Below are 260753 nucleotides of genomic sequence, written 5' to 3' on the forward strand. Positions count from 1 at the left end.
CTCCAAATTTTAAACAATTAAATAACACTGTGCTTTTGCATCTTCCAATAAGCATCAAAACACACTTGGTCTGATAGATAACTAATTGCCATTATCGTACCACAATTGTCAGTTGTAAAGTTAAGGTTTCGTTTGCATTATTTTGCAACAAGATGCAAAACCTGAGAGAGGAATGGTTTCTTCTGCTGGGGGGGGGGGGGACACAACTTAAAGCAAGTTCTCATTTCAACTATTTCACTATGTGAATGGGGAGAGGTATCAGGTTCATGTCTCCCACCTTTCGGAGTTGCTTACCAAAGATTATGATTTTGGGAAACGTCACTAGAGCCAGATTGTTACTTCTACACAACCCTAGAGGTATAGGAACATTTCCGGAGTCCTGACTGAGTGATTCTATGAATGAGAAAAATTATAACCAACACCAGCCATGCCTGCAAGATGTACCTATAATACTGCAAATATGAAATCAATTTTGGAAATCAGTATGCAAAAGTTACTAGTGCCTATGTGTGGCATACGTGGTCACCTGGAGGCAATCACTGCTCACCACAGGAGACTAAGGAAGTGACTGCTTTGCAAGACTATCTTATAATGGAATTCTATGCATGTTTCACTCAGATGTCCCGCCGTGTTCAGTGGGGCTTACTCCCAGGTTAAGTGTGTACGGTTAAATGCATGTGTATCCCTCAATGGCTGAGAAACAAGAGCCTGGACTTAGATTCTAGTGCTTCCAAAATATGGTGTGCAGGGTGGAGGGGTGAAAAAAAGAAGAAAGAAGCCACACAGCAGTGTCCAAAACGTGCTTCTTTGCGTGGCTCTTCAATTTAGTCTCTCATTAGACTACGAGACTATTTGACAAACAAGCCCTCCATCCTGCAGCTTTCTCAACCCACCCATAACAACTCCTAATGATTAATTTCTGCAGAGATGGAGAGATGACTCACACTGAACGGCTGGAGAGTAAGGCATGCAAAAACAACAGCGGAAAAACGAATGTGTGCAAGGTACACACACACACACACACAGGTTTTGTGTCAAGCACATCTTAAAATGATCACTCTGGTCCAACATAACAAGCATCTCCTTCAGATAATTAAATCCAAGTATTCACATTCAGGCTCCCTCCGCCTGGACACTGGTCTCCTGGAACCCTTCTTTACATTAGTCCAAGCTCTTTCAGCCCAGGGGCTGCATACCCTTCTGAACAGCCTTCCAGGGGCTGCATGCAAGTGATGGGTGGGGCCAGAGGCAAAAGTGGGTGGGGCAATGAAAATGAGTCCCACCTTTGCGCAACAGGCCAGTTTCTATGCACACACCTCCCTATCCTCCATCCACAGAATTACAGAACCGTCGGGCTGGAAGGGACCCCAAGGGTCATCTAGTCCAACCCCCTGAAATGCAGGAACCACAGCTCACCAAGCTAACACAAGTGAGCGGCAGAATCAGAGTTGAAGGTCAAATTCCAAATCACTCAAGAAGGGTGTAAAGCAAAGTTCCTTGAGGTGTGTGGCTGGGGAGCAGAGTGAGACCCAAGGCCAGACAGAGAGGCCGGGGGGGGGGGGAATATTTGCCCCCTAGGCCTGAGGCTCCCCACCCCACCTTAAATGAGCATTACATCTTCATATACACCCAGGTTGGACACATTGGAGCAAAGCCATTTGCTCACACCAACAAAACGAAACAACTGTCTCTGCCCTAACAGCAAAATTCAATTATAAAGTGCCAAGAATATCATAGAATCATAGAGTTGGAAGGGACCACGAGGTCATCTAGTCCAACCCCCTGCAATACAGGAATTTATTTATTTTTTTTGGTCTAACGCGGGGCATGAACCCACAACCCTGAGATTAAGAATCTCGTGTTCTACCGTCGGAGCTTTCCTGCCACAACACTTGTCTCAAAGCAGGGTTTGTCAGGCCTTCCCATTAAGAGAGTCCCAGTAAGGAGGTCCTGCCCCTGGTATCAGCCAACGGAATATTGTTAATGACTTAGGAACTAATTTGCCACACGCCCAAACTGTTGTGATATTATTACAAGCCGAGCTGCGAAAAGCCTCAGCAGCGAGGTCACTTGACTGTGAGTCATGTTTTCATCCTGTGGGAAAGCCACCAGCCCTATCAGTTTTCCCACACACGTGATGTTTTTACTGTACTGTTGTACTCTTTACTTTCAGTTCTGGCTCAGAGATGCTGGACGCCATTACAGACAGCTCTGAACTCATGAGGTGGCTACGCAGAGACATACTCTGCATTTTAACTGCAATAAAGTAGTTTTAGCCTTACTGGCTTGTGTGTGTTGTTCTTCCAAGCTGGGGAACAATCACATATTACTAATGTGCCCCTGGATTCGAGTAGCCAGGAAGGCACAGAGGCTTCGTCCCGCCCTGGGCGTCAGTCTCACAACTTGCCCCCGCGGAAAGTCTCATAACACAAACACCCCCCCCCCAATGCTTTCATTTATACCTCCTTCCCAGTCCCTTCTCCAACCTCCACAAACATTTGATTTAAATTTTCCTGGCTACTGCTCCAACTTTGTCTTCCGACACATTTCCTTCCCATCTCCCTTCATTTCCAAAGCCAACCGCACTTCCCCACCCACCTCACTAATGGCATATTTCTTGATGCAGCCTGTTAACAATGGCGGCAGCATTCTTGATCCTCCAGACCGTTCTATATGACCCTTAGGCACTCCACAACCCTTGCACTCTCCCCCACACAGCATATCCCACCAGCCCAGATCTACATGCTCCTCAATGTGCATCCTTGAACTCTGATAATACCTCGTTTGCCTAGAAGGCTGCAGAGAGGTGTGTGTAGAAACAAGAGGTTGTTCTGGAAATGCAGCCCTATTATAAGAAAGCCTCATTCATCCCTTTGCCCATTTTGGGCCTTTGGCTCTGTCCACCGCTGGCATGCGGCCCCCAGAAGGTAGCCCACAAAGGAATGTGGCCCTCAGTCTGGAAAAGGCTCCCCAAAACACCGACACGCCTAAGGAAACTAATTATTAGCAAACAGTGGACGCAAAGCGTCTACACCTCCAAAATAAAATAACATAACATGTTACATGTAAACAGTTCAAGAAAGCTGCTGAGTAACGGTGTCAAAACTGGCATTACAAGGGCACAAGACACAAAGGATCATTTTGCAACCTCACACGGGAAACAGAAAGTAAGGCGCCATTCCACCGGGCCTCCAAAATCAGAAAAGGCCCATGCAGCCCAGTGTTTCCCGAACTTTTGTCTCCAGCTGTTTTTGGACAACTCCCACCATCCCTAAGCTAGTGGGACCAGTGGTCAGGGATGATGGGAATTGTAGTCCAAAAACAGCTGGAATAGCCCATCTCAGGTGGCAGGGGGGGATAAAACCAACTCAGTGTCATATTGACCACTGAAAGCAAACTGACTTCTTTGCTGATACCAGACCAGTTTGCCGGCTGTGATTGATCACATTATTTGCTACCATGGCAATATCCCTGTACCTATATTTATGTGGACATGTGAAGCAGCTGGGGTTGGCGCCAACACCTGACACCTTCGGGCAGATGCCAGAGCCCTTACAGAGACCCCCTTCAGTTTTATTTCCTTTTTTGTGGCTAAGCACTGCAAGTACGGTAGTTGCGGGCGGAAGGGTCTGCTCCCGCTGCTCACAATGGCCCCGATCCTATGTACATTCATTTGCTCAGGAGGAAATCGTACTACGTAAGTGGGACTTGCTTTTCAAGAGCTATGCACAGGAGAGCATAGCACGACGTCCTCAAGTCTTTGGTATGCTGTGCTTTTGTACACGAAGGGGTTAAAAAGCCAAGCTCCTGTTGATTTTAATCTGGGAAGACTTTAGCCTGGCGCAGCACCAAGAGATTCACTGGAACAGTCAACAGACATAGTTTGTTGTCAGAAGCAACAAGAGGGTTTATACACGCCTGAGCTGGATTCTTCTAAATCACACACCGGAGAGTAGCTTTCAGCAAGGCAGCTGGTTAAAGCAAAATACTGATTTAGGTTTGACAGCACTTATTGAAAATCTGGGTACCTTGTTTCTTTTACCCAATTCTTTGCTTAGTGTTGCTCAGGCGCTTCAGAGAAAAAAATGTTTAACACAACCTATGCACACTGCAAGAATAAAAACAAGAGGCCTTTATGAAAATAAAGTGCTAATATTTTTGGTCTCTGAACACATATTTGTATTTAAGTCCCCAAGATGAGACTTCCCTTCGGATTACAGCTACAGGTAGATCTCTCATGCCTTCTTGGGAAAATGTCACCACTTCATATCCCATTAACACCATCTCCCTGACCATCACCATCCAGCGCGGCACCCCATCTTTGGTGTTCATTATTGACCCACATTACGCGAGACGTTAGGGAAACAGTTCAGGTCCTCGGGCTCAATGCCAAATCACACGACAGAGGACACCCAATTTTGTTTCCAACTGGGCAGGGGGAAATGTGACCGTGGGTCACATGAGCCGTTCAGATAAGTGCAGGCTGTGAGTTTGCATACCACATCACTTCAAATAGTTTGAGCGCGGTGGCATGTAAAAAATCCTCACCCACACTGGAGATAAAGGGCTCTTGTAGCTATAAGCACATTCCGAGTCAAGGCCAAGAGCGGTTCTGGATATTGTACACGACTCTGGCTTTGTCGTCTGTGTATAAACTATACCTTTAAAGCACATCTGAAGCACATGCGCTCCCTTCAAAAGAATTATGAGCACTTCACACGGTTACAATTCCCAGCAACGCTTAACAAACCCTTGACAGAGCCCAGATTTCTTTGAGGACAAGTGCTTTCAAGATATAGTGCACACACAGCCAAAATATTCCGCTGTAATGCCTTAGAGCAGGGATAAACCTGTGGTTTTCTAGGAACATGCCCATCCTCCCTGACCAATGGGCATGCTGGCTGAGGCTGATGGGAGTTGTCGTTCAGTGATATCTCAGGGACACAGGTTCCCCATACCTGCCTGAAAGGGAAGCTGCCCAGAGGAGCTGCTGCACGATACTTCCATACACGGGTTCCCCCTTCAAGCACAACATACATCCCAACCTGCTAGTACAAATGTCCGAAAGCTGAACCCACCACACTACAACAGCTTGTAATAAGAAATGTTGGGTGAAGAAGGCTTGCAAGTGCTTATTAGGGTGAAATTCTGCACCTTGATACACCCAGAGGAAATGGAGCAGACTCGCTTCCCCCCAAAAATCAAAGTTACGTCAAACTTCAGTCATATTATGAACACAACAATTGAAGTGAATGAGAATAACAAATTTGTAGGTCCACTCATTTCAATTCCCTGAGCAGAACTCAGTTGGAGACAAACCTGTGTTTACTCTCAAGGTGCAAGGCACAGTGTTTCTCCCCAAAATTGTCCCACTACTTGATTTGCGATATCAGAACTATTCTATTTAATTTGAAGCCCATAAAAATAACCCAGCAGTAGTGCAGACCTGTGTATTTAAGGACAACGTCTGCACTCACTTTTGATGTTTTTAAAAAAGCACCCACGTTCTATGTTCTATGTTGCTCCCAAATGCACCGGCGTGCATTAAGATATCAGAGGTAATCGCAATTGGGAGACCATGTGCTCTACTATGCTCTGCATCTAGTAAGTGGTGCATTCGAGAGACAGCAAAAACCATGTGAAAAACGTATGAGCAGGACAGACCCATTGTGATGGCTTAACCACATTCCAAATGTAAGTACCTACGGGCCAAACTACACATTACATCGAATGCGTAATTACAGTAAACATGTGTTCTATACATTTAAAAATAGCAACTGGAGAGGATCAGGATTGTAAGGGGGAGGGACTTCATAAGTTCTGACAAAACTCTCCTCCCCAAAAGTTGTTATTGATTATAGAACAGAGGCTACTGTTGACGTTAATGGCAGATTCCTGTTCATACAAAAATTGATCCATCAGCTTCAGCATCCTGCTTTCACTGTGGCCAACCAGGTGCCCATGGGAAACCTATAAGCAGTATCTGATCCCAACTGGGCTCTTCTCACCTGCGATTCCAAGAAACAGCCATTCAAAGGTGTGAAGAGGCTGAACGTTAAGTGTGATCATGCATTTAAGGCAACACACGTGTGGGGGACTTCTGGTCCTCTGGTTGTTGCTGAACTGCAACTCCCATCAGCTTCAGCAAGCATGGCCAATAGGCCAGGGATAATGGGAGTTGTAGTTCAGCAACAAAAGGTGGCTCTGGTTCAGAGGATAGTTACAAGTCTGAAAACAAGCCCTAACAGCTGGAGAAGAGAGTAACGGGAGACAGGATAATGGTCTTCAAATATCTGAAGGGCTCTCACTAAGAAGACACAGAAAACTTGTTCTCTGAAGCTTCAGAAGGCACAACTAGAACCTAAAGGATGAAAATGACAGGTTTCAGCTAAGCTTTAGGACATCCTAATGGTAAGAGCTGCTGGGCCGTTAGGGAGATAGTGGGTCTCTTCTTTGCTGGTGTTTAAGCAGAAGGCTGGTGGTAATCTCTCTGTAGATGTTTATTCTCACCCGTCAAATCATGCTTTGAGCAGGGGTTGGACTAGAGGACCTCTACAATCCCTTCCAACTCTGCCATTAATATTATGAAGGCCACAATTGAGCAAAGGCACACACAGCCCAAATGGTGCTCCCTTAAACTGAGAGTTCTCTGCTCCGACCTCAGGCAGGATGTTTCCTCCTGTATCTGTGGCCACTGTACATCTTGATCATCTTGGGCGCCTGCTTCCAAGTGTTCAAGAGCTGGCCGGCCACCTTGTCCAAGGTAGGGCCATCAAAGTCGGCCAGCAGGTTGACCGGAGCGGCTTCCTTGAGGATTTTGGGCAGGCTCAGGGCTTCGGGGAGCTTGGGGTTCCCCAAGAAGAGGTGCAACAGCTCACGCCTCTGCAGGCTTTCCACGAGGAACAGGAAGAGGTTCTCCAGCCTCTCCACCAGGAACTGGTCCTCCCAAGCTTGCAAGGGACCCCGCAGGAGGAGCCACAAAAGCGCCGTCTTGAGGACATAGGAGGAAAGGATCCTGTTCCACTGAGCGCCCAGAGGCTGCTCCAAAGAGCGTCCCCCCAGGTCCCTGAGCCCCTTGAGGATCTGCAGGCACTTGAGGTGGCAGGAGTCAGCAGGAGCTTGCTCCTTGAAGAAGCCCAGCAGCTTCTGCTCCGGTTTGGAGACGTTGAGCGTCCAGAAGGCTCCCAGCTTCCCGGGAGCCGGCGGCTGAGCCGACGGCAAAGGGGTGAGGTAGAGCGCCTCGCCGAACGGGATGGCCGGCGTGAGGCGCACGGCCATGGAAAGGTGGCAACAGACGTAGTCGGAGCGAGGCGCGATATGCAACGTGAGCGGGCGCCCGGGCCCGACGGCCAAGCTGACCCGGCAGCGCTCCTGGAGGCGGGAGCGCACGGCCCCCAGGCACCGCTGCACGTGGCCCTGGAACCAGCGCAGCACCAGCGCCGACGACAGGTGGCGCCCGCCGCCCTGAGCCGACGGCAGCTCCACGCACAGCGCCTCGCTTAGCGCCCCCGCCACGCGCGGAGAGGGGCCGTTGCCTCGGCCGCTGCCCGCTTCGTCGTGCGCGCAACCGGCAGCCACTTGGAGGGCGCACACGAAGGCTCCGAGCAGGCCCGCCTCGGTCCCCCGACGGGGCTGTACCCGCAGCTCCAGGCGAGGCGGCAACCGCAGAGGCACCAGCACGTCGAAGCAGTCCGGGCTGCGCACTTTGTGCTGCTCGTAGGCGCTGCCCACTTGCACGAAGTCCCCGCGCGACGCCAGCCGGTCCGGAGCCTTACCGGCGCGCACCAGCTCGCCCACCACGAGGCTGACGTGTGCCTTGCTGTGGCCCAGCACGTGGGGCGAGAGCCGCAACTGCTGCTCGTAAAACTCCTCCAGCAAGTCGCGCCGGCGCTGCTGCCGCCGCCGCCGAAGTTCACTCCAGGCACCCTCGGGGCTCTCCGCGAGGCCGGCGGGTCTCTGGGCGCGGCTGGGCAGCCGGTCGCGATAGCACAGCGCCAAGCAGGCCAGGAGAAGCAAGAGGAGCAGCGAGGCTTTCAGCAGCGGGGCGCCCAAGCCGGAGTCCCCGAGGGCCGCGCCCTCGCCGGCTCGGCTGCTCAGCGCTTGCAAGAGGTACAGGATCGCGGTGCAGCCGCACGTCACCAGCGGCCAGAAGACGCGCAAGTTGAGTCTGTAGGCGGTCATGGCGCCTCGTTGCGCGCTGGGAAAGCTCAGTCGGGAAGCCTGCGGCGCAAAGAGTACCTCTGAGCGCGCACAGAGGGCATGACACTCAAGCGGTCCTGGTAGTCAAGAGAGCGTCAAGGTTCTCTGTTTTTAGGTGAAATCTCTTCAGCCCATTGTAGCGGATCAGCAGCAGGTCATTCCTTACCCACCCAGCGATCCTTTCCCGTCCACCGGGACGCGCGATGCAGGGCCCAGGGCGCAGCAGCCGATACCCCCGCCTCCTTCCTCCCGGCAACAGCCGACAACACTGTCTTGGGCTGGGCGGCCTCTTCCTCTTCCCCGCTCCCCCGGCGCGGTAGATCTCCGATCTGCTGGTGCGCTGGGATCCAGCCGCCTCTGAAACGGGCTGAAGAATACTTTTGGAAGCTGAGCTTCCCCGTTCCTGGAATCAGATCTCGGCTTCCTCGCGTTTCCCTCTCGCTCTCGTCCTCTCCAAACTCCCTTGGCTGAAACTTTCTGCCTGGAGGACGGCTTTCCTTCGCGGTTTCCTGTCTCTTTGCCGCCGCCTCCTCCTCTCCAGTTTTTACTGTCCCGGGACTATGCGGGGGGAGCGCGCGCCAAAGTGGCCTCCTCCAACGCCTCTTCCCCTCTTCAGCCTTTCCCGCAGACCGTTACTTAAGGGGGGGGGGGGAGGAATGGGGCTTTTGAAGCTTCCTCTTCCGAGTGGGAAAGAGGAACTTTTTCGCGTCACTTATTCTATGAGCTCAGCGAGGAAATAACAAAGACTGGGATGGTGGGTGGATGTGAAATCAGAGCTGGTAGTCCAAGAGTGGGAGGGGAAACCTCTGGCTCTCCAGATGTTGCTGAACTACAGCTCCCATCAGCCCTGGCCTTTGGGCATATTTGCCAGGGATGATGGGAGCCGGAGTCCAATCACATCTGGAGAGGCTCAGGTTTTCGCATTCTTGTTTTAGACTCTGGACTTAACAGCCTGGCAGCTTCCATCTTCCAAAGGTAATTAGTATTACTCCAGAATGTAAGTATGTAGTATGTGGGGGGGGTGTTTTTAGGGGTGCATGCTGCTCATTCTAATGAATGGGGGCTGGGGCTTCTGCACCAAAGTCCAGCCATGAGTCCATTGGCTGAATGCTTTTTGCTCTCCTGATGGCTCAGAGGCTTCATCCATTCAGAAGAGATAAGAGAATAAGTTCCTAAGATTGACAGCTATTTAAAAGTGGGAAGGAAGGAAAACTATTTACTTAAATAAAATAGCGTTGCTTTAAACCTGCAGGTAGTTAATTACATTTTAAAAATAACCTTTTATATGGCTTTATCTGTATTTTTATTTTTGCAAACCACCTTGAGTCCTGTTTCTGGGGAAAAGGTGGGAGGGATAGATGGATAGATAGATAGATAGATGTCTTATAAAGGTTGTGTACCATCCAGAGTCTCTGCTGACTGGTAGCAGAATTCCATGGGGTTCCAGGCACTCACCCAGGGTTGTGTTTTCATTGAGAAATCAAGGCACAGCAGAGAAATATGGTTTATGTGCACATATTTATACTTAACGCCTTCAATGGAGGGAATTCAGAGCATTACATCTCAAGAGGGGCTTATTCCTCCAGCAGGGCAGCACTGGATTTTCCAAGGCATCCTGAATACCATCTCTGTACCTCTGTCCCAGCAGCTGCATGGAGTTATTCCTACTTCCTCCTCCTTGGTGCCAAAAAAACCCTCTGTGTAAAAGGACAACTTTTTTCCTGAATGACACCACACCCTCCCATCTCTTAGGAGGGAGACAATAGGGACTTTTGTCTTGTAGATGGATTTTGCAATGGGTTAATGGCAAGGCCATTATCCCCCTCTGTTTGGAAGGAAAAGAAGTTCAGCCTGTCACCTCACCCTAATTATCAAAGCTCTGGTTCAAACCCTAGCAACCCAAGAATCAAGAGGGGCAAACCTGGTACCCAAAGATCTGGGGGAATCCCTGTTCCACACTGACCTATAACACTAGTGTGCATCATTCAGGGTTTTAAAATCAGATTTTCAGCTGCCAAATTCATCATCAGACACCCACCAGTAAAAAAAATATTAAAAAGCCAAATGTAAAACAAAGTGGGGTTTTTTGCTTCTATGTTACATGATCATCCTGTATCAATGTTCCTTACTCCATAGGAATCAGTAGTTTTCACCTACTATACAGTGATTATTCATTTATGAATCTGCCTTAGTTCAGTAATCAGCAAGCACAAAAGGGAGAAATTTACCGGTAAGGATATTTACAAGGACAAGACAAAACATAACCTGCCCAAAGTGGAGGAAAAGGAGGTTCCAGTTAAGGTGAAGGCAGTGACTTTTAAGCAAAGCAATACTGTATGTCAACTGAAGAGATTATCTATTGCCCTAAAGCATTGCTAAAGTATGTCTGCAAAGAAGGCACCCTCAGGATCCAGAGAGGGCAGGGGGGGGAGTAAGAGAAATGTGTTTTCTCACTGAAATGTGACAGAACAGGAATGTCCAAAGGAAAGAGATGTCAAAGGAAGGAACCAGACCTGTAATAGATCTTGCAGCCCTGACAAGGAAACTGGCAAGGTTCAGAGCGTACTCACAGTCACACTGACAGCCATACAAGAATTAAATTCTTCCCAGTGCAAAGAGCGCAAGACGTCAGCTTTGATGAATGTGAAGATATAAAAGTGAGCTGTTAGCAACAATAGGTTCAATTCTGGCCAGAGAAAACACTGAGGAGCTGCAGCACAGGTGTGGAAAACCTTTGGCCCACTAGATGTTGCTGAACTACAACTCCCACCACCATCCCCAGGCCCATTGGCCATGCTTCCTGGGGCTGGCGGGAGTTGTAGTTCAGCAACATCCGGAGGGCCCAAAGTTCCCAACATCTGGCGTGGAGAGAAGTAAATCCAGCTGAAAAGTGTTTGGGAGGGGAAGTTTTGTTGTCATAAGTGGAAACATTAAGAAACTGGCATTTTTTGTTCTGAACATGGGATGGTCTTGACAATCTTCATTGGCATGCCGAAGGAAGCATCAGAAGCAGATGCCGCTACGATAATGAACTGAGGTGTGGCCCAGAGTTTAATTTGTGCTGGACAATCCCACAATACAATAATGAGCTCTAGATGGACAAGTGTCTTCTGCGTTAAATAAACAGGTGAGCAATAGTCGGAATAACACTAGCTCTATATCTCATCGCACACACATGGTCATCCCCAGTGGATTAAAAGGTTACTTTTACTACCTAGGGATTTTTTTGGGGGGGAGGATTCATTTAAATTTGCTTTTAAGGGCAAACCCACTTAAACATCCAGACCGCTACAGTTCTGCAGCTAAGGAATATGTGCAAAAATGCATTTTTATGTACAACGAAAGTTGTACATAAACATACATCAATTTTCACATGCATCAGCAAAAACTATATACACACGAGCGGAAATTGGTTTGCAGAAATGTGTGCATTAGGCAACATTGCATACAAAAAAAAAATGCGCTGGGAGAAATCCACACTGAAATACTGACAATTTTCATGCAGGTTTAAAAAATAAATAAATAGTGAATTGCTGCAGAAATGTACAGAACTGAATTTAAGACTAAGAAAATGAGAAACTGTAATTGATAGATCCGTTCCCTTCATGTACGGTGCCTGCCTCATACTGTCTTCATTAGACTATGGTTACCAGATTTTTTTCAATGAATCCGGGGACACTTTTTTTATGAAGCTGAGTAGCAACAGGGAGTCAGTGGGGATGGTGAGGCAAAAGAAGAAGAGTTTGGATTTGATATCCCGCTTTATCACTACCCTAAGGAGTCTCAAACTGGCTAACGTTCTCCTTTCCCTTCCTCCCCCACAACAAACACTCTGTGAGGTGAGTGGGGCTGACAGACTTCAAAGAAATGTGACTAGCCCAAGGTCACCCAGCAGCTGCATGTGGAGGAGCGGAGACGTGAACCCGGTTCACCAGATTACGGGTCTACCGCTCTTAACCACTACACCACACTGGCTCTCATCACACTGGACCTGGGCCCAAGCACACATGCATTTTGTATAAAGGTCAATAAGCAGGACTGGGATGCAGTGGCAAATAAAGTCAGAGTCACGCCATACATTTAAAGCACACTTGTAGCACTGTGAGAGTCATGGTTTTCCCCTAGGAACGGAGCAACTTGTCTCCTAACAATTCTCAGCATGCTGAGCAAACTACAGTTCCCACAATTCTTTTTTTTGGGGGGGGGGGTTGGAATCCATTACTCCTAAAGTGGTATAAGAGTGCTTTAACTGTACAGTGTGGGTGGGACCTAACTCCAAAGCAGAAAAGCATATTTATTTATTTTTGCTTGCCCATCCCTCACCATATCAGAGGCCATTGGGCGGGTGTACTCGGCACATGTCCAACATGGTTTTCTTTGCTGTCACTTGACCTTTCCCAAAACAGGGGCCTTGCACAAATAAAGCTGCTCGTGGTCACTTTAAACTCCTGGTAAAAGTATTTAAATGACATTTTCTTCCCTACTTGGAATGAAGACACCCACACCCCACAACTGCACCTCAATCCTAAACCTTGTTTACTCAGCACTGGTTTCAATGAGACTTAATTCCAATCAAATGTAGCCAACATGAATAGTTGACATCATAGTGGGAAGCGATGCTTGTTTTATTTCCCTCCAGCTATTGCAGGCGTGAGGAGCCTCAAGCCCATGGGCTATTGGTCCACCAGGCTATTCCCCTCAAACCACACCCATCCATCAACTGACATCACCGGTGACATCATCTGATGTGCAGGACCACCCAATTTAATCCTCCATTGGCTGCGCTGTCTGTTTATATAGCCTGGGAAGCAGGATTCAATTTCTGCTCATTCATCAGCTGATTAAAGACTGGAACAAGATCGGCACAAGACTGGGGGAAACTCTGAAATGCTTCTGAAAGCTGCTTCCATTTTCCCTTTTAAGAACCTAGGAACTTAAAAGGAAAGAGGAAGGAGGCTTGCAAAAGTCTCTGCAAGTCTCCCCACTTTTAAGTCCCTGATCTTAAGCAGCCGGGAGGGGGGCTGGATCTGCAAAAGCTTTTTTGCAAGCCGCCTCCTGCTTCCCTTTTACAACTGGAGGGAAAGGGATTTTGACAAGGATCTGGAAAGGGATTTTGATAAGGATCTGGGTCGCTACAATGGTACTTGTATTCTATACTACCACATATATGCTGTGGGTGTTTACACCTTTTCAGTTACATTTAAAATGCAGTTAGCTATCTTACATGTATATATAATTATCCTTCTTACCAAGTTAATGATCAAACTCTAATTATTGGTTCAAGGTATCATGCCCTCCCATCAACCCTACGGGTTTTTTGTGTGTTTGTGGTGCTGCTATAAGCACTAGGAGATCGTTTGTATGGACAGAACAGGAAGAAAAAAGGTGCATCGCTGTATGATTTTACTTATATATTATTTGAATGATGCTCTAATAATCCATTTATTCAAAACTGTTATTACACTATTTCCCAAAACGTCACTATATTCTTTCTGATAAAAAAATTGCAGCTTTACATCCCATTTGTATAGCATTCTTCAAAATGGAATACGCTGGAGCCTATAGAAGGGGGGGGGAGAGAGAGAGAAGATGTTTAATACACATTGCAGCTTAAGTTTGAATAATTCAGAGTCTCTTATGCCACCATAGAAACTCCAAAAGTGGCATCCAACAGACCATATATTAAGAGTTAAACCACTGGTCCATGTACGCAAGCAGCCATAACTGCACCAAAATCATTAATAGGATCAGATCCAGGTTTGCAAACCAAAACCCAATCAAAGTGTCCTCTGGGAAGCTCCCTGCAATCTTGCCAGCTGTCACTCTGAGGAGAGGCAAGACCTATCCTCCATTTAAAAGTTAACACTGGCCTCGACATAAGCATAATTCAATGGCATTCTGGGGAATTTAAATGGTGGCCTTTCTGTTAAACTTTCTGAAAGGAACCTGGAGCAATGCTACCTTGGGGCTGATTAAAACACTGGGGGGCTCACAGCTCCAGTTATCCATGTGTGGACTTGGGGCCGCCATGTGTGGTGAGCCATGCCAGGGTGATGAGGAACCACCCGCTAACATGGATCGCAGTTGCTAAAACCAGCCATGATGGATAGCTTGAGGAGTTAATGATTGGCACCTACCAGTTCTGCATCATGATCAAGTCCAATGTCGTGATGCTCCATCTCCTCATCCCTGAATTTCTTTATTACCTTGTTTAAAAACAAACGTACCGGATGAATATCTGAGTGTCTTACATGCAAGTCAACAGAGATGCCAGAACACACAGGGTTGTAGCCCCTAAGCCCTACTTAAGAGCAGACCCACTGAAGCTAATGAACATAAGTAAGGCCCCATCTGCTTAAAACAGCATCATACCACTTTAAATGGTCATGGCTTCCCCCAAAGAATCTGGGAACTGTAGTTTGTTGATTGTGCCGTAAGCAGGACCGGTGCTAGGGCTTCTGGCGCCCTAGGCGACACCAATCATCTGGCGCGCCCCCCGCCAAAGCCTGCTTTAGTGGGAGGTGCGGGCGCAGGCGGGCCAGCGGCGCGGCGCCCCCTCCATTTCGGCACCCTAGGCGTCCACCTAAATGGACGCGCCGGCCCTGGCCATAAGTTGTTAGGAGACTGCTCTTCCCCTCACAGAACTACAATTCCCAGAGTTCCCTGGGAAAGAGGGATTGACTGTCAAACCACTTAGGGAACTGTAACTTTGTGAAGGGCATGGGAGTCTCCTAATAGCTCTCACCAGATTTTGTGACCCTCCCATCACCCTTCAAAAGTTATCCCAAATGTTTGTTTAAAAAATGTCTATTTTACACTTCATCCCCTGGAGGGTTGACCGTAAAACTAGCCAACCATGGATTAAAACACACCTCTAATATTTCTCTGTATTTTTCTGGATCCTCTTCCACAAGTGTCCTGATCTGGTTGTTATAATGGTGAGATATGCTCTCCTCTACAGCCACAGTGCAAGCCATTGCACCTTCTTTTCCAAGCAAGGCAGTCCCAGCACCTGTTGCAAAGTCATTTAAATAAAACATGTGCCCCATATATGTATTTGAATTAAAAATGAAGGAAACGTGAAGGAAAAGGTTTAGCCTCACCTAACATATACCCTGCAACGTTCCAGAAAGGTAACAGAATGGTTGGCCGGACTCTGTATGAGATCATTAATTCATTGAACTTTTTCAAATGGTCCTTTTCCTGTTCCCACATTTTCTGCATTAAAAAAATGGCATTCAGCAAGACAACCGCAGTGTCATGGAAGGAAAATTACCCCCAGGATAAACAATATCAGCCTTCAGGATGCATTGTAGATTTAAGAGCACTGCTGTCATTTTCAACACTATTTCATTGTTGTTGCATTCTGATGCAACTTCTCCAAAACAGCGGTACCTTGGTTGTCAAACGGCTTGGCTCCCGAACAAATCGGCTCCTGAATGCTGCAAATCCGGAAGCAAGTGTTCAGGTTTGCGAACGCTTTTTGGAAGCTGAACATCCAACACGGCTTATGCAGCATCGAGTGCAGGAGGCTCCTGCAGCCAATCGGAAGCTGCGCCTTGGTTTTCGAATGTTTCCAGGAGTTGAATGGACTCCCGGAATGGATTAAGTTTGACAACCAAGGTACTGCTGTACTCTAAACCATGGTTTGGAGGACTGGGAATAAAGCCCATGACCATAAGCACTCTCCTTTCCTCACATGCCTGCCTCACATCACCATTCAACCAAACCAGAGTTTGCAGTTATGTCTGAACTGGCAAACAATGGGTTGAGGAACACTCCATATCAGGATCAAACAGATATGAAAAACGGTTTGAAACAAGTTAAAATTACAAAAATGAAGTGGGTTTTAAAAATCTGAATCTTAAGTATCGAAAGTCAAGAGTGAACAGGTGTGTTACTTAATACTATAGATTCTAAGTGGTGTACAATAAGGTACAGCATAAATTGTTGTATCCATAATATCAGGTGGCCTTCACTTACATTTTTTTCATGTTGTATTTTAATATTAATGTTGTGTTTTAATTAGCGTAACCCACCCTGGGACCTTAGGGTGAAGAATGGCGGATAGTAAATTGTATAAATAAATGAACAAATAAAGCACAAGAAGGGTTGGAGGGAAAAAAAATACAGGTATAGTTAGAAATAGTCACCCTTATAACTGGTCCTACTGAAGTTCTCCCTAGCACTGCCATTTGTCCTGCATAAATGCGGTTCGCCCCATATTCTCCAGCATGATCCACTCTGATTATACGGTCAACAACTGGCTTATTGATGTTTTCATAGGTCGTTCCAGTACTACAGCATCTGTAAGGTGAGTGTAAGGACGGCAAATGCCATCTTCTTCTTCTTCCACCTGTAAAAACACACATTTTATTTATCAGAAAAAAGTCAGAAGAAGAATACTGTCACTATTCACTAACAATGGGGAGGGAGGAGGGCAGCCAGGAAGTTTATTACTACTTAGTAATAACTACAGCTGTGATGTTAGTCATTCAATTAAATCAACTAAAAAGGCCATAAAATCCCTTTAAATTGGAAGGGGTTTTCCAGGGAATTAAATTATCATTACTAATTATAAAAACTGCAGGTGGAAAAGGTGTTCTTAAAAGCAGCATTTCTCTCTGAGCAGCAAAACAGAAACATCCTAAAGGCTGGTGCCCGTTGCAATATTTCACATATACCGGTATTTTTTTTTAAAAACTGAGTTGATTTTAAGAATGTAGTTCCTTCTATGAATTTATAGAAAAAGCATTAACTAACACTCCTTCAATTGATGAAGGAAGACTTCTTTATCCGGATGACAGCCTTCATAACAACAGCTTTGGATCTTCGGGAGACTTTACTGTACTTTGTACATCCCTTCACTGGGAGAACTGTCCACCTGATCTTGCTCCCTGCTTCTTGTTGCTTAACAAATTATTAGCATTCTTATTATTATTTTAAAAAATTAATCACTGAAAATATAATATTTAGTATTACTAATAATAAGATTAATTATATCCAGTGTTTTTTGTACAAAGATTCACAAAATGTTTAGGGGTATGCGCCCCCCAACCAGAAAAAAAAATATACACTGAGTGTATCATTAATAACAATACTATTTTACTAAGTTAAAATACGAGTTATAACGCATTAAATATTATTGTTGCAGCGTACTATTCTATTAGCTGCTGCAGGAACCTGACTGCATGCTGAAAGAGTAAGATGTAAATCATGCAGCTATGACCGAGCGTGCCTCTGAGCGTACACAGAGCGCGTCCCCCTCACCGCCACCCATTGCGACGAACGAGGGCGTGTCAAGGGGACTGAAAAGGACAGGGCAGGAATGGGGGGGGGGAGGACGTTTAGAGGGCGGCAAGGAGCAGCGGGGAGGCATGAAGGAAAACATCCCCGGAGAGGGACGGCTACACCACGGGCGCCCTCCCGCCCTACCTTCCCTGCAAAGGGACCGCCAGCACTCAGCTCGCAGCAGCTGCAGCCCCGCCGCCTCCACCGCCATCCTCCCACCCACGGGCTCCTGGCGCGGGATGATGACGTCGCAACCACCTGCCTGCCCGACCGCGCCCACTCTAGCAACGAAACACACATGGATGTTGGCTTCGCGTTCCCAGCCCTTATACAACATTGCTTTGTCCCAATAGATTTATAATGAGTTAGACTTACAGAAAGTTGCAGCTTTCCGGGTTCCTTGTTCCTTTCTAACTTTTATTCTGCCTGCCGCCGAGCAGAGAGAAAATAACAGCCCATTACAGACATTTCGTTGTCTATCCACTCCTGTTCCTACCCACGCACTCACCTACCTATACACGCGCGCGGTGTAGCATTTCTACATTTTCGTATCTCTGAATTCCCCTCTAGGTACTTTGGTTCCCGCCCTCGCTCGCCTTTCCCTTTCTCCCATTGGAGGAAAGCAACCGACAATTCCTTGGGAGGCGCGTCCTCCTGCGGTCGTCATGGCGACCACAGAACGCCTTCCCAGTGCTGAGGGCTGAAGCGATGGCGGCGCTGCTGGGGGGCTCCGTGTCCCCCCGGGGACTGGCCCGTTCGGTGGCCCACAGGCTGTAAGGAGTGTGTATGTGTGTGCGCGCGCTTCAATGGCTGGGAACCGGGGGCAGAAATGTAATTCGTAATTATCTGTATGTGTATGTGTGTGTTTTAATTCTGTTAATCTTTATTTGCTTGTTAATGGTCCCCCCCCCCATGTTTTTCACTGTTGTTATTTTATTTGTAAGCCTCCTTGAGTCCATGTCAAGGGGAAAAGGCAGAATATAGATGCATTATTGTTATTATATTAATAATACATACCCATGACACCAGCAACATACATACCGTAATTATACAATTATTTGTAATCTGCCTTGTGGGTTTTCCCTTAGAGTCAAGCGGTATATAAATTTTAATTAAAACTGTTAAATACAAAAGGACTTTGACATGACCATAACAGCACAGAGCACACAACAGCTTAATATGTTTATTTATTATTACACTTACTAGTGGTTTAAGCCCGTTAAAATAACGGGCGCTAGAACATATGTGGTCAAATTTTTTGTAAAACTCACTTGTTTTTTTAATGTTACTTCCGCGGGTCTCTCCCGCCCCCCCTCCCCAGTTCTGTGCCCCCCTTTTAGAGCCCAGGCTGACCTCCCCGATCACGTCCTGCAGGTATCGGAAGGGGGGCTTGCTGAGAAGGCGCTCCGTGAGGGGCGGCTTCCGGATCACTCGCCCCAGCAGCTTCTGCGTGCGGCGGACCATGGAACCCTGCATGGCCGCTGCCCCCGGGGCAAGGCCAGGAGAGGCGCCGAGCGGAGGAGGCCCCGGCAAGCTCCCGGCACACCCCGCGCTCGCTACGCGGGGCGCGCGCCCTCCAGCCTCTCCTCGCCGTTGCTACCCAACTCCGCGGCCCTAGCAACAGAAGGCCGTTCCCCCCCCCCTTCCCACCCCTGCAGCCCAGCGCGCAGACTGACCGTGCTCTCCCTCCGCCGTGGGGGAGGTGGGTGGGGAGGAGAAGGGGAAGCGGCTTCTGCCTCCGCCGCCCATTGGGCCTATCCTGCCCCCCCCAGCACGCCCCCCCCCCAGCCCCGGCCCCTTCCCACTCCTGCAGCCCAGCGCGCAGACTGACCATGCTCTCCCTCCGCCGTGGGGGAGGTGGGTGGGGAGGAGAAGGGGAAGCGGCTTCTGCCTCCGCCACCCTTCCTCCCTCCCTCCTTCTCCTCGCACAGGCAAAGTCTGAGGATCCTCCAGCCGATGCGCCGCGCCAGGAGGCGGAGACGGCGGCGGGTCCTGGGTGGGCTCATGGCGGCGGGAAAGGCCTCCTGGGGCAGGTACAGAGCTTCTGGGGCTCCTACGGGGACGGAGAGGCGGCGGAGCCGAGCAGGGCAGCCGGGCTTCCCAGCCTCCCCTTGTCCTCTGGAGCGCCATTGTTCTGTTTCAACTGCCGCTTCAACTGCCGCCGCAAACCCAGAGACACAGGGACTGGACGCAGAGACACTTGGGTTTTATATATATAGATATGCCACCTTTTCTACAAAGAGCTTAAGAGGTAGCATACACCCATATTTCTTTCATTTTTCCTCACAGTAACCCTGTGAGGTAGATTAGGCTGACAGGCAGCGACTGGTCCAAAGTCACACAGTGAGCTTCATGGCCAAATGGGGATTCGAACCCTGGTCTCTCAGCGCTGTAACCGCTGTGCCACACTGGGTCTCATCATCACTTCCATGATGGGAGTGAAAACCCACAAGCACACTAAATACATCCACTTAGCAGGGACCATCAGGGACTGATAAATTTTAATGTTTTTGTTTTTTTAAATTAAGATCTAGCAACCCTAGTTATAAAGCTACACAGCACAAGATCGAACAGACATTTGGCTTGCAGTATACAGGTCCGTATAGTTAAAGCTATGGTTTTCCCAGTAGTAATGTACGGAAGTGAGAGCTGGACCATCAAGAAGGCTGATCGCCGAAGAATTGATGCTTTTGAATTATGGTGCTGGAGGAGACTCTTGAGAGTCCCATGGACTGCAAGAAGATCAAACCTATCCATTCTCAAAGAAATCAGCCCTGAGTGTTCACTAGAAGGACAGGTCCTGAAGTTGAGGCTCCAGTACTTTGGCCACCTCATGAGAAGAGAAGACTCCCTAGAAAAGACCCTGATGTTGGGAAAGATGGAGGGCACAAGGAGAAGGGGACGACAGAGGATGAGATGGTTGGACAGTGTTCTCGAAGCTACTAACATGAGTTTGGCCAAACTGCGAGAGGCAGTGAAGGATAGGCGTGCCTGGCGTGCTCTGGTCCATGGGGTCACGAAGAGTCGGACACGACTGAACGACTGAACAACAACAACAAAATACAGCTGTCTGATCATATAAAATATGTTCAGGGCAATGGCCCCATCCTCATTCCCTACTACCTAGACAGGTACTTCACAGCACAGTCATATGCAAATGGAACTTACCAGTATGTCTATTTTTTTCCCCAAATAATATTTATTATATTTTCCAAAAACAACAACAAATTAACAAAAAGAAACAAACATAAAATCAAATACAAAACAATAACAAAAAACATCCAAAAATAACAACAAAAATATATCATTATACTAAAAAAATTTCATTTTCTTATCATCTTTTACGGACTTCCTCCTGTTTCCCCTAATTTACGTCCCTCAAGAATATTTCACGTAACTTCCGAATTTATCCCTTATCACATATTTTATAAATACCATTCAATCCTAAAAATTAAAACATTTTAAATCTAAAACCATTTATGTCTAAAACAATTTCCGAATCAATTTCTATATTCTATAATCTAAAATTCTCATTATTTACTTCAAATTGTACATATGACAGCCTATCCTTCTTCTTGAAACAAAAATTTTAAATATTACAATATTTTTTTAAGAACTTACCAGTATGTCTAGGTAAGTATGTGTAGGATTGCTGCCTTGGAGATCTGCCTTTTCCATCCTGCTTGGCAACGCTTCAACCATCATCTCAGGCCAATACATGATCTTTAAATGCTAAATTTGTACTGCGAAATTAGACAGGAAAGTAAAAGCATCTTGACACTCCCGAACTCTTCACGATAGCTGTGATTTTGAATGTTATGGTGGCAAAGGGAGCAGTATAGCCAGATGGCAATTATGCTTAAAAAAATAAATAAGGAAAAATGTGTTTTTCCCCATTTAGAAAGTATTATGTTGACGTACAAAGAAAAGAAGATTCCTTTGATTCATCTGGAGTCACCCATGATGAGACTGAAAGTTTGCATTTGGTAAATATTTGTTAACGTATGTGTGGGATTCAAAATCACATCTGTTGCACACAATGAAGGCTGGTACATTAGGGAAAGGAGGGCACTGGCCCACTAACCTCAGCCAGCTTCCCACCTTCCTATCTTCTCACTTGCAACCAGGCTTGGGGGTGGCAATCCAAGTATGAAGGGAGTTTAAGTCCAACAACATCTGGAGGGTACTATTCTAGCACCTATTAGCCTACCAGAAACTCTTCATTAGTAGATCTACCTTCTGCCTACTCCTGCTGTAACTTATCATGTGGTGGCTGATGGTTAGCCTCTCCCCATTTGGTCTTTGCTGGGTTGTTATGCTGCATCTGGCCTTGATGGTGATTATCATGGTAGCAGACTTGACCTTCGTGCCATGCCATTCTAGCCATGTCCATTGACAGCAGCACAATGTGTCTGGTGTTATTTATATCCTGGCCATCTGGCCGGGTTGCCCCCGCCACTCTACCCTATATGTGTCTGCTCAGATCATGGATGTAGTCCCACTGGGTTCAATGGGATTTATATTCAAACGTGTGTTTAGGATTGCAGCCTAAATTTAAAGATTTTGAGTGGTATTTGCAATACCAATGAGATGCATTGGTATTTTTTTCCTTTTTATGATTGAGTATTTTAACATTTGCATATAGAAAAGTGGGGTTTTGATGTTGAATACACACACACAAAAACTAGTTTTGTGTATTGTAGATTTGAGCCTATTAACTTTCTTGTAGAGTTTCTCCAGATTCCCCTATCTAAATAGTTTTCTAAGAATCTTCATTTTTACTGGTCTTGCAGCATCCTGCATTTTTGATGAAGCAGAAGGAAAACCGGGAGCTGGAACATAATTTTGCTGAGATTAAATTGGAAGCATCCTTACGTGCCTTTATGGGGAGCACCGAAGAATGCAACAGAAAAGTGCAGAAAAGCCCAGAAAAGCAAAAGGATTTGGAAAAGCTTATTAAAAAGATGGCACAAGTAACATTTAGAATCACTCTTCTCTATTTCTTTATGCATACCACCTTTTTAATACATATAATTTCACGTTTGGGGAATCCGCTCAGCTGCCGTGTGTGGTGGTAGAGCCATCATATGGGAAATAGCAATGTGTATCCAGCCAGTGGGTGTGTTCACACATAATAAGTTCAAGGCACTGGTTTTGGTGTATAAAGCCCTATACAGCCTGGGACCAAGATACCTGAAAGATCGTCTCTTTCCTTATATACCCAGTTGGTCACTGTGCTCTGCAAGAGAGCACTGTGCTCTGCAGATACCATTTTTTCACAAGTTCTGTTCCACACAATATAGGAACCCAACCTTCAGTGCCATGGTACCTGCCCTTTTGAATTCCCCCTGTTCAATATTAGACAGGAGCTGTCTTTGTTGTCACCTACTGAAGACCTTCCTCTTCCCACAAACCTTTTAAGCAGAGAACTTTTCCAGCCATCATCTATATTGGAATTGTTTTTAAAATGCTTTCATCGTTTTGTCACTTGTTGTTTGCTGTCATGGGCTCCTTTGGGATTTAAATTTAATAAATAATAACGCCAAACTGCAGTTTGACATTACACATCTCAGGATTCCGTGCCTCCTCCGCTTCCTCCCTCCCACTGAACAAGGCAGTTCCCTGCCTGTATGGTGGAGCAGCTGAGTGGTGGGCTAAGACTGGGGAGATCTCGATTCAAATCTCCACTCATTCCTGAAGCTTACTGGGTGATCTTGAGCCAATTGCTATCTCTCTGCTTAACCACCCTCATAGGGTTGTTGCAAGGATGAAATGGGGGGGGGGGGGACTGTGTATGCCATCTTGAGCTACTTTGAAGAAAGGGGTGGGGTGGGGGAGCATGGCTGTCTGTTGTGATCAAGACCATTACTTCTGCCTCCTCTGACTTATGTCCAGGGCATTTTGTGAAAATAAAACAGTGGCTACCAAGAGACAGCTGCAGAGAAGGCTTAAAAACAAAAACAGAGAGTGATAAAACAAACACGACTATAACAACAAATACGACATACAAATTAACAGTAAAAAAAAAAAGATAGTAGCAGAACTCATCCTCTACTGCCTTCTAATCTTGCTCCCCAGGACTCGACTCATTCTCTACAGGCCTTTGCATAGTTGCAAAATCGGGATTCATTATTGAAAGAGATACAGTGCAACTGGGTGGTTTTCTAGGCTCCCAAAGCATCTAGTGTTTTGACTTGCATTAAACAAGTTAGTAACATGGTCTGCATCTTTATTTGTAGGATTACATACCTGATAGAACAAATGAGGGCAAAGCAAAAAGTACAAAAAGGTAAAACCTATTGCTGTCTAATTGTTGCCTAATGATCAGGAGAAGCCCTTGCTAGCATGCTATAATTATATATAATTTTATATAATTTTCTCTCTGAAATTATAGTAGTTGAGTGTATGAAAGAAAACCTATTGCATTGACACGCTCAACCGCCCCACTGCAGCTGCCACACATGTGCCGTGTCTGTGAGCTACTGGCAGTGGATTTGGGATTCACACAAACACAGTTGCTGGTTGAACCAAACTGGGATGCTCTGGATGCAGCCCCTGCTTGTGCAAAATGGCAGCTAGATCCTATGGTTTTGTCATACACATTTGACAGTGTATGATTGTGTCCAGTCTCTCCTATTGAAAGCTGTTGGTTTTGCAGTCAGGCCCAGCACTAGCACCTGGCATGCTTCTGTAAATACTGGGGGGTCCCCAACACTAATGCCAGGATTTTAAATTTAACGGGGCCCAAGATTTAGGATTCAGTACAGAAGAGAGAATCACAGGCTTAGGTGTTATAGAAGTAGTCACACTCATTCCCAACTGATTCCTCTGATTGTAGCAATGCTATATTGGGGGCCCGCAGGCATTTGGGGGAAATAGGCAGGCACTGCAGATCTGCTTGGCCCAGTACTGTGGCTAGCTGGCCTCTTGCCCACCCATAGTGCCAGCTGGGGACAGCACTGAGCAGAGTTGTGAACTACATACACAGATTCTACAGCCTTGCCACCTTTATTATGCTGCCCCCAACATGCGCACATCAGGGGAAAGACCATCATATTTACCGGTAAGCCAGTGACGTCAGGGAAGGGGTGTAACAGCTCAGTGATAGAGCATCTGATTTGCATGCAGAAGGTATCTAGGGTTCACCTCCAGCATTTCCAGGTATGGCTGAGGGAGATCCATGCCAGAAACCCTGGAGAGCTGCTGCCAGTCAGTGTAGACAGTACTAAGATAGATGGACCAATGGTCTGATTCAGCATAAGGCAGATTCTTATGTCCCTGTCAGGGAGTTTGCACATGTGAAGGCTCATAGCTCCATTCAGCACCTCTCCAGAGCCACCACTTGTAAGCAAGTAAGCAGCCAGCAGCTCCAGCAGTGAGTTTGTGTATGGCGATCCCCAGTTCTGTTCAGCAGTGCCACCATCATCTTAGGCACCCACCCCCATCAGCCCAGGGCTCCCAAAACTTGGGCCTGCTTGTTGTAAATATCAGCATTTTTCTTGGCATTAATTAACTGTACCTGTTTTTCATCAGGCAGGAAAAGCTGCAGAGCACCCCCTCCAGACTACATATAACCACTACTCCATGTATGGCACCAGAAGTACGGAGACTCATTTCATCGGCTTCCAAGCTAATCGTGGCTGCTGTGTGTATCAAGTCACCCTCTTTCACACATTGACAAAATTGTTAAGCATTTCCCCTAAAACCTGTCACTGTTCCTTCATGCTCTTTACGTACAGGAAGAAGTCAGCTAACTTTTCTTCATTCTAGCAAACATCTCCCAGCAATAATTCTGCTACTGTTTTACTTCTGGAGTTGAGAGTAGATAGGGACAGCTTTTGTGAACACATCTCTCTGTCAAACTCAACGGATAAAAAACACGTTTCTCAAGAATTTGTGTTGATTCTCTCTCCAGACTTCTGAAGCCTCTCCGAGAGAAATGGGAACACCCCAAGAAAGCTTTTCATCCCCAAAGAGAAAAGAAGCAAAAATCATTCCAAGTTTGGACAGTGGCAAGAAGACATGTCTTTCCTCCACACATTCTCACAAAGATGAAGCAAGAAGGTATGACAGCTTGGTGACATGTCAGTTGGGAGGATTTGTCCATTTCTACCAGTTTCTCATTTTTCCAAACTTAAATTTAGTTATTCACATCTTGCATCAATTTGCTATTTTATTTTATTTTATTTTTAAATCCTCATGAAAACTCAACAGGATTCTAGTGCAAATTTATCCTAAAAAACACATTTTACATGACTAATGTGCAGTTTTGCAAGTATTTTCCCCAATATAGTGCATGTTTTTATCACTAATACCTTCATTTTTATCCACATTTTGGTAAACATTGGTTAGCTGGAGAATTGCACCCCATAATAGGGCAAGTGTGGATTTTAAAGGATGGCTGTGTTTTGGTTTTCATATCGTGCTTTAAATGCACACTGAATCAAATGTCTCCTCCATCCCTAGACTAACTATTTCACATGCCCGATGATGCTTCCTATCCTCCTGAGATTCCATCTACTTTCTTTCTGTTTGCTTTTTGTCTTTCAGAAAAGTATTCCCACCTACTCCTTTCCCTTGCAGCTGATGGATCAGTTTTCTCTGGGCACCTAATTGCCCTGGCATCTCCTCCTTTTAGCAGTGGACGAGCCATCTCAGGGATTGTTAGGCTTTTTCATTGAGGGGACATGATGAAGGGATCCTACTGTTTTATTAGTGTTGATATTTGCTCATTTCTGCGGGGTTAGAATGCTAGATTTTCCTTTGACTCTGATGAAGATCTCGTGCTTTGTGCAACTCAAGCATCTCCCTTCACACCTAAAGTTGACCTTCTAGCACTGCTGGGATGAGTGGGGGGCACTGTGGCATTACCTTGTGTGTGAGAGAGAGGAGGAATGATGCAGGGATGTGGGGTGCCCTTGACACAACTTCATTGGCTGCCTTTGTGTGTTGGGGAAGGGGGAATGATTGATTGGGCTATGGTGGTGTTTAGAGATACCAAGGATGTATCTGATACATTTAAGCATCTTTTTAATATATTCTGGTTGTGAGTTTCTCCCCCTCCTGGGCTGAATATCATTGGATATGCGGCCATTACACCAGAATAGCAGTGACTTATTTCTGGCCTCAATGTAAAGTGAATATAGGATTGCTTCTTTTCGTTGGGATGCACCTTTGATCTTCTAATTTATTTCCTGGCTTCTCAAAAAATGCGAATGGAATTTTCATTTTCTGGTGTCTTTCAGGGTTAAACGAAACCGCGAAGGAAAAAAATGGAAAGAGGTGAAGAGATCATCTGAAACTTCAAGCACATCCAACAACTCCAAGAAATCTAACATGCCTATTTTGAAAATTCCCCCTAAACCAAGTGATATAAGCTCAGAGGATGGAAAGTCCGTAGCTCTATATTTGCAAACTGGACAAAACGAAGCATTTAGGAAAGGTATACTTAGAAGCAGAACCTCCTCAGCAATATCTGAATACCAAGATAAGCAGTCAAATGCCCGATGGAATAACTTTTCACCCACTCAGCAAATTGCAGAGAATTCTGCTGGACCTTCCAATAAACCACTTAAAATCAAAAGGCAAGAGTCATCTCTCAGACCCACTGAAACAGTCCCAAAAGTTAAGAGCTCTCCAGCAAGCAAGTTTTTGAATACAAGAACGATTCAGAGTTCCAGGAGTAATCGAGAAGAAAAAAGACGCAACACAAAATATTCTGCAAAATTGACAGCTGAAGTGATAAGTACCCAGAGTTTAATGTCCAGAGAAAAGACTCAGAAGCAATATGATCTCACGCCGATTTCTGGGTGGTTTCTTACAGGGCCAGGCAATCAAACACACAGCCAAGTTTATCAGAAAAGCAAGCTTGTGGAAAATTCTGAAAGGGACTGGCCTCAAAATGAGCAAAAGTGGTGTGATTTAGTGTCAAGAAACCCTGAATGCCGCCAGGTTCATTTTCAAACACTTCAAAAGGAGTCCATTCCTGGCACCGCTGCTTGGGAACGCCCTTCTTTGGAAAGTTGTAGCCTACAAAACCTAAGAAGCCCTGAAGATGCAACTCAGTCAATTGCCACCATCAATATATCCACTGGGATTGTGGCAGGTCTTCAAGAGGATCAGAACGACGACCATATCCCTGTGGTCCAGCGTGAATCACATTTTCTGTATCGAGTGTGCCAGGAAATAGATCAAGATGTACCACTGAGTTTAACTATGAATAGGTCTACGACTACAGATGGAAATATCGGAAACCAAAGTACACAGCATCTTTTAGACCAGCTGTTCTCTTCAGAGGAAGAAGGGGACAGCTATGCCTTTGAGGATCCTGCCAATACCACACAGATGCAGGATGTTACTTTAGAAGAGTCCCGGGATAAGCAAATGATGTCTCTCCCATCAGTGACACCAGGTGCCTGCAGGTGTTCAGAACTACTGAGTTACTGTGTGTGTCAAGCTCCTGAAAAGCAACGTCTGGGACCCCCTGTTAAAACCGCAACTATTTTAGAAAGACTGGAAAGTGAGCAGTCGGAAGAAGAATTCACAATTTCATCTGCCTCTAGCAGCCTGAGTGCCAGATCATTAACTGGCCTATGTGAACAGATGGTAAGGCATTTGACGTTGTGCTTTAATGACTTATACTTGGCTTCTGGAATGAGATTTCCCATTACTTTTCAGCAAAATTGGAAGCTGCCTAATTAAGCCAAACTCATCTTTTAAAACTGGGCAGATTGGTTATGATTTATTGGGCAGCTCAAGAGGTGCTGAGCCAACTTGCCATTTGCCTCTTACTAGTGCTGCGGCTCATTCTCTAGCTTCATGTTCAAGTAGGTTTTGGGGAAAGGGCTTTCTGATGCATCCTCACCTGTTCTGAGGAGTTTACTTGGCAGTGGTAGGTAGCCACACCACAGTTATCAGCAGGCAGATCAGATCCACCATATAAATGTCCCTCAGTGAACTAGAGTGATGCTGCCTCAGGGGTATTTCATAGGTCTTGCTCAGGATGGGCAGAAGCAGAAGACAGACAAATTCATTTCCACCATATGTTACTTGTCAAAGTGGACATCTGGGGTATGGCTCTCTTCATACCACATTGTACCATCTTAGCAGCCCCACATCATTATGAATAATACTTTTGTATCAGGCTGAAGTGCTTTCCAGTTTTTACACCCCAGGACAGGGGTGGGAAACCCGTGACCCTCAAGTTATCAATATACTACAACTCCCATCATCCTTGACAATTGGTTATGCTGGCTGGGGCTGATGGGAGTTGTAGTCCAACAACAACTGGACAGCATGATGTTGGCAGCCCCTGGTCTACGACATAAGAGCTGGACAGCATAAGCAGTAGATCTAATTATGTTGATCTATGGCAGACACTGATGTAAACAGCTGCCTCCTGCAATTTTATACAGTTTAAATAGACGGTGTTTACTGTTCCCATTCAATCTTCTCTCTCCAGGGCTAAATATATGTTTGTCAACCTTCTATTTATATGCACTAGAACAGTGCATCCCATTTATTGTGCATTTTCATCCAAGGTGCCTGCTTTTAAAGATTTTACCTCTGCTACAACATACGTACTTCATGTGAAAGAGACATACTTTTGCTGAACTGTGTGTACATATTTACACACACCTGGCTCTAGCTGCTAGATCTTGGGGGCTGTGTAAAATACAAAATAGTTCCAGCGAGCCTGAAGTCTCTCTAACCCTGGGCCAGAAGATCTTCTCCATAGGAACTGCCCTGACATCTGAATTAGGGATAATCTAACATTTCCAACAGAAATATATTTGTTATCTCCATGTTATCTAAATATTACCTACATGTGCTATTCTTCCTAGAGCAGAAACAGTAAGGAGGAAAACAACACTGACCCTAGCATGGAACTTCTTGTTCGGAAACTTCGGAAGGTGATGCCAGAAGAGACCACATGTCAAGATAGGTTCTGTCAAGAAAGCAAAAAGCCAAGGTATGAAAACTTTAATTCTGTTGGCGAATGACAACTTTGATTTTTTTAAAAATATGATACTCTAGTCTAGATGTTTCCAGGTGTGCTGCAACATCACGGTTTCATAGTTTGGCCTGAGATATTATGGCTAGGGATAAGTCCCCAACCACCACCACTTTCCCCCCACTTACATTCAACATGTGGATGGCTAGTGAGTTAGCAGCCCTTTCTTGTCATTAACATCTGGCCATTTGGGCAGGGTAAAAGCAAAGGAATCTGCCATGGGTGCTTTAGCTGAGATTCCTGCACTGCAAGGGGTTGGACTGGATGACCCTTGGGGCCCCTTCCAACTCTACAATTCTATGATTCTATGAATCCTGTATATGTGGCAAAGCATTTCAACCCTAACTCTTACGGTTGTCTGAAAGCTCACCCTCTTGTTCACATCTGTGCATTATATCCACGTTATTCAAGCGTGCAGAAAAGCATTATGTGGCTGCCTCCCACTTAGATACCCTCCCCGCACGTCTGCCAAAGCTCAGCTTACAGAATTCTGGAAAGCATGCTTGTACTGGCTTCTGGTGCATGCACTGGTTCAAGAGTAATGTTTGAATAACATGTGGTCTCATGTGGTGGTTGTTTGTATGTGTGTTATTTGGTTCGGAGAGGAGTACCTTTGAGGCTTTTAAATTCTTGGGATCTATGGCTAACTTTAGGGACGCAGGGCAGTACCAAACAAAACCCACCACTTTTCCCCCCCTGGACAGTGATCAAATGGGAAGAGGAAGCATTCAGGAGGTCTTTTTAAAAAGTGTTCCTTGCTGTGAAGGATAATAAGTTTACTTTTGTTGTGTCTCTCACTGCTGCAAATTAAGTTTAATGCTCAGTTTCACTTCCTTATCTCCACATACCCTAACATTATGTTTCAGTTTTACTTCCTTGTTTGGGTGAAGAGTCTACAGAGCAAAGCAAGGGGAGTGGCTTTGGTCCGGTTTGATTTTCCTTTAGTGCAAGGATGCTCCACCTTGTTTCACTCAATAACAGTTTTGCCATCTGAGCTACATCATAGCCTAGCCCATGGGTAAGCAAACTAAGGCCCGGGGCTGGATCCGGCCCAATCGCCTTCTAAATCCGCCCCACGGACGGTCCGGGAATCAGCATGTTTTTACATGAGTAGAATGTGTCCTTTTATTTAAAATGCATCTCTGGGTTATTTGTGGGGTATAGGAATTTGTTATTTTTTTCTTTTTTCCCCTTCAAAATATAGTCTGGCCCCACATAAGGTCTGAGGGACAGTGGACCAGCCCCCTGCTGAAAAAGTTTGCTGACCCCTGGCCTAGCCAGTCATTTTCTCCCTAAGTCCATTTTGTAATCTTTGCTTTTTCTCCCTTCAGTTCTCCCACTGAGACGAGAAGAGACTGGGATCATGGAACTGAGGGTACCTGCATTAATCAAATAGTTTATTTTTCTCACTTCCCCCAGTCGTTTTAGTGCAGATCCCCAACTCCAAGAGGACCACATTAATTCTTGGCTCACCTCTTTCCTCATCATAAAAAAGGCATGTTAGCCATCGCTTTTTTTACCACTCTGCTTGCGATTGTTTAATGCATTATTCGCTATGTTCATGGAAATCAAATCAGTAGCATTAAGATCTCAAATGCATTTTTCTCCCAATGCCTCTCTCCAATTTCAGTGGCTGTCTGTTCAGGCTGATGCTTGCGTCAGGTATGAATAGAGTGCCGTTTTATTTATGTAATCTTGATAGTTGATAAAATCACCCACCTGAAATGAAAAAGCTGTTTCCACTGTGGGAATCTTCTTAAAAAGACTGAAAGATGAACTGACCTCTAAACAAAATCTGCCCATTATGTCCATAAGACTCTTGAAATCGACGGGACTGAGCTCTGATTTTTTTTTTAAGAGAGTTTAATCCCCAGTGTTAAAAGATTTTGAAATTTAATATCATTTTAAGAAGAGCCCTGCTGGATCAGAACAAAGGTCTGTATAGTCCCAGTAACCAACAGATGCCTCTCACAAGCAGGACATGAGCAAAACAGCCCTCTCCCACCATTATTTTTTCCAGCAACTTGTACTCGGAGGCATGTTGCTTCTGAACCTGGAGGCTGCAAATTGCCATCACATCTAGAAACCACTGACAGCATTACCCTTTATGAAAACCATCTAAATGGATGACTCTCAACAGTAGCAGATCTGATAGTTCAACGATGCACTGTGTGAAGGGTACTTCTTTTAAAACCAGTGGTTCTCAAAGGGTGTGGCAGGAAAGGATGGCAAGTATTGCAGGAAGATTCGAGGACAACCAAAGAAACATTTAAACATTTCAAAGTAGCATAGTTGAAAACTATTTGGGGGGGGGGGATCAGTATCCATGTATCTCTTCCAAGAGCATTGGCTATACTTCTACAGTTCTATACGACGTATTGTTGTGAACGGGGTCTTCTGAATATTAAAGATCAGAAAAGAGAAAGGCTTCCGAACCAACTTCCTGTCAAATCCCTTTGCTTCAACTATTATTAATTTGAATGTTTACAACGCAACAGACTATCATATACATACTCTCCAGTACATTCTTAGAAAAAATATTTCTCCACGTTCTTTCCTCCCTGTTATTTCCTCTCCCTTTATCCCTCAAATGCTGGCATGGACACAAAACTCTTATTGTATTTTAACACATATATTTTATAGACATCCCATTTTCCAACGAATTTTTGCTTTGTATTTCCTCTTCAATTGTTTGTTAGGAGAGCCATCTCAGCAAGTTCTTGTAATTTAGTTTGCCAGTCTGTAACTTTTGGTGCTTCCTGGTCTTTCCATCCTTTTGCCACTACTATTAGAATTAGAAGTAAAGTGTGTGAAGAATAAACAGAACATTTTTTTCTTTTCTTTTCTTTTTATTATTATTATTTTATTATTATTATTCCAGCCTGTGTATTACTTAATGTAACTTGTGCAGAATTGTAAAATGAAAACACAAACAACCAAAATATCATTGTATGTAATTTTATTCATCTCTGTAAAGGTATTGCTTAACGGTTGGATTAGATATTCATTCTTTAACTTTTCTTCTTCTTTTGTAAACTAAAATTATGCAATAAAAATTAAAAAAAAGAAAGAGAAAGGCTTCTTTGTATTGAGATGAGTTTGTCTCAAATTAGACCTAATATCAAGGAGATTACCCAACAAAAGCAAGTTCACACCTCTGAGTTTGTATACATAGTCCAGGGGTCCTTTACCTTTTTTAAAAAAACATACTTAAGGTACATATGTAAGAGCCTCATTTATAATTATATTTTGGGAATGATTCAACTTCTTATGTAGCTGTGTTGTTTAATATCTTATGAATGTCCCACGGTCATATTATAAAGTAATTGTGTTCTATGTTATAAATCAAGCACTGCTAGGAGTTATTTATTTTTGTTTTCCAATGTATTCCTTATCAATAAAAAATTTCTTGTGGCACAAGCAGATTTTTATTCTGAAAGCGTGGCTCAGAATCCCCCCACCCCCGAGAACCACTACTTTAGACTGACTAGAATCTTCCACCAGGCTCAGAAATAAGGACAAAATACTGCTGTCTCCTTGAAAGCAGACTTTAAGTGTTTTTAAACTTTGGTTGGATTGTGTCTTGTGTTTTGCAAACATGCTTTTAAATTCTCTCATGATTTTGAAGTGTTCAACTGTTGTTGCTTTAATGTTGTGCTGAAAGCTTGACCCTTGGGTAATATGATTTGACAAAGCTGAATAATGTAGTCAAAGAGAAATAAAAGCCAACTCTCCATAAAGCAGCTGCAATATATTTATTAGCATTAATTAATATATACATTACCATTTTTATATTATTTCTTTCTTTCTTTGTTTTTAAGTACCTCTTAGTGTGACATTTAATGCAACAATTAATGCTTATCCAAAACGGAAATAGAGTAAGAAAACATGGCTACTTAATAAGGGCCAAAGATTAGCAAACCCTTGGCTTCTATTTCAACACAGCAATTAACTCCAGCCAAGGATCTGGCTGTTACCTGATAGTCTGACCCTTCTACAATTTGAAAAACCAAGGTTTCTGAAGATTCTGAGTAACTATATAGTTACAAACCTACCTCAATACATCCTTTCTTCCACCCCCATCTCATTCCAGAAAATCTTTTTGTTTCAGCTTAATGACTTGAGCATCTACACGTTCGTTTTGAAGCATAATGCTATCAGCATTTTCCTGTCCCTTGCCGCTTATATTTATACCCAGTGAATACAGCAGGAGTAAGGAACCTGTGGCCTTCCAGATGTTGGACTCCAATTCCCATCAGCCCCACGCAGCAAGACCAACAGCCAGGGATGTTGGGAATTGTAGTCTTAACAACATCTGGAGGACCACAACTTCCCAACCCCGGATTTAAATGGTTTCTATAGATGGCCATGGACCACATGAACCATGGGCACCTATGGGCAGGGCTTCACAGCTATGCCTCTGAGGTTCCATTGGTTTTTTGATTAGGAAGAGTTTGTCACAGCTCTCCTAAAGCAGCAATTAAAATAAAAGAAAGTATATCAATGGGATGCGTTTATAGGCTTCAGCATAAAACCATTCTTATCTAGTATGCAAAATCCAACCATCTGGCAGAGTGATCAACAGAAGTCAATTCAGATTCTGGGTTGAAGCTCAATACATGCCTAATTTATACCCAGCAAGTCTTCTGGAAGATTTGGGGCAGCAGAGATAATTGTGATCAACCAAACCTCTACATCAAAGAAGCTAGGGACGACATTTCACTGCATACACTGCTATGTGGCTGAACCAGCACAGATCCAGGCAGTTACCATTAGGAATGATGTACTTACATGTTATTAAGTAAAACTGATAAATAAAAAGTTGATTTTTTAAAAAAAAAGGAATGGCATTGAAAACAACACAGAGAACCCTTTACAAAGAACTTCCTGGTCAAGACAGGGAAGGCAGTTCACAACAGTTTTAAAACACCCATGAAAAACAGGCTTAAAGTGTAAACAATGAAAATAAAGATACAACCTCACAAAGACCTCTACAATGGTAGAGATCCTGAGCATGATTTTTAAGAGTCACTTAATTCTGCACAAACAGAAATACAGAAATCATGTATAAACGGGGTGCATGCTCAATGAAAAACCCAACAGGTCAACATGATAAATGGCGCCCTGAGTTGATCAACAACTCACTTATGCACACCAGCCCCGTATCCGGACACAGATATTGGAACAGCTGTAGGAGGCCCACATCTACTGCAAGTTAAACTGGTCCAAGGATGAAGTTCCAAGTCACTTGGCTCAAGGTTCAAGGCACTAGATTTCTTCTCTTTTTAGCATCCCCTAACAGCAGCTCCAAAAAAACGACTCCAAAGGCAGCAGGCATGAAAAGGCACCTCAGCTAAGGCTCTGAGCTTCAGTCAGCTTCCTGATCAGGAAGAGCTTGTCACGACTCTCCTAAGGCAGTAATTGGGTGGTGGGATGGGGAATACAATAAGAAGAGTATTTAAAGTTCTCCTTCAATATAAAGTGCAAGTCCCCTACCAAGCAAGATCTAAACCAGAGCGGGGAGCCTATGGCCTCTCCAGATATTGCTGAACTCTTATCATCCCTGATCATTGATCAGGGGTCTGCAAACTTTTTCAGCAGAGGGCCAGTCCACTGTCCCTCAGACCTTGTAGGGGGCCGGACTATATTTTTTTGGGGGGGGGAATGAACGAATTCCCAAGCCCCACAAATAACCCAGAGATGCATTTTAAATAAAAGGACATATTCTACTCATGTTAAAAAAAGCTGATTCCTGGACCGTCGACGGGCCGGATTTAGAAGGCGATTGGCCTGGATCCGGCCCCGCCGACTTAGTTTGCCTACCCATGCCATTGATCATGCTGGCTGGGGCCAATGGGAGCTGGCATCCGAGAACATCCCTACCCTTAACCTAAGCAAAAGCACAGTGATTGAACAGCAGTTGGCTCTGAATAAAGAAATGCATGCATATATTTTCATTAAAAAAAACACTGTATACTGCAGCCCTTTACTCTGCAACATGCAAACTGGCAGAAACTTTGGGTGACATCTTCCCAGAGGTCAGCTGGTCAAGGACAACCTTCCACTTGCCTCAAAATTCCTGTTGCCACTCTTCAGCCTGTTACTCCTTAGAGACTTCAGTTTCTACTCCATTCATTATGATTTCCTGCCTTACTGAAGCCCAGAGAAGACTGTGGTAGGATACTTGCTCCATAATAATGCCACAGGCTAATCCAGCCTGGTGCCCTCCAAATGCTGGGACTACAGCTCCTATCACCCCTTGCCAGGACAGCTAATGGGAGTTGTAGTCCAACATCTAGAGGGCACCAGGTTGGCAAAGGCTGGTGTAAGCCTTGGACTCCATGGGCTGCAGCTTGCCTCTGTGGCTCTCTCTGAAGCCCAGAAATGTATTTCTAGCCGTCAAGATTGAAGCTAAAACAAAAACATGGTGCACGATTTTAAAGAGGCAGAATATGTAAAACACACCCGGGGGGGGGGGAGCAACCCTGCCAAACTCTTGCAGTGTTCACTGAATGATATTGGGGCCTAGGAGTTAATTACACAAAACAATGGCCTTGGTTGATATCCCATGTGAGTAATCTGTCCAAGGTATTAATTTGACATCATGTCCTATGATCCCACAACAAATATTGAACAGGTTTTTTAAAAAATGATGGCTCTCATCACACACTGCACTGTCAGGATAACTTGTGCATGCAGTATTTATGGAGGGGAGAGGAAGCACTGAATTAAAACTTACCATAACTAATTGTTCCCTGAGTTGATTAACAACTCGTTTATGTGCTCCAGCCAAGGCAATGAAATAAAACATAATTAGGCTGTAAAACAATGGAGAAACACAACCATCAGGACAGTTTAATACTGATGCAGGCCCAAGTTTTGTAAAACAGCATCCAGAAGATTGAGATACATACTAAATAATAGTAAGGATTCCCAAGCTACCAAATGCAGGAACAACTTCAACAAGACAGATGAAGAGCTCCTCGAGCCCAGTAATCTGTCTCCAATAGCAATTTAATGTTTATCATGGATGTTTAGGGTCATAAACTAACCAATGGCCTTTTTCTGCAACTGCCCTATACGAGCTCAAGCTCTTTGTCCGTCTAACTCAGTGTTGTCTTCTTTGACTTGGCAGCTGCTCTCCAGGGCTTCGTGCAGGGGGTCTTTCCCATCACCTGCCACCCAACCTTTTGAACTGGAGATGCCAAGGACTGAACCTGGGACCATCTGCATCCAAGGCATGAGCCCTACATCAACTACATTCTTCTTAGTATTTGAACAATGAAATCCATGAGAAGAGAGGCACTGCAGTGTCAAAAGACTGCTATAATTGAGGCTACATGTAAAGATCTAAAAGGCAGCAGGGCTGAGAAAGGGGACCAGTGCAGGCGGCCTTGGAGGTCTGATGTCAATCAAACTCAACAACAGAATCAGAGTTGGAAAGGATCTCAAAAGGTCTTTTAGTCCAACCCCCAGCCAATGTAGGGAATCCATGGCTACTGCATCCCTATCTAGCCCCTGCTTAGAAAACCCTAACCCAAGGAGTCTTTCACCCAAGTCTTTCCTTGCCAGTACAGGGCCAGTCAGCCCAGTGGCCTCCCAGTACAGGGCAGCTTCAAATGTACGTGGGACACTCAACCCTAGCAAAGGCTGCAACACTGTCCACGCTGCTTTCTCCACAGCAGATGCCTGCCAATGGTGACCTCAGCAACTGAAGCTAAACAAGGGAACAGTATTCTAAGCTTGAGAAGAGGAATGGCCTTGTTTTTTATTGAACTATAAGCTGCTCTCAGAGCCTTTGCCGCTGAAGAGCAGGGCAAAAATCCTTTAAATAAACAAAGGAACAGCAGTGACGTTAATAAAATAGTGCTTCCAGCACACAACTGCGGTATCATGCACGATGTAATAATACCAACGACAAAAACACTATACAGTGCTAAGAGGTCATCAGAGTTAGAGGGGGAAAGGGTGGCAGCTAGGCACATTATTAAGATACAGTAGAATTTTTTTACTTTTTTTTTTTTTTTTTTACAAATGTGCCTAACAATATCATATGGATAATATCATACTTGCAGAAACACCAGCAGTATGAACTGTTTCAACTAAATATCCAATGGTTGCTGATGCGTAGGCAGTGCTCGCCGTGCCCCTCCCCCAAATCTAGTTCATTTGAACATGATCCAATAGCTGCATACTAGGAACATTTTTTCTATTGACCCCAGACTACGCTGAAGAACAACATGGAAGAGATCAAGGCCAGCCTGGCCGGTACTCACCAGACAACCATAAAGAAAGGCACTGCAAATGCTTCCGACACAATGCCATTCAGAACCTTCTGCAATACTGGTGGAAAATGATGCGCCGTATGTTCTATGACATCCCACGAACGGTTAACATTCACAAAAGGCCCACATGCTTTTGAGGAGGGAATGCTGTTTAAGTGGGGAAGGAAGGACGCATGTGTAAGAAAATTACTATTAACTAAGCGTATTAGTCATTTTTTTAAATGCAAAAGTAACTCAAAATGACTTACAACAATGACTAAGTAACGGATACATTAAAACCAGCATAAAACTAAAACAATAAAATATAAAACTTGATCATATTTTTAAAAGACAGAACTAAAACATCCCACCCGCTGAAGAAGGCCACAAATAATTAAAAGCCAAAAGCCTGTCAGAAAAGGAATGCTTTTGCCTGGTGACTAAAGGTAATTAATAATGGCACCAGGTGAGCTTCCTTGGGGAGAGCATTCCACAAGCAGGGAGCCATCCTCCTGACCTCCCATAGAGGGGGGCGCATGGAGATGATGCTAGAAGGGTCTAAGTTGATTCATATGAAGCCCTACTCCAGTCTCCTCTGATATCAGGAACCCCCATTCAGAAGGCAGGTGTGTCCCCACACTCTGAAATGAGACAGCTAGCTACAGGGGAGAGCCTTTCTGCTTGGGAAGTCTCCCCCCAGGAAGGCTTATATGACACCTATAAAAATGTCTGTTAAGCACTAGGAAAATTCCTTTTTATTTTCCAAGGCTTTTTAGCTCAAATGGATTTTCCCCTGCCCATTTCTACTGTGAAATAAGCTGTCATCACAACTTAGGATTTTGAACAATGGCACATAAGTGGACTTGGATAGACCCAGGCAAAGCCCATTTTCCCCTCCCAGCTACACAGTAACAGAGGCAAATCTCTATTAAAAGGACTACCTACTGCGTCATGCTGAGTCCCAACGGAATGAAAGCTAGAATGAGGCCAATCAAGAGCACCACCAGGAAGAAAAAGTTGGAGCTGGACGCTCTGAAGGGCCGCGTTGAAGGCTTGCATGTATGCATCAGACTAATCTGGAGAGAAGAAAAGATCTCAGCCCAGGTACCAGAAGTTTGGGCTCCTGGAGAGGAACTAGTTTTGCATAGTGGGGAGGCACTTTGAGAAAAGAAGCAGGAAGGCCACACACACACACACACACACACACCAATCACCCGTCAGTAACTCCCAATGTCAGTTGAGCCAGCACCTTCTTGCATATCTGGGCTATCAAGTGGGACTCAGAGCTAACCATGAAGGGCCAGATTTTGCCCAGCAACGTCCAGTTGCAGATTCCTATTCTAGCCTGTAATCCTGTGGTCCCCAGACATCTTCCCCCAGACTTAAAACTGCCGACAGCCTCAACGGACCACTTAATGATTTTTCAGCCTAATGTGGTCATTGTGATGCACTGTGCTAGATGCTGTATGCTTTTTAATTGTATTTTTCTGTTCTTTCTTATGTTGTATGTTATTTTATTGCACAGAATTCAAATTGCAATACAATTAACACAGAGAGGGCCACAAGTTCCACCCCCTTCTGTACCTGACTGAAGAGAAACAAGGAATTTGCACAAGAGCAAAAATGGTTGTCCTGCAACTCCTCCCTTTACAAGTCGGGTGCAGGATGGAAATTATTAAAACTGTAGTTACAGATACAGTGGTACCTCTGGTTATGTACTTAATTCGTTCTGGAGGTCTGTTCTTAACCTGAAACTGTTCTTAACCTGAAGCACCACTTTAGCTAATGGGGCCTCCCGCTGCCGCTGCGCCGCCAGAGCACGATTTCTGTTCTTATCCCAAAGGAAAGTTCTTAACCTGAAGCGTTATTTCTGGGTTAGCGGAGTCTGTAACCTGAAGCGTATGTAACCCGAGGTACCACTGTACACTTAGGCAACAGTCAGCATTAAAAAAACCAGGTACCTTTTTAATGTAAAAGACGACAAAATATTTTACTGCTGCGATGGCAGGGAGAAGAGGACAATAGAAAGTCCCAATCCAACAGATTGTTTGCCCGTAAACAATTTCCAGCACGTTGTCAGGGATGGCAAACTCCTGCAGACCACACCACCGGAAGGCCTTATATGAGCAATAGGTAACCATCAACCTAAGAACAGTAATAAAAAAAGCCCTACTTTACGGTCCGGCAATAAAACTAAATGAACCTTTTCATCATTTATAAAAATAAAATATCAGAAACATAACTGCATTCTTAGCTAGCCAGGTAGTGCATGTGGGGTTGAGCAAATGTTGCCAGATTGGAAACAAAACAAAAATTATCTCCAAGGTTGCTCTTGAACCTAACCAGTGGCACCCTTATTGCCATGAGATTTGAGGCTGTTTCCCCCCCCCCCTATTGTCCCAAGTTCATACACACTTAGCATGAACGTGCAAGTTCCAAGAGTGAAGCTCATTGTCCCATTACTACTCCTAGGTTGTGCTGCTGCTGCAGCATGATGAGCTAAAGCTTTGGGTTCCCATGGTTCCCAGACCCTTCCCCTTCTTTCATGCCTGCCAGGCGATTAGAGGCATCCACTAATTGCAGTTCCCTGTGATGTTCAAACTCAGGCAACCGTGCTTTGTTTAAAGTAGCAATGGTTTCAGGACAAGCCAGGACCTGAAGCGACGGTTATGATTCTGGCTTTTCTTGCTGGCACAGCATTTCTCACAAACTACAGATACCCAAGTTTAGACATTACAGGAAACAACATTTTTAAAAAATAGATTAAAAAATGAAAGTGGTTGCTTTTGATCTCACTGAAGTTCATACTCACTTTCTTGGAAAGTCAATAAAGACTGTAATAGCAAATATTATGATGAAGTCAAAGATCATCAGCTTATACATTTCCTGGCCAACTCGAGATTCCCAGCACTGAAAGGAAAGAAAAAGGGTTTATCAAAATAAATTCAGCTGATTATTATGTTTTAAGATTATCATAAAACACCGCTGCATTGTCATCTCACTAAAACAAAATTCACAAAGCTAACGAATGTGGACAAATACAGCTATAAAGCTTTTCACTTTGCTGAGCAGCTCCTGCCAGGGTTCCTTTGGTTCCAAGAGGGGTTCAAGGACAGTCAATGGAAAGGGAGACCTTGTTTCACACATCTCATTTTAGTTCACATGTATATCTACTTACAGGGTAGAGCTGATAGTTGTATCCACAGGCCATGCATTTTGCATTAGTACAGGACCTGATTCGAGTCCACAGTGAGAACAAGAGAACACCAATGTTGGCCAGTCTCACAAAGACACACCTTCAAAACAGAGAATGGAAGGAACACACCAATGAGTTGTCCAATTTTTATACTACAGGGATTTTGCAATACCAGGGGTTTGATTACAGAAAAGCAATAGATATCCATGGGATCATTAAAATATGCAGCTTTTGGCATTCTAACGCAAAAGGTCAAGGAGAGGAAGCCAACTGGCTAAGGTGATTCCGCACAGAAATCTATAAAGCTTAGGGGAGGGATCCCTCCCTCCCATTTCATCAGTTTCAATCCATGATGGAATCTCATAGAATCTCCCCTCCTACTGGGCGCTTGATCCACCTCTTCCTTCCCCCACAGCCAATCCATGGTTTTAAAGCTGTTGCCATGATCTCTTAGAAGTGAGGAGTCAACATGCCAAAGTGTTCTGCTCTCTCACTTGCCCAGAGCAGCAGAGGTAACACTATTCTTTCTGTTCCTGCAAGTTGTCATCGGGGTGTGGCATGTTTGGTCACGCAACTCAATTTTGGAAGCAGCTATGAACCTAGAAGCACAAAGAGTGACCATCTGGCAACATACAATTAGAGAAGCCCAACCAGCCACAAGGCACTACCAGACCTAACAACACCAGAATAGGTGGCGGCACGCGCACAGAGTTGGAAAAGGTTCTATTTCGATATTGTGTTACGGAATCGAGCAGCGCAGGTGCTTACCTCATCAGCGTTAACCGGATTTCAAAGGCTGGTGAGTAGTCTTCAAATTTGATGAGAACTGAAAAAATTAACGGGGCAATAAAGTTGGCCATTGTAATCACCATAGAAGGTAAGTACTGTACTATGAGGTTATCCTCAAATCTCGGTTTGTGGTCCTGCATAGAGAGAAAGAAAGCAAAAGCAAAGGGAGGAGTTGTTTCTCTGGTTAGTTGCAGAACTCCTAAGAACGTAAGAGGGGCCAATGGCCCATCTAGTCCAGCATCCTGTTCTCACACCCACAGTGTCCAAGCAGATGCCCATGGGAAACTGGCAAGCAGAACCCAAGCACAAGAGCCCTCTCCCCTCCTGTGGCTTCCAGCAACTGGTATTCAGAAGCATTACTGTCTCAAAACATGGAGGCAGAGCACAGAAACTCGCAACTGAATCACTCGTCCAGACCTGTTTCCTGCTGATCTGATCTTACAGTAGCAACTACAGCTTCTTTCCCAGCAAATGGAAATACACTTGGTCCCTGATTCTTTAGTTTTGTCAGCTATTCCCTCTGCTGTGTACTTCTCTCTAACTGATAGCATCCCCATATCTACAGACACCAGCTGCAAAACTCCCATGAATGTACTTTTAAATTCCCCAAAGTGTCTGCCTCTTGTCTGCATGGGAAGGTGCGCAAATCCCAAGCTCATCAGCGTCACTTTCTGGCATCTTCGTTCCTCTCCACAACTGTTCTACTGCTAATTAACAGCTTGTCAGAGTTTAAACTGGACATTCTTATAAATTATCCAGTGAGGCACCATATTTGTAGTGAAATTACAACTACTTGGAAATGGTGACAGTTATTCCCATTGCTTGCCCTGCCTCTTTTATAAGAGATTTGCTTATAAAAATCTGCCATGCCACTTACATTGGAAATGTTTTCTTGTGAGTAGACTGTTGCTCTATAGATAGAATAAAAGCAAGCTGACAAAACAGCTAGGACAATGCAGTTTAGGAATATTCTCAAGCAATAGATGCGTATTTTCTCTCTGGTGGTCCTTTCTGCTACCTTCTGCCTTAGTCTCTCTTCCTCCAAGTCAGTCTGTAAACAGAAATTCATTCACCAATGATATTTTTAAAAACTAAACCCCAACTTTGGTCAAATGATCCCCAAGGAGGCTAACAACAGATTAGCAACATTCTTTATTATTCTTATTACTAAACATGTTACCTACCCTTCCTGAGGAAAGTTCCAGGGCAGCTTACAACCATTTTAAATTCAGAATTAAAAACAGCATTTAACTCTTCTCAGCAGCCAAGTGTGGTGCTGGAGACATTCTGCTGAAGCCTCTCATCCACTTCTGCTATATTGCTATTTATTCTACACCCACTTTCCTGGGAGTAAGCCCCACTGAACACAGAAGGCTCAGACAGGCTTACACAGTAAGAGTAGTTTCTCAGTTTTTCTTACATGTTGTTTATGCTATGATTCACTAACCGCTATTTATTTACATTTCTCTCTCACTTTAATTGAGGTATTAAGGGTATTATGACACACAGCCCAGTTTGACAAAGAACATATAATTATAGAATTGTAGGTAGGGACAACAAGAGTCATTTAGTCCAACCCTCTTCAATGCATGAAGCACATGGGGTTTTTTGGGGGGGGGGGTGGAAATACACACAAGCCCCCTGCAAGAAAAATTTGCAATATAGAGTTCTGCTTCTCAAGATTCTGGCCACTCCATTTCATTTGTTCTATCCACACCTGGTTTCCCACCCACACCTCCACAAGTCAGACAGTATTCCATGGTTACTGAGCATTCTCCACTGGTCTGTTTTGCCCCCTACCCTCCCTAAAAGTATTTTTCCCTTTTTTGCAATTCTGCAAACCTTGGGAGTTCCCCAGATCTGCTACTGCCTCCCTCTGGTGTTTAGGTAGTACTGTCTGGGGTACATTTGCAATGGCAAGTCACAGCCTGAACATTAGAAAGAGACGGAATGGTATACTCACTTTAAGCTCATAATGTAAGCTGCTATGCTTGAGCCGTGCAGCATTTACATCTGTAATACAGAAATCCCAGCCAGCAAATATTTTGTTGCAGTAACTCTGAAACTGATCGTCGTTGCGTACCAAGCTTTGTTTGAATCCATCAACAGATCTGGAAAAAGCATCCCCGAAAAATGAAATGTTCGATTAGCAACTTAATGATTTTCATTTTTGTACGAGTACATGGAAGAGTATACTCATTCACAGCCAGATCCTACCCATGGACACTCAGAATTAAGTGCTGCTAAATTCAATTGAATTTCCTCCAAAGTAACTCTGCATAGGATTACACTATTAGGGGACGAAACAGATGAATAGCATTTCATGATTCTCCTGTTGCTCTACTGTATAGCTTCAGCTGAAAACAAAATATTTCTAAATGTTTGACTATCTACCTATCTATAAACACTCCCTAGAATTATTATCAATTTGATTTATTCCCTGCCCTTCACCCCAAGGTTCCAGGGCGGGTCACAACAATTAAAAATACATTAAAAACACTTTTAACAAATTACAATCAGAAGATTAGGGTGGGTCCCAATATATATCAAGTGCCAAAGCCCAGGGTAGAGATGTGCATCTTGAGAATGTCAGGGAGAAAGCAAGTATACAGGGCTTTTTAAAGTTGGGGGAGCACTGAAATATTCAGTACCCACCCCCCAGAAGTCTCTAGTGGTACAATCCAGCATCAGTTTCTATGAAAGAATTTACTGATCACAAGGCAAAGCTCTTACTTGCCAAAGTTCTCCTGCAACAGCAGCCATGAATGCAATCAGGGCCAGCCCGAGGGTAACCAAAAAATGTCGGGGGCCCCCTCACCATGAGAGAAGAAGGGGGGTGAGTGAAGATCCACATGAGGAGCAAGGGAGGAATAAAGATCTACATCGGGACCTGCTGCCCCTGTGGATCCTGATCCCTGAAGCAGTCGCCTCATTTTGCCTCAAGGGTGGGCAGGCCCCGAGTACAACCCTACACACTCTTACTAGGAAGCAAATCCCGTTGAACTCAAGCAGAAAAGACCTTTGCAAACCTACAAAAGGCACTACTAGACAACACAGGGAAGCTCCTTGCCTGTTTTACTACCCACGTCATTTTCAGCCCAATAGTAGTAGTAGTAGTAGTAATAATAATAATAATAATAATAATAATAATACTCTGGGCGGCTTCCAACAAAACATTAAAATACAATAATTCATCAGATATTAAAAGCTTCCTTAAACAGGGCTGCCTTCAGATGTCTTATAAAAGTCAGGTAGTTGCTTATTTCCTTGACATCTGATGGGAGGGTGTTCCACAGGGTGGGGGCCACTACCGAGAAGGTCCTCTGCCTGGTTCCCTGTAACTTTGCTTCTCGCAGTATTCCTGACCTATCAGATGGCACTTCCTCCTGGGGCCTTTAGCACTGCTGCTTCTCAAGAGGGAAGGGCCGCCCACCTTCCTGACCAGACTGGCAGAGCAAGGACCTCCTCAAACCCCTCTAAGGTTTTTTTTAAGGAACTGTGCCTGCGGCGTAAATAAAGGATAACTAAAGTATGTTGAACATTAACCATAGTGACAGGAGAAAAGATCACAAAGAAAGAGAAATGCAGGCGAAAGACCCAAATGGGCCATTGCAGCACACACTTCAAACTAGCTTTACCTTTTCACGATCCAGAGAAAGCTTAATGAAAGGTAAGCCAGCGTGGTCAGCAAATAGGCAAGCGGCACGTGGTATTTCAGCAGGCCAAAACAGATGGTGTCTACTGTGTAATAGCCATAAAAGAGACTAGTCATTTCCAGAAAGCCCTGCGAGAATTTAGCACAGAAGAAAGTTACTACATAGAAGCACACAACGGTTTACAGACATGCTCTGGAGTCTTTGCCAAGTGCCAAAAGCAGCTATTTGAAAACAAATGGTGTTGCAACTCCAATAAAGCTCTTTACCTATAAGGAAAAGCCCACATCTGTGTAAATCAAGATAAACTAGAAGAGTCTCAAAGGGTGGTATCCAATGAAGTAGCTCTATTGGCACAAGCATTTCCATTTGCACAACAGAACTTCCCCTACCTCTCCTCAAACTCCCCTCATGCCCTCCTTGGAGGGCTGGGGAAATCCCCAACATAGAGGAACATGGGGGAAGGCCAAGTAGAGGGAAGGAGAAGTTCCATTGCGCAGTCCGAGGTCCTTGCATTAAGGAAACCACTTCATTGGATGCCATCCTATGTAGTACAGCTGTCCTGTAAAAGGGAGAGAGGCAAGGACCATATACACTGCCCTAAGGTTTCTGGAGGAAAACTCTTCCAGGGGAGTAATTTTTTTAATGTAACAATTAAATACAACAATTTTACAATGCTACAGCTAGAAGGACAAGAAACTTAAAATTAAAGTAGGGGTTCTCAGGATGCAAAGTTATGCATTCAGTAATGTATGTCACATCCACACTATGGATGCATTCGGAAAAACAATAAACCAATACATGCAAAGGCTTCAGGCACCTGCAAGCAGTGGCTCTGCACGAGTGAGTGAGCAAGCGGCAAGGCTGCATTGAATGGGATAAATCCTTACCTGTCAAAGTAAAGGGAACTATGTTTAATGGGTTCTAAGGAAGCCAAAATACAAGGCGATGGACCAAAGCTGGTTTAACAGGAAGCAATGGGCCAGTGTTTACATGGCATTGTACAGCTACATACACACCATACACTTAAAGCACATTTCCCCTCCACCCCCAAAGAATCCAGAGAATGGCAGTTTACGCCTTGCCGATCTAAAATTCCCAGCACCCTTAACAAAACTACAGTTCCCAGGATTCATTGAGGGGGGCGAATTGACTTTAACTGTACAGCGTGTACGCAACCTGAGAGTCTCTAGAGATTTACCCTGCCCAATGCAGCCTTACCATTTTGCCCAGAAGGTGGAGGGAGGGAGGGGGCTTTCTACCTTCTAATGAAACCGTCTGCTTTTTTTTTAATCTGCTTCTTTGGATTTAGCAATTTATGTCCAATTACTTACTGTGCCAGTCAGCAGGTCTATAACGTAACTGTAGAAGTAAATAAGTCCCTTGGTACCACTGACAACATAAACTGTGCAGTGGTGCTCTGTAGATAAGAGATCAAAAGAAAATAAATTGAACAGGAGGAGTGAAAACAGCCAAATGCTCGTCAGCTTTGTCTGTACTTGCGAACAGAAAACAGGTTAGTAGGAAGAGTGTGTTACCTATGCTCTTCAGGGGAAGTTGAACGTAGCTGCCATTGACCGTTCCATGTTTGTAAAAGGCACTAGGAAGGGTGATAAAGGTGAACACAAGGAGAAAGATCACAACGTTCAGGATCACGAGGAATCGTAGAAAGGAAAAGTAAGACTGGATCCCAGTGCCAAACTTCCCTATGAAAAGAAATATTTAATTTATGAATGAACACATTAACTGTTAATGTAAAACAGTGGGTGCACATGATGCAACCACCTTGCTGGAGGAAAAGGTTTGGGCCTGGTTGGAAGACCCCCCAAGTACCCTGCCTCAAGTTCAATGGTGGAAGAAAGGTGGGCCCTTTGAATGGCGTCAGTTTGCGCACAATACTAAGCCAAACCATGGCTTAGTGCGAATGTACTGCCTCCCGAGGAGCAGGTTATAACCACTTGGTTCCTTCACAGGCTTTTTAGCTCAGCACAGCAGCTAAGGTTTGGCTCATCATATTGTCCAAACCTGGAATTGTGGTCAAGATTTCTGCTCCTTAACTATGACAAACTTTGGTGACAGATCACGGTTAATCAGGAGAAACTTTAAGCACAATCCCAGGTTTGTACAACACGCTAAACCTCTTCAGTGGTAGCCCGCTCAGCTGTGGAACGCTCTTCCAAAGTTGCCTTGTCTGTCACCATCACTGGAATCTTTCCTTTGCCAGGCAAAGACACTTTTATTTTCCCCAAGCATTTCCCCCCCATCACTGTTCCCTCCATCATGAGATTCTGAGGGTGGTTGGTTATCTTCCCTCCACCCACCACTTCAAAAGTACACAGAGATAAAGGAGGAAGTTGAAGCAATGACATTTACTCTCACATCTTCTTTTCAAGGCTCAGATCACCTGAACATCTGAACAGCTGCCTCATCCTGCAGTTTTGGGGTGGGTGACTTGTGACACATTTGTCTGTCTGTGAACACTTAGTGCATTCTTTTTAAAACTGGCTTATTTAAATGCGTTGTACTTTTGGTGTTATTGTTTTAAGCCAAGTAAGTTACTGTAAAGGCAGAGAGCTGAAAAAGGAAGGAACCAGGAGAGAACCTGTGTTGTATGTTCCGCAGAAGCTGCTGTTTCTGCACTATCTTCAAAGGCAGCCTCAGTATATAACACATTGCAGTAATCTAAACTAGAGGTTTTTTGTATTTTTATGTTTAATTTGTTTTTGGATTTTAGCTGTGTCTTATTTACAATTACATTTGTGCAATTTCTTTGTGGAGAGTTTCTCAAGTCAACCAGTTTATAAATCCACTAAATAACTGAATAATAGATGTGAAAAAGACAATGAAAATAAGGAGCAAAATCAAGCAGCATACAAATTAATAAAGAACATACCCTCAATACTGCGGATGTCATGTCCCCAAAGTTCAAAGTAAGATGACAGTTCTCTGGTATCCTCTACAATTTTTTTCCATGATTTGCTACTTATCTGCCTCCACTGATGCCAACCTGACAGGTATCTTATGTTAGCCACCTGAATTTCCCTGGTTAGATAATATGAATTAACATAACAAGATTATTGGGGTTTTCATTTCAGAACTGGTGAAAATGCAGGATTAATTTTTTTAAAAAAACCAACTGCACATGATGCATCCCAAAGCAATTTACAATATTACGTACATATAAAAACAGTTAAAACAATGGAATATATAAAAAGCAATTTAAGAAAAATAATTTCAAATATAAAAAGCTTAAAACACCACCACATACATAAAATCAATTCAAATCCAAGACAGACGCCAACTAGGATATTTTATTTAAATCTTATTTTTTACTTAAATATTTATAATATAAATTATATTCATAAAGTATATCAAAGCAGCTTACAACATACACAATGTAATAAAATCAGTCCATAAATATCCATAAAATGTAATTAAAAACACCAATAAAACATCAGAAGATCCTGATTTCCACAATAAAATCCAAAACAGCACAGATTTTTGTTAAATGACACACTCAATTCACCTAGTTAAATGGAGAGCTAAAATCAGCTCAGGAGTGCAACATAGTCATGATAAAAGCAGAGTAAGAAATATCAGCATCAGTCTTACATAAGGCTAATTCAAAAGGATGTTTAAACATCAGAAAAGCCTTTGCCTGATGCCAAAAAGATATCAACTAAGGTGTGACTGGAATCAATCTAGGGAGAACATTCCATAAATTGTGGGAGTGGGGACACCACTGAAAAGGCCCTGTCCTTTGGAGCTACTCTGCAAACCTCAATGGAAGCCATTCTCCAAGGGCTAACTCAGTGATCTTAGGGCCTATGGCATTTCTTTACAGATACTGAGTCCCAGGCCATGTAGGACTTTATAGATTAAAAAAAAGCACTTTGCATTGGTGCAGGAAACCAATAAGAAGGCAGTGAAGATGAGAAAGAATCTGGAAATTCATTCATAGTGCCTGGTCCTGATGAGTACACTTCTGCTGTCGCATTTCATGCTAGCTGAAGTTTTCAAACTGCCTTCAAAGGGCAGCCAAATGTCTAGGAAGGGCCATAGTTTGGTGGTAGAGCATCTGCTTTGCATACAGAAGGTCCCAAATTCAATCCCCAGGTAGGGTTAGGAGACACTCCTGCCCAAAACCCTGAGAGAACCCCTGCCAGTCAGTGTAGACAATACTGAGCTAGATGAACCAATGGCATGACTCAATGTAAGTAAGCTCTCTCTGCTCCTTTTAACACACTGCAGTATTGAACCTGAAACTCCATTCCTATCTTTCTCAATACTAAAGCTCTTCACATGTCTAGGCTGTCTTGTGTCTCCCCATTTCCTTCAATTAACAATTGTTTATTTATCTTCCACTTTCTAAGCAGCAATTAACTAAGGATGACAGTTCCTGAAATTAATGTTCACTCAGTAGAAATGCCCCTTCAGTTTGCTTTGCTCTTGAACAGAATTAAGATGCATTATTAAATAGACCTGGTGTCAGTTACTATAGTCTCATACGTCAATTTTGTGTTTTGCTTAAAAAAAAAAGTGGGGGGCACATAGCCTCCCGTTTCTTTCAGATCAGATGAAATTGCTAATAAACCAGTTGAAGTCTGCGGTGCAAATATGCCTGCATGTGCACTACATTCGCTGGAAAGGATCACTGCTCCCTCTTATAGATTTACCAGGCACCCATTTATCAGGTGCCGCTATAGCAAGTGATTGGGGAAGCTGCACCTGCAAAATTCTGTCATGACACATTGTTCCCACCAGTTCAGGGTCAAGCTGAAAGATCAAGGCAAAGTATAGGCACATGGAGCATAATTTGTAAGCAAGACTGTACAAAATATTTGCTGCTTATATGGAGAACAAGTTAAAAGTCCCTTAGCTAACAATTTCCATGCCTGTTGGACCATGAGTGAGAACTGTGAATGGCCATTGCCTATATCATAAACTGAAAGGGGGTTATACTTTTGGAATTAATTTTTCATCTTAGCACAAAGATTTGGATTCTTTTACTTATGTCATCTTAACCTAAGTTCCTTGAACATGGACCAATGCTTAGGAGCATGGTGGAGGCAAAATGACTTACTGCCATTTAGAAACAATTTTAGAAATTAATAAAATCCATTTCCCAGAAGCAATTTTTACCCAGAAATGGATCTCACTACCACAACTACTATACAGCTTAAAGAGTTTCTCTCTCTAACCTTAATCTTCTCTTCTCTGCAATAGTTAAGGCATATTCTCTCAGCGGCTGCACAGAGCCTGGGCTTCCTGGTCCAACCCTTTCTATGAGACTGCTGGTCTCACCAGAAGCTGTCCGTGCTAAACTGCGGTAGTCCCGCAATCCTCCAGCTGAAGCTGAAGTTCTCCTCCTCAACATAGACTGGTAACTGGGTAGTTCTTGCAGAAAGGCAACAGTTGGTGCTACATACTGTGAGTCAAGGAGGAAAACCTCTGCAAAAAGAAAAGGGGGGGAAAGGTTAACAAATTAGCTCGCAAGCTCAGTTGGTTAAAGCATGGTGGTTTCAGGTTTGGTCAGCTGGACAGCTGCATATGCCTGCATTGCAGGGGTTTAGACTAGATGATCCACCATGGAGGCAGGGGTAGTGTCGGAAATGAAATGTGCCATGTTCCCATGTACAATATACAGTATCTGCACTACTAACGCCTGGTTTGCATTGCATAGTAGGCATCCTTAACCATGACCTGTAATCAGTGCTTTTTTCCTTAAAAAAATGTTTAGGGGTACTCTCATTTTCCTACTCATACTGAAATACTGCCCCTCAATGCGGCCAAACTTAGATTCACAAAACATTTAGGGGTATGTGTACCCCTGCGTACCCCCAGAAAAAAGCACTGCCTGTAATCATAGGAAAACCTTGGCTACAGATTGTGATTAAGGATAAGATACTTTAACCATGATGCAGAGTTCAGATGACACAGTAAGGCAGATTTTGGCTTGCCTGTTGCAATGCACTGACTGAAAAGCCCAGGCAGCAGGAATCTCATTGGGAGCCAGCAAGTCCGGGTAAACCATGGTTCACCACGTGAACAATGCCGTTGTTTGTGGACTAATTTAGATGCAGTGGAACCTTGGTTGTCGAACGTAATCCGTTCTGGAAGACCGTTCGACTTCCAAAGTGTTCAACAACCGAGGCGCATTGGGCTGTCAGCAAGTTCAATGGGGAAATTGAGAAAAGTGCCTTGGAAACAGTTCGACTTCCGAGCCGCGTTCAAAAATGGAAGCAATTACTTCCAGGTTTTCAGGTTCCGAATCGTTCAGCTTCTGACACACTCGAAAACCGAGGTTCCACTATATCACTAAATTAATTCATAGCCACTATGCCATTATTAAATTAACATTGATATCACTCCTTTTAATGCTGTCAATACCATATGCTGTTCTTCTTATTATTATTCATTAAATTTGTATACTGTCCTATACCTGCAGGTCTCAGCGTGGTTCACAAGATAAAAATAACAATATAAAAACACAAAATACATAAAAATAATAAAGTCCAACCCAATAATTCCCCCCTCCCCAGCACATTATAAAAGGGCATTGGTTATGTTTTAAACTTCTGGTTATGAGCTCTCTCTGAGCCCCAGGTATTGGCCCCAAAGGAGGAAGCTAAAAATGATCACATAATTAAATTAAACCATTTCACAAACTTCTAGCCAACAGAGCTTTACACAGTGACAAATAAACCAAAGTTTCTCTACGGTACCCACTCAGACCTCTTCACGATTACTCGAACGACAAAACCCGCAAGCACCCAACATTTTGCTTATTTTGAACCCCTTTAAGAGCACAAATTCGCTCTAACGGAAGCATTTTCTTTAAAAAAAAAAAAAAAAAGCTTCCCGCAGAGTCGCAACATGATCCCGGAGCAGGTTTACTCAGAAGCAACGCCCAGGTGACCTCAGCGGGCTGCATAACACTCCGAACCTAACTCAGCGGCGACCCATTGAAAATGAAAGGGCCGAAATTAGTCGTGCCTGTTCATCTTAACCTTTTGAGCAAAGGCTAGCATTGGCTGCATCCCACGGCTAACTCCGGCCCATTAATAAAAATTTTAAAAGGGCCTACTCGGAGCATGATCAACAGGGGAATAGAACCCCGTGGGATTTATTTACTCCCCAAGAAAGCAAACTTTACGAGTTGCAACCTGCAAAAGGCGAGATACGGGGACTCGGTTCACTTGAGAAAGAGTTGGAGCAAACGAGGAGCAGCACCCATCTCTTCCCCGCCACCCCTTTCGCATCCACGACGCCCCAAAGTGCCTCACCGGGCCCACACCCGTCGTTGTCCGGGAGTAAAAAACAAAACAAAACCCAAACCCGCGCTGTTCAACGGAACTTTCTCCCAAGTAAGACACCAAAGAAGCCGGCAACGACGTCCCCATCCCGCCCTCGACCCACCGTTGCTCCCCCAGCCGGCGCTGTCCCGCCTCGCGGCGCCCTGCAGCTGCTCGTCCATGCTGGCCGTCGGGCGGCCTCTCGCCGTCGTCGCAAACAAAGCCCTCCGCCTTCCTCAGGAGAGGCGCCGCCGCCGCCGCTGCTGCAGCCCAGTCCTGGCCGGGTTGTTTCCGGCCCTCTCCGGGGGAGCCAATGGAAGCGAGCTCGGCTGCTGGCTGGGCCGGATATTATTGTTGTGAGGGGCGGCCGGCGGGGAGCGGCCTCAGCGCCTCGTGGTGCCGCCGCCCGAAACTCACGTTCGTTTGTTTCGAGTTGTTGCTCACGCTTGAGGCTCTTCTCCCTTTTCATTTTGAAAGTTTTAGGTACTAGAAGTCACACACACACACACACACACAACTGGCGCTGCCTTCCAAGATAATCATGACTCCATTAACATTATACAGAGCAATTATAATAACCCACCGGACTCTTCAGCAGCCTCAGGAGCCTCATATAGACACTGGAGAGACCTGTCAGGAGTAAAACATGAATGGATGGTGTCAAATTGTATGGGAAACGGCCTTACTAGTGTTAACAGGAATTCTAAGGTCTCAAGATATGGAATAAATGGCTTTCAGCCAGATGGCACAGTGCCCAAGTAAACCTCCAGTACCGGTATACAGATGCTTGGGACATTCTGTAGGACTGCACTCAAGCAAAGATCCACATGTTCCAGATCTACTGTTCCAAGCTACAGGTTGTTATTTCTTACAAGATAACAGGAACTCAGCAATCATTCTTCCTAAGACTTTTGACATCTAAACATAAGAAAACAGTTGGCAGCTCCCCTCTTTCCCCAGTAAATCACAACAGTGGAGCATCAGGTAGGGTTGTATATGGATCAAAATAGGCACAGCATATGAGCATGTCAGTGGATCTGTCAATTTTGGTTTCTTTCATTCTCTCATTTTATCCCACCTTGAATTCAGTTCTCTGTTTCCCCCCATCAATTTACAATAAAAAAGTTATATTGAAAATCCATCAGCATTTTAGTGCAATTCTCTTAATATACTATTTTTAAAATATAATGTTGCCTATTATGCACTCTTTTGCAAAGCAATTTCCCCTAATATGATTCATTTTTGTATGCTGGTTCCACTAACATATGCATTTTTCTGCACACATTTCTTGGCTGCAGAACTGCATTGCAAAACTGAGAGAAGTGCAAATTTCTATGGTCAGCTGTATTTTGGTTCAAATATTGTTTCAGAAAGAGCAAATTAAATAGACTCACCTTTGTATGTCAGTGCATTCCTTTCATCTAATACTGGAGGCTGGAGCCAGCCAGCAAGCCAGATCTTTATTTCCCCCACCTGCTGCAGGTCACATTTGGCAGGTGGACAAGGCCACCCACCTGTCAACCAGCTGATGACACAATGACATCAGATGAGGCACTTTTTGCCTGCATGACTTGAAACGGTGTAGGCAAAGACACAGCACTTTCCAAGCCTCAGCAATCAGCTGACCCTTGTAGCCGGCAAAGCCACTTGCACAGAACTATCCAAGCTCCGAGTCATAACATGGAATCATAGAATGGTATTGCAAAGTTGGAAGGGACACTGAGAATCATCTAGTCCAACCCACTGCAATGCAGGAAATACAGGGATCGAACCTGCAACCTTGGCGTTATCAGCACCACACTCTAATCAAATGAGCTATCCAGGCTGATATACATAAATATCTGCATCTGTATTGGAATTGTTTCTAATTTTTTTAATCAAATTGTTTATTGCTTGTTGCGTGCCACCCTGTCCTCCTTTAAGAAGAACAGTGGAATATCAATTAAATAATAGTAGTATAATGTAATATAATATACCTATATCATACTTTTATTCTACCCTTTTTCTCCAAGATAGGAGCACCATCCTATGTTTTTTCATATATTGTTACCTTCGGGATTGTATTTGTTTATTAAAAATACTTTCTGTCCTGCCTTTCAGCTCTCAGTACCTTACCTCATTTGAATGACAAGTTTTCTCAAAGCAGAGTATATGGTTTCCATCACCCCATTTTGAGGTAAGCCATACTGAGAAAGTGAAGTCGACTAGTCTAAATGAGGTCTTGAACTCAGGCCATTCTGCTATTTCTGTGGCAGTAATTGGCATAGTGTTAACTACACCAATGTGGTTAAACACAAGCTACCACAAATATATAAGTATAACCGCTGCAGTGTTTACATAGTACATTCATGGGCTACAGATAGGTGGAAGCTTGTGTTTAAAGCTAGCGATTCAAACTGCATGCAGTCTTGCTCATGGTTAGAAATGTTCAGCTAGGAGAGAACTTGTAGGAACACCATGTGGTGTTAAAGTAGTGGTGTTCAAACCAGGGTTCTGTGAGCATCCACAGGAACACAGGAAACTGCACTTAAGCGGAATCAAATGCAGTGGTGGATCTAGCTCAATATTGTCCACAAGCTGGTAGCAGCTCTTTAGGGTTTCAGACACAAGCCTTTTTCCAATCTGGAGACAGTGGAGGCTGGTCCATTAGGGCAAATGGGGCACTGCCCCCCTTCTGCCAACCTCAGTCCACCTTCAGCCAAACCCCAGCTGCCTGCCTTCTTACTTACAACCAGTTCAGGAGGTGGCACTGACTGCAGTTTCCTCTTCCTTAGCTGTGCCTTTCTAGATCTCAGTGGGGCAGGAGTGCCAACTTGAATAAAATATTGTGGGGCCCAGGTAAGCCCCGCCCCGCAGAATTTATCAAATGACACAGTGCACATAAACCATTTGAATGGGAATGCCCATCAACCTTGTGGGGGCTTGGTCCCCTCAATTATTTTATTGTGGGGGCTGAAGCCCCCAAGACCACTAGGAGTTGGCTCCTATGCAATGGGGCTTACTTCTGAATAGATGTGCCTAGGATTGCACACTTCTTTTTGAGCCAGCCACCCTGAAGAGCATCCAGCCCAACAGGCAAGATTCTGAGGATTATGGGCTGAGAGTGGAGTTTTACTGCTGGTGTGCTTTGGTATAGATGAATGAATTCCAAAGCTGCAGACCTCTGGTGGATGTAATTGAGAAACGTAGGCTACAACCCTGTACACACTTCCCTGGGGGTAAGCCAGCAAACTCCACGGGTAGTGTCTGAGTAGACGCACATTGGATTGAAGCATTGAATGCTAAGCTCCTGTTTGGTTCACCAGGGACATGAGCTATGGGTTGTATCCAGTATCCAGCCTGCTCAGAGTAGTAGAGTGGTAGAGCCCTCAGAAGTGATGGACAAGGTTAGCTTGGGTCCACTAATTTCAGCAGGTCTTCTCTGAGTAGAACTTAGTTGGTTACAGCCCAAAAAATGTAGCGATGGTCACCAGAAGAATGGCAGATTATGCCGAAATGGCTAAAATGACCGGAAGAATCAGAAATCAGGAAGACTAAAATTTTAATAAGGAATGGGGAAAATTTATAATTTATCTTAAAAACCATTGTAAGCAGCTAACATCATTAGTAGGATTGGAATAACACTTGTAGCTTAATGGTGAATTTTGGACATAATGGAGATGTAAAAGATTTGGATTATCATAAAATATGCAGGAGGAAATGATTAACAATAGGACCCACAAAGGGGAGGAGGGAAGTCCAGCAGATTCCTTGGGATCTTGTTTTTATGTTGTATGCTGGAAATGTGATTGTAAAATTTTAATCTGAAAAACCAAATAAATAAATTTAATAATAATACCAATTTGAGTGACTTTATGAGAAGATTAGACAACTTCATGAAGGATAGAGCTCATCAATGGCTACCAGCCCTAATGGCTATGTTCTGCCTCCTCCAAGCAGTACTCCTCTGAATACTGGTTGCTGTGGATCACAAGAGGGGAGAGAGCTTTTCTGCTCAGGTCCTGCTTATGGGCTTCTCATGAGCATGTGGTTGATGACCTCTGTGGGAACATTGGGCCTGATCCAGCAGTGCTCTTATGTGAGTTACTCGACCATCCGGTGAAGCATTGGCGTGTGTGAACAAGTACATAGTATCGACGCAACACAGCAACGTATATTGCCTATTCACGTTGAATAGCACAGACCTCGGACAAAGAATGAATGGGTAATGCAGAAATATGAACACGCCAAACTCCCAGTGGAAACATGCAACAGGTTAAGCAGCGGGGAAAGCTCGGGGGGGGGCACTTTCCTTGCAATTATGCTATCAAACCTTCACCTGAGCTTCGAGGGGAAAATCCCGGGGTTTGGATGCAGGAACGGAGCTAGGAACGGAGCTTGTCCCCCAGAGCTGCTCTAACCTTAGCTGCCCGGACGAGACGTTACTTTAACGCACCACCTTTGTGTGTTGCGAATGTGCCTTTGCTGGGCGGTGGGTGGGTTGCTGCTGGGGACGAGGGCAGCTTAAGGTGTCGGCACCTGCTGATCTGCCGGGGGCGGAACCCTTGCCTCTCTCCACCCGCCCCCCCCCCCGCTCCTTGCCTGGGATTCTCTGCCAGCCACTTCCTGAGAAAGCGGCAGCCCAAGAGGACCAGAAAGATGACTTGAGCGGAGCTTCCAACATTCCAGCAAAACCTTCCCGCTGGGGGCCGGATCCACCAGGCGGCTGCTGCATCCCTGAGTGGAGAGGAGAGAGCCGGCTCCTTCCAAGAGGTAAGAAGCCACGACATCATTACTATTTTCTTGTCTGTTTCAGGACTTCTTTCTATCCCCACCCTTGTCTATATCGCCAGGGTGGTCTTACAGGAGAACCTCTTTCCCTTCCTGGCCCTTCCCACGGCTCCATGGGCATCCGCAGGGGGCGTGGGCAAGCAAGGGGGCCGCTGTCCCACCCCCTCCCCAGATACTCAGCTTTCTGTTTTTAGAAAGCTTAACTTTCTAGCATTTGTAGAACCTGAGTTACGAGAGGAAATGTTCAGGCAGCATTCTCTCCCCCCCCCCTTTTGCTGAGAAACTAGCCTACTCCCACCTGTCTGCTATTACTTTGTAGTTAAAAGAAAATCCTCAGGACGCCCATGCAGAGCTTCCTTACTCTTGCACCTCTCTCATTGCCAGGGTCTCCATGTAAAGGGCCGACTTCATACCAGTGGTAGCACCAAAATACAAAGAGACCTGGAGACCTTAAAGACACTGAAACACCGTATAAAGATGAAAATATAGGTGTCCACAGAAGTGGGAAATGGAGACCGTTGCTCCCCCTGGAAAACCCTAACCCCCAGATCCCCAGGTTTCATTAAAACAAAATAGAGAAAAGGATTAAGTTTCTAGCTTTTCGTACAAGCCAAGATCTGATGCAAACTGTTACAAACATTATTCTTCTTACTGAGAAACTAGCCTGCTCCACACTTTTGGTGTTCTACTTTCTCCTTCCAACAGTTTTTTTTTTATGAGGACACCCCTTCTTGTGTGTGCTTGTGTAGGCCTACTGTATGTATTTTGTAGTATTGTGTGTGTGTGTGTTATCAGGGAATTTGGGATATAGTAGCTATCAATTAGGAAGCACAGAAAGGACACAGTGACTGGCTAGATTTCTGAAAGATGTATTTCAACTTTAACGCTCCCATCCTAGATGTGTTTTTGGGAAGTTGGCCCTATTGAGTTTGATGAGTGCTTATTTGTTAAAGTGATTTGTAATAAAAAAAAAAACCCTCTTCCTGGTTTAAAGAAAAATTCTGAACTTCCTTTTTGCTCCCAAAGGATCTGTGTAATTTTTATAATCCACCTTTGGACATTTAGTCAATAAGGAAGTGAACAACAGCATAATGATCTGATGGGGGTGGGAATTTTCAGCAAGGCTGATTAGCGAACATTACTGTCAGCAGCTATAAGTATGCCAAGGTCTTTGAAAAGAGCAGGATAGGGTATTAAAACCACTTAGAACTTTTATTAAAATAAAGCAGCGTATAAGTGTTGTGAAATAAAATAAAATAGCATAGCTGTCATCCTTGCTGATGGACAGGTAACTTTAAAAAAACAGGTTCCAATTTATTTTCTCAGTATTATAAAATCTTAAAATTCAGTTGCAGCTGAAGAAATTCAAAGCTACATATGTAAACACAAGTGCTTGCACATGTAAACTTAGTGCTTGCTTTATTGTAGAAGGAGTTTTATGTAATGTGTTATTTTTCCTTATCAGTTAACTGCAATGTTTATGTTAACAGGTGGTGCCCCAAGGCAAATAAAGTGTGTCTAGTCCTTGTAGAAATCGATACGACATGTGCTGCTAAGTATATTAAAATCCTGTCTCCTTCTGAAGTACCTGGCTGGAATGTGTCATCAAATTGTGACACATCCTCCTCTGGATGGAGGATACAGATGTGTGTTATAGTCTAGATTTTGTGTCACTGGAATTCGGCCTTCTGTACAGAGGCCCCACCTGCACTATATATTTAAAGCAGTATTGTACCACTTTAAATAGTCATGGCTTCTCCCAAAGAATCCTAAAAACTGTAGTTGGTTGAGGGTGATGAAAGTTGTTAGGATCTACAATTCCCAGAATGGTTTAACAGTCTATCCCTCTGCCAAGGAAATGCTGGGAATTGTAACTGGGTGGGAAATAGGAGTCTCCTAACAACTCTCAGCACCCTTAACAAATTGCAGTTCCCAGGGTTATTTGGGGGAACCGATGACTGTTTAAAGTGGGGTGATACTGCTTTAAATTTATAGTGTAGATGAGGCCTAATGTAAGAGTATAAGGACCCGGGTGGCGTTGTGGTCTAAACCACTGAGCCTCTTGGGCTTGCTGATTGGAAGGTTGGCGGTTCGAATCCCCGTGACAGGGTGAGCTCCCATTGCTCTGTCCCAGTGTCCCAGCTTCTGCCAACCTAGCAGTTCGAAGCATGCCAGGGCAAGTAGATAAACAGGTACCGCTGCAGCGTGAAGGTAAACGGCGTTTCCATGCTCTCTGGCACTCGTCACGGTCATCCGTATGCCAGTAGTCGTTTAGTCATGCTGGCCACATGACCCAGAAAACTGTCTGTGGACAAATGCCAGCTCCCTTGGCCTAAAAGCGAGATGAGCACCGCAACCCCATAGTCGCCTTTGACTGGACTTAACCTTCCAGGGGTCACATCTGTTGCTCCACTTACTTTTTCATCTTCCTCCATCTATATTTTGTCTCTGACCTCATCCACCACTTGAGTGTAACCCCAAGAAAGATGCTCATGAGGGAATGTGGCCCTCAGGCTGAAGTAAATCATCTCTATGCATGGGGTACAGGATTGCAACTGCATTCATCTTAGACCTCCAGCCTTGGGAGATGGGAAATTCAGGCATCTGCCTGAGCCCACCCCCAGCAGGATACCCCCAGCAGGATTCCCCCAGTCATAATCTTCTCACTGTTTAAAGCAGATTTAAAGAACATGACTTCCTCCAAAGAATCCTGGCAACTGTAGTTTGCTAAGGGTGCTGGGTATTGCGTCTCTATGAGGGGTAAACTCCAGTTCCCATAATTCCTTTTTGGGTGGAAGTCATATGCTTTAAAAGTGCTTTAAATGTACAGTGTGGATGTGAGCTGGATGGTATCCATGGTGGCTAGCTCAAGTGGATGAGATTGTAGATTGAGATAAAGACTGCTCCGAAGGTTGTGGGGAGCCCTTGGAAAGCCTGGCCCCCACCATGTGTCTGCTCTAATCAGCGTGAGCATCATGCTCTCAGGAATCAAGGTGCGCAGAACAGGATCTGAACTCTGGTGAGCTGCCCTTACTTTATGGGCAATTTCGGAACCTGGCTGCCAACCTACCCACTTATGTAGAAACTTCGGAAGATGCCTTAATATGGTGCCCAATGGTAGGGCTGGCTCTGTACTTGTATGAGGATTACCTTTCAGCCTCAATTTTCTTTCCATCTAGAAGCCTACCTTAACTGTATTTTTATGGGGAAGAACATGATAAAGGCTGTGGACCATATTATTTCACAACTGTCGTTCTGAAAACAGCACCCCTTGGCTCTGCACTCGCGATACTACTTTAGCATTAGTGGAACATTTTTATTTGCCCCATAGTAGCAGAAACTTAGAAGGTAGTCTGTGGAGAAAAAGCAACTTTCTCTGTAAATCAAGGTGCGGTTACTAATACCTCTATCTCTCGCTGTATATATGCTCTATCTTTAAAGCACATTTCCCTACTCTAGGAATTCTGGGCAATGTGGTTTGTTAAGTGTTGCTGTGAATTGTAACTCTATGAGGGGTAGACTACAGCGACCAGAATTTTTGGAGAGGGGGGAATGTACTTCGAATATATGCAGCCTGCCTATTTGCTGAGGGCCAAATCAGTTTCGGGGGGGGGGGCTGGGCACATGGTGTGTGTGTGTGTGTGGGGGTGCAGTTGTGTGGGAGAAGGCAGTCAAAAGTGGGTGGGCAATGGATGTAAATTTAGGCTATTTATTACACACCTTGGTGTGACTGGGGAAGACGTGTGGCCTGGAGAGAGTCCAAAGGACCAAAGAGAGAAGGCAGCCTGTGGTTCAGTTTTCCTGCTCTATCTTAATGGGAAATAGTTTTCTAAAATGATACCATGGTTGCAGAGATTCTTAACGCAATTGCTGTGTTCTTTAAAAGCAAACAAAGAATCCATATATTTTAATTTCCTCTCCTTCCTGCTCCAAATCAACTTGGTCGGTGAAGTTCTTGAAAGCGATACATCTCATTAAATTATAACCTGGAACTGGTAGCAAACACAGTATTCAGTTCGATGTAATCTGAGAAGCAGAAGAGCCTCACTCTTTGTTGATTCCGATGGCTCAAGCTATTACTTTGAGGTTGCAGTTTCTCTTCTCGCTGCTCAAGTCGGTTGAGTACATCCTGAAAGCAAAGAAGTGAATGAGCTGAAATAAATAAATACCCAGAGCCAGTGAAGCTACAAGTCTATAGCAGGGACAAGGAAGAACAACCTTAAATGAGTACAGAGAAATATACCTTGTCCCTTCTGTGCCCCCCATTTCTTTTCTGGCGCAGCTACTGCCCTTTTCCCCCTCACAGAGCTTCCCAGAGAACTCTGGGGATTGTCACTGTATGGTGACAATGGGGTCTCTCCCAACAATTCTCAGCACCTTTAGCAAACTGCAGCACCTAGGATTCTTTTGTGGGGGGGACGTGGTGGCTCTTTAAGGTGGTGTGATACTGCTTCAAATGTCTGGGGCAGATAGGATATATAGGAGGGGAGGGAACATTGCAAAGAGACTCCTTGATCCTGTAACTTGTCCTGTTTGTTTTGACCTCGGTGATTAAATCACTTAATAATAGCATGCTGTGCTAAGGTGGTATACCGGCTGAGGGCAAAATGACACACTTTATTTAACTATATGATTGAATTTGACGTGTGTGTGTGCGTTTGAAAGAAAAAGAAAGTAGCTGGAGAGAGCAGAATCAAGGCACTCTCTCTCTGTGTGTGTGTGTGTGTGTGTGTGTGTGTGTGTTGGTATCGTGTTAGTATCGAAGTCTGAGTAAAAGAATGTATTAACTTATTCGCCATGTTTTATATTGCCACCTGGAACTTTTGCTGACAGCTAGTTCCTGATGACACGATAGAGAGGGTAGGCTGCTTATGTTTAAGTAAAATGGCTGACCTTTGTCTTGAGGCCCATGAAGGCATTTCCACCTTTCCTGGTCTCACTGAACAAATGCCAAAGGTATGCCAACTCTTTTACCACTCAGTATTTCCTTGTGGTTTCTAAGTGACGTAGTGGATATTTGAAGATGGGATTTGTGTTTGGTTTTTTGGCAAGCTAAAACATGTCATCTCATAGGAATAACACAAAAGGGCCAGAACAGGTTAATCCTAACCTGAAGACAAAAACACAGCTGAGAAGAAAGACTTGTGGCTTTTCTGTTGAGTCCCAGTGCTGTTAGACTGACACGTATCAACGGAATTTGTTCCCAGGCTGAAAGATACGTTTTTAAGTATTGTAAGAAAAAAAATTGGGGGCGGGAGGTCAACAATAAAAATACAAAACAATCCACAATTCAAACCAAATCATAAACCAAAATATTAGCATAGAAATCAAGACTGTAATCCTTAACCAGGGTTTGTCCTTAACCCAAGGTTTAAAACTGAGATTTCAGGCTATGTTATCAGCACTTAACCACAGTTAATGTTAGTGCTGATGTAATTTGATCTGTAGTTAAGCTGGGTGAGACATATTCTCCAACGTTTCTCCGATGAAAATAGGGGTGTCCTATTCCACAATAGTGATAATATTAATAATTTTATTCTTTATACCCCACCCATCTGACTGGGTTGCCCCCACCATTCTGGGCAGCTTCCAACATACCGGTACATAGAAACATAATAAACCATTAAACATTTTTTTAAAACTTCCCTATACAGGGCTGCCTTGAGATGTCTTCTAAAGGTTGGACTTCCGGCGAGCACGCCATGCTGGGCGGTCGTGGGTTGCTTCGGTAGCGAGGCAACCCAGGCCAGCCCGGGGGTTGGAGCCCTGCTACCGCACAGCGGGGCTCCGATAAGCCGTGGGAAGGGCGTCCCACGGCTTGGGCTCTCCAGCGAGCCCACTATGGCGCTGAACTCTTCTCCCGATCCCCTTGTAAAAGGGGAAAAGGAGTGAAGAGTCCACAGCGTCGGGCTGTGGAGGCATTGCCCCAACCGGGCGGCGATGCGGCGGCTGCCGCCTGCATGAGCGCGTCGTTCTACCTGTTTTGCATTTAAAAGAAGGAAACTGGAGGCCGTGAGTACGAAGTTAATTGGCTTTAAAATTTATGGCATTTGGCACTCCAGGAGGATCGTAAAAAAGGAGCCCGTTCCTCCTCCCTTTGCTGATCGGAGAAGATAACATTGTTGTGAGCTGCTGCTGCAGTAGTGGATACAAAGTTTCTATGGAACTTTTAACAAGTGAGACTGGTTGAATCCCCGTTGGGGGAATTAAGAGTTCGGAAATATCTCTTTTTGGAAAATGATGGACTGCATTCTTTTTACCCTGACCCGGGGGGAAATGGCGGCTGAAAATTATAGTTGAAGATGGAAAAGTACTGAAACTTGATACCCTATGCCTACTTCTACCATGCTTGGCTTCGTTTTTAAACTGGCGTTAGACTCTGAATTGACTCATGAACAAAGGATTATTCTTTTGAAATTAGAACTGTTAAGCCAGAAATTAATTTTGCTGAACCAGGATCTTGAGGAAAAGTTATATATTACAGGAAAGACCTTTGCTAAATTGGAAAAAAATCTTGCTGGGGAACTTGAGGAAATTTTTGAGAAACAAAGTACAGTGACTGCGCAACTCCAAGAAGCTGAAAGACCCTATTTGTGTGAGAGACCTAGGGTTGGAATACAATTTATATCCAATTTCTGGGGTGGGAGCCCGGAAATGATGGGCAAAAGACTTGTGAAACTACAATTTCAAGATGAATGCAACTGTGAAATGGAGATGCTGGAAGATGAAGATATGAGTTTCCTGGAGCCCCCTGCAAGGATATTTATGGACTGTGTCTGGTCTGTTGGTTTCAAAGGAAAAGAGGACATTCTGGGTAATGTTGTGGTAAAAAGATGGAGAAATGTCGGGGAAGCGACCCCGAGATTGCGAAGGAAAATGGTTAGAAGAGGGATAGGGTGAGATTATTTAAAATATAAACAGGACGGCTCACCATGGTACCCTGAAGTCAGTGTGTTAAGAGTTTAAGATTTTGAACTAGGGAAGAGATATTGGACATGTTTATTAGCAGCAGTTTAAGAAAATAAGATGTAAGATTGGAGCTAAGAAGTAATAGGTTATATCATGAAGTTAAAAATAAAAATTAAGAAGTTTGTTTGTTATTATGAACATTATATGTAATAATTGAACATTAAGAAGTTTGTTTAGACAATTTTGATGATTTTAAATTTATATATGAGAAGTTAGATGTAAGATTGGAGCTAAGAAGTAATAGGTTATATCATGAAGTTAAAAATAAATATTAAGAAGTTTGTTTGTTATTGTGAACATTATATGTAATAATTGAATATTAAGAAGTTTGTTTAGATAATTTTGATGATTCTAAATTTAAAGATGAGAAGTTATCAAAGTGGATTGGAATTGGAAACAAAGGAGAGAGGACGGGGGAAGTCATTTAGTAAGATTTGAAACAAGAAATTTTTTTTTTTAAGATGAATAAGAAATATTGGTGTTTGTTTTGTTGTATTTGTTGTTGTATTGTTGTTTTGTTTTGTTTGTATTATGTGGAAAACTAATAAATTCTTTGTAAAAAAAAAAAAAAGAGATGTCTTCTAAAGGTTGTTTAGTTACTTATCTCCTTGGCTTGGGGGTCACAAAACTCCATAACCTTCAACATTTATCTGAAGAAAATAGGGACATCCTAAGGAAAAGCAGGATCAAATCAAAAACTGAGACGGCTTCTGTAAATCTGAGACTGTCCCTGTAATATAGGGACACTTGGAGAGTCTGGAGAGATTCTCATGAGAGAGAAAGTATGCAATCCCTTCGCCTGTTCCCAATCTCATAACCATGGTTCATTGAAGTGGTACATCCACACCGGAATGAAGTATTCAGCGTATGTGGTTTCACATCACCATCATCCCAAAATACTACAACTCAAGGACACCCAATGAGTTGAATTGGGGTAGATTCGGGCTTTAGTGGGTTATATTCATGGTCTGTAGTAAGTAATGTCCATGATTGAGTAGGGCTAACACCGGATATAACCCTATGCATTTATGACATTCATTGTTAGAAGAAGACATGCTGGCTTCTGAGTTTGATGGCTTTAAAAGGAAAGGAAAGAAACTCAAAGGAGGACAAGGGTATCGGTGGCTACTAGTTGTGATCGCTCCTCTGTGTAACTCTTTCGTTGGGGATAGGGGACCTGTAGCCCTCTAGCAAAGTGAAACATGCCCAGTTCAACTCCTCATAGGACTTCTGAGAGGGTATGTGATTTTTAACTGAGAAAACTCTGTGTGTGTATGAGAGAGAGAGAGGGAGAGAGATTGAGAGAGAGTTAAAGTTAAAGAGGAAATTCTTTCCAGTAGCACCTTAGAGACCAACTGAGTTTGTTCTTGGTATGAGCTTTCGTGTGCATGCACACAAAAGCTCATACCAAGAACAAACTCAGTTGGCCTCTAAGGTGCTACTGGAAAGAATTTCCTATTTTGTTTCGACTATGGCAGACCAACACGGCTACCCACCTGTAACTGGAATTAAAGTTAAAGAGTTAAACAAGAGGGTGTGAGTGTGAAGGATTGGCTGGAACATATTTTAATTTAATTTCTTTTAAAATAGATTCGGGATGAAACTTCGCCCAGTAAAAAATTGAAAACAGTCCACCAAGTTGATTTCTAAACATCTTTCATACGAAGGCAAAGATCTGGATGCATCATGTCTTTCCACTACAATAATGAAGCCTTTGAAAACCCAGACTATCACCACTCAGAAACGCTAGAGATTGACAGAATGTAAGTTTGAAATACAGCATATAAAAGACTAAGCAGTTGCTATTGTTGAATTAACAAAGCAAATAATGATGCATATTCCTAGAATAAACCTAGCTACTCATTCTGTGCATTGATATCTAGATAATTTATTACAAGTAAAAGTATTTCTGTTCAGGGTGCCAGCAAAACACACCCTTCTCCAGTAAGCCATTTCATTTCCTCAGACTTCTGTTTTCGTTTCCTGATTGGCAGCATTCTGTTACTGAATATGCTTAGTCCTCATTGGTAGCAAAGTTACTTTTGTAACACAGGCAGATTCCAAAGAGAAAAGAAATCTAGATAATAATACCTCACTGAGAAAAATAAACGAAAACCGTATATAATTTGAGGAGAGAGGACCAGAGAGCTTTTCTTTCGTAGTTCCAGCCTTTTACATAGCAAGGAAACCTTGAACCAAACATAAAGAGGAAAACTCCTTCACAACTACACAGCCAATTGTATTGCCACTGCAACTCAGACTTATTAGGATGTGCATTTTTTGTCTCTGAGAGGAGACCTCTACTAATTGCACAGAAGTCACAATATCACCAGTGTCACAGACACCAACATTTTACATATGCAACACACATTCAGAATAAGATTCACATTTTCATTAAAAGGGCTGGGGAACTTTTGGCCCTCCAAATGTTATTGGACTCGAATCCCATCAGCCATCACCATTGACCTTGCTAGCTGGGGGGCCAAAGGTTCCCCAAGCCTTTTTCAGGTCATGCTCAAAGATGGCTACTCTTAGGTGGTTATATGGAAGGAAAAGGCTATCAGTGGCAACGAGTCATGATGGCTGTATGCTACCTCTAATATCAGAGGGGGCATGCCTTGCACTACCACTTGCTGGAGATGGTGAGGAGGAGAATTTGTGTCCTGCTAGTCAACATTCCAGAGGTACCTGAATAGCCATTGTGAGATACAGGAAGTTGAACTAGATAGTCCTGGGGCCACAAGTGTGGCACCCATGGGCAAATGGCGCCCTGGAGAATCATGAATCCTTTGAATCATTGTCCCTACAAACGCACACTCCCTTTCATCATGAGATAGTGAGAGGGTGGTTAGCTTTTCAGACCTGTATTCAGATCCATCAGGGCTCTTCTGACATTTTTAAGCCTTTCTAAGCAATGCCTATATTCCACTTCCTTCCTGGTAGTTGCTTACTTGCCCCCTCTTTATTTCTCACACAGAAGACCCTCTCAGAGGAGCACTTCTTTTCGTTTTAATCCTTACGGCGCCTCTCCCTACGAATCTGATGTTGATTACGACAACGCGGAAGAACGAGGACGGAGCTCGTTTGTGCTGATGCCTATGAGCTCAATGCGGACTCCATCTGATGACGATGAATACAGACGGACAGATTTTGTGCCCGAGATGTCCAGTGCAAATCCATATGGAAACTCCTCTCATAGTATGTCATTGCATTTTATGTATGCAAGTCGTAACGGAATAATGCAGAACATTTTGAGGTTACTATAATGCAAGTGGGAGCTGCAAGAAAAGGATTCCACATGAAGTCTTGATGTTTTAAGAGCCCAGCCGCTCCTTTCCATCATACATCTTTTTCCTAGTTCCCCATCCCCCCCCCCAAAACAGTTTGTCAGCCTTTTTGTAGGCACCCAGTCCATACTGAACTGTTTTGAGTGTCCTCTTCCACATCAAATTTAGGATTTATTTGTGAAAAATCCTTGAAGCCTGTTGAAATTTCACATCTGTGTGTGGCTGGTGTAATTGTGGGCTAAATCACAACAGCCCTCTAAAACTTGCATGTCAGAAATGCAGGGAATACTGTAATATTGCTAATATTCCGATTGTATAAGTATCTGCACAGCTGCCGGCGGGACTAGGGATGCCTGGCTGTGAGTTAACAATTTTGGCTCTGGCAGAATTCTAGGCTCCCCCCCCCCCGCCCCCCCAAAAGGACACATGATGATGGAAGAACGGGGGTAAAATCTCTGAATATATGCAATTTCATTTTTTTGTGAATTTGGAAAAGGTAGGCCTGTGTGTGTGCATGCACAAACAGCTTGTGAATTCGGTTGTGCCCTGGCTGTCACTTGGGTTTGGGCTGTACTGTGTCAGACTGGAGGCGGGACATATATGTGATTGAATCCTCTTCCATGCAAAAATGTACAACATCCCTAGACACAGAGAAAACTGGTGATACAGGGTCTTGGATTTGTGTGTGTGGACTACAAGAAGAGATACAACCTGCTTCTGTATTTTTTCTTTTTTCTTCATTAGTTAATCCTTCATTTGAGTACGAACCAGAATTAACACAGAGGTCGCCTGCTGCTAATAATCTTTTGAATGATCCTTATGCACATAGACTGGGTGATATGCCTGATGGAGGTAAGATTTATGGGATATAATGGCATTGTTGAAACTTTTTAGGTTTTATATAAAAAAATTCAGAGTAGGTCTCACAGCTGATTTGAATTTTAAATACTGTGTAAGAAAATGTACTGAATAGGCAAATATCATTTGATTATGAAAAGATTTTTGAAGTATATTCTAAAGGATATAGAGATCATGTATCCTGGTGTTTGTTTGTTTCCTTCACCCTTAGGTTCTAAGGTAGGTTACAGAATTAAAACACATTATTAAAAACAATTTAAAATAGCTTACAATCATAAAAAATATACACTTCAGTTGTCAAAAACCAGGGGGGAAACATGTGTCTTCAGCATTCTCCAGAAGCTGTATAATGAAGGTGCCAGACACATTTCTGTGGGAGGTAGTTCTACAACTTAGGGGCCACCACAGTGAATGCCCTGTCCTGTCACCCTCCTCGAGCCTCTGAGGGTAGAGGAACTAACTGCACGAGGGTCTGTGGGGAAGGAGGTGGTCCTTCAGATATATGGGACCTGAGTCATTCTCCGCAGTGTGATTTTTCTTCCTCGGAGTGAGTTGTCCTACCTCAGCATAAAACAAGAAATGCAATTGTGAGTGATGTCTTTAAACTCTCTGGCTTGGGCCGTTTGGGCTCAGTGGTGGTTTTGGTGTCTTGATTTTTTAAATATGGCAGCCCTGTGTTAGGGATGGGAATGAAATTCTTTCCAAGCTAAGATCTGCCATTTCCCTTCAAAGTAGTAATGTCTTCCATTCATGAGAAACAAAGATCAAACTATTTTGTTCTTCGTAGCAGAACAAAAAAAAATCCTCTTTTCTTATTGAAACCTCCTATTTCTGGGGGGTGAAATCGATTCCCCAAAGAATCAACTGAATAATAAACATGATCTAGGCAGCACATCGGACACAAAGCATTCTGGCCCAGTTAAGTGGTTGCAGGGGAAACTTGTTTGGGGCAAAAATACTTCAGCCACCACCACAATTTTCTTAAGTTCAAACATGGAGACTGTTGGAGACCTGGAAAAGGTTTACCTAAAAACAGATGCTTCAGACGTTCCACCTCCACTTAGACCAGGAATAATATTTAAAAACCATTTGCCAAAGGAAGAATGCAGTGAATAAATAGTTCCCAGACTATTACAGACCAATTAATTGCATCTTCTGGCTCTGAAGTGGAAGGTATTCAGATTCTGCTGCTCTCAAATTTTGAAGTGTATGCTCATAACTGTATATGGCAGGTACACACAATCCCGCAGCTTAATTGATGGGGGTGGGTTGTGTCACCACCAAATATCTCCAGCAAATATCTCCAGTGTTTAAAAGCTTGCATTGGCTGCCCATATGCTGGCAGGTTTAAAAATTTTAACAGCAGAACTGTTTGGTTCAACAAAGCTTGCTTAAGGAAATCCCAGTGGCTTTTTGGCATTTAATGACACTGGTCTTCATACTCCAGCACTGGTATGGGACACCTTCAAGGCTGTGGTTTGGGGTACTCTTATCAGTAACACAGTACACTGAAACAAGAGAGTAAAGTCCTTTGTCTACCATTAGTTGAAGACATTTAGGAACAGGGTAACATAAAATTACATGTAGTAAATGTGCTTACTGACAGTTACCTGGGAAAATAAAACAGCTTTACTCACTAGATATCCCCAAAATTGTGACCATTCAATTATCTTAAACAAGCCTATTATGACCTGGTAATGAAACTCAAGAGTTTAGCTAACCAGTTATGGAAAAGGAAAAGAATCAGTTTAATTTTTTTAAAGTGGGAAACTGTGAAATAACAAACAAGAAAATTTCTTAACAAATTTCTTATATAAGTTATCTTATATAACCTACCAGTAGTTAGGCTCTCATACACCTTACCTCTCCCCACAGTAGGCTTCTAGCATATTACACTGGGGAGGAAAGCTGTATGAAAACAAATCTATTTAGATCAGTGGTTCATTTATTAAGTTTTGTAAAGTTCATTAAAAAGGGGCTTTGGTTAATTCCTCAGTTCACTTAATCCAGAGACGTCACAGGCAAGAAGTTGATATGGTCTTCATGACACCGTCTAGTCTATTTCGATCAGACCCAGGATATGAAGAGACCAAGAAAAAGGATGGTAAATAAATTCTTCTGACTTCTCTCTCATTCCTCCCAGGTTTCCTGTGGAATTTTTTTTTTAGAGTCCCAGTGTTGTTGGTCAATGTGTTATTAAATCATTACAGTACAATTGCATCTTGCACCCAATTTACTTGTGTGATTTCAACCTTGTGTGGTTCAAAGCCAGCTGCTTGAAATCCTGCGAATTAATTGCATGCAAGGAGGAGAGCTTAAAAGCTCCTTTTTGTGCTGGGTTTTCCCAGTGCGGACAAGAGCTTTTAAGCTCTTTGACTTGCTTACCTTGCTCTCGGATGCTCTTGCGAGATCTCACGGGAACTCAGATTGTCCCATGAGATCTCATGAGAGCATCCCAGAGCCCAATGGAGCGGTTCATGTACAGTATAGGCATTTCTGCATATACACGCCATCCCCAGAACATGACTCCATGCAAGACGGAATCGTACTGTACAATAATAAGTGTTCCTTTCCTTTTGTTCCAACAATATTTTTTTTTGGGGGGGGGAGGGAAGGGAAGGGATTTTCTAAAGAATTATTCTACTGTGGAAGTATAACTCTGAAGGCAGGGAGGAGTCCAAGACATTTTACTGCCTAAGGCAAGGGACAACATGGCACCCCCTTGTTATTCCATGCACAGAAGCCTCAAAGTTGAATCTTACTTCAACATTGTCTGACAGGACAGCATCTTCCACTACTCCTGAATGCAGCAAGACTGTTTGGAGGGCACACCCAGTTCTTTCCACCACAACGCCTTGCTGCTGCTCCCCTGCGCCTGTCACCCGAGGCAGCCGCATCACTCTGGCCACATCTGCCCTTGAAATGTAAAGCCCTATGATACAACTATTCTTTGGTTTCTGAATCAAATTTGGTTAAGGGTGCTGGGAGTTGCTGGGAGAGCCCTTCACAGAGCTACCATTACCAGAGTGGCACCTGCCCTGTGGAATGCCCTCATATCAGATGTCAAGGAAATAAACAGCTACCTGACTTTTTGAAGACATCTGAAGGCAGCCCTGTTTAGGGAAGTTTTTAATGACTGATGTTTTGTTCTGCTTAATATTCTGTTGGGAGCCGCCCAGAGTGGCTGGGGAAACCCAGCCAGATGGGCGGGGTATAAATAAACTATTATTATTATTATTATTATTAATCCTTATTCCCAGGAAATTCTAGGAATTGTAGCTCTATGAGCAGAATAAGAGTCTCTAGCAAATCTCAGCACCCTTAATGAATTTTATTTCCCAGGATTCTTTGGGGAAGCCATGACTGTTTGATGTGGTATCCTAGTGGTTTAAATGTATAGTGCAGATGTCCTTGTCTATTGGTAGGGCATGCTCTGTCTGAAGGACTTTAAAGCAAGTTTCTAAAATATCTTATCCCAGTCTGTATCTGCATTTGTTCTGATTGTTTTTCACATGTAACATTGCTTTTAATTGTTTGTATATGTTTAATTGCTTGCATATATATATAATTATTAGCTGTTTTCATTGTGAAATAACTTGGAAATATATTATGGGAAGTGATTTATAAGTGGAGTCAAATACTTTTTTTTTTGCAGAAGAAAAGTTAATTGGTGATCTTGCGGTCATGTCCACCAGTGAAAGGATTAAAGCAATCCAGAAGATTCCAAAGCCTATGAAAGAAAAGAGAGAGATCAGGTAAGGCCCAATCACTGGTGGTTGCAGGTTCTTTGGAAAAGGTTTGACTGGAAAGGGGGCCAATAGCATAAAAAAATTTAAGAACATGTTCTCTTAATTATAAGTTCACATACTTATTTGTGTGTGACTAGCTAACCAAAACCTTCTGGTGTCTTTTTTTAACCGCCAATGGAAATTAAAAGTGCCAGTATACACCTAATATGACTTTAATGTCTGCTAGTGTAACATTTAAAATGGTAAAGGGACCCCTGACCATTAGGTCCAGTCACGGACAGCTCCGGGGTTGTGGCACTCATCTCGCTTTACTGGCCGAGGGAGCTGGCGTACACCTTCCGGGTCATGTGGCCAGCATGACTAAGCCACTTCTGGCGAACCAGAGCAGCGCACAGAAACACTGGTGAACGAAGCTGCTTGGCCGCCCGGAGTGGCATACTGGGGCACCCCCTCCCCCGGTGCAGGGTGTCTCTGTAGTGTGCATGTGCATGCATGCTACAGAGCGGCGCATGCGCGCTATGGAGAAGTGCCGCTGCAAACCCAGCGAGCAAGTTGCGGAGCGAGGCAGCCTCGCTCCGCAACTTGCTCGCTGGGTTTGCCACGGAGAAGGCGGAGGCGAGGGGTGAGCCAGGGAGGGGCATCCCTGGCCCCGCCCTTTGCCTCTGCCCCAGCCGGAAAAAGGAAAGCGTTTGCACCGAGCAGGTTTGCGTGCAAGCTGCGGATAGGGGCTGCCTCGCTCCGCAACTTGCTCGCTGGGTTTGCCGCTCCGCCGCTCTGTAGCGTGCATGCAAGTGCGCACTACAGAGTAGGCGGGGGTGAGGGGCGGGCCAGGGCCAGCCGGAAAAAGGAAAGTGCGCCGAGCAGGTTTGTGAGTAAGCCGTTGGCGCATGCTTTTTACTGGGCGGCGGGGCTCGGCTTGGGCGTCGCAGGGGGACGCCTCACGTGTCACCCCCCTCCAGGGTGGCACCTGGGCGGATCGCCCCCAACACACCCACCTTGCTCCGCCCCTGCACGGAAACGCCGTTTACCTTCCCGCTGGAGCGGTACCTATTTATCTACTTGCACTTTGTGCTTTTGAACTGCTAGGTTGGCAGCAGCAGAGACTGAGCAACGGGACCTCACCCCGTCGCAAGGATTTGAACCGCCAACCTTCTGATCGGCAAGCCCTAGGCTCTGTGGTTTAACCCACAGCGCCACCCGTGTCCCATTTAGGTCTACCCAAAAGAGTGAAAGTGAGATGGGAGAGGGATTAGGATTTGTTGCTAGTTCCCAAACTTCTGGTAATTAAGTGATTACCTTGAACATGCAAAAAGCTATTTGAGATATGCATTATCCTTGCTTAGAACAAGCCAAATCTTTGGAAGTAACCCTCCCCCATATAATTTTCACCACCTGCAACTCCACAGGGATAGTGTTCTTATGGAGAAAACCAGGAAGTCCCACAGGCAGATTAACTGTTGCTCACAGTGCTTCTACAACATAGCTTTGGTAAGTGTTGCATGCTGTCATTGAGCCATAATTGTTCCATGGGAATGTTTAAAGAATGTTGATGTGATATGGTGAGGGTGTCCTTTCAGAGTGGTGGGGTTTTCTTTTGGGCACTCTAGAGCCTGCCAAGTCAGATAAATAGAAGTGGACCATTAGCTACTGCAAAATTAGCATGCAGGTGGTATGTCGATGCCCTCTGTTACACACAACAATCTTCCCCATCCCCAAAAATATCTGGTCAGGAAAGCTTTGCCAGGTTTTGGTTGAAGTTGTGTGCCTGATTACTTGGGTGTAAGCCCTTGCTGATACAGCGAGACTTACTTTTGAGTCAACAGGCATAGGATCCTACTGTTTCTTGGTTTATATAACTGACCATCTGCAATAAGGCCTGGAGTTCGGCCCCATCATTAAACAAACTTAGAGGTGGGTGAATCTGCCCATTTCACTTTCTCATTTTTCCAATCTTCATCTCAGCTTTCCACATCTTCACAGCTGTTTGCAACTTAAAAAAACAACAACCCTTCATGAAAGGCTGCCAGCATTTTAGTGCAAATCTCTCCGAAAATTCCCATTTTTGCTCCCATGCGAAAATACAGCCATTTTGACTAAAATGCACATTATTATTTTTTTGCAAACACTTCTCCCCAATATAGTGCATTGTTGTTTTCTGTAATATATTTCTGTGAGCGATTTTCTGAATACATGTCCTTTTGAAAGACATTATTTGGTTGAAGAACTGCACTGCAAAATTCGAGAAATCTGAATTTCAAAGGATAACTATGGTTTGCTTTGTGTATTGGGTGTAGAAGCTTCTTACTAAAAGGGAATCAGATTTCTCTTCCCATCCATAGATAAAGGGAAGCAATAACCTCAGGAAGCTAAACAGGTCATGAAAGGGCAACAGACTTGTTAAGCACATGATGATGATGATGATGATGATGATGATGATGATGATAGAAGTATTGCCAGGGAGGGAGAGATAAAAATGGGTTTGTGTGATCATCTGCCTCAGGGGCCGAATAACCTAACCTGCCTTGGGTATTATGCACCTTGACTTGGGAGAAGGAGCGCCTTTTACTGCCTGGCCCTACTTAACTTTGCTATCAGTAAAAGACAAAGTGTTGCCTTCACTGGTCTTTGTGTTACCACTAGTACCTCATAAAGCAATAAAGGGCAAGTGGGAGCTGTAATGCTGCAGCAATAAATCCCCCTGCTCCAGAGGCGTAGCTAGGTAAATTGGTACCCGGGGGCAAAAATTTTTTGTCACACCCCCCCCCCCCAGGCATGGGAAGGTCAGGTAGTACCCGGTGCGGAAAATTTCTTGTCAACCCCCCCCATTGACCACCCACCCCCGCAAAAATGGTTTTACGTTATTTCATATTTTCTTACAAAGGAATAATAACAAGTAAAAAACCCTTTTATTTATATCCCGCCCTCCCCGGCCAAAGGCGGGCTCATGGTGGCTAACACCAGATACATAACATTGGTATAAAATCAAACAATAATTAAATTACCTCCTAAAAACCCTCTCAAAGTCTAATTAGATGGCTTTCCACAGGGTTAGGGTTGGGAACAGTAAGTGTTCTCTGAACTGAAATTTCAGCCTTCATGACATAGGAAAACAGCCAAGTGAACAGTTATTTTGGTGGAGGAGGGTCAAGATATTAACTGATATGCATTAAATTTCATATATAGCTATATAATCCCTAGTATAGTAAGATAAGACCTTCGGAGCAGGCATTTAAAAAAAAAAGTCAAAATGTTTTTGTTTGTTTTTTAAAACCCCCCCCCCAAATTTCCTTGCTAATTTGTCACCCCCTCCATTATGGAACCCAGGGCGGCCCGCCCCCCCTTGCTATGCCCCTGCCCTGCTCAGTGTTCCATCCTCTCCTTCTCATCCCCAACTGTTTACTAGCAGTCTGTGCCTGTACTGACATGCTAATTCCCCACTGGGATTTTTCTCTAAGTGAGGGTGCCCCTCCCCCAGGGTTGTTTCCTCCTAAAGCCCCTGCCCCCTCCATTTCTGCAAATCTTCACATTCCCCCCAACCCTGTCGATACCCCGCTCTTGCATGTGTGGAATTGGTTCAGCTACATAAGGAGAATTGAGTTTGCCCTTAGTATTTATGATGAAAATACTACTTGTCGCAATACATTTTATCACATATGAACTGAAGCTGGGCTTTATGCAGATGACGTTGGCTCATCAGTCCCAAAAGGTTGGTGACCCCTGCTTTGAAGTAGCAAACAAACAATAGCAGAACCAGCCCAGACGTTACCCAAAGCTTGATGCTTTGTTTTTCTCTCCCCCCCCCATCTTCCTCTTAATAGTCCTTTCGACAGTTTAAAAACGGCTTGTCAGACTGCTTTCAGCTCCTCAAACTTTGGCAGAAGATTCTGAAAGACATTGGCGGAAAGTTCGGGACCAGCGTCGGTTCCTATTTCGTGTTCCTGACGTGGCTCCTGACGTTCAACGTTTTTTCGTTCCTTGTGAACTTCAGTTTTATTGCGATCCCTCAGCTCATAGCAGCGAGAGCAAATAACCTATCGTTCCTGGGGCTGGAGTTTTTCACTGGAGCTGTAAGTGCATTTTTAAAACAATAATAAGTTTCATCTGGGCTTGTTCTCCCCCACCACCACCACCACCAATAAGTAAGCCTCATGCTACAGAGGCCTTCCAAAATATAGCTTGCCTAAAGCAGAGCGGGACTACATTTTTGTGTAATGGGAGTGGTGTTGGTATCACATACTAGTGACCATGTGTAAAATTGACTGAACCACAACTCCTCCCCACAATTCATGCAATCAATCAATCTCATTTGGTCTCCTTCTCACACGCACTTGGAATGGAGAAGGAAGGAGGAGGAATCTGTCCTCAGACTCTCCTGATGCCTTCTGGGTGGATTTTGACTTGGATTGGATCAATGGTCTACATGTACTTCAGTGTTTGCAGTCCGGCTTATTCCGTTATAAATTGGTGCACACTGCATCTGTGTGTGTGTCCCCCCCCCAATTTCCTCCTTTAAACATTTCTGAAATTGTGCATGCAGCCACCCACAGCCTGAGCAGCTAGCAGTTGGGTTTTCTTGTCAGCGGACGCTTTGCAGTGCAGTTACAGCCGTGCTGTGTTCTAGACCTCTAGCTGAACTCCAAAGCATTTCTGCTGAAATAATTTTATTATTTATACCCTGCTCATCTGGTGGGGTCTTATTCCGTTCCTTCCTTTGTCCCATTATCTTGCTCTTCATAATCTGGGCTCTTGTGTTGTAATGAACAACCCTTTTGCAATAGGGCGCATGCATTGCTTTATCACTCCAGGGGTGAGGTCTTTGTTGGACTCCAACTCCCATCATCCCTGACCATTGGTTATGCTGGCTGGGGCTGATGAGAGTTGGAGTCCCAACATCTGGGGGGCCACAGGCTCCCCATTCCTCTTTATCCTCTCAGTGATACAACCAAGGGCGTGTGTCATTGTTTCTCATGGTACAAAACAGAACAAGCCCTGCACTGAATGGTGTTTTCAAGTTCATAACTGAAACCTTTCGTTAACTTGCTTGAGCCACATTTACATTTCTTTTGTTTCAGGGTTATTTTAGCGACACTGTGCTCTATTACGGTTTTTACACCAATACTACCATCACTGAAAACGAGAACAGCTCTCCGTATTACATGCAGCTGGCCTATATTTTCACCATAGGAATCTATTTTATTATCTGCTTCTTAAGCCTGCTCTACAGGTACAGTGATACTTAGATTACTCTTGGATTTAAAGGTGAACCTATGGGGGGAGGATTGCTCTTTAGAATATTGTTGAGTGCTAAAAATGATCGCTTGTTTGAAAGGTGATATAATACAGGGATGGGAGACCTAGTGGTCTTCCAGATTTTGGACTCCAACTCCCATGAGGCCAATCAAGTGTGGCCAGTGGTTGGGGATGATGGGAGTTGTAGTCAACAACAGCTGTAGAGTCACAGAATAATCCACCCTCCCTTGCTGCTTCTCTGCTCAAAATGGCCTCTTGTGTCTTAATTTTTGTTTTGTTTAATGAAAAGGAAAGAAAACAGCCATTTGTACTTCACTACACAGTATCACCATCACCCATCCAATCTTTTGAGTGAACATAAGGGTTGCCAACCTTTTTAGGCCCATGGATGCATTTGAATTTTGACGTGAGTGCTGTGGGTGCCACCAATCTTATATGTAGACAAAATAGCACCGTTCACGCATACAAGGGGAGGCATTGGCAAACTTGACATCCCTGAGGCTTGCCTATCTATATCTATATCTATATCTATATCTATATCTATATCTAGTTAAGGGGATGCAACAGTGACCACACAATGGTTCTATCTCTCAGGCAGGGTGGGTGGGGGGAATTGAGAAGGGATGGAGTGGAGTGTCCTGGAAAAGGGCATGACTAGGTGGCTGTGCAGCAGGAGTACTTCATACTGCAACATTTGTTGCAGGTACCACTTTGTGCGATTTACTGCTTTTCATCTAATATTTTCTCTGCTTTCCTCCCTGCTTTCATACAACTGCTGAGGCATGTTTCACTTTTCATTGTAGCATGGCAAAGTCCTTCCGCAACAACTTTGCTCATCCCCAGATGTACGCTGGAAATGCTGCCAAACTTCTCTGTGTCTGGGACTTCAGTATAACTAATGAGAAAGCTGTGAAGCTGCAGCAGAGGAATCTCAGCACTCAGATAAAGGTATGCTGTGAAATGCACATCGTTCAACTAATAGAATTTGCTGGTTTGGTGACGGTCATCAACTTAGACAATGGTCATCAGCTTGCAATCATTAAGGATAAGGTTAGGAGGTTAGCATAGCTATACACAACATCAGGTATCTGAATTCCAGTTGCTGGGAATCACAAGTGGGGAGAGCACTGTTGACCTCAGATTCTGCCTGTGGGATTCCCATGGGCAACAGGTGGGCCACTATGAGCAGGGCTGGCCCTACCATTAGACAGAGTACAACCTCAGGCAGCAGATGCTGCAATGTAGGCAGCAATGGGAGGCACCTGAGCATATCACAAGGCTTGCCCTAATCCAGAAAGCATCTTTCGGGTGAAGCGGAGGGTGCTGCTCCCTTTACGGTGTTGCAGATGCACCTACCAATCTCTTTGACTTTTGCGCAGGGAATAGAGAGAGAGAGAATATAATGTCCTTTGCCTCGGGCAGTAGAATGTACTGGGCTGGTTCTGACTTATGAGAAGAGGATGCTGGACTAGATGGGCTGTCCATACCTTCTTTAATATGACCGTGTGTATGGCTTTCTTACCCATGAATAAATATGCTTACGTTCCATCCACATGACAAGAGTGGCTGATTCCCCATGTGAACTGGTTGTTGTCGCCGTCTTACTCTATTGTACATCATAGCTTATGACAAATGAGCTTATTTGAATCATTTGCCTGAGCTGCGTCATATGGCTTTATAACTAGTTTTCATTTTAGCTGACCTCAGTTTTGTACAGTGGTACCTCTGGTTACGAATGTGATCCATTCTGGAGTCCCGTTTGTAACCTGAAAGGTCCGCAACCTGAAGCGCGGTGTCTGCGCATGTGCGCGGCACGATTCGGTGCTTCTGCGCATGACGTCATTTTGCGCATCTGCGCATGCGTGAACTGCCGAACCCGGAAGTAACCCATTCTGGTACTTCCAGGTTCGGCACATTCGAAACCCGTGATGAACGCAACACGCAGCGTTCGTAACACGAGGTATGACTGTATTTGGTTGCAAAGTGCCCCAGGACCTTATGATGAAGAAACCTGTGTGAGATGGATTTTATTGGATAGGAGAGGATATATTAATTCCAATTTATCCCTCCAGGCGCCCACGTGTGTGAGTTGAACAGAGTTTAAAGTCCCATCCTTGGCAGCATGATTAAAAGCATAGGAATTAGGCTGTAAAACCTTGTTTTTGAGCAAGTCCAGCTATGAAGTAAGCTGGCTTTCCCTCTCTTACCCTGAGGGAACAGAGAATCAGGCAACAACCTGGGAAGTAAGTTAAAAATATAATTTACTTATAATCTTGCCTTGGTTCACAGCAATGGCAGCAGTAAAAACTATGCAGGCAAAGTACTTATATTTACAGTATAACCAGCTTCAGACATGTGCCTGGAGCTAGAACAAGTGCATGCCTGCATCCAACGCTGGTCAAAGGAAGAGAAAGAGGAACAAGAAGTACTATATACTCCTTCCTCTTCTGGGGAAGAGGGGAAGTGACATCATACAGAACCCTCTCTAACAATTTCATTTCTATAGTATCTGCTGATCCGCAGTACAGCTGTGTGATGCTAGCCCCTTCTCATTCTAACTAGCAAGAATATGCATTTGGTAGGTTTGGCTGCTAATCTCCCACAACCTCAACAATCATATTTAATTGTTTCGGCTTCAGGAGACCTTGTCGGAAGTGAATACTGAAAATCTGAAGCTTTCTCGGCGCCAGAAAATTAACCGGCTCTTCATTCACCTGGCGGCCTGGGTTGTGTCGCTGTTAGCGACAGTTGGTTCATGCGCTGGCATTTACTTCTTCTGCCTCGTTAACTTAAATGTAAGGACCTTTGATTTATTTCTTAATACCTTTTTTTCTCTGCTTATGCCTTTGTATAATAATAATACCTGCCCTGCGTTTCGCTTGCGAAATAAGCGAGTGTGCTCTTACAAGGCTGTGTGCTCAGAGCAATGAGGGCTGCTACCTGTTGGGACTGGTGGGGCAAAAGGCAGGGACAGCCACCGCCAGCCAGAGTAGACAACACTGAGCTAGATGGATGAATGGTCTGACTTGGTGTAGAGCAGCTTCCTATGTCCCTATGCTCTCTTGCTTAGCTCTGCCCCATGGGTAATAATAATAATAATAATAAAATTTTATTTATACCCCGCCCTTCCCAGCCAAAAACCGGGCTCAGGGTGGCTAACACTAATTAAAATCACAGCAAAAACATAAACACAATCAATTTAAAATAACAGATTAAAATACAAATTTAAAAATTCAATATTAAAACTGCAGTCTCATTTTCAAATAACCCACCAATAAAAGAATGAAGCATAAATATCAAACAGAAACCAACCCAAAGGCCAGGTGGAACAGCTCCATCTTGCAGGCCCTGCGGAAAGATGCCAAATCCCGCAGAGCCCTGGTCTCTTGTGATAGACTGTTCCACCAAGTCGGGGCCAATACTGAGAAGGCCCTGGCCCTAGTTGAGGCCAACCTAGAATCTTTGTTGCTCGGGACCTCCAAAAGATTATTATTTGAGGACCTTAAGGTCCTACACGGGACATACCAGGAGAGGCGGTCCCTTAGGCGTGGGGCAGTGCCAAATGGGGCCTCTCTAAGGGGCGGCCCTTGAGACTCTCCCCATGCCACAGCCCCTCTCCAGCCACATTTGTCACTAGCTTGCATTGCACCCTCCCTGCATGTAATTGCCTGGCTGGGATGTGTCCTTGAACTCTGAAAATACCTGGAGGATAGAGAAGGGTGTGTGAGCATGTACAGAAAGCAACCTACAGCACAAAGATGACATTTCCATGCCTTGCAAGGGGATGTGGTCTCTGGAAGGTTGCTCAGAAGGGAACACAGCCTTCCTTCTGAGCTGAAAATGATTCCCCTAGCCCTGCTTAACAAATCCACACCATATTCTGGGCTCCCTGTAGGACTAATAACAACACACAATGCCGGCTAGAGCAGGTTGCACACCTGTTTTTTTGGGGTGGGGTGGGGTTGAGGAAACATTTACCTTAGTTGAGCTCAGGCTCCATGTCTGGGGAGGTGCTGGGTGCAACTTGTCCTCTGATGGGGCCTTCTCCAGGCAAAAGCTGTGCTTGCTGGGGCTGATGGGAGTTGTAGTCATAGAACTGTAGAGTTGGAAGCGACCACGAGAGTCATCTAGTCCAACCCCCTGCAATGCAGGAATCTTGCCCAATGAGGGCTCAAACCCACAACCTTGAGATTAAGAGTCTCATGCTCTACTGACTGAGCTATTGTAAGGGGGGGGGAAACCCATCTGGACTCTGGAGGGCACCAGCTTGGGGGACGCTGTGTGAGATGTGTGTGGACTCCTAAATGCCGGAGTCTTCCTTCCACATAGTTTTGCATCTACAGGGAATCCACAAATTTAGTGTGAATAGGGACTAAAGGAAAATGTACTGGAGCTGAAGAAGTTCGTGCAGATGATGATGATGATGATTATTATTATTATTATTATTATTATTTTATTTATAAGATTTTATTTTATTTAAAACATCCATACAAAAAAAGAACAAATAAATGACAAAAACATAGACAAAGAAAACTGTATTCATACATACCCTAACTACCACTTCCCATAACTCCCCCCCTGACTTCCCTTCATCGCAACTCGACATACTTAACTCCCAAAAATTCATTTATCATTGCACCTCTTATATATCACTTCCCATATATTCATTGCTATTTATTAATTTCGATCATACTTTACATACCTAATCCATGCATATCAACATATATTCTCTTTCGAACAGTGTTTTTTCATATAATCTTCAAAACATTGCCATTCTGATCTTAGTTTTTTATTTGCCTGGTATCTTATGGCTGCTGTTAACTTTGCCAATTCTATAAATTCACTTAGTTCACATATCCAATATTCTTTTGTAGGTATAATGTCTCCTTTCCAATTCCTGGCAATAACTATTCTGGCTGTGGCTTTGGCATATAAAAAGATTAGTTTCTTTTCCTGTGGGATATCTTTCCCTAGTATCCCTAATAAATACGCCTCTGGTTTTTCCCCCCTATGGAGATTTTAAACATCTTTTTAAGCTCTTCATCAATACTACCCCAAAATTTCTTCCATTTCATCGCAGCCCCACCAAACATGAAACATTGTCCCTTCAGCCTTCTCACATTTCCAGAATAGATTGGACTATAACTTGTAGGTCTTGGCAAGTTTAGATGGTGTCAGATGCCACCTATAAAACATTTTCATCATGTTCTCTTTGATGGTATAACAGGCGGTAAACCTGATGTCTGAATTAAATAGCTTCTCCCTCTTGTCTCCCTCTCCCAAAGTTACTTCTTGACGAGAGTAAAAATGAGCTGCAAAGGGAAGCTGCTACCCTGGTTTTGCCCATTGTGGTGAGCCTACTCAACCATGGCATGCCTGCCTTCTACTCCTCCTTTGGCTTTGTTGAAAAATTCACTTCTCCCCGAAACCAGATCTACACTGCTATTGTCAGGTATTGCTGGCTTCACACATGCTCCCTGTCTCCCTAGAGTACCATTTATTTAGTCCAAGTACAATAACCAGATCCAGAGCAAGGTTGGGAAGGCTCACAATACAGAATCTTCACTGAAGCTAAGCTGGGTCTGGTATGGGCAAGGGTGAGTGACTCCGTGGGAACCACATCTGTGAAACCTTGCATGAGAACCTAAGGAGAGCCCTGGTGGAGGAAGCCCAAGGTCCATCTACGCCCAGTGTCCTGTTCTTGCCGTGGCCATCAGAGGTCCACAAAAAGCCCGCAAGCAGCATCAGAACACGGCAGCACCCTCCTGACCTGTGATTCCAACAACCTGGTACAGTGGTGCCCCGCTAGACGAAAATAATTCGTTCTACGAGTTTTTTTGTAGAGCGAATGGAGCGCGGAGGTTTTCGCGCTTAAAAAAAAATCGTCTTGCGAAGCAGCCCCATAGACTTTTTCGTCTTGCAGGGCAGCTTCCGCTAGATGAATGCCGTTCGTCTAGCGAGTTTTTCTTCTAGCGAGGCATTCGTCTAGCGGGGCACCACTGTATACAGAAGCATCCTTCCTCCAATAAAATTGGAACATAGCCATCATGGCCACTGGCCACAGGAAGCCTCATCCTCCATGAATTTGTCTAATTCTCTGTAAAAGCCATACAAGTCAGTAGCCATTGCTACCTACTGCGTGAGCGAATAAAAACACTTGCATAGGAGGAGTTCATTAGGAAATCCTTTTAGGAGGTGTGTGTCTGAGGCTTTAAGAGAAGTCCTGCTGGATCAGGCCAATGGCGCATCTGGTCCAACATTCTGCTGCCACAGTGGCTAGTCAGATACCCATGGGGAGCCTGCAAGCGGAGCAAATGATGCTTGCCACACTTGTGATTCCTAACGACTTTTTTTTCCGGGGGCTTGCTGCCTCCGACCGTGGAGGTAGAAATAGCCTTATCTTCTTTGAATCTGATTAACCACCTTTTAAAGCCATCCTGGTTGTGAATTCCACAGTTTCATAATAATCATAGAATCATAGAGTTGGAAGGGACCCTGAGGGTCCTCTGGTCCAATGCAGGAATCTCAGCTAAAGCATCCATAATGATAATAATAATTTTATTATTTGTACCCCGCCCATTGGACTGGGTTGCCCCAGCCACTCTGGGCGGCTTCCAACAAATCTAAAAGCACAACAAGACATAAGATGTTTAAAAACGTCCCTATACACTCACTCTCAGACTAGCCTACCTCACAGGGTGGTCATGATGGTGACATGGAGAAGGGGGAGCACTGTGTATGCCACCTTGCGCTCCTTAGAGGAAAGGTAGGATATAAATGTAATAAATGAAAGGGATCTGATATTGCCCACAAGTACTTTTCTTGTACTGTGTCCCTCTGCTGAATTCTGATGGCAATTGCTGCCCCTCCGTAGGAACGTTATTCTGAAAATATCCATCGTTGGGATCCTGTGCTACTACTGGCTTAACGAAGTGCCTGCATCAAAGGCAGAGGTAAGATTTTCCAGTTTGCTTCCGCACTGCTGCGGATCTTAAGTATAAGGAGATAACAGAAACTTCCCTCGCACTGGTGCCTTGTTCTCTCAGACAGCAACAGAGGGTAAAAATCTTTGTTTTGGGGCTGTATCATTTCAGGCTGGAGGTGGAAGCTGGCAAGCTTGAAGGCTGCTTCATAGGGGAGAAAGGCCATATCCTACCCTTCTTTGAGCCCTTGGTGTAATGTGTGAATGGGGATTTTTCTTCTCTTGGGGGAAGCGTTATCCACAGTTGGAAGTGATACAGTCCAAGACACTTGCTTACCACTGCCAAGGTGAGCTGTAGGCAGCTCTTAAGATGGGCATCATGAGATGTGCCTGGTGGTCACAGCTGTGCTGAAATGCACCAGAGTTTCTGCTTTATTTATTACACTGCACATGATCTTAGCCAAAAGCCTGAGCAGCGGTATTAATTCATTTACTTGCTTGCTTGCAGCATTTATACCATACCCTGTAGCCAAAAGGGTGATCAGAGTGACATACACACAAAAAATCACTTCTATGATTGTCTCTGCCTGCAGGCGTACACTCTAGAAGGACTTGGCACACAAGGAAAAAATGAAAGGGAGGCAGGAGGAAAAAGCAACCTCAAGCACACGTTCTTCTATTTAACAGTCCTTCAAGTTACAACCGGTGTAACTTTGCTGTTGCACTGTGTTGTTTGCCTGTTTATCTTTGGGCATGACGAGAATGCCTAGATGGTTCCTCCTACACATACTCTCCTTCTGGATAGTTGTGCAGGTTGGGCACAGAGGGAGGGGGTAAATAAGTAGGCAGCAGTGCCTTAGAAAGGAGCAGTCTCCACAAGAGCCGATCACTGAAGCAGCTTGCCCAACCACCCTCTTAAGCAGTGCTGTCAAGTATCCCGTTTTCCCCAGGATTCTCCCTTATTTCAAGCAGTTTCCCGCTGCTCTCCCTTATTTTTTATTTCCCTTAAATTTCCTGTTTTTAATGGAAGCAGCTCCTCCCCTGCTGGCCAGGGACTGGGTGGGAAGACCTCGCCTACTTGGAGAGAAAAGCCTCAGCCCTCAAAGCAAGTGGTAGCCATTTCCCGTGCTTACAGGGGGGTGTATTCCTCCCCCTGCATCAGCCCCTATCCGTTGCCGCCAAGCCCCTCAGCCGGCCAATAGGGTTAGCTGGCGGGCGGAGCCTGGCTGCCTTTGAGCAGCTGCTGCTTCCTGTCCTGTTTTGATGGGATCAGACAAGAAGGCGATGGGGCTCCATCGCGTGGAGCACATGGCTGCCCTCCTCTTTGCTCCGCTCCGAGCCCGAGCCCGCTTGGAGTTTACATTGCTGCTCCGCCCACTTTTGCTTCTGGCTCCGCCCACCACTGACATGTGACTGTCCCCGGGAGAGGTGAGACTGCTGATCCCTTATTTTCAAATCCGAAACTTGACAGCTATGCTCTTAAGTTGTGATGGGGAACCAGTGGCATTGGACTACATCACCCACCATTGGCAGAGGTTGGCAGGAGCTGGAGTTCTGCAATGCTCAGAGGGCCACAGTTTCCCCAAACTTGGTCTAAAACCTGAAGCCAGCACTGCACGTCATCTAGAGGATTGGTATGGCTTCCACAGAAGCTATGCAGCCTGTGCCAGATTGGAATATCCTCCCCTGTTTTGCTTTCCTAGGGTGCCACCCTACGTTCGTGTCGTGGGACATTCAAGATAGCAAGGAGACGGAGAGTTCTTGTATTTTCCAATTGATTGTTTCTGGCACACACATAATTTTTGTTTTATTTTAATTAGTGCTGGGAAACTCTGGTTGGCCAAGATATCTACAGGCTGCTTGTGGCTGAATTCATTTGCTGCTTACTGGGATCTTTCTTTGGAGAATTTCTGCGGAGGTATGTGCACGGATTCTGCATTTAGTACAATGAATACTCCTATGTTGTTTCATTTTCAGTGTTGCCAAGGGGATCCTTCCATCCTCCTTGCTCTTTCACAGCCGTTTGGTTTTCTCATGCAGTGCTTCTTGGCGTTGCATAGCTGGGACCTGCAACAAACTGTCGCAGTGTGAAGTGCTTCTGTTTAGCATGCCAGGTTGTGAGTGTTTTGAATGTCTGTACCTGTGAGAAGACCTCTGGCTGCTCACCCTGCAGCTGATTCATTGGGCTCTTGGCTACTTTCCCAGCTTGGGCGTAGGGTATATATATTGGGGGTTTGCAGGACTGTTGGAAAAGTTTGGAGTTTCAAAATAATTTTGTTCTGCTTTTAGAATCATTGGGACCAAATGCTGCAAGAAACTTGGCATGCCAGAATTTGACATTGCTCGAAATGTTTTGGATTTAATCTATGCACAGACTTTGACATGGTGAGTAAAAATAATATTATCCATAAGATCTCTGTTAAATACAGAGCTGTGAAATGTATGACCCTCCAGTTGTACTAAATCTCCATTTATTTACTTATTTATTTTTGAATTTATTCACCACCCTATACCTAGGGGTCTCATCATCACTGATCATTGATCTTGTTGGCTGGGGCTGATAGGGGTTGCAGTCTAACAACATCTGGATAGGCATGGGTCCCCCAGCCCTGTTGCAATACTTAGATACTGCCTGCACATTTCATGAATTGAAATGAAATTCCTGTGTTTTTAAACATCAAACTGTAAAGGTGCTCAGCACAAACCCTGCCTAGACCTTAATTCCCTTTCATTTAGCAGGATTTATCCACTCTGGAGGGCCTTCTATGAGTGTGAATTTGCATCCGCTGCTGTAAAAAGGAAATCACTTACGACCATTTTTTTTTACACTGACTGTGGGGAGCTAAATCTAATTTTTCCTGGACTTGGCCTCAGACCCTGAGCTGCTCTGGGAAGCCTTCAGACCCCTTCAGTCTGAGGTCTAGCAGCAAGTCACGGTTGGTGCATGCCTGTAGTCCTAAGACATTTTTCATATAGTTTAGTTATAGTATACAACTGCTAACATGGTTTGAAATAAGGCTTTTGACTTTATTTTAAATGTTGCTAAAATGATAGAGGGACGCGGGTGTCGCTGTGGTCTAAACTACGGAGCCTCTTGGGCTTGCCGATCGGAAGGTCGGCGGTTCCAATCCCCGCGACGGGGTGAGCTCCCATTGCCCTTTCCCAGCTCCTGCCAACCTAGCAATTCGAAAGCACGTCAAAGTGCAAGTAGATAAATAGGTACCGCTCCGGCAGGAAGGTAAACAGTGTTTCCATGCGCTGCTCTCTTTTCGCCAGAAGCGGCTTAGTCATGCTGACCACATGATCTGGAAAAACTGTCTGCGGACAAATGCCAGCTCCCTTGGCCAGTAAAGTGAGATGAGCGCAGCAACCCCAGAGTCGTTCGTGACTGGACTTAACTGTCAGGGGTCCCTTTACCTTTATCTAAAATGACAGAGAGGGATCGAGGGCAACTTATTTCATATTCATAATGTCTTAAATTATTTCCCCCCATTTAATTGCATGGATGTTATATATCCAAGTCATATTTACTGGGGGACCACTAGCTGAGACATGGGTGGTCTCACTTGGACACACAACTGTTCATTAAACCATGTCCTGATAATGGGATGCCTTCTGTTTATACCTTGTGTCGTGTAAAGAGAAGCTTTGAGATGATTTCTTCCTGCCCCTTTTCCATCTCTCCTGTAGGATTGGTATCTTCTACTCACCTCTACTTCCAGCCATTCAGATGATATCATATTTCATAATCTTCTGGGTGAAAAAGGTACTAGCTTCTCAGAATTCCATGGATGCCAAGATCCAGGTTTGGGGCAATTACTGTTTGGTGAGAGAACCCCAGCAGAGATTTAAAATAACAAAATATGCAGCAAAGTAAAATGTGGAAACATAGACCTTTAAAATATGCCCTTGTGAGTTCCAAAACGTCCCTCTTCCCCAGCACAGAAGGCTTGATTACCCAGTCCTTTCCAATGTGAGGTAAGCCTGGCAGGACATCTTACTCTATGGTCTTAACCCCTTCATGAATGAATCAGACTTAAGCATGTTGGTTATATGAAGCTGGTTATCCTACCTTACCAGAATTGGGGAACCTCAGGCTCAAGGCCCAAAAACAGTTGTCTAGATCTTTCTATAAGGCCATTGAGACTCACCCCAGATCATAATCCCTCAACCCCAGGCCAAACTGCTGGCCAGCCCTGCTTTGCTTTCCTGGGTGGTTATTGCCTGTCTGGAATGCATCACGTTTCCTGTCAGGATTGGGATCCCACACAGTGGTTTCTTAGGAAAGCCACCAGTGCTTAATTTTTTTTTTTTTAAAGAAAGCATGCTTAATGTATTGCTTGACCTTACATATTGTTTTGATTCAATGGCATATGCATGGAGTTCCCACTGAATGTACTGAAATGCTCATCCTCTTCATCCTTGTTCCTGAAAGGTGAGTCTGATGAGGAACTGCCAGCCCCCTCGCAAAGCTTGGAGAGCTTCTCAGATGAACACCCTCTTTGTTTTCCTGCTCTTTTTCCCATCTTTCACTGGAGTCCTCTCTGTCATAGCAGTCACCGTCTGGAGGTAAGCAGGATTGTTTCCTTCCCCTTGTCAGATTACATTGCTCTGCCCGAGGCTTTTGTATACAGAGAGAGTGAATCGGGGGCCCTCCAGATATTGCTCCACTACAACTCCCAACATCCATTGGCTATGCTGCCTGCGGTTGAAGGGAGCTGGACTCCAAGAATATCTGGAGGGCCATAGGTTCTCTATTCCTGCTTTTAGTGCTTTAGTCTTTGCTTCTGATTTTTTTTTTGTGAGGGGTTGGTTGCATCACGCAGAGGAAGAGCTTGTAGCAAGGGCAGGTGTAAATCACCCCATGAACGAGCTAATCACAGGTGCAAGTACAGCCAAGAAAATACGTAGCTACGCTAACAGCCTAGTGCCCCGACTATATCTGTGTTCAGTGCAGTGGTGTGTCTGTTTGTTAGACAGTGTTACTTGTCTGGTATTACGTCTTGAATTGCTGAACTTATTTAGAAATACTTTGTACTTTTAAGTATCTGTATATATCTGTGTCTCCCAAAGTCTACAAGCTGTATATATCTACATTCAGAACTGTTTTGCTGAGCCTTATCTTCTGCGACAGTAAACTATCTGAACTCCTTCAGTGTAGTGATGGTACTGGGAACAACTTCCACTGCGTGGGCATCTCACCTGAGATTCCCAACAAACGATGCTGAATCTGGTCATCCTGGCCTCTCTGCCCCAGCCCTGCCTTCAACAAAGGAGATTGCACTCCATTAACAGGAAGCAGTGTGTACTTTGTAAAATGGTGTGGTTTGTCTTTCTGAGCAAAAAAACTGACAAGGAAGGGAAACCATGAAATAGTCTCCTCCCCAGTGCTTCTTCCACTCTGTTTTGGACCTCATCCTGCCCCAGGCTGGAAACAGGGAAGATGGCTCCCCAGTTGACCTGTTCTTTGAGCCAGAAACCTCTTAAGGGCCATTGCCAGTCAGTGCTGTGTGAGATAGACCATTTTTTAATGAAGCAGCTTCCTTATATCCTTAATTAAATCTTCTTTTAAAAACAACACTCCTTCTAAATGTTTATGGAAATGGTTTCACACTGGGCTTTAGAATGCAAATGCAGCAGTGGTATTGCATCGTGAATCGTATCCAAGCCATTGTCCTGTGTGTGCTAAAATATGTGGACCTCTTCCTTAAAAAACCTTCCCCTCCCCTCTTTGCCCAGGTTGGAGCCTTCTAAGACATGTGGCCCTTTCCGTGGTTTGGTGACCATCTTTGAGTCTGTTTCCAGCTGGATGGGAATACTCGCCAGTTATCCCAGTTCGAGATGGGTTGTGTGGATTTATCACAACTTAATTGAAAGTGTGCATTTCTTCTTCATCCTCTCCATCATTGTTTTGTAAGTTCCTGTCAGCTGTGCGTTTCTTTATTTTAGCAATGCGATAAGAAAAGGTAGGCCTTATTTTATTTGCAAACGAAGTGCTAATTTTAATTTCTTAAACTCTTGCTTTAGAATCATCACATACCTCTACTGGCAAATAATAGATGGGCGTAAAATAATGGTTAAACTTCTGCAAGAGCAGATCATCAATGTGAGTATGTTGCTGGGGAGGCTTCCCAATGCTTAAACAAGGCGCCCGGCTTAATTTTTGCCTTTATTGAGTGGTCTGTAGGTAGGAAATAGTGGGTCATTGCCAACTACATTTTACTCAGCAGCAAACCTATTGAAATTAGTCATCTCCATTCATTTTAGTGGGCCTGCTGTATGACTAACACTGGGTAGAATCCAGTATGTTACTGCTTCTGTACAAGGAAGAATTAAGCACCTCAGTGCAGAACATCTTACTGTTAAAAATTCTTTCCAGTAGCACCTTAGAGACCAACTGAGTTTGTTCTTGGTATGAGCTTTCGTGTGCATGCACACTTCTTCAGATACACTGAAACAGATACACTGAAACAGAAGCATGCACACGAAAGCTCATACCAAGAACAAACTCAGTTGGTCTCTAAGATGCTACTGGAAAGAATTTTTTATTTTGTTTCGACTATGGCAGACCAACACGGCTACCCACCTGTAATCTTACTGTTAGTTTGGCTATTCATTTTCTGGCACAGGATTTTATATTGTTGGATGTTTGGGTGCAACTTGGCTTGTGGAATAGGAGTTTGCATGGGGTAAAGGTAGATGCAGTGAGGGACATTCACATTCCCAGACTATCCCTGTACCTTTATAACCGATCAGCTTCCTTCTCTGTCTTCCTGTTGTTTAGAGTGATGCAACTTTCTTTGCATCCTGTTTAAAACTTCCTTCTCCTCCTACTTCTCCCTTGCACCTCAAGATGAGAGGTTATCTTTAACTATACTCTGTGAGAGAACAAAAGAGCAAGCATGTTCATCTCTAGATTAGTTAGGCTGGAACTAGAAACATTTCTCTCCAAGTTTTGTACAGTATTTCCTACAATAAACAACTTTATTACTTTCTTAACCTACATGCATCTCCCTCTGTGTGTGATTGCAATAGGTAAAGTCTACTCTGTAACCAAGATTTACTAGCTAAACACTGCTCACTCTGCATACTAATTGGGTTTCAATAGGTAGCATTCTTTCTCTCCTTCCCTCTCCCTCCACCCACCCCCCAATAAAAAAAACTTCAGCAGCAGACACCATGACCACTACTCTTCCCTCTGGATTCAAAATGCACAGAAGTGTTGACATTTCTGATTGGTTACCCAATACCCATGTAACCAATTTGACTGCCCCTTAGAGCCAGTCGAAGAGGTGGAGTTTGGGGGCTTCCCCCAAGCCAAGGGAAAGGAGGAGGGAGGCTGGGATTTGCTTAAGGGGCAGTGCACAGTTGATTCAGTGCACCTGAATACAACATAGAGGGCTAAAGGAGACATTGCATTAAACACCTATTTTTAAAAGTGTGCTTGTACTGACTACATTTATTTTGGGATTGAGGGGAGAGCATTTATTTTGGGGGGATATTCTGGATCATAGCCCTGCAATTCAGATTATGGCTGCTCTCAGTTTTCAAAACACCTGCTATCCTCCCTTCTCCCAATGGTGCTGTTAGCTGTAATGGCAATCTTCTGGAGAGAGACCCCACAGCTCATTTTTCTTCAAAATTAATGTGGCCAGTATACACATTTTTTTGAAAGCGTGTTTACTGTACAATATGGATTGCTACCTCCACACCTGAAAGGGTCCATTTTTGGTGGTAAGTAGCAAATGCATGCATCTCCCCACTGCATCTTCTAATACTCAATTTGTGTGTGTGTGTATAGGAAGGTAAAGATAAAATGTTCCTGTTGAAGAAATTACGTGCGCTGCAGGCATCTAAACTTCAAAATCGGGGAGAGCAGCCACAGGTTAGTTGTGAAAATGTGGGCTTGTAAAATATTGCCTTATTCATTATGGGCCGTTAAAACAATTGGCTAATAATCTGGGGGAATACATAATGCAACATGGCAAGTTGTTTATTAGTATTGCACTAGATGGCAGTAGCAATCACACAAAAATCCCAGGCCACTGGAGGTGCCTGCGTTGTGTGAAGGCTTAATCCCCTAGGTCAGGGGTCCCCAAACTAAGGCCCAGGGGCCAGATGTGGCCCAATCGCCTTCTAAATCCGGCCCGCGGACGCTCCGGGAATCAGCGTGTTTTTACATGAGTAGAATGTGTCCTTTTATTTAAAATGATCTCCGGGTTATTTGTGGGGCCTGCCTGGTGTTTTTACAAGAGTAGAATGTGTGCATTTATTTAAAATGCATCTCTGGGTTATTTGTGGGACAGAGGAATTCGTTCATATTTTTTTTCAAAATATAGTCTGGCCCCCCACAAGGTCTGAGGGACAGTGGACCAGCCCATGGCTGAAAAGGTTTGCTGACCCCTGGCCCTAGGTAACTCAAGGTAACATGCCTTGAGCTTGTTAAGACTTTTGTGGTTGCAATCCATTCCATCCACCCTGAAGTGTGGTTAAGTATACACAGTGTACCTAATTTTGATACTTCTCCCCTGCACACACAGAGGAGTTCATCTCTGCACCAGTCAACTAGACAGCAGGTGCCTGCACCATTTCCTAACTCCACTGAAAGCTCTCCAGCAACAGAGGAAAGAGACTCTTACTTTGAGGTAATGGCAACAGCAACCGAGAGAGGCATGTGCATTGAATTGAAATTCTTTTACCACTCTTCTATGCTTCAGAGTTCACCTAGAGTATTGTTTGTCCAGTTTTGGCCATTGGAGTTTCCAGGCCCAAGCTCAGTGGTCCAGCAATCCGCTTGGCATGCAGAAGGTCCCTGGTTTATTCCCATTATATCTAAATAGGGCTGGGGGAAGCTCCTGCCTGGAGTTAGTCCATCACTGGTGACTATAGGGCAGAAGGCAGGGAAGCCAACAATAGGTGGTGCCAGAGCTAATGATGATTAGAACTGATTCTAGTTCTACAAAAAGGATTCAGACTAAACATTAGATGGAGCTTCCTGGCGGGGTTGAAGCTGTTTTGACAGCGCAGCAGGCTCCCTAGAATGGTGATGACCTCTTTTTTTGTTAGAAACATTTAAAGGGAGGCTGGATGGCCACATATCGGGGGTGCCGTGGTAGTGAATTTCCCACTTCAAACAGGGGGCTTGGCTGGATGACCTTTGAGCTTCCTTCCAACTCCAATTATTGCTTGCAGCCTCACAATTTGGTGTCTTTACACTGCCTGTGTAGGTGGCAAAAAGCAGGGGGAAATCGAAGCCGCCTAGTCCTTTCTCAGCAGCCCATGCTCCCAGCAGTGCTTGAATTATGCCCCTAACTTCTCAGTGCTGGAACGCAAGGGCAAATGAAGATTACAAATTGAGCAACAGTAGCTCCCCGGAGAAGCTCTCCATCTAGTCCAGCATCCTGTTCTCACAGATGCCAACCAGATGCCTATAGGAGGACCTCAAGTGGGACCTGAGCACAACAGCACTCTCCCTGCACTGCTGTTTCCAGTAACTGGTTTTCAGCAGCACTGAAGTGCATTGGGCCAAGTGCTTTTAATTATCAGTGGTGGAATCAATTGTTCCAGCAAGGGCAGACCAAAGCGGATGTTCTGACTTGGAATCCCTTGGTGGTGGTGGGACCCTACTATTGTTGGTGTGGAAATACATGGAAAATCTCCAAGGTGTGTTCTGATAAGTTGATTTAGCACTCACAAAAAACAGATGTTATCATAGATCCTGTCTGGAGAACCAGAATGGAGGAGAGAGTGCTTCCAAGGTGTAGTAATAATAATAATAATAATAGTAATAATAATAATAATTTATTATTTGTACCCCACCCATCTGGCTGGGTCTCCCCAGCCACTCTGGGCGGCTTCCATCAAATATTAAAATACATTTAAAATATCACAGTTTAAAAACTTCCCTAAACAATCAGTTGGGGGGGGGAAAGAATGGGGCAATTAAAGCTTCAAAATTCCCTCGCCTCATTTTAGACATAAGGAAATGGGGATCTGTCTATTATTACATTGCTATGTTTTTCTTCCCTTTAGCTTGCAAGACCTCAAATGACCAGCTTCTCTCGTGGTAAGCATAAGCCTGGCACAAATAGGCAGAGCAGGTGACAAAAATTGAAAACCCATCTCTCTGAAGATCTAAAGCCCTTTTCAGACATTCAGCTACTAGGAGGAGGGCGCAGGGCTGGCTCTCCTCCTACACAGAACTACACAGTGCATTAGCTGACATGTTATTGGCTTAGTCAAGAGGCTTATGTTCTATGCATGATGCTTCCAGCATGGAAACTCAGGGTCCCCATCTCTGTAGAGGCTCATGTGTGTTAGGCCTGCCCATGTGTAACGTGGGGGATGTGGCCACTTCATGTGCTGTTGAGGGTAGGGGGCTAGCCCCACATCTTTCCACAGTCCTTTTCATGTGTTCAGAAATTAATTACCTGAATAGGGCTATAATTACCTGGTCAGGAATGGTATAGACTACAGTTGGGTGTTAACATCTGAATTGGCAAACTATGGTTTGTGTTTGCCACCTATCAGGATTGGAAAGCCACTTCAAATGGTGATTTTTCAATTCCATTTTGGAGAGGAAGCAGAAACTGGTTTGGTAATATTGGATGGGGGGGCGGCGGCGAACTATGGCTCATTGGAATCAGGAATTGGAAGTGGAGGAGATAAAGGGAAAACAGAAGCCAGAGGCTTGGAGCAAACAGCCAAACCAGCTCATTGTTTGAAAAAGTGTATCAGCATAAGTGGTCTACTGGTTGAACCTAGCAAAATCGTCATTCCACTTTTAAAAAGCAACTTCTACTTTGAAGATAAATGATCTATGGGCTCTCATCCAGAGCACAGTCCCAATCTGGATTGGGATGCCACAAATTTCCTGCTGATGATATCTCTCCCATCCACCTGTTTACCCCTGAAGGTAATTCTTGCAGTATGCCTTATCTTCTGGAGAAAATAGGGTTCCATTCCAGATTGGGAGTACATTCCATATCTGGGACACACAGCTGATTTTTCTTCAAAATACAAATGTTCAGTTTAAGGATGCTTGTTAAAAACACGTGAATGACCGAAAGAGGCATTAACAAAAAGGGCTGTGAAGAGATAATTTCCATTCCACTTGTGTCATGGTTTGATTAGGAATGTGGGTAACTTCTATCAAATACGACAGTGCTGATGCTTTGCCATTTGTCTTGCTTGCAGTTCATGAGAGTAACCGCCCAGCCAAGAATGCTACAGCTTCTGAAGCTCTGGCTCTGGCTTTGAGAGCCAGGCAAGAGGCTGAATGGGAAATGGGAGATGATGAAAGTTCCTGAAAGTGGAGGAGTGCAAAATGGACAGAGAAGCACTCTTGAGAATTTTGCTGTTTGCACTACTGAGGCCTTAGAAGGAACTGTCTGCACTTTTGAAAATTGACAAATGAAGGATGGTGTTGAAAACCAAGGCTTTTGCATCAAAAAATTGTATTTTTTCACTGGTTGCAAGTTTGCTTTATAGTATTTTTTTTGAAAATATTGTGAAATGTAATTAAAACAGGATGCAGCTCATCAACGGAGTCCAGGACAGGATTGACTACCGGTACATATGGAAAGATGTGAGATTAAACACTTTTCATGGAACTTTCTTACTGGATTAGTATAAATTATTCCAATTAATAACTGACAAGTACAGGTCTGTAAACATTTGTTGTAATCGTTCTGAAATGCTTTATTTTTGCTGTGTTGATCAGAATATTTTTTTACAGAGATTAGAGGCATTTATAAAGAATGATAATGAGAGCTCTGTTGTTTTTTTTTAATTAACATGCATTGTGTCACCACTGTGAAATGTTAAATCTGGTTACATATATCTTACTTCATCTCTGTGCAGTTCCAACCTTTTCTGGAGAACAATGGGTACATAACCAGCACAAAAAAATGTTGTAATGTAAGTTTGGAAAACAGAAACCTGTTTTAGCTGTGACTTTGCAGCTGCACATTTTTAAATTGTTTGACAAGGACCCTCTTATTTCCCCTACATCAATGGTTGGCTGCTTCAGTTGCCATCTGGCCCAGCTACTCATATGAATTGCAATCAAGAGCACTTTTGAGGAGTGTCTGGCTGCTAGAATCAGGATTGCATCTACAACAGCAGTTGGGCGAGTTCTTGCTGCTCAACTGTTTGTTGTGCTTGGCTTCTTCCTGTGAAAAGCTGGTTTGCAGAGTTTAAGGCACAACCTTTTCCCTTCCTAGTGTACTCCTAATTCTTCAAGTGCTTCTGTATCCCTACTAGATTTCAGCATCCAATTCTCCCCAAATGGTCGTATTTTCTTTGCTTCTACTTCGTCAGGTAGTTTCTAGTTTCCCTACCATGAGCAACTTCCATAGTAAAAGTGTTTCCTCTGTGTGCGTTTGGACACAAACTTCCTGAGTGATTTTCTGAATGCTATTACTTTGGAATAGGTTGTACTTCAGAGTAAAGTGCAAGGACAACCTGCAAAGAATCTTGGTCAGAAGAACAGACCCTAATTTGTAAGAATTAATGTTGCTTCAAAAGCAGTGCCAAATGTGAATTCAAATTGGCACCTAAACTGAGCCCTAAAAATCTCTTCCTACTTACCCATATATAGTCTAGTCCTGGCTGTGGCGTTGCTCCATGTTGTCTCCAAGTCTCGCTTTTCAGCTAATGCCTCTTATTCATATCCCCCAGGTAGGATTCTGTTGCACCCAGCCACCCACTTACCCATAAGGCAGTACTGCAACCTGCAGCACCTGGCCTAATTTCTTCCAGCCCCCCAAATGCTTTGATGCTCTTTGGTCCACGCCTTGGGGAACTGGTTTGTCTTTCGACTAGACAACGAGGAGGTATATGCAGTTGTCTCCCTCTCTACTATTTCATTATAAGTACAGGCTAATGAATGTGTTTCAAGTCATGTCAGTGATTGGTGAAGGCCTAGCATCGATTTATTTTTAAAAAAGCAGCTTAATTTAGAAAAAAGTGTCAATCTACAAGTCCACACCTGCATTAAACCAACCTGATTTTTTAAAAGGGCTGCACAGCCCTCTCTTAGACTCTCAATTCTTCCTGCTAGGGTTAAAATTGATTGTAATGTTAAGACTCCATCCAGCATGATGAAAAGAAACATTTGGATCCACTTTGCATCGTGATAATTCAGTCCCAAGAAAATCAATATGAATCCTTGAAGTTCCACTGCTGACAAACTTCCATTTTGCTTTAAAGAAGCAAACCCAAAAGAATCCAGGAAATGCTGAAGATTAGAAGTGAGGGTCACAGTCCTCCACTAAGCTGTCAGTGATGTAGCTGGCCTGGAGAACATTTTCATAGTACATTTTTTCAGCAAATGTGTTGACTGTCCAAGCCACAACTTGAATTCCTTTGGAAGACCACTGTCTCACATATTCCCTAAAAAGGATAATGTCAGAAATGAGGTGAGGGAAGACTGCAAGTGACTGCAATTAAAACCAAACCTTTCTTATTTCATGTTCTCTATAGTAACAACAGGCCATCTTTTTGGTACTTAACCCACAATCTTTCCCCCTATTTTGTTTAAGTTAAGGTGTGGTATTCGATTATAAACCATCTCTTAGGGATAATTATTGAGGCCATCGGAGGGAGAAACAGCAGCATGCCTAGGTACATTTCCAGCTGAAAGCCCCGCCTCCATCCATCTCCCCAGTGCTGTCGCTGAGGAAGCAGCACCCAGGTATCCTCCCACCTGAAAGCCTCTGCTACGTGTATGGAGCTAAATCATCCTGCCCTTGCACAAAGCTGCCTTTTCAAGCTACCATAAGAGGGTACTGTTACCCTGAAAGGTTGTTTACAAGTATTACAGATGAGAATTACACATACAGTTAGTGGGTGCCTGGTGAGCTTTTCTTATTTAAACCACCCTATGTTGACACCAGCACTTTGTTCTTTTAAGTCTCATATGAATTGGTGTATGCCTATCCTCTCACCTCACCCCCCCCCCAATCCTTTGAGGAATATCTTAGCTGTGGGTGGGTTAGACCAGGGGTCAGCAAACTTTTTCAGCAGGGGGCCGGTCCACTGTCCCTCAGACCTTGTGGGGGGCCAGACTATATTTTGGGGGGGAAATGAACAAATTCCTATGCCCCACAAATAACCCAGAGATGCATTTTAAATAAAAGCACACATTCTACTCATGTAAAAACACGCCGATTCCCAGACTGTCCGCGGGCCGGATTTAGAAGGCAATTGGGCAGCATCCCGCCCCCGGGCCTTAGTTTGGGGACCCCTGGGTTAGACAAAGGGTGCCCTACAGATGTTGTTCGGTTCCATAGGCAGTGATCAGGACTGATGGGAGTTGTAGTCCCACAAGCAGCTGGAGGGCACTTGCCACTGGCTATCCCGGAGTATAGTCAAGGTTTTCTGCTTACTGTGAAACGAAATTTTTCTGCACCAGAAAAGCGGAAACCCCACAGAAGTGCCACAGGAAGTTGTGCATGCTCCAGTCCAAAATGACATCCAGCATCATCATGAAATAATGTTTCCAACAGGAAGTGTAGCGAGGCTTCCCATCTCCAAAGTAACTAAAGCTCCATGGTCGGTGGGTTAGAGCTGTTAAAACATTCCTATCAGCTTGCTTCATCTACAAGGCCAAGCAAAGAAACAAATGAATACATTTTGATGTACAAAGACTGATATTTTGCAAGGGAGACGTGACTTTCATCATTTCAAGCTTGACTTTGATGGTACATAATCTTGCTATATCTGGTAGTCTGGCGTTTGTAGAGAAAGAGTCAAAGGCTGGAACACAACCCTTGCATCATGTTTGCTAAAGAAGTCCAGACATTTTGTGCCACAAAACTAAATACTCTTAGAAGTACACCTTACTGATTTTATTTACTTCCCAAATTATGTATCTGCCTTGAAGAGCTGAGTCCTGGGATAGTTTTAAAACTATTTGGTTTATAGCAATTAAACTAATGATTAGGGTTGGTTGTATTGGGTACCTGTATATCCCCCCCATGAAGCCCTTACCTCCTTTATCCATGACCCATACAACACCCCCCACTGTCCTTGCAAAATGAGGGGAGTCTATACGACGCTTCACAGTGGACAGAATTATTCAAGATTTTAAAGTGAAGGCCACTTTGTCAATCTTTAACATATCCTCGCCACTTCTGTAAGATTATGTACTACATGTAATGCTGAAATTACCCAAATCAAAATTTTACCAAGACCAGAAATATCATGGCAACAACAGAACACTTAGGTGAAAAATTGTACCTTATAGACAACATCCGGCATAAAAGAGCAAACGATGCTAGTGTTGTACAGCCGAGGATATTCCAAGTACAGGGGTTTTAGGGCTGCAACTGCCTGCCGGGAAATAAGTTATATGAAAGAAGTGCAAAGCAGTTTAAAGGTAATTTTGAAATTTTGTTATTATAGCCTAATGTCAGACTGGAGATGGAAAGGACTGCATAATTTTTTTGAATGCAATATGCTGACCTTTGGTTTTGCCATTCAGCTAGCTTAGGTACCGGTACCTCTAGTCAAGAGAAAGGTGTTTGCTATTGTGGTGGTGTGTATACAAAGATAAAATTATTGTTTGAGACATACATCAAGGAAGGCCCAATTTGCTCCAGTGGAAAATTTGCTTTTGGCAAGCATTTTGGTTCAGTATGTAAGAGACTGATTCAGAAAAGGACCAGTAACTCAGTATTTGAATACATGCTATGCTGAAGGTGCCATGTTCAGTCCTCAGCATCATCATTTAAGAGTGATTTCAGGTAGCAGCAGCACTGGGAAAGTCCCCTGTTTGTGGCTCTGGAAAGCAGACTGGAAAGCTGACAACTATTAGACTACAAGGCTGGACTACAGTCTGACTCTATATAAGGCAATATATACAGTCTGGCTCTACATAAATACATGTATAATTCCATGTGCACAGTGCCAGAAAAGGGGATAAATGCCCCCTTCCCTACCCCACACCTACAACTTAAAGAAAATGTTGTTTCAAGCTTATTTTTAACTAGTCTCAACCACAAACAAAAGGGGCTTAAGTTATTCAGTATTATATCACTACGAATAAGACCAAAGGCAGGGTAAAGCAGCTATGATTGTAAATAGGCTGAAAAAGAAGCAGCACAAATGCTCTTCTTGTCTTGGTAAAATTGCATTAATGTTTTACTAAGAAAGATCTCTCAGATCTGATCAAATGGAAGACCTCTACCATGTGCTGTCCCACAAGAATGTGAGGCTTCAGCACAGTGGAAGAAAATGGTACCTGGTCTGCATTGCCCTTGACATCAAAGTAGATTGTGAGATCGTAATGCATACTTTCCAAAACAGCTTCTTTCAAAGTTGGTATTTTTTCTCCACGATAATCCCTCCTACAGAGAAACAGTAAAACTTTAATTGTGTGCATTCCTGCATGAATATTTACATTAAAAAAGGAATAATGCTTCTATTCGCTTTTATCACCATGAAGCATCTAAGGCAGGGGTGGGGGACCTTTCTGATTGGGGAACCAGATGTTTATTTCCTCTCACCTCATGGGCCAACTTTGACAGGCGGATGGGACCACACACCTATCAGTCACCTGACACCATTATAAGCATACTTATTTCCCATAAAATCTTCAAGACAGGTGGCTCTGACTGTGACCTAATATTAGAAAGAACTAAAATAATCAAGAATATGTGTTTTTACCAAAGTCCAAGCTTAATATATCCAGCAATATTTCCAGTAGTATTCTGCTGGTGATGCTTGCAAACAGCCCAAAGCTGCACCTTTACAGTATTTTGGAATTATCTGACAGAAAACAGATCTGGTTGGAAGAATTTCCCACCCATTCTTCAAGATTCTTTCCTTCCACCTATTACCTTCACACTGAGACCAAGTGACTGCCCAAGATCACCCAATAAACTTCATTGCTGAGAGGTGGCTTGAAGCCAGGCCTTCCCATCCATCGCTACATCAAGGGGAGCAGGTGGTGCTCATCTTCACAAACCACTTATCTCTACATACTTATTCAGGAATAAGAAATAATTGGGATTTGCTTCCACATAACCATGCATAGGATCAGGCTGTAAGAGAAAGCATTTTATGTAATGGTACAGAAATATTTTATTTCCAGGTATGAATGAAGGTGTTCTTCAGATTGCTCACTTACCATAATCTATGTTTAGCAGCTGGATTAAATTTTCTGATATCAGCAAATGTCAAGCTGTTTAAGTTTCCAGACCCATCAGTGGTCCTGTCTACAGTGTCGTCATGCATCAGGACAGGAATGCCATCAGCAGTGAATCCAAGGTCAAGTTCAACCCCTGTTGCTCCATTCTCAGCTGCCTTGATAAACAAAAAACAAACTGCTTTAAACAGGACATTGGATAACAATGCAAGTTTTGCACTGTAATCTATCTTTTTCTACCATCACATTAGAAATGGGAAAACTGAAATGAATTCACCAGCTGTGACCTGACTTTTGATGGTTCCGCAGGACCTTTCAGTACTATTGGTCATGGTATTAGTGTTTCTGTACTGCCAGGCCAGGTTGGGGCTTGGAGTACAGGATTGTGCTGGTTCCTGTCCAGCCTAAAGGACAATTTTCTGAAGGCAGATCTGGGGATTAAGTATTCAGCTTCTTGTTTGTTAATTGGCCTATGGAGATCCACAATGTTGTATCGTTTTCCCCATGCCGGTTAATGCATATAAGAAACTGCTGGGAGAGGTCATCTGGAGATATGATCACCAATATGTAGGTGACACCCAAATCTAGGATTGCTTTTCATCAGATTTTAAGAGAGTTAAAAGCCCTTAACTGATTGTTAGGGGTTAGATGTTAGTTAACAAACTGAGATGGTGCAGTTGGGGGGCCTGTTATTTACTATCTCCAAAGTATTCAATTGACATTAGTGTGTTTTCAAGACCAATTCAAAGTGCTGGTTATCAACTTTAAAACACTAAATGGTTTGGATCCAGGGTTTCTAATGGGCCACTTGGTTCCACACTATTTCCCCTACCCATTACGGTAATATCATCAGGTTAGGCTCTGCTCCATGACACCCAAACATCTGAGGTGAGATTGGTTTGTAACTTGGAAGAAGACAAGCCTTCAGATAAAAGAAATAATAAACAATGAAGATGCTCTCCTCTGTAACCTGTAGAGTGAATGTGAGGGAAGTTAATTTTATCTCTGAATTTTTTTTCTGGGAAGATATCCTGCAAAATTTGTACTGATTTGTTTAAGGGATGTGTCCTCTTGTTTCATCAAGAGGGTTGCCAGGCCTTTTCTCTTCTGACCTTGATACTGAAAAAAATATATATCTTGCTGGGTTATCCTGCTCAGAGATAAGGAAACACTTTAAATCTCATAAAAGTCTATGGAAGTCAGTTATCTGATTTGCGAAACAGAGTAGTAAACAGCATCTCCCCTCACTGAGTTTGCGATGGATTGTCTTGGGAAGTGAAAGGTTACTATATTTACCACTAATGATTCACAAATATTTGCACTTCATCTCCCTTGTTAATCCCCTTACTCTGTTTAGGTTTCAGTTGATCTTTATAATCCCTGTGGTTCCTTTATGCTTTAATCACTCTCATTAGCACAGCAAGTGAGGGTTACCTTCCCTTTGTTTGTAACACATTTAATTGCAACCACTAGCTTCAGAACAGGTTATAACCCTCAAAGGTTTACTATTCCATTGCAAGTCTGCACTGGAACATTACTTTGAAATTAGGTCTCTTATTCCAGAATTTAAAACAATTATTCCGGAATTTAACACTCATTGCTAGCCTGCTTAAATTCCTACCTCATAGGAACACTGTGAGGATAAAATAGGGAAGAGGGAAACCACATATGCTGCCACCTTGAGCTTCTTGGAAGGGGAGACAGACAGACATAAATAAATAAAAAATAAAATATATAGAGATAACCATGGACCTAAATTCTAAAATTCCTGGCAAGTCGCAACCCTCTAGGGTGGGAAAGTCAGCATCTGCCCACTAAAGAGAAGAATGGTGTGTCTGTCAATTCTCCTGGTCAAGAGAAAATCCAAACTGGTTCTTTTCTGTTCCTTACAAGAGATGGGCTTAATCCAGGGGTCAGCAAACTTCTTCAGCCATTGGCCGGTCCACTGCACTTCAGACCTTGTGGGGGGCGGACTATATTTTTTTTTTGGGGGGGGGAAATGAACGAATTCCTATGCCCAACAAATAACCCAGAGATGCATTTTAAATAAAAGCACACATTGTACTCATGTAAAAACACTAGGCAGGCCCCACAAATAACCCAGAGATGCATTTTAAATAAAAGGACACATTCTACTCATGTAAAAACACGCTGATTCCCCGACCATCCGCGGGCCGTATTTAGAAGGCGAATGGGCTGCATCTGGCCCCCAGGCCTTAGTTTGGGGACCCCTGGCTTAATCCCAGTACTGCTGCATAGTCCACAAGAGCCTGCAGCTGCTTTGTGGTTTCTCTCTTCTACAAGGAGAGTTGCTTCTATAGGAGGATGCAAACTTTTCAACCACACCAATGAAACAGAATAGAAAGATGCACGATTTTTGGACCCCTCCCTGTTCTAGTCTTCCTCTGTTGTGCATCTCCCTCCCTCCAAGCACACAACTAAAATTTAGACTTTCCCCATTTTATTTATGTTACACTGTCAAATGTCCCCTACATTTATACCTAAGCCCCTGAATCTTCCAGAAGTTGTTTAAGAGAGTTCTCCCTAAACTGGCTTTTGGTGGTAAGGGTTAGAGAAAGGTAAGGTATAATAAATTAAACTGCAAATATCATAATGCATTTGCATAATCTATGGTGTGGACCACACTTGCAATACTATGCCCACTTTTGATCACCACAACTCAAAAAGAATATTAGAGAGCTGGGAAAGGTGCAGAAAAGGGCAATGTTGGGATGAGCAGAATAGCTCAGTTGGTGACAGTGTGGTGCTGATAATGCCAAGGTTGCAGGTTTGATCAATGGATGGGACAGCTGCATATTCCTGCATTGCTGGGGGTTGGCCTAGGCCCTAGAGATGATCTTCAGGGTCCCTTCCAACTTTGATTCTATGATCAGTTGCCTACGATCATGAAGCTGGAGCAACTTCCCAAGGAGCAAAGGTTAAGTGAGGAAAAAATGGATAGATAAGTAATTTTTCTTCCCCTCTCCTAGTACTAGAACCCAAGGTATTTTGATGAAACTGAATGGCAAGAGATGCAGGACAGAATAATTATTACACACACAGTGACAGCTGCTTCCATAAGATGCAATGATGACTACCAACATAGCTTTATGAATTAGAATTAGAAAATAACGCTGGAGGAAAGGGCTGTTATTTCAGGTACAATAGTAACAAGCATACATGGAATTCCCCCCCCCCCCCCTCCCAATGAATGCCATGGCATTACTCTGAAGCCCTTTTCAGCAGCAGGGAATGGGTTAAAGTCCCCAAGTCCCTTCCACACCCTCCAACCTGGGTCTAAACCATTTGCTTCCTGCCTGCCTTCCTTTCACTCTCTGGTCTGTTTCGCCATCATCACCACAATCTCCTGCAGGGCATGGTTTTATTTCCGATCACAAGCCTTAACACCCCCCAAAAAAGAATATTTAAATTTTAATTAATTTCTCCCTCGCATTTTTTTTAGTGGGTGGGGTGGGGGGAAGAAGATGTGGTATAACAAATAGAGCCAAATATTCGGGGGACTGACCTGTCTGATGGCGGCCAGCGTGTTCTCGGGCGCGTCGTGTCCGCCGCCGCGGTGCGCGATGCGAGCCGGGTTCCCGCGGGGCTGGACGACCAGCTGGGCTCGTTGGACCGGCGCCGGCTCGAGGCTGAAGAGGCGTAGCACCAGGTAGAGGCCCGCAGTCAGCAGGCAGGAGAGCACGGCGCTCCGGCTCAGCACCAGCGCGGCCAGGAGCACCGTCGAGAAGGCGGCCAGCAGCCCCTCGGAGTAGCAGAACATGGCGGCCCAACGGCCTCACAGGCGGAGGGGAGTCGCCCCCCCCCCCCGCTCCCTCAACTGCCGGCGAAGGCGGCGGGCGCCGAGGAGGCAGCGCTCACCTGGGCCTTGACAGCATAATAGTGAGGCGAGGTCGCCGGCTCCCAGCCAATCGCCGCTAGCCCCCTGGTGCCGCCAGCCAATAGGGAGCTAAGGATTGAGGCGAGGGGCGGGCTTTTCTTTTTCGTGTATCCAGAATGAACTCTGCCCTGAAGCTGCGCCCAGGTACTCCAAGGCCAAGTTCACACCATGCAGTAGTAGTAGTAGTGTAGTTGTTGTTTTCAATTGGCACTATGATACCGTTTTGTTTTGTTTTGTATCCTTTGTCCGAAGATTTCAGGGCAGTTCACAGCATAAAAATACACAATGAAAACACGAAAGACATAATAAAAACAATAACAAAACAAAACAATAACCCCCCCCCCCCAAAGTCCTTTAAACTGTCTTGGGAGCAGCAGTGTGTTGAAGGCGTTGTCAGGAGACCACACCCTCCAAAGGGAAAGCAGGTAGCCCCACTCGCTTTTGGCTCTGACCCCCAATGCCCTACGAAGCCGTCACTTTCAAAATAGAAAATACAAACTGATAAACTAAGAATTACTAAAGCTGAAATTCTATATCTAGGAGGAAGCTCTGTTGAACTCCGTTGGGCTTATTTCTCGTATAGACAGATGCTGTATAATTGCACAGGAATGCTACACCTGTCATTCACCCCGATCACTGGTCGGTCATGCTGGCTGAGACTGATGCGGGATGCAGGCAGCGGTTCTCAGCATCTGCCTCTGGGAAGAGACAAAGAGGGACTTGACATCCTGTGAAACTGCCACATCATATGTGAACGAGTCAGCAAGGCATAATAGTGAAATCAGGGAGGGAATTCCTTCCTTTGGAACACACCTAAATTTCTCAGCTGGACTCGTGACTTTGTTGTTGTTCAGTCGTTCAGTCGTGCCCGACTCTTTTTGACCCCATGGACCAGAGCATGCCAGGCACGCCTATCCTCCACTGCCTCCCGCAGTTTGGCCAAACTCATGCCAATTGCTTCGAGAACACTGTTCAGCCATCTCATCTTCTGTCGTCCCCTTCTCCTTGTGCCATCCATCTTTCCCAACATCAGGGTCTTTTCCAGGGAGTCTTCTCTTCTCATGAGGTGGCCAAAGTACTGGAGCCTCAACTCATGGCTAACACGGACTATAACTTGCAGCACACAATGGTGAACATAAGTCTATTACTACTATTGTTGTTGATTGATTGTTACTTACAACAGATTGATTGATTGATTAAATAAATAAATAAATACATAAATATGTATAATGCCCTAGACCCGTGGGTCTCAGGGAAGTTCACAACATAAAGAAGTTTGGATTTGATAGCCCACTTTATCACTACCCGAAGGAGTCTCAAAACGGCTATCATTCTCCTCTCCCTTCCTCCCCCACAACAAATACTCTGTGAGGTGAGTGGGGCTGAGAGACTTCAAAGAAGTGTGACTAGCCCCAGGTCACCCAGCAGCTGCATGGGGAGGAGCGGAGGCGCGAACCCAGTTCACCAGATTACGAGTCTACCGCTCCTAATCACTACACCACACTGGCTTTACAATATAAATCCAAGTCCGTTTTTCTAACTTTTATTATTAATTTATTTTAATTTATTTATTATTACCACGCAAAATCAAGCATAAAACAAAATCATCACAGAAAACAGATAAAAATAGCAAAGCAGAGGCAAATGGAAGATGGAGGGCACAAGGAGAAGGGGACGACAGAGGATGAGATCTTTGGACAGTGTTCTCGAAGCGACTAGCATGAGTTTGGCCAAACTGCGGGAGGCAGTGAAAGATAGGCGTGCCTGGCGTGCTCTGGTCCATGGGGTCACGAAGAGTCGGACACGACTGAACGACTGAACAACAAGAGGCAAATAAGGGGGCCCAACAGCAATACTTTCGGTTTCATAGAAATTGCAGGAAGCCTGTGGGAATTAAAACACCATTAACATGGGTACCGCTTATTTCCCTAGGCTCCTTTTCTAATTAAAACCGAAACGCCTCGGCCAGCTACTAAAAACTACAACTCCCAGAAAGCCAAGCGCAAGCTTCCGCGTTCTGAGCCCTTGCGGGCCCCCCTTGCTTTGTGGGCGTTGTAGTTTCCCTTCCCCTCCTCCCAGCGCCGTATCTTAGAGACGGCCGTTTGCGGCTGGTTGCCGCGGTTTCTTGTCCCGCGCGAAGCCGGAAGCTGGAAGGCGGGCTGGTGTCGGGGCGGAGGGCAGGCTTGGCGTTGCCAGGGGCCGGGCCGTGGCGGGTGAAGAGCGGGTCCCGCTCAGCTGTGGGCGGCGGCGGCGGAGGAGTCACCTGGCTGGAGGAGGCGCGCGGAGGCGGTGCGCATCTTGCGCTCCCTGAGAAGCTGGGACGGAGGCAGCCTTGGGGGGGAAGAGGCCGAGAGACGCTCACAAAAGCAGGAGGGTTGCCAACTGATTGGGAAGAGGAGCCGAGCGAGCTGCCTCGGCCTGTATGCCTTTGAGCGGCGCCTTGTTCTGCAGAAATCAGCAGGTGAAGGAACGCCCCATGTTCCCTTTGTTAAACGTGTTTTATGCCTTCATGCTTATATTCTGTAGGTTTCATTTATGTGAAATGCATGCATAAAGTTGCCCCTGACAAAAAACTGGTAATCTTCCTCGGTTTTAAACAGTGCTTCACATAATGGTCTTTCTATTTGAAATGCATAAGGATAATAATGTTTTGCTATTGTAAATGCTTAGTGCCAACTGCAAAAGCATGGCATCTTTAAGAATTAAACCCAGAAATGGTATATATTTTTATTTACTGAGTTTTTGTGTGTGCTGTGAACTAGTTTGTCGGTGCATCTATGCAAGGACATTTTTTGTTTGTTGCTCGTTTTAAAACATTTTATGTTGTGTCTTGCATGGGAGTGTTTATTGTTGGTTGGCTTTATACATTATTATTATTATTATTAAGAATAATATACAATAATCAACTAAAGCAGCATTTAAAAAGTCACCCAGACAGATAGAATATAAAGTAAAAATAATAACTGTGCAATATACATTGCAATTGTAACTGATATACACACAATAGGTGTGTGCCACACCTGTTCATGGCTGAAGCAGGCCAATTCTCTGCTCTTAAAGGCACAGACACAGGGACCTGGAGCTTGAACTGTAGTTGGTGGTCCCTTTATTTACTTGACGGGGCAGAATTTGCATTAAGAACTGCTGGGAGCTTTCATTTCTGAGTTTTGCTGCTGTTTATTAATATTACAGTTCTGTGTAATTTTTCTATTATTGCTGTTTTTAACTTTGGTGTTTTTGGGGGAAAGGTTGTTTCTTACTGTTTTTTACTAGAAGTTGCTTTATAGTTCTTCGAGAAAATGTGGGGTGTAAATGTTAACCAACATTTCCATAATTCAGTGGATCTTGGACTTAGTTGGGATGGTGTGGTTTGTGTGTGTAAGTATGTATAATACGTGGAAGCATGCTGAAAAGTTCCATGAAATGGAGGGAAGTCTTCCTCTGCTCAGAGACCAAGATGTAGGGTTGGTTGGGTATCTACATACAGGATCCCCCCACTGATTCATTTTAGATTTGTGCATACTGCACATGCCCCCTCTCATCCCAAACTGTTTGCTTCTAATGGTGTTTGCGTACGTGTTTTTTTTTTTTTTTAGGAAGAATTGAAGACATCTTGTCCTGTTTCCCTCTTTCTGATGCCATTGTTTTCTTCCTAATGCTATTGCGTACAAGGATCCCTGTGCTTTAAGCTGTGGAGCAGCGGTGGTGCTGATTTGGGAGGGGCCTCAGAAGGCAGAATATATTTATAAAGGTGTGAGAGAACTAGGTTTGAGAGAAGCTGTTTTAATTCTAATTGTGAGGGATGGACTCCTGTTATTTAATGGGGGAATAATGGCACTCCGCACATGCTCAGAGTCAGTTCTCTGAAGTATTACACTTGTTTAAAGCCTTGATTGGAAAGACTGTAGAAGATAGAATGATGCAAGGTGGCTACTCTTTGAGTAGCAGGATCCTGATTTTGGGCAAGGACTTCAGGTGATATCTAGTGTTATTCATACCTATTTAAATGGGATTAAGTTCTTTAAGTCCATTGATTTCAGCTGTTCTGCAAAGAGTTTGCTATCACTTTATATTGTTGCTAAATACTGGTAATATTCTGGCCACGCCTGCCCTTGTGGTGTAGGAGTTTGTTTTTTCCTTAACAATTTGGTACCTCATCGTGAATAGGAGTTGGGCATGGGGCTAGTACCAAAACTACTTGAACAGAGTCAGAAACATCAGGCCTTGGGTGTTGAATCCAGTTCTCCACACCACTTGGAGTTGGAACTCTCCGCAGGCTACACTGCTCACTGGCCCTGCTCTGACTGGAATGGGTCCTTGAACTCTGCTTATGCCAGAGGGTGGGTGGAAGAGCGAGGGAGAGGTGTGTGAGTATATGTGTAGAAACTCGCCCAAGGTAAAATTTCCATTAATTACTCCACCCACTTTTGCCTCTGGCCCTGCCCACCATTGCTATGTGGCCCTTGGAAGGTTCCCCACTCCTGTTAGACCATTTAATTATTTGCAGACTCATTCATGGCTTCTTAATTAGAGCTATACCTTTGGAAAGTATCTTGTGAAATGCAGTTGGGATGATCCTATAGGTCTCTTGATATTTCAAAATGTTTGTTTTATTTATAGTAAACAATAGAACCAGCTTGCTCAGTGGGAAGGATCCTAATGAGTTTTAATGTTTTGATAGTTTTTTTTTCTGATTTCAATGTATTTTGATTAATTATGTAAACCACTTTAGATGGATTTATATCCCCAGAGGCAGAATATACCGTAAGTAATCATAATAAATCAGTTGTGTGTTAATTAGGAGAAATGATTATCTTCAGTAAATGGTTTGTTTCAAGAGTTCACTGTTGTTGAGATGCTGTAATAATTGAATGTTTAACTGTCCAATTGTTTAAAAAAATACAGTTGATGACTTTAAAAAAAAAACCTGCAAGGAGCTGACAGACATAGTTTAAACTGGTCTTTTTTGAAGGGACTGTTGATACCCATCAATTGCCTGAGCTATCCTGGTGTGAACACTTGCATTGAAATGCCATCATGACCAATCCTGCTCATATAACCTATGGGTAGAGTGACGTATGTGCAGATGTGACCATCGCATTTGACAGAATTAATGTGGAAGTTAGAATATGTGAAGCTACTCCCATTGGGTATTCTTAGGAAAGTCGCTGTCTCGCTGTTTGCTCATCCTAGTTTTCTCTCTATAAAATGGGAATCAGAATGACTTGGTTCAGATTGGCACCGTGTGACAGTGAACACGGGACACATTGCAGTGCACTTCTCAAGTTTTTAAAAAACCTGATATAATTAAACCAGTGTGCTGCTTGAAGTAACGTAGGAATTCTCTTCCTACTCACTCCCAGAAATCTTCTACTTAGGATGTTGTCTGCCCTTTCTAAGAGATGGTCTCCTATTCAAGAACACGAGCCCTTGGCGTATGATAACAGGAACCCATTATTTCACAGCATTCCGGTTCCTTGGCACTCTGTAGGAACAGCTGCTGTTCTAGATTGTTGGCTGCCATTGGAATTTTCTCATCCTCTAGTCACTTGGTAGAGACTCTCACTGCAGAGTTGTGCTGGTTAAAGGGACAAAGAATGCTGATAAAGGAAGCTGACTTGCACCAGGTCAGACAGTTTATGCATCTATGCTGTACAGTTTACTCCAGTGGTGGGTCTCCAGCAGAGGTCTTTCCCTTCTTCTGATCTGGTCCTTCTTTAACTGGAGATGATGGACATTGAACAGTGGGCCCTTCTGCATGCAAGAGGCACTCTGCCGCTAGCTGTAGTCCCCCTCCTGTATGATGCCTTTCAAGTTGGTTACATGGATGGGTGGCAATCTTGCTTTCTCAACAGAAAATACTTTAAAAGAGATGTTTCATTTGATTTCCACAACTAGAAAAATCCAGCTACATTGTGCAGTATATTGCATAATGCCTGCTGCACATTGATGACCTTAGGGTGATCAACTTTTGGGGGGGGGGGCACATTTGGAAATCCAAGAAACATGGATTTGGGCATCACAAAATATTTATTTAACAGAAGAAAATTGGTGACATGTGGGGTCCTAGGCACAATCTGGAGAAAGGGAGATAGAAAAATTGTAGTGGCCGGATGCCTACATGTGCAGCTTAACACACATTTCACATTCAGCTATGCACACTTGGCAAAAAAACAAAAAGGGGACAGAATGTGGTCGGGTGTCTGGGGAAAAAAAGACTTTGGCAATCCCACCCAGCATTGAACCAAGTGTGTTTTGACTACACGACTCTGGTGCAAGTTGAGAGTCACCTGTATACTTAATGTATGGGATAGGAAGAGTTTTATTAGAGGGGAAGCTAGTTCCTGTATGGATTGAAGAAAGCTAGTCATTCACATTACCTGCATATATGCATATAGAGCAGACAAAGTGACTTTATGAAACCATGCACAAGGTAGAATCTATAAGTGGTTGGCTTGGTACTTAAAATCCCTTTTCTAATCCTATTGGAGTGTTGTTGCATAGCTTCCTTTGTTTAGCTCCCTTAGCTTTAAAGAGAGCGGCAGTGCAAGATTACTGGTAGCAATGTTGGAAGGCATGGTTTCCTATCCAGTGACCTGCCTCCCAGGATATTACAGAGCAACTGTATTGTGGAATTGGGTTGCTTTTCTGAAACTTATCAATGCATGCATCCTGACTTTTGATTATTATTATTATTATTATTATTTTGAATGACAGTATTTCTCTTTGCAGCCCAGTTGGCTTATAAAATGGAGGATTATGAGAAGTTCTGCAAGAAGCAGCTCGCAAAGATCCAAGGCGACCCACTGCAGAGAGAAGCCTTTCCATCCGTTCAGCACAAATATATTTCACTTATTCAGTTCAGTGGCATTCCTGTGCTTTCTCCACTGGTAAGATGACTTTTGCCCCTTCATAATGATGCATATTAAAAAGGAAACAAGTGAGCCTTCATCATGTTGGTAATAGGCAGGTTACCGTTCTGCCTGAATTGTTTTGGGAGCAAACATATTGTTTTGTATATTGAAATGAAGGATGTTTACGCTAGAAATCCTTCACTGCAAGCGGCCATGACTAGTGGTGCAGTTAGGTGATTTTGTACTGAGCCTAATGATCTTACTGCTGAGGGTGGAGAGAAGCAGAGGGAGAACCTTTTTAGATGGTAATGCATATTGCTTCATTTGCTTTAATATGCAGTAGGTCAGCGCTGCTCTGCTTGGTTATGTCAGGGGTGGGGCTACTTCTCTAAATGTGTACATGTTTATCTCCTCCCTCCCTCCCTGACTTCATTTTGCAGCTTACTCTTGAGAAAAAAAAGGAGCTGCAACAAGACAGACAGAAAGCATTGGATTTAGAACTCTGGCGCCAGAATTCCAGGAAAAGAGCCTTGCTGAATCGTGTTCAGGAGATTCTGGAAAATGTGCAGGTAAGATTGAGAAGCCTTTCAGAAAAGGTAGTTACAGCAGTTGTCTGAGTGGTCTGATTTGGAAGCAGATAGATTTTGTTTGCTGTTCCACACCACTGTAATCGCCATGGTTCCTTTTATATTAAATAGCCCCGGTAATAGTAACTATAGTAAATAAAGTTACAGTAAATAAAGTGGCTTATCAGTGTAGTGGTTAGAAAATGCAGTTAACTTCCAACTAAACATGATCAGGTTGTGCTGTTAGTACACTATAAATATTGAAGACTGGTTATTGTGGCTTGTATGCGAGAGAGACTGTGCAGCTAAAGCTGTACTAGCTGGATGCTGTGAATGAGATCTTCACAGTCCTTGACAGGCACAATAAAAGAATGTTTCGGCTTGTAGCAAAACTCTATAGCCCTTGAATTAGCTCACTTGTTAAATGGAGCCTGTGTTCAACTTGTTCAGTTAAGTAATAATAGGGACCAAACATGAGCTATTCATTTTCTTGCGATGTTTATTATTGGGTGCATGGCAACCATTACCTGGCTTGGGAGTTGAAAGATGTGGTAGGAGCATGTGTTGAGCATAAAATACTAATCAGTTAGCTTTCTTCTAAACACCCTGCAGTTAATACAAGCCTTTTTAACTTCATTCCTCAGCTTCCAGCCAACTAATTGGCTTCATTAAGGTTTCACCACAATGCTTATGGTTGCCTGTCATTCAAAGGCAGATGTACTCCTCAGCTTTTTAGCTTAGTGCAGCATGGCAGGTAAGCCAAGGTTGACTTAAAGTCATCCAAATCTAGGATTGTGGTTAAGGTCTCTCTTCCTTAATCACAGTCTATCAGGACGTTCAGTGGCTGCTCATGAGAAATCAGGCGAACACAGAACTTCTAAAAACTAAGTTCTTTATTGTGCAGATATTTACAGTGGAGCACAAGTTCAAACGTCCATCTCATCCCTCCGCAGAGTCCGGGAATGAACCCTTCCGGTTCTTGGTCCAGCAAAAGAGGCGCGGGATTCTAAACCCCCGTCTCCCCCTTCCACGTCTTTCTGCAAACTCGGGGCACGGGAACCTGTCCCTGTTCCCTGCTTCCCCCTTGGTGCTCAGGCTCTGCGATCCCTTCACAACCCCTGCGCCAACTTCCTGCCTCCAACTCCCCTTCCCCACTGGAGGAATGGTCGCTTCCTCCTGAGGAGGGGGATGATGAACTGGTGAACAAAGGGGGTGGTTCCCTGTACTGCAGACGCTCTTGGGATGCTACCAGCCATGTTGAGGGGGGTTTCCTGACACAGTCTAAAACTAATATTTGTCCTATAGAAACCAGTTGTATTTAAGGAGGAGATACCTTGACCACAACCCTGGTTTGGGGCATCACACTAAACAAACTTTGGCTTAGTCAACATTCCATGCTGACCTGAAAAGGTCTGAACTCTTTTCCATGAACTGGCATGTTCACAGTGACCTTACACCTGCCTTACTGTGAAGTGTGAAGCAGGCTAAGTTGACTGGTTTAACACAGGTTATAACAAAAGAGGCAACTTAAGAACATAAATCCTGCTGCATCAGGTCAAAGGCCAATCCAGTCCAGCATCCTGTTCTTACATTTACCAATCAGATGCTTATGGAAATCCTACAAGCAGGATCTGTGTGCGACAGTACTCTCCTCATTTGTGATGCCCAGCAACCGGGATTCAAAGGCATAATTGCTACCTAGTCCAGGACCCTAACCATGACACCATATTGGCTCTCTGAAATTAGCAGATAAAAGCTAGATGTTTACACCTAGCACCTGATTCTAGATATGCAAATGCATTTATTCATTTGTTTATTCCTTTGTTTGCAAAGTGAGCAAGCCAGCTGATCTGGCTGTTGTGGTTCACTGAGCTGTTATAGATGTGCTTAGAAGTCTTCTTTGTAACCAGTGAGATTCTTTTCCTTTTACCAGCAGGCACATATGTCATAAAAACCTGCTTCTGACATTCTCTTTCGTTCTACAATCTGTTTGCTGTGCTTTGTTCTTTGGAGTGGAATGGGTTAAACTGTTCCCAAAAAAATAAAACCCCTTTGAGTGTGTGCAGTTGGGTTTATGGGTTTTGGATCCTGGCCTGTCTGCCTGCTGCATACATTTTTTGTACTTGTTCTAGTAACTTGTATTCATATAACATTTAACATCTGAACAAGCCTACATAATTCTTTTCCCTCCTTACAGATGAAGCAATCGTCCATTCAAAGTGATTTGGATCAGCCTGGCACAGAGAATGTTCCTTTGGATTTAGAATCCAAAGTGTTGAATGGCTTTGAAATGCAGTCAGACAGTGTTTTGCCAAGTCCTGTTCTTAGTGAGCCTTCAGTACCTGAAACGGCACCAGAGGTTGAGCCAGCAGACTTACATGTTGCAGCAAATGGGAACTCTCCTGGAGTAACTGAGGAGTTTATCCCTCAAAAACCAAAGGACATTTGCTCTAGCCCCTCTGAAAACCCATCTTCCCCCGAAGGTTTATTTTCCAATCCAATAAACCTCTCTTCTTCAAGCGATACTGTAAAGAAAGGCGGCATTGAGACTGTGTCCCCTGATGCAGAAGGCCCAGATCCTTATGTCATGAGTCTGCAGAACCTCCTGAAAAAATCCAAAGAGTACATACAGAGAGAACAGACCAGGCGTAGCATGCGAAATAGTTCAAAAAGAAGTGGTGGTGAAAGCCATTCAGACAAAGAAAATGATGCTGTGAAAATGAGCGACTCAGTGAAAGAGAAGGGCAAGTTGATGGGCAGAAGTTGTATGGTCACATCAAATATGACTAAATCCAATACTTCTTTGCAAAGTACCTCAGTCCCCAAAAGTAGTATGGGTGTGGTAGCATCGCCCAGTTTTTCTAAAGTGGATATACCAATGAGATCTGGAACGCCTCCGGTTTTGGATTCGGATTCAGATGAAGACATCAAAACCACCTTTTTCTTTGAACGTGACAGTAGCATTCTCAGAAGCTTCACAGGTTCTTACTCAAAACTACCCAGTCCAGAGCCAAGTGTGAGCCCCAAAATGCACAGGAGACGGCCAAGGCCTTCTTCAATGGGGCACATTGTCATTAGCAACCCAATAAACGCGTATGAATTAAGCCCTAAGGAAAAGGGAAGAGCTGTGGACTTGATCACGCAAGACGCTGGTGACCGGCAAATTGCTTCCGATCCTATGCCAAAACTGACTCCAGATTTTACTCTTGCTTGCCCCAGCAAAATGCACACTTTTCACAGGAGCTCTTCAGACATCTGTGATGAATTGGTGGTTGGCAAACGAAATCAAGTGTGCCAGGTTTCTGTTGCTCAACGTGAGAACACAAGGTTCTCGGTCGGTACCACGGTAGAAGAAGAGTCTGTATTAGATGGAACAAGGGCATCGGGTACTTGCCTTTCACATCCAAGCCCACAGGAAGTTCATGTGGTCAGTTGTCCCATTACAGCGCAAAACACGACAAATGTCAACGTAAACAAGCAAATCGGCCTGTTGGAGAAAGCCAAATATGGCGTGCCCACAGAACTCAATAAATCTTACGATGTTGAAAAGCCATCTCCCTTACTATTGCAAATGCAGCATAGGCATCAGATGGGTACCCCAAATCTCTCTTCTGGAAATGAGCAGACATCAGAGAGCGGGATTGAAAAGGTGAAACGAAGGCTTGAGCTGGACGCAGATAGCATGCAGAAGGAAAATGTGCCTTTTGTTGCGACAGCAGAGAGCAGCGCACGAGAGCGACGGCTGCATGATCAAAGGTGTCTCGAGGGATCTGTGTCTGGTGCCAAGAGTGAAACATCAGAAAGGAGTGTCCATGGTGAGAGAATGCACTCTGTAGCAAGTCTTGGTTGGATTGACTAAGATTTGTCCAGAGGGTACTTTTTATCAGCCCACGTGTGTTTGTGGGTTAGGAGCAGTTCCAGGGTTAGAGGGCCCACAGCAAAATGCTATCTGGGGGGCCCCATCCAGTGTTGGCAGCCCCACTCCCAAGGTGCAACTTTTCCTGGTGGTAGCATCAAACATTTGAGAAGCTGCCATTTTAATTCTTACACAAGGCCCTGGAGGGATGCTATGTCAGGCACTCAAGGGCATTGTGAGAAATTTAAAATGGCAGTTCATAGCTGCTTGGTGTGGCAGGGTGCCTAGAGAAAGTGTTGGCACTAGGGGGGCCCTTTTAGAACCCTAGCAGTTGTGTAAGTGTGTTGATGCCTGACCTGCTTGTAGACTTGCGTGCCTTTCACCTTGATCCAAAGCTGTTAGGTGACAGCGAGTCCCATAGGTTTCAGTTGGGCTTCACTTCAAAGTCAGTAGGTTTTGGATTGCAGCTTTTGAGTAGCAGCAAACACTTCAGGGGGGATTTTTCTGAAAGCTAATTGGAGCAACCAAAGATGACTTTAATCAGACCATCTCTAATACCTACAGGATTACTCTTTTTTAATGAAAATCCTTAGGAGAAACCAGTTGACAATCACTTCAACAATTGCCAGGAGGCTTTCTTTTGCTATGCCATAAATGTTGAAACCTCACTTTTTCCAATGATTTAAAAATCTATAAATAAGAATTAGTTTGCATGTTGATTATTTTAGGAGTACTAAGGGGCTTAGGCCCATAAAAGGGTAGAAATGTGGTAGGGGAAACGCTGTTTGCTGTATGACTCTTATTAATCACAGTATACTGGCAGAAACAACAGGCAGCATCCGTAACAGGATGGGAACAAGGAATCTGGTGTAGGTTGTGAATGTATAACATTTCTCAATGTAAATGTATAAAATTTCCCATTATAGAAACATACGAAGGCATAGGATCCGTACGAAAAGGCAAACTCACACAAGAATTGCTACTGTGGGGATGGTCAGATTTTTTTTTTTTCTAAAAAAGGTTTCGAAGACTCTTTTGTGCGATGCAAGAAGGCAGGTTTCTTTGCAATCAATATTAACGGTAGCTCTCTGTACGTTTTCCCTTTTTAGAAGAGGAAGCTCTAAAACAGAAAATGCTGGCCTTTGAAGAACTGAGGAAGAGACTTGAAGAACAGCATGCTCAGCAACTCTCATTATTGATAGCTGAGCAAGAAAGAGAACAAGAAAGGCTGCAGAAGGTGAGCAGCCAAGATAAAATATCTTAAGTGGAGACCTTTGACTCTGGTCTGTACAAGCTGATGATGTTTCTGTCTCTTGGTACTGCGTCCAGAGTAGCAGTTTTGGGGGGGGGGACCCTTCTTCATCTTGGTGCTGAACAAAAGTTAAGCATGTGCATTAGCCTCCAGGTAGAACAACTCTCTCCATTATTAAAGCACTGCAAAATAAACACCAGGTCATGTCGGTGGGCTATTTTAATACTGAGATGGAAAGGGCTTCCCAGGAGGCTGTGGCATAATTAATGTATGCTTTCAGAGTTGTGTCCAAAAGGCAATAAAAGCTGTTGGGAATTGTTCCATGAGCAGGAGGCAGACAGTTGCTACGCTCAGCGTGCGTCTGCCGCCGAACACATTGGCGTTAGCAAAGGGAGAGACATCAGGAGCCAGGAACAAGGAAGGGATGAGTTGGGGTTGGGTCTGCAGCAGTAGACGCTTACATGGGCTGGGGTATTGTTTGCAGGCTTATACAGTCTGCTTGTGCTGCTGAACTTAAGATTCCAGGATGAAAGGCTCTCTACATACTGTATGTAAGCCACACTGTGCTTATCTGAGAAGGGGTGTGTGTGTGTGTTTAGGTATGAAAATAAATAGAGCACTTGACAAGTTCTTGTGCGCCCTAAGAGGTCCTATTAGAATCCTTAAAATTTTGGTGGTGGAGAAGTGAGGAAGCACTTAAGATTGAAGATGCAGGACCTGAGTACAACAGCATAGTCTCTGCTCTGAATACCCATTAATTGCTATTCAGAGGTAAACGGACCCTGTAGTTTGAACACGGCTAGTAGCAATTCCTTTTTTCTGCCTGATCATACCATGGATTCCTTATTGTGATGCCAAAAAGCTATTTGTAGGCTCCTTCCAAATTTGCCCATTTTGTGTGTGTATGTGTGTGTGTGTGTGGGGGGGGGAATTAACTCTGGGACCTACAGGACCCGCCGTCCATTTTTAATCCCACTCACTGATCCTGATAACAATGAATGATGTGTTTTAAAACTGCAAATAGTATAGAATAGCTGATGGAAAAGTCTTTCGGATGGCAGCCTTGAAGATTTGCATTTCTGGCTGTGCCTGCTTTTGTACTTCATCTGTGCTCACTTTCACATGCAGCCCCTTGATAGTTGATTTTTTAGAGAGACTTTAGGGTCTACATAAAGGCTGCCAGGAAGGCAGCCAAGCAGAGTTTGCAGAGGAGGAGGTTCCACAAGTGTAGGGTCACCATTGCATGTGGACAGACCAACTGATTGGCGGCCATTTGGGGTATTGTTTGTGAAGGTTTTAATAGAGGCATTTCCATTTTTTGTTTTTGTAACCCAATCCATTTTTTCCCATCCTTCAGGAGATAGAAGAACAGGAACGGAGACTTAAAGGGGAGAATAATGCAATTGCTGAAACAGACATTCCCCAAATTGCTATCGGCAGTGGGAAGGATTTGGAGTGGAGAAGGATCAGTGACACTCGCTTGTTGGAATCTGTGCTGACTCGAGTGGAAACCATCCATAGCACAAGCTCAGAGAGTGCTGGTAAAAATGGAATGCATATTGATTTTCATATGCAACCTGATTTTAAATAATCCATGAATAAATTGCTCTTTAGATCAGCCTTAATTTTTAATGGAATTTTATGTGCTGGCTACATGGAGATTTTAGGAGCAAAAAGTAATTCCACATTTCCTTCTCTCCCCTGCTTCCCCCACCCCACCCCCAAAATGAATGTGTATAGCATTTCTTCTGGATATTCATTTGCTTAATCATGATTTAAACTTTTTAAATGCAGGTTTTGCCAATACCAGTATGCCTGGTTCGACCGCTGAATCTCCATTCTACCTTTGGGAACCACCAGCAAGTGGGAAATCAGTTTTAACAACCAGGTCCATTAACAGGAGTAAAATGAGATGGTCTCAGGTGGGGAACTCATTATTTACAGGAGCATATGGTAAAGCTTTGATGAAAAAGCTTTTATTTGAATTCTGCTAATGTTCTATGTACTGTACTTTTTTAATTCAGTGTTAATTGCTTCCTCCTCCAGCCCCCTTTCAATATGCCATTTCTATTAAATGTAAATGCAGACTCCATGGGTTGTTTCCATTGTTAGTCCTACTCAGAGTAGACTCATTGAAGCTAATGGTCATGACTGACTTAGATCTATTATTTTCAGTAGGTCTACTCTGAATAAAGGTTAGTTGGATACAGCCTTTTGACTCCAGATTTGGCAAAAAGAGCAACAGAATATGATAAATCTTGGACAGTGTTTGAACTCCACTCTGCTAATTTTGTTAAAGGCGATGCCATTTTATGGTATAGTAAGTGTACAATTTTAGAAATAGTTTCATTGCTTTTAGTTCACCGAATTCACTTTTGAAATTCTACGTTATTGCACACTGCTTCAGTTCCTTTCAATTGTGAAGCAGTTCATAAATGTGCAAATTACAAAAACGGATAAATGTAAAATGAACTTAAGAGTCATGCTGGCTCCGAACAAAGGCCAGTCTTGTCCAATGTTCTTTTCACAGTGGCCAGTAAGATACTTACTGGAAGCCTGCAAGCAGGACAATAGCACAAATACTCTCTCCCTAGTCACATTCCCAAGCAACTGTTATTTGGAGGCACCTCCAGCACTGGAGACAAAACAGAGCTTTCACTTCCAGCGGTCATTGATCGCCTTGCCTTCTATGGATTTAATCTAATACCAATCAAGTTGGTGGCCTTCACTGCATCTTGTAGCCAATCCATAGTTTTAACAATGCACTCTGTGAAGAAGTACTTCCTGTCCTGAATCATCCAACATTCGGCTTTGTTGAATGACCCCTGGGTCTACCTGGATGCTACACAAGAGGGAGAATACCTTTTCTTCTTCCTTGCCATTCATAAATGTGTGTGTGTGTGGGGGGACATATTAACTCCTGGTTACATGGTACCATCTTACTCTTTCTCTTTAAGGTATACAGCCCTGAGATGAAAAGAAAATTGAACAAGATCTCTGCTCTGGCAAAAGGATTTCTAACTCGCAGACTCTTGCAAACAGATAAGCTGAAGCAGCTTAGGCAAACTGTGAAAGTAAGGAGCCACCTGCAGTCCGCCCTTATGTGTAATCAACACTGTGCTTGTGGTTTTCTTTTTATCTGCAACAGCCATTTTACAAATTAGAGATTCCTTTCAGAAACTCGAGCCACTGCTGCTTCTCTCTTCTGTTTTGCCCAGCTGTTCTTTATACCCCCCCACCCCGCATTTCAAGTCCTCCTGTCTTTTCTCCTCCCCCAGCTCCTTCTCCAGTTCTCAACCAACACACACTACCCACTAGTCTTCCATGAGTCTTAATCCCCACTTCTGGAAGGCTGCAGATTTTTCAACCACTGCCCCCCCCCCCTTTGACACAACACCAGAACGAGAGTCTCTGGGAATCAAGGCAGCTTTTTAAACAAATCGTAGCTTTTACTTGTGAAGTGCACTTGAACTGCTGGAAGGTTATCAGCAGATTTTGATAGTTTGACCATGTATTTAGTATAGGGTTTTTTTAAAAAGAAAAGAAAGGGGGGGAAGCTGCAGAATATAGAACATTGTGCACAAGATCAGAAGGCCTTGAACAGAACAATTTCACTAAACCAGTGGTGGGGAACCTGTGACCTCTCAGATGTTCTTGAACAAGCCTCGGTCAGCATGACCAGTGATAAAAAAATGATAGTAGTTGTACTGTCAATGATACCTGGAGAGCCATAGATTCTCCATCTGTGCATTAAGCCTGGGGTGGAGTAGCTTCAGCTGATGCAGTAGAACTTCTCCTACATCTCGTACCCCTGTAACCTCTTCCCCCCCAATCTGCTGGTGATTTGCTCTTTAATTCAATAGGAAATGAATTTTTCCGCCATTGCTGAGCCAGACACATGTGGGTTTTTCTTAGGATACGATGGAATTCATTAGAAACTTCCAGTCAGAAGCTCCGTTAAAGAGAGGAAGTGTTTCAGCTCAAGATGCTAACCTGCAGGAGAGAGTGGCAGCTCAGGTGATGTATAGTCTGAAATGCATGCCCTTAGGAGTTTATGCTAGTGAATTTTATATTATTTTACTGTATGTTTGGCCTGCTTTTCAGATAGTTATTGTCTTCCAAGGCAGATCACACCCTTTTCTTGAAGAATAAGACAGGCCCTGCTTATCAGGTTTACAAGGAAAAAGTGATGAGACACAAGGAAACTGGCCAGAACTTGCTGGTGAACTATAAGCAGTTTGGCTCTGCTCATCTGTCCTTGCTGGTGTTCTTACTTCATTATCTATTGGTGGCTTTTCTTCCTTTGGCTGATACCAGATTGTCCTTCCCCTTTGATTCTGCAGTCCCAGGGCAGATACCCATAGGAACCAAGTGTCCTTTCAGGCAGGCAGAGGGGATGCAAACTCCATGTAACTATTTTTTCTCTGCCAGACATTGAATTTGAATGTTGACTTCTACATTGGGTCAACATACGTCATGGGGCAGGAGGAGTTGAAGCCTCTTGGTGCAAAAAAAGAAAAGAAAAAGAGGTTTACTGGGCCTAATGGGTTTCAGTTTCAATTAGACCATTAGGGCATTATAAAAGAAAACACTGTTCTCAAAATTCTCTTTTACAAAGTGTTTACCTGAAACCTGTTGGGCCAAATGAATCAATTTTGTGCATTTTAAGCGTTTTCCTTTTGTTTCCTGCATTAATGCCTCCTCTCCCTTTCCCCCCTTCCACATCCTTCATGCCAAGACACAGTTTAGAACTCCAACAGTGGTTTGAGCTTCCAAATGTGCAAGAGCCAATCCATGGTTTGGAGCTGCTTGGCATTCCTGTGGCCCCCCAAAGGTGTTGGATCATAAATGTGGTTTGTCGGTTCAGATGTCTCTACAAACCATGACTAGTGCAAACCATGGTTTGCAAAAACCACTTCAAACCATGTTTCACTAAATTTGCTTTATTGACTTACTGCAAACAGTGGTTTGTGAATTCTGACATAATGCCAAACCATGGTTGAGCATCTTTCAACGATGATTTGAGAAGATGTCTAAATTAAACCTCTGTTGTAGTGAGATGGATGTTCTGATACTTCAGAGAATTCTTCCTTTGGGCAAATTATCTCATCCCTTCTGTATATTCTAGCCCTGAATGGCATCTCAAGAGAGGCACAAGATTGTCTCTCCATCTTGTGCTCAGCTTAGTACCGGTATCAATGCTTGACCTTGGGTGGTCCACGGAGTGACTTGATTTCTGTTGGACTACTCTGTCAGCTCTGTCTCAGTTTCTCCAGATGCAACACACCCTGAGTCATTTGAGATCCAGTCTGTATGGGATCCAGTTGTTCCACAGAAATACTGTATTTTTCCATGTATAAGACTATGTCCCCCCCCCCAATTCTTAAAGTTTAAAATTGGGGGTCGTCTTATACACAGAATGTTGCAATTATTTATTTCTTAATTTTGGGCTCCAAAAATAGGGATCATCTTGTACATGGGGGCGTCTTATGCACGGAAAAATATGGCAACTAAATGGCACACCTTAAAATATTTACTTGCCTTTTATTTTATTATTTAGTTATTTATTTATTACAAGCTTAGATGTGGTGTACATGTTTCTCCCCTCCCCATTTTATTTTCACAACAACCCTGTGAGGTAGGTTGAGAGACAGTGACTAGCCAGTGAGTGTCATGGCTGGGTGGGAATTCAAACGCTGGTCTCCCAGCTCACAGTATAACTCTGTTACGCTGCACTGGCTTTCACTGCCATTGCATTTCATAGGTGTTTCTTCTCTCCCACAGTTGCGAGCTGCTTTGTATGACATTCACGATATCTTCTTCAAAATGGAAGTGTCTGAGAGAATGAGTATCCTGAGTCATGATCGAGAGGTTCGCAAAGAAAAAATGCTCCGGCAGCTGGTGTGTTGCAGCAATGTTTAATTTAGGAATATGTTTAACTAGTTTTTTGCACTGATACATTCCCCCCACCCTCTTGTGAACCCTGAATTGCTTATACTAATGGTTGCTTTCAGGTGAACATTGTTGGTCAAGAGATGTGTGCATGAGAGAGACCTCTTTATTTCCCCCTTCTTCCAGGGAGCTCAGGCTGGTGCTTTGGGAGCAAAGCAGCAAATCACAACACATCTGATAAAACATGATTCAACCAAGATTTTATTATTACTATTTTTAGAGCATTTGTACCCTGCTCTTCAGCCAAAAAGGCTTACATGCAACCAAAACAAGACAGCCTTTATTTAGGCTTACAGTCTTAATAATAATAATGATGATGATGATGATGATGATAGGTAATAAATAATAAATACAGTCTTTTAAAAATACAGTCTAAGAAAGCACAACACACGAGGAACAGAGGACCAGGAGGGAAGAGGAAAATCAAAACTCTACACCAATTTCTAAGCAGCTGTGTTCTTTTAATGACTAGCTGGTATAATTTCAGAGACAGGAGGTGCCCGATGGAGCTGAAGCTCCAGCAAAGTTGATGAAATGAGCCTTGCTTCATATCTCTTCCACTCTGATGAGAATTGAGGGAGACGAGGCCTGACGTTAAAGCAGAACAGAAGGGGCAAGCTCTACTTCTCACCTCTCCCTTTGCTGGAAAACTTAGGAGAACCATTAGTTTTCAGTGCTGAGCCTTTGTTTAGTTATTTTATTTAGGGAGGATCATTCCATCATGTGTGCCCCCCCCCCACCTGCAGTGTGAAGGGGTGGAAGCCTAGATGAGAAATAATCTGAGAGGGCCCGGCGTGGGGCGGTAATATTCCTACTGTTCCCTAGGCTGCCACAAACACTCCTCTTCTCCCAGGCCGTTTGGCTTATTAAACAATCTATGGCCTTTTAAACTGTGTTGGGGGTTATTGTTTTTGTTTCTTGCTACGTTATATATTTTTGAGTTTTTATATTGTAAACCTCCTGGTGATCCTCAGATGAAGGGCAGTATAGAAATTTTACAAATAAAGGAGATAAATAAATAAAAACACGTAGGGAAACAATTCTCTCCAATAGCAAAGCTAAGCTGGTCATTGCTAACAAGGCTGTAGGGAAAATGGGCCACTAATAAACAAGGGGGCAGTATCTGCATCATTGAGGGAAACACAAAACCCAAGTTTTCAGAAATCCAAAAAGCATTTAGAGAGAGAAACCTGTACGGACAGCCAAGTCTCTCAGCAACAGATAAATGGTTTTATCCCATGTAGGGCAGAACCCATCTTAAATTCAGTTCGGACCCCCTGAAATCCTCTGGGAACGTTAAGCAAGCATAAAAGAGTAATATGTGAATGTAAGAACTGGATTTCTGTGGAGATTCAATTGATAAAAATGTGTGGAACTGGGGGGGGGGGGGAAACCTCAAGCACCATCTTAACTGTTTTCATGCAGGATAAAGTCCCATTATGTGTACTGCAGCCTTTAGAACATTATGTGTACTGATTATGCTTTGGGGTGAATCTAGGTTTTATAAGTAGTAATACTAATACCTAAAATTGTCCTGCTTAGGATAAAGCAAAGGGCTCAAGAGAGAGAGCAACACTTTCTACAGCTACACAGAAGTCTCTGGACAGGAAGAAATATATGAAGTATGTGGGGAAACGGTAAAGGAAGCGTATACTGGTGTATTTAGATGTGTATGGCTAGATGTGTGGGCAGAATTGCCTGTTGCATGTTAAGTCGTCTGTGGTTCTTGTGAAAGGGAAGGAAACAAGTTTCTGTTCTAACATTTTCCTGCCTAATACTTCTTTAGTGATGTATCATGATCGGTATAAACTTAGGAATCCAAACTCTTGTTGACAGATTACCTTAATTCAGGATGCTCTTCCATAAAATAGCTAGAACATTTGCCAGATCCTTTCTTTGGTGTGTATCCAACTACGTTCTGCTCAGAGTAGACACATTGAAATTGATCGAAGGTACAGTTGTAGCTTGGTACTAGAACGCCTTGATACAGGTACATTTTGGCTCCCGAACACCACATACAGAAAAGTAAGTGTTGCAGTTTGCAAACGTTCTTTGGAAGCCGAACGACTGACACGGCTTCCAATTCAGTGCAGGAAGCTCCTGAAGCCAATTGGAAGCTGTGCCTTGGTTTTCGAAAGTCAAATGGACTTCCAGAACGGATTCCGTTCGATAACCAAGGTACAACTGTACTCACATCCATTTACTTTAGTGGGTCTGATATCTCCCAAATAGTTCATATAAATAAGAATCTAGATTTTTTTTGTTGTAGCCGAGTTGCACACCCCTCCAGCTTTCCCCCCAGTTTATTCTGGTCTGCTAAGCAAGTGGGTTGCTGCAGGTATTTGCACATCTCTATAGAGTAGGCCCTTACCTTTCTCTCCTACCTTGCACCCCTCCTCTTGCCCTTTGCCTGCTTTCCTTTGCCCTTTCCATATATTCTGCCCTGCAGCATGGTTAGATGTCAGTTACTGCACAGGGATTGAAGCCAGACTGTCTGGCTTCTGGATCACTACGTTAGGAAATAGAGTGAGGAAGAGGCTATCAGGAAGCAAATTACATGTAAGTTATCTACAGAACTGGTAGCAAAACATCTGTGAGCATATTGGATATGCTTTCTTCTTCTAAGGTGATTGGGCTGCGTTCAGAGAATGTTTGTTCTCTGCTAACCATGCTCAGCCATTTCCCTGTGATCCTTGCAACACATTTTTCCTCCCTGGCACAATTTCCCCTTTAGCCTAGATTGGATCAGTTCAGCACCAAAATGAACCATGGCCAAGACTAATCAGTGTGTCTCTTGAGCAACCCACTCAAAACAGGGTTTAAATCATGGTTATAAGTTCCAACCCTGGTTAGTCTTCACTCTGGTTAAGGTTGTTACCAGCATTGTGTCTTGATCCCAGCAAGACCATGGACCAGTGCTACGTACACTAAATGCTTGGAGCAACTTCCTCTTCACTGTTCAGTATTGCTATACTCTCTTGTAGAAAAGGGATGGGGAACCTTCTTGGCCCGTGGGCCAGATGTTTATGTCCCCACCTGCATAGGCCGATTTTGACAGGTGAGTGGTCAATCATGGGATGCCATAAGGATGAACATCTTTCAAAGTGCTGTGCTTCACAAACACCTGGCAATCAGTACTTGGGAAGTCACGCCCTTGGAAAGTCCTGTGCAAGAGGCTTTGCAGGCACTCTAGTAATGGGCAGGGACTGCAAAGCCCCTTTCACCCAAGCCCCGTCCTTCCTTGCCCTACAGAAGTGGGACAGTGGCTGTAGAGCTGAATGAAGGCTTGTGGGCTGTAGGTTTCCCTCTCCTTTGGTAGAGCATTCAAATTTCTGACTTTCTCTGTTTAGGTAGCTGTGGGAAATAAAACCAAATATTTACTTGATTTCCCCATCACCATCCCAGTAGCTCTTTTGCATATATCTGTGTCCTTTTTATTTTTCTGTAGGCCTTCTGAAATGGGAATGCCAAATAAAAAAACCATTTTGAAACAAAAGACACTAGAAAACAGGTTTGTAAAAATAATATTTTTTATTCCCTCACCCCTGCAGTATATAATGGTTACTTTCTTTATGTCCATGACTTTTGCTGCTCTCTAGGAATATAGTTTGTCTGATAGTAAGATTCTAATGATAACTCTTCCTTTACAGAGTTCTTCAGCCAAACCAGGGTCAAAATGCTCCTGTTCAAAGACTCCTTTACAGACAAGGGTAAGAGCACACTTATTTTCTGTAGCTGAAATGCTTTTTATTTGTTTATTTATTTATTGCATTTACGAGTCACTTTCCGTGAAACACCCCAAAAAGATTTAACAGTTAAAAAGCGACAATAAAGAATTGTTTTCTGCACTTTGCACTTGTTTCTCAAACAGTACCTAACCATCGTCTGGCTACAGCTCAATGTGTGTCTGGAGGAGATGACCTTTGTTTCCAGAAGCCATGTGTGATGTGGTATTTTTCAAGGATGAAAGAGTATTTTAAAATATTAATTATAATGGTGTACGTAGTACATATTGCGGGGGAAGGATCCAGGCTAAAATCCACTCTGAGGAGTGTTGCTTACGTTTGCCTGAAAGAAAAATGGATATAGTCCCCAAATGGGTTAGATGGTGCCTATTTTATTGGACTGACTGGTATTAGAGTAATAAGCAGAACACTTCTTCCTGAATAAGTTGTACAGTCGTACCTTGGATCCCGAATGCCTTGGTACTTGGAAGTTTTGGCTCCCAAACGCCACAAACCCAGAAATGAGTGTTCCGGTTCGTGAACGTTCTTTGGAACCCGAACGTCCAATGGGGCTTCCGATTGGCTGCAGCAGCTTCCTGCAGCCAATCAGAAGCCGTGCTTTGGTTTCTGAACGTTTTGGAAGTCAAACGGATTCCGTTTGACTTCCAAGGTACGACTGTATTTGCAGTTTGAAAGCTTAGCCCTAATACCAAATTGGTTTAATAAAAGGTGGGATCAAACTTGTTTGGGGGCATCAGAACTTTATTCTGATATCTTTTGAGGTCTGTGAAAAACCATTAGCACCAGTGCAGATATGTAGTGCAAATAAGGCACCTGAACTTCCAGCGTTCATTGTAGTACATAGCCATGTGGGTTCATCTTATCTCTCATTTGCAGTCTTATAGCTCCCTACAATGTAATCTTGGTTCAGTTACATTTTTCTTTCTTTGATTAAAATACATTTTGTTTATAAAGATCATGTGGGCACTTTTAAAAATGAGTAAAAATGATTTTTAAAAACCATGGTTTGGCAGTGACATAAGCAAAGCCTCGTGTTTGCATGCTCCCTCCTCCGCTCCCTTCTCTTTCATGCTTTATTTTTAGTCAGCTACTTGCACTTCAGCTAGAAACCGCAGTTTATATCCAAACCACAAAACCGGCTCTTACAGAGCTGGATTGCAAGTGAGGGTCAACCTATAGTTTGTAGTCCTGGGTTAGAAGGATCACACAGACTACAATTTGCTGGACTGTTCTGTCAAGCTCCATTTTGTCTACACTGATAAGGATCCACTTTCCAGGGGTTTCAGATGGGAGTCTGCAGATGCCAGTGTTTGAACCTGGAACCTGCTGCACACAAAACACTATTCTTTAGCACTGAGCTACTACTGTCCCTTCCCCTCCAACTCAAAACCAGCTTCCAAAAAAGTAGGACTGCCTAATTAAAACAGCACGGAAGTGTAGAACTCAATTATTAACTTACTAATCCAGTCATGTAGAGTGTTGACATGTGTATTATTAACCTGGTTTTTAGCTCATCGTTTGTTTTAATTAATTTTTAAAAGTTTAAAAATAATTGCTTTAAGCGGTTTTTTTTTTTAACTTTATGGTCTTACTCTTTTCGTAAACGTCTTTCAGTTTTTACTGTAATCAAGCAATACAGTGGTGCCCCGCTAGACGAATGCCTCGCTAGACGAAGGCATTCGTCTAGCGGAAGGCAGCCCCGCAAGATGAAAAAGTATGGGGCTGCCTTGCAAGACGGAAATTTTTCGTCTTTTTTTTCCTTTTTTCGTCTAGCGAAAGCGCGGCTTGCATTGCCGCTTCGCTAGACGAAAATTTTTGCAGGACGAATTATTTTCGTCTAGCGGGGCACCACTGTATATAAATCTTGTGAATTAAACAAATTAAAATGGAGCGTGATGTGGGAGTGTGTGAGCATGAGAGTTATTCATGTGTTGCCAAACCATAGTTGGGCATAAACACGTGAATCAACTGGTTGGGGGTTTGTTTGTTTTTAATAACATTGATGCTATTTGTGCTGTTCCTAATGAATGGGAATTCCATAATAGGAACATCTGCAGAATGCCATGTAGCTCATTGTATTGTTGTGGAATACTCTGGCAAAGAACATTTTTTGATTATTGTTGTTGTTTTTCGAAACAGCATTTTAGCCTGGATGCAAGTGACTTATTAACTCCTTTTATATTCAATCAGAACCCCTAAGACCTCAGTGAAGGGGGCTGAGCAAAATAGAAAGAAGCCCTCAGAGAGCAGAGTGTCTAACAAGGCCCTTTCAGGTGTGTAAAAACAAAAAGTGTGCTTGGATCTTATTTAACAAGGAAAAGAGTAAGTTGCTCATATAAAGAGGCTTAAGTAGCATACGTTTCTGCAGTTGCTGCACCAGCTGTGCTCTAGCTCTGCTGTACTAACCCTGACTGAAATTAATGCAAAGCATAGTTGTGATCACCCAACTGCATGAATAGAATAGTATCATTTTAGTCCACTTTCACACTCCAGCATAATCACACTTGGAAAAGCTTCAGATACAGAGCATTCCTATTTTTTTTTTAATGGTATGTATTCCTGTTTTGCATAGATAACCTGCAATTAATACTCTTGGGGTGCCTGAATACTATTGTGCTTTAAAATAAATAAACTTCCTGGCTGAAACACACGTACACTCCTCACTTATATTCTTGTGCATGGTTGCTCCATATGTAAATATATATTGTTCCATAAATATACACATGTATATATATATATGTGTGTGTGTGTGTGCGTGTGTGTGTGTGTGTGTGTGTGTGTGTATTATGGTGAGTAAAAAGTATTGTTTTATCATATATTCTACTAATAATGCTGTGCATGCCTATTGTTTTGGAGGTCCTGTAGACTGAAGAGTTTAAAGAGGTCAATTTTTATCTGCAAAAAAGGAGGGTAAAATAATGCAGAAAGAATCCTCCCGCTTTTTCCATTGCAGCTGGCTTATTCTGTTTTCACAGTTGTGCCGTGAATACCTTTGCTTCAGGTATTCATACTCTTAAAACGCGAATTTTACTTATTTCAGCTATTTATATCCTCCCTTAGTTGAAGGTTCTCAGGTTAGCTCTTCCCTAAGCCACAATCGGCACCAATGGAAGCAGGGATACAAAGACCGGCGATAAATCAAACCAGCTTGTCCTAGTTCCGAAATGCTATAGTAAGCAGCTGTGCATTTGAATAATGGTATATCGGGCCCAGAAATGGATAAGGACTCTGCCAATAACAGGCGAGGCCCACCTATTGTCGCCGGTGCCACCCTCCTTCCTCTTCCCAGTCCTGAGGCTCCTGCCTCCTTGGAGGGGAGAGAGGTAGCCAAGGACATGGGCTGGCATAGTGCCCTCTGAGCATTTGAATTTAACGCTTGAGGAACGCCACCGATTTAGTGCTTTGTCCAATGCTGGTCCTGTGGCAAACAGATAGATATGGAAAGCATTCCTTAGTAGTAGAAAAGCTCAAGATCACTGAATTGCACCATATGCCACTGTCATTTCCTCTACTGTGAGCACTGCACGTAGCTCTCCATTGTTTGTTTTTAGATCTTTTAATTGTGCAATAATAATGATTTTATTCCTTACATGCATTTCTTTTCCACTTCTGTAGTTGAAAGCTGACCCTCGTTTGTCTTCATGCACTGTTTCTGAAAATTAGACCTATAGGCTTAACATGCACAAATGATCCAAACCTGTGGGTATATTAGGGTAATTTCAAGCCCCTACCTGGACTTGAAGTTCACTGGGTAATCTTGGGCCAGTCACTGCCTCTCAGAGCCTAACCTGCCTCACAGGGTTGTTGTGAGGATTAAATGTTTTTTTTGGGGGGGGGTGGAACTGTGTGCACCAAAGACCAAAATAGCTGAATCAAGGCCCAGACAACCATACAAGCAGCCAGTCAGCCAGTTCATCCTGCCTAATTGGGCATCCAAGCCCAAGTGAGCAAATAACCCCTCCCCTGGGAGAGACCAACTCTAGTCTCTTCTTCCAAACTGAAGGATGGGGCAAACTCGTCCCTGCCAAGTGCAAGAATGCTGGTGTTCCAAGTGAAGCAGAAGTCGATTTTTCTTAGTGAACTTTGTTTTCCAGGATGTAGCATGTGTGACACTTCCTCCAAAGAAGGTCACGGGGGTTTTGAAGAATTTTGCACAGATCACAAGCTCATGCTCTTTTTTTACTCAGTGTGTGCTTCCAACGTTTTGATCCATCTGCTGTTGCCTCAGCTTTCTGCTATTTCAACACTGTGCAGTTAGAATTTCCACAAAGGAATATTTCTGGATTTGGATACTTTTTATGGCTCTTATCAGGTGTGTTTTCTGCACTTAATGAGAAGGCGTGGATTTCCTATACAGTTGTACCTTGGATCCCGAACGCCCTGGAACTCGGACGTTTTGGCTCCTGAATGCCGCAAACCCAACATTCTTTGCGAACATTCTTTTGGAACCCGAACGTCCAACGGGAGTTCCATGGCTTCTGATTGGCTCTCCTGCAGCCAATCAAAAGCCTCGATTTGGTTTTCAAACGTTTTGGAAGTCAAACGGACTTCTGGAATGGATTCCATTCGACTTCCAAGGTACGACTGTACTATGGATATAGAAGGCCGTTGCCCGTTCCATCTGATGAGGCCTTCTTGGTGTGGACCTGTCCTGCTTCCTTGAAGTTCAATTATTGAGCGCTGAAGCAGCTGCTACATACAACAGAAGAAACTGAAAAATGGCTCTTCAGTGTTGATAACTATTTATTGCCATGCATTTACGCACAGCGTGGTTTGTTTTTACAGAACATTTTGAATGTGTTTATACAATTACAGTTTTGAAATGCAGATTTATAAGGGGATAGTTCATCTGTAAGTTCTCTGCGTCGGCATTATTACTGCTTGCTTGTAACACACAGTAGGCATTTTAAATAAGTAAAACTTCAATTAAAATAATGTTCTTTCCCCTTTGCTTTTAGGAGTATATGCCGGAAAAATCCAAAGAAAGAAGCCAAATGTTGTGACAACTTAAGAAGGCAACATTCTCTTAGCTAAGTGGCTGATCTGTCTGTAAATGTTCTCCACTGGTTCTGGTCTTCCTGCTGTCACACATGATGCTTTGAATCAGCAGGGATACGTTTTGTGATTTGAGATTTCTCAGAGATAGTCGCCAGAATGAAAAGGGAACTGGACAGCACAACAAACTTGAAGAAGCATTTATCCTGCATGTTTCAACTCTCTCAATGTATCCATTAACTTATACTCAAAACTGTAATCTACATTGTGCATCCTCAGGAAAATATGTATGTGGTGATCATAGGAGAACATTTTCGCAAACTTGAACCCGTGCTGCGCTCTTTATAGTGCAGCAAATGAACTCAGAATGGCAGTTCATACGTTCTGCATTAGCAGTTGTCTGTATCATTCTGTATATTTAATTAAACATTCAGCTTCAGCTGCGTTGATGGTCTTTTGCAGCTGCCATGCTTTTAACCATGCATAGTCTTGCCTCAAGTCCAAGCCACTTTGGCCCCACTGAAAGTCAGTGAGGCAAATTTTGGCTTTTCATTGCAACAACGAATGTCAAGCATTTCTGGTGGTTGGCACTGTTAGCCTCGCAGCATAAATGCAGGTTGCTGCTTTCACCTGCCACGGTAACATAAATTAGATTTTTATAGTAGGGAAATTTGAATGTGCGATCAGCACCCCCATCTCACCAAATCAAAGCTTTGAATTGCCAGTTTCCCTTCCTAAATGCGAAGAGGACAAAAGTGTCTATAAAATATAGTAACAATAATTATTCAGGAGGCTTCTTTGCTACACATTTGTCTTTTGTATATATATTTTTCTCTACACGAAAGGTTTTGGATTTTTTAATGAAGAAAAGGATACTCTTTCCTCCCATTTGGGGGACAGGATTGTAGCAAACTCCTTTTGGTTTCTGAGGGCTAATCCTCCCAGAAATTCTACTCTTGCTGTTACTGAGGAATAAGAAATATTTGTAAGAATAATGAATGGATTTTGTAACTTGGCTTTGGCCTTAAATCCTGCTGGATTCCCAGAAAGTGAAATTCTTACATTACCAAAGCCATGTCTGGAAAAGGGACATATTTATGTACCGGTAAGTTATTTGTATTTGCTGTTTTAGACAGAGATGAATTACTTTGATCTTGGTGTGGCTATGAAATGTTGAATCAAATGCAGTCGTGTTGAGAAATGTATAGATCTAATCTGCCAACTGGCATTAGATAATTGTGCTATAGCTTATTCAGTGCACAGAGAACTATTAAACCTGATTATATGATATTGAATTGGTATTAATATTATGTTAAATATTCAGCGCTTCAGATCTGGCACTACAGTTCTGGCTCAAAATATCATTCAACATAAATTGAAAAAGGATTAAATTAAGAATGGGGGTGACTTTACATACACACATCTAGTTATTCATATGGGGATGGGTGTAAACCTATTCATTAGATATATCTTCTAATGCTCTTCTATATCATGCAGTATTTTAAACTGATCCTGTTGGGGAGGCAGCAATTTTGATTCAAAATCAAACTGCTCAGCAGTTCTCCAAGCATAGTCTTGTCTTTTGCAGGCTACCTGTTAAAGATTCCTTTTGGTTAACTTACACAGCACAATGCAAACACTTCTAATTTATTGGATTCCTAAGTACTGTAGTTCTTAGAGCTTACTTTTGGCTCATAAAGCTTTTGCATGACTTGAATGTTTTTTAAGAGGGTTGTGTGTGGGGGGGGGGAATAGCATAAGACTTGACAAGCTAAATGAATTTTAAGAATTGCAGGTGTTGCCTTGTAGATTAGAAATAGGCTACCGTTTAATAGATATGCCAGTGCAAATTTTTAATTTTTAATTTTTGGCTAGAGCTTGTTCGTTGTGTGCTGTGGTGTTAATTTAGAAGTAAAAATTCTGTAAATAGAAGCAAGTTTTAACATAAAAAGTACAGATCAATTGTTACTTTGTTCAGATATCCAAAGTACACTTTTTATTTTTATTTTATTTTAAAGTCAACTAAAATGTAAATGTTTCAACTGTCATTAGGCCTTCTATTTACAAGTGCCAGGATCGCTTTTGTAATTTGATATGTTTTATATTTATTTATTATTTTTCAGTTCACTTTTTTATTTTGAGTGGAATGCAATATTATAAAATGTATTTTTGTACTTTTCCTTTTCACCCGTTTTGCTTTCCCCCCCTTAAGCATATTGCACAATAAAACTTTTTTTTATCGTTAAAGTGTATGTGTTTTCTTAACTCAAATTTCTTTTTAAAAAGAAAAACAGTCTAAGTTATCAGGCATTTCCCCCCTCCCCAAGCTACAGATTAAGTAGCATAAAGTTCACCAACTTAGTAGGAATGCTTCAAATGACAAAATATTGTATTCAATGTTGTTATTTCTCTTTTGTTGCACATGAAGAATTAATATCTGAAATTCAGAAATTATTCTAGTATTTTAAACTTTGTAAAGACAGCAATAAAACATAACAGCAACAACCCCACTCCTAAACAATACCCCAGCCCAAGAGTATAGAACTTCCAGGTGCAGAGGCAGTCTACCACTGAAGCCACCTGCTGGTTTGGCCAGTGGACTAGGTGGGCCTTTGGTCTAATCCAGCAAAAGGGTACTTTTTATGGGGGTTTTATGCACACACAGGCTCCACAGAGACATTGAGGTACATCTGTTTATTTGTGTGTGTTTTTGCTATGGCACATCTCATGGAGGGATTCCAAACACTCCTCTCAGAAGAAAGGGGAAAACATTTACAGCATTTAAACAAGTTCTCAGCATAACATGTCTGGGGTGGGTGGGTTGTTATTGTTTGCAGTTATGTATTTTGTGTGTTTATCCTGTAAAAACTGCCACGAGACATTCATATGAAGGGCGATATATAAATTTAATAAATGACAATTTTAACAATGTTAATAAATAATAATATTTTAAGAACAATTCTTCCCTGCCTGGAGATGGAGGTGGCATCTGGGAGTGTCTTGCAAAGGAAGAGGAACAGAAGAAGGTTGGGACAGCAGGGAATGGAATGTGATGGAATCTTGCTTGCCAAAAGTGACCCAGCTGGTGGAAAGTATCTGTTGAGGGTGACAGCTGAAGAGATGAAAAATGGAGGGGGGAGAGTGGTGTAGTGGTTAGAGTGCTGGACCAGGAGGACTTGAGAGAGCAGAGTACAAATCCCCACTCGGCCATGAAGCTCACCTAGGACCATGTATGCCAGTATAGAAAAGAAGGGTTAAAAGGAACCATGGAAAGAGGATAGGAAGTCAACGAATCCCAATGTCTCAACAAATGAAACTGATTTGTAAAAATGATACATGGAAAAAATACGAGAGCGAGACATTGCACACACTTTTGAAAATCAAGAAATCTTCAATAAAATTACTTCAAAAATAAAAATAAAAATGAATGTTTTCTGATTTTTGTTGATTATTCAGAATCTTTGAAAGTGTTTTTCTTTGTTGTCTCGTTTTCGTTTAATGCTTTGTTGATGTGGAATGATACCAGAAAAGCAAATAAATAAAATATTTTTTTTTTGGGGGGGGACCCTGAATATGAAAGGAAGGAAGCTTCCCACTTTACTAGTAGAGCTGCAAGGAGACCTGCTGTGATGCCAACTGAATCGGACCTTCCTACTTTTACAGGTAAAAAGGTCGAAACAAAATTTAAAAATTTCTTCCAGTAGAAGTGTGCATGCACACGAAAGCTCATACCAATAACAAACTTAGTTGGTCTCTTAAGGTGCTACTGGAAGGATTTTTATTTTATTTTGTTTCGACTACGGCTGACCAACACGGCTACCTACCTCACCTGTAGGGAAAAAAGTGGGAGACCTACCTCACAGGGGTGTCATGGGTGGATGAAATAGGCAGAGGAAGAACTATGACACTTTTTGTCATCATCATCATCATCATGCTTTATTAAATTTGTCAGTCGGTTTCTCTTGCCCAAACATAGCTGTCAACTTTTCCCTTTTCTTGCGAGGAATCCTGTTCGGAATAAGAGAATTTCCCTTAAAAAGGGGGAAAGTTGACAGCTATGTGCCCAAGCCAACCCAAAACGACTGACAACCAAATGTAATAATAAATAATTATTATTCATTAAATTTTTATATATCACCTGCAAATCTCAGAGCAGTCCACTGCATAATAAGACGAGATGAAAAACACAGAACACCTACTAAAACGGTGCACAGAGAAATGCAACAACGAAACGAAACGATTCTGCGCGTCCTGATGCCAACGGAGCCTCGGCTGTCCTGGCACTTGCCCTTCTCAAGCATGGCTGCCTGCGCTTCCGCAGAGGAAGCGCCGAGAGGCCCACGGGGGGGCGGGGGAGGGCGAGTCAGGTGACGGGAGACAAGATGGCTGCCTTCCCCTGGTAAGGACGGAGGAGCTTCTTTTGCAGATAGTCTTGGAGAGAGAAAAGCTGGGAGGAGGAGACGGCGGCTTGCGACGGGCAGCTTCCCGCTTTAATTCCCTTTTGTCTTGCAAGGCTTTGCTGACATGTTTGGGGCGGGGTGGGTTCTTTTTGTGAGGTTTCTGGTATTTATTATTATCTTTTATAGCAGGCAGATATGGCACGCCAAGCTCTAACAAGGCTATGTGGTGCTTAGCTATTTAAGTTTTATTTTTATTTTTTTAAGTTATTACTGATGGCACGTTTGCAGCTCACTGCCTTTCAGCAACCGCTTTGCTGTCACCCCTTACGTCGCAATATATACATATATATATATAGAGAGAGAGAGAGGCGGGGGGTGGGTGGGGAGGGAGAGCCATCGTAGCGAGAGTATCGGACTAGGATCTGAGAGGCATGGACTGAAACCCTCACTCAGCTGTGAAGGTCACTGGGTACCCTTAAGCCATTCACTGTCTTTCAGCCTAGCCTACCTCGCAGGGTTGTTGTGAAGTTAAAACGGGGAGCGGCCAAAACCCATGCATGCCGTATTGAGCTCCTCGGAGGAGAGGTGAGATGTAAATGTAGTGACAAATAAAATATCAGGTGCCATTCTGGAAATCCTTAGCCATGATGAGACAGGCAGAAATCTAACGGGTGCATCTCTTGGGAATTGTAAGTGTGATGGGCCATGTATTTGGGAAAATAAGTGTTTAAAGCACAAAGAGGCTTCAACAGCAAAGTGGGTCTTGGTATCTTAAAATAAATCAACATTTATTGCAGTATATTTTTCCTTGGTGTTGGTATATATTCCTAGGCCCCAGGCTCCTCATCTCTGGGTTAGATGTTCAGGTAGTCTGATCTAGTTAGTATAAGGCAAGCTTCCTGTGTTACTTCGTTTTTCTCTGTACACAGATGCCTCTGATTTTCACATAACTTTCTTTATTTCGTAACATTGCATGTACTGCAATTTCTATTGTGACAACAGAAACACTGCACATTTGAAACAAGATGTCTTTTGGGTTCTAACTGGAAACAGAAGTTAGCTCAGGCATACTTGCAAAGTATGTGCATAATAATAATAATAATAATAATAATTTATTATTTATACCCCGCCCATCTGGCTGGGTCTCCCCGGCCACTCTGGGCGGCCTCCAACAAATATTAAAATACAATACAAAGTCACAGGTTAAAAACTTCCTAAACAGGGCTGCCTTCAGGTACTGTATTTTCTAAATGACAGGTAGTTGTTTATCTCTGACCCCTGATGGGAGGGCGTTCATGAATCATGGACAATTTGCCATACATTCCCTGAAATCTAGCATGTCAGGAAGAAGGTGCAGGCTGTTGTAAAGAGCTGCACCCACACCACAGTGCCATGAAAGTTTACTTGTCGCTGAGGTGGTAAACTTGTATAGCAGCTAAGTGCTCACTTGCTAGAACAGTTTGCTGTACAGCATACATTCCCTGCACATGGACATCTAGCATGTCAGGCAGAAGGCTAGGCTAAAGCTCTGTCTAAAGCTCTGTCTAAAGTGAGCAGTTTTACCACCTCAGAAACAACTGAGAGTACACTTATTTTAGAAGTGTGGGAAGGAGGGCAGGGAGGCACTTTGAATACTTGAAGGCAGGGATGTGGAAGCTGTTGGGTGTTGTAATCCAACAACATCTGGAGGGCCACAACTTTCTTGTTCTTGTGTTAGAGATCTGTGCATTCCTCATGTTAGTTGTTTAGCTACTTTGGAATATATGTGCAATTTCAATATACAGTGTATTTTTCTCCAGTCCACTTCCCTTTGGCATCCAGTTGGTGTCGCTGTTGATTTGTATTAGCAATCCACTGTGCTGATTCTCCTGGCCCTTCTTTATTTATTGAAGGAGAGCACAGTGGTAAGAGTACCATATATAAAATAAAGTTGAGGTCTTTGAAATTCAGATAACTTCAAGATGGCCACTCCCTTGTGCCTCTTGACTGGAATTGCATGGGCCCTGCTGTTCACACAACTGCATACATTTGCCTTATGTTTATAGATAAGTTGTGTTGAATGTAGAAGGAAGGTGCTTGGCTTGATGAATGGGCTGTCTTTGAATTGCGAAGCAAATGAGGATGTTTTCTGCCTGTTAAAGGCTTTAATTAAATTTCCCTTGCAAGTTCCCTGTGAGACAATATTCCAGGTTTTAAATATAGAGTTTGGAGGTTTTAGAAAAATTTGACTCTTCATAGAATCATGGAAATGTAAGAGTTGGAAAGGACCACTAGGGTCACCTAGTCCAACCCCCTGCAGTGCAGGAATCTTTTGCCCAACGTGGGGCTATCGATTGGGTCTATAAGGGATGGAGACCCTCCAGATGTTGCTGGACTACAACTCCCATCCTCCTGGTTTTTTGGCCGTGTTGGCTGGAGTTGATGGGAGCCGAGTCCATCAACATCTGGAACGCCACATTTTCCCTGCCCCTGGACTATGTTATAGCTAAATTGGGATTTGAACTCTGTTCCAGCATGCTATCCAGCAGGAGTGGCTAACTTTTTTTGGCACGACAACTTCATTCACTCTTGACCAATCCTCTGAGGCCTGCAGGCTGCCAGTGGGGGCATTCAATCCATGTTCTTGCACAGGCACACAGCTTCCTTTCCTTGGACATCTGATGAGTAGGTGGGGAGAGGGCGATTTTTATCCCCAGCTGAGTGCTGGGCCAAGGGAAGAGGTTCAAACTTCTCTTCCTACCCCAGCATCTTGTTCACTTTTAATTTTTTGCCCTTTAGCTGCTGTCAGAACTGGTGATGTATCATGAGACCAGAAGAATTTGCTTGCAAGCTGAACCATTATGGCCCTTTGGCAATCGCTGAGTGGTAATCGCTTTCAAAAGTGTAACATTTAACACTTGCTGACTGGCTTTTAAAATCAAGATTTAGAGTTGAGCCCAATTAAATCATTGCAGTTGTGAAACAACGCTTCCCTTCTCTCCCCTCCTCCTGTGCGTCTCCCAGATTTGCTCTGGGGAACCTGCCAACCCTCCAGAACAGTTTTGAGGGGGGCAGGGATGTAGGGGGAGGGATCAGAGGGAGGGGAAGTTCAGGTGCATCAGCGAAAGGCATTCCACAATCACAAGTACAATCCAATAAAAATACAAATGGGACGCGGGTGGCGCTGTGGTCTAAACCACTGAGCTTTGGGCTTGCTGATCGGAAGGTTGGCGGTTCGAATCCCCACGACTGGGTGAGCTCACATTGCTTGGTTCCTGCTCCTGCCAACCTAGCAGTTCGAAAGCACGTCAAAGTGCAAATAGATAAATAGGTACCACTCTGGCGGAAAGGTAAATGGCGTTTCCGTGCACTGCTCTGGTTCGCCAGAAGCAGCTTAGTCATGCTGGCCACATGACCTGGAAAAACTGTCTGCGGACAAATGCCGGCTCCCTCAGCCAGTAAAGCGAGATAAGCGCCGCAACTCCAGAGTCATTTGCGACTGGACTTAACTGTCAGGGGTCCTTACCTTTACCTTTAATAATACTAATACATAGTAATAATTGATTGTAACTTTTCAAAGCACTTCATTATCTGGTTGTAATCCTAACAACAATCAAGTAAGCTAAATCAGTACAGTCGTACCTTGGTTTTCGAACAGCTTAGTTCTCAAATGTTTTGGGCCCCAAACGCTGCAAACCCGGTAGTGACTGTTCTGGTTTGCAAACTATTTTTGGAAGCCAAACGTCCAGTGGGGCTTCTGCAGCTTCCGATTGGCTGCAGGAGCTTCCTGCAGCCAATCAGAAGCTGCGTTTGGGTTTCCGAACGTTTTGGAAATCGAACGGACTTCCGGAACGGATTTGGTTTGACTTCCACGGTATGACTGTACTATATTACACACGCACCCTGTCCCCATCCCATTCCAGATTTTGGGACTGAGGTTAAGTGGGAGTCATTTGGCTAAGGTTTTCTGGTGAGTTCATAGTACATGGAAGGTTCAGACTGAGGACTTTCTGATTCATAGCGCAGCCTCCTGGTCACTGCTACTCCAGCTTTTCAAGATACCATGTAGGTGTTTGCTAGAGTAAATGTATTTTTTGTGTGTGAATCTGGGATTGGTGCACAGGATGACCTAAGACTAGGATTCTCTTCATTTTACTGTTCACCCAGTAAAAATTAGTCCCTGCATAAGATGTCTCATACCAAGAACAAACTCAGTTGGTCTCTAAGGTGCTACTGGAAAGAATTTTCTATTTTGTTTCGACTATGGCAGACCAACACGGCTACCCACCTGTAACATCATTTAAAAGTTTTGATTGTGAACATTTGCTTTCTGCGGCTGCTGCTTTAGATTCTTCTGCGGTCCGGCAAAAAAATGCTGTTTCTGTGAAAGGGTGAAGGGAGCTCTCTCTTTACTCTCACCCAAACTCTGTGCTCTTTTAATTGTGAAAGTCCTTAGAAATGCTAATAAGCCCAAGGGGCCAGCAAAGTAGTAGAAGTGTGGGGAAAACATTGAGAATAGTGCATTCAAGTGAATATTTATGCACAGGGCAGGCAGGAAACTGGAGATTAAGAAACGTAGGGAGACAGGCATGAGCGTCCTTCACTGGGTTCCTTTTCTCCTCCTTTTACAATGTCTCATTAGGTTGTAAAGCCGTTCCTTTCAGTAGCACTGCTGGGTTGTCTGATTCAATTGGCCTTCAAAGTCGCACAGTAGGTTGGTGGCTGAGCCTTTTTCAGAATAAGTGTTGTCTTGGCTTAGAAGAGTTGTGAAAATGCAGTTGATTTGCAGGATGTGAGTGGCAGGTTATTTCCCCCCCCCCCCGTTTTTTTTTCACCTGAAGTTTATGGCAGCTAAAAAGAAGCAGCAGATTTGTAATGTGATGGCTGGCTCTTTGGTGGATTTCACAGTTGATAAGGACAACAATAGAAGGAATCTTTGCAGCTTCTTTTGTTTGATGGAAGTACTGTTTGATGCCTTAGAATGACGAGAAAAAGGTAAAAAATGACAGACAAAAGGAAGTATTCCTTTAGAAATGGAAACTAAGCAATAGAAAGGACTGTCAGTGTGTGTGCAGTGACACACAAGCACAAATGACATTATAAAATAGGAGTGGGGAACTGGATCTGGCTGGTGGGATCTGTTCAGTGCTGGAAATGCAGGTCTGATAGATGGCTGTCCAGCCTTTGCCTGAAGCCCTTCAGTGAGGGTGAGCTCACCACCCCACAGGTCATTTATTCCACTGTCAAGCTGCTATTCTCATCAATAAGTTTATTCTCATGTTCAACTGAAATCTCCCCCTCCTCCTGTAACTTGCACCCATTCAGATGGGAGTATTTGGAGGTCTTTATCATGTCACATTAGTTTGATCCTCAGTCCAAGGCAACTTTGGGTGTCTCTGTGCTGCTCTGAGCATCATCTTGTGGAAAAATGTGGCTTGTAAACACATCACATAAACTTTGCTCCTCCTCCAAAATGCTTCCACAGGGAGCTGCCAGCTGTGGGTACCATAGCTGAGTGATGTGTCCTGCTCCTTTTTTGCACAGAATGATGGAGTTAGGTCAGTGTTATAAACTGAGATACGAAAGCTAGGAGCTAAATGGCACCTTAAACTTAGGTTATGGGCGCAACAATGGAATGTCTAGGTGCATTTTTTAAAGAGGTATCACATTTTCTTGTGATTTTCTTCTCCAGAAACCGTTGCACATGAATGCTCAGTGTGTGTTTCCAAATCTCAGTTCTCTTAAGTTCTTTACGCTTTCCTCCTTCAGGCATGCTAGATCAAGAAACTACGTACGTGAATTGGAATCATGCAGGCTGGAAACCGTGTCTGTGGATTTTGGAGACTACCATCCACTCAAACCCATTACAGTAGGTTTCCTTTGCAACCTTTCAACAGTCTTACGTAGCCATGTTGATCCATTAGACCGGGGACAGACTAATGAACAGACCCTTTTTGGTTCTCATGCTGATGCTTTGGAATGGACCCATCACTATTTACTTTCTAGCACTCGATGGAAACCCTGCTTCTTTAAAGAAGCCTTTGGGGAAAGGGGAACTGTGCACCATTTGTGCAGTTTACACTGACACTGCTTCTTTAAAGAAGCCTTTGGGGAAAGGGGAACTGTGCACCATTTGTGCAGTTTACACTGACACTAGAGTATTCAATTTTCTAGTTGCGAGATGTGGATTTGATTCAGACAGCTAGGGCCCTGATTTACTTCCTTAATCCTATGTACAGTTAGACTGGGCCTAGAACCAGTTCATTTCTTCACCATTGTATTCCTAAATTGGGGTTGGCCAGCATGGTACCCTCTAGAGCTTTTGTATAACAACTCTCGTCAGTTCCTGCCAGCATGGGTAAAGGTCAGGGTTGATGGGAATTGTAGTAACTAACATCAGTACTACATGCTTGGCGTGTGTTTCCAAATCACAGTTGACTACCCCCACCTAAAGCAATGGACTTAGGCATGCAAAACTCAGTTTAGAAGATTGCAGCTTCGGCCTGCAATTCTGTATACACATACCTGGGTGCAGTTCTGTATACACATACCTGGGTGTAAGTCCTGTTGAACTCAGTGGAACTTGTTTCTGAGTTTCTTGGTACAAGATGGCAGATTACAGCTGCATTCGTATGCACACTTATCTTGGAGTAAGCCCTATTCAAATAAGCAAGGCTGAGTAAATGTGCAAAGAATTGTCTTGTTCGTATCAGGCGCTCCTTCTGACTATTATTATGTATTCCTCAGGTAATGGAATCGAAGACAAAGAAATTAGGCCGCAAAGGAAGCACTTCCTCTGTCTCCTCCTCCTCTTCCAGTTCAATGATGGATCCCCTGAGCAGCGTGTTGGACGGCACTGATCCTTTGTCATTGTTTGCTGCAACTGCAGATCCCATGCTGACTGCAACTACGGTAACATTCTTGTCGCATTGACTAGATCCTTGTGAGCCTGCCTGCCTGCAGCTCTGCTCTGTGGCCTGTAATGGAATGGTGATGGATTGAGGAAGGGCCGTAGCTCAGAGGTAGAGCATCTGCCTTGTGTACAGAAGGTTCCAGGTTCCAATTCCCGGAGTCTCCAAGCAGGGCTGGGCTGGGCTGGGCTGGGGGAAACCCCTGCCTGAATCCCTGGAGAGTCACCTGCTGGTCAGTGTAGAAAACACTCAGCTAGGTAGACCAGTGGGCTGACACAATATGAGACAGCTTCCTTTGCTATGAACCAGGGACTGGGCTTTTTCGGTGGTGGCCCTGCACTTACAGAATCTATTTCCTGTTCCTCCATCATTGTTTGTTGTAAAAAGGTTTTAGTTCATTTTTATGAAACAATATGCTTTTTATTTCAGTCTGCATTTTTAGAAAATGCTCCACTTTAGATCAGATTCTACCGTCCACCTTAGTATATATATGCATATTTGTTTAATTGATAGTGTCTTTTTTATTTCATATTTAGTTGCAAACACACACACACACACACACATGCAGTACTGCTCCTGAACCAGGTATCAAGGCGATGTACATCACAACATCAAACGCATTCAGGAGACAATTAGAAACAGACAGAGAATCACTGAGCAGAAAAAGAAATTAAGAATTTAGTAAATGCTTGAGCGAACAAAAGTATATTTAATTGCCAGCAAAAAAGCATACTGCTGGGAGAAGGTTGTTTCATAATGAGAGCTGGAAATGTCTTGAGAATGTCCTCATTCTGCTTGCCACCAGGTGGCTCAAAGCAGGCCTTGGCCACCACCAAGAGGGGTGCATTCAAAGCACTTGGTAGGCAGGAAGGTTCATCTGGCTGTTTGACCATTGCACACTGCCTTGTGTTGGTTCTCATGTCCTGAAAGGTGGCTTAAGAAATATTTTGCTAGTAGCAGATGCACAAATAATAGACTATGTTTCTGCAGGCATTGATAGGATGCGTATCATTAGTTATCCGTGTTCAGGGGTGGGAAACCTCGGACCCTGGGTGTCAGGCTGGAGGAATCCTCTCCCTCCCCCCTGATGGCACCGAGAATCAGGGAGGAAACAAGAAAGTTCTTATGATTTGTTCAGTCATCATGGTGAAAGACAAAGAAATACAATCATTCCTCCATGATGGAGTTGCTCGCATTGAGCTCCTCCTTCTCTTTCCTTCTAACAACAACACCTGCTTCTGTGGCATCCGCCTGTGGCCAACTGTGGTTGTGCCCTTTGTTCTTGCCCCGTTAATGAACGCCACGCTTTGGGAGAAGGGGGGGTCGGTTATGCTGTCCAGTGACGTGTCAGCTAGCTGCTCTGTCTCCTCCTCCTCCTTCTCCTAACACTGCATAACTCTGCTGTTATCTTCCTCAAAGCCCTGCTGTAATTCAAGATTGTCTTCCTCTTCCTTGGAAGCTGCAGGCAAAAGGGGGGGGGTCCTCCACCACTCCTCTTCAGTCTAGTCCCTGACACAGGCCCCAAACGTGGCCCTCTGGGTCTCTCCATCTGGCCTTTGGAACTCTTCCCAGGCCACACCCACTTACTGCCCCTGTTCCACACCCTGAGTCCATTTGCCTGGCTGGAATGTGTGTGCTTATCATAGAATCATAGAGTTGGAAGAGACCACAAGGGCCATCCTGTCCAACCCCCTGCCAAGCAGGTAACACCATCAAAGCATTCCTGACAGATGGCTGTCAAGCCTCCGCTTAAAGACCTCCAAAGAAGGAGACTCCTGTTAGAGATTTCAGTCACCTACGTGCAGAAAGGAAATGCAGCTGTTATCTTCAAGCAATTAGTAGTTGGCAGAAAGCCCAGATTGCTCTCTCTCTGACCATTAGCAAGCACCTGTGATTGGTCAGTGGAGTACTTAAAGAACTCAGCTTTATCTGAGAGGGTGTGGTAGGTGTTAGTGTGTGGTGTTAGGTTGATGAGAGAGAGAGAGAGACAGAGAGAGGAAAAGATTTTATGTTTTGTTTCTTTTATTTTGTAAAGTCTGTAAATAGTAACTTATGGATGCTAGTTGCTTCAATCAATAAATACTGTATATAGTTATCTAGTGAGTTGCTGAGTTCCTGCGTTGAGCTGTCTAGTCAATTTCACAACAGCCAGAAGCTTCCAGAAAAGTCTGCGTCTAACTCTGCGGTGTCCAGGAATACGTTATACTCCTGACACTAAATCTTCAAAGGTTATGATTGTCTTAAGAACTCCACCACACTGAGCCAGGATAATGTCCGTCGCTTACCTAGAGTACAAAGAGGGCTGTGCAAGTGTGTTTAAGAGACAGCCTACTGCACAAAGATAGAATTTGCATCCCTTTCTTTACCCACATTTGCCTCTGGCCCTGCCCACCACGGGCATGTCTGTAAAGTGAAGGCCACCCTTGCCCTGAAAAAATATGGGTGAGATTTATCAGTATTTTTAAATGATGAAATATGCCTTTACAACAACATACTAGAGGCCAAAGGTCTCATTTACATGGAGGATTCTGTGCCTCGCTTCTCTCTCCTCTGCAGGATAGTGCCAGAAAGAAACGGGATAAAGATGATTCCTCGGCTGTTGGCAGTGACTTTGAGCCTTGGTCGAGCAAACGGGCTGACATCCTTGCTCGGTACACAACAAACGAAAAGCTTTCCATTGTGAGTGAACGTCTGGGTTTTTTTTCAAGAGGAAAGGTGGATATGAAAGCAATAATAATAATAATATCAACAAAGTAGGTCCAGTCTTTTTGGCTGTGCAAGCACATACAGTAAATTTTGTTTCAGCATAGCAGATGTTTGTAATGTTCATTTTTAAGCCATTTGGAGAACAGCATAGTATCCTTCTGAATTGTTGTGCGTATTTATTCCTAAAGGCACTTAAAAATTAGTGCATGGGAGGGTAGGATGGGCATGGAAATAGCAGTGTAACCATGCCTACTCAGAAGGAAGCCCCATTGGATTCAGTTGGACAGTAAGTGGGTTTAGGATTGCATCCTAAAGTAGCACTATTGAACTTAGGGTTGTATCCAGTGATAGTCATATAGAGGGCAGACCCATTAAAAGGAACAGTCATGACTGAGAACTCATCCATATTTACCTTTTGCCCTAACAAAAGCCTTCATCCAGTGTGGTGCCAGTGTGGTGTACTGGTTAAGAGCGGTAGACTCGTAATCTGGTGAACCGGGTTCGCGTCTCCGCTCCTCCACATGCAGCTGCTGGGTGACCTTGGGCTAGTCACACTTCTTTGAAGTCTCTCGGCCCCACTCACCTCACAGAGTGTTTGTTGTGGGGGAGGAAGGGAGAGGAGAATGTTAGCCGTTTTGAGACTCCTTCGGGTAGTGATAAAGCGGGATATCAAATCCAAACTCTTCATGTTGTGAACTGCCCTGAGACCCACGGGTCTAGGGCATTATACATATTTAATCAATCAATCAGCTGTAACAATCAATCAACAACAATAGTAGTAATAGACTTGCGTTCACCATTGTGTGCTGCAAGTTATAGTCCGTGTTAGCCATGAGTTGAGGCTCCAGTACTTTGGCCACCTCATGAGAAGAGAAGACTCCCTAGAAAAGACCCTGATGTTGGGAAAGATGGAGGGCACAAGGAGAAGGGGACGACAGAGGATGAGATGGTTGGACAGTGTGCTCGAAGCTACTAACATGAGTTTGGCCAAACTGCGGGAGGCAGTGATAAAGTGATATCAAATCCCTTCTTCTTCTTCTTCTTCTTCTTCTTCTTCTTCTTCTTCTTCTTCTTCTTCTTCATCATCATCCCATATGCCCTGTCTTTTATCATGGTTCCCGTAAAACCACACTTTTACATCTGAAACAATGTGTTGCATGAGCTTGAGAATCTCAGAACTGTTCCTCGGGCAGGATGTTAAACACAACATCCCTCTTATCCCTGAATATTTAAAATAAAAGTTTGAAACCCTATTCTTAAGAACTCCTAACAACTTTTAATTATGGCCTATCATGGTTCACAATGTTCTGGCTTTTTTTATACCACTACACCTGTCGGCTGTTGGGAATTATTCCTTTTGAAAACAAATGTTTTCTTTCATTGCAGAACTTGTGTATGGGATCTGAAAAAGGTACGTGGTCACTTTAATATGTAGCACCGTGGAAGGGGGGAAAACGTTTTAAACATGTCACAGAATTGTTTTCTATTTTCCTACTTGCTTATAGGAATATTGAAATTGCCATGTAAATATTCCACAGTGCATGATTATGAGAAAAGCTAGAAATTAGGTGCAAATATCTAAATACAGTGGTACCTCTGGTTAAGAACTTAATTCGTTCTGGAGGTCCGTTCTTAAACTGAAACCATTCTTAACCTGAGGTACCACTTTAGCTAATGGGGCCTCCTGCTGCCGCCGTGCCGCCAGCACACAATTTCTTTTCTCATCCTGAGGTAAAGTTCTTAACTCGAGGTACTACTTCCGGGTTAGCGGAGTCTGTAACCCGAAGTGTCTGTAACCCGAGGTACCACTGTAATCTAACTGTGAAACATGACGTTTCAGTAGCCGTCGCGTAATTTAGGTTAGTGCTGTTCCAAGTGGTGGTCTGTGGGCAGCTGCAGGTCCCCAGCAACTCCACCACAGTCCAGGTTGGGTAGGATGCCCTAGGGACCAAGCATGGTGTGGTCCCTGGTATTTTGGGGCAGAAAATTGCCAGTCCATCACATCAGATAGCTTGAGAAGCACAGATTTAGGCATTATGTATCTGTTATTTACAGGTAGCGACCTGTTTGTGCGTGGGTTACATTCCAGAGCCCCACACACGACGGCGGGACCTACTTAACGCCGCCCCGTTCTTCCCCTGTTCCCCTCCCACCCTGCCTTGTTCTGCCCGTTTTTGTGACCTTTTGGTTCACATCTGTGGTTGGCTCTATTCAGAATCGCGCCCATATGGGATGCACCTAAAACTGTCACTGCCTGTGCATCAGTCCCAAATTAGCTACGAATCCCTCCTTCCCCAATTTATTCAGTGGCTTGTTTGGAAATGGTTTCATAGGGTCATAGGCTTGTAGAGTTGGAAGGGGCCACAAGGGCCATCTAGTCCAACCCCCCTGCAAAGCAGGAATCTCTTGTGCAGTGTGGGGCTCCAACCCGCAACCCTGAGATTAAGAGTCTCACGCTTTGCCGACTGAGCTCTGTTGCAGTTTAAAGCATTCCAGTATGTGATTCCCTTCAGGGAAAGCAACAACTCCTGGATCAGCAGTTTCTGAGAAGGTGCGGACGAGGCTGGAAGAGCTGGATGATCTCGAAGAGGTGAGCAAGCACTTTCATTTTCCTACATTTATACCCCACCATTCTGTTTTTTTTTAAAAAAATAAAATATTCAGGGTAGCTCACAAGAAGGAACGAAAGAGATGGATGAGAAAAAAAACAGCAAATCAGCAGTTTTCAGACTGGAAAAAACAAGGGCAAAATAAATGAAAGGATGGCAATCTAAAAATTAGTTGCTGAGATAAAAGGGTGTTTGCTTCTTGCTTTCATGCAAGAAGTGAAATGGGTAGGCAGAACTCTCTCTCAAGAGCCTATTTAAGTTCCCAGGAGCCACAACTAATCAGGTCTTGAAACCAAGCCTTATGAGGAACGGTTGAGGAACTGGGGTATGCTTAGCCTAGAGATGATTATACCGAGAGGAGATACGATAGCCACCTTCAAATGTCTGAAGGGCTGTCACATGCAAGATGGAGCAAGCTTGTTTTTTGGTGCTCCAGCAGGCAGGACCTGAGCCAATGGATTCAAATTACATGAAAGGAGACCCCGGCCAAACACCAGGAAGCACTTCATGATGGCAAGAGCTGTTCAAGTGGAACAGACTTTCTCAGAAGGTGGTGGACTCTCCTTCATTGGAAGTTTTTAAACAGAGGTTTGCCAGGAATTCTTTAGCTGTGATCCCTGCATTGCAGGGGGTTGGACTAGATGACCACTGGGGCATTTTCCAACTCTCCAGTTATGTGATTCTAAGAGCCTGTTATTGGCTGCTGCAGCTAAACAAGCCATAACTTGAGTACCCACCTGCTGTGTTTCTGATGCTGTGGGTCCCAAAGTAGGCCTTCGGGAGGTGAATTAAGTTCTTGGGCTGATTCCTATTGAAGAAGGTGATTCTTGAGATAGTTTGGTCCCAGCTACTGTTAAGGGGTGAAATGTTTAGCCCATGACTTGATGCAAGCTGTCTTGTGTATGTGCAACAGTGCTGTTTATTCTAGAAATATAGGTGCCATGGGTTTAAAGGCTCGCACTAGGTCCCACAGAATCTGGATGCTGGATCCAAGGGGTGGGGTTCTCCTGGATAGCCATAAGGGAGAAACAGATCCATTCTTTAACCATGAAATGGCTCCACTTAGCTACATGCAGCAAGAAGCAAGCCCCTCATCCTTTTTGCTGTTGGGTGGTCAAAAATTGGATTAAATGGGGGGATGTAGAAAGGGGAGGCAATGCCATTAGTCCGTAACTTTATTTAGTAAAGAAAATGTTCATTTACCGCTATATCATAAAAGTATCAAAGTAGCTTACAGAATAAAATCACGAAACATAAAACCACAGACTAATAACAGTTAAAAACAGACAAATGCATGCTATAAATTGGGTTGCCTTGGCAGCTGTGTGTGAGAGGTTTTGTCAAAGGTTTTACAGCAGAAACATGTCTAAATAAGGTGAACAAATTGACTTCGGTGTTAGCAGGTTGAATGATATGACTTTAAGACCAGGCATAGGCAAACTCGGCCCTCCAGATGTTTTGAGACCACAGTTCCTATCATCCCTGACCACTGGTCCTGTTAGCTAGGGATGATGGGAGTTGTAGTCCCAAAACATCTGGAGGGCCGAGTTTGCCTATGCCTGCTTTAAGACCCCTCCTCTGAAGCCCTTTGATTCTGTCGGTTCACTTTACTTCCAGGTCACATTTCATGATTTTCACAATATTTATTCAAAACAAGAGCAGCGGCAGAGCCCTCCAGTGGCCCAGTGCTTGATTTCTAGTTAAAATTAAAAAAAATTAAAAAGCGTAATAATATCAGTCTTCCCACACCCTACTTTCCAATGTACACCGGCTTCCTGAGAAGCACAGCATTTGATGCATTGACCCTGCAATTTGTAGCGATATAAAAACCAAGAGATTCTGCCGGAGGGTAAATCGTGCAACCCGGTGGTGCTCTTTGACTGCAGAGGATGCTGCTGGGCTGCTTCAGAGGAGAGCCAAACGCATCCAACTGCCCTTGAATTTCAATGATGGTTTTGTTATGTAATCTACCACTTGGCAGCTCTTGCAGATGCCAAAGGGAGAGGAGGAAGCTCTTGAAAAAAAAGAAGCTTTCCTTGTTTTTTATACGTTTATAAATTCACTTGTTTTGCACACTGCTTCCCTTTCCCCCCGCCCCCAGGGGTCACAAAAGGAGCTGTTAAACTTGACTCAGCAAGATTATACAAACCGGATTGAAGAACTCAATCAGTCTTTGAAGGATGCTTGGGCCTCGGATCAAAAAGTGAAAGCTCTAAAGATAGTCATACAGGTTAGCATTACATGTTGTTCGTGTTCTGCACATCGTAATGATTGGGGTTAAAGCATAGTGAAAATTGCGTGTTTAAGGTGCTGTTAACTCCGTTGGGCTCCAAAAGGATGCCTGGGAGCAGTGCTGACCCTCGGCCCTTGATCAAGATGCCTTCAATGGGCCCCTCTCTCTGAGCCAGACCCACCTCTTTCTTGATGGTGGTTACTCTGGGGCGGACCTTGGTAATATGGCTTTGGGAAGGAGGTGCGAGGCTCTGGCAGGGTCCAGAAAGGCAGCTTCCAATGTTCATAGGTAGGACAGGTCTGGAAAGTGCTTGCCCAGCTTTGGGAAGGAGAGAGAAGGACTCTAGGACCCTGTCAGAGCCCTCACGCCTCCCCCCCCCAAGCACTTACAGCAGGGGTCAGCATACTTTTTCAGCAGGGGGCCGGTCCACTGTCCCTCAGACCTTGTGGGGGACCGGACTATATTCTGGAAAAAAAATGAACAAATTCCTATGCCCCACAAATAACCCAGAGGTGCATTTTAAATAAAAGCACACATTCTACCCATGTAAAAACTAGCTGATTCCCGGACTGTCCGTGGGCTGGAATTAGAAGGCGATTGGGCCACATCCAGCCCCCAGGCCTTAGTTTGGGGACCTCTGACTTACAGGCTTTGAGAAGGTGCCCTAAACGGTGCTTGCCCAAATCCATCTCGCTCATGGGCCCCAGTTCACAGAGCCATCCTAACTTAGGCCTGCATATACACCATGCATTTTCAATGCATGCCTACTCCGAAAGAATCCTGGGAACTGCATTTTGTTACGAGTACTGGGAATCATAGCTCTGCGAGAGGTAAACTACAGTTCCCAGGATTCTTTTTTTTGGGGGGGGGAATCATGTGCTTTTAATGTCTGCTGTGTGTGCAGCTGGAGAAGGCAAAAACGAACGGAGGCTCTTGTCCCTTCTCGCTGCTCACCCGCTTGGTGAAGGCAGGTGAACAAGCAGCCACAGGAAGGAGGAGCAGCAGGGGCTGGCGCTGGGTGCCCTGCTGGTGAATGAGCCTCGGCAGATGCACAACGTTGCTAATTTGTGATGCCAGCCTCTGGGTGGCTACCAGCTGACCTGCCCGGCTCCCTTCCACCTGCCTGCTGGTTGTTTGCCTCTTTTACTCTCCCCTCCTCTGCCTGTTGCACCTTCTAGGGCAGGAGGCAGAGTGGAATTGAAAGGGCCTCTTAAGCTATGCAGAAGTGGGCAGGAGAAGGAATGCTTGGAAAGGCAGTCGTTCCAATTTTTGTTTAATTCTTCGTCCCTGGTTGTTGCAGCGGGAGGGTGGCCTGAGCAGGATCTTTGGGTGTGCTTGCTTTTAGTTCCATGGGGGTGCAGAGGTGGCCAACTGTTGTGAAAACCTGGAGGGGCCTGGTCCCTCTGTTTTAATTATGATTGCTTATCCTTTAGGGAGAAATGACACCTGGTATATCTATATATCTATATCTGGAGTATATTATGGATGAATTGTAGCTCGGGGCAGAGCACCTGCTGTGTATGCAGATTGTCCCAGTTTAAATCCCTGGCGTCTCAAGGTAGGGCTAGGGGTGTCCCCTGTCTGTAACCTGCTCCCAGTTGGTGTTGACAGCACTGATCTAGATGGACCAGGGATGCAGGTGGCGCTGTGGTCTTGCTTGCCGATCAGAAGGTCAGCAGTTTGAATCCGGGTGAGCTCCAGTTGTTCTGTCCCAGCTCCTGCCAACCTAGCAGTTTGAAAGCACACCAGTGCAAGTAGATAAATAGGTACTGCTGTGGCAGGAAGGTAAAGGGTGTTTTCGTGTGCTCTGGTTTCCGTGATGGTGTTCCGCTGTGCCAGAAGCGGTTTAGTCATGTTGTCCACATGACCCAGAAAGCTGTCGGCGGACAAAAGCGAGATGAGCTCTGCAACCCCATAGTTGCCTTTGACTGGTCTTAACCATCCAAGGGTCCTTTATCTTTACCTTACCTAGATGGACCAGTGCTCTTACTCTATATAAAGGCAGCTTCCAATGTTCATAGGTAAAACAAGCAGTACCAGTAACAGGGCCTTTTTCGTAGTAACGCCAACTTGTACAGCTAGCTCCCTGAAGCCTCCTAAGGCTTAAAGAGAGTTAGTAAAACACTATGTTTTGGGCAGCCTTTTGCTGTTTGATTTTCAGAATGATCATTGGAAGCAGCCTTAGACTACTAGATCATATATTTTCCCCATGTAGCTCAGTAGAGTCTACTCTGACTGGCAGCGCCTCTTTCAGAGCTAAAGTATAGGCCTTTCCAGGGATTGAACCTGGTAACTTCTGCATACAAAACCATGTATCGCTGTGCTGTAGCCTCTCCCTTAGTCACATGCTGTTTTGAATCCCATTTTTGGCACTTCAAAATTATTTCCTAGTGTAGATATTTTCTTTACTACATGAACTTAGTCATCTCTTCTTGCTCTTTTCCCTCCTTAGTGTTCTAAGCTTCTTTCAGACACAACGGTGATTCAGTTTTATCCAAGCAAATTCGTCTTAATAACAGACATACTTGACACATTTGGTAAGTGCAGACATCTCAAATGTCTCTCCTTTTTCAGGTTGAAATTTTGTAAGTACAAACTTGGAAGACAACAAAAATTTTGCACTGGTTTGTGGCTCCTTGAAGGTTGCCTGTGAAATAATTCGGCTCTTCTGCTGCATCAAAGCTGCAAGGACCTGCCTTGTTTGTGGCATCATCTTCTTTGAAATGCATTTTGTGGTGGGTTTTCCTGCCCCTCCCTCCTGCACACCGGACATTTCCCTTTCAAAGGTCTTGACCGACTGAAACTTGCTCACTCCCGTGAAATGTCTTTGTTCAGATAGATAAAAGAGAGTACCAGATGTTCTTTCCTGGACTCAACAAACGTGACCTGAGCAACATGATCTGCCTTGGAACCTCTCATCATAGTTTTTGTGGATCCAAGCCAAATGTAGCATTAGCACAACATCTGCAGATGTCTTGAGCCTAATTTCAAGGTGTTTCATCCCATGCCCGGCTGCAGCCTTGGGTACCTGACACCAATCATACTGTTGTAAACAAAATCTGCCCTTATTCCCTTATGGGGTACACAGGAGCCCTTATAGAGTCCTTTGTAGGTTCTCCATCGGTAGGAGAAAACAACAGAGGCCAACCAGAGAATATTGAGAAGCAAAGCAGCTAGTAAGCCTGATCTTTATTCAAGCTGCTGCAACAGGGTGCTCCCCTCACATGCAGGAGAGAGGAGCAGGACCCAAAACAAAGGTGTGCCTGCCCTTATATAGACATTTAGAAATTCCCTGCCCTGGAGCTCAAGATTATCCCTCCGTACATAATGCATACAGAAGGGGTGTAGCCCAAGACCACCCCCCAGATACATCATACCTACATCACAGAAAAGGCGGTCTACAACAGAAATTTGAATGTTGTTGTTTTTCCTGTCTGCCAGGTTATCTGATAATGCCTTATCTGATTGCCTTTCCTGGTAGTCTGGCCATTCCTTTGAGATGGTAATCACTTAATTCCCGAGAAAATGGGAAGGTTTCTTTCACCTCCTCCCTCTTTGCAGAGAAACACTTGGTCAGCTTGGGAGTCAAAATGATTATGAACATTTAATATATATCTAAGACCTTAAAATTCCTATAACAATACCCTGATACGGAAGCAGAGCTGTTCGTGTGCCACTTCCCCCCTGTCACAAGTATGCCATCCGTGGCAACTGAGGCTGAGCTGTGCTAAACGCCATTGAATCTGAGCTGACTTGGAGTTCAGACTGCAGTTGGACCTTTGCCATTGGGAACGGCACATTAACATAATTGAATAATATTTTTAAAGATTTTCCCCCCCAGGAATAAGGGCTCTCTTTCTGCCCTTTGTACAGTCTTCGTCTACAGGAATAAATTGGGCTTGTAGCTCAGGGACAGAACGCTTGCCTTGCATGCAGAAGGTCTCCGCTTCAGTCCCCAGCATCTCCCGGAAGGGCTGGGAGAGATCCCTGCCTTCTGTGACATTGTGGATCTACAACAGGGGTGGGGGAACCTTCAGTTTTTTAAACAGCTTAGAGGTTTTACTACAGTCAGTTTTGTTGGACATACAGAGAAAAATAAAAGTTCCTTTCCACGTTACATTCAGTGAAAATGGGAGACAAATCATTTCTTTGAAGTGGTGTTTTAAGTGCAAAAGGAAGTTCTGTACTAAAGTTAAAACAAAATAAAAAAATTAAAAAATCCTTCCAGTAGCACCTTAGAGACCAACTAAGTTTGTTCTTGGTATGAGCTTTCGTGTGCAAGTGTGCATGCACACAAAAGCTCATACCAAGAACAAACTTGGTCTCTAAGGTGCTACTGGAAGGATTTTTAAAATTTTTAATTTTGTTTTGACTATGGCAGACCGACACGGCTACCTACCTGTAACTGTAATAAAGTTGCCTACTTGGCTCCACTAGATGACAGTATAATGTAACAGGAAACAGTTGCATTTGGCAAGTTGTAAACTAGAGCTGTGTGCAAATGGCCCCTCAAAATTCTCCACCCAAATTTTGGTTTTAACGTGATTTGCAATCTGGATTTAGAATAGAAGTCTTGTTGAAGACTAGATGTATTCTGTCTAGCCTGTAAATCTCAACCCATTATCTTACTGTTTATGTTCATTTAATTTGTATCTTAAAATGCATAAGAATGAATAGCCTTTTTTAAATCCTTGTAGGAAAGCTGGTGTATGAAAGAATCTTTTCCATGTGCAGTGATAATCGCAGCTCCTTACCAGGTAACACTATTGCTGTGCTACTTACTTGCAGATTTAGGGTTGTGCCCAGTAGAGTAGACCCACTGGAATTAATCATATCCACTAATTCCAGTGGGTTTACGTTGAAAAAAACATAATTGGCTACACCACTTAGGTTATAATCATAGTTATACTTGTTGCAGTTGAACCCCGTGAAATTTATATTTTATTGTGGTTTTATATTTGCTGCACACTGCTTAGATGTTTTCTGTATGAGTTATCAATATATACATACTCTTAAGGGACGCGGGTGGCGCTGTGGTCTAAACCACTGAGCCTCTTGGGCTTGCCAATTGGAAGGTCGGCGGTTTGAATCCCCGCGGCGGGGTGAGCTCCCATTGCTCGGTCCCAGCTCCTGCCAACCTAGCAGTTCGAAAGCATGTCAAAGTGCAAGTAGATAAATAGGTACCGCTCTGGTGGGAAGGTAAACGGCGTTTCCGTGCACTGCTCTGGTATCGCCAGAAGTGGCTTAGTCATGCTTGCCACATGACCCGGAAAAACTGTCTGCGGACAAACGGTGGCTCCCTCGGCCAGTAAAGCAAGATGAGCGCCGCAACCCCAGAGTCATTCGCGACTGGACTTAACTGTCAGCGGTTCTTTACCTTTTCCTTTTTACATACTTTTAAAAAATAACTAAACATGCAGACTTTGTGCTCAGGCTTTTAAATTCAGCATTGTTGAAAATTACACAATATGAACACGTCTGTCTGTTATGGATTACTGCAATGCGTTGTTTGTGGGGCTGCACTGGAAGACTTTTTAGCAACTGCAGCTGATGCAGAATTTGACAAAAGATGGTCTGAATGTGTAACGTCAATTCTGGCCCAATTGCGCTTGCTGGCGTTTAATTTTCTGAACCCAATTGAAAGTGATGGTTTTAACCTTATAAAGTCACAGTTTGGGACCCTGTTACCTTGGAGAATCCATTTCCCCAGATTTGCCTGCCAAGATAACCAGAGGCCCTTCACTGCGTTTCCTCACTGGCAGAATGCGGCAACAACAGAACAGGTCTTTTCAGTATTGGCCCCGTCTGTGGAATTCTTTCTCCAGAGTGCCTTGCCTGGCACTGACAGTGACACCTTTTTGGTGCCAGGTTGAAGACATTTTGCCCAGACATTTGAATGTTAGCTCCTCCTGCAGCAGCTAATATTTTATCTGGGTAATCCTTTGGTGATCATGCTTACGTTGAGGGGAAGAAGTGAATTGTCTTTTAGGGTCTGCTTACTTTCAGTGTAACTTATACTGGTTTTGTTTGTTTTTATTCTGTACTGTTGTGTGTGCACGTGTGTAGAAGGTTGTCAGTGCATGAGAGGTGTGCTTCATAGAATTGTAGAGTCGAAAGGGACCCTGAGGGCCACCTAGTATAACCCCCTGCAAAGCACATTTGCACACATGTATGCTTGTGCATTGTGCTCGGTCCCAGCTCCTGCCCACCTAGCAGTTCGAAAGCGCGTCAAAGTAGATAAATAGGTACCGCTGCAGGCGGGAAGGTAAACGGCCTTTCCGTGCGCTGCTCTGTTTCGACAGAAGCGGTTTAGTCATGCTGGCCACATGACCCGGAAGCTGTACGCTGGCTTCCTCGGCCAATAAAGCAAGATGAGCGCCGCAACCCCAGAGTCATCCGCAACTGGACCTAATGGTCAGGGGTACCTTTACCTTTATGCTTGAGCAAGTAGTGGATGTCTCTGATCTCCTATGGTACATGTGTGTCTTGAGAGAAGGGCCATATCTAGGTGGTAGATCAAATACTTTGTCCCAGATTCAATCCCTTCCTCTCCTGGTACGGCTGAAAAAGACTCCCGTGTGAGACCTTGGAGAGATGGACCAGTGAAATGATTTGTTATAATGCAGCTGCCTCTTTTCTTTCTTTTAGATGCATGTAAATGTGTGTGTGTGTGTGTGTGTGTACAGACACACACACACACACACACACACAGGCACATGATGCAACACATGTTCCTGTTTCATTTGGTATGTTCCCTTCTTTTGCGGCTAGATCGTCCTCCACTCGAAGCCTGTATAAGAGGACGAGCAAACAGTAAAAAAAGAATAAAAACACAGGAGCCTTGAAAATCCCTGCAGCGATCACGCTGGCATGGGAGACTCTGGCTCAGTGTGTGTAAATAGGCGCAATTTCCTGTGTGGAGCCGCTGTGCCTTGAGCAGCTGTGTGCAAAGCAAGAACATGCTCATTGGTATTTTGTTCTCATTCTTTCCATTCCAATAAAAGGAAAAAACTTCTGATTTAGCACCGGAGCCCCCCTGCCTGCAGGAAACCGAGGCTGCAGCTGAAGACTGTGTTTACCCAGATGTACCTAAGCAGGGATGGGAGAGGGGATAATTGCAGAGGTTTCGAAGGGACACACTTTGTCTCTGATAGTGAAACCGGTGCTTTATGGCTGTGCCAATGAGGCTAGCCTGGCTTCGAAATCAGTGCAGTATAATGCGTTGTTATATTTTTGTAGACAAGGTTGATTCTGGTGTTTGTGTGTGTGCCATATTCTGTACCTCTTTCGCAAGAAGCCAGTTTTAAATCTTGTTTTTACATTCCTAATCCAAGTCTATTTCTTGCGCCGTCTCTCCCAACAGCTGCTGCTCACTGTCTTGTCCTTAACCGCCTTGGCAGTTAGGGCATGCTTGAACTTAAGGACTCCGGGTCCCCATCGTGCTTCGTTACGTAAAAGTCCTCAAGCGCTTAGGGGTGGGCTGTTGCCAAATGGGAGAGAATTGCAGTCTCTCTCTCTCTCTCTCTCTCTCTCTCTCTCTCCCTTACCCCCCTGAGTTTCTGCACAGGCTCGGCGTTTTTGAGGAGAGAACAGCACAGCAGCAGAATAATAAGCGGCAGCCCCTGCTCCAGTTCAGTTGAACGGGAACTTCTGCCACTTCTGCTTTGTTCTGTGGCGGAAAGGTGCTCGGAACGCAGAGATCCCCCGCCGCCCCATATCAAATCACTTTGACCCACTTTGCTTCCATTGGATGAGGCCCGATTTGCTCATTTGTTAGCGCAAGGTGTATCAGCAAAAGCACCTTCTCGAAAGAAGCTCCTCCATCCGAGGCACCTGGTGGCCCAAAAATGGGTCAACCAGAATGTGGAAAGGCTGGCGGTGTGTCTTGCTTTTGCACAGGGAGCTGGCTTTATGCAAGGTCGTGCTGTTTATCCCTCTCTCCCAGTATTGCCTTTTTGGGTTGGCAGTGGCTGTCCAGATCTTCACGTGGTTCTTCCCCTGCTCCCAGCTCTGCTACATGTTTTGTTGTTTCTTGCCTGGGAGGGAAGCCGGTAAAGAGCTTTAATAAAGTATCATAACCGGAGATGCCAGGAATCAAATCTGGGACTTTCCCCATGCAAAATGTGTGCTGATCTTTACCATTGGTCACGCCATTGGTCCGTCTTGCTCAGTATTGACTATGCCAACTTGGCGATGAATCATAGAATTGTAGAGTTGGAAGGGACCCCGGGGGGTCATCCAGTCCAGCCCCCTCCAATGCAGGAATCTCAACACGCGGTCGCCCATCCAATTTGAAACCATAGTGGCTCCAGGGTTGCAGGCCGGGGTCTCTCCCAGCCCAGCTGGAGGTGTTGTGAATGGAACGTGGCACTTCTTTCGTTCGAAGCAGGCACTTCACCATAGTCCTCCCACTAAGCCTACTGGCTGTGGTAGGATTTGAACCCATGCTGCCGAAGAGACTAGAGCCAGAATCCAGCACCTTAGACTTCTTGAGCATACTACCAAGATAAAATATATCTTGGTAGCTGTGGAATTTGAAATGCCTGGAGCCTAAATCCAGCTCCATAGACAACATGAGCACAGCTGCCACTCAATTTACTCTCAGCGGTGGAATTCAAACCCATGCCTTTGATGAAGCTGCAGCTTTTATCTGTGCTTAGAACTATGGAACTTCTTTCCACAAGATGTGGTGATATTCATCAACTTAGGGAGCTTGTTTTGCTTTTGGGCTCACCAGAGACTTCTTGCTGAGCACTTTGAGAAGCAGGATGGTGAATTAGATCAGGGGTAGGCAACCTAAGGCCCAGGGGCTGGATGCGGCCCAATCGCCTTCTCAATCTGGACCACAGACGGTCCGGGAATCAGCATGTTTTTACACGAGTAGAATGTGTTCTTTTATTTAAAATGCATCTCTGGGTTATTTGTGGGACATAGGAATTCATTCATCCCCCCCCCCAAATATATATATATATATATAATCCGGCCCACCACATGGTCTGAGGGACGGTGGACTGGCCCACGGCTGAAAAAGGTTGCTGACCCCTGAATTAGATTTAGATGAAAGGTCTTTGGCTTGATCCACCAGGAGCCTTCCTATATTCTTAATGATGGTATCTTTGCAATTTCTCTCCTGAACTAATAAGTGATGTTCCTAATAGTGGATCCCAATCTGAATAGTTAAGGAAATACTGCTTTTGAAATAACATAAGGGGCCGGTTTATCCTTAAAACAACATTGCAAGGCGGGCTAGGCCAAGAGAGAGAAGAATAAGGAATTGTCCCAAGGTCTCCCAGCGAGTTTCTGGTGAAGCGGTGATTTTAACCTAGGTCTTCCCAGTCTAAGGCTTCAATCTTAACTCCTAGGTCAGAGCAGCAGGACTGAGTCGAGTAGTGGAGCTCCTGCTCTGTCCACATTGCTGCTGCTGAAGTGGGGGCATGACAGCACAGTAGCATTGAAAGTGCCGCAGCAGAGATCATTCCATGTGTAAGCTAAGAGTTCAAGTAAGTTAACTGAGAAGGGAGGAATGGCTGGAGGCGTTTCTTAGCAACCAGGTACAGCAGCATGATGCCTGTTGAGGTAGCATGTGCTGCGATGGGCTGTTTCCCGCTGTATGTTTAATTTTATATATCTATCCCTGCTATGTACAAGGCCTGATGTAAGAAAGACAAAATCTCTCTATTTCTTTCTCCACATATTATACACTGTTTTTGTCACACAGGATTTCTTTTCTCTCTGGGCTCCGTTGTTTAAGTGGCATTGCTAACAAGCAGAACGACTGGTTTTCATGGTACAACAGAGAGGCTTAGATTGTGCCCAAGTATCCTCTCCTATCCCCCCCCCCCCAAAAAAAAACCCCGTTACAGAGATTTATGTTGGCTGCTGTTGGCAGGGATACCTCTGGCAGTAGCTTCTGCCCATGCATTTCGTGGATATGATGAGAACCTTCACAGTAGCCGAGAGAAAACGTCACAGTATCTTATCCCCCTGCAACGTGGCAGATCAAGGATTAGAATTGATCTGCACAGTAACCGATGCTCTAGTTTTACTCTGTTTTCACTTGGTTCCGATTGACTGCTTTATTATTTAATTTTCTTCCCACTCCGAGTATTTTTAGGATTGTATAAAAGTAGGAAAATATATCTGTAGGATACCAATAATGTCCGGCACTGAGAACCCCACACTTTAAATTCTTACTCTACTGCGAGAGAGCCCTGTCTGGCATATAAAGTCCTAATTCCCCAAGTTCAGCAAGGCAAAAATTTAAGCAGACAGCAAATTCTAAATATTGACGGTTACGTAACTGTTCCTTCTGCAGTGTCATATTGGTTTTATCTTGGATTCGTGGGCAGCAAAGTAAGGCTTGGAGCAGTTAAGTCTCTGCAATTTTTTGTACGTTGATGACCTAAAATGCTTCAGGCCCATAATGCCTGTTAGCTTCCAAGGCCCACTTTCCCCCCGCCTGCGTTTTTAAACAATCACTAGGGAGAAAATGTGAATAAACATTGCAAATGTGGCAAAGGCAAGAATGCTAGTTCCCCCAGTTATAATGTAATCCCATGCATGCTTGCTCAGAGTTAAACCCCATTTTATTCAGGGGCCTTTATTCCCAGGTAGGTAACTAGGGGCATGCCATACTTGCTCTTTGTATATCACTATGTATCTCAGGATTGGGGGCCAAGGGCCATATGCCTTATTGGGGGCTGCATGCCAGGGGTAGGCAGGGTCAGAGGCAGTAGTGGGTGGAGCAGCAACTGCAAATGTCACCTAGTTTCTAAACACACCCACACCTCTTGTTTTTAAAGGAGTTATATTAGAGCATGGGTAGGCAAAATAAGGCCCGGGGGCCGTATCCAGCCCAATTGCCTTCTTTTGTTGCAGAATTGAGGCGTCTTATATTTCATACAGGACAGCAGAGGTGTATTTCTGGCCCAGTATGTAACAGTTTTGAAAAATAATAATGAACAATTCAAACGTCTGAGGAATTATCATCTTGTGTTTATGATGCGTTGTTGGTGTTTCTGTTTGGTAAAAGGTAAAGGTAAAGGGACCCCTGACCGTTAGGTCCAGTCGTGGATGACTCTGGGGTTGTGGCGCTCATCTCGCTTTATTGGTCAATGGAGCCGGGGTACAGCTTCCAGGTCATGTGGCCCGCATGACTAAGCCGCTTCTGGCGAAACCAGAGCAGCGCACGGAAGTGCCGTTTACCTTCCCGCCAGAGTGGTACCTATTTATCTACTTGCACTTGCTTTCGAACTGCTAGGTTAGCAGGAGCAGGGACCGAGCAACGGGAGCTCACTTCATCACGGGGATTCGAACCGCCGACCTCCTGATCAGCAAGCCCTAGGCTCTGTGGTTTGACCCACAGTGCTGCCTGCTGTTTGGTACATGTAAATAAATGTTGTTCTTCTCAGTAAATTAAAAAAGAAGTTGAACCCCTAGTTGAGCTGAAGAGAATTTTGAATCAGCTGGCTGGTGCCGGAAGTCCACCTTCAGTCAGCCGATCACAGGGAGCGCTTTCTATGTCTGTTTGCAAGAGGAAAATGCTCTGTTTGCAGGAGGTGATTTGGATTCTAATGACTTCTTTCAAAATGGAGCTTGGCTGGCCATTAAAGCAAGGAGTGTGCTTTAAAAGCACACTCCCAGCACCAGTGGGGCTCCGTCAATGGCAAACACCTGAATGTTCCTTTGTAGCCACACCTGCACATGTGGCCTCAGGTGTGTGGCAGGTGGCTGTGGTTTGTGGGAAGAGGTCTGGTGGGCCAGTTTGGGATCTGTACCAGGTCTAATGCAGCTCAACGACCACAGAGGTTCTCCACTACTGCTCAACTCTATGTGGCAGACATTTGTCCAGATGATCTGAAATAATCGTATTTGATTGGACTATTGGTTGTTGCATTCATAGCCTGCTTATGGGGTCCCCATAAGTATGAGTCAAGGGGTCGCTGTGAGAACCGAGTGCCTTTGGCCCTTAGAGACCAAAAATAGGCCTTCCCTTGGTTCCAACAGGGCTCTTCTTGTGTGTGATTTTTCTAATCGGTACTCTTGAGTGCCGTTCCCCACCCCCCCCGAACTATGTGAATTAAATCACTGCTAATTTTATTCAGAAACGTAATAAGGAAGCAGGTTCTTAGTTTTTAATCTTCTTTTTGTCTTGTTTTATCAGATAATTTTACTCCTGAAAGTGTGGTTGACACTGCCAAAGAAACCTGTTTAAACTGGTTCTTCAAGATTGCTTCCATTCGAGAGCTCATTCCCAGATTGTATCCTTTTCCGAAGGAGACTTTAAGATGATGAAAACGTTATCTGGTTTATGCTTGAATTTCTTTTAAAAATAAATCATAGTGTTGCCTTAGGTTTCTCCACATGAAAAAAAATTAGGAGTATCAAAAGACCCCTTGTAGGTATTGTCCAGGGTGCCAACAGAGTTCACAGTTGAGTGTTGAAATGGAGACTAGATTTTGCCTATGGCTAAGGCATACTTTTTTTTAAAAAAAAAATGCAGTGGTTATCTTTTCAACAAGAAAGCAAGTTTAAAATTTACATGTCACATATAACTTACATACGAAATAGTGAGCTCTTTATCCCACAAGAATGATATGATTATTATCAGTGACTTTCTTAAACCGTTGTGTGCGATTTTTACTCTTTATTTTGAAGTAAAAGTAAGTCGAAAATTCTGAGCCAACTTAAATTCTACTCAGACTAGATCCAATGAAATTAGCAGGGCTGGGGGAATCATGCCAATTCAGGTCTACTCTTGAGTAGGAATAGCATTGGGTATGACTCCAGGAGCTGATTTGAAGTAGCGGTTAGAAAGTTGGACTAAGCTGAGGAGACCTGGCTTCAAATCCCCCCTCAGCCGCAAATCTCCCCAGAGTGACTGGCCCAAGGTCACCCTCTCTCAGCCATGGCAGTGGCGCATGCCCTCTGCAGACCTCCATACCCAGAATGCATTGGTCTGAGAAGGTTCTTCTGGGGCGCAGAGGCAGGGAAGAGGAGGAGGCGATGGTTTCAGTGGGTGGTGGAGAAACCATTAGCCCTGCGTCTGCTAATGTAGCAGGCAGAAAAAGATGAGGAGGGATGGGTGCATTGGGGTGAAATGCCTGTAGAAGGATGTGGGGTGGGCTATGGGAGGAGGGAGAAGAATGGGGTTGGGCAGTGGCAGAGCTGCTACCCATCTCTAGTGGTGCAATTCCCGTTCTGATGCTAGCTCACTGTAAGTGTCCCTGGGGTCCTTTGGAACACCTTTACCTGTCTCCTTAACCTAGCCCCCAGGTAAGCTGAATCAGATGGGGTTCTAGATGCTCTACTGAGACTAGATCCGCTCTAAAATACCCCCAAGTCAATAGCTGACTTCGTAGAGCCGTAAGACACTTTATTGTGAGGGAAGATCTCAGACTGGGGTATGGCGTTAACAGCTTCCAGTCTCTGCCTAGCTAACTCCCCCAAGAGGGGCTGGTGGCATAGTGGGTTAGTACATCTGACTGTTAACCAGAAGGTTGGTGGTTCGAGCCCACCCAGGGATGGCTGTGGGCAGGATTCCTGCACTGCAAGGGGTTTGGACTAAATGGCCCTTGGGGGAACCTTCCAACTGTACAATTCTGTGATTCTGTGACCAGCATATGGCATTGTAGTCCGGCTGAGAGAACCAAGGTAGCAATATCAGTGACACAGATATAGGTTATTCAGAATTCCATTGGCTCATAATACTGCAAAAAAATTAAGTTTATTAATCAAAGAGAATGAATATAGGTCTGCAGTCAATGAAAGAAACATCAGATGTTAGTTGTACTGTACTGTAGCTCCTAAGATGTTATTTCCCTAGATAATAGATAATGTGTCAGCTGAACCTGTGGCCAAATTTAACTATGATTGATTGAAACAAGCTAACTTCAAACCATAGTTTTAAGAAGCTGGTTTGTCGAAGCAAGCTATAATTAAGACGAATCACTGTTTATAGTTCAGAGGCAACGCAACACTAAACTGAAGTTCATAAAAAGTGAAAGCAGAATCTTTGTTCTTCTTCTGTCCATCACAGTAGAGGAGGAAAGGGGAGTTCAGAGCTCTCTGAGGTTTGCCTATGTTATGTTACATCATGGTTTAGTTTTACACAGGGTCTCTGGGCCTTGGATAATCCCAATGACTTTACTGTTTTGAACTTTCCCCCCCTTGACACTTTATTCCAGTTATGTGGAAGCAGCAATACTGAAGTGCAACAAATTTCTTTCCAAAACGTAAGGCTAGTAATATTTGGCGAATATTGGAAAAATGGGGGGGGGGGGGAGATATGGAAATTAATTATGCCCAGAGATTTTTCTAGCTTCTAACAATTACTTGATTGAACACTGGTGGTGTCTTTTGAATTAAAAGTAGAAAAAAGATGCCTGGGATATGAAGACTATGTCGGATGTTGGCCTTGGGCATGTCTGGTGGGATTTCTGACTCTGTCTCTCCCTCCCTGCAATTTCAACACAGGATGACCAAGCCGTAACACAAGCTGCTGTTCTAAGATACCTCCATTTCAAAAATGGTTTGCCAATCCGTATTGTTACATTTTAGTCTTGGGCTTTGTATTTTTGTTTTCTACGGTGGCCTTTGGATAAACTCATCAGTAATATTTTACTGTCCCCTTTTGCCAAGTATTTGATGTTATTCTTGGCCAGCTTAAATCACGAGTCAAATAAATTGCAGCCTTTTAATTTGTCAAGAGTTGAAATGGTACCTGAAAGTGAAGCTAATCATAAAAACCCCTACTTTCTCAAATCATCTTTACAGAGGAATTTCTGAATGTCTCCCACGGCTGACCTCCATGATCCGAGGAATAGGAGATCCTTTGGTTGCTGTCTATGCTAGGGCGTATCTCTGCAGAGTAAGATTTTCCTCTTTAAAATGCAGTTTTGTTGGTTCCATGAAAAGGCGATTTGACTAGTTTGTGTCATTTGTTTGCTTTAGTTCTTAAAATATTTATAAACCGCCCTCATAAGGTAGCATGCAAAATAACTGCATAATTAAGTGTGACACTATGCAAACAATTATAACGTTTCAAGTGCACATTATATCCCTTAAATTGAAAATTAAAATTTCATTAAGTTACAATTAAGAAAAAGCAGGTTTGAAATAAAAAGGTATTGCGAGTCCTTTTTAAATCACTAGTGATGGGACCATTCATTCTTCCTTGGGGAGAATAGTCCATTGATACGGGGTCACCACTGAAAAGGCCCTGTCCATAATCAACCTAGTATCTCTTATTGACAGACTAGAGAGGACCTTGGAGGGTTGATCTTAGATAATCTGGCAGACTCAGCAGAATGTCTCCAGACCAGCCAGTTTTGTTGCAGTTTTCTGTAGACTAGGAAATAGTACACTGGCTATATATTGCATTCTTCTGCTTTCTTACAGTGCACTCACCTTATGATTACTTCTTTGTCTAAATACTCATCTAATTTCCTTGTGTGCCATTTTTAAGTGGACCCCCCCCAAGTCTTGCAATAGGTATATGAATATACATGATTGTGTTGCAGCTGAAGAGACAAAGACTAGGCTTAATTTATGTGGCTCTTTGAATGTAGGTTGGGATGGAAGTAGCTCCTCATCTGAAAGAGAGCCTCAACAAGAACTTTTTTGACTTCCTCCTGACTTTTAAGCAAGTAAGTAAGATTCTGTAAACATTGGGAGTGTTTTTCGTGTGTGTTTGCTCGCCTAGCCCAGATGTGGACAGGATACGGCTTGCAACCTGGAACCTTGCTTCCCCCACCCTGCTGTGGGCCTACTTTAACGGACAGACAGAGCTTGTCAATCACATGACGTCAGTGACGTGACATCATTTTGACATCAGTTGACAACTTGAAAAGGATTCACTGAGCCTCTTCGAGAATGCTGTGTGCAAAAGAACAATCAGGAAACGCACTTTCAGCTCCCAGTACTTCCTTTGCAGCAGCATCATTACCTGCCCACACCTGTTATCACATAGGACATCAGATGTGGGACAGGTGGGTGTGATTTGGTGAAAGCAGCTGGGTAGGGGATTGAGGAGCAAGCAGTCTAGTGTTGTGTGACCTGGGAGTTCTCATAGCTGTTTGGATTTGAGATATTCCCCATTCAGAAAGCATTCCTGCTAATTTCCACTAATTCCCTTCCCTTCCACTTAAGCCACCCCAAACACTGTTGCTGAAGGTTGTAGGATGCCTCTGGGTTAGAATGGCTTATGGTGCAGGTGGCTGTAGTAGCTAATAATAATAATAATAATAATAAGTATTTATTTCTACCCCGCCCATCTGGCTGGGTTGCCCCAGCCACTCTGGGCTGCTCCCAACAGAATATTAAAAACCCAATAAACTATTAAAAACTTCCCTAAACAGGGCTGCCTTTAGATGGCTTATAAAAGTCAGATAGTTGTTTATTTCCTTGACATCTGATGGGAGGGTGTTCCACAGGGTGGGCGCCACTACCGAGAAGGCCCTCTGCCGGGTTCCCTGTAACGTTGCTTCTCGCAGTGAGGGAACCGCCAGAAGGCCCTCAGAGCTGGACCTCAGTGTCCGGGCTGAACGATGGAGGTGGAGACGCTCCTTGTGTGGCAGGGGTGTGTGTGTAAGTAAAAATCAGCTGTCCCAAAATGCACAAGTGAAAGAAATTTCTGTTAAAACAATCCCATCATTGGATGCAATCCTTGGGTTCTACAATTTTCCTTGAAGTCAGTGTTGAATGTTTTGACTCCTTAATGAATGCACAATATTATTTTTTCCTACCCCTGTCATGATTTATCTTTTATATTTTTAACAGATTCATGGGGATACAGTTCAGAATCAATTGGTGGTGCAGTGTGTAGAGATCCCATTATATCTAACCCTTTATTCTCCTGCAATTGATTGGATTCTACAGTGCATCTCTTACCGGGCTGCAGAGGTAAAGATCTCTCTTTGACTGTGGAAAGATTTTAACGTTTAACCAGAACAGAGGCCTAATATAGCATTTGAAGTTTGTATAAATGGAAAACCCTCTGATATCTGAATCTGTTGCTTCTTCCATGTCAGTCCAAGAAAGTGGAACTAAATCAGTGAAGTTTTCAGGTTACATAGGTGGCACCATTAGCAGGTAGAGTTCTAGCACTGTGAATAATATGTATTGATCTGGCTTGTTCTGTTCTTAAAGCTAGCTACCATCTACCACCCATGAATGGGCAGGCAAAGTTTTGTTAATGCTGTTGTTAATTAGAAAGAGCCACTAAATGTAAAATTGAAATGTGGCTTAAGAGGCACATGATTTTGTACAATTGTTTTTAAAGTGAGAGGTCTTTGAAGAATCATTTCAAAGCACCTGGAGGCTGAATGTGATAGTTCCGCACATGAGTGCGAGATAAGTGCCAACTTTGACAACAAGGCTTATAAATGTTGATGGAAAATTTGTAGCTTCTGAGTTCCGTTGCATTTCTAGAAATTGAGGCTGCTGCTCTGCAAAATAGTGTCTGTTCCCACAAATCAGCGGCCTGACTTGGATGATGTAGATACTGATAATTTAGCAAAGACAGACCATAGACTGTTGATCTGAAGAATGTTTGACCAATCCTTCCTGCGCCAAATTTGGCAAAGAAAAATGCACACATACACGCAAACACACATGAATGCAAAATAAATATTATAATAATACTGTAATAATAATAATACCCCAGTCAGCAAACATTAAGGATACGGTAAACATCAGTTAAATATATAAATTAATATAAACTCTCTAGTTGTCCAAAAGGCATCCATACAAAATTGGCATCCAGCTTGGAGGGTGATATATATTTATAGACTCTCCTTGCCCCTGTTTGCCTACCAGCGTTAACAGAGGATTTGGACAAAGGTTACACCCACATCATACAGGTAAAAAAAACCAACCATCTTATACAGTCATGGACAATCCTGGGAACTGTAGTTTGTTAAGAGTGCTGGGAATCGTAGCTCTGTGAGGTGAAAACCCTTAACAGACAACTTTTAAAAGTGGTAGAATTATACTTTAAATATATGGTATGGATGTGACCTTAATCTCGTTGATTTCAGTGGAAAGTATTGTGCTCAGGATTGGAACATAAGCACCTACAGAAATAAACCAACATTCTTACAATGGCATACTTATTAGTGGAAGGGCCCTGGCATTCAGAAACTCCCGGCATCTCCACGTAGGGCTGGGAATGTCCCCAATCTGAAATCCTGTAAAGTTGCTGCCAGTCAGTGCAGGATTTCAGTTTAATAATCTTAACACAGAACCTCTACTAAACCAGTAGTCATAATGCATCATTTGTGAAGATTTTTTCTTTTTGCAGCTCAGCACGTTCCCTGGCAGAAACCAAGGAAACTTGTTATCCTACTTTTTGATCTTGCCAGTGTTGTTCTTCACACTACTTTCTCACCTTGGTTATGCAAATTACACTTCCTTTTATTTTTAAACTCTTATCAGCATAACGGTTATAACTTTTCTCAAAACAGTCTTAAGCAAGAATTTAATTCCTCGCGAGGTATTATACCATGTGCCAACGTTAAAAAACAACAAGCCAGTGGCAATGCAGCCATGTGGAAATACGAAATCTTTCACAAACTTAGACTTTGCCTCTTTGTTTTTTCACCACATCTCCCTCCCGCCTTAAATCAGATGCTTTGCAAAGAAACCTGCTTTCTTCTTCTTCCCACTGCAAAAGAATACGACCATGGCTACTGGGAGACCATCCTTTTGTTAAGCTGATAGCAAGGGGTGATCGATTTGATGTTCCCTGAATGGGAGCGGACAACTGGAAATCTCTGTCCTCTGTCTTTTGGAAGGCAGATGCCCTTTAGCTAATGAGAGGGGTAGGGTAACTGTGTGCCAGAATGAAATCAGTTTCTGGATGGAAAGTCAGTGAGAGCTGTGGTTTAGGAGCATGGGAAGCTGCCTGACACTGGTGTATGTCAGCAGGGTGGGTGGCTGCTGTCTGCTGATATTGAGGGGGGGGGAGGGGAGGTGGAGGATGGAAGGAAAGGAGACCAACACTAGGTGGAGCCAGAGGCAATAACAGACAAGGATGGAGCAATGATAGGTGGAGCCAAGTAATCGATTTCGTCTCTGTCCTTCTAAAAATCAGGAAGATTGTCTTAAGAATCACGCTTTGGATTAAAATGTCATAGGTTTGAGAGAGTTCCTTTAGTCTGTTAAGTAGCAAAGGGTTATCAATGCAGACCACAAAATGATGCTATCTGGACCCGGGACCTGTTCAGCTGAACTCTTATAGGTTCTTCCACACAGCCAGGGACCCTCATCATGTTGGGCTGCTTATTAGAAGCCTGTGTATGTTCATCTGGTCAGCCAGATTGAATGTAGGTTCCCTCTTCAGAGTTTTTGTTCAACATTCAAAGGCCTAGTGGTGCCCACCAACTTAGATGGCAGTGGTCCAGGGTAACATCCGTATAGAGGTAGCGCTATCATCTGATCTGACCTGGAGCAAATATGCTTACTTGCTTCATGTTCAAAAGCAAAATGGCTGGGAGATTCGGAATCAGAAATCTCCCACAAAGGAAATACTGGCGAACCGCACCTCCTTCACTTTCCCATTGCAGAGTCACAATTGGATATGTCTGCGTAATTTGAAGTTTCAGTAATGAAAGTTATGGTTGAGTGGGGTTTTTTTATGTTCCGGTAATGAATGTTTTGGTCGGGTGCTTATTTTTTCATTCTCGTGAACTTATCTTTGGTAGGTTTTGCTGACGGAAATGATGGAAAGGTGTAAGAAGCTAGGCAACAAGTAAGTAGTGTGCTTGCACAGCTTTTTTTTTTAAAAAAAAAACTCTGAAGGGCCCTGATCCTTCCTTACATCTACAGGAGTCCTACCGGAAGGGGCTTCATTCTGGAGCCCAATGGAGAGGGGGGAAGACTTGCTCCTTGTCCCACAATGGAGGTGGGACAAGTTCATTCAAAACATTCCTTTTTCTTTCTCCATTGGTAGTTGAATGCTGCTGTTGAGTCCTATGGGGGTTAGAGAAGTCCTCTATGTGGGGGAAAGTGTGGACATAAGTGTGTGTGTTTATATAAAAACCTATCAACCAACTCTGTCTGTGGTTGGTCAACCTCCTTCAGCTGGGACCTTTTGAAGGATTCTCCTTTTGTGAATGTTACAAAGGTGCCTTTGTATTACTCCATTTGTCAGTCTTTCCCAGCCGTCCCTACTCTGATGGGCAGAAGCTCACAACGTTCCAAAAAAGCACCTTCCTCTTTAGTGGGAGGGGGGGGACACCAAATTTATTAATTTGTTACATTTACTTGTCGCTTGCTTGGGGGGGGGGTGTCCCAAAACAACAGGCCATTTAAAAAAAAATACAGTACTGAATCTTAAATGCATCAGAAGATAAAAAATATTAATGAAAAGGGCTCATCCTGCTATAGCATAAAAAGGATATGTCCAACCCCACCCAAAAAACGAGCACCAGTTCAGGGCAAAATGAATAGGTGAATAGGAACGTGTTCACCTGGCACCTAACGGTGGTGTCCAGATCTCCAGCAGCCAACTCAGATCTCATCAGCTTCCATCTGAATAGTTGCCCGAATCAGAGGTCATGACAGCACCCAGCTGCTCTGTATACAATGTTTTAAAAACCAAACAAAAACCCCAATACAAACAGTTTTCATTTAAAGAAAAGGAGGGGAAAGGGACAGGAAACCCAGGACCCACTGCCCGCCAGCCAGTTTTAACTTTCTCCGAAAAGGAACTAGCAAAGTGTCTGTGGCCACAGTGACATAGATTTTTTTTTAAATAAAAAGTAGCCAACTCAGATCATGAAGTGGGAAGAGGCAAGGCAGTATCTGGAATGGAGGCAACAGAACAAGTCTTCTGCTAAGATCTATTGTGGAAGTGTTTTTATCCCTACTTTCCCCCCCAATCGCTGCTTTTATGCATGGGAGGGAAATAACAGTCATAGGATGCAGTGAATTCTCCTTGTGCCATTGTTGGTTGATTTGTGCAACAATCCTGCTAGTCTGGGTGTGTCCTAATGTAAAGAATAAAATTAAAGTCCTTTTCCTTTTCTTTTATATCTTGTCTAAATCTGGATGTTTCTTCTAGCGCCTTGCTGTTGAATTCAGTCATGTCTGCCTTCAGAGCTGAATTTATTGCTGCAAGGTCTATGGATTTTATTGGCATGATTAAGGAGTGTGATGAATCTGGCTTCCCCAAGGTAACGTTCCTCCCCTCTCCTCTTGCTGTGCAGCTTCTCCGCTCAGTCACTGTCGTGCATTATAGTCGCCAAGATAACTTTGCAATAGATAAATATTTTTGTATGACACTTAATTGCTGTTAGATATCATGGGAATGGTGTCGTTTTGCCGTGAGGCCCGAGTCTGTGGCCCTCCAGATCATCAAATAATTTTTGAAAGTTGGCCGTATTTGTTGTGGTTGATGAGAGGAGCACAGATTTCCTTGCCTCTCATCTAGGCTATAGTGCAAGAAGGTCACATAAGTCCAAAGAGCTGCAAATCCTTGTTTGGATCACACATCTATTCAACACCGTTTTTCTTTGGCCGGTGGCTGTCTCTGTCTTGGGAGCTAACTGATTTGCAAAAGAGGTCTGCCTTGTGTCTATTAGAGCTGTAATACTTTAGTCAGTTTGTAGATTTAAACATATCTTGAGAAACTAAAATACTGTTTCTAATTAACTGTACAGCAGATAATAAAATCTGCAGGTGGTAAATGCCATTTTAAAAGAGGTACCTCCACTTCCTGCTCAAAGAAGAGGAATGCCTCTCCTAAAAATGAGTATCTGAAGAAGTGTGCATGCACACGAAAGCTCATACCAAGAACAAACTCAGCTGGTCTCTAAGGTGCTACTGGAAAGAATTTTCTATTTTGTTTCGACTATGGCAGACCAGCACAGCTACCCACCTGTAACTCTCCTAAAAATGCTCCATCTAAAACAATGCTTCATCTAAAAAAGAATGAACTGTATGGGTGGGCTTTTTGCCTTTGATGCAGAAGAATTGCCTTTGATGCAGAATTAATTTTTTAAAAATCTCATAGGCTATGTTTTGTCCCATTTATTTCAGTGCGACAAGTCAGCCGTGACTAAGTTCAACTAAGTGGCTGGATCCAACTGTAGGATTTCAGCTTTAGATTTCTGTAACCTCACCTGACTGTTGTTTAGTTGTGTCTCCATGCTTGTGTTCTCCTACTGAAGCACTATTGCAGTTAAGGCACTGGGGATGATCTTGGTTTCTCCCCCCCCCCAAAAAAAATCATTTTATAACAAGCTGTGCTACGGTTAAATTGAATGGAAATCCCTAATGTGTGGATGCGGGTGGCACCTGTGATTCTCCAGATGTTGCTGAATTCCAGCTCCCATCAGCCCCAGTCCGCAAGGATCATGTTGGGTTCTTATCCCTGAACTAACAGATATGGTTGAATGGACACTCTCATATTTTCACAGCATCTTCTCTTTCGATCTTTGGGGAGAAACTTGGCCTTAGCTGACCCTCCAGAAGGAGATCGACTTCAGATCTTAAATGAAGCCTGGAAGGTTATCACAAAGTTAAAGAGCCCACAGGTGGGTTGTTGGTAGGCTATGAGTCGGGCACAGCTGTAGCCATGTATTGTTGTAATAAATATTTTGCAAGTTCTGCACGTTCCATCGTGGGAGTATTACCTGGCCCAGGAGCTCCCAAACTATGGACCACCAGTAGTCTGTGAACTTTATTCAGGTCGTCCATGGTGTTTCTGAAGAATAGCGGGAGCAGGAACTATGAATGGTGGGAGCAGCATATGAAATATAAGCATTGACTGTTGATATTGTTGCTTTGCTGTATTTTATTACTTATCCTAGATTGTATTGTACTCTATGGAATTCAAATTGTAATACAATGTGAAAAATAAGAGAAGGAATAAAAATCCAGTTACAAATTGTACAGCGACAAGCACAGTGCATTACAGTTGTTACAACAGGCAGGAAAATTGCAAAGTGGACCTCCTAATTTTCAAGCAGTCCCTGAGGAAAATGGTTTGGGGACCACTGAACTAGCCAGATTCTCCTTCCAGTATTTCAATAATTTGTTTCAAGAACAGAGCAGTATAAGAACTACATTTCAGATACATTAAAGTTTAAAAAAAAGAATTCAGCAAGCTGATTATTGTTTCATTGGGGACTGATTGTAGTAGTGTGTTTAGGATGGGGTGTGGAGCTTCCTTTAAAAGCTTTCTAAATACAATATGATATGCTGCTTTGAAACCATAACGTCCATTCATTGATTTTTAGGATTATATCAACTGTGCAGAAATCTGGGTGGAATATACCTGTAGACACTTCACGGTATGTGTAGATTTAAGAATGTATATGTTTTTGTTTTTAGAGTATTTGTATATATTTCTTGTATAAGGAGAATACAGTCGTACCTCAGAAGTTGAACGGAATCCGTTCTGGAAGTCCATTTGACTTCCAAAACGTTTGGAAACAAGGAAGCTCCTGCAGCCAAACGGAAGCTGCAGAACCCACGTCAGACATTTGGGTTCCAAAGAACGTTCACAAACCGGTTTGCGGCATTTGGGAGCCAAAATGTTCAATTCGCAAGGCATTCGACTTCCGAGGTACGACTGGAATTTTAACTTTAACTTCCTTAAGACTCCTATGATTTAACAATAGAGTGTTATAAAACTTCTGGCATTAAAAGATGTTGAAGTTTATTTTATTGAAGGTTGGACTAGATGATCCTCATGGTCCCTTCCAACTCTGCAATTCTATGATTCTATGATAAAGGGATCTTTTTCTTACTTAGTGCTGCACAGTGGAGCCCTTGTTTGTGTTGGAGGCAGAGATTCATGCGCACCCTCTCTAGATCTTTATGATCTAGCCATTTGGCTGTAGCCCAGTTCCTCTTAGTGATTGATGACAACAGCATGCTGCTGGACACCAAGATAATTCTTAAGTGTGATGCTAAGTGCTCACTTAGTGTCTCACTTCATATGATGCTGTAGTGCTACCTTATGCAGCCCTTCCCTTTTTATACCTGAGTAGCAAGACCTAGACTGCAGGGTTTTAGCAGACTGTTGCAGCAGCACACAGAGTCCCCTCAAACAAACTCATCTCTGTGTACATTTATTTTAGTTACAGGTAGGTAGCCGTGTTGGTCTGCTGTAGTCGAAACAAAATAAAGAAATTCCTTCCAGTAGCACCTTAGAGACCAACTAAAATTGTTCTTGGTATGAACTTTAATGTGTGCATGCACACGAAAGCTCATACCAAGAACAAACTTAGTTGGTCTCTAAGGTGCTACTGGAAGGAATTTCTTTATTTTGTTTACCTGCATTTTGTTGGTGTTATGGATTATGATTAAAGCTCAAATTAATTCTAGCTCATTGACCTTAAATAACAATAATTTCTGTGGATTCCAAAAGCATCCCATTACTTGGACTAGCAGTGTAGGAATAAGACTTCTAGTTGCTTAGCTTGGTAATGTAATTGTCTTTGTTTTCTATGGATTTGATAAGTTGAATTCATGACTATTTCACTACTGTTCCCTTATGGCATTCAACTTGCCCTTTTCAGAAGCGTGAGGTCAATACAGTTTTGGCGGATGTCATCAAACACATGACTCCAGATCGGGCGTTTGAAGAGGCCTACCCCCAGGTAAATGAAGAGTGCAGCCGTAAGAAAAGAAGACAAAGGATTTTGTTCAGACTAAAATGTACAGTGAGAGTTGTATCCAATGCTAGTTCTGCTCAGACGAGAGCCATTGGAGTTACTTGAAATGTCTGACTTAGATTCATTAATTTCAGTGGCTCAACTTTGAGTAGGACTTATTTGAGAATTCTGGCTAGTGTTCAATGCAAGTAAATGAAAGGTGTGTATCTGATTTAATAGTAAGGTCAATGAGCTACATTGAGCCCAGGGCAAATATAGAAGTAGGAGACCTGTTGATAGTCTTCAGTTGTTTTAAATGGTGTCAGCAAGAAGAGGAAAGCTTATTCATGATTGATGAAAGACTGAATAAGAAGCAGTGGGATGTATCCAACTCAGAGTAAACCCACTGAAATCTTACGAACCTGTGTTAGTCATATCCATTCATTTCAATGAGTCTTTGAGTAGCATTGGATACAGTCCAATGGGTTTAAATGAAAGGGTAAAAGTTGGCATGAGGTTCCCCACACTTGACAAAACAGGAACTTTCTTTACTGGGTGTCTTTTTTCTCCTGCTTCTTGCTCTTTAGCTCCAGTCAATAATTCAGAAGGTTATCACCTATTTCCATGACTTCGCCGTTCTCTTTTCATTGGTAAGTTTCCACACAGCTACTAGGATCACAAATCCATACAAACCTCCATCTTCTCTTGTCGGTCATTCCAGAAGAATTTGAGGGGAGCTAGAAGGCAGAGGAGCAAAAGCTGTGCCAGAACTGGAATAATGGGAATTTGGCTGATCTGGGTCTTCCTGTCCTCCTCACCCTTAGCTATAAATTACTCTTCTCATCTGCTCACCCCATTCTCACCATGCAGTCATTGGGAGAGCCCAACGAACCAGGCATATTGGCAAAAGCCAGACCCAAACCAAGTTTGGCTTTGTTTTGCTTTTCTATCCTGCTCCACAAAGGCTTCTCAAAATAGTTTATGACTTCCTTAAACAACAGTTCTCACTCCTTCTGTCCAATACCTTGTCCCTTGCCTGTTTGTCCCCAATGCCATTTTGTAGCTGGCAGAGGCCGTAGCTCGGTGTTAGCATGCATGCCTGGACTCCCAGGGCACATATTCCCAACCATAGTTGCATGCCCCCCCAAGATGAAGCAAGGTATTCTGCAAATATAGGCTAGCTCAAGCCGTAAGTACCTAAACTTGGTGGTATTTCCATTGACATTTTAGGAGAAATTCTTACCATTCTTGGATATGTTCCAGAAAGAGAGTGTGAGAGTGGAGGTTTGTAAGTGCATCATGGAAGCTTTTATTAAGTAAGTATAAAGTATTCTGATTAAGTGCGCTCTAGAGACTCTAGACCATTTATTGAAGGGTTGTTAAGGGCGACAGAGTGAATTGGTCTGCAGTCCATTTGGCATTGGAAATACATTTCTGCTGACACTAAAGATTAGTCTAAAAAGAGCATTTAAATACATTATAATTCCTATTGATGTTTATATAAATAGCTTATTATGAAACGAACTGCATCAGGGTAGTCTTGCTATGTTTGAAAGTATGTTTTGCAGTTAGACATGCTGGATTCAAGGCAGCAGTGTATTTGAATGTGAGCAAACAGATCTGGAAGGGCAGGCAGAAATGCAAGGCCCTATAGTCTGAATGCACATTTGCTGCAAAGCTGATATTCAGACAGTTAAGGAGGGTGGTTTCAGTTTTCCTGTGGCTTGAATTGGTATGTGTTCCAAGCATTATGTACAGTGGTACCTCAGTTTACGAACTTAATCCGTTCTGGAAGTCTGCTCTTAAACTGAAACCGTTCTTAAACTGAGGCATGCTTTCCCTAATGAGGCCTCCCGCCGCCGGTGCCCTTCCACCGTTCAGCTTCCGTTCTTAGACCGAGGTAAAGTTTGCAAACTGGGACACTGCTTCTGGTTTTGCGGAGTTCTTAAACGGAATAGTTCTTAAACAGGGCTATTCTTAAACTGAAGTACCACTGTACTTGTGTTTTAAATACAGACACTTCAGAGTTAGGTCATACCTAAAGCCCATTTAACACACATTTTATGCACATGGCTTCCTCCAAAGATTCTAGGGAACTGTGGCCTACTCCTCACAGAACTACAATTCCCAGCACCCTTAGCAGTTCCCAGGATTCTTTGGGGGAAGCCATGTGTGTTTCAAGTGCTTTAAATGTATGGTGTGGGTGTGACCCCAGTGCTCCTAAAATAAAAGCTTTGATGCATTTTCTGCTTATTAGTGTCACAGATTAAATAATAGAAGAAAACCCATACGTATTGCTAGTTTCCTTTTCTTTTTTTTTAAAAAAAATATTTTTATTCATTTTATAAGAAAAATACAAACAAAACAAATACAAAACAAACAACACACAAATTTCTTATATATTCTTAACATTATTCCACTAACATTTTAGGGTGACTACCCCCGATCTCCTCCTTCTGAAATTCATTTTCAATCTTCATCGACATTTACATACTGTTAGCAATCACCTGGGATTATTTCTCTATAACATTATATCTTATAAATTCCATCTCCAGCCTCATTACCACAAACCTCTAACCACTTCCCTAAGGAATATAAAATTTAAACATTACAATATATTTTTTAAATACAATCTTAATTTCTTCCAATCTTCCTGCACCGTTTCCTCTCCTTGGTCGCGTAGTCTTGCTGTCAGCTCGGCAAGTTCCATAAAGTCTAACATCTTCATTTGCCATTCTTCTACTGTTGGTATCTCTTGATTCTTCCAATTCTTGGCGATTAGTGTTCTTGCTGCTGTTGTGGCATACAAAAAGAAAGTAATATCCTTTTTGCGAATTTCTTCCCCTATAATTCCCAATAGAAAGGCTTCTGGTTTCTTTATAAAAGTGTATTTTAACACCTTTTTCATTTCATTATAAATCCTTTCCCAGAAGTCCACCACATATGGTAAAAGGTTCCTTCTTTCTCTTTACATTTCCAGCATTTATTGTCTGATGTATGATACATTTTTGCAAGTTTTACAGGAGTTAAATACCATCTGTACATCATTTTCATCATATTTTCCCTTAACGCTGTACATGCCGTAAACCTGTAACCTTTCCCCCCCACATGTATTGCTAGTTTTCAGATGGTACGGGTATATGTTGCAGCTGATAACCATCTTAGAAGAGACATTCCTCTAATCTGTGAAAGTGAAGAGGGAAATGATTCTTTTCCGAGGCTGCCTGCCATCCTGGAGGCTTTATCACTCCTTACAATAGCAAAATCGGGCAGTGAGTGCCAACAGAAATGGAGCCAAAACAGGGCCACCTAGAAACAAGCAGGAGAGGTATCCAACGTGCTTGGGAGAATCCCAGGGTTTTTGGAAGTATGAAAATAGAAACCAACCAAAAAACCCAAGGGAGACCCTACTCCCTGCCCAATTATGAATAAGCATGTGTATTTCCCATGGAATGTTGACTGTCATTTGGAAAAGAAAAGGGAAATGCAAGTCAGTGGGGAGGAAGAGGGCTGGACGGATGGATGGGCCTCTGAACAAGCACTCTCCTTTTAGGAAGTGAGAGTGCATTGCAATTTTTGTGTGTGGATTCCGCTTGTTTATATTCCTATAAAACCTTTTTCCTGGTTAATTGGTGATGCCTCTTCAAGTTTGTTTGTTTTTAAAAGGATATTAATCTATTAATTCATTTTGAAAGGATGAAACTGCTGCTAGATTTGTTGCTCATTGTGCAGCAGCTTGAATAGGTCGGAGGTGATACTTTGCCATATGCTTCTCTGCTGCACTGACAGCCGCTGTGATAGCAGGACGCAAAAACATGAGCATCTGGGCCTTACAGGCTCCACTGCAGAAAAGCCAGCACTTTTTAAAAATTAAAACAAAATCAAAATACTTTCTTTTTCAGTGCTGAATGCATTCTTTCTCAAGCGGCTTTAATTTCCTTTTTATCGCCTTGTGATATTTAGACAGCAGGTTCACGTTGTTAAGTGGTGACAACTGAGTCTTGAGAAAACACTTCGCAGAAATTTTAACTGGAGGCTTTTGTTTTAATTTCCTCGATCCATTATAAAGGGCGCAGTGTTGTATCTCATTGATTCGTGCAGTAGTGTGTCAGTTCAGGAGTGATGGATGATAAAACCCTCACATGCACTTTTGATTGGCTAGGCATTATAAATCGTTGTAAATAAAAATACCGGCACTAGCCTGTGCTGGCAAGAAGTGCCTTCCCCACCCCTACGAGAAGCACATTTTAGCAAGAACAACTGATCCAGCAGACTTCCTTGGTTTCTAGTCTGGAAACCAAGAGAAAGGTTCAAGGCTCTGTGTTCTATTTTCTCTTCCCTGTCCCCGTTGTGACAGTTTATTCTTTGCAACACTTCCCCCCCCCCTCCAATCTTCACGTCAACTGCTTGCAGTTCCGTCATCTTTGTCTTTAAAGCTATATTGTTGCTTCATTTTGGACATCTCAACCAAAAGAGCAACAAAACTGGGTCTCAGGATCAGTCTCTTAGGTTTTTCCATGGCTGTTTATAAGCTATTGGCCAAACTCTGGATTTCATAGAGCAGTCTGTGTTTCTTCCTAGGAGGTGCCTTTCATGTAAGGCAGGCTGAATTCTCTCTTCTTCTCCCCCATTCAGGTTCCCTACTGATCTCCCGCTGAGACCTGGCTTTTTATGCAATGGGGGGGGGGCTGTTGACCTCATCCAGTTTCCTTTTTTCTTAGAAGCTGGATGTCTTTTTTTTAAACCAATTTCCTCCCTCCTTTCAGCTGGGGCTGGACAGCCTGGAGTAGGAGAGCCAAGGCTATTAACCCATCAAAGGGCATTTCATTCTCCTGCAGCCTCCCCTGCATGAAAAGGTCACTCTGAATCGTGCTTGTTGTCATCCCTGCTGCCTCTTTCTTCTTCTGCAATTCAGTGAATGGACAGTTTTGTTATGGCATTCAGCATCTTGAATGAATTTAAGTAAAACAAAGTTCTCGAGGGAGCACTAGGCACCTCCAAGCAGGTTGTCTTCATCCTAGTACTCGGCAGCAGGAAATGATGGCATTCCAAGGTAGCCATCATCAAGGAACCTGCCCCTTGAAATGTCAGCTCATTTCCTGCCTTTCTTTAAAGGCCACCTCCTTGAGCTGTCTGTCTGATTCTACTCTCTCAGGCTTGTTGTGTGTTGTTTTTTTTTTGTGGATCTCGTGTCAGCTGTCTGTGTGTGCCTGCCTCAGGGCGAAATTTTCCTTCCTGTGGGATTTTAGTGTGCTTGGTCTGATATTTGTATTTTCCTTCTCAGTTACTGCTTAATTTACCTTTTGTGTTCCATAAAATTTCCTCAGATTAGCTGTACCTTTCAAAACCTTCCAGAATTTATTATTACCTTTGATCCTTCTGTTTTGTTTTCACTCCAGATTAATTATTGATTGTCTTGCGATCTCAGGCTTGGTTCATATATAAGGGCCAGATCTTGACTACAGCTTGGGGTTGTGTACTTACCCCTTTTATTCATGGAAGGTTTTTTTTGGGGGGGGGGGCAAACAGCATCTTAAGTCATAGAGTTGGAAGGAACCCTGCGGGTCATCTTAGTCCAACCCCCTGAAATGCAGGAATATGCAGTTGTCCCTTACGGGGATCAAACCTGCAACCTTGGCGTTATCAGCAGCATGCTCTAACCAACAGAGCTATCCATCTGGAGGGCACGAGGTTGAGGAAGGCTACTATAGTGTGAAGAAGTAGTTTCTTTTATCTGGCCTGGGTCCTGAGTTGCAGTCCCAAACAGTAGTTTGGACCCACTTTTAGCCCACACATGTATTTTTACCACATACATTAAAAAAAACAACCAACCGTATATTAGTTTGGTGGTTGTACTGCTGTGGTGACCCACATTAGACCCAGATTGTGATCCCATAGTGATCCCATTTTAAGATCAGGGGGTTGAAAACATCTGGACAACATCAGGTAAGTCTGCTCCATGGTGACCCCAGTCCTAAGGCAAAATGTTGTTTTGAAGTGGCTCCATTGTACTTCTGTTCCCCCAGATCAGGAGTTGTGCAAGGGAGCTACGGCACTCTTTTGTTCATTTGTCACACCTTTGCTGTGCAGTAAATAGAGTATAGAGCTTTTAATGCCCTATAATCAAAGAGCACTTCAAGTGAATGCTTATTTTCTATGACAAGACCTTTTACACAGCAGGAAAGCATAATCCGCATAGATGGAAAGAACCCCTAATTACCATGCTAAGTGTTCCTGCAGCTTCTAGGCGAGCAGAAGGCACTGGATGGAAATGCAGGGCTTCCTGTGTGTTGCTGAATGTCAAAGTGCCATATATCCATCTGGGCCTAGGGCTTTGTGTGGTTTCAGGTTTTTGAGTACTGCCTCTATTTCCTCTGGGCTGTCCATGAATTCTTGTTCCTCTGCAGTTAAGGTTGGCATGGTCAGCCCTGTTAGGAATCTTCTGATTTCCTGTTCAGGTGGGTTGCAGGAGATGTATAGATTGGCATAAAATCCAGCAAATTCTGAGGTTATTTCTTTGGCGGAGGATGTTATGTTACCGTCTTTTTTTAGGGACACAGTGTATTCTGTTTCGAGTGACCCCCCCCCAACTGCATTTGTTTGCTAATAGTCTGGAGTTCTTCCCTCCACATTAGTAAAAGCATTGTTTAGAGTATAGGATGTTAATCATTGCTTTATTGATTTTTAGAGAGTCAGTTTCCCTTCTTTTTTGTTCTATGAGTTTTAAGGAGTTTTTTGGCTCCTGTTTGTTTATAGTGTGATGAGAGGGTTGTAACGTCTTGTTCTAATTTACCAATTTTTGAGGAGCTTGTGTTTTTTAAAGGATGCCCTCTCCTTTATGCAGGCTCCTCTGGTGACCACTTTCATTGTGTCCCAGAGGATGGGGGTTGTTATGTTGCCCACATCATGGTCCTTAAAGTAGCTTTGGAGAGTTTTCAAGACATGATTGACATTACCACATGATTATTTTTGTCACTTCAGCTTTGCATGGGGAACAGTTCACTTACATTTTTTTTTGTGGCATGGTCTAGCAGTTTATCCCGAAAAGGAAGCTCACTGTTCTGAACTGGTTCCGAGTTGTTAAATGACTTTTTCAAGAGTAATATTCACCATAACCCCCCCCCCCAATAAAAAATGTATGTGTTAGAATCACTTTGCAATGACTTCACCACAACAGTAAGTACCCTGTTTCTCCTAAAATAAGACATAGCCATAAAATAAGCCATAGCAGGATTTCTATGCATTTGCGAAATATAAGCCGTCCCCCAAAAATAAGCCATACCCCGAAAATAAGCCATAGTGACGTGGTACCTCCCATTAAAACAGCCTGGAGAGGCGTGGCTATGCAGCGTACCGATGCAACACGGTTAAAATAAGACATCCCCTGAAAATAAGCCATACTGTGTTTTGTTGAGCGAAAAAAAATATAAGACGGTGTCTTATTTTAGGAGAAACACGGTAGCACAAGATGCTGAGCTGGTTCACACATAACTCAGAAGTAAGGCCCTGTCTGCACTGTGCATTTTAAAGCAGCATCATACCACTACAAGCAGTCGTGGCTTCCCCCAAAGAATCCTGGGAACTGTAGTTTGCTAAGGGTGCAAAGAGTTGTTAGTAGACCTTATTCCACTCACAGAGCTAACAGTTCCCTGGGAAGAAGGATTGATTGTTAAACCACTTTGGGAACTGTAGCTCTTAGTACCCTTAACAAACTACAGTTCCCAGGATTCTTTGGGGGGAGAGCCATGACTGTTTAAAGTAGTGTGATACTGCTTTAATTGCACAGTGCAGATGGGGCTTAAGTGTATATGCTTCCTCCCTCCCGATCTGATTTTGGGTAACCCATGTTAAACGATCACAGCTTCAACCTTACTGCTAATATATTTTTCATTCTTGTTTTTTCCAAATGTGTTGTTTAGGCACCAACTGGAGCCGACCAAGGACCCCGTCATCCTCAATGCCCTTCTGCATGTGTGCAAGACAATGCACGATTCTGTGAAGTAAGGTTTTTTCACTGCGTCCTTATAATGAATTGCATTTTAAACGATTGTGGTGGTTGTTGTTGTGATCAGTTCTGAGGCCAAGGCTTCGGGGTTGGAGAACTGTTTTTCCACGTGCTGCTTTTATTCAGGGCTGTGTGCAGGAAAGCAAAGGGTCTGCTTGCTCCTTGAAACGTTGCTTTGTTCTAAATGCAAAACAAAGGGGAAATGATCTGGGATGTGCTGCTGACTTCACAGCTTAACAAATGGGTTGCGGGTGGGGCAAAGAGAGAGGTGGCAGGGAATAAATTTTAAGAGCATCAAAAGGGATAAACAAAGTGACCTGCTTTTGTGAGATGCAGGTGTCAGCACCTCTCTAAAAAGCACTCGCAACTCCAGTGAACAATACAATATTGATATGGGTATGCTTATACCCGACAAGTACTTTAAAAACAAATAAATATCGGCAGTAAATAACAGAACACATTTAAATGCTTTTTTGCCATTTTCAAAATGTGTACTCTCTTCTGTTAGATACTCCTTTGTACTCTTCTTCCAGCAAAAACCTGCTCCCTTAATATTTAGTGCCAAAAGGATGCTAAGAACTTGCGGGAAGAGAAAATAGAAATGCCATTTCTGCATTCTCTTTCTTTGTGGTGCCTGGGCAGTCTCCGTGCTCAGCTGGTTGCCTGCTTCAGTGGGCAGGAGGCAGGCGCATTTTGATAGATGCCTTTTAATGCCAGGCAAGGAGGGAAGAATACTCACAAGATCTACGGATCTCGGTCTTGCTTTCTCTGAGTTTCTCATTCTTCTGATCTTAAGTTCACATTTCCTCCATATCTGCATCAGCTTTGCAAAAAAAAAAAAAATTTAAAGGCCCACTTAAAAACCCGCATGCATTTATATGTGCATTTCCCATGCCATCCCTGTTTTTGTCAGCAATTTATTCCCTAGTATGGTGGATTTTTGCAAATTATTTTCATGAATAATTTTTGTGCTTGTATGCACATGCACTTTTGAACTGTTTCACAAAATTAGAAGAAGTGCAAACTTCAGAGATAGCTGCATTAGTCTGAGAAGTGCCAGTTAAAAGATTTGCATTCAAATGTCAGCCATGCTACTTTCCCTTTGGTCACAATCGCAGGATTTTTGCCCTGATCCTGGACTGGTTCACATACAGCAAATGTGTAAATGTGTAAATGTGTAAATGTGTGGGCTCTCAGAGAAGAGACTGAAATCGCTTTTTCTTGTCACCAGTCTTTTTTTACTGAACTAAGCTAAGCTGAAGGACATTCCCAGTCCTACCTGGAAATGTGTGGGACTTTTGGGCAAGGGAGATACAAAAGACACTTGCATTTCCTGCTACTCTACAGCACCACCAGATTCAAAACTTCTGTGCAACACGGTGATGAGATCAATACAGGAGGTCGGTGGTGGTGCTGAGAACAAAATCTTAATTGTTCCTGGCATCATCTTTGCTTCCTTAATCCTTTTATCTAATAAAGGCAGAAACTGTCCTCTTTAAAACAAATAAAGCACATTAAAAAACAAATGGTTTTCCATGTCTATAAATATTGTTCCTATAAACAGAAAACATGATTTTTGGACTAAAGGGATCTCAACATGCAGCCTATTTCTTTGGCTTACAATAACAACCATTTGGTCCATTTCTATTTCTTGGTAATCTACTCCTTAATTACAGGAATGGGACTAACTTTTTTAGTGTTGAATCCATATAATTCTTGCTATCATTAGTAAGTTCTGGAGTAATAAAATTAATGCCCTGGACTATCAGTTGTTGAAATTGTTCATAAGCATTGCTTCTGGTACAGGTGTTAATCTGGTTTCGGTTACCAGGGCAATAAGTTCTAGCAAATGCACTCGTAACATTACTGGGTTGTGTTTACTGCTAGCCCTACCGATCCCTTGAAACTAATGGACAAGACATACTTGCACCCACCAATTTCAAGAGGTTTACTCGGAGTAAAACTTAGTTGGATTCAAACGCCGAACAGTTTCCCCCTTAAATCTTGCTTTGTTTCTGAAATAATTCTGCAACGTCTGTAAGAACCTGCAGCAACTGGATTGCACAGCCTTTGCAAAAGGAGCTGCGTTGCAATGCTTTGCGAAAATAGTGACTTAGGAAAAGGTCACATCCAAATCCTGCATTTAAAGCAAATGTAAGAGTAATGACTTATCCCAAAGAATCTTGGCAATTGTAATCTACCACTCACAGAGCCACCTTTAACAAACTACAGTTCCCAGGACTCTTTAGAGGAAGCCATGACTTTTACAGTCCTAGAAGAGTGCTTGAAATGTATGCTGTGGATGTGACCTGTGCTGCAAATTGGGAAGTCACTGGTTCAAATGCTCCCAACAGAATATTGAAAATACGATAAATACATCAAACATTAAAAACTTCCCTAAACAGGGCTGTCTTCAGATGCTTTCTAAAAATCAGGTAGTTGTTTATTTCCTTGACATCTGATGGGAGGGCATTCCACAGGGTGGGCGCCACTACCGAGAAGGCCCTCTGAGCTTGCTAGGTGGCCTTAGACAAGCTGCACTCTCTCTCACAAGAGCAAAAACAGACCCTACTAGATCAGGCCAATAACCAATCTAGTCCAGCATCCTATTTTCACAGTAGCCAGCTTCAGTCCCCCTGTCTACTATAGGGAGTGATAATGCAGACTTGCCTTACAGAGCTGTTGATGCTTGTGAAGTGCTTGTAACATTTGCATAGCAGTCCCAAATGTTAAAGTGCGTTTTAGATTAAAAAGTTGAACTAGATAATGTCATTTTCCTGCTTGGGCTGTACTCAAGCTAAAGCACTGTGTGGGTCATTTAAACAGCTGTTTCACGGTCATGTTTTTAAATTAGCAATTTTTTATTGGGGACCCAGTGCTCCCTTCCATGCATCTTCCAAACCATCCATCAGTTTCTTGTTATGCCTTTATTGGATGGCGAAACCCTAATGAGCTAATCATGGTGAAGGTTCACTCTTCCCCTCCAATTGAATTTGTATTCCAGAGCAATTACTCTGTTCCCATCTGGTGTCTGCACTAGGAGAATTGCAAAATGGCACACCAGGGACTAGCATGCCCAGGATTAAACTGGATTACTTAATTGTAATTGAGCATGGTTCGTTTTCATCAGAATGTGTATGGTTTTATTACCTCCCCATTTGGTAACCAAATTAAATGCTTAGGATGTGAAACTGAATTTGCTACCCCCCGCCAATATCCAAGCAGTTTATGGCTATTATTTTGGCCCAGTGTATCACACCATGATGCACTCCTTTTGCAGTGCAGATGCTTACAGTTGCTGTGTTCTATGGCACTATCCTAAATTAATATTGGAATTGGTTATTTGCAAACAATGACCGCTCACTGTTACAGGGTGGATTCAAACTATTTTCCAAAACAGTTTTGTCTCACAGTAGATGTTGGATAGCTTAGTTCATGGGTAGGCAAATTAAGCCCCGGGGGCCGGATCCGGCCCAATCGCCTTCTAAATCTTGCCCGTGGACAGTCTGGGAACCAGTGTGTTTTTACATGAGTAGAATGTGTCCTTTAATTTAAAATGCATCTCTGGGTTATTTGTGGGGCCTGCCTGGTGTTTTTACATGAGTAGACTGTGCTTTTATTTAAAATGCATCTCTGGGTTATTTGTGGGGCATAGAAATTTGTTCATTTTTTTTTTCAAAATATAGTCCGGCCCCCCACAAGGTCTGAGGGACAGTGGACTGGCCCTCTGCTGAAAAAGTTTGCTGACCCCTGGCTTAGTTGTTAAACTCATAATCTTAAGGGTGGTGGGCTCGAGCCCCACATTGGGCAAAAGATTCCTGCATTGCAGAGGGTTGGACTTGATGACCCTCGTGGTCCCTTCCAACTCTACATTTCTAGGATTCTACAGATTTATTCCCACTTGCCCTGGTTCACAATGCAGTGAAATTTATAAAGAAGTAAAAAGGCAGAAACTTCCAACATAGTTTGCAAAGGGTCCCATGTTTCATTCTAGGCATCTCCGGATAGAGATAGGAAAAACCTCCTGCCTGAAAGTTTGGAAAGCCATTGCCAACTAGCGTTGGCCATACTAAGCTAGAGGAACCCAATGGTATACATCCGCTTCCTGTTTGCCTGTGATAAATGGGACTTGGTAGCAAGGTAGAAAGACACCATTCTGACTGCAAGTCAAGTGAAGCATGAGTTTGAGGACTGGGGCATTCCAAACATTGCTTGTGTGACTTTTCTGTTCTATGGGCATCTTTTGGCATGCTGTAGTTCAGGGGTCGGGAACCTCAATCCTGGGAGTCAAAAGTGCCCCTCCTGGCCTCTTTTGTTTGGTCCTCGGGATCCTCCCCAGGTCATGATCCATCCAGATCAGATCAGGTGAATCTGCTTTGAAATCAGAGTTGTGCAGATTCTTCCCCTATCCCTACCCTGGGGCAAGCCGCACTGAATTACACAGGGCTCATTTCTCATGTTTATGCAGTAAACCACTTTGAGGTTTTTCTTTAAAATATAAAGCGGTATAGAAATGAAATGAATGATGATGATGTAACATCAATTGATTTTGGATGGGTTTCTTAAATATTGATGCTTTTTTGTAGTGCGCTGACACTAGAAGATGAAAAACGAATGCTAGCCTCTTTGATAAATGGATTTTTGAGAATGGTGAGTATCTGCCGGGCTGGTCAGTGTTTTAATCTGCATTGTTTTCAGCTGCATTTTAATTGTGCTTTTAACTGGCTGCTAGTTTTTGGCTTTTTGGCAGTGTGTGTGTGTGTGTGTGTGTGCTTAAAAGAAAGCACAGATATATCTGAAGTAATGTGTAGTTTGGCCCTTAGCTTTTAATTATGATACCTAGATCAAACCTTCCATGGCCAGATGCAGTATACCTCGGGATGCTACAAGATGCACAGCAGGGCTTGCCTTTGTAATTATGCTTGTGAATTTCACAGCAGCATCTGGCTTTACACTGTGTGTGTGTGTGTGTGTGTGTGTGTGGCACGGGAGGTGTGCTGAGTGACATAGACCTCTTGCTCTGATCCAGTCGGGCTGCTGTTCTGCCCCCACTGCATCAGAGAGTTGTGTGTTCCCAAAGGTTCTGTCAAACGAAGTGAAAGAAAAAAAAGATGTGATATGAACCACATTGCCTGGTAAATACTGCATGAAAGAGTTAGCACTGCAGTGCAGCAAATGGGATGGAAAGAATGGGTAACTGGATGCCAGAGTCCTGTATAAGAAATGACTTTGTGAATCTTTTAAACCCAGGTTTCATTTGGCCGTGACTTTGAGCAGCAGCTGAGTTTTTATGTTGAGGCCAGATCAATGTTTTGCAATTTGGAACCTGTTCTCGTCCAGCTGATTCATGTGAGCATACTTTCTTAAGTTTAAATAGGACTTCAGGAGCTGCGTGAGCTATTTTTTTCCATGCTGCATTCTGTCATTCCTTGCATTTCATTACAGAGCAAGGTCAATTTTGTAGGCATTTTAACAGCAGAGAGTTTGCATTTGTACATCATGCTTTATATTGATATTTGGCACGTTGCTGGTGAATTCATCCTGCAAATTGAAAAGCACAAAGTCGTATGAGCTGATAGCTCATTAGTGGGCAATATTTTGAATTGCCTCCTTCATTTTCAGTGTTCCTCTTTCCTGCCTTCATGTAGGAAAAGCAGTATTTGAAATACATTTTTCCTCAGTCTAAACTGATTGCTCCTAGGCACTAAACTAGCACAGCAACTAGTTTTGAATTTTTAAAGGTGGCATTCTTGTCCCTAAGTCACGGGTGGAGGACTTCAATTTCAGGGGCCAAAAGCACACACCCCCCAGCCATTTTTTCTGACCCTTGTAACCCTTCCCAGCTCACACCTCCTCTCCCCAGGCAACATTCCCTCACTGGCCCTGCTTTGCACCGGAAGTGTTTTCACCTGAATGGAATGTGCCCTTGAACTCAGGCAAATTTTGGTTATCTTCGTGTGGGGTTTTGGTCTTATTTTTCCACATAGTATGCACAACCCTCCTTGCACATCATTATAGCTGTATGCTCTTTCATTTTCCCTGAAGCTTGTATTTCATATCAGTTAAACAGGAATATTTGTTATTTATTTAGTTCCATTGACTTCTGCTGGAGAAATCCTTGAATTGTTGAGTTGCAGAGTTGCTTCTGTAGGTAACATAATCTTTTAAAAACAGAGTGTGAACCAGCTGGCGATGGAAACGCGAAAAGTGATGAAAGGGAATCATTCCAGAAAAACGGCTGCATTTGTCAGGGTAGGTGTGAAAACTGAAGGAATTCTTCATCCTTATTTTTTCTGCATGAACTATGGTCTGTTTTGGCCAGAGCGCTAAACCATGGTTTAGCATGGGAGGGGGGCTGGTTGTACTTATGCTCCCACTATTTCTGAGTACCCTTTAGTCATTTTGAGTGGGGGTGTTGGGATTTGGCACCCAGCAACATCTGGAGGGCCACGATTCCCCAAACCTCTGATTTAAGACACGTTCAGAATAGTCTTTGAAAACTTTTCTTACCTTTTTTTTAAGGCTTGCGTTGCCTTCTGCTTCATTACAATTCCATCTTTGACAAGCATATTTTCTCGTCTCAATCTGTACCTGCACTCTGGACAGATTGCTTTGGCAAACCAGTGCCTTTCACAAGGTAAGCCTCATGATCTTTCTTCATTTGTAAAACAAGTTGTTATTTTAGGAAACAGTCTTTCTAGCTACAGTGGGAACACATGAGAATTGCTAAAATTTTGAATGTTCTGTTGGGAAGGAGCTGGCGTCTTTGCTTGTCATGGCTCCTTTGCAAAGAACAGATATGCTATGGAGAAGGGCCATAGCAGTAGCATCCTCCTTCACTGCAGAAGGTCCCAGGTTCAATCCCTTAGTATCTCCAGGTAGGGCTGGGACTGTCCCCCATCTGAAACCCTGGCAGTTGCCAGTCAGTCCAGAACAATACTGAGCTAGTTGCACCAGTGGTCTGATTTAGTATAAGGCAGTTTCCTATGTTCCCATGTTGCATGCTAATGGAAAGTATTCAGCCAGTAAAATGAAGGAAGAAAAAGAAATCCAGTCGGAAAGAGTGTAGGCACAGCATAAGAGCTTGGAATTCTGAGATCTAAGGAATGTGTGCATTTTACTTAAAAGTGCTACTGAACCTATGATTAAATAACACTGCTCAGAGCCTGGATTTTGCTTTTAGGCAAGTCATAAAACAAGCAGAGCATACAAATGTGTGACATGTTTTTAGAATTCTAGCATTATTTTTGGCAACTGGTAAGGACGTTAATGCTGACATGCTAATTTACTTAACAATGAGACTGTTTTTGTTCCTTCAGAACAAAACCTTCCTCTTCCTGTAAGAAAAAGAGAAAAGTCTTTAACTGCTACATGTTTAGTTCCATAAAACATTTTAACCTTTCTTTTCCAAGAGGAGTTCGTTTTGGTGGAAGTTATTTGGTGGTACAACATCTTCAGGCTTTAGAAACAATGCATAACTGATGCCTTGGATGCAGTCAGAACACCCCTTCAGGTGTCAGTGCCATGGTTTATGTAGCAAAAGTTATATCACAAGGAATTCCTATAAATGCATTTTGAGTGGAGAGCAATACAGCCTGATTTTGGGAGGATTCTCGAAAAGGCAAGAGTGTGTGATACCCTTCTTCCAGTAGAACGAGGTTTCTTGTTGTTGCTGTTTTTACAGTTGAGAAGATGATGTCCTGAACATTTGGGCTGTTTTTCCTGTTGCAGGGTTGTGATAGTTGAAAGTTGTGAGCGGTTAGTCCCTTCTTCAGAATGAGCTTGCAATGGTGTAGGGAAGGGCTGTAGCTCAGTGGGTAGTTAGCATGCCAGAGCCCTCAGATTCAGTCCCCAGCATCTCTTGGTGTGGTTGGGCAAGACTCTTCTTAGAAATTCTGGAGAGCCATTGCTCCATGTGCAGACAGTGCTGAACTAGGTAGACCATTGGTGTGACTTGGAGTAAGTCTGCAGCCTGTGTTACTATATCAGGGATGGGGATCTCCACCTGTACTACGGCTCCCATCAGCCCTAACCAGCGTGGTCAGGGGTCAGCGTGGATGGGAGCTGTAGTCTTAGAAACAACAGGAAGGCTGCAGATTGCCCATCTCTGTCCTAGATTCATAGACTCTACGCTGTGTGCTGCTCCTACAGTGTAGGCAATGTGCTCAGTGCAGGGGCAGGGCGGAGGGGGCGGGCCACCCCGGGTTCCAGGGGAGGGCGGGTGAAACTTGGGCCGGCCCCACCCCACCGCACCCCGTCGGCGGGCCCGGACGGGCCATGGGGCGGAGCGGCCTTGCTCAGCCGGCCTGCGTACGCTCTCCCTTCCTGCTGCTGGGCGGATGGAGCAGTGGACACCCCTCGCCGGCCCACCCGTCCCTCCCCTCCGCTGCTCTGCCCAGCACCCAGCAGCAGGAAGGGAGAGAGTGCGCCGGCCGGCCGAGCGAGCCGAGCCCCGTCGTGCCAAGCGAGGTTTTTGCTACACTGGCTTGGCTCGGCCGACGCGTGCTCTTCCTTCCTGCTGCTGGGCGGATGGAGCAGCAGAGGGGAGGGGCGCGCTGCGGGGCGATGCCCCGCCTAGGGGGGTGCCTCCCGTTTACTGCCCTGGGCACCCGAGATGCACTGTTCGCCCCTGGCTCAGTGGACCTTTGGCTTAAGCAGGTGAAACACAGACCTTCCTCCATCAGCTCTGGCGTGACAGGCCTCCTCTCCCTCAGCTGCCATCTGGGGGCAGCCATTCCACCAGAGTTACTTCAGTGGAAGAGATGGCAAGCAAGGCTCATTTCATCAGCTTTGCTGGAGGTTCAGCTCTACCAGGCCTCTCCTGCCAGCTGGTCATTATGGGAACAACTGTTTAGAAATTGAGTTTGAATTTTATTTCCTTCTTCCCTCCCTGCTCCTTTCCGCTTGTGCATTGGTTTTTTTTTTTACGCCTGCAGGAAGGTACTGTCTTGTTCTGATTGTACATGACATCCTGGGAGCCTTTTTGGCTGAGGAGCAGGGTAAATAAGCTCTAAACAAACGAAGAATAATAAAACAGGACAAGGCAACTTCATAATAAGTTATTTGGTCGTTCATGTGACTAGCGAAGAGCCAGTTACCGGTACATATGTTTGCCATTTTGATCATTACCTGTGTTTTCTAAGGCAGGATAGACTTGTAGGACTGTATGTTTATGACAGTTTAACCATAGGTTGTTTTGGGGGTGCGGGGAGTGGAACATAGAAGAATCTGTGCATGTATGTCATGTTCTTTCTGATTGGCATGGCTTCAGACATGTGCACGTTCAAGCAAGTTAAATCTTGCCCCTTTCAGGAGATGACAAAAGTTGCCAGAATTGCACATGTGCTAGTAAATTCCAGCTGTAAATGCAAACATGCTGACATCAGATGCTGACTAAGGCTTTCACCGCAAGGCTACTGGTTTTTATTTCTTTGTTTAGGCACGATGCCGTGTGCCTCATTGGGGATTTAGAGCAAAGCTGACTGTTCCATCCGAGCAAGTTGCGAAAACAATAGAGCTGCAAAGTCAGTGCAGTGCACTTTGTGTTTGTTTGGCTTGTTTGTAGACAAACCAAGCAGAGACCACAGTGTGAAGTCATTTTCCATTCCTCTGCTGTGGTTATTAACTCATTCGCTATTGTTTCACCCCGCTGGATAATTAATGGGTGCATTTGCTTGTTCAAAGTAAGGAACATAGGAAGCTGCTTGAGTCAGACCAATGGCCCATCTAGCTCGGTATTGTCTACACTGACTGGCAGCTGCTCTCTAGGGTTTGGGGTAGGCATCCCTCTCAGCCTTACCTGGAGATGCTGGGGATTGAACCTGGGACCTTCAGTATGCAAGGCAGATGGCCTACCACTAAGCTGTAGCCCTTCCCTGTTCTAACCGGCCTTTTCTCAAACTAGATTAACACACGAGTCACTCTAAAAATATTATGCAAGTACTTTCAGTTGTCATTGACTGATGCTTTGACTTTATTTATTGTGTGTGTGTGTGTGTGAACTGGCCCTATATTTCAACAGAGTATTGCATTTCTAGACAGTCCTTTCCAGCCAGTTGAATGCAGATTGTATCATAGCTAAAACGTTGGATTCCTCAGTACTGGGTACAGCCATTTGTCCTAAAGGCATATGACAAACCAACCTTTCTAAAAGTTAAGTGGGCTGTGGACTAGACAGTGTCTGGGTGGAAGGGATCTATGGAGAAGAATACTCCCTACTAGCTTGGAAGATTTCAGCTGCAAATGGGACTCAATGGAACTTTCACCGGAGAAGACGTGTGTAGGATCACACTATATATACATGGTGGCTCCTGGACTGTTTCCCCCATGAGCCGCTTGAATTTGCTGGTGGTTCTTGGTGGACCCCTTAATGATTCTTCTGCCTGCTACAGCAATTGTAAAGCGCTGTGCTAGATGCTGTGTGATTTTATTGCTTACATTTCCTATATTGTATTTTATTACTGTATTATAATTTGCATTTTGTAAAATTCAGGTTGCAATACAATAAAGTACAATATGAGAAATAAAAGAAGCAACAACAATGCAGTTTAAAAAATCAGTGTGAATATTTCATGCGGACATGCTGCAGGTCACCTGAATGGAGCTTGAGGATCACTGGGGTCCACGAACCACAGTTTTGGAGCCCCTGACTTAATGTAACTTTGCAGAGTAATGATGAATCCTCACCAGACATGTTTCCTGTCATGGGTAATGTGCTGGGCCAAGCTAGCAATCTCTCTGAGGGCAAAATGAACAGAGATTTGTTAATTCTACTTCTCTTTATAACATTCACTTGAGGCATGTGATTGTGAAACAGTGTAGGTTTGTCCTAACATAATGCTTTTCTGAGCTGTTAAAACTTTGCTTGGCTTGAAGCATAATATGCCACATGGCCAGAGGTATCCAGCTAACTTGGATGACTAATTTCACCGAGGGACAGATAAAAATGGAAATTGGGGTGGGATTTGTTTTGCTCAACTGCGCTGACCGAATCTGGATTCAGAGTTCAAAAGTGCACAGAGCTGTAGCTGATCTAATATTCCTAGCCGCCCCCACCCTTATCTGATAGCACAGCAAGATGAAATATTTGTGTTTCTGCTGGCCTACTTTTCAGGGCCATCCGGAAATGAGGACGAAGAATCCTCAATCCTGATGTTTTTCATCATCTTGTTATATTTGCTGCTTTAGTACTGCATGTTTTCCAAGCCCAAGAAAAGGGGGCTTTAGCAGAAACTGCAACTGCCTCTTCTTCCCCACCTCCTCCACCCCAGATTTGATTACATCCTTCAATCTTGTCTCTGACCCATTTGGAACTGAATGGCTTTCATTGCTCTTGTGGATAGCCGTGGTTTGATCTTGGCTTGTTCTCTCTAAAGTTAAAACAAACCGTAGTTGCTGCAGTTCAGACATAACAAGAAACTGTGGTTCATTTTAAAAGCAGAAACTGAGACTTCTGATTTCCTCCTTGAGGGTATGAAAAAGGAGGGGGGAGTGCATGGGCCCAGGGCTATTTACTCCTTGTCCACACATTGGGAAACCATGATTTCCTAATTATGTATCACCTAGCGCAATGTTTCTCAAACTTCAGTCTCCAACTGTTGTTGGATTACAATTCCCATCATCCCTAGCTATCAGGACCAGTGGTCAGGGATGATGGGAGTTGTAGTCCAAGTTTGAGAAACCCAAGTTTGAGAAACACTTGACCTAGCCCACTTCTCTCTAATCTACCTGATAGGGCTGTTTTGAGGATAAAATAGTGCACATCACTCTGAACTTTTTTGGGAAACATGGTATGGTTACAGATGCCTTATAGCATCCATAATTGCCCCAGAAGCTGGTTTTAAAAAGGGTCTTATGCAAAAGAGGCAGTGTGGTGCAGTGGTTAGAGTGTTGGAGTAGGACCTGGGAGACCGGAGATTGAATCCCCACTCCACCATTAAGCTCACAGGGTGACCTTGTGGGCCAGTCACTGCCTCTCAGTCTAACCTACCTCACAGGGTTGTTGTAGGGATTAAATGGGGGGGGCATGAAAGCTGCCTTGAGCTCTATGGAAAAAAAAAGATGGGATATAAATGCATTAAAGGAGAACAGGAAAAATGGAGAGAGGTGTGTGGAGCATGCTTCCAATCCTTTGAGCCCATGTGGAGCCTTCCAAGAGCAGACGTGTAGCAGACCACGCGGCCTTTGGGAAACCCTGCATTCGCAAGGAAACATTCGAGGCGTGATTTCCCCTGCAGCCAGGCACAGTTGGGCCCTGTTAGAACAGGCCATTAATTTTCCTTGCCTGAAGGTCACACGTGGAAATAGCGCAGGCCTCCACAGAAGGATTTATAGCCCAGTGGTCAGCCAGAACGAAGGAAGATCCACTGCTTGCTGGGGAGAAGGGGGAAATTTAGCGAAGCGTAAAGTAGCTGGCATACGGTGCAGTGCACAAGCTATTAATTGAGGCCTAGGAAAGCAGCGTCGGCAATTTATCGCCACGAATGCTCACCTCCCCACCCCCATCAAACGCAGTGCTAGCTTGCCTCAGGAAAGGGGGGCTTAATGGACAGCCTATATAAGGAGCTGCATATTTCAGATTTATCTCGCCATATTTCAAGGTTAGGTAAAGGAACAGTATTTGCAAGGAGCTGCTTTAAGCGGACTGTAAATGACGCTGGGTTTAATTCAGTAGCTTTCCCTCAAAAGGTGGGCCGTGGAGACAGAGTTACCCTGCTGCCGTCATTCCCTCCCTTCGCTTTCCACCAGCTTCTCCTTTGTGTGTTTTCATGTTGTCGTAAAGACGGTCGTCTGTCAAAAGAAATAAAAATAAAATACAGGCAGCCAATTCCTTCCTGGTTCTGCAGATACTGACAGTATCCTAAGAAGGGTGCTAAGTAGCGCTGCCTGGTGAGATGTGTGAGCAAATCCAACTAGCAATTCAGAGTGCTGATTTTGACTTGGTGGCTGGGGGAGAAGTGTGGTGCAGCGGTTAGAGTGCCAGGCTAGGACATGAGAGGCTGGGGTTCAAATCCCCACTCAGCCATGAAGTTCACTTCGGGTGACCTTGGACCAGTCTCCAACCTATCTGTGGGGATTAAGTGAGGAGTGGGAGAACCATGTCTGCCACCTTGGAACTCCTTTGGGAAAAGGGCGGGAGAAAAAGGCAGTAAGTCAAATGAAGGGAGGAATGAGAGTTGGAATCCAGCCACATCTTATATACTGCCTTATATACTGTACGCCATTTTGAGCACTGGGAAAACCAGCCTTTAGATATACATTAAATGCCTTCCTAGCCAAGCAGGTTGCCTCAGGTTATGCCTCTCTGTGTCATGGTTGGTAGTTCAGAGCAATGGCTCTTAAAGTCTGTTTCTGACTGATTCCCTCAGGAGGCAGAAGTAATTGTGGCTGTGTTCAAGCTTTGTTCTGGCTGGCTCCTCTCCGCTAAGGTGACAATTCAGCTGACCTAGGGTTGAATTCTCGCTATCGCCTGTGAGCACGGAGGAGAATTTGGCCATGCAGTGCCGGCAGGTGGTTAAATGGTCGGCTTCATGGGAAGGTGAATGCCAGTCCACTTTCCTTAGGAACTTGAATCAAATTGCCTTGACCCAAACCTATGAGTGCAACTGCAAGTAGTTGCTTGGCTGTGTAACAGCTTGACTGTGTAAGACAAGTGTCATGGTTCTCTTGTTGGTGACAGGGCTTTCTTATAATGAAAGGACAGTTGCACAGAAAGCAAATTGCTGTGAGAGAGAGGGAGGGAGAGAGGGTTTTTTTCTGCCTATAAAGTAATGTTGCTGAGTGTTAAGTGGATTGGCTCCTTTCCTCCGCAGGGTTTTTCCTCCCTACCGTTTGTGTTGGGATCAGTGTAAACAGAAACTCATCTTTTCTGGAGTAAGGACCACCAGCTAAGCCATTTTCTGGTGGGCTGCATCCAACTAAGGTCTACTCTGACCCATTGAAAGCAATGAACTTATGTTAGCCAAGTCCTTTCATTTTAGAGGTAGCGTTGGATACAACCCTGTGACTAATTTAGGCACATTACTTTCAGTGGGTCTCCTCTGAGTAGCACTAAGTTGGATACAACCCTGCATTTTCTGTAGCCCTGAGGAGACTCAAAAAGCAATTTATTTGAATTAAATCTGAGAGTTCCTGGCTGAAGCAGTTCCTTTTTGCTCTTCTCTGCCCTCCCCAAAAGCAGGGAATAGTTGACTGGGCATTTCTCCATGTGACTTAATAGGACACGAAGGACAGCTATGTTTCTGTGTTAAAAGGCATAACAATTGACTGAATATTTTTTGCATTGCTTTGCATTGCATGTTTTGAGGCTGTGTGTGTGTGTTCCTTGAGGAAGTATCATTATTTAAATGTCTCTGTATATGTTTGGAATATAAATAAGATTGTTTGCTCACAAGATGTAGGTTGACTGCACTTTACAGTGTTTGTGAATTTCAGCTTTCTTGTTTTTCTGTATGCCTTACCAATGTCTGGTGTTCAATAAAAATATTTCCTAGGCTATGATCTCTTGCTTGAGGAGTTATGATACTATACTCACAAGTCTGCTTGTTTTAGCCTTCAAAAGTCTAATCACCTTGTATTACTTGTATGATGCACTCCTTTTAATGCATTTATTCCACTGTCTGTGTCTGGGTTTAATTTTTTTGGTAGGGGCTGGGGAGTTTGCTGCCGTTTTTTTTTTTAAGTGTTGGGTTTTTTTCTTTTTTACGCAGGCTGGGATAGACTTAAGCAGGCGAACTAGTGAAAGCTAAATTAAGAAAAGATCTGGAGATTCATCCCATGTAATGTGAAGTAACTTTAGAAAGCCAAGAGTATTCTTGTCCGTGGAACTGGATACTTACGCTATTCAGATTATTTCTTTTCTGGTGACAAAATGTCATATACAGAGTCATTGAGCATGTGTGTTTTGTAACACCAGAGCAATGGCAGATGTGATTGCATTCCATAGACTTCCTTGTCTTAGTAGCCCATGGGGAAAGTAATACCACTGTTGTTGTGTAAAGCTAACTGCACAAATTAACCTGTCTTTAAGAACCAGTATTTTGGAGTGGGGCATAGCTGAGTTGGAACCCTGAACACCCCTGTTAGGAGATCATGGTGTCCTGAAACATTCTGTTGCAAGTGCTGCTTGTTGAATAATTGCAGGTTGCTGGATAGTGCAGCAGAGATTTGAGCCCGTGTGATTGTGTGCAGGTCTACTTAAAATCACAGGCCTGTTGACAAATCCATGTTCTGCTTGCTCATAAAGCAGTGGCTGTGATCTCTTTGCAGCGGATGCCTTTTTCAAAGCGGCAATAAGCCTTGTTCCTGAGGTGCCAAAGACGATCAACATAGATGGGAAGATGCGGTCCTCCGAAACGTTCCTCCTGGAATTCCTCTGCAACTTTTTTTCCACTCTGTTGATCATTCCTGTAAGTAGCCAGCATGAGCCACTCAAATCTTTAAGGCTGAAATGCTTCTTCTTCTAACCTGCTGTTATACTATCAGGGCAGCTTATGTAGCTAGGCAAGACAAAAACAGTTGGGGGTTTCTAAAATAAAATATCAATAACAAAACACATAAGGGCTGTGTAAAATCATTAGGGAAATCAAATGGGGGACGGACGGACACAAATTAATTTCCCTTTTTTAAACAAGTTCTTCCTGGCACCAAAATGACATTAAGGTTGGCTCTAGGCAAACCATTGGTGAATTCGGATGCTGCCACTAAAAAGGCCTTTACCCAGTCACCTGGTAGGTGGAAAGACTAGTCAATGGCTACTAGTCAAGGTGGGTATATTTCATCTTCCAGTATTGAAGACAGTATGCTGGGGAGCAACAATGGGAGAGAGCTGTTGCTTTTGCGTTTTCCTAAGGCATTTTGTTGGAGCAGAATACTGGGCTAGGTAGGCCTGCTCATCTGACAGTCCTTAAACCTTTTAAGAGCATATGAACAGCCCAAGTCTTCAGGCAAAGGCCCATCTCTAGCATCCTCTTCTCAAAATGGCCAACCTAATGCCTCTTGGAAACAGGACATGAGTGCAGCCGCCCCCTCCCCACTTGCTGTTCCCAGAAACGTGGCTCTTTAAAAACATTTGTGCTTTTGGTTTTTTCAAAGGCTCAAACTGGGAAGAGCCAGGAGTGAGCCATGTGGATTTCATGAAGGCTTTCTGCCTTTCCCAGCGTTTTCTCCGTGATTTCTGAGCTCCTTAGAAATAGTAGGTAAACCTCAGTCTGCATAGTGCAGGTGGGGGCTCTCACATGACTTGATGCTCATCCACGAAAACAAAGTTAAACAAAACAACAACATGCCGGCATGATGCTCAATTGCCTGAAATTGGTTGGGTTAAGGTGAGCATTTCTAAGCCTCTCTTAAGAGCCCTTCAGTCTCCCTTCACCTGCTTACAACAGTTCTTGGTTAACTATTGCTGAGCTAGCACAAAATATGTTATATTGCTGATGGTGGCTGAAGTATTGAAGTATTGGGGGGGGGAGGGCAGGAGTGCGGAATCAACCTGTTTGATTATACTGGGTCTTACTTAAGTGTGTGTGTGTGTTTTTCCGTAGGACCATCCAGAGCAAGGCGTGTTGTTTCTTGTGCGAGGGCTGCTGAACGTCATCCAGGACTATACCTGGGAAGATAACGGTGACGATAAAGTCCGGATTTATACAAATGTCGTGCATCTTCTCTCAGCAATGAGTCAGGAGACTTACATCTACCATGTAGACAAAGGTAAGAGGGAGGCTTTGATGCTGGGAGTCCCAGAATTTCATTAGGAGTCTCCCGCAAGCCACAGTACCAAATGCTGACTTGCTTGTGTGAACAATAATGCAGCTGCCTTAGACTGAGTCAGCCCATTGGTCCATCTCCCCCAGTATTATCTACTCTAGTGCCCTGCCCCTGAAGTTTTGGACTACAATTCCCATCAGCCCTAGCGAGCTTGGCCAATGATTAAGGGTTTACTCCTGATTGCTACTCCAGAGTCGGTGGCTTTCTTAGCTCTGCTACCTGCAATGCTCTTAGAAGGAGATGCCTGGGATTGAAGCGAAGATCTTCTGTGGGCAAAGCATGTGCAGAATCTTTTGCATTTAAGGCTAGGTATCTGAAACCCTGGAGAGCCATTGCCAATCAGTGGAGACAGTGCTGGGCTCCGCATGGTCCACATAAGGCAGTTTCCTGTTAATTTAGAACCATGCAGACAGAGATCTTACTTCATACCACTATAGCTGAGTGGTATAGCATCTGCTTTGCATGCAAAGGGCCCCAGGTTCAATCCCTGGCATCTCCAGGTACGGCTGGGAAGGGCTCCCTTCCTGAAATCCCAGAGAGCTGCTGCCAGTCAGAGTCTACAATACTGAGTGAGATGAGGTGGTGGTCTGACTCAGTGCAACGCTGTTTCCTATGTCCCTGTGCTCTACCACTAACCCTATGCACAAAGATGGAATTGTTTATTAATATGGAAGGTGTAAATACATGGAGGAAGCGGGTGTTTGGAACTGCAGTCCAACAACCTCTGGAGGGCCGTAGGTCCCCCATTCCTGCTTTAAACAGTGGCTTCAGGGGAAAAAGGAAAGCTTCAAGGACAGATTTGGTGCTAGCAAAGGTGTTCTGTTAGGAGCTGACAGACTTAATGGACAAGCAAAGGTGATTGAATGGAGTTGCTTGACACCAGCAGATGTAAAGGCAGTTGAAGGTTCCAGAGGTGGATCAGTTAAGATCACTGATGCTGATGTATCAGGGGAATAAGGGGGGAAAGGCAGGGTGGGGAAAGACTGTGGAGAATTTTAAAAAGGTAAACACGAGGAGTTAGTCTGGATGCAGAGAGGATGGGAGTGCCAACGAAGGAGTGGAGTGTTGCTTGGTCTGATGGAAGAGGTGAGCTATTTCAGCATAAAAGTTATGTGACTGGCATGCAGCCGTAGTCAAGATGAGATGTGATCAGGGTATGGAATGGAGTTGGAGTGGAGGAGGCAGAGAAGAAAGGGCCTGATTTAAAGTGCTGTACAAGCAGAAGTGCCGTGGCCTGACGCCAGACTGATAAATGGAGGGCAAAGGGGTAAATGAAGTCACAGGTGAGGCCAGGGCTCTGGCCCTGTCATGCCCTGCTCTGCCCTGCTAGTGGTGGATAGATTGCCTTTAAACTCTGGCGGTTAACAGAAAGGAGGCCTGGAGACAAAGAGAAGCTACAGACACCTTCTGTTGGATCCGGCCTCTGCCCTGGGTTGTATAAATGAAGTTTCTTGTTTCAGGACTTCAAGTCCTCTCTGCATCCATCATATACTGCCACCTCCCCCTGCTCCATCTTTTTGTTTGGTGGGGCTGCAAAGAAAGAAGGGTCAGGATTCTGTTATGGGGTTGTTTTTTTATGGTATATTAGATTTATATTTTTAAATGTGTTTTAAGTTGTTTGGAGACCTTCAGGTTACAAGGGACTAACAAGTCTAACAGTAATGATGATGGTCATGATTATAATAATAATAATAATTATTCTGGAGAAGGCAGTAAGGGGAAAAGAAATAAGAGAGGAATCATTATTTCCCAAGAATAAAAAGTTAAAAGCTTTCAGTTTCTTTTTTGTATCTTTCAACTGTGTGCGCGCAGGGGGAAGGCACTGCCCAAAACTGGAGTCACAGTGCAGGTCAAGGAATCAACAGCCTTCTAGAATTAAGTACAGTGACTTGTCAGGCAATTAGTAGCTAGCATGAGGGAAGGGGTAGTAAAAGCTTGGAAATATGCAGGAGAGTGAAAGGCAGAAAGAGGCATTTATTTATTTATTTATTTATTTATTTATTTATTTGATTTAATAAACTGCTTGATCCAAGAAGTTCTCCAAGCCATATACAAAAAATGGAGCTAAAACCCACCGTCCAATTAAAAACAAATATACGTAGAGCCACTATCATTAGAAACAAAGATAAAATTAATAAAACTTCTAAAATGGATCTAGGTAACTCAGTTTATATATATCTGGGTAGATTTGCTGAAACGAAAAGGCTTTCAGTGGGCAGCTGAAACAGTACAGCGAGGGCGCCTACTTAACGTCAATTGGCAGGGAGTTCCACAGACACTGGTAGTGCAACATCCCTTATTAAAACTGATCTCAACACCAAGAAAATTTAGCTTACAATCTTATTTCGGATTGGATAGTATCACGTTTGAAGTTTATACAGGTAACTCACGTCATGCAGGGGTTCGGTTCTTGGGGTCCACATGTAAACACAAAATCAGTAAAAAGGGGGGGGGGGAAGGCACATACTAGAAAGGTGGGATCAGTTGACGTGCACACACACACACAGTTTTGACCTGGAAGTTGATAGTGACTCCTAGGCAATCACAATGCTTTTAGAAAGATGCACAGGCAGGAATGTCAGCTGCTGCTTCAGCCGCCGGCCCAAATGATGAGGCTCTTCTCCCTCCATGGCTTTTGCAGCTGGCCCTCCCACCTAGCAAAGAGAGCTAGAAGGTGATGGCGGCAGGCCGGTGTGTCAGGAGTTGCTCAGTCCCTGCAAAGTATGTGTGTACGTAGGAGAGACTTAACGCACAGCATGAGCAGGGTGGGGAAGCTGAAGCCTTGAAGTCCTTAAGCCACATTCATTCATTCATTCATTTAGTATACCGCCCTTCACCTGCAGATTGCAGAATGGTTGGTGGCCAGAAGGAACCTCTGCCAAGAGTGGCTGCTCAAAGCAAAAAAGGGGGGAAATCATAGGTGGGAGAAGAATTCAAATCCGCACACCTGCGTCCCCAGAATGCCCAAGCTGGGCGTTATTTGAATTATCCCCCTCTCCTGCCTTGTAGGGATTCAACATAGTTCAGCTAAAGATCAGTGTGATGTAGTAACTAGTACTCAAGAGTGACCTTGGACCAGTCACTGTCTCTCTTAGTCTAACCTACCTCACAGGGTGGTTGTGAAGATAAAGTGAGGGCGGCGGATTATGCACACCAGCTTTTGCCAACCTGGTATCCTCCAGATATTTTGGACTCCAACTCCCATCAGCCTGAGCATTATGCTGTGCTGACTGGGGCTGATGGGAATTGTAGTCCAAAACAGGAGGGTGCCAGATTGGCAGAGGCTGATGATGTAAAATGTTCTGAGAAAGGTGACATGAAAATAGAAAGAAGATCCAGGCTGGGTCATGTTTTCAGCCTCAGTTTGGTGCTTGTTTTTCCCTTTAGCCCAGCCTGATAAATCCTTTTCAGTTACTAAGCAAGTATTGAGTGTGCAATTGGATTATGATCCTGCACAAAGAGCCTAAATACTTAATCCACACGTTGCAAACCTTATTTGTGCAAAACCTGGGATTAAGTTGTGCTGCTTTGCATCAGTAACTCTCGAGCACTTGGTTCAAAGAACTTCATGTATTCCCAACTTTAATAATAATATCTTACTAGTGCAGGCATGCTCAAGCTCATTTAATCTCATGACATTTCCCTAAAAGAGACAGAAAAAAAAGAAAGAGAAGGCTTTTGCCCTGCTTTCTCCCTTGCCACGGCAGTGGATGATGTAGTTCTTTAAAAACACACAGCTTACTTGCAGATAGCTTAAATGAAGTGTGGGTAAGGTCACTGGAGTAAGCTGCAAATGCTGGAAGACTTCTGTCTTGATTGTGTAGCAGATCCCAGTATTTCTGCAAAATCAAATACTTACCTGAAAGAGGCATTGAGAATTACTTTAACCCGGGCTGGCAGCGTTGTTGCTACTCCTGTTATGGGTGTGGAACCCTTTTCAGCCAAAGGGCCACGCTGCCTTCTGGTGCCACGTACTAGTGGTGGGCGGGGTCAGAGGCAGAAGTGGGCAAAGTGTACAATAGGCTAGTTTTTGCACACACCCCTCTGTGTCATCCATCCAATCAGAGTTCAAGGATGCATCCGAGTCGGGCAATGTCAGGAAAAACAGTCTGGATACAAAGCAGGGCCCATGAGTGGGGAGAGAACCAGGGGCCAGATAGGTCTTTGAGGGCCACATTGGGCCCCTGAGTCTGAGGTTCTCCCCACTGGCCCTGAGCTGTTTTTAATGTTCCATGTCATAGTAGTTATGCATGGATGTGGTATTTTATGAGATGATGTTATATAAATACTTCTGGTTTTTTAAAGCTGTTTTTGTATGTGTGTGTTTTCTTCCTTTTAAATATTGTTGCCTTTTCCTTTGTTTTTAGCTGCTCTTACTTTATTTATAAGTTGCCTTGAGTCAGGGAAAAAGGTGGGGTATAAATATATAATAATAATAATAATATTTTTTTATAAACTGGTTTGAAAACCTCTTGATTTTATAAAGCAGAATGTAAGTATTCTAAATAAATAGATGGATGCTGTCACAGGGCAGGTGATGTCTAGAAAGCCCCGGGAGACACAGAATCACTTCCATTTCTCCAGTTTTGTCATTTCTCCGGCACACCCACTTGGTGTTTACATTGCAATTTTTTAAGTGTCATGGGAGTGCTCTTTTATTCTCTGTTTAGATAGTGTTTTGACGTGGTTGATTTTAAGCTGCAGCTTCTGAAAGTTTTGCTTTCTCTCCCTGATAATGTGTTAATCATGTTTAGCTTGCTTTGTTAGTCCCTGTTGTATGGGTAATTTTATTGATTTTTGTTTTTCTGATTTTTATATGCTGCTTAGAGCACTAGTAATGGGGAACAAGGTATACATATTTCAGAGAAAATTATTTTGAGAAGCTTCAAATTCTTGGACACCATTCTGGCATAATTTTAAATATTTGTGTAAGTGAAAGAAAAATTGGTCTTAGGGATGCTACATTTTTTGAAAACAAATTATTGACTGTACCATAAAGTCAACGGTGATCAATGTTCTAATTTGAAAGAAAAGACTAAAGTGAGAGAAAGTGTTCTTGTTTTGAAAATCAAAGAGCATTCTGTAAGAACAGCAAGTTTTTCATATTTCTGAAGGGAAACTTTAGAGGCTTTAATCAGTCCGAATAATTAGACAAACTTGGCTCATTAGTGTATTTCCCAGCAGAAACAGAATTTTCAGATGAGTCTTCTTAGAACTTTAGTACAATCTGCTGAGGGTATTTGCATTTTGTATGCATGAAATCCACCCCCCACTTTTTTGGTTTCCAACAGTCAAAACAACTTACGACTTGTCATTAGGAATTTTCATGCAAAAATTACAGAACAGATCCATCAGTGTACACTAGGTCATGCCTACATGGATGTTCTGAATGCACATCCAACTTTGTAGTTCGCTATGTGCCAAGATGCTCAGACTCTACTTTGCCCATAGCTTACTCTACATATGGATTAATTTCAAGCTCAGGTGTATGTATGTATGTATGTATGTACTGGCTCTGCCCTCTGGGAATGGGTGGTATCCAGCCAAGCCCTACTGAGAGATCTTGCATTGCAGGGGGTTGGATGAGATGACCCTTGGGGTCCTTCCCAACTCTACAATTCTATGACCAACTGAAATAGCATTGGATACAACCCATTGTTACTTGGAAAACTGAAAGGCAAGACAGAATTCCTCTGAGATGTTTTTGTATTGTTTTGTAACGCTTTCATGTTGTTGTGCACTGGGCGGTACATAAATATTTTAAATAAAAGTAAATATTCTTATTTTATGTATATATTTAGAGTATTTAGGCCCCTTGCTTCAGCCCAGATGGCTCCCAGAGTCAGGACCGGTGCTAGGGTTTCTTGCACCCTAGGCAGACCACCTTCTGGCGCCCCCCGCCAAAGCCTGCTTTAGCGGAAGGGGGGGGTGGAGAGGCAAGCAGCAGTTTCTCCGCTGAACAGAGAAGCTGCTGCTCGCCCATCCCGCCCCCCGCCCAAGCCTTCTTTAGCGGGAGCCAGGGGTGGTGTAGGGGGCAAGCAGCACCTCTCCACTACAGCGGAGAAGCTGCTGCTAGCCCGTCCCACCCCCCAGCCCAAGCCTGGCCAGCGCCCCCTCCATTTTGGTGCCCTAGGCAATTGCCTAGTTCGCCTTAATGGACACGCCGGTCCTGCCCAGAGTGCCTTACATACAATCAATTAAAACAAGACAGAACGTGCCTGCAGGTTTACCATCTTAAGACACACACACACACACACACACACACACACATACACGAAAAGGAACAGGGAGTGAATAGGAAGAAAATAAAATTCAGGCACCAATAAATGTTTACTTTTTTTAGTCTTCTGTCAGGTGTTCTTGAATACCCACATCCCTGTTTTTATTCCTAAACCTGTTTTCTCAGTTGAATCCAACGATACCCTGTATGGTGGAGATACCAAGTTCCTGGCAGAAACCAACAAGCTGTGTGAAACCTTGATAGCCCAGATCCTGGAGCATCTCAAGAACCTTGGGAAGGATGAGGTTGGTGCAAACTAGTTTCTTCTTCTGGGACACCCGTCTAGACTAGCCTTCCCCAACCTGATGCCCCTGCAGATTTTGTGGGACTACCAATACCCATCATCAATGGTGGCCGGAGCAGATTAGAGCTGTAGACCAAAACACCTGGAGGACACCAGCTTGGGGGAACTTGGTTAACATAACAAATATTTGCACAAACACTTTACGTAGTTTGCTTCCAGCGTTGTGTTGGGCCTGAAATCTGCTCCTAAGCTGCTGGCCACTGATAAAGCCTTGAACTGTGCCTGAGTTTTACTTTCCTTCCTTTCCTTCTGAACCTATCTTGCTTACACCATTATTATGGTCACACCATTTCCTGCTGAGGTTTGGTCTCATGGTGTCAAGTTTCCCTCTGCAGGGGTGGAGGGCCCATTAAGCTGGTCTGCCCTTGGAGATTGGATTCCTGAACCCTCCAGGAGATTTTGTGGTGGACAGAGCTCTTGATTCTGCCGAGGTCATAGTCTCGCTGAAAATCAGTGAGATTTGGTGGGCTGTCCACACAATCACTCCAGTGCCTTCTCCAGCGTGGAGGAGCCCATGTTGTTCCTTGGTATTCTAGGGAGTTGCAGACTATAACACAGGCTGGACGATGGCCAGAGTGTGAGTGGCGCAAAAGGCAAGGACGACTGCCTAGGTCTCTGTGATGACATTGACGCTGCTGCTGCTGTTGTCACCAGTCTGGTTGAAGTGTCCAGTGTACCATCTGGTCTAGGTCTGTGGGACAAGGGTCAGCTTTTGAGGTCTGAGGACGCGGACAAGGTGCTTGCAGTGAGTCAACTGGCCATGAGTCAATCAGCCATGTATTCCTTTGGCCCTGACTCATCCCGGCTAATTTGAGCAGGCTGAGGAGAGGGTGGGTGAGTCCTGGGTATAGAAAATGCACCCTTGCACGAGAGTGTGATGCTTGCCAACCTTAAAGAGGTGGCATTCTGTCAGTTACTAAAAAAAACCCACCCCACCCAGGATCCCAAGGTAAGTGAAAAGTACCAGCTTGTCACAAATAACCCCTGTAGGGGTAAGGTGCTGAAGAGGGTGGTAGCAACTACTCTTGGAGGAAGATTATCTAGGCCAAATCCACGCTGGTTTTAGGCCTGCCTTTGGAACAGAATTGGCCTTGGGTGCCCTGATGAATGGCATTTAGTGTGAAAGAGGCAGGCATATGGTGGTGGTGCATCTTTGTTAATTCTCCTTGAGCTCCCACCGGCTCCTGATACCATTGACAATGGCATCCTTCTGAAAGTTACCATCTGGTCCCCAGTATGGTTTGACATCTCTATGAAGCTGTTGGGAGAGTTCATTTGAGGTATAGGTACACTGATTATCCCCAGCTCTGAATCGGAAGTGGCTGTGCCAGTGCTCGGAAGCAATGGTGGGCTGGATGAGGTCCAACAAGCTTATTATACTGTATTGGATCCTGACAAGTTGCAGGCTCTGTAGGTGGGTGGTTTCCAGGTCCAGGAATCAGGACTGTTCTGTATCGGATCAAGTTTGTAGTCTGCGATTTGAACTGTTTTTGTCACTAGATGCTGAGGTGTCTGCAGCGACGAAAAGTGTCTTTTATCAGCTTTGGCTGGTGTGCCAGCTCTGGCTGTTCCTGGACAGAGCATTAGCTTGGCCACAGTGACCTGTTCATTGGCAACGTTGAGACCGGACTACTGCAATGCACTCTATGAGCTCATAAAGCAATATAAGTGCTGGATAAGAACATCTCTCGTTGCCCACTCATTGGGAGTGCGTAGAGAGCAGTCGCTTGACTTCAGCAGGGCTAATGTTCCTGTAGAATGAGGTAGATGTAGATGCATGATGTCCAACTGCAGCAACATCTTCTTGGGAGAACCTTTCCCTATGTTACTTTCAACATAAACTCTTTATTGCTGGGTTGTATGCATGCACGCATGAGCGAGTAGTCCTGGTAGCAGCGTTTAGGCAACATTTTAATTTCTGTCCCCTGCTTGCTTCAGCAGTAATTCACACCAGGCAACAGTTAAGGCTGGGTGAATTGAGAGAGGGCTCTGGTGAAGTATAAAATGCGTTAATTAATGTGGCAGGTCAGCCACAATGGCTCAGCAGCTTTCCAACTATTCTTCAGCTGATTTGATTCCTTGGGGCGATGGCTGGCAGCTCTGCCTCTAAAAGAGGGGGGGGGCAAGCGGCTCTTGTTCTTCCCAAGTTGAACAGAAAGTGCATCCTGACAAAGGGGAAGATCAAAAGAGCATTCAGCCTACTACACAGGGGTAATGCTGGCATTGTTATGGCACACCTCCAAGGCTTGGCAGCTATGCTAGAGAATCCCTGATGTGGTGTTTTTATGAAGCATCTTCAGGGTAAACATATATGAGCATATAAAACTCCCTTCTGTTGAGGTTAGATCGTTGGCTTATCTAGCTCAGCATTGTCTTACTATGGCTCTCTGCATGTTTGGATGAGATCTCTTCCAGCTTTCCTACTTGATATTCTTTGGAATGGGATTGAACTAGGGACAGTCTGCATGTGCAGGTCAGTGTTTATGTGACACTGCCCTTTTTTTGCTGTTTTGTAATGGGTTCTAACAGCGTTGCATGTAATACTGCAGCATGACACTGTTGCTTCCAAGAGGGTTTAAAAATTTAAAGTAGGCAGAAGACATGAGGGGAGGGGCTGATAACGGAACAAAAGGGGTTGCTCAGCCATACGTTAATGTGCCCGTCAGTCAAGTGCTTTTATTGCAGCTTCAGCCTAAGGGAAATGCAATTCCCTTTAGAAACAAAAGATGACATACGGATGCTAAAAATAAAAAATAGTATTATTTCCATCATTACATCTGTTGATCTCAAAACAAGCCAAAAGGCCTGACATTTGTTGGTTGAATGTCTGTAATCAAACAACAAAAAGTATTGTGTCAATTTTAATACTGATTTATCATAGCACAAACATTTGTGGACTAGAGTCCACTTCATCAGATGCATGATGTGGCATTGTCAGTAGGTAGATATGAATCAATAGGTGCAGGCTTAAAAAAAACTAAAAATGGACCCAAATGGCAGTGAAATGCAACATCTGCAGCCCAACATTTCAGGAGTTGATTCTCCCCTCCCCTGCAACCCTGTGTATGATCTTGCAAGCTACATGTCTGTCTGCTAAAAGAATTCTGTGTTTTAAAATGTTGTAGACTTTAAAGCGGCAGAGCCAGCTGGCCCTCAACCTCTTCAATAGCATCTTGGCCCACGGAGACCTGAGAAACAACAAACTCAACCAGCTCGCTGTTAACTTGTGGAACCTGGCTCAGAGGCATGGCTACGCAGACACAAAAATCACGGTAAGGCAGATTTTGAGGCTGGGCGGGGGGTGACCTTTGTATTCGAACAACAGAGTTTTGCGGCATCTTAAAAGACTTATCAGATTTATTGTAGCATCAATATTTATGGGCTGGAATCCACTTCATCAGATGCAAGAAGTTAGCAGCTATAAAATAAATACCGGTAGCTACAGAGAGGAAAAATGGAACCAAATGGCAATGAAGGGAAAGGGTCAGCTTGTTTTGTTTTGTTTCCATCTGTAGAAGACTTGGTTTAGCAGAATCGTCTCTTTCCACATTGCCTAATAATTTAAACTTTTCAAATTAGGGTATCCAAGCTTCCTTGTTTTAATCGGATTAATGATTTATTCCTGACTCCACTGGATTCTGAAACCCAGTTTGCCATCCTACTTAAAAGCAGAACTGCATAGCAAAAAGACGGCTCATGTCAACCTTTCCCCCGCTTTCCCCATAAAACTGGAACTCAGAGTCACCCAGTGAACTTGACTGGCAGCAGATTTGAAACAGACAAAGGAGAAGATGCACAACACATAATTAGTCTTGTGGTTCATTGTCAAAAGATGTGTTGATGCTCACAGGCTTGGATGTCTTGATAGGGTAACGTAATATACCCCTCAGTCACTACTAGTCATGGCTGCTATGTGAAATATCCCTTTTCAGAGGTCGTGTGCCACTCCAGTACCAACTGCCAAGGGGCCAACAGCAGGGAAGGGCTATTGACTTCAAGCCTTGCTTGTTGCCTTTGAGGATGCACCTGGTTGGCCGTAGGACGATGGACTAGATCAGTGTTTTTCAACCTTTTTTGGGCAAAGGCACACTTGTTTCATGAAAAAAATCACGAGGCACACCACCATTAGAAAATGTTAAAAAATTTAACTCTGTGCCTATATTGACTATATATAAAGTAATTTTTCCATTTTTCCCACGGCACACCAGGCAACATCTCGCGGCACACTAGTGTGCCGCGGAACAGTGGTTGAAAAACACTGGACTAGATGGACCTTAATGATTCAGAAAATCATTGCTAAATAACTTTTGCGTGCCTTGATTATTTTCTCTTGCTACTTCTTCTTTCCTTCCCCCAAAGTCAGACTCACCACTGAGTACACAACCGAAAGAATAGCTGGGCTTTTCCATTTCACTCTATGCCCATCAGGAAAATATAGGGAGAATGCTACTACAGTAGCTGCATTTACCCAGAATAAGCCGTGCTGTTCACTAGGAAGTGAAACTGCCTACGTTAGACCTGGAAAATGGGTATTTTTGTGGCATTGTAAACCCAGGGCTCTGTGTTCCATACACTTTTAAGTGCCCAAAATTAATTTTTACAAAATTGAAGCCGTGCTCCCAAGGTAACTCAGATTGACCGATGGCCCACAGCCCAGTGGCAGAGCTTATGCTTTTCATTGCAAATGTTCCAGGTTCAACGCTGCCACTTCCAGTTAATGGGCCTTGGTTCAGCAAGAGAGACAGACAGAGACCCCCTTCTGTAACTGGGGCCAGTAAGCTGCTGGTGGTCAGAGCAGACTCAAGTCATTATGAGGCAGCTTCTTTCTCTGTGGTTTACATAACAGACACACCTTAAGCAAGCTTTCACAATTGCCTGCCCTTTGATTTTGGTTGTGCTCAGGGGTCAGGATGCTCTGCAGGGCATTTCAGCCCTGCTCCCAACTAGCACTGGGCGATATATCAATGTATCTCACCCAGGATCAGTATGTGAGGGGAGACTGTGATGACAGCTTCACTAAGCGTCACTGCTCTTGAGTCCCTCTGCCGCCCAGCATGCAGATGAATAAATAAACTAGTTGGGAGCTGGAGGCAGAGGGACTCAAGTGGCGGCAGATTCACCAGCAATAATACCACTGGTGAAACTGCAGTCACACTCTGCCCCTGCATCAGCAACCGCCACCAGTTTGCAGGAGCCAGCGCCAGGATGGGGGTTCCATTAAAGTGCTCCTCCCCAGCTGCAAGAGCCCTGACCCTGCTGCTGCTTGCATGAGGGTAGGAGTGGGATTGGGGCTGCTCAGCTGGGAAGATGGAGCCCACCCTCCTGATGCAAGGCAGCCAGGCGGTGTAGGGGCTCTTTGGTGCTGCTTTGCACCCCGCGTCTTGTGGACTTCACCCAGCAGGGTGGGCTGCATCTTTCCTCCTGGGGTGAACAACCCCCAGAGGAAAGAGGCAGTGCATCTGCAGGGGCGAAGGCTAAGGCAATCAAATGCACAAAGATCAACAGGCTCGGTGCGCTTGGCTACTGGTCCGTTTTCGGGGAATGGGGGGCGAAAGGGGATAGTAGTGCGCTTGCCCGCCACGCCAATGAAGGTGGAGGCAGCCTGGCCAAGGAGCCCCAAGTCCCCTGGTGGCCACACGTGAGTGGAAGGGGACTCGGGGCTCACTCAGCTGGGGGCAGGAGCCTTTACACCAGACATAGGCAAACTCGGCCCTCCAGATGTTTTGGGACTACAACTCCCATCATCCCTAGCTAACAGGACCAGTAGTCAGGGAGTCGTAGTCCCAAAACATCTGGAGGGCTGAGTTTCCCTATGCCTGCTTTACACACATCCCCAGATGAGCAGCAGGCTGGGGCCAGCTGTATTGGCCACAGCCCACGAGGTGCTGAAGTAAAAGCACCTCGGCTTCCATGATGAGAGCTGCAGCAGTTTCACCCATCACCTCGCCAGCTGGTGCCAAGGCAGCTTTTTACAACATCACGGTTTATCGCCAAACTCTGGTGTTTGGCTGGCAATATACTGCGATGTTGAAAACCCAACATCGCCCAGCCCTGCTCGCAACCTCTGGAAGCCTCTGCCACCTTGTTGGTTTTTGAAGACTTCCACAGACGTTGCTTAGAGCACTGTCAAGCTTCCACATTGTTCAGTGGTTTCAAACCCATTCTGAAGCAGATACACATTCCCTGTAGAGAGGACTTGATTTTCATTGTTTATTTCTCCCCCTGCTTCTTTCCATCTTAGGTCAAAACCTTGGAATACATCAAGAAGCAAAGCAAACACCCTGAGCTGAGACATTTTACCGATCTGGCTGCACGACTTCCTCTGCAGTCAAGGACCTGACAAATCATAGCCTCCTGGACTTGGATATACTGGAGGGTCCTTCTCTAAGGCCTATTAACCCCCCAGGCTGCATCTTAGGCTATTATCGGAGTTCAATATCTTTTTTTCATTTTGTAGAGTCCCTTGGTGCGTGACAGATTTATTTGGTCAGAGACAGAAGGAAAATGTGTCCTGACAGTGCCATCATTTTTGAAATGAGGTTTTGTTTCCCCACTGCACAGCCGCTAACCATTAAAAGGTGATTTAAATGCTAACTGGGGGTCGTGAAACAGTATCTTACAATTTCAGACTGGAAATAACTTTTCTATCAAAATCTGATGGGGCTGTAAAGAAAAGAGGAGAGATAACTTGTGCCAGCATGTTTGAGCAATGTTTTTTGAGTGCTGCAGCCTTTGAAAGATGGGTTTGTACATCTGATTAACAGGGAGCTGTTACTCAGCGTTCATCTTGAATATACCTCTCAGAGCACCTTGCTGTTGGGCCTTTTTTATTTTAAAGCATCATATAAATGGAGAGATTCTTGAGCATTTGTGGTAGACCTTGAGAAATACTTGGAAGCAAATGTGTCCAGGAAGCTTTGGTGGCTAAGCTCAAAATGCACCGCTGTATTTAAAAAAAGATCTAATCATGGATACATCACATTTGTATTCATTCCCATTACCGAACTTTGCAAGCAGTGCTTAGCCTGCAATTTTGTAATAATTAGGCACACTTATTATTATGCTGCATAACACAGCCTTCATTTGCCTTTTGATTGTAAGCCCATGTGAGCAGCTTGAGTTTTTTTTTAAAAAAATCTTTAAATTACTAGTTAACACATCCCTTTGAGAATGGGCAAGCAGCGTATTAAAATGGATGGGGTGTACCTTTTTCCAGTTCAGCACCAGCAATGTACATGATGCCTTAGAGAGGCAAAAATGGAAATGTCCCTGCCTGCAAAGAGCTTGCTTTTTCCAAATAGACAATTTTGGAAACACTGGAAAGATTAATGTGGACAGATGTGATCATACAAGGTACACTGAAAACCATGCAGAGAAGGTGAGTTTTGAGGAGGGATCTGAGAAGGAAAAGAGGCAATGTGCATATAAAGACCACATCTCTATTTGAGAAAGTTTCACATATAGGGCCAGAAAGGGAGAAAAATTGTTTATTTTGAGGTTTTTGAACCAGCCCTTGAACTGAACGATTCTCTAGGGGGTTTAGCACAAGTTGTTGTAATACAGAAGCTCACCTCTGCAAACCCAGCTCATAAGACGAGCTTGCGGGATTAAGCCAAAGGCTCATTTAGTCCACTGTTCTCACAGTGGCCAACCAGATGCCAATGGGAACCCCCCAATCGGGACCTGAATGCAACATCGCTCTCTCCAGCAACCAATATTCTGAGGCATACAGGATCCAGCAGAGGTAGAACGTAGCCATGGCTTGGCAGCCTTTAATTCTCTGGCTCATGGCACAAGCGAGTGTGTACCTCCCTTTGGTTTCATAGTTCAAGAACACCTGGAGGTTGCAGCAGAGTTGTCCTTTCTGGCAGTGAGGGAGGAAGCAAGCTCCCTGCAGCTGCTCTTGACTTGCTGTGATCTTCTTCCCAGAAGGCAAAGGCTCCAGCCTCCCAGTGACCCTTAGTCGCCCTGACCATTGGCAGAGGCCAGTGCGCCTCCCTTTGGCTCTGCAGTACCAGGGAATCAGGCCTGTGTTAAACAGCAAGTGGCCTTTGTGTAGCTGAGGGTGCAGCAGTTGGGGTAGCAGAGGTGACAGTGAGAAGCTAGGGCCAAAACGGTGCAGTAATACTGTGAAGAGCTTTAAAAGGGTAAGGGGCACAATTACTAGAATATCTCTGCAATGTCCTTAAGGATAACTCTGCTGGCCAGACCTTTCATTTTCAATAAAAAAAAAAAAAGTTGGGATTTGGTAGTCCTTTATGGTAAGAGGTTTCTGCTACAATAAAGCAATAAAGCATCGCTGCCATGAGGTCACTTCATGGTATTGCGTGTCCTTGCAGGAGCAAACATATTTGTTGCTGGTGTTGCACTGAAAATAGCCATAGAGATTTGCCCGTAATTCTGTTTAAACAAATGGAATCCCACCCATGCTCAGTGGAACATGGAGAGAAACATAATGAAAGACAAGTTGTATAAGCTGTCTGTCTGCAAGCTTTGCTTATACAATGAGTTGTGTAGGAAGGAGCAGCGTGCATCTGAGGACAGAAGAAAATGAGGCAGAGAGAACAAGGATGCCGGAAACTAGGAATGTGTTCAAAAACTGGACAAATGACAAGTCAGCTGCTGTTAAGGGAGTGGTTGCTAGGGGCATAGTAAGTGCATAGTGTATAAAAGGGAGGGGGATGATGAGACTTGCTGAGACATTTTGCCAAGCAGAATTCTACTACCTTAATAGCAGCCACCAAGGAAGCTGTGGGCAGAGAGCTGAGGGGAAGCCATTATGCTTGCAGAACAAGCAAACATCTTTTGGACAGAATGCAATTTGGATGCATCACCATTGCCATGTGGACATAATAGACTGCAGTAGGTGGAGGGGAAGGGATGGGTGTGATCTGGCATATCTGCATATGAACCAACTCACAAGTCAGTTGGGCAAACCCAATGCAGAGTGTTTTATGCAAACAAGTAACGTGGCTTCTAGACTAAAGTTGTTGTTTTTTTTTACTGGCAGCTCTAATAGGAATATTGATCTATTAAATATTGGGGTTTGGAACTATTGCAGATATCTGGCCACCTATGAGGCAGGTTGCCAGCTTGGTGGAGGCGAGAGTGGGTCTGCTCTTGTGCCTTTGAAAGGGTTGATATGTAGAGTTCAGGAACTTGAGGCTTTGCTAGATATAGAGGGGGAAATCAGTTGCTGCTTCCTGCAGACCAAACTGCTCTTAAAGAGAAAGGGAAGGTGCAGCTTCAACAGCTGGCAAGCTAACAGAGTGGTAGGTAAATCCCATTGACCCCCTGGCTGAGGCAGTAGAGACTTGCCAGTGCCCAACCGTCGCTCATACTGTCAATATTTTTGCAACCCTCAGCATACCAGAATCAACTCTCTCATCAAAACTGCTAATCACCACTTAATTAGGACTGCTTTCTGTTTTCTTGAGTGCGGCTTTATGCTTGTGGGGATTCTGGACACTCCAGATGTTGTTGGACTCTTAACTTCCGACAGCCCAGCTTGGCCAATGGGCAGGAGTGAGGAGTGTTGCTGTGGTCCAGCCACATCCCCTTTGGGACAACCCAGAAGCCGCATGACGGCGGTGGGCGGGATCAGAGGAGAAGTAGGCGGAGTGGCTAATGCAAATTTTACCTTTGCACAATAGGCTAGTTTCTATGCACATTCCTCCCTCTGTTCAGAAAAGCAAGAGGCATTATCAGAAGGTGTAACATGTAAACAAGCAACTCACATACTGGAACTCTTCCTACCATGCAGGGTAGGGGTTATATAGTGCAGACTGGAACAGGACTGGCTTGTGATCTTGATTTGTAACATGCGGCCCAATACAGTAATGTCATGAGTTTCCTGTTCATTGTGACTTCAACTCATGATACAGTAAGAGCCATGGCTGTTTCCCCCAGCTAATTTTTTTCAGGGGGGAAAGATGCAGTGCAGCTCTGGCATGGCCTCAGTTTGAACCAAGAACAAGCTTACAAAAGAAGGGCCTGTTTTAACTCTCCTTGCCCTGTCCACTCAGATTTCCCATTCCCCCCCCCCCAAGAGAAAAAGATGCAAGTTCCCTGTATCTTTCTCCCTACAGATAAAAAAGTAGATGGATGGGAGAGTGGGATTACAACTCTTGAGTGCATAAACTGCTGACAAGGAAGGGATTAAACAGTTCCTAGCTATTTCACCTACCTCCACCACCCAATCATTTGAGCTGTACAGCAGGAAAACAGCAGGTAAAACTGTAATACAATGAATAACATAAGAAACAAAAGCAGTAATAAAATGCAATTAAAAATCATTATGAATATTTACTGTGATGGATGTGCCGCCTTCAACCACAAATCCACAGGTGTGCCATGGATCACCTGAAGCTTTGCAGACCACTGGTGGCCCATAGAGCATTTTAGGAGCCCCTAACTTTACCTAGAAAGCAACTATCATGAAAAAGTTCTGTGATTATTCCAAAAAGGGGTGGATCATATTTTGAGACATCTCATGGAACTATTGGTTGTGGATTTTTATTTTTATTAAATAAATAACCGACTTAGACATGGAAGCCCTGGATGCTGGAAGTATCCCAAACACCCTGTGAAATCTGAATGGGACTGTGCTGCCCAAACCATTTTATGCACGGCTTTTCATAAAGTCTCTTGAAGACTGACCAAGTCAGATGACGCAGAGTTTCAAGTACACTGCTTATTTAAATTGTACTTTGCATGTTCTCCTGACCATCGGGCAACAGATGTGTCAGTCAAAAGGCAGCAGCCAACATTTCATTTCTGGACATCTTTTCCTTCAGCTTTTTGGGAGCACGGTATGACATAGTTAACCAAGCTTCTGCTGCTTCTGCCTGTTTAGACCCACGTCTCTCCTGAACTCTTTAGCTGTGGGCATTCTGTCACTACTGTGGGTCTAATCCCAGTGCTCCGGGCTACTGAAAAGCAAGCTTGGAAGCAAAGGGTGCCAGGGTGAACAGACAGTCCATTAAATGACGAATAACTTCATGTCTATTCCTCCCCCAACAACTAGTCTAATGAACATTTCAAAAATGAAGTTTGACATTTACAAGCACCAGCTGCCAAAAAGGAAATGGGATAAAGATATTTGAGAGGTTTTTTTACCTGTCTGAAACACATGAGCAAATCCAATGATTATGCTGAGAGGTCATTTAGCCACTGACTTAAAAAATAAATAAATCTGATGCCTGCTGGCATCCTTAGTCATTCCAACAAATGTTCTCCCCCCTGAGCCCCCCCCCCACCAGAAGAAATGGTTTTTTTGAAGTATTTTTATTAAAGATTTCTTGATTTACAAAAGATGTGGAATGTCTCTTGTATTTTTTACATGTGTCATTTTTACAAATCAGTTTCATTTGTTGAGACATTGGGAAGGGGGAAAGAGGTGGACGGGGGGGGGAGATGGGGTATGGTTGGGTGACAATGTTTCTATTTTACTTAATATATGAAGCATTTGATGTCAGCGTTGCTTGTGCAGGTTCTCTTGTTCACTTGTGTTCCTTTGGTGGTTCTTCATTTGTGATTGGCTGTGGTGGTCTTTGTTTTCATGTGTGAGTGGGGTGGGTGGGTGTTTTGGATCAGGTTAGCCATATTGATTTGTATGCTGTTGGTAGATTTTTGTCATTGTCTTGTTGGGCTGTGTGTGTGATAAAGGGGAGCCATACCGGGATGAAGGCGTCTTCTTCTATTTGTCTATCCAGTGTCTGGTTATGATGTTTCTGGCTGCTGAAAGTAGGTGGGTTATGAGTTCTTTGTGGTGTAAGTGGCTATTATTGTCTTGGAAGATGTCTAGTAAGGCCAATTCTGGGGTGATTTCTAATACTTGCTTGGTTATTTTACATATTTCTCGTATGGTTGTTGTCCAGAATAGTTGGATTTTGGGGCACTCCTACCACATGTGGAGGTATGTGCCTGTGGAGGTGAGCCCCTCCAGCACTTTGGTGAGGTTCCTGGGCATATTAGCGCTAATTTTCTTGGCGTTAGGTACCACCTGTAGGTGAGTTTCAGAGTGAGTTCTTTTCTTTTTGTTGATAAGGATTTAAAGGGGGGTTTAGACCACATTCTGGTCCATTGGGTGGGGTTGAACTCATATCCTATGTCATCCTCCCATTGTTTTTTGATTGCGTCTAGGGAGTTTGTGGGGTTTTGGAGTAGTATTTTGTATACAGCGGTGCCTCGCAAGACGAAATTAATTCCTTATTCTTGGTTTTTTATGTGAGAAGATAAAAGAGTGTAGTTTTCTCTGCCATCTGCAGAGTTGGGTTGGGGGAATCCAGACTGGGAGGTTTTGGAATAGGTAGGTTAGTTTTGGTAGGGTGATCATTTTGATCATGGCTATTTTGTCTGAGAGAGTGAAATTCTTGTTGTTCCATCTCTTTAGGTCTTTGTTTATTTGTCGCCACATGGGCTTGTAGTTGTGCAGGTATAATTTATTGAGGTTTTTGGTTATTTGTACCCCTAGGTCAGAAGAAACACTGTTAAGGAAACCAAACATGATTTAGGAAAGCCTCCCTGATAGCTCAGTCTTCAAATTTTATAGATCTTGATGCAAATTTATCTATATGCACCTGCTTCTGAATGGGAGGCTGAAATCCAAGGCCGATGCCTCTGTGGTGCTTCCAAGCTAACGCCTTCTCAAATTCAGTCTGTAGCTTCTGCTGCAAGTTCTGCTCTTTGCTCTTGTCCAGAGCCATGTTCAGCTTGGAGGCATGTGCTGGAGGACCTTGGACTGGCACAGAACCCTTCTTAAATCCACCCAGCAGCCGGAGGAACTTGTTCTTTTGCTCTGAAGTTTCAAAGGTCGCTGTGGTCCACTGGCCAAAATGGGCATCCTGAAGTGCAAGGCACAAGGGTGGATTAGTGCCCCAAAAGACCTAAATCAAGTTTATTAGCCAACCAAATGCAAGTTATAGCCAAAGAATGAAAACAACAGAAGAACAGTGTGATGCAGGGGTACACGTTCAGAGTGCTCCAACTCAATCACTAAGATTGTCTGATGGTGGTTCCTCACACCCCTGAGGTTCAGTCAGCCTTTACTAGGGACCTAGCCCTTAGTGTGGCAGACCCTGCCCTGTGGAACTCCCTGCCACCAGAGGATGGACAGGAATCCCCCCACCTCCTTTCAGATGTTTCCTGAAAACTCTTTAACACAGACAGGCCTCTGAGATGTTTATTATTCTATCCTCTCCCCGCTCATTTTTATTGATCTTATTGCAATTTTGTATGGTGTCTACAGTTTTGTTGTATTCTTATGAAATGCAGAGTCTCTAAATATTAAAGAAAATATGTAGCGGGCACTGCACTGTCTTTTCATGCTAGAAGATGGCACATGACCTATGGCTTGAGCAAGACACCAAAGGCTGCATCTCAGTAAGCATACCTTCTGCAAAGTACAGGATTGTCTATATAAATATATCAATGCAAATAAGTGAGGAAGGTGCAGGAGGCAGAGAGGCACAGGCCAGAACTAATAACAGCTTAGTGCATGTGGGAGGAACATTTGGCCCTCCAGATGCTGCCGAACAACAATTCCCAACAGCCCCAGCCAGTATAAGCAATGGCCAGGGATGGTGAGTGTTATAGTTCTGCAGTATCTGGAGGGTCAGAGGTTCCCCACGCCTGGCTCAGTGGTAGAGTATGTGCTTTGCAGATAGGGTCCCATTCAATCTCTTTAAAAGGGTCAGGAAGCAGGAGATGGGGGAAGACGCCCTTTTCTGAGACCTGAAGAGCCATGGCTAGTCAGAATAGCTAATACTGGGCTAGATGGACAATAAGGCAGCTTCCTATGCATCTATTTAGTTATGAATCACTTCCCTTAAAACAGCCCAAAGCCACTTAACAGTAAAAACATCAAGACAATAAAAGCGTTGTGTTAAAACACTTTCAAGTCCAGCACAAATAAAGATTGGGATTACAGTCTCCCTTTAAGTGTCTTGTTTGGAAGAGGTGCCAAAAAAGACAAGCGAGACAGTGCCTATCTGTTATGTAAAGAGAGGGAGTTACAAAGCGTAGGTGCCATGCTAAAGGCCTGGTTCCTACATTGTACGATGTCTGGATAAGGTGGTATCTGGAGGAGGGCCTCACCTGAAGAGCGCAGTGCTCTGTTGGGTATATAAGAGGAAGAGATGATTCAAGAGAAGAAATGTTCTCCTTGTTTTGCCCTTCTTTTCCACCCCCCTCCCCACATTTACGCACACATGCACTGCCTCTCCCTCTCACCCTCCCCAATCCCTCCCACTGTTCCTCTCACCATCAGTAGGTGACAGCAACAGCAGTCAAAACAAAAGAGGCAGTGACAGCCCTCCAGGCATATCCAGAGAACCAACAGAAAGACAGGAGTCCTACGGGAGATGTTCTCTGAACCAGTGCCTTCTGATTTTTCCTTTCCTACCATGCCCAACTCTTCTTTCCATTTGTCTAGACTTCCTCCATTCTCAGCTTCTGCACCCAGACATGTCAGCTTACAAACAATTCTATTTAGTGGTGGTGGTGAGATTCGTGCAGGCGTAATAACAGCTTTTCCAAACCCTGCAATTTTGGAGGTTAACTCTGAGCAGCTCTCCAACATGTCTTTATTTTTCCCTACCCTTTTTTGCTGGCTTTTTGTGAAGCTTGCCATTGGGCTCTGTCACTCCTGTTCTTCCAGGTGCTAATGCATTCTGATAGGCCGTCACCAAGGGATTGGGATTCCCTGCATAAATGTCAGCTGGAGGACAACTCTACAGCCATCTAGACATTTGCACATTTAAAGCACAACTGGGCATTTATAAAAAATAAATTGTCCAGCTTCCTTCACCTGAAATACCCTACAACTCTTTTAGAGGTTGCCAGCATCCACCTGGCATTACAGTTTTAGCGACAAGCTGAAACATTTGCAGAGGAGGACGACCACGATGGAAACCAAGCCTTATGAGAAACATTTGAAGGAGCTGGGTATGTTTAGCCTGGAGAAGAGAAGACTTGAGAGGAAACAGACATCGTCAAATGTCTGAAGGGGTGTCAAATGAAGATGGAGCAAGCTTGTTTTCTGCTGCTCTAGACCAGGCTTCCTCAAACTCTGCCCTCCAGATGTTTTGAGACTACAATTCCCATCATCCCTGACCACTGGTCCTGCTAGCTAAGGATCATGGGAGTTATAGGCCAAATACACCTGGAGGGCTGAGTTTGAGGAAGCGTGCTCTAGACGGTAGGATCTATACCAATGGATTCAGATTACAAGAAAGAAGATTCCAACTAAACATAGAATTGTAGAGTTTGAATGTATCACGAGGGTCATCTAGTCAGTCCCCTGCAATGCAACAATCTTTTGCCCAATGTGGTGCTCGAACCCACAATCCTGAGATGAATAGTCTCATGCTCTACTGACTGAGCTATCCTAGCAGTCGCTAGGAATAACTTTCTGATGGTAAGACCTATTTGATGGGAATGGGCTATCTTGGAAGGTGCTGGACTCTCCTTCACTGGAGGCTTATAAACATGTTGAATGGCCATCTGTCAGGGGTTCTTTAGCTGTGATTTCTGCACTGCTGAGGGTTGAACCAGATGGCCCTTGGGGGTCTCCCTTCCAACTCTACAATTCTATGATACTATAACTGAATAGGACTAGCCAAGGCAGCAAATGTAGCGCTCTCAAGTCTACCACACAGTGACCAGAGGCAAACTAGCTGATTTTCAGCACATACCTTTAGACTAGGCATACCTTCACTGTCGGAGGCACTACGTTACTGAATATTAGTAGGAATCACAAACTGGGAGAGTGCAGTTCAGCTGCTGCTTGCATGGTTCTAATAGGCATCTGGATTCCCATTGTGAGAGCAGGATGCTGGATCAGATGGGCCACTGGCCTGATCCAACAGAGGCTCTTCTTATGCTCATACACAGAAGTGATAATTCAGGGAGGAAATCTATAATGTGTGAAGTGGCCCTTTGAGACAGCTGGACTTCTAATGTAGCAGAGAACAATCGATACCCAAGATGGCCTATTCACCTAAAGTACAGAAACCTTTTAACACCCCCCAGTGGGACCTCTTGGCAATTTAAGACTCAATTTCCCCATCTAAGTCAGCAAACACAGAGAACCTCAATAGTGCCATTACTCCAGATCCCAAGACAGCCTAGCTCATTTCCGCCAGGGAATTGGGGACCACATTCTTCAAAGGGGGCAATTGCCTCCTGCAGTTAAGAGTATTAGATGGTGCAGTCCACTAAATGCAGGGAAAAGGTAGGCTCCCTCAGATTCTCTACCTCTGACTGGTCATCTTTTGCAGTCATGGAGAAAAGAAACATGGCAATGCTAATCAGAGCGTGACAGCTATGTCCAAGGGCTAGTGTTATTTATATTCCACAGCAAATAGAAACAAACAAACACACAAAAATTCTACTGCAAAGATATCACAACTAATTCCCTTAAGCGACTATCGGAGCAAAAATGCTATTTTTCAGGATTAACAACTGGAATTACAGTTTTCTGGAGGTCAGGGTGCTCTGCTTTCAGCATCTCTGAAGACTGGACTCATTTGTTCTACAGCATGACCTCAAGTTTCCAATCAGATGAGAGACTGGCGTGCTAAACCACAGACTTGACTAGCATCGCAAGCCAACCACAGTGGAGGGCTGCTTTGTCCTTGCTACCTGGGCTCTTGCAGAGCTCATGCTTACCGATTCTCCCTCTTCCTTGACAGTCTTCATTTTGCCAGATTCCCTGTCAATCTCTTCTTGGAGAGCCTGCCGTCTCAACTGGCATGAAAAAATGGAGAAATAGGTGCATGAGGGCAAAAAAATATTGTTTGATTGTAAAACTGGTTAGAAACGTCAAGAAGTTGAGGGGAGAAGTGTCCAAAATGTTACTTGCAGGAAAGAAAAGGCACAATTTCAACCCTTTTACACATACAAGAATTTGCAAAGGCGAAAAGCATCTGCAAGACAAGCAGTTCTCAAATACACAAATGCACAGAAAGGATGTTTTACAGACGGGGAGGCTGCATTTACTTGGCTCTGAGAACACTGCAGGTAGTGGATGACCTCAAACTGTGTACATGGAAAAGCGTGGCAATGAAGGAGGGATGGTAAAATACCCATGGAAACAATCAGACATTTTGAACCCTTTTGGCATTATCCAGTTGCCCTCCAGAGCCAGCTACTCCAGTTTCAAAATTCCCTTGCATCAGAGATGGGCAACCTTCCCAGTGCCTCCTGGATACATTTCCAGAGTGCTTGAAATGCCACTCTCCTGTTCTAGTGTAGGTGCCTGTAGCCATTTTTTAAAAAGTGCAAGTAAGCTTGACAGAACAAAGGGGGCTTATCAGGAAGACCAGGAAACTAGAAAAGCAGGTGGAGGTGGGGAGAGGACAAATCTGAAAGCCTCAGGGCTTCTAAGCTCATATCATTCATTTGAATCCAGCACTTGGGAAGTAAGGCTGGCTTTGCACATCTGATGCTGTGCCCAGAATTACAGAACTACCACAGAGCAAGAATAGGTGGTGCCTGAAGCCCAGTCCTTCCATGGTTAGACTTGTGAAACACAATTACCTGCTAGATAACAGTCCCCCTTCTTGATGTAGTTCTCAGTTTACAGAGGATCATTCAATCTTATCCTAAAACCACCACTTCTCACACTGGAGCTGCCCAAACAACACCTTGGTTCAGATGACCAATTAAACTACAATTTATGGGTTATACGTGACTGGTGGGAACAAGCTGTATCAACTCTGAGGCTGCATGCTCTTGCTTCCCACTCTTGCATCTTTGTACGAGAAGTGGAAGAGGGAACCGTATGAGCCCAAAACTCATCGCAGTTTGATTGTCTAAACCAGGGTCAGCAACCTTTTCCAGCCATGGGCCAGTCCACCTTCCCTCAGACCATGTGGTGGGCCGAACTATATTGTTTGGGGGGTAGATTAACGAATTCCTATGCCCCACAAATAACCCGAAGATGCATTTTAAATGAAAGCACACATTCTACTCATGTAAAAACACCATGCAGGCCCCACAAATAACCCAGGGATGCATTTTAAATAAAAGGACACATTCTACTCATGTAAAAACACGCTGATTCCTGGACTGTCTGCGGGCTGGATTGAGAAGGCAATTCGGTTGCATCCGGCCCACGGACCTTAGGTTGCCTACCCTTGGTCTAAACTATGGTTGATCAATCGGTGACTTTTTATGTGAAATGCTTTAAACACAGGTGTTCTTGGGAAAAATGTGGTATATAAATCAAGCGATAATGACAGAACATAATCCACAACCTACATAAGCCTGAGCCACATAGTCACAAACCCGAATGAAACTGGGAAGTAGCACATAAAAGTCTGGCATAGCCCAAGATGGGCATCCCCAGAGGGCAGGACATGCAGATGAGATCCGGCTTCACCACGTCCATGTGAGCCACACACAGAACATTATCCAAATCAGCCTAATATGTGCCACAATAAGACTCCAAAAGAGCCACAAAAGAATAAGGTTGTACCTTGTCTATTTGTATTTCGTCACAGTTTCCTTCCTTAAATGCCACCACTTTTATTTCTTCATCATCTTCCTGAAAAACAAGAGTACACACTTTGAGTATCACCGGGAATACCCACTCATGTTTAAGCGTGATATGGTTAGCATTCCACATTACACCAAAAGAATGGTATAAAAATGGAAGATTAAAGGAAAAGTTAAAACCAGCACAGAATGGCTATTGGAGCCCTGGCATCTTTTCATGAAGTAGCCATGGCCAAGATAAGATCAGACCAAAAGCCCATCTAGCCCAACATTCAGTTCCCACAGTGGCCAAAAAGATGGCGACGGGAAGTCCACAAACAGGAGTACAATAAAAACCCTCACACTTGTGATCTCCAGCAACTGGTGTCTGAATACATACCACCTCTGATATTGGAAGCAAGAAAGCTATCATATGTCTATTAGTCACCAACAGCCTTATCCTTCACAAATTTGTCTGATCTCCCTTTAACACTGTCCAAGTTGGTGAGTATCACCACATTATTGTGGTAGCAGAGAAAGAACAGATAACTGAAGGAGAGGTCATAACTGCCCCAAAGAACCTGTGTGGCGTAGTGCTTGGAACGTCAGACTAGGACCTGAGAGACTGGGGTGCAAATCCCCACTCAAACATGAGTGGGGATTTGAAAGCCCCACTTCTTACATTCCTCCATTGTAAGAACTGTGTATTTATTTCTACTCTCTACTTCCAAGTTTATTGATCCTGTTCTCTTATCCCAAAAGTCTTCGGTGAGTAGCTTTATAACAAAAGGTTTTCAAAAGTTTAAAGACACAAAGTTGACTGGGTCACCCCTACTTATGCTTACTGAAATTCTCAAAGAATGCTAAAATTTGCAAATCCTCATTCAGCCATGAATTTTGGGTGAGCTACACTTTTCCAGCCCAACCTAACCTACCCCATCGGGCTCTCGTGATGCTAAAATGGGGGCGGGGAGGGCAAGGGAGAGGGAAGCAGAATCACACATGACACATGACCTTACTGGAAGACAGGTAGGATAAAAGCAAACTACAAAAGAAATGGCAAATAGCAAGTTCTATTTAGAAGCTACCTTTGCTTCTGGTTTAATCTTTGCCTTCTTGAAACTGGGCTCTTCTCCACAGGCTTTGGAGCCTCTGTTCTCCTGGTCCTTCTTTTTCTTCTTGATGTGCTGCCTGCTGTTATTTTCAGATCTGCCATCTTCCCAGCTCACTACATGGTCTTGCGCTTTTTTGGATTTGGGGGAGTTCTTCATCCTCTTTGTTGCTGACCAGCTCTCATTTGTAGCCACATCTCCATCATCCTCCAAGAGAGCTGGATGATCGCTTACAACTTTGGTTTGGGTTTTTCTCTTCTTCATTTTCTTCTTCTTCACTTTGCTGTCTTGTTCTGAGTTTGAGATCAGACCTGTTTTCTCCTTGCCATCACTTGGCTTTCTTTTAGATTTTTGTTTTGGTTGGCTTTCAAAAGAAACACCAGACTGATTTTCCTGGTTATCCTCTGATGTCAGAAGAAGTTGCTTTCTTTTCTTTTCCTTCCCCTTCTTCTTCCTCTTCTTCATTACTTTGCTTTCTTCTGATAAGTTGGCTGTGCCCTCTAAATGCTGTTGAAAACCAAGAGCTCTCCTCTTGCAACCAAAGTCTTCTTCTAACTGGTGTACCGTGTTGGCAATACCTTTTTCTTTTAAACAGCAAACTTTTTTTCTCTTGACAATATCCCTGTCACCTGCAGCATTTCGGACAACAGGCTGAATCTTTTTTCCGTCATGAAACATTGGCTCCTGGGAAATGGTTTTTTGTTTTTTGGAGATGTGTTTTACAGACTCATCCTCATCTTCTCCACTAAGTTGTATTACACAGTGAGCAGATTTGTGGTTTTTCTTTTTCTTCTTTTTCTTTGCAGGAAATCCATCACCAACTCCATCACTGTCTGGAATATCCCTTTTGCGTTTCTTACTAATGAAAAAAAGGGCTTCCTGCTGTTCTATTGGCAGCTCTTTACTAGAAATCTCACAATCACCATCTTGATCACAAGAAAATATTTGTGTTCCTTTTCTCTTGAGCTTCTTAGGCATTTCATCAGTTTCTTTTAATAATTCTGAATCTGAACTGCCTTCTATAACAATAGGAAGGTTTGTACAACCTTTTTTCTTCAATTTGGAAGCATTTTTCTTCATTGAATCTCTCTGATGTGAACCCTCTCCATTTACCAAACGCTTCTTTTTCTTTTTCTTTGCCTTGACTTTGGTTTGTAAATCATAATAGCCATTTTCTTCTATTATAACTACTGTCTGGTTTCTAACCATAGCATCAACTTTATTATTTATCTGCACAGGTCTGTCAGTTTTGTTCTTTGCATCCTTTATAACTATTCTGAAAAACAAAAAGCACGACACCCATTTACCAAGTAGTAACTTACCACAGTGGTATCATTACAGTTTAGCAAGATGCGAACAAGCTTAGCCTCCCTCCAGGTTTGTGTGTTCCTCTCTCCCTTCTCCCATGAGAAGAATAATGCTTTTTGCTGAAACACATTAGGCTACTAATAATTTATCAGCAACTTGAGGCATGGTCTCTCTTTTTTGGCAGCTATTTCCATGCTTGACACATTTTCTGCTGCAGGGGAAGCAGATGATCTCTACACTCTTAAATAAGTTAAATAAGTAGCACTGTCCTTCATTGCAAGCAATTCCCAGTGACATTGTTCCTCTTCTCCCAGGCCTTTGGCTATTTACTTAAACCACCTGTGGCCTTTCAAAAAATAAAATAAAATATGTGTGGGTTGTTATTTTGTTTATTACGTTACTATTCCTGCGTTGCTGTTATTATTTCTGCCGCAAGCCGCCTTGAGACCCTGGGTACAAAAAATAAATAAAACGAAATGACATGGACATCAGGACTCTCCTGATCTTGCCGGACCCCCAGCTCCTCACACGGCAGCTTCGGCCATGAGCCACGCGGCCTGGGAGTGAGGAGAGCCGGGAGGCCGGCAGCACCTGGAAGGCCGCAGTTCTACCCCACCCCCCACCGCTGCTTGGGGGGGGGGGTCAACGACCCCTCCCTCTATCCTCCCCCCCCCCAACCGCCGCTCACCTGTCCTGAAGAAGTGAAGCGGGGGCCGTTGGCCTGCCTGCCTCCTCCTAGGATCCCAGCTCCTTCCCTTCCCTATTTGGGCGCCGCTTCTTCGAAAGCACCGAACACACCTCGATCGGCCTGACCCGGAAAGAAAAACAGGCGTCGCGGCCTAGCCGGGAAACCGCCGCCGGGCACCCGCGGCTTTGAGGTTGCCTAGCAACCGCTAACCCCTTCCTCCTCCTGCCGCAGCTGCTATGGAGGAACTCCCGGCCCCCAACCTCTGGGATCAAATCTGCGCAGGTGGGAGACCCTCCTCTCCCCTCCCCGCGCGTTGCCCCTCCCCCTTTTGCCCGCACCTTCGGCAAATGCCTCGGTGTAAATTGGGGGATCTTCCCTAGGAGCAGGGCCGGATTTAGGTTTGATGAGGCCCTAAGATACTGAAGGTAATGGGGCCCTTTAAATGTCCAGCTGTCCTTTGTCAACAACAAATTGTCGCTGTTTGTTGTGTTGAATATATGCTATATGGTAATTTGTGGACCTAATAGGTCCATACACAACACAAAACACTGTTGCTGTTTATAGGTTTTATTTGATTTGTTTTTTATCTTATATTTTGGAAATGTATATCCAGTTTTTTTCCCTTTAAAATTTTTTTGGGGGGCCCAAGAGAGTGAGGCTCTAAGCTATAGCTTTTTTAGCTTATACATAAATCCGGCACTGCCTGGGAGCAAAGAAAACCTGACACTTTCACACACACCCCTTTTCTTTTCTTTCTCCCCCTCCCCAGAATTTGAAGCAATGCAGCCTCCCCATCCTGACACTTTGGACCAGAAGAGGGAGGTTGCGCCTGAACCTAAACAGGAGCCTGTGGTTACTTCTCAGGTAAAGACAATTGCTGTGTGAAGAAAATCCATCCTGTATCTTTCAACATTCAGCTTCATTTGGATGTCCATGAGTCCTGGTGTTAGGAGAAAGTAAGAAACAACCCCCCCCCCCTTTCCCTCTCTACCCACTTTCTCCTTGCCATGCCTAATTTTCTAAACTTCTATCAAGTCACCTCTGGCTCGCCTTTCCCCCTCAACTGAAATGTCCCCAATTCTGTAATGGTTCAGTTCCTCTCCCTTGGTGTCGATCCTCCAGCTTCAAAGGCACTGTATCACCGAATAGAGACTGCAGTGGAACAAAAGATGGGGGTTGGCAGCTGCCCTCATGTCCTGCGTCTGGGCTCCCTGTAGGAAATGAGAGGCTAGACTAGGCGGACTGCCCGTTTGATGTTTCCCAGTTCTTCTTATCTTCCTGAATATTCCTTACTTTGCAGATTTCATTGCAGGGACAAATACAAGGTATTTGTCTAATACTAAGTAGCAGGTACTGTTTTCCACTTCACCTGGCAACATCCTCTTTACAAATCAGCATCACATGGAAATATGCATGGATTTTATCCTCTGTGTTCTTACATATTTGAGCAAATCCTTCTTGATCAAAAGGATGAAGGAAGCGGGGTGGGGGTGGGGAGACAAGGTTGAAGGATGGTAATCCAAACTTGACGTTTGCATTCGTTCATATCATTTGAGTCTCTGCCATGAATGCAGGTAGAGACTGGAGTTCTCTGCAGAACCATGGCTTCCCCCCAGTAATCCAGAAATGTATAATTCGTTATGGGTGCTGATAGTTGTTAGGAAACCCCTATTCCCCTTGCAGAGTTACAGTTCCCAAAGTGGTTTTAACAATCAATCCCTCTTCTCAGGGAACTCTGGGAATTGGAGTTATGTAAAGCCAACAGGGATCTCCTTTTGGCAAGGGGGACCCTGTTGTTGGTGCTGCTTCAGCTGCTGCCCAGTTGGCACAGACCCATGACACAGCATTCTTGGTGGTGGTTCCCTTTTTCTTTCTTTTTTCTTTTTTCTGGAATGTCCTTCCTGGTGAGATGCATCTGCCTCCCTCATTCACTTGCAAGAGAAAAATTTAAACATTCTGAGGTAGTTCAGTTGGTTAGAGCACGGTAGCGATAACACCAAGGTTGCAGATTTGAACCCCATATGAGACACCTGTATATTCCTGCAGGGGGTTGGACTAGATGATCCTCCTTGCCCCTTTCAACTCTGCAGTTTTATGATTCCTTTTTGTCCAGGCATTTGATGGCTAAGAGATATTGGCCATTACAGCCATGAAATTAATAACTGAGAGAATAAATTACTGTTTTAAAATGTGTTTAGATGGCTTGCAATTGTTTTTGAATCATTTAAAAGTGTTTTATTCTATATTAAATTGTACTACTGCTTTAACATTTATGTTTTCTACCCTAGGCTCTTTTAGAAAGAGGGGTGTGATACAAATTTAAGAAATGAATAAGTGGGGATTTATTTGAATCTGGCTCTCTCCTGTCCATTTATAACATTCTGTTCACTGCACTTCACTAGCTCCAGGCTATGTTTTGAGTCTGGGTTCCTTTTGAGGAGCAGCTTGTTTAAAATATATATTTTTTGTAATTATGCCAGTGTATTTATATTATTAAATTTGATTTTAAGGAGGCTCCTGTAGCTGCTGAAACTTCACCAGATTTGAGTGGAGACCAGAGCAAATCACCTCTTACTGATGAATCAGTTGCTGCAAAGACCCCTTCTGTCCTTTCCCTACCAATATCACCTGAGCTGCCTGACCTAAAAACCTGTAAGTCGGAGTACAGCTTATTTATTACTAGTTTTTAAATTTGTATACCACCTGTCAGGGAACTGTCCCCGGCGCAGCGCAAAGTGGTGGAAGGGCTCTTGGGATGCTACAGAGAGCCCCGGCCCCACCTGACCAGCAGCACCTCCTCTGGCAGCAGAGGAAGCAGCGAGGCTTCCAGCGGGGAGGGGCATGCATTTCAGGGTATGGAGGGAAGAGGCTCTGAGGATGCTGGAGAGATCCTGCACTCCCCTAGCTCAAGGGGCGATGAAGGAGACACGCAGCTTCCGGCGCCCCAAAGGCGTCGAGGGGTGAAACGAAAGGATTGGAGACGGGGTTTCTGTATACCGAAACTCTTTTGTTGGGGTCAGAACCGGAAGGGGCCATTCCCGGATTCTGACGACGCTTGATACAGACATGAACTTATTAGCTCTGCACTGTACATAGTTTGCACAATAAAACTATTAAAGGAAACTTGGAGTTTTGCCTGCTTACTCGTGAGCAACTAACCAAGGACCTTACACCACCCTTCATCCAAAAATCATAGGCCGGTTCACAACATAAAGATACAAAATGAAAACACAAAATGCATAATAAAAACAAGAACAAAAACAAACCAATAATCCCCCTTCCAAAAGACATTTAAAAGGGCATAGAATGTTAATAAGCCAAAGGCCCAGTTAAAGAGAAACGTTTTCGCCTAGTGCCTAACGATCTGTAATGTAGGCACTAGTCAAGCCTCCCGAGGGAGAGCATTCCACTAACGGGGAGCCACCACAGAAAAGGCCCGTTCTTGTGCTGCTACCCTCTGGGCTTCACATGAAGATGGGCCTCAAATGGTGATTGCAGAATCTGAGTCAGTTCACAAGGGGAGAGGCATTCCTTGAGGTATTGCAGTCCTGAGCCATTTAAGGTCAAAACCAACACTTTGAATTTGGCCTGGAAACTAATTGGCAGCCAGTGCAGTCGCACCAGGATTGGTGTAATATGCTCAAACCATCTTGCCCCGACGAGCAACCTGGACATATTTAATTAGAATTGTACTTTTGCAAAACAAAAAAGTAGTAGTAAAATCAACCAGGGAGAGAAAGAAGAGAGACCCTGAACCTGCCCATAATGGCTTGGCTATGATGTGTGAACACAAACAATATCACTGCATAAAAATGAATTCTCAAGAATAATTTTTTTCCAGGTACTCCAAGAGAATTACTGGAATGCTACATATTTCCTGTGCTTCTACCAGGAATGGCAGAACTGCTACATCAGGCTAAAAAAGAAAAATGTTTTGAGGTCAGTTTTCGGTCATTAATTTGTTTTCTGAAATGTAATGTTTTATTTTAACTATTACTCTGTACCTAATTAACTGTAGTTCTCAAGACAGTTTATAGTATTATTATATACCAGCTTATAGTGTTATAATGTAGCAGCCTTCCTCAGTCTAACAACTGCAAGATGTTTTGAACAACAGCTTCCTTCATCCTTGACCATGTTGTCTGGGGCTGATGAGAGCTGTCAGCCAAAACATTTGGAGGGCACCAAGTTGAGGAAGACTGGTCTATAGGATGGCCATGATAAGTGAAGTCTCTGTGTGCAAGAGCAGCTGTGCCTCCCAAGTACCAGATAAATTACAGAGGATGAACATCAGTATCCTGCATTGCTTGTGAATTTCTCCAGAGGGATCAGGCTATCCTCTTCGATATAGAATATTGGGGTCCTTACAGATCTTTCTTTAGAAGATTTGGCCATTTATTATACAGTCGTAAGACCCAATATTTATTTTATATCCTGCCTTTTGATCTAGTGATCCCCAAAGTGGCTTACAACAGATTGCAATAATACACACATACACAAAACCAGCCTTTAAACCAGGTGTGGGAGAACCTTTGGTCCTCTGTATGTTGCTGAACTACAACTCCTATCATCCCTGGCCTTTCCGGGACAGATAGAAGTTGCAGTTTGGCAACATATGGAGGTCCAGAGGTTCCCCAAACCTGCTTTAAACTCAATACATTCCCAGCAGCTCTTTGCACCGTGTCCAATGGATGTGCTTCCCTTCTGCTCTGCAGTCCCAGGATAGTTGACTTACAGAGCTGAGTCTTGTTTCTGGCAGAGACCAGAGTGTGCATCCCTTCAGCTCTGCCATTTTCAGGGCAAAGCAAAAGCAGCCCTTGTGACATGAGACGAGCCGGCTGGATCAGGCCACATCCTGTTCTCATCATGGCCAACCAAATGGGAAGCTCACAAGCAGGACTCAAGCGCTACAGCACTCTCCCCTCCTGCGGTTTCCATCAACTGGAATTCAGAAGCATGTGGAGGCAGAACGCAGCCAACAGCATTAGTAGCCACTGATAGCTTGATCATCTATCAATTTGTCCAGTCCTCTTCTAAAGCTATCCAAGCTGATGGCCATCGCTACCTCCTGTGAGAGTGAATTCTGTTGTTTAACTTTGGAGATTTTGATGGCCTTAGAGATCTGGATTCTGGAGGTTGGAATCTGATCCCCTGGTTTAGCGTGCCCCAGCATGGAAATGTCGCAGCATGAGTAACGTTTTAAGGTTGATAGTTTGTTGTTTCTTGAGCCTGGCTGCTGGCCAATTAAGTATTTTGCGAAGAGCACATGCAGGCTGCAGCACATGCCTCATTAGTGTGTTGAAATGGAGGGTCCCCGCAGGTTTAATGATGGGCTTTGCAGAAGCTAACCTTATTAAGTCTTCATTTCTATTGTATTTATTCTTTGTTTTCTGACTGGCTTATCATAGTTAAGACACAGCTATTAATGGTACATTGATTTCCAACCCCCCTTTTAAAACACATGCACACGCTAACAGCAGCACGTTCCTTTAAAGCAATAACAACTTGGGCAATCTGAAACTCATTTCAAAATTACACCTGCAATTAAATAGCTGATAATAGAAGACTAAGATCACTGTTGTGTATGTGTTTCTTTTGCAAAATTGGCCTCAATTGTATTAAATAGCGATATAAAATGCATTTTTTGTTGTATGCGACTGACTTCTACTTGTTCTTTATTTTACTTTTATTTTAAAATGTTCATCTCTTGCCTTTCTGTCTCTAATAACATTCAAGGCTTCAGTATGCAGTATACACGTAAAACGAAGTACAGTAAAGTAGTGACAATTAAAAGAAGTGCCGCAAAAAGCAGGGGGAGGGAAAACCCAAATAAGGTCAGCAGAGAAGCATGGAGAAATTTATGGTCTTACAGTCTTGTCCCATCTCTGAATGATAATGTGTATTACTTCACTTACTTAAACATGCAGTCAACCAGCTTGGCTGGATTTGGGCGTCCTCTTGCTCTTTCTACTGAGTCAGAGGGTAGGGAGTTGAATTCTGCCTCTACCTTGATGGCTCTACCACTGTCAACAGCTTAGAGAATGGTCTGTGTATACAACTTGGAAGTCATCTTATGGCTGAGTACACAACATACATTTAAAGCACTTTCTCCTCCAAATAATCCTGGGAACTTGTGAAGGGTGCTGGGAATTGTTGCCCTGCAAGGGATAAACTACAGTTCCCAGGATTCTGGGGTGGGGTAGGGTGGGGAATGTGCTTTAAATATATGGTATGTACACAGCCTATGCTAAATGTTTTGAGAGTCGATGCTATTGTTTGCAAAGGAAAGAAAACATAATTGTTACTTGTAATTGCCTTTTGAGGGGGGATGAGGAGCAGTTCATCAAGATATTAGCATAATTTTTGTACTGTATTGTCTCCCAAGGCATGAAACAAAAGCGATAAAGAATGGAAAATTATTCTCATTGTGAAAATAGTTTCAAACACATCTGCTGGGTAACAATACACATTGTATAGAGGTTTCCTGTGCATATCCGGATTTGTTCAGTATCACACAACTGTGCCAAATACAAACTTCATTTACTATTTTATTTTCTGACTGAGAAACTCTCCTGGAGCTTGAAAAATAGATGGGGGCTACCTAGTTTGTAGATGGGGTTCCTAGTTTGTGATTTCATGAGCTTCCTTGACGTTACATGCATGACATAGCATAGAAGATGGATTGGGGAAAGCCGGGTTCAGCTCAGTTGGATACAAAGCTCTCTGACCACCCAGAACGAACTGTGCTGTCTGTTACTTTTTCAACATGGGACTTTCCTTCCCATTGACACTAGATGTGACCTAACGGGAGTTCTGCGATAACAACTCCCAATCATTCCACCTGTTTCCGATGTTCAGCCTGTGAGTGTGCTGCTCATGTAGCACAAGAGACAAGATTTGGCAGGCCGATGGAAGCTCCCAAGTGTTGTTGAATCCTTTTTGGGGTGAGGGGGATTGAGCTAAAAGCAAAGAAATGAAAGTCTGGAGAAAGCTCCAGTGCTTCTGGTTCTGTGGCATCAATGTGGCTTCTAAAAGCATCCTAGCAGCAGACATTCCATCAGGCTACAGCAACGGGAGAGATGAGACAGCAGGGCCCATTCTGTCGCCACTGCTGAAATACTAGATCCATCAGGCTCTTTCTGTTCTCCTGCCATCTACCAGTAGCTATTCCATCAGGCTACAGCAGAAAGAGAGAGGGGAGATCAGAGCCTACTCCATCAGCTCTACCAAAAAGGCAACTCCATCAAGCTCATTCCTGTCATCTAGCAGTAGACATTCCATCAGGCTCCTGCAGCCGTTTCTCCTTCAGTCCTTTCTTATACCATCATCAGAAGTCCATAATAAGAACTTTGTAACTTTTTAGAAATGGTTCCTGGATTTGCTTATATTCCTCTTCCCTTCTCAACCCCTTCAGCTTTTTGTTGGTGTGTTTTTTAGATTGCTATCCTGAGGTCAGAGAACTGATTTGTTTGTTACTGGTCTTATAAAAGTTGCTCTGGGAGGCTTTTTGGTGGTGAAAAAGAAAAAGCTTTAAATAAGTGAATAACAAATAAAACTTGGAGTTTTCCGTCAGCCATTAGTTATTATTATACTACAGGTATATTGTTATTTTTCTGGGGAAGGAGCAAACTTCTGTGAAGTAGCACACTGGGCAATTTTTCACCGGAAATATAAGATTTGACTTGTGAAGTGGGAAGGGAGAGAGGAAAGCTTCTAAGTGTCTAGATTATTACTTTGGCTTAAAATAGACACAGTATTAAAAGACATTGTGAGATTTTACTCCCAGCCCATTGCATAATCCAGCAGGAAATTATCTCCCAAAAATCCTGATAGAAGTGAATGGCGTAAGAACGCAAGAGCCTTGCTGGATCAGGCCAGAGGCCCATCTAGTCCAACATCCTGTTCTCACAGTGACCAACAAGATGCCTATGGGGACATCTACAAGCAGGATTCCTGCATTGCAGGGGGTTGGACTAGATAACCATTGGGGGTCCCTTCCAAGTCTCTGATTCTATGACAACTCTCTCTCCACTTGTGATCATTATTATTTATTAAAATTTCATTCGTCTGAAGATCAGAGGGTGGTTTACAGCATAAAAACACAAAATGAGAACACAAAATACAGAACGAACCAACCAATAACCTTCCCCTCCCCCCTTGGCGCAAACACATTTAAAAGGCTATAGATAGTTCAATCAACCAAAGGCCTGGGTATAAAGGAAAGGTTTTGTCTGGTGCCTAAAGATATGTTACAAAGGTGCCAGATGAGCTCATTCCACAAATGGGGAGCCACCACAGAAAAGGCCTATTTTGTGTTGCCATCTTCTGGACCTCTTGTGGAGGGGGCACATGAAAAAGGACCTCAGATTATGATTGCAGGTTCCAGGTTGGTTAATATGAGGAGAGGCGCCACCAGGAGTTCAAATTTGGCCTGCAATATCATTTCCACCTCTTCCCTCCCATTCCTTTTTCCTAATGCATGCTGTCTGGGAAGCCTTTTTGTCTGAAGAGTTGGGGCACAAATGGTTTGAATAAATAAGCAAGCCCCCCTCCACTCCCTGACGTCAGGGGTGCCGCTTCTGAGTCGCGCTCGCTGATGAGCACAGCCGCAGAGTAGAACCCTGGAGGTTTCCTTGCATTAACTCTCTTAATCCCCTCAATCCAAATGGCCTGTTCTTGGAAACTGTAATCCCAGGAAAGGATTTGCTTCTGCTTCCGTGTCATAAATATCAACTTAAGGGAACACATTTCTTTTACTTTCAGAACAGGGTGAAATAAGAAGCAGCTTCCAATGGGGATTCCCAACCTCTAAAGCTGCTTGTAAATTCCAGCAGATAAATGAAAGCCTAGCTAGACCTTAATCCGGAGACATAGATAAAGAGCATGCAAGAGACTGCATGAGTTTCTTTGGTTGCTCCAAACAATACAGAGCTGAGATGGGGAACCTGCAGCCTGCAGCCCCCCCGTCTCATTTCGCGTGGCCCTTGGTATAATTCGTCTTGCCGAACACTGAAGCCACTCTTTCTTTCTGGACTGCCACTCTGGGAATCTCTGAGAGTCATCTAGTCCAACCCCCTGCAATGCAGGAATCTTTTGCCTAACTTGGGGCTCGAACCCACGACCCTGAGATTTAAGAGTCCCATGCTCTACCGAGTGAGCTATCCCAGACTTCCTCTTCTACCTCGTGTGTGCTTGTGTCAGAGAGAGAGCAGGGATGCAGTGGAACAAAGAGGCAGGGGAATCTATGCAATCCTGCAGCTAAGCAGGAGTGGAGAATCTTCCGGGGGCCACATGCCAGTTGTGGGCAGGGCCAGGGTCCAAAGTGGAAGGAGCAAGGAATGTAACTTCTATATTTATATAGTAGGCTAGTTTCTAAACACACACACTCGCCTCTCTACCATTCTCCATCCAAGCAGGCCAGAAGTTCAAGGATGCATTTCAGCCAGGCAAAAACTCTTGAGATTTGTAGTAGGGCAAGCACTGAGTGTGGCCTGGGGAGAGAGACCCAGATAGTTTGGCTGGGGGGGGGGCTGCATTCAGCACAGCAGCGTAGCAACCCCCTGCCAACCCCAATGCACAGCCACACTAAAGACTCCTGTGCCGCTCTACGATCCCCAAATGCCCAGTGCGGATCACCACCACCCTCCCCCTGGCTCCCTACACTACTGATTCAGCACCTGGGCCTGCAGTTCTCAATCTCTGTTGCAAACTATGCTCACCTTTGGCTCTGGTTCTTTCCGCCATTGGCCCCAGCTCCATTCCCCGTTGACTGCGACTCCAATTGACTTTTCTCCTGGGTCAAGAGCCCTACATAAGAAAAAGGTTCCTAGGCCTGGCAGAGGTGGATAAACCATGATGGGATCATTGTAGGAAGGGATCTATCTTACCTATCTATGGGATGCATCTATCCAAACCTCACTTGTAAATAAGAATAAGAATAATATCACCTTTGACATGTGTTCCAAGGCGACATACAAATTATAATGAAAGCATAAAAGCTAAAAACAATACCAAACAGGCACCTGTGGAAGGGGCCTGTTCATTCCACTGGGAAAGCTTGCTGGCTGTTGCTCTGACATTTGTCTCATTTTTGCGTCATCTTCTATTTTGTAGAGGAAAAGGACAAGATTCATTGCCTTGGATTTCCTAACCGAATGGCTATACAAGTAAGTTACTTAACCTTTGAAATATTAAACCAGGAGCAGCCAACCTGGTTCTATACAGATTTTGCTGCAGTACAGCTTTAAAGAGATAGCTCCAGCCAACTTGGTCAAACATCAAGGCCAAAATCCAACAAAATCTGGAGGGCACCATGTTGGCCGTCTCCATATTAAACGTTCCTAATTTCCCCCCTGTTGTTTGTGAACCATTTTGAGACCCATGTGTTTGATTTCCTTTACTAACGGTGCCTTTTTAACCTCATGGCGGCCCGATCAGCCACAACCCAAAGAGGAAAGACGAACCGTTTGTTGAGTTCTTCGAGATCCCTTTTGTGAAGGAGTGGCTAAAGGACCAGTAAGTATCATCCAGGAATGAAATACAGTATGCCTGCCCCCCTCCCCCCTCCCCGCCTGCTCATCCTGCCCCCTATCTGGCAAACCTCAGGATAGAGCTCAGTCAAATTGTCCCCTTTTCAATTGCCTTTATTATTCATGTGTAACAAAGACTCTCTGACATGCATGCTAATTTGGTAGCCACCTTGTTCCAAGGCATTTTTGTCCGTGGTTAATTTGCACAGAAATTGAAAGGCAGAATGCTGAAGGATTCATTATTCCTGAACCCGGGAGAGGAGGGGGTCTTTAAATTGCCTGCCTATTGTTCTGATTATTGTTATACGAATGAACAAATATTGTTTACTGGCGCAACAGTTTGACAACACATCTTTTTTTTGGGGGGGGGGGGATTCTGTTGATTCAAAGGGTTCCTTCAGAGTGGGGCCAAATGCGTTTCCACTGTAGCACTTTTGCAACTGTGATAGGATAAGCAAGACCTGCTGGGAAGCCACTTTACACAGACAGTTTGCCACGTTGAGTTGAGCAGCCTCTCCATGTGGATGCAAGCCACAAAGCTACCTACATGGGTGATGGCATGTGAATCGGGCGGCAGTGTCACCAATGTGTTTGCTGCCCTGGGCTCCTTTGGGAGAAATAGCAGGATATCATTTTAAGGAACAAACAAGTAAGTAAGTAAGTAAGTAAGTAAGTAAGTAAGTAAGTAAGTAAGTAAATAAGGTGGTCCCTCCAGTAAATTAATAGAAGGAGACCAGGGTGCTTCAGAAACACTGGGTGCGTGGTGAGTTGTAATAGGAGGAGCATTGCTTACTATTAAGCTATTCTAGAGCCTAGCTCAAAGTCACCTGCTGCTTTGCAAGTGTATGAAAGGAAATAGCCTTCATTTCTGCATTTGTGTGGTTTCCTGTGCCATCTGCCCACGGCCAGCTGGCACATGGGCATTTGACTGGGGTTACAAGAGCCCTTCAGTTTGTTTGCATTATGAAGTATCTCAAAACACCCTCTTATTGAGCTTTTCATCCTCCGCTATTGACCCTCAGAATTCTCAAAAGTTTCTCAGGGGTTTTAACTCCTGCTTCTGTCCATCTGTCTGTCGATCCATCCGATGGCTTCTTTGTTCTACTAATAAATTGCAGAATTGCACATAGCAATTTTTCTCTGGAGGCTAACATGCATGCCAAGTGTACGTGGAACAACATTCCTCCCCCCCACACCTTTTCTCCTTTTCATATTCTAATTGACCTAAGTCTGCTAGTCTCAGCTGTCTTTACAGTTGACATCACTCAGTTCTCAGCTGGCCCTATAGGGCTAATTTAGCAGGGGTGAGTGCTTTCTTTCTCTCTCTACAAAGCTCTGTGCTTCTACAGGCTTTGCAATGTTTCAAGCGGCCTGCCCCGGCCCCGGTTTTCACCATAAGCATTTATTTTAAGCGTCCCCCTGCTCTGTGCCTGGCTACACCGCTCTCATCTTAGCTCGAGCTCGAGGAGAGGGATGGCTTTTGAGCACTGGAGAGAATTGCTCTTCTCCATAGCGTTTCAAAGAAATGGCGGGAGGAGAGTTTGTGTGAAAAAGCAGCTGGGCCGTTTGTAAAGGAGACTTCCGCATTCATGGAACAGCTTGTTTGGAAGATGCTGGAGTGTTGGGAAATATGGGACAGATAAAAGAGAAGAATTAATTGCACAGTGCATAGTTAAAACTATGGGATTATTTGCTCCCACGGAAGCAACCCTCAGCGTGGTTGGCCACTGTAAAAACAGTTTCTTCGCTAAACTGTGTGCTGTATTGTAAGGAAACATTGCAGCTGAGCTTGGGCGATCAGCAGCCACTCAGAAGGGAGTCTGAACCACTCAGCACAGTGAAGGGGAGGCCCTAACACCTGAAGAGAGGCCAAACTGAGATACAAGGAAGTCATTTGGAAAACTTTGAAAATACCTGCCTTTTCTTCAGTGAGCTCAGAGGGTATAGATAGTTCTTTCCTCATTCTGTCCTTTCAAGTACCCTGTGAGGTTGTCTGGCCTGAGCACTGGTGCTTGACCCAAGGCATGCCATTTTGCTGAGCATCTCACGTTTCAGAAAGCGCAGATAAGGTTGGTTCACTGTTCATTGTGAACTGAATTGAGTTTCTCCCCCATCGCTAGCCTGAAGCAGCTGCCTCACACTGCCTAATGGCAGGGCTGGCCCTGAGGCCATTTCACCACCAGAGATCTGATTATGGGCCTGCAAATAACAGAGAAGCGAAAAGGAAGGACAAGTAGCAGCAGCAGACAGGGATTCTGGGGAATTCCAACAAATGGAAAAGGAGTGGGAAATGTCGATATTTGCTTATTTGTCCAATATCCAGGACAGAAATCAGTCAGGTGAATGCAGTCAGTATTCACTGTTGTTGTTGTTGCTTTCAGTCTGCAATTGATATGTAATTGATTATTTTTTGGGGGGCATTGCATTTGCATCTCACATTCTTTGCACTGAAAAAAAATGGCATGGAACAACATAATGACAACATAACTTACACACTTTATGTAATCAATTACACAACTTACATAATTCACCATAGCAGATAGTGAGATGGCTAAAGTACTTTTTGGCGGAAGATGAACTGCAGTGGAATGGAAGCACTGCTGTGTGTGATGAGTACAGGGTGGGATGGAAAAGGATGCCTTCTCACATCCTTCAAGACAATCTCTTCCCTTTTTCCTTGTTCTTCACATCTCTCGTCTGTTCTTGCCACCTCCTCTCCCCCCTGGCGAGCACAGTTTTTGTTTCCCAGCTGAATGAACAAAGCTGTGAATCTATTGCTTTTGGTGACCACTTTGGTTACATGTTATTTTCCGCTCCCCTGCCTTGTGTCTGTTTCCAGTTTCATGACTTTAAAAAATTGCACACACAAAATGTAAAGCCCTTTTAGGCAACCCCCCCCCCCCTTCTTGTATGTCAGTAAAACACTTAACAGATCCTCTCTCCCACCATGCTGGAAATAACAACAGGAAGACATTGCTTCCTGCATTTGAAGCCTGTGTAAAAATCCAGATGAGCTCCTGCAACCACCATTCCAAACATCCACCCCCACTCCTCCTCCTGCACCACCCTGTATCAGAAGAGATGCTGCATGCAGCAAGCTTCCTCTCTTTCTAAATACACTGGAACAAGAATCACTGCAGGGGCTAAACTATTAGATTGTCAGACACAGTGAATGTCAAAATCTGCCCAGCACGTTTGGCCTAGATTAATGCCTGCGTTCTCCATGTGCGAATCCATACTCCAGCAGAAAAGAGAAAGAAGCAACTATTCCATTCTGAAATGGTTTGACTGAAGCCTTCATTTTTTTATATATATATATATTTTTTTGGAAAAGGCACAACAGAATTAAATACTGTAAGAATTGCCGTGCTTCATTGGGCCAACAGTCTGCCTTGGCCAGGGATGGGGAAACTGGTGGCCGTCCCAGGTGTTGTTTGGCTCCAACCCCATCAGCCCTTGCTGGCACAGCCAGTAGTCAGGTATGATGGGAGTTGTAGTCTGACAGCTTCTGGGAGGGGCACGGATATCTCATTATGGTGTTCTGCCTTTGGAAGAAGTTGCCCATATGTTGCGGGGAAGCTCAGAAGCTGGGCAAGATAGTGATCTCCATCCCGGTTGTTTGCCCCCAATGTCTAGTGGTCAGAGGTATACTGTCTCCAAACACGGAGTTCCATTTTGCAATTACAAGCGGGGCCTGCAGCAAAATGTTGCAGTGTGGAGTGCTCCCATTTAGTGTGCCAGCCAGATACGTCCATTCCTCCTCCTCAATAGTCAGTATTCTGTGCCTACTCTCAGTCCTCATTTGGCCGTTTTTAGAGTTCCGCCCTCGGCTTTTATGGATTCCTCCCTGAAAGATTTTCTGCCCTTTTATCCATCTTTTGGTTCCTCCAAGTTTACTGATACCCCAGAACCCTCATGCCTCCTTCCCAGAGCTGGGCACCTCCTTACCTGCTTGGGGAAGGCCCACCTGAGGGCAGGGAAGGGGATGCCAAATTTTGGCCTCGCACAGGGTGCTATAGTGCCCAAGTCTGCCACTGCTCTTGTGCCTCTCCAAATGCATCTCCTGAGGGACAGTGACTTGGGCTGCTGCAGATGAAGTAGCAATTGATAGAAATCAGGGATCTCCAATAGGAAAAATCTTCACACAACGTTTCAGGTCTGCTATGGAGCAGCAAGGCTCAAACCTCCTAGGTTCCTATTCTTGTAAGCTCTCTTGATGGAGCAGAGGGAAAGTCAGCTGGAACCTGCTGCTAAACTCCTTGCTTCAAGTCATATGCATATGCATATCTTTGTGTGGCACCATCACCCCAACTCTTTTTGACTCCAGGACAGGAGCCGTTGTAATTATAGAGTGGAAATAAGTGAAGATATCTAAGTGTGTGCTGACTTCAGAGTTCCATGTAACTAACCTGCCAAACGAAGGATCAACTTTAGGAACCAGATTTGTGGTACGACGTTGGACTGTTGGGCTGAGATAGCATCGTCTGGCCCAACCTGGCTTTATATGCTACTCGAACCTTTGCCAACCTGCTGCCCTCCTGATCTTTTCAATGACAACTCCCAGCAGCCCCAGCCAGCATGGCCACTGGGATCAAGAGAATTCAAACAGAAGAAGATAGAAGGCTCCCTGCACACTGACATCAAGTTGACGTTGATTTATGCACCGCAAATTTGGACAGATAATCGAGGATCCTCCCTGGCGCCCTTTCAGATATAGTGTTTGACCCACCCTTTCTCAAAGTGGTGTGGATTTTGCTGGACAACAGAGAATGATCTGTGAAAATCTGCTTGGGGGCATATTTCAAGAACTGTCAGATCTCGAGGACTTCAGATTTCAACCACATACATTAACAGGGAGAATTTCATCAGCCTCTGCCTTAAAAGAAAACAGGCATTTCATGGGTTAATCCATTACTTATTGCTGACAGTGTTCATATGCAGCATTGGAGACCAAGTGACATAAATTAACATCTCATCTTAGACACAAGAGTAGTTATTTCCTTCTGGGTGATGGTGATGGTGATGGTAAATAAATAGCCCTTAATTACTTTTTCCGCCTGTGCTTCCATTTTGGTATTTAGATGGGAGCACATACAAAAGCTTTAAATGTAAGGTAAACTCCTTCCTCAATGTGCTACAGCTGCCCCTTGCTGTAGCCTGCCCTATAATAGCAATATCCACTTCCAGCAAGCAGCCATTTATCTCCTCATGCAGAGGTGGGAAGTACCATACAGAACAGTACCTTTTTTTCCTTTCCTTGGAAAGTCCTATTTCTATGACTAATAGATATCTTAAGTCAGCAAATTTTGTCGTTTGTGGCACCAACTTCATTCGCTTGAAAGCAGGGACGTTGGGGAGTTCCATCAGAAATGGGCGCAGAAATTGCTGCAATTCACATGTTCATCTGAGGTCAGCAACAGAAATTGTGCAAGTGAAGACAAGTGGTATTGGTGGTCACTGTTTTTTCATTCTGCAACATTACACACATAATTGCATTATTTTCTGCATTGTTTTTATTCTGTTGATATTGTTTATTTTTTTCAATTTATATCTTGCCCTTCTTCCTGAAGAAACTGAGAGCAGCAAACGCATCAATAATAATAATAATAATAATAATAATAATAATAATAATAATAATCTTTTTAAAGCATTGTAAAAACAGTTGAAAATATTCTAAAAACAGTTAAAAACCTCTTAACCTGTGATCTCAGAGTTGCCAGGAGTGTTTTGATGTTTTTCTTTCACTGAAACACATTTACATTTGTGACATAATTCATTACATTAGTTTGGGTCAGAGAGAGAGGGGGGGAGAGAGGGAGAAATAACATAGATTTTAGCATAAACTGAACTGTAGCAGAGTGGAAACAGCGCTGGTTACGTGTGGAAGACAGGACAGAATGAAAGTCGCTGCTCCCTACACCCCTGCTTGTTTGCCAGCAGTTCTCTTCCTTTCTTGCCTTTTAATAACATATGAGTCACATGTCTGGGATTGCAACAGGGACAAAAAATAGCCACCCCTCTGGGCTCTGACGGAGGGCACTGCTAATGCAAATAAGGATAATCTGTAATATAGGATCATAGGAGTATTGAATTGGAAGCTTTTTTTTAAGGTGGAAGTTCCAATTGTGAATTTACCAAGTCACACCTTGTATTAAAGTACTGGGAAGCTATGCTATTTCTGAGCCGAAATCTTCCTTGTACAAGCAAAGTGTTTATGTTTCAGATATTGTGTATAGATTGGCATTCACAGGATAGCTGTTAATTTCAAAATCAACGGAGTTGTCAGCTCTGATTCCTCCTGGAGTGTCACAGCTGTCTCCTGCCACAAATAACTTGTTCCTTCTTCCCCAGTTCACTCTTGATGGGCTATTGCCTCTGCTCATATTCTATTTTTATTTGACCTGAAGCCAATTACTAATACTCCTGGAGACAAAAATGGACCTGGCGTGCCTTCTGCTCCCGGCCTGCTGAAATGATTGATATCTCTAGGAGACTTCCACCCTTCCCCCCCCCTTGAATATTAGCCCTCCCTCCACCTTTGCCTTGATTTATACATTGCCTTTTCTACTTTAGTCCTGGATCAGTTCTCTGACAGCTCCTCATGATTTAAAAATGAAGCCTGTGGAACTGGGGCCAGAGCTAATTTTCCAAGGTTAGAAAGGGTGATCTTGTGTTTCCCTGAAAGAAGATATAAACGTTTGTAATAGATGAAGGAGAGAGCCATTGTCGGAGGGCTTCATTGGGGTGCTGGCGGACTTTTTGAGGACATAAAAGGGGGCACTTTGGAAAACCGTATGAAGTTGAGAGCACTGGGAAGCATGATTGTTGTTTACATCCTGGTATTCCAGGTGTGGGGAACCTTTGGCGCTTCAGATGTTGCTGAACTACAACTCCCATCGGCCCCATCAAGCATGGGCAATGGCCAGGGATGAAGGGAGTTGTAGTTCAGCAACATCTCAAGAGCCATAGGTTGTCCAAACCTACACTATTCCACGCCCCATAAGGTTGGTTAAAAATATGACTGAATTTATCCATGATGGATGCGGGAGCCAAGCTGATGTGGCATGTACTGGCAAGTCAGGGCTGGGGTGGGGAGACGGGTGGAGTGGATGCGACCCATCTGTGCCCATCAGGTACTCTGTGCCCCATCAAGATAGGTTGGAGGTTAGGCAGGGCGAGTTGCTGTGGTCCAGAAACTTTCCATTGCCCTTACTGGGAGACCTCTGTGTCATGGGGTGGGCTTTGAGGACATGTAGTGGAGATGCTGCTGATGTACCACCCATTCAGCCTCCCTGGCTGATTGACCTAGGAGGCTACAGGCATGGTGTTGGAGAACCCAGGACAATTGCCTTGAGTGACGTCACACTATTCATGCAGAGGCTGTTCTCACTGGGCCATGTCAAGAGCTTCATTGCCTCCATGACCATGACAACTGTGGGGCTCTCTTCAGTTTGCAAGACAGTTGCTTGCCTCTGTACTTTGTTGTGACAGCTCCAGACAAGGTCGAGCATGCTGTCCATTCTTGGGAGCAGTTGAGCTTTTGAGGCCTGAAGACGTAGTCATGTTGCTTGCAGCCATTCGATTTACCACATGCCCTCTCAATACTTGCTTTTCATGACTAGTTTGAAAATGTCCAGGAGGCTGTTTGTTGCCTTAATGGGTCCTAAGTCTACTAAACACATTTTTGGATGAGAGGCTGGGGCTTGTGGCACTTAAAGAGGCAATAGGGTGTCCACTCCTTGAAAAAGCCCTCCCTGGATTTGGAGGATTAGGATAACTACTAAAGGTAAAGGTGAATTCCAGTCAAAGGTTAATTTCAGTCAAAGGTGACTATGGGGGTATGGTGCTCATCTCGCTTTCAGGCCAAGGGAGCCGGCGTTTGTCCAGACAGTTTTCTAGGTTATGTGGCCAGCATGAATAAACCACTTCTGGTGCAAATGAACTCTGTGATGGAACCCAGAGCGCATGGAAATGCCATTTACCTTCCAGCTGCAGTGGTACCTATTTATCTACTTGAAATGGTGTTGCTTTCAAATTGCTAGGTTGGCAGAAGCTAGGACAGAGCAACGGGAGCTCACCATCGTCATGCGGATTTGAACCGCCGACCTTCAAATTGGCAAGCCCAAGAGGCCCAGTGGTTTAGACCACAGTGCCACCTGCGTCCCTACAGGATAACTACTGCCTGGTCACAAATACCCCTTTTTGAGTATAGTGCTTGAGAGAATGGCAAATCCATTCCAGTTCGAGTTTGGTCCTGGGTATGGGACTGAATTGGCCTTGGTTTTCTTAATGGATGACTTTTACCAGCTGGACTGACTTGGTTAATTTGTATTGGAAGGCAGTGGTTCCACTCCTACCTACAGGATCATTCTGAGAGATGTGGCATTGGTGACTATACCTCACCTCAGCCACATGTCTGTTATTTTTTGGGGTACCACAAGGAGCCATTTTGTTCCCAGTTCCATTTCCGTCTATTTGAAACCACCGTGAGCAGTCATTAGGAGACTTGGAGTCTGGTGTCCTTAGTTTGACAGTGACCTTCCTTTTACCCAAGGTGTGATTTTGATTTTTTTTTTTATTAAAAAAAACATTTGTTTCAGTCCTAGGCCACCAATTCCGCTGTCCCTGCTGTTAACGGAGGAAGAAGCAGGCAACATAATTCAGTCATTCTGGAGAGGTTATCGGGTAAGAGTCATCTATAATTATTTTGTTTGATGTTGAATCTGTGCGACTGCGGAGGCCCTGGGGAAAACCCCTTACATAAATTCTAAGTAGCAGGTGCTATAAATAGCCACGAAGACCCTGATGGTTGGCTTGTGTTTGCATAGAAGCTGTCTCGTGCTGACGATCTTATCGGAGGGGGCAAGCTGCTGTGCTTTTATAAAAAAATAAAAAAATATTAACCCGCAACAGAGAAGTTCAGAGATGAAATGGGCTTCATCAGGGTGCGAAAAGCTTCCTTGCTCTAACTTCCATTTTTTATCATCCCTTTTTTTTCTGGTGGCAAGAAGATGTCTGGAAAAAATCCCCAAGTCTCATGTCTGAGCATGTGAATCTGCGCAGAGGAGGGCAGAGGAGGGAGGGATCCACTGAGGCAAGAGAAAAGAAATAAATGAAGGAACGGGATGCTGAGCTGTTCAGGAGGAAAAAACAAAGAGGGGCGAGGAAGAAGGATTATAGGCCTGTGTGCGGGGTGTGCTCAGGCTCGCCTTAATGCCAGAATATTGGCTTTATGGGTCCCTGACGTTGCTCAACTATAGTAGAGCAGTAGCTCCATCGTGGTGACCAGGTCGCTTCTCTGCCTCTGCATACAGATTGAGGAGGGATGAGAGAGCTGTTGAGGCACAAAATAAATGTCTGTCTTTGTGGAAAAGAAGTCAGGAGCGCTTGGGGGAATGGCCTGGGGCACACCCTTGAGCAACAAGCACCACCTTATCGCTGAGGTCTTGCCGCTGGAGGGTCCATGCTGTTCTTTGAGGTGAGGTAACAATGTGGGAGCCCCATGTGTCCCTCTGCCACAAAAGCAGCCCCTCACCTCCACATTTCCCTCTCCTCTAAAGGTGGTGAGTGGTAGGCTCCTTGCGAAGCAACAAAAACATGTTCCCACCCTTGCAGAGACAGCTCTCCAGCCCCTCCTCGGCCTGGGTGCAGAAGCAGTTTGTATTTTTTAAGTAACGTTTTGTTGTTAATCTAAAAAAATAATTTTACTTTTTTTGTTTGCTGCATGAAAATAATGCCCCTTTAGGATTATGTGCACGATAAATGTTCACCTTAAAAATATTCCCTGTGTTCACAGCCTAATGGTATGCGCTGTGTGTGCCTACGAAAAGGCTAGATGGGGAACAAACTAAGGAAACTAGGAACTAACTAGGAGCACAGGCTTCCTCATGCCACATGTTCACGATATGTGTGTGGTTTGTGGGGCATTTCTAAAATTAATGTGCATGGTAACATGTCCTCAGTGATATTGCCGTGCATCTTGAGGTACTCACCTGGGGGAAAAACCCAGAGAAGGCATAAGAATATTTCATTGTCTGTCAATTTTTGTATTCAGTGGTTCTTGCTCTGCTGTATAGCTCTGTGATCCTCTCCACAGGATCAGCTCATTATGGAGTCATTTTGGTAAGCTACCTTTAGTCAGATATGGCTGAATCTGTGCTCTTTTATCTGAAAGCAGCTCTACATTGACCAGGCTCTGATACAGGTTATCTTTAATATTTCTTCTTATGAGCAATAATAATGCTGCTGTCAAATGTGCATTGCATTAATTATATTAGGAAGTTTCAGCTGCCTGCTGAGGGCCTTTTTTGGCACAATTCTTTGCTCATAAAATTGCTCAGATTCAATCCAACCTGGCTATGCGAGATGGGAACCTGTGTCACAGGCTTCAAGAGTAGTCGCTTGTAGCAGCTGCATGGATTGGTTTCAGCCTAGTTTCCCTCAAAGTTGTGAACAATGTTGGATCCATAGGTTTTCCTCTAGAGGAAGGGGACATTTGGATCCAAGCCAGAGTCCTTGACTCCTAGAGTTGGAAGGGGCCATCTGCAACCATCTTTCCAAAGAAGTGTGTATGCACACGAAAGCTCATACCAAGAACAAGCTTAGTTGGTCTCTAAGGTGCTACTGGAAGGAATTTTTTTATTATTATTTTGTTTCATCTTTCCAAAGTTGTCTTCAGAGTTGTCTCCAGATGTTTTGTACTACAACTCCCACTGACTATCGACCATGCTGGCTGAGGCAGATGGGAGCACATCAGGTTGAGGAAGGCTGTACCAGTTACTCTCCTGCTTATTTCCCATATTGGCAAGTTGGTGTGAGCTCACTGGGCCACCGGCAGAAATGGTGAATGCCAAATTTGAGGAGAGCTTTCTCTGCTTACTTTTAAAAAAGCCAACTTTGTGTATATTCAGATTTAGGCATATTCTCAGCCCTCTGTAGAAAAGGTTACCAAGGTTGTAATAGCAGAGCAACTTCAGGCACATTTAGATTATGTTTTCAGATTGGGATTCCAACCTGGCTATGAGACTGAGAGGGCTTTGGAAGTCCTGGTGGGTGATCTAAGTCTAAAGCTTCAGAACAGCCCATGAAATAAGCAAGGAGATTTGTGCAGGTGTAAAACCCAAGACGAAGTGTCCATGCACCGAAGCAGATCTGTACAACTTTGACCTACTGACCGAAAGACAACTTAACAGGCATGCATGATAGCCCACCTGAGGTTCCCTGGAACAGTTTTACTGCCCGCTAAGGGCATGGTGGACATGTTTTCATGGCCGACTTGTGGACTTCCTGGAAACATGACACTGGACTAGTAGATCTCTGATTGGGCTCTTCATTTTGCTGCTCTCTTGGTCAAAGGAAAGTATGCGGAGTTACTATGTGGACTTAAAGGTGATGGGGAAATAATTCTGCAAGTACCCTCTTTATCTTTTTAGACCAGGAGAAATTGCATGTGTGCCACTGTTTCCCTTGCAGGAAAGAGCTACTCATCTGGGCTATGTTACATGTGCAGCCACAGAAATATTTTTTGGCAAGGGGGAAGTAACACTCCAAACAAATGACTTTGCTGCTGCCTCTTGTATTTGTGTTGACACACTTACTCCCAAACAGCAGCTACACTGAAATGCATTTTCTATTGAGGAACAATGATTTCTCCATCAGGGAAGATTAGCAGAAAAGCAATCCAAAAGTCTAGATAATGGGTGTTTCACTCTAGCCTTATTGGCTAGATCTTCTTTCCTAAGTACGTGTATTAGTCATTGCTGTTACTTCATGCACTGGCTAAAAACAGTGCTTGCTGCTGCTGTTGCTTTCAGTCCAGAAATGACACATAATTGATTGCATTCCTCCCACCCCCGTTTACATTCGGGTTTCCTTTGCATTGAAATGAATGGGGTGGAATAACTGAATGACAATGTCATTTTGCCACAGTGAGTAGCGAGATGACAAATGTAGTTTTTGGTGGGAGACAAACTGCAGCAATGCCGAAACTGCATTGCATCAAATACAGGGCAGAACAGAAAATGATGCCTTTTTACATTAGTAATTAATCATCATCATCACTCTTCAAGGTCCGCTGTGAACCTGAGGTTCAAGAATTACGCCAGTGGCAGAAACACTTGAGGGAGACAAAGAACATTATTAAACGTGTGCGAGAATTCTGGGCCAAGCAAGAGAAAAAAGGTAACTTTCTCCTCCCCCCCCCCCCCGTGCAATCAGGATGTAAATGGTACAGTTGGAACATTTTGTTAAATGACCAGTTATACTGTGGTTAGCCGAAGCATCCTTTTGTTCAGGCACTAAAGACGGGGAACATTGCTGTAGGTTTTTCTCATTTCTCCAGTCTTAAGTTCAGTTCCCCACCTTTCTAAATAATAATAGCATCAATTTCCTTTCCTTTCTTTTTTTAAGGAAAGGAAGTCCTCGTGTAAATCAATTGCCACACATTTTCATTTGAAACTTCATGAAGGTTTTTGAAGCAGAACTATTGAACAAATTAGAGGTGTGAGTGATGTGGTTAGTAGATGGATCCTGAGATACATAGAAGTCTGTCTCAGGCAAAACAAGTTGGCCGAAAGCACGAATTTGCTTGAAAGTGCAGACAGTGAATTTCTCCACCATCCCTGGAGGAGACTCTACTTGGGCTCATCATAGCTCCCATCAAAACAGGGTGCTAAATAATATGTAGCATGTGCTAAAAATAAGATTTCGCTCGGCAGTGCTTGTCAGTTCGGTGCTCTTAACATACAGAATGTCTTTTGCTTTTATGACAACATCATTGTATATTGTTGCCATCTTGGTACCTGTGACTGTAAATCCCTCCCAAGAGGAATCTCCCCACAAGCGTTAAGCCTTTTGAATTGGTGGCATTTATAGGAGGACCAATGTAATAAACAGTGTTTTTCAGTCTTGTTTGAAAGGTCTGGAAAACGTAAGGCATGGAATAATTCCCAAATCAGGATTTCCCGCCGCCACCACCACCCCAATTTAAAAATAAAATGCAGCACCCTTAGGGGATCTCTGCAATGCAATATAAAGGTGCAACGCTGATGGGACAGAACAGAAACGAGCCAACACATGTTGTACAGTGAAGACATTTTGCCTTTTTTTATTTTTGCGAAGCATCCCAAAGCTTTACGCATCCATTGTGTGCACAGCACATTGTGATGACATTCTGTCCAATACAATGGATATCTCTGTGTTTGCACTTTGCTGCAAAGACAACTGGTTCTCTATCCAAAATGCAGCGGTTCTGGCTCACAATCTATTGGGGCTTTTTTGTTCTTCCAGAAGTTATTATACTGATAGATGAGGCTGATGCCTTGGGGGCAAATGACCTTTGCCACCCCCCACCCCTGGCTCCAATTTGCTTCTTTACCCTTCTTCATTTGCAAGGGAGGAATGAACAGTAAAACCACAGTGAAGTTATTGGTTCTTTGGTTCTTTGGGGGAAGGTTAAGAACCTTATTCCTTTTAAAAGCTGTTAATATTATTATTGATAGCATGTATTGCTTATTTCTTCATTGGGCTTGGAAGGAGCATTCTCTTGTAGCCGGTAGAATAGCTTTTGGCATGTGCTTGGTTGGTTTGCCTTTGGTGCCCACAACAGTTTTTTCTGGTTTGCAAATGTGTTCACAGGCCTACAAAGACTAGCAATCCCTGTTTCATCATTCTGTCTGATTGTAGGATTTTTGGTTTGTTTTGCCCTAACAAACAGCAGTTGCTTAGCCAACAGCAAGGCATGGTTTAAGGTTGGCTAGTGGCCAGGATTTATTAGGTCCAGAGAGGGGAACCTTTGGCCCTCGAGATATTAGTGTTCTAGAGTGATAATTTCAACCATTCAGGAAGGTTACAAAATAAACATAGAAACACACATACAGACTGATTAATTTCAGAATTAATATATGAAGTTATAGGAAAGGGGGTGGAAGTCTTTGTGCCTGACTCTGAATAGCGGCTGCTGTTTTCAAAATACAAATGTGGCTTTGTTTGGGGCAAAATGTTTGAACAAACAATTTTGTTGCCATGTGATAAACCCCAAAGAGGAATGGCTATCAAATTCTCTAGTCTTCAGTCTGCCAAGTGATTTCGAGAAGAACCTCGAAGGATGACAGTTATTATTCCAAATACATTTGGTCAAAGTGTGTATGAAATAAATAAGATTATTCTCAAAGAAATGGGGAGATGCCTTTCTACACCTCCTCTTCCTTTCAGTGTTGCACTAATAAAATTAAAGTCACATTTGTATTTTGAAAACAGCAGCCTCTGGAGGAGGAGGAGGAGGTGTCAGAAGCTGAAGAGGCAACGGGGTTTGGTGAGCAGGAAGAGGCTGGGGCAGAGAGCAGTCCAAGCTCAGAGGCAGAAGAGGCAGCTGGAGGGGAGTGAGGCTAGGAGACAGAGAGGCAAGTTTTTGAAGAATCCAGGGAGTCTCCCTCTCCTGCCTGGTCTCCTGGAGCACACAGAGAATTGAAATGAGCAAATCAGAGATCGTTTGTGCGCAGATGTAGTCTTGGAAAAATCCCTGGAGAGGAGGGGACTTAGGCAGCTGTGGGAAAGTGGGGCTCTTCAGTCCTCACAATTGCCTCAATGCGGCAAGACCTTTTGGGATAAGTTGCTAGGATTTCTAGGCCTGCACTGTTTTGGTTGCTTTGCACAAAGAGTTAACTTCACTGACACCAAGTTTTTATTGCTGATCTACGCTTGACTCCTGCTCCTGACAGGCCCTTCTGTTAGAATGACCGGCACTAGCATTGTAATCATTTTAGTGCAAAGTCCTTGTTTATTTGCCCAGACGTTTTTTAAGGGTTTGGTTTTTTCATCTGCACTGCTGTTGCTTTTTTGGACTTTAGCTACCTTATATTTATTCCGATATGGGGCTCTGTTGCTTTATTATTTTATTCTACAGTTTGCTTATATTACAGGTGCCCTGCCATATATTCTTGCACTACAACTCCCATCATCCCTGGCCCCTGGCTATGCTGGCTGGGGCTGATGGGAGCTGGAGTCCAGCAACATCAGAGGTTCCCCACCCCTGACACAGAGAAAGGGTAGGTTATAAATACTTGAGGTACACAAGCACCGTTTTGTGGATTTCACAGAAATCTTGAACTGCTTTCCAAACAAAAGCACACTACAGCACTGCAAGTTCACGGAGCATGCGGTGTTTGCATCGAGTGCTTTCCAAATGCCAGAGATGGTTGGAACACTTGATCGTGGCAGTGACAGCTGAGAATGTGGCGGCAGGAGTCATGCGACCCCAGGGAGGCAGATCCTGATGCCATAGTCCACACCCACCATCAGGGAGTCTTTGAGATGCCAAACTCACTGCGGGATTATTTCGCTTTCGGAAAATCAGGAAGGAAACTGCAGTCACGATGGTGGGTAGAATGAAAGGTGTGCTTTGGGTCAGCTGGATCAAACTTCCTGCTAAAGCTATATACACTAATGGAGTCGCATTAATGATCTCAGTGACTGCAGTACTGGCTCCTTCTGACTAGGTCACAGGTGTATTTACCAGTCAGTGCAGAGGTCTGTCTGGAGCTATATTCCTTCTCTTTGCATGTTGCCTTATTCTCATTCAGGTGATGAACATTGGTCTGTGGGCTAAAGATGGGAATCTTGTGGCACTCCAGACCGCAACCCTTACGATTACTCATGCTGGCTGAGGATGATGGGAGAGAGTTGGAGTACAGCTGCATCTCAAGGCCCTTAGACTTCCCATCCATGCTCTGCTTTGCATGATTTGAGGCTGGAGATAGGGCAACTCTGTTCAGACATTGCATCCTACTGCAGTTAGAACGAACCCTTGAAACACTTCAAAGCACTGGTTTCTGATTTTGGTTTGCTTTACCAAAGTATGCTGTTCTCTTGATTATGACAAAACACAGTTAAGCTTCTTTAACCATGATTTGGCATGATGTCTAGAGTGAGCCAGTGTGCACTGCCTGTTCTCATTCCAGAGATTATTGTTCAGTCAGCCAAGGGTATACCATTGCCAATCAATGTTTGAGTTTCCAGAAAGCATTGCTAGTCATTCCCTTGCTATTGGATGCTTCCTGTGCACAGAGACACATGCCTCTGAGATTTCTGAATACTTTTGGGGAACATCTTGGCTTTATAATTAAGGTCTAGTTACTCCCTTATCAATACATAGGGCTCTTAGGGCCTGTTCTCATTTCAGCTGCTCATCTGGAGATGGTTTAAAAATGAGATTCTTTATGATTGGATCTTATCCATTTGTTTGAATTCTGGATTCATTTGTTCTCTGCGTAGAGCAGTGACAAACCTACTCCTATCGCTTGCATTTGTTTGAACTTTTGTGCCCCAGACCTTTCTTCAGAGGATATACAGCAAAAAAAATGCGTTTCTTAGTCAAAATTGTCTGTGTCTGTTAGGAGAAATATGCAGTAAGACATTGATGAATTTTCATGGGGACTTTAAAAAAGCAAACTAACGTGGAAAGTTGGAGAACTGAATTTAAGATTGGAAAAATGAGAAACAGAAAGAAACAGAAATGGACAGATTCACCCATCCTGGGGTGGGGTGGGGGGCATCAATAGTTTCCCCAATATCACATGAACTGAATGAACATTATCAATGCAGACTATGGAGACTTTCCCAGCAGCAGCATTGCATAGCTAAAGGAATCTGGGTGACTCTTTAAGACCAGACTCTCTTGTTCATCTAGACAGGCAGCAGCTCCTGTTTCATGCTGATGCTGTTTTGGGCATTTCATTAATCAGCTAGAGCGACTGTCGGATTTTATATCTCTTTTACCCCGAGCCCCTGTGCTCAGTTGCCTTTCTAAAAAGGAAGTTTCGTTCCTTTGCAAGGTTGTTCTACTGCTGGCTGTGCAAATTCCCATTCACTATTTGTTTCAAATGTTTGCATCGGGCCAGTTCTCCCACCCCTCACCCTCTTCCTTGGCTTTTTCTAAAAGTTGAGGTAGTGTAAACCTTGGCTTGCGTATGATACTGTTGTCTTGCACTGACTCTTTTGATTCAAGCTGCAATCGTGTACCCTCACCTGGGAGTTCCTTCTATTTCCAACGTTCAGGCTGCGAGTGCCATTCCTTTTATACAGCCAAAACAGCAGCACCCATGCGCAAGAGGGAGGTGTCTACAGGGAACCCTGAGGTTTGCAAAAGGACAACAAATGTATGGGGGGAAGAACCCCTAAGTTTGAGTGGGTGTGTGGGAAACCCCAAAGTAGCCCTATGATGGCTGAGCATGCTCAGTGGTTGCAGAATGCCGACTGGGTATTGTGAGACAGGGAATGGAGAAAGGGGGAATGGAATCCCCCCCCCCATTTAATACTAATTTCTGAGCAAACCTGCCTAGATTGCTTGCATTTATATCCTACCCTTTTCCATCCTAGCTGAGGCTGATGGGAGTTGGGAGTCCAATAGCATCTGGAGGGCCCCCTGATATAAAACATGACTATTGCAAGCAGCACTTGCACTCATGATAAGGACCTGCTTTAAAAGGGATGTTGAGACATTAGGAAGAATAGGGGGAGGGAGGTGGGTGGGGTGGGGTGACGATGTTTCTAATTTACTTAATATATGTAGGGTTTGGTGTCAGTGTTGTGTTACATGGAAAAAATACGAGAGATACATTGCACCTTTGTAAATCAAGAAAATCTTTAATAAAAAATACTTTAAAGGGGGGGGATGTTGAGGTTGACGGCCTGTATTTTAGCTTCGATGTTCCTTGAAATGGTGATGTTTCAACACTGCTAGAGGGTTGCACTGGACATGTACGCACACACTTACAGATGTGGACGTGTAGCTGGGAGTCCTGCTGGCGTGGGCCCAACTGTGACCATGTGGAGATCTCTGGATGCCAGGTAGGCAACTGACATCTCCACCTGGCTGGCCCCTCCAGCTTTCTTAAGCAGGTAAGCAGAAGGGCTTATTCATTGCATTTATATCCCACCTTTTCCTCCAAGGAGTGCATGGTTCACCCCACTCCAGTTAATCCCTATGACGACACTGTCAGGTAGGTTATGAGGCTGCGACTGGTCCAAGGTCACCCAGTGAGATTCATGACTGAGTGGGGATTTGAACCCTGATCTCCCAGGTCCTAGTTTGACACTCTAACCACTACACCACCCTGGCTCCTTAGAGCACTTCTGCTATGGGGCAGCTATATAAATTAAGTAGGTAAATAAATATGGGGAAAGCAAATGTCACTTAGCGAAGGATCTGAAGTTTTTTCATTGAAGCTTAGATTTGTTTTATTCTGGATTGTTTTATTTGATGTTTTAATGTGTTGTTAACCAGTTTGAGATATTTTCTCTAAAATAGAAACTGGTATAGAAATGAAATGAATAATAACAACAATAATAAAGCCCACAGGGGGGAAAATGGTGCCTAGACACACTGTTGTGGCCACCATAGCCCAGATTTAAGGTGCAATTTGATGATTAAATTATACTGAGTTTCTAACACTACCCTCCAGGCCTCTGGATCAGGCCCTCAGAACTCCCCTGCCAAGGCCATACCCTTCACTGGCCCTGTTTTGCACTCTTGAGTGTTTTTGGCTGGCTGGACCCTGCCCTTGAACTTCCATAATGCCTCATTTGTCTCGATGGAGGATGCAGAGAGGCACGCAGGTGGGTGTGGAAAGACATCCGTTGCTCTGCCCACTTTTCCCCTGGCCCCACCTACTGCTGGCATGCGGCCCTCAGAAAGTTACTCCGATGGAAATGTGGACCTTGGGTGGAAGCTGGTTCATCCCTGGTTTAGATGCTAAAGCCCGGGTGGGAAGGGAGACAAGATTGTTTGACCAGGGACAGGACGAAGTAGGCGGCATTATTGAAAAGGGAGGTATTTCACACATCGGCTTGAATGAACCAGCTCATTCTTCGGCCTAGGCTTCTAGTATTTTCCACTGCAACCCTCCCAGGCCATGCAAATGCGAGTAGGAGGCTGGGCTTCTGATTTGCAATTATGATACAGGGCTTTTGTTCATTTACCATTGTTGACTCTGGCAGGCAAGACCAACTGTGGCCCTTTTGTCTGACGGAGCTGCCCAGCTGGTGCGCTGCTCTTGAATCACATGAATTAACATTTATTTTTTATTTAGAGTTGCAATGCACAAGAAATGGTTTTTATTGATGCTTCTCTTGTCCCCTAAAATAACAGACCACAAAAGTCCTCAATATAAATGTTGCTGTGACATTTATTTATTTCCTCTGTAAAGAATGTGAGAGGTAACCTACAGCTCCTGGGATTCTTTAGGGGAAGCAATGTGCTTTAAATAATGTGTACGTAGCAACTTTTGTGGGGAATCTGAAGGCAGATCTGCTGGGCCCTAGTCTTGACCCTCTGTCGACACATCTATTAACCGGTCTGGAGTTTGATACAAAGTTCTGCATTAAAAAAAATCTATTTGCTTGCAGTGGGAACCAAGCTGGAAGACTCAGTACAGCCCAGCCCAGTTCGCTCAAAACAGGCAGTGGTGGAAATCTTGCCGCACCCAGAAGTCATCACAGTTACAGAGAAAGAGGAAGACAATCAAACCCTTCCAGTCTTGACAGATGAGAATCCACAAATGGCGCAGACCAGCTGGGCATCCACACGTGATTTAGCTCTGCAGTGATACTACTTTTCATACTAATTTAAAAGCCCCAAATCATCACCATCAGCTGCTGATTAAGGGAGCAGGGCTCAGTGAATTGATTTCCACTGTAACCGAATGGTGTTTGGGTTCAGCTTGGGAACTAAAATACCACCGGCACTTTTCAAAGAACACTGTGTAAGACAGTCTGATTTACAGCCAACCTCGAGCCACAGTCCTTTAATCTAACCTGATCTTGGTCCCATCAACTTCAGTGTGATTGAAGATTAGTACATTCTAAGTATTCTGGTTTGAATGAAGGCTGTAAATGAGGAGGACCAGGGAGATGCAGGCACTGGCTGAGGTTCCGATTGAGGTAGTGGCATAAACAGTCACAAGGTGGCTCATGCGCCATCCAAAGACATCAGTGTTTATGTAAGGGGAGAAACCCGGCTAGATCAGAGTGGTTGCTTCTATCCCCACTTGTGATTGGAGACAGGAGACTATACTAGAGGGTGGGGATGTAAGGTGTACCACAGCCCAGTTAGCACAGCCAATGGTCCAGAAGGATAGGATTGCAGTATAGCAGCTGGAGGGGCTCACAGGCTTTCCACCCCAAGTCAGAATAATTCCCATCCTGGCAACTTAATGCTGGATGCAGGGAGGAATATCACTCCAGCTTTTAATAATTATTTCTCCTTAGCAATAAAATTATGCAAGCAATCCAAGGAAGCATTCCCTCCCCCCAACTGCCACATTAAGAGGCTGCCATTGTCCCAGGTGTTGGACTACAACTCCCATAAGGCACCATGTTGGCTGTTGCTTCTGTGGCGCTACCACCCTGTTCCAATGGCATGAGCAACTGAAGTCACGAGAGATCTAGCTGGAACCCCATTAATACCTTTGCCAAGGGAACGGGATGCTGTCTCTTTGAATGTTACAAAAATGTCAACCCTTCGCGTTTTCGAAGGACAAAACCAAAATGACCACCACATTGTAAGTAAATAGTAAAGCCTTTATTTTTGTTTTGTTTTGTTAAGAACAGCATTTTGAAAATAAAATGTCTTTGCCCATGCTTTACAACTTTTTTTGTTTTGTTTTCGTTTTAAATTTCGTATCTTTATGTACAGTCATTATGGTACACATTTGATTGTCTTGAAAACCTTTCCAAAGATGTACAAGATTAAACAGTATGCAACGGTCAGCAGAGTGGGAAAAGGGGACATTATTAAAAAATGCACATTAATACATTTAATAAATATATATATTATAAAAAAAATGAGACTTGGCTCTCATCAGTTAATAAAAGCACCTGCTGTGTAATCTGGTACGGTGGCAAGAGTAGTCCAATCTGTTCTCTTTTAAATAAAAGCTACATGTGCTTCCAGTTGTACTGCCTTTGGTTAGAGCAGAAGCCTCAAGCAGAGTTAAGCCAAGAATGATGCCATTGCCTAGCAGTTAAAGCTAGAATTTTAACACACCTTGTTTATCTAGGACGGCATCCT

At 43.9% G+C, this 260753-nt stretch overlaps 10 protein-coding genes across 21 annotated transcripts; 5 read left to right on the forward strand and 5 right to left on the reverse strand.

The window, feature by feature from the left end:
- Positions 1-5928: 5928 nt before the first annotated feature.
- On the reverse strand, positions 5929-9136 carry ITPRIPL2 (ITPRIP like 2). The gene has a single exon (XM_033167770.1). It carries the CDS (start codon positions 8179-8181, stop codon positions 6661-6663), a length of 1521 nt encoding a protein of 506 aa, XP_033023661.1. The 5' UTR covers positions 8182-9136; the 3' UTR covers positions 5929-6660.
- A 4459-nt stretch (positions 9137-13595) lies between these two features.
- Positions 13596-17748, reverse strand: COQ7 (coenzyme Q7, hydroxylase). The gene is made up of 6 exons (XM_033167648.1): positions 17635-17748; positions 16353-16555; positions 15303-15417; positions 15072-15211; positions 14337-14405; positions 13596-13758 (listed from the first exon to the last, which is right to left on the reverse strand). The coding sequence occupies exons 1-6, from the start codon at positions 17699-17701 to the stop codon at positions 13681-13683; spliced, it is 672 nt and encodes a 223-aa protein (XP_033023539.1). The 5' UTR covers positions 17702-17748; the 3' UTR covers positions 13596-13680.
- A 415-nt stretch (positions 17749-18163) lies between these two features.
- Positions 18164-31348, forward strand: LOC117056409. 4 transcript variants are annotated; one of them, XM_033166722.1, is made up of 9 exons: positions 18164-18263; positions 21392-21476; positions 22284-22463; positions 23730-23779; positions 25024-25135; positions 25406-25554; positions 26736-28095; positions 29334-29461; positions 30835-31348. In XM_033166722.1, exons 1-9 carry the CDS (start codon positions 18199-18201, stop codon positions 30929-30931), a joined length of 2226 nt encoding a protein of 741 aa, XP_033022613.1. In that variant the 5' UTR covers positions 18164-18198; the 3' UTR covers positions 30932-31348. The 4 variants fall into 4 exon arrangements, with proteins under 4 accessions (XP_033022613.1, XP_033022615.1, XP_033022614.1 ...); XM_033166723.1 differs by having other exon boundaries at positions 18183-18274; XM_033166724.1 differs by lacking the exon at positions 30835-31348 and having other exon boundaries at positions 29339-29430.
- A 2992-nt stretch (positions 31349-34340) lies between these two features.
- On the reverse strand, positions 34341-52955 carry TMC7 (transmembrane channel like 7). The gene is made up of 16 exons (XM_033166726.1): positions 52825-52955; positions 50607-50856; positions 48299-48447; positions 46944-47111; positions 46740-46825; positions 45391-45536; positions 43716-43863; positions 42630-42803; positions 41732-41886; positions 40946-41063; positions 40580-40677; positions 39729-39912; positions 38713-38843; positions 37780-37935; positions 36243-36321; positions 34341-34912 (listed from the first exon to the last, which is right to left on the reverse strand). The coding sequence occupies exons 1-16, from the start codon at positions 52880-52882 to the stop codon at positions 34853-34855; spliced, it is 2160 nt and encodes a 719-aa protein (XP_033022617.1). The 5' UTR covers positions 52883-52955; the 3' UTR covers positions 34341-34852.
- A 15489-nt stretch (positions 52956-68444) lies between these two features.
- Positions 68445-96276, forward strand: TMC5 (transmembrane channel like 5). The gene is made up of 20 exons (XM_033166685.1): positions 68445-68578; positions 70581-70688; positions 72240-72339; positions 73740-73821; positions 76152-76400; positions 77406-77557; positions 78387-78531; positions 80223-80378; positions 82869-83035; positions 84458-84536; positions 86326-86423; positions 86795-86890; positions 88196-88271; positions 88941-89074; positions 90245-90418; positions 90533-90611; positions 92307-92390; positions 93046-93150; positions 94538-94571; positions 95702-96276. Exons 1-20 carry the CDS (start codon positions 68566-68568, stop codon positions 95812-95814), a joined length of 2244 nt encoding a protein of 747 aa, XP_033022576.1. The 5' UTR covers positions 68445-68565; the 3' UTR covers positions 95815-96276.
- GDE1 (glycerophosphodiester phosphodiesterase 1) lies at positions 96181-105543 on the reverse strand. Of its 3 annotated transcripts, none has more exons than XM_033166686.1 (6): positions 105184-105536; positions 101640-101815; positions 100752-100857; positions 99749-99841; positions 98896-99107; positions 96181-97900 (listed from the first exon to the last, which is right to left on the reverse strand). In XM_033166686.1, exons 1-6 carry the CDS (start codon positions 105436-105438, stop codon positions 97753-97755), a joined length of 990 nt encoding a protein of 329 aa, XP_033022577.1. In that variant the 5' UTR covers positions 105439-105536; the 3' UTR covers positions 96181-97752. The 3 variants fall into 3 exon arrangements, with proteins under 3 accessions (XP_033022577.1, XP_033022580.1, XP_033022579.1); XM_033166689.1 differs by having other exon boundaries at positions 101640-101811; positions 105184-105283; XM_033166688.1 differs by lacking the exon at positions 99749-99841 and having other exon boundaries at positions 105184-105543.
- A 2150-nt stretch (positions 105544-107693) lies between these two features.
- Positions 107694-134071, forward strand: CCP110 (centriolar coiled-coil protein 110). 5 transcript variants are annotated; one of them, XM_033166818.1, is made up of 15 exons: positions 107695-108016; positions 112293-112445; positions 112850-112978; positions 115173-116790; positions 117941-118068; positions 119441-119624; positions 119878-120005; positions 121041-121157; positions 121999-122100; positions 123868-123984; positions 125578-125672; positions 127484-127546; positions 127686-127745; positions 129972-130054; positions 132740-134071. In XM_033166818.1, the coding sequence occupies exons 1-15, from the start codon at positions 107978-107980 to the stop codon at positions 132790-132792; spliced, it is 3069 nt and encodes a 1022-aa protein (XP_033022709.1). In that variant the 5' UTR covers positions 107695-107977; the 3' UTR covers positions 132793-134071. The 5 variants fall into 5 exon arrangements, with proteins under 5 accessions (XP_033022713.1, XP_033022714.1, XP_033022709.1 ...); XM_033166819.1 differs by having other exon boundaries at positions 125578-125657; XM_033166821.1 differs by having other exon boundaries at positions 107696-108016; positions 112288-112445.
- A 3064-nt stretch (positions 134072-137135) lies between these two features.
- VPS35L (VPS35 endosomal protein sorting factor like) lies at positions 137136-214381 on the forward strand. Of its 2 annotated transcripts, none has more exons than XM_033167627.1 (31): positions 137136-137175; positions 142925-143024; positions 143903-144067; positions 146623-146745; positions 148159-148183; positions 149286-149362; positions 151483-151611; positions 154067-154151; positions 156312-156371; positions 163778-163874; positions 165801-165848; positions 166390-166483; positions 167184-167261; positions 168394-168516; positions 171318-171364; positions 172679-172790; positions 174036-174152; positions 174858-174911; positions 176145-176225; positions 176807-176869; positions 177450-177535; positions 184139-184219; positions 188811-188874; positions 189475-189573; positions 190399-190476; positions 190747-190861; positions 199492-199631; positions 200766-200931; positions 207395-207513; positions 210698-210844; positions 213814-214381. In XM_033167627.1, the coding sequence occupies exons 1-31, from the start codon at positions 137159-137161 to the stop codon at positions 213910-213912; spliced, it is 2889 nt and encodes a 962-aa protein (XP_033023518.1). In that variant the 5' UTR covers positions 137136-137158; the 3' UTR covers positions 213913-214381. The 2 variants fall into 2 exon arrangements, with proteins under 2 accessions (XP_033023518.1, XP_033023519.1); XM_033167628.1 differs by lacking the exon at positions 137136-137175 and adding an exon at positions 137286-137314.
- A 5696-nt stretch (positions 214382-220077) lies between these two features.
- Positions 220078-228437, reverse strand: KNOP1 (lysine rich nucleolar protein 1). Its single transcript, XM_033167903.1, has 4 exons — positions 227141-228437; positions 226054-226122; positions 224244-224321; positions 220078-220417 (listed from the first exon to the last, which is right to left on the reverse strand). Exons 1-4 carry the CDS (start codon positions 228371-228373, stop codon positions 220106-220108), a joined length of 1692 nt encoding a protein of 563 aa, XP_033023794.1. The 5' UTR covers positions 228374-228437; the 3' UTR covers positions 220078-220105.
- Positions 228438-229275: 838 nt separating this feature from the next.
- IQCK (IQ motif containing K) lies at positions 229276-260335 on the forward strand. 2 transcript variants are annotated; one of them, XM_033167904.1, is made up of 9 exons: positions 229276-229442; positions 229930-230024; positions 231671-231812; positions 233002-233099; positions 239274-239326; positions 239598-239675; positions 248290-248374; positions 251758-251869; positions 259091-260335. In XM_033167904.1, exons 1-9 carry the CDS (start codon positions 229397-229399, stop codon positions 259288-259290), a joined length of 909 nt encoding a protein of 302 aa, XP_033023795.1. In that variant the 5' UTR covers positions 229276-229396; the 3' UTR covers positions 259291-260335. The 2 variants fall into 2 exon arrangements, with proteins under 2 accessions (XP_033023795.1, XP_033023796.1); XM_033167905.1 differs by lacking the exon at positions 239598-239675.
- Positions 260336-260753: the final 418 nt, after the last annotated feature.

Source organism: Lacerta agilis, chromosome 13 (assembly GCF_009819535.1).
Source record: "Lacerta agilis isolate rLacAgi1 chromosome 13, rLacAgi1.pri, whole genome shotgun sequence".
Taxonomy (NCBI): Eukaryota; Metazoa; Chordata; class Lepidosauria; order Squamata; family Lacertidae; genus Lacerta; species Lacerta agilis.

Excerpts from the sequence above, each read along its gene's own strand:
- CCP110 (XM_033166818.1), top strand. The coding sequence starts at position 107,978 with ATGCCTTTGAGCGGCGCCTTGTTCTGCAGAAATCAGCAG. Across the intron at positions 118,069-119,440 it reads AACAAGAAAGGCTGCAGAAG|GAGATAGAAGAACAGGAACG; the intron begins GTGAGCAGCCAA and ends CCCATCCTTCAG. Across the intron at positions 125,673-127,483 it reads ATGAAGTATGTGGGGAAACG|GCCTTCTGAAATGGGAATGC; the intron begins GTAAAGGAAGCG and ends ATTTTTCTGTAG.
- TMC5 (XM_033166685.1), top strand. Across the intron at positions 73,822-76,151 it reads GCTTCTACAACATAGCTTTG|TCCTTTCGACAGTTTAAAAA; the intron begins GTAAGTGTTGCA and ends TCCTCTTAATAG. Across the intron at positions 90,419-90,532 it reads ATCCTCTCCATCATTGTTTT|AATCATCACATACCTCTACT; the intron begins GTAAGTTCCTGT and ends CTCTTGCTTTAG.
- KNOP1 (XM_033167903.1), bottom strand. The coding sequence starts at position 228,373 with ATGGTTAGAAACCAGACAGTAGTTATAATAGAAGAAAATGGCTATTAT. Across the intron at positions 224,322-226,053 it reads ACGAAATACAAATAGACAAG|TTGAGACGGCAGGCTCTCCA; the intron begins GTACAACCTTAT and ends TTTTCATGCCAG. Across the intron at positions 220,418-224,243 it reads TCAAGGAAGAGGGAGAATCG|GATGCCCATTTTGGCCAGTG; the intron begins GTAAGCATGAGC and ends CTTGCACTTCAG.
- LOC117056409 (XM_033166722.1), top strand. The coding sequence starts at position 18,199 with ATGGCGGCGCTGCTGGGGGGCTCCGTGTCCCCCCGGGGACTGGCCCGT. Across the intron at positions 22,464-23,729 it reads TTATTAAAAAGATGGCACAA|GATTACATACCTGATAGAAC; the intron begins GTAACATTTAGA and ends CTTTATTTGTAG. Across the intron at positions 23,780-25,023 it reads AAAGCAAAAAGTACAAAAAG|GCAGGAAAAGCTGCAGAGCA; the intron begins GTAAAACCTATT and ends GTTTTTCATCAG.
- IQCK (XM_033167904.1), top strand. The coding sequence starts at position 229,397 with ATGGAGGAACTCCCGGCCCCCAACCTCTGGGATCAAATCTGCGCAG. Across the intron at positions 230,025-231,670 it reads AGCCTGTGGTTACTTCTCAG|GAGGCTCCTGTAGCTGCTGA; the intron begins GTAAAGACAATT and ends TTTGATTTTAAG. Across the intron at positions 233,100-239,273 it reads AAAAAGAAAAATGTTTTGAG|AGGAAAAGGACAAGATTCAT; the intron begins GTCAGTTTTCGG and ends TCTATTTTGTAG.
- TMC7 (XM_033166726.1), bottom strand. The coding sequence starts at position 52,882 with ATGGACGAGCAGCTGCAGGGCGCCGCGAGGCGGGACAGCGCCGGCTGG. Across the intron at positions 42,804-43,715 it reads GCTTACATTATGAGCTTAAA|ACTGACTTGGAGGAAGAGAG; the intron begins GTGAGTATACCA and ends TTCTGTTTACAG. Across the intron at positions 34,913-36,242 it reads TCAGGGAACAATTAGTTATG|GAGAGTCGTGACAAGCTCTT; the intron begins GTAAGTTTTAAT and ends TTACTGCCTTAG.
- COQ7 (XM_033167648.1), bottom strand. The coding sequence starts at position 17,701 with ATGGCGGTGGAGGCGGCGGGGCTGCAGCTGCTGCGAGCTGAGTGCTGG. Across the intron at positions 16,556-17,634 it reads GCGGTCCCTTTGCAGGGAAG|GTGGAAGAAGAAGAAGATGG; the intron begins GTAGGGCGGGAG and ends GTGTTTTTACAG. Across the intron at positions 15,212-15,302 it reads CGTTGCAGGGTATATGTTAG|GTGCTGGGACTGCCTTGCTT; the intron begins GTGAGGCTAAAC and ends ACTTTGCAACAG.
- VPS35L (XM_033167627.1), top strand. Across the intron at positions 167,262-168,393 it reads TCCTCCTGACTTTTAAGCAA|ATTCATGGGGATACAGTTCA; the intron begins GTAAGTAAGATT and ends TATTTTTAACAG. Across the intron at positions 177,536-184,138 it reads ATCATGGAAGCTTTTATTAA|GCACCAACTGGAGCCGACCA; the intron begins GTAAGTATAAAG and ends TGTGTTGTTTAG.
- GDE1 (XM_033166686.1), bottom strand. The coding sequence starts at position 105,438 with ATGTTCTGCTACTCCGAGGGGCTGCTGGCCGCCTTCTCGACGGTGCTC. Across the intron at positions 100,858-101,639 it reads GCTGCTAAACATAGATTATG|GAGGGATTATCGTGGAGAAA; the intron begins GTAAGTGAGCAA and ends GTTTCTCTGTAG. Across the intron at positions 97,901-98,895 it reads CAGAAAAATTTCGTTTCACA|GGAATATGTGAGACAGTGGT; the intron begins GTAAGCAGAAAA and ends TATCCTTTTTAG.
- ITPRIPL2 (XM_033167770.1), bottom strand. The coding sequence starts at position 8,181 with ATGACCGCCTACAGACTCAACTTGCGCGTCTTCTGGCCGCTGGTGACG.